Raw genomic sequence first — 288,358 nt, forward strand, 5'->3', positions numbered from 1 at the left:
TACGTCTAAGCTCAGATTGCGTTTAAGCGCAGTTTGCGTCTGAGCGCAGTTTAGTTTGCGTCTAAACGCAGTTTTACGTTCAAAAGTAGTTTACGTCTAAAACACAGTTTTACGTCTAAGCAGAATCAAGACGTAAACGTAAACTGCAAAGAAACTTGTTCGCAGAAATCAGTTTGCAGTTATAAACAGAATCAAGACGTAAACGTAAACTGCACAGAACCTTGTTCGTAAAAGCGCGGAAGACAGTTTGCAGTTGTAAATGAAATCAAGACGTAAACGTAAACTGCACAGAACCTTGTTCGTAAAAGCGCAGAAGACAGTTTGCAGTTGTAAATGAAATCAAGACGTAAACGTAAACTGCACAGAATTCGTTCGTAAAAGCGCAGAGAGCAGAGGCTAAGTAGGAGGTTTGCAGTAATGATAAAGTGCTCAAAATAAACGCAAACCAGAGATTTAGAGTGGTTCGGTCAATCTTGACCTACTCCACTTTTGGCTTCCTCCACCGATGAGGTCACCGACGTCAACTAGAAGCCTTCCTTCAATAGGCGAAGGCCAACTACCCTCTTACAGATTCACTCCTTTTGATGGGCTTAGGAGACAACCCTTACAAATGTTTTCTCTCCTCACTTTACAACTCAAACTTGAAGAACAGAAGGAGGAGGAAAACTAGCAGTTTTGAGCTCTAAGAACCACTGAAAAGATCAAGATTTCGGCTTGAGTTCTTTCTCTCTCAGTGCTGAATGGGTGGGGTATTTATAGGCCCCAACCCAATTCAAATTTGGAGCTCAAAACGATCAAATCCCGGAATTCCGGGATCAGGCGGTTGCACCTCCTGACTGGAGAGGTTGCACCGCTTAGCAGAGCTCGAAGACCGAGCTCAGGCGGTGCCACCTCTCTGTCAGGGAGGTTGCACCGCCCAGTCTTGCTCGAAGACTAAGCCCCAGGCGGTGCCACCTCCTGGCTGGGGCGGTTGCACCTCCCAGTCTCGCTGGGAGACATAGCCTGGGCGGTGCTACCTCCTGGCTGGGGCGGTGCCACCTCTTTCACTATTTCAGCTCACTTGGTTTGGCTCCAAACTTGGCCCAAACCAGTCCGAACTTGGGCCTAATTGACCCCTACTTGGGTTATAGGATTAACACCTAATCCTAACCCTAATTAATGTGCTAACTATGATTTTAAAGACATTTTCTAAGCTATTACAAAGTCCGCAAGTCAAGACTTCTTCTGGCGAGCTTCCGGCAAACTTCCGGCGGTCTTCCGATGAACTCTCGGAAACCATTCTGCGGACTCCCGGCAAGCTCCTAGACTTCATGATTTGTTCTTAGCGAGTTCCAACGAGCTTCTTCGGCAAGCTCCGATCTTTCTCGGCGAGCTCCGCGAACTCCCAACGAACCTTCGGACTTCCGTCGAACTCTCGAACTGGCAAAAAATCCTTCGCGCTTGACTCCGACACTTTGTTTCGCTTTATGTCTTCATCGTTATCATAGTTAATCCTGCACAATTAAAACAAAACTTCGATCGAGACAATTAATCCTAAGCAATTAACCAAGTTGTCCGGCATGTCTTTGGTCCCTCGATGCTTCGTCCGATTCTTCGGCGCATCGTCCTTTCCTGCAGCCTATTGCCCAATCGGCCAGTTGACTCCGCAACTCCGATATCCTTGGCACAATACCCGCTCTTCTTGACCCGATGCCCGAGTCCACGGCCCGAAGCCTTCTGTCGATACGTCGACCGATCCACCGGCCCGACGTCCAATCTTCTAACATGTTCCTTCGGCACAACATGATTTTCCTGCTTTAATTGTCTCATCCTGATCGAAGCACCCTGCGTCACTCAAAACGCAGATTAAATCATAAACATATATCAAGGAGTTTCATCATCAAAATACGAGATTCAACAATCTCCCCCTTTTTTATGATGACAACTACTTGATGACGGAGTTAAACTTAACTCCCGAAGTTTAAACAAACTCCCCCTATCAATATGCCATATTGATAGAACCTTGAATTCAAACTGAATTCAAGTCATTGCAATATTCATCATGAATACTTGCAACACGTCAACATGAACATATGCATAAACTTATGCATCACATGTCATGTCATCAACATACTTCTCCCCCTTTGTCATCAACAAAAAGGAGAAGTATCACAATCAAGTGTTTGTGATATTGGTTCAACTCATTGCATGAAAAACATAATATCAAGTTTTATCATCATGCAGTTTTGAAGCCAAAAAATTTAGCAAATGTTACATCATGCTTAGAACATTCAAGCTATCAAGTTTTAGATATGCAAGTTTTACAGTATACAAGATAGCACTTGGTATGAAAATTAGAGATGTTCAAGATAGCAAGTTCTATATCATGCAAGCTAGCAAATTAGAGATGTTCAAGAAGGCAACTCTTGCTTCTTGAAATATGCAAATTTGTCAAGTTTTGCTAGATGTGCAAGTTAGCATTTTTGCCTCTTGAGATAGGCAAGATAGCACATATGCTTCTTTTGAGATAGCAACTTTTCGCTTCTCTTTAGACTACAAGCTAGCAATTTTTACGATATACAAGTTTCGCAATATACAAGCTAGCAAAAACTTCGAAAGCAAATGCAAGATAACTTTCTTGTGTAGGCTCATGATTATTGCTTCCTATTGTAATGTGCAGGTTGCAAGTCTTGCTTCTTGAGATATTCAAGATAGTGATTTTCAAGAAGACAATTTTTGCTTCTTGAAATAAGCAAGTTAGCAATCAAGTTTTTGCATCTTCTTGACTTGTGCAAGCTAGCTATCTCCCCCTTTGTCATTGTCAAAAAGAAAGGAAGAATACAATTTTGTAGTTCTTTTTTTCTTTTACAACGATTTCAAAATCATGACAAAGGATGAATAATCAAGTTATGAATGTCAAGACAATTTTTCATCATGAATATTTTATCATTGCATTATCATAAGTTGAAGTATTACATGCATAATATCATATCATCATTCATAATTACATTAATGTTTCAATATAGCAATTTCTTCTCAAAATGTGTAACTTAGCACTCATCATGATTTACATCATATGCAATACATCACATCATAATTAGAAAGCACAAGTATTGCATGCATAATTGCAAATCATAAATGTTTCATATCATGATGGTATCAATTTTGTCAAATTATATCCTACCATGCATGATTAATAACTCCTCATTTGTATTTCATGCATTATTTCATTTCATCTCATAAGGAATATCAAGAAAAGTTATTGGATGAGGAGATAAATATTTTATGAATACACGGAATTTGTATAAAAATCATATCATAAGTGTTTCGTGTATTCATATTATCACATGAAGCATATTATCATTTTTGAGATTCATAACATGAATAACGTTATTACTATTTCATCAAAATCAATTTGGAGATTCACACAATATCATGAAATCATTAATCTCGATAAGATGGGAAAAGCATTTTCTTTTTAAGTGATTCTTTTAACGCATCATAAAAAAAAAACTCATTCATAATTCAAGTGATTTACAAGATATCATAAATGAATTTATCACTTGTATTTCATCAAAATCGAGAACTCTAGAGATAGAAAATGATTGAAGCATTTAACATGATTGATGCATGATTCATATTTAAAGTGTATCTTATGTTGTAAATACGAATCAAGCATTTGTCAAATCTGAAATCATCCTCAAAATTACATTCAATAAATTCATGTATGACAAGCATAGATTTATTGAAAAATCAATAAGATAGAGGATTACATTTCAAGTGTTCATCAATTGTAGCATTTCATCATATAGTAAGATATCAATGCGTAAAACTGTGAAGCAAGATTTTGTTTGATATCTTGATACAGGGCATGATGTACATATTTCGAATATTTTGGCAAGTGTAGCATTGCATCACATGGTAAGATATCAGCTCGTATGATGCAAATTTTTGTTTGATATCTTGATACAGGGCATATAGCAATGATAGCAATCATATATTTCTTGGTGATGCAAGCATGGGATAATCATAGCATAGTGTTTATAGCATCAATTCATATATTTCTCCCCTTTTTTAAGTGTTTCATCTTAAGTGATCGATTTCATGTTAGTATGCCTTTTCATTTATGTCAAATGAAAACATGCATCAACGTTTAGGATCGTAAAATGAATTTCATCATAAGACCATCAATCACAAAAATCATCATGTATATCTCATGCATGAAATTGTCAATCGAAATATTTAATTTCATCATTATGCATTTCTTCAAATCAAACATGATCTTTAATCAAAATCGAGAAATAACAATGAAAATCAATGTAATGCACATTATTACTTCTTAACCATGATTTCATATTTTCAATCAAGATCATTTTATTTGTTTATCATAAAATATGCAATATTATCATTTTCGAAATTACTTAGTATGATCATAATAATTTTTTTTTTAACATGTAATTTTTAAGAAAATTAATTCTAAACTAAAAGAGAAAAATACATCATGAAAGCATCAAGTAATTTCAAAATAAATTAGGGGGATTTCGATTACCTCATCATTGTGGGCTGTTAACGCGTAGTTTGCCGCCTTGCTTTTGTTGACTTTCTCTTCTTCGGAGGAGCTCGATTCATCCCAATTTTTGTTCTTCTTCTTGCGTTTAAAGCAAGTAGTTTGATTCTTTTTGCTTTTTAATTTTCGTTTCATTTGTAGTTTAAGTTCACCATCACTTGAGCTTATGCTCGAGTGGTCTTCAAATGTTCTATGTCCCAAATCCTTCCTGTTCTTTGGAAGATTGTTTTGTTCATCATTGTCCTCATCACTTGAGTCATCGCTCAAGTGGCATTCATTTGCCCAGAGTTCCAAATCCTTCCTGTTCTTTGGAAGGTGGTTCTCAAGTTCTTTACGTGCATTGCACGTCATTTCATATGTGATCAATGAGCCAATTAGTTCTTCAAGTGGAAATTGGTTCAAGTTTTTCGATTCTTGAATAGCAGTTACTTTTGAATCCCAAGTTTTAGAAAGTGAGCGCAAAACTTTGTTAACGAGTTCAAAATCCGAAAAGCTTTTACCAAGTGATTTTAAACCATTGACGACATCCGTAAAACGGGTGTACATGTCAACAACGGTTTCGCTTGGTTTCATATGAAAAAGCTCGAAATCATGCAGTAAAATATTAACTTTCGAGTCTTTGACTCTACTAGTTCCCTCGTGCGTGATTTCAAGAGCACGCCAAATATCGAAAGCCGTTTCGCACAAAGAAACCCGATTGAACTCATTTTTGTCCAAAGCGCAAAATAAGGCATTCATAGCCTTTGCGTTTAAAAAAAATACTTCTTCTCTAAATCCGACCATTCGTTCATCGGTTTAGAGGGAAGTTGAAAACCGTTTTCAACGATATTCCATAAATCCAGATTTAGAGAAATCAAGAAAACTCTCATTCGAGTTTTCCAATAAGTGTAGTCCAATCCGTTAAAGAACGGTGGACGAAAAACCGAAAAGCCCTCTTGAAGAGCCATTTCTCTCGGGTGTAAATCCGAAATGAGAAATACCCCGCTCTGATACCAATTGTTAGGATCGAGAGCACTAAGAGGGGGGGTGAATTAGTGCAGTGGAAATTTTACAGCGATTAAAACCGAAAGCTGCGTTCGTTCGATAGAAACTATTATGATGCAAAAGCTGATTCACAGTTTGTATCTAAGTGCAGTTTGCGTCTAAGCGCAGATTGCGTCTAAGCGCAGTTTGCGTCTAAACACAGTTTGCGTCTAAGCGTAGTTTTGCGTCTAAGCGCAGTTTGCGTCTAAACACAGTTTGCGTCTAAGCGTAGTTTTGCGTCTAAGCGCAGTTTGCGTCTAAACGCAGATTTACGTCTAAGCTCAGATTGCGTTTAAGCGCAGTTTGCGTCTGAGCGCAGTTTAGTTTGCGTCTAAACGCAGTTTTACGTTCAAAAGTAGTTTACGTCTAAAACACAGTTTTACGTCTAAGCAGAATCAAGACGTAAACGTAAACTGCAAAGAAACTTGTTCGCAGAAATCAGTTTGCAGTTATAAACAGAATCAAGACATAAACGTAAACTGCACAGAACCTTGTTCGTAAAAGCGCGGAAGACAGTTTGCAGTTGTAAATGAAATCAAGACGTAAACGTAAACTGCACAGAACCTTGTTCGTAAAAGCGCAGAAGACAGTTTGCAGTTGTAAATGAAATCAAGACGTAAACGTAAACTGCACAGAATTCGTTCGTAAAAGCGCAGAGAGCAGAGGCTAAGTAGGAGGTTTGCAGTAATGATAAAGTGCTCAAAATAAACGTAAACCAGAGATTTAGACTGGTTCGGTCAGTCTTGACCTACTCCACTTTTGGCTTCCTCCACCGATGAGGTCACCGACGTCAACTAGAAGCCTTCCTTCAATAGGCGAAGGCCAACTACCCTCTTACAGATTCACTCCTTTTGATGGGCTTAGGAGACAACCCTTACAAATGTTTTCTCTCCTCACTTTACAACTCAAACTTGAAGAACAGAAGGAGGAGGAAAACTAGCAGTTTTGAGCTCTAAGAACCACTGAAAAGATCAAGATTTCGGCTTGAGTTCTTTCTCTCTCAGTGCTGAATGGGTGGGGTATTTATAGGCCCCAACCCAATTCAAATTTGGAGCTCAAAACGATCAAATCCCGGAATTCCGGGATCAGGCGGTTGCACCTCCTGATTGGAGAGGTTGCACCGCCTGGCAGAGCTCGAAGACCGAGCTCAGGCGGTGCCACCTCTCTGTCAGGGAGGTTGCACCGCCCAGTCTTGCTCGAAGACTGAGCCCCAGGCGGTGCCACCTCCTGGCTGGGGCGGTTGCACCTCCCAGTCTCGCTGGGAGACATAGCTTGGGCGGTGCTACCTCCTGGCTGGGGCGGTGCCACCTCTTTCACTATTTCAGCTCACTTGGTTTGGCTCCAAACTTGGCCCAAACCAGTCCGAACTTGGGCCTAATTGACCCCTACTTGGGTTATAGGATTAACACCTAATCCTAACCCTAATTAATGTGCTAACTATGATTTTAAAGACATTTTCTAAGCTATTACAAAGTCCGCAAGTCAAGACTTCTTCTGGCGAGCTTCCGGCAAACTTCCGGCGGTCTTCCGATGAACTCTCGGAAACCATTCTGCGGACTCCCGGCAAGCTCCTAGACTTCATGATTTGTTCTTAGCGAGTTCCAACGAGCTTCTTCGGCAAGCTCCGATCTTTCTCGGCGAGCTCCACGAACTCCCAACGAACCTTCGGACTTCCGTCGAACTCTCGAACTGGCAACAAATCCTTCGCGCTTGACTCCGACACTTTGTTTCGCTTTATGTCTTCATCGTTATCATAGTTAATCCTGCACAATTAAAACAAAACTTCGATCGAGACAATTAATCCTAAGCAATTAACCAAGTTGTCCGGCATGTCATTGGTCCCTCGACGCTTCGTCCGATTCTTCGGCGCATCGTCCTTTCCTGCAGCCTATTGCCCAATCGGCCAGTTGACTTCGCAACTCCGATATCCTTGGCACAATACCCGCTCTTCTTGGCCCGATGCCCGAGTCCACGGCCCGAAGCCTTCTGTCGATACGTCGACCGATCCACCGGCCCGACGTCCAATCTTCTGACATGTTCCTTCGGCACAACATGATTTTCCTGCTTTAATTGTCTCATCCTGATCGAAGCACCCTGCGTCACTCAAAACGCAGATTAAATCATAAACATATATCAAGGAGTTTCATCATCAAAATACGAGATTCAACAGGTTTAACACCCAAATAGAAATAGCTCTTTTCGGCTTTCAAGAGGGTCACTCTCTCATTCGTCCTCCCTTTTTCAATGGGACGAACTATACTTATTGAAAAACTCGAATGAGAGTTTTCTTGCTTTCTTTGGATTTGAACTTATAGAACATTATCGAATCTGGTTCTAAAATATCTTCTCTTCCAATGAACTGTTGGAATGATATGGAGAAGAAGACATTTTCTCTAAATGTAAAGGCTATGAATGCTTTATTTTATGCTTTAGATAAAACAGAGTTTAATCGGGTTTCTTTGTGCGAAACAGCTTTCGATATTTGGCGCACTCTTGAAATCACACACAAAGGCACAAGTAGTATAAAAGATTCTAAAGTAAATTTTTTGATGCACGATTTTGAGATGTTTTGTATGGAACCAAGAGAGATTATTGGAGACATGTATACCTGTTTTACGGATGTCGTCAATAGTCTAAAAAGACTTGGTAAAAACTTTTCGAATTTTGAACTCGTTAAGAAAATATTAAGATCACTTTCTAAAACTCGTTAAGAAACAAAAGATTTAAATTTTTTTCCACTTGAAGAACTTATCGGTTCATTGATGACATATAAAATGGTGCACAATGCACATGATGAACAAAACCACTTTATAAAGAATAGGAAGGATTTGGGACATAGAACATTCGAAGACTACTCGAGCATAAGCTCAAGTGATGGTGAACTTGAACTCACTAAGAAATTTAAAAAGTTAATGAAACAAAAATTTAAGAACAAAAAGAACGAAACTACTTACTTTGAACGCAAGAACAAGAACAAAAATTGGGATGAATCGAGCTCCTCCGAAGACGAGGAGAAAATCAAGAAAGGCGAGGTGGCAAACTACGCCTTAATCGCTTTCAATGATGAGGTAATTGAAATCCCTCTAATTTACTTCAAAATTACATAATGCTTTTCATAATGTATTTTTTTCATAATTTAGTTTTAAATTAATTTTCTTAAAAATTAAATGTTTAAAAATAAAAATACAAAAATATGATCATGCTCGTAATTTTGAAAATGATAATGAAAATTACATGTTTTATATTAATGTAATAAAATGTTAGATATAAATCTAATGATTGTACACCTAGTAAGATTAATCTTATGTATGTGCTTCAGAAGCAAGAATGTGTATTTTGATGATTTCCATATTGTTTTTCAATGATGATGCATGACTTTTGTATGGAAGGCTTGATATTTTTTTATGAACTTTGTCTTTGTTTTTCAAACATGATGTATGGTTTTGACATAAGAACAAAAATTTAAGCATGCTAATATAAAGTCAATCATATAAATTAAAACTAAAGAAGTTTTAGATATCTATAAGAATCATTCAAAATTATGTTCAATGAAACCTTGCTTGATGTTGTAATAAAAATATTAAAGTTTTGATACCATGATTTGACGATTTTATGCATGAGATTTTAAAGTTATACATGATGATTTTTGTGAGTTATTGGTCTTGATGGTTTTTATGACGAAATTCATTTTTCGATCCTAAACGTTGAAGCACATTTTTATTTGGCATAAATGAAATAAATCACATGAATTTAAACAACTAAAAAGAGAAAAGCATTGTTCTTGAAAATTCTTTTTCTCTATCTTATTGATTTGTATGAATCTCTTAAAAATGATTTTGATTTGACGATTTGAATGAGTTTTATTCAAATCATGATCTTGATCTCTTGAAATTATTTGAGATTTTTTTTAATCATGATCTCTTTTTTGTACTCCTATATTTTCTTTTACCATTTACTAAAGAGGAGAACTATAAAACTAACTATGATCTTGATAATTATGTTTTGAAACTTTATGTAAATCAAGATTGTTCACCATAACTTCTTGCATTTTATTAAAAAAATTATTTATGAATCATGTCTTTTGGTATTTACGTAGTGTTATCTTTCATGACATGATTTCCTTGTATTTATGACTTGTATGGCTTGAAATGTTTTGTAATGATGCATGCAACACTTATGCTTTTATTGTGATGACATGTGTGATGCATATGATATGTATCATGATCAAAATGTTGATAAATGCTTAATGTTTTAGTATAATGTATAATATGTTCATTATGATGAATGATTTATTTTTCAGTATCGTGCATGAAAAATGAAATGTAAGGTTTTGAAATTGTGCATGTTTTAATTTAAAAATATAATGATGCACAAATAAGAACAATTACATACCTTCGTCATAATTTGAAAATTGATGGGTCTTCCCTTCTTTTTGATAATGACAAAGGGGGAGCAAGAATTTCTAGCGTGGACATCATGAAAAGAGGCAAACTAGCTTGCTTGCACAATTTAAGAAGAAAGCAAAAATTACACTTCTCAAAAGAGAAGAAATTGCTATCTTGAACATCACCAATAATTGCTAGCTTGAAATCTCAAGAAAATACAAAAATGTGTTATCTTGCCTATCTCAAGATGCTAAACATACTATACTTGCACTTTGCAATGGAAGCAAAATTGTGAGCTCAAACATTGCAAAGGAAGCAAAAATTTACTAGCTTGTAACTTGAATATTTCAAGAAGCAAGAGTTGCTTTATTGAACATCTCAAAACTGCTAGCTTGCATATTCTAAAGTATTGTAAACTTGGCTAACTTGTATGTTGGAGAACTTGCTAAATTTTCTAGCTTACAAATTGTATGATGATAAAATTTGATATTATGTTTTTCATGCAATGAGTTGAACTTGTATTTCTAAACACATAAGAGTTGGAACTTCTCCTTTTTGTTGATGACAAAGGGGGAGAAGTATGTTGATGACATGCATGATTTGATCATGACATGTTGCTTGGATTTTCGAATCTAAGAGTTTCTATCAATAAGCCATATTGATAGGGGGAGTTTGTTTAAACTTCGGGAGTTAAGGTTAACTCCGTCGTCGATTGGTTATCATCATCAAAAAGGGGGAGATTGTTGAATCTCGTATTTTGATGATGAAACCAATTGATATGTATTTATGTTTTAATCTGTGTTTTGAGTGATGCAGGGTGCTTCGATCAAGATGAGACAATTAAAACAGGAAAAATCATGTTCTGCTGGAGGAAAACATATTAGAAGATTGGATGTCGGGTTGGTGGATCGGTCGACGTATTGACAGAAGGCTTCGGACCGTGGATTCGGGCATCGGGCCAAAAAGAGCGGATATTGCGCCAAGGATATTGGAGTTACGGAGTCAACTGATCGATTGGGCAATAGGCCGCAAGAGAGGACGATGCGCCGAAGAATCGGATGAAGCGTCGAGGGACCAATGACATGCCGGATAACTTGATTAATGCTTAGTATTAATTATCTAGATCAAAGTGTGTTTTTATATATGTAGGATTAACTACGATAGCAAGGCATAAAGCAAAATGAAGTCCCGAAGTCAAGGACGCGATTACGTTGGGAGTTCGAGAGTTCGTCAGAAGTCCGGACATTCGTTAGAAGTCCGGACGTTCGTCAGAAGTTCTGGAGGAACCAGTAGAGAAGTCTCGGAGCTTGCCAGAGAAGCTCATCGGAACTCGCCAAGAAGATCATCGTGAAGTCCAGGAGCTTGCTAGGAGTTCGCCGGAACATTGCCGAGAGATCATCAGAAGTTCGCCGGAAGATCGCTGGAAGATAGACATAGGGACTTGTTTAGTTTAGCAAATGTCTTAGGATTTCGTAGTTAGCATACAATTGGGCTTGGATTTGGGCCAACCTAATTAGGGGCCAGCTAGGCCCATGTAAGAACTATGTTGGGCCCAATAAGAAGCCCAAATAATGCCTCAAGAAGTCTCACCGTCGTGGCACAGTCTCCGAGACTATGTCAGGCGATGGTACCGCTAGTCTGGGAAATTGTACCGGCCTTGGCAGGGTGGCAGGCGGTGGTACCGCCCAGCACTGACCCCCAGGCGATGGTATCGCTAGATCTAGGTGGTGGTATTGCCCAGGACAATGTCAGCCAGATTGACACTGGGCGGTGGTATTGCCCGTGCCCGGGGAACCCGAGATGGGAAAGTTTTAGGATCCAAGTTTGAATCAACTTAAAGCTTATAAATACCCCTCTCATCCCTGGTTAAAGCACACAAGCACAGAGAGTCTAAAAGCAAAGAAACACTGTTGTAATCTCTTTAGAATTCCCTCCTCTACTCTAAGTGTTAGATTTTTATAAGAGAGGAGTGTGAGTGCTTGTAAGGGTTATCTCCTAAACTCGGTAAAAGAAGAAGAGGGGTGTAAAAGGTGATTGGCCTTCACCTATTGAAGGATGGTCTCTAGTGGATGTCGGTGACATCGTCGGAGGAGGAAGCCAAAAGTGGATGTAGGTCAAGATAGACCGAACCACTCTAAATCTCGGTTTGCATTTACATTCTGCTCTTTATCTTAACTGCAAACTGCCTCCATTGCTTTACATCAACTATACTTCCGTTTGCACTCAAGTTAAAGATCTTTTCGAAACGGTTTTCATGCGAAGTCTTTTTTGAACCGACGAAAGTTTTCCGCTGCACTAATTCACCCCCCCACCCCCCCCCCCCCCCCTCCTTTAGTGATCTTGATCCTAACATACAGTACAGGTGCTCATTGGAGAATGAGTTCACTGATTGATCCACTTATGAAATGCTGGATGGTTGATGATGCCTAATTGTCAGACATCGATTCTGTAGTCCTAGTGGTGTAGTTGGTCCTTAGACTTGAGATACCAAGGATGTCTTGTATGAGTGCTCCACTCTTTGATACCGGACTTATAGGTTTGAATGTCCCAGATCTAGTACAACTGGTCATTGGGAGTGGCAGGCGACCTTACGAGGGCTATTGAGTGTCGATAGAGGATCATCCACTCTCGACATCATGAGAGGAATATCTCATGTGTTCTTGCTCAGACAAATTCCTGGCCAGGGTTATTCAGATTGAGAGAGAAAGAGTTCTCTGGGAGAATCCGATTAGAGCGATACTCGAGAAGAAACCGTATGGGTTTGACAGCACCATGCCCGATATATGGTCTCTAGGATATTAGATGGATGAGGGACTATATGTATACGATAATTGAGGACAGATATGCCCAATGGATTGGATTCCCCTATATTGTCTGGGGACTACGGCGTAGTGACCTATATGCCCAATGCAGTCGATGAGTCGAGTGAATTATTATAGAGATAATAATTCACTGAGTCAAAAGGAGTTCTGACAGGCATGACTCATGGCCAGCTCGATATTGGGCCTAGAGGGTCACACACATATGGTAGGCATTGTAATGAGTAGAGGTTCGGATATGAGATATCCGCCGGAGCCCCTATCTTATTGGATATCCAATAAGCCCCTGAATTATTGGATCCCATGGACGAGATCCAATAAGAGCCCATGAGAGATCCAATACCCAAAAAGGGAGGATCCATTAGGGTTTGACAAGGGACCTCTATAAATAGGAGGGATTCAGTGGTTCATAGGCTAGAGCCTTTGCTTGCCTCTCCTATTCTCCTCCCCCTCTCCACCTCAGAGCAGGCCTAGAGTTTTGAGGAGCGTCGTCGTAGCCCTGCTGTGTGGATCACCACTAGAGAGGAGGACACTTGACCTCCTTCACCCTCTCCTAGAGATCTGCATGGAAACAGGGATATACGATCTCCCCAAGTAACATAATCTATTCTATATGTAGTTTGTTCATGGATTTTTTCGTACCAATCTTCGCACGACGACGAACATCTCCTTGGGAAATTGGAGATTTTGTTTTCTTGTTCTTCCGCAGCACATGTGATGTCGCCCTAAGATTTCCCAACAATTCTTTATACTATTGAGACCAGAAAGAAAAAGATGGCAGAAAAGTCTCTTAAAAAGGACATGGGCAGACCGGGCAAAGCAAATGTTGCTAAGAAAGACCCGACAAAGGATAAAGGCTAATGTAAGAAAATCTAGGGGCAATATTGCTAGTCATAGGTGCCCTATAAGCTAATCACAAGAGTGATGACACGTGTGACTTGACACATAGTCTTTTTATTTATTATTATTTGATATTTTATCACTTTATATTACCTATTTCTTGAGTAAATTGTGATATCCATGGATTTGTGCAATGAGAATCGGATTATGATGAGATCACAAAAATGAGACCGATTCGTCTTTAAACACAAATCCTAAATAATCCCCGTCATTGGTTACTCGAGAGGGACATCGAGATAACCGGACAGACTAGCGTGCTATATACCCATCTATATGATGGATGCAATTGGTCTCATAGTTGCTCGTGTGGGGACACTAGAGGCTTGGGTAGTTAGATGGAGATCTAATACCCAATAGGGCAGGATCCATTAGGGTTAAGTTGATAGGAGACCTCTATAAATGGGAAGGAATCGGTGTTTCATAGGCTAGAGCCATTTTGGATTGCCTCTCATATTCTCCTCCCCTTCTCCACCTCAGACAGTAGGCCTGGAGACTAGAGGAGTATCGTCGCAGCCCTGTTATGTGGATCACCGCTATTGAGGAGGGCGCTTAACCTCCTTCACCTTCTTCTAGAGATCAGGAAGGATTCAAGGATATACAATCTCCCTAAGTAACATAATCTTTAATATACGTAGTTTTTTATTTCGTTGATTTTGCGCACCAATCTTCACATGACGACGAACACATATTTGAGAATTGGGGATTTTATTTTTTATATTCTTCCGCAGCGCATGTGATGTTGCCCCTAGATTTTCCTATAGTGGTATCAGAGCCAGGTTGCTCGTAAGAACGATTGGTTTTGAATTGCTTGTGTTGTGTTTTGGAGAAGCTTTTGACGTAAAAAATTGTTAACGCAAAAGTGAGAAAGGGCAGCAACTGTTGTTGCACTTGCTGCCCTTGTAGATGGCAGCTCTACCATCTGCATGCGTGCAGGCGCCTACAACGGCAGCACAATGCAGGCGCACATATAGGCGCACGTGCAGACGTTGTGCCTGCAGGCACAATGCCCGCAAGAGGGGGGCGCCGCCCGCATGCGAGGCGCCTACAGACACTGCACTCGTGGGCACAACGCCTACGAGCGAGCTGCCCACAGGCAGGGACGACGCCCCCGCCCCCCGCCCCCCGCCGTAGGGGGCCACCGCCTACAGGGTAGCGGCAGCCACAACAAGCAAGGGGAGAAACAAAGGATTAGGATTTTTTGACAAAAGATTGTTTTGCCCCTCATAAGTTTAGAAATTCTGAATCTATCCTTTCTGTCTAAATTACCAAAATGCCCTTCATAATTCAAAAAATTTCCTATATATCCTCAGTTTCAGAAAATATTAATTAATTAAAAATTTTAATTGATTATTATTTTTATTATTACCTAGTAGTCTTATATGATGATGATGTGTACATGTGATGTATGATATGTAGACAGATGATCGTGGATCGTGTGATGATGTATACTTGTGATTATTATTATTGGGGCTTGCGAGTCTCTATTTTATTTTTCGTTTATTATCGTGCCTGCGTGCCCATGATTAAGTTGTAATCACACGAGGAGGCGCAGCGAGAGCGTGGAAGCGATAGCGGGACCCACGAGGCTGAGACGGATGATTGCGATGCATAGAGATGCACCGTTGCACATATAGATCTTGATGTGAGTGATTAGGCCCACTAGCTCAGGCCTGATCACATTAGGATGTGGTCTATGATCATCTGATGTAATTGCTCATGTGATGTGTGATTGCTTATACACTTACTAGATATGTATATATATTTACATGCGATGTAGATATATATTAAATATATATGTGTGTGACACATTACATTAGGAGACTAAATTAAAATCCCCTCTCTCGACAATATTAAGTCGGTAAACATAAGGCAATTAGATTGACCCATGTGGCCTTCCATTGTTATAGGTAGAGACTGATTCTCGGTGTAGGTTAAGTTGGTCGAGTCCCTCGAGGCTCACCTATATTACGATTCACTATCTTGCCTACGACATAGAGATGTCACCGGTGACCTGAGGACATGGTATGCTTGGTCGAGTCCCTCAAGGGCATATCATCGAATCAGACTCATCTTGAAACGATGATGTTGACTTAATCAAACATCATGGTTGGTCGAGTCCCTCGAGACCATGGTGATTTAGAGGCCAAATAGGATGGGAATAACAAGGAGTTGTGATCGACAATAGTTGTCTACCTTTTGGGCTTAGTGTGATTGGTCGAATCTCTCGAGGTTACACTAAGACGTTGATTGGATCCTGATCCCCACTAGAAGTCTACCGGAGTCTTCCATTTCACGTGCTGAGGGTGTTGCGTGACTCGCCAATAAAATAGTGGGAGCAAATTAAGATAGAAGTCCATATCTTAATTGTGTATTTTTGTAAAATCTGCATATTATTTATTTTTGCTGCATCTTTATTTTCAAAAAATATCATTTTCAAATCCCTTACGTGGCATACTTGATGTCAACTGCCTCACTGGTCCAAATTATACGGATTGGCTCTGCAACTTGAGAATTATTCTCACGGCGGAGAAAATCTTGTATGTCTTTGATACAGTGATGCCTACCCCCAAGGAAGGGGCAAGCAAAGATGAGATTGCTTGCTACGTGAAGTATATTGATGACTCCACTCTTACTCAATGTTTCATGTTGGCCTACATGACTCTTGAGTTACAGAGACAACATGAAAAGATGGATGCTAGATCCATTCTCACATATGTTCGTAAACTGTTTGAGGAACAGGGAAGGACTCAGCGATATGATATATCGAAGAGCCTCTTTCGCGCTAGGATGACTGAGGGGACACCGGTTCAGAACTATGTCCTAAAGATGACTGAGTGGATAGAGAAACTCACATGTCTAGGAATTATTATAATAAATTTTAATATGAACAAGCTTGAGGTGACTCTCCCTGAGCTCCTCAATATGTTAAGGGAGGCAGAGAGCACTATCAAAAAAGAGAAGCCAATTCTCTATACTGGTGAGACAAAAAGAAAAGGAAACTAGAAAAGTCCTTGAAGAAGGGCAAGGGCAAGAGCAAACTGGGTAAAGCAAAGTTTGCTAAAAAAGACCCGACAAAGGACAAAGGCCAATGCTTCCACCGCGACAAAGATGAGCACTGGAAAAGGAACTGCAAAGAGTACCATGCAAAGAGGGCGAAATAGAAACTTGGAGAAGTTTTAGGTACATTCATGATCAATCTCCATTTATCAGACTCTTATGATAATACATGGGTATTAGATACCGGTAGTGCTTATCATATTTGCAATTCATTATAGGTTCTAGCAAGACCTAGGAGATTGGAGAGAGGCAAGATGGACCTCAAGATGGGCAATAGAGCAAAAATTACTGTAGTAGTGTTGGCGAGGTCGCCCTACATTTGTCTGGTGAAGCTATTATTGCATTGGATGCATGCTATTTTATTCCTTTTATTATTAAAAATATTATTTCAATTTTATGTTTGATAGTTAGTGGATATAAATTAGTTTTTGAGAATAATGTTTGTTCAATATTATTAGATAATGAGATCATCACAAGAGGAATATTGTATAATGGTTTGTTTATACTAGACACTGCTCCACATATCATGAATATGTAAGTGTGTCCAAGAGGAAACGAGATGATGTGAACAGTGCATATATGTGACATTGTAGGCTAGGTCACATCCATGAGGGAAGGATTCAGAAGTTATTAAATGATGGATATCTAGATCCATTCGACTATGAGTCATATGCAACTTGTGAGCCTTGCCTTCATGAAAAACTGATCAACTCTCCTTTTAGTGGAACTGAATAGAGAGCTACTGAGCTACTGGAACTCATACATAGTGATGTATATGGACCCATGTCAACTCATGCCATAGGTGGTTACTTCTACTTTATTACTTTTACTAATGATTTCTCAAGGTATGGACATGTGTACTTGATGAAGTACAAGTCCAAGGCCTTTGAGAAATTCAGAGAGTATAAGAATGAAGTGGAGAACCAGATTGGAAAGAGTATCAAGACTCTTCGATTAGATCGAGGACGTGAGTACTTGAGTACATAGTTCACCCCATTTCTCAAGGACAATGAGATTCTATCTCAATGGACACCTCCTTATACACCTCAGCTCAATGATGTATTTGAAAGGGATTATATATTGTTAGACATGGTGCAGCCCATGATAAGTTTCGCTGACCTACCTATCTCATTCTAGGGATACACCATATAGACCATAGCTTACTTTCTGAATATAGTTCCAACTAAGTTGGTAGTGTCTACACCATATGAGATATGAAAAGGAAAGAAACCTAATCTTAAGGTTATTAAGATTTGGGGCTGCCCTGCCTATGTTAAAAGCCCGATAAATTAGAATCGAGGACGGAGTGGTGCAAGTTCATGGGATAACCCAAGAAAATTTGTGTGTATTATTTCTATTATCCCGAGGACCAAAAGGTCTTTGTAGCTAAGCAAGCAATATTCCTTGAGAAGGAACACATTCTTGGAGGAGATAGTGGGAGCATGATAGACTTGAGCGAGCTTGGATAATCTAGCTCATGCACCACTCCACAGCTTGAGTTTATTTAGGTACCTAGCACACAAGTTTCAACTTTACGTAGGTCCGATAGAATATCCCATTCTCCTGAGAGATATGTGGGACATATTAGAGGAGAGGATATTGAAGATATTGATCATAAGACCGATGAGGAAGCTATTATGAGTATAGACTCCGGGAAGTGGCAAAAAGCCATGAATTGATGATGCACCTAAGGGTATTGTACCCATCGGTTTCAAATGGATCTTTAAGAAGAAGATCGGAATAGATGAAAAAGTAGAGACCTATAAAGCAAGGCTAGTGGCTAAGGGGTATCATCAAAGGCAAGGTGTTGACTATGACAAAACCTTCTCACTCGTAGCCATGCTAAAATCCATCCAAATTCTATTAGCTATTGCAACACACTATGATTATGAAATCTGGCAGATAGACTTGAAAATTGTATTTCTCAATGACAACCTCGAGGAGGAGGCATATATGATACAACCAGAGAGATTCATTTCTAAGGACTGCCTAGATAAGGTATGTAGGTTGCTTAGGTCCATTTATGGACTAAAGCAAGCTTCCCGAAGTTGGAACATAAGATTTGATGAGGCAATCAGATCTTATGACTTCGTTAAGAACAAAGATGAGCCTTGTGTGTATAAGAATGTAAGTGGGAGCGCTATTATATTCTTGGTGTTATATATGGATGACATCCTGATCATTGAGAATGATGTAAGAATGCTATATACAGTAAAGACTTGATTATCTAGACACTTCTCCATTAAGGACTTAGGGGAAACATCCTATATCTTGGGGATTTAGATCTATAGAGATAGATCCACGAGGATGCTTGGCTTATCCCAGTCCAGGTACATAGACACCATTGTTAAAAGGTTTGAAATAAAAAATTCTAAGAGAGATCTGATACCGATGAGACATGGGATATCGCTTTCTAGGAGTATATCCCAAAAGACTCCTAATGAAAAGGCGAATATGGATAGGACACCATATGCCTCAGCGATATGCTCTATCATGTATGTCATGCTATGTACCAGGCCTGATATAGCACATGCTTTGAGTGTCACGAGAAGGTATCAAGCGGATCCAAGCTTGGAGCACTAGAAAGCAGTAAAGTGTATCCTTAAGTACTTGAGAAGGACTAAAGATCTTTTACTAGTACATGAAGGTAGTAGCCTCAAGATTGAAGGCTACATGAACTCGAGTTTCTAATCTGATATCGATGATAGCAAGTCAAATTTGAGGTATGTGTATACCCTGAATGGAGAAACAGTATGGTGGAAGAGTTCCAAGCAAGATACTACTGCTGACTTGACCATAGAGGCGAAGTACATTGTTGCAGTAGAGGCAGCAAAAGAGAGAGTCTGGATGAAGAAGTTCATCACAGATCCGGAAGTCGTGCCAAGCAACGAGGAGCTGATTCTCTTATATTGTGACAATAACGAGGCGATTGCTCAAGCGAAGGAACCTAGGTCTCATCATAAATATTCTGAGTAGGTTCCACCTGATCAGAGAGATCGTGACCCGAGGAGATGTAGGAGTGGAAAGAGTTCCATCCGAAGATAATATTACAGATCCACTAACAAAGCCATTGTCTCAGATTGTCTTTGAGCATCACAGGGGTCTGATGGAGATCAGACACATAGATGTTTGGCTTTAGGTCAAGTGAGAGATTGCTAGTCATAGGTGCCCTACAAACCAATCACATGGGTGATGACACGTGTGACATGGCACACAGTCTTTTTATTTATTATTATTTGATATTTTATCATTTTATATTGTCTATTGCTCGAGTATATTGTGATATCTATGGATTTATGCAATGAGAATCAGATCGTGATGAGATCACAATAATGAGACCGATTTGGCTTTAAACACAAATCCTAAATAATCCCGATCATAAGTTACTCGAGAGGGACATTGAGATACCGGACATACTAGTTTACTGTATATCCGTCCATACGATGGATGCAGTTGGTCTCATAGCTGCTCGTGTGGGGACACTAGGGATACAATACATGTGCTCATTGGAGAATGAGTTCACTGATTGATCCGCTTACGGAATGCTGGATGGTTGATGATGCCTATTATTAGACAGCGATTCTATAGTCTCAGTTGTGTATCTGGTCCTTAGACTTGATACACCAAGGATGTCCTATATGAGTACTCCAGTCTTTGATACCAGACTTATAGGTCTGGAGATTCCAAATCTAGCATAGCCGGTCATCGGAAGTGGTAGCCAATCATACGAGGACTATTGAGTGTTGATAGAGGATCATCCACTCTCGGTGTCATGAGAGAAATATCCCATGTATTCTTGTTCAGACAAATATATGGCCAGAGTCATTCGGATTAAAAGAGAAAGAGATCTCTAGGAGAATCCGATTAGAGTGAGACTCAAGTAGAAACCATATGAGTCTGACAACACCATACCCTATATACGGTTTTTGAGATATTAGATGAATGAGGGACTATAGGTACATGATAATTGAGGGTAGACAGGTCCAATGGATTAGATTCCCCGATATCGTTTGGGGACTACGGCGTAGTGCCATAGTACGTCCACAGTCGATGAGTCGAGTGAATTATTATGGAGATAATAATTTACTGAGCCAGAAGGAGTTCTAACAAGTTTGACTCATGGCCAGCTCAATATTAGGCCTAGAGCGTCACACACATATGGTAGGCGTTACGATGAGTAGAGGTTCGGATATAAGATATCCGTCAGAGCCCCTATCTTATTGGATATCCAATAAGCCCCTAAATTATTGGATCCTATAGATGAGATTCAATAAGAGCCAATGAGAGGTTATTAGATAGAGATTCACTAATCTAAGAGGCTTGGGTAGTTGGATAAAGATCCAATACCCAATAGGGTAGGATCCATTAGGGTTAAGTTGACAAGGGACCTCTATAAATAGGAGAGAATAAGTGGTTAATAGGCTAGAGCCTTTTTGGGTTGCCTCTCATATTCTCCTCCCCCTCTCCACCTCAGATATCAGACTTGAAAACTGGAGGAGTATTGTCACAACGCTGTTGTGTAGATCACCGCTAGAGAGGAGAGCGTTTGACCTCCTTCACCCTCTTCTAGAGATCAGTAAGGATTCAAGGATATACGATCTCCCTAGGTAATACAATATTTAATATACGTAGTTTTTTGTTTCGTGAATTTTGCACACCAATCTTCGCATGACAACGAACACATTTTTGAGAATTTGGGATTTTATTTTTTTTATGTTCTTCTACTGTGCTTGTGATGTTGCCCCTAGATTTCCCTACAGATATCATATGGGCAACGGAAGAATAGAAAATAAAAAACCCAAATTTCCTAAAAGGTGTTCATTGTCATGTGAATATTGGTGTGTAAAAACTCGTAAAACTTAAATCCACGTGTGAGATAGTTGTGTTTTACCTAGAGAGATTGTATATCCCTTAATCCATATGGATCTATAGGAGAGGATGAAGGAGGTCAAGCGTCCTCCTCTCTCATAGGGCTATGACGACACTCCTCAAATCACTGCCCCAAAACTCCACACCTGCTATCTGAGGAGGAGAAGAGGAGAGAAGAATAGGAGGTGAAAATCAAGAAGCCTCTAGCTTATGGGTTTTTAGTTTGCTCCTATTTATAGAGGTCCCTTGTCTACTTAACCTTAATGGATCCTGCCTATTGGGTATTGGATCTTCATCCAACTACCCAAGCCTATTGAATTAATGGATCTCTATCCAATAATCTCTCATTGGCTCTTATTGGATCTCATTCATAGGATCCAATAATTTAGGGGCTTACTGGATATCCAATAAGATAGGAGCTCCTGCGGATATCTCATATCTAAATCTCTACTCGTCGCAATACCTGTCATATGTGTGTGACCCTCTAGGCCCAATATCGAGCTAGCCGAGAGTTATATATGTCAGAACTCTTTCTAGCTCAGTAAATTATTATCTCCAAAATAATTCACTCGACTCATTGATTGCGGACGTATTAGGACATTGCATCGTAGTCCCCAAACGATATAGGGGAATCTAATCCATTAGACTTATCTATCCTTAATTATCATGTATTTATAGTTCATCATCCATCTAATACCCTAGAGACTGTATATTTGGCATGGTACTATTAGACCCATACAATTTCTACTAGAGTTTTGCTCTAATTGGATTCATCTGGAGAACTCTTTCTCTCTCAATTCGAATGACCCTGACTAGGGATTTGTCTAAGTAATAATACATAAGATATTCCTCTTATGACACTAAGAGTGAATGATCTTCTATCAACACTCAATAGTTCTTGTAAGATTGATTGCCACTCCCAATGACCAATTATATTAGATCTGAAACTTACAAGCCTATAAGTCTAGTATAAAGGAGTTGAGTACTCATACGGGATATCCTTGGTGTCTTAGGTCTAAGGACTAGATACACCACTAGGATGACGGAATCACTATCTAATAATAAGGCATCATCAACCATCCAGCATTCTATGAGTGGAGTAATCAGTGAACTCATTCTCTAATGAGAACCTGCACTGTAACCCTAGTGTCCCCATACGAGCAGCTATGAAACCAGCTACCTCCATCATATGGACGGGTATACAGTACACCAGTTTGTTCAGTTATCTAGATGTCCCTCTCTAGTAACCTTTGACCATAATTATTTAGGATCTGTGTTTAAAGGTGAATCGGTCTCATTATTATGATCTCATCACGATCCGATTCCCATTGCACAGATCCATGGACATCACAATATATATATATACATATATGAAACAAGCAATATAAAGTAATAAAATACCAAAATATAATAAACAAAAAGAATGCATATCATGTCATATGTGCCATTATTTACGTGATTGGCTTGTAGGGCACCTATGACTAGCAACCAGTACTTCCACTATGGTAAAGATGGGCACTAGAAGAGGAACTGTAAAGAGTACCTTACAGAGAGTGTAAAATAGAAGCTTGGAGAAGCTCCAAGTATATTCATGATTAGTCTCCATTTGTTAGACTCTTATGATAACACATGAGTAATGGATATTGGTAATCCTTATTATATTTGTAATTCGTTGTAAGTTCTAGTAAGACCTAGGAGATTGGCGAGAGGCGAAATGGATCTCTAGTCAATGAAGCAAAAGTTGCTATAGTAGTTGTTGGCGAGGTCACCATATATCTGCCTAGTGGAGCTATTATTGCATTGGATGCATGCTATTTTGTTCCTTCTATTAACGAAAATATTATTTCCATTTCATGTTTGATAGTTAGTAGATATAATTTAGTTTTTGAAACCAATGGTTGTTCAATATTATTATATGATGAGATCATCAAGAGGGGAACATTATATAATGGTTTGTTTATGCTAGAAACTGCTCCATATATCATGAATGTAAGTGTGTCCAAGAGGAAACGAGATGAGATGAATAGTGTATATTTATGACATTTTAGACTAGGTCACATCAATGAGGTAAGGATTCAAAAGGTGCTAAAGGATGAATATCTAGATTCATTCGAGTATGAGTCATATGCAACTTGCGAGCCTTGTATTCATGGAAAATTGACCAACTCTCCATTTAGTGGAATAAGAGAGAGAGAGTCATTGAGCTGTTAGAACTCATAAATAGTGATGTATATGGTCCCATTGTAACTCATGCCATAAGTGGTTACTCCTACTTTATTACTTTTATTCATGATTTCTCAAGGTATGGACGTGTACTTGATGAAGTATAAGTCGGAGGCCTTTGAGAAATTCAAAAAGTATAAGAATGATGTGGAGAACCAGACTGGAAAGAGTATCAAGACACTTTGATCAGATCGAGGAGGTGAGTACTCGAGTACAGAGTTCACCCAGTTCCTCAAGGACTATGGGACTCCATCCCAATAGACACCTCCTTATACACCTCAACTCAATGATATAACTAAAATGAGGAATCATACACTATTAGACATGGTGTGGTCCATGATAAGCTTCGCCGACCTACCCGTCTCATTTTGGGGATACGCCTTGGAGACCGCAACTTTCCTTCTGAATAGAGTTCCAACTAAGTCAGTAGTGTCCACACCATTTGAGATATGGAAAGGGAAGAATCTAAATCTTATTGTTGTCAAGACTTGGGGATATCTTGTCCTCATTAAAAGACACAATCCCGATATGTTATGAAATCCAGTACGGAACGGTGCAAGTTTGTGGGTTACCCCAATAAAACTTATGGGTATTATTTCTATCACCCTAAGAATCAAAAGGTCTTTATAGCCAATAGAGCGATGTTCCTTGAGAAAGAACATATTCTTGGCGGAGATAGTAGGAGCATGATAGAGTTGAGTAAGGTTAAAGAACATAGCTCAAGCACCAATCCATAGCCTGAGTTTGTTCAGGTACCTAGCACATAAGTTCCAATTTTATGTAGGTCCGACAGAGTATCCCATCCTCCTTAGAAATATGTGGGATATATTAGAGGAGAGGATGTTGAGGATATTGATTCTCAAACATACGAGGAGGCTATTACCAGTATAGTCTCTGGAAAGTGGCACGAAGCCATGAATTCTGATATGGATTTCATGTACTCCAACAAGGTTTATAACCTAGTTGATGCACCCGAGGGTATTATACCCATTGGTTGCAAGTGGATCTTCAAGAAGAAGATCGAATAGATGGAAAGGTGAGACCTATAAAGCAAAGCTATTGGCTAAGGAGTATCATCAAAAGTAATGTGTTGACTATGATGAAACCTTCTCACCCGTAGCCATGTTGAAATCTATCCGAATTATGTTGGCTATTGCAACACACTATGATTATGAGATCTGGAAAATAGACATGAAAATCATGTTCCTCAATGACAACCTTGGGGAGGAGGTGTATATGATACAGCTTGAGGGATTCGTGTCCAAGGACTGCCCAGATAAGGTGTGTAGGTTGCTATTAGGACTCTTTTTCTGAGCTTTTGAATAATGTTTATTGAATCTGTTTAGTCCAGTTGTTTATTGAGTCGGTTTGGTTCAGTTTGAGTCAAGTAGAGGTTTATTTAATATTTATTTATTATTAGAGTTCAAGTCCTGATGGACTTTGGGTGGAACTCTATAAATAGGGATGTAACTGCTTCTTTTCAGTAATCTATGAAAAATACTATTCTATCTTTGGACAACCCTAGGAGGCCGATCCCCTCGAAGTGATCAAAGAGGGTCGATCCCCTCGAAGTGATCAAGGAGGGCCGATCCCCTCGAAGCGATCAAGGAGGCCGATCCCCTCGAAGCGATCATTATCATCCCCATTTCTCCCATTTCTCTTCTTCTTTTTTACGATAAGACTTTAGGGTCTTATCATTTGGTATCAGAGCGATGATAAGACCTTTAGGGTCTTATCATTTGGTATCAGAGCAGCGATCTTTGGCATTCTCGTTGCAACAAAGCTATCCAAAAAAAAAAAATAAAACAAAACGAAGAAAGAAAGAAAGAAAGAAAAAAGAAAGAAGAAGAAGTAGCAACCGCAGCCACGCACCCCTGCTTACCCTGCGTCCGGCCAGCCCACCAGGCACCCGTCGCTACTCTCCGGCCAGCAACCGACTTTGCCCCACTTCCGGCCAGAGTCCACCGGCTCCTCCCACCCGAGCCACCACCGTTGCCAGGAGACGACACTGCCAGCGTCCCACTCCGCCGCAGCCCTGCTCCTCTTCTCTACTACCGCTGCAAGGCAACTCCTTCTCCACCGTCGTCGTTGCTTCCCGGCTGATCGATCACCGCCGCCTACCTCCCAACCGCAACCGTAGGAGCATGATAGAGTTGAGTAAGGTTAAAAAACATAGCTCAAGCACCAATCCATAGCCTGAGTTTGTTCAGGTACCTAGCACATAAGTTCCAATTTTACGTAGGTCCGACAAAGTATCCCATCCTCCTTAGAGATATGTGGGATATATTAGAGGAGATGATGTTGAGGATATTGATTCTCAAACATACGAGGAGGCTATTATCAGTATAGTCTCTGGAAAGTGGCACGAAGCCATGAATTCTGATATGGATTCCATGTACTCCAACAAGGTTTATAACCTAGTTGATGCACCCGAGGGTATTATACCCATTGGTTGCAAGTGGATCTTCAAGAAGAAGATCGAATAGATGGAAAGGTGAGACCTATAAAGTAAAGCTAGTGGTTAAGGAGTATCATCAAAAGTAATGTGTTGACTATGATGAAACCTTCTCATCCGTAGCCATGTTGAAATCTATCCGAATTCTGTTGGCTATTGCAACACACTATGATTATGAGATCTAGAAAATAGACATGAAAATCATGTTCCTCAACGACAACCTTGGGGAGGAGGTGTATATGATACAGCTTGAGGGATTCGTGTCCAAGGACTGCCCAGATAAGGTGTGTAGGTTGCTGTTAGGACCCTTTTTCTGAGCTTTTGAATAATGTTTATTGAATCTGTTTAGTCCAGTTGTTTATTGAGTCGGTTTGGTTCAATTAGAGTCAAGTAGAGGTTTATTTAATATTTATTTATTATTAGAGTTCAAGTCCTGATGGACTTTGGGTGGAACTCTATAAATAGGGATGTAACTGCTTCTTTTCAGTAATCTATGAAAAATACGATTCTGTCTTTGGACAACCCTAGGAGGCCGATCCCCTCGAAGTGATCAAGGAGGGTCGATCCCCTCGAAGTGATCAAGGAGGGCCGATCCCCTTGAAGCGATCAAGGAGGCCGATCCCCTCGAAGCGATCATTATCATCCCCATTTCTCCCCTTTCTCTTCTTCTTTTTTACGATAAGACTTTAGGGTCTTATCATTTGGTATCAGAGCGACGATAAGACCTTTAGGGTCTTATCATTTGGTATCAGAGCAGCGATCTTTGGCGTTCTCGTTGCAACAAAGCTATCCAAAAAAAAAAAAAAACGAAATGAAGAAAGAAAGAAAGAAAAAAGAAAGAAGAAGAAGTAGCAACCGCAGCCATGCACCCCTGCTTCCCCTGCGTCCGGCCAGCCCACCCGGCGGCCGTCGCTACTCTCCGGCCAGCAACCGACTCTACCCCACTTCCTGCCAGAGTCCACCGCCTCCTCCTACCCGAGCCACCACCGCTGCCAGGAGACGACACTGCCAGCATCCCACTCCACCGCAGCCCTGCTCCTCTTCTCTACTACCGCTGCAAGGCAACTCCTTCTCCACCGTCGTCGTTGCTTCCCGGCTGATCGATCACCGCCGCCTACCTCCCAACCACAACCCTAGCCATGCCCCCCACCCCCCCCACACCCCCCCCCCTCCCCCTTGGGTCATAGCCGTAGTAGCGGCCGGTTACCGCAGGCCCTCGTTGCAGCGATTGCAGAAATAGAGCTTCCTCTGTTGCCACAGCCCCTCGTCGATCGCAGCCGCGCCTCGAGCGCCGTCGCCTTCCAGCCGACCCACCACCACTACCAACCACCGTGCGGCGACCGCTGCTCGCCTCCCAACCGCCGCTCCCCCTGGCTCGGGCAAGAATGACCGCCGCCACTCCCCCTTGCTCTGCCCCCTTGTGACCGAGAAACAAGGCAATCCTCTTGCTGCTGCGAACGCCGGTTGCCACCACCGTCGCCATTGCTGCTCAGCCAGCGACGACGTCGCTCGCCGCCCAGCCTGCCATGACTGCTGCTGCCAGCCACCGCAGCCTTCACCTCAACCCCCTCGATCTGCACCGTTGCTGCAGCCCCCTGCTCTGCATCTTTGCCGCAGCCGCCGGTTGCCACCACTACAGCCTCAACCCCGGTCGCTTCCACGCCACCTCCCTATTGTTCTGCCTCCGCTGCTACAGTTGTTGGTTGGCATCACCGTAGCCTCAACCCGGCTGCTCGGTGATTGCTTCCTTGGGTCACAACAGTCGCAACCGTTGCCTTTCAGCCTCGGCGCTCTCATCTCACATAGTGACAAAAACACAGGGCAGCAACTCTTCCTCCATCGCAGCCACCGCAGCGGCGAGTCCTTGCCGGCACTGCCCCCAACCACATCACCATCATTGCCTCCCAACCCTCAACAGCAGCGATCCCTCCACGCAGCGACTACAACAAGCATCGTTGCCTCTCACCAGCGCCTCCTTCCGCAGTGTGACAGAAACAGAGCAACGCTGCCTTCCATCCGTGCCATCGCAACCATCACAGCGGTGAGCCCTTGGCGGTGCTGCCCTAGCCGCACCACCATCGCTGCCTCCAAGCCCTCAGCAACAGCGATCCCTCTACGCAGTGACCGCAACAAGCATCGCTGCTTCCCATGCAGCGACTGTAGCTACATCCCCGCATCCTCGCAGCAACCCTTCATTCCCATAGTGTTGCCATCGACTGCGTCACAATAGCAGCACCGAATAGGGCAGTGATTGATGCCTTTGACCAACACCAAAAATAGGAGTTGAGATTACAAATTTGCAGTCTTACGAAATGGCCACCGATAACTCGGTGAAAGCACAAATGGAAGCATTGGAGATTAGAATTGAGAACCGGTTACAAGAAGTACTTAATGATTTCAAAAAGGACTTACTGGGGAGTCTTAGTAAATTTCAACAATGTGGGAGCTCAAGTTCTACATTGCACAGATCTGGAAATACTAGAAAAGAGCCCCAAGATTGTGACATAATCTACTCATACATGAAGGTGGATGGACAGCTCTAAAAAATTTGTCAGACTTCTACAATGTTGGAATCTCATAGTAGGTTTGAAAGATTATCAAATCAAGCTAGAGATTGGTCGGAACGATAACTTCTGGATACATTTATTGAAGGTCTTATTCCAGAGATCCGGTGTGAAGTTAAGGCTCATCAACCTCGCACTATGATAGTTGCAATCTCATTCGCACATCTACATGAGAAAAAAATCAATAGAGAAAATCATGGAAACAGAAGTGACAATAACCAGATGATTAGTAAGCCACTGGCCCCATCTATTCCCAACCAAAGCCTTGACACCCGAAGACTAACCCAAGAAGAACTCAATGAAAGATCAACAAAAGGTTTGTACTATGATGAAAAATGGAGTATGGAGCACCGATGTAAACAAGGGCAACTTCTAATGATTGAGCTAATTAGAGAGGAACCAGAAGTAAAAGAGTTGGACTCCAATCATAAAGATATGAAAACTGATGAAGATATTGAAGCCATCACACATACAATGCATGCATTGGCTAGCTACACTAACCCACAAACTATGAAAATCAGAGGAATTTTGAAGCATCAACCTATCACTATTTTGATTGATACAGATAGCACTAATAATTTTATGGACAGGAAAGTTACAGCCCAGTTAGCCCACCACATTGAAGGTTGTGATATATTCGAAGTTGATGGATAGATTTTAACTTATGATAGCAAAGGCTAGAAATTTCTTGCAACGATTACTACACTGAAAGATCGACCTATTGCTTACACTGTCAAAAAGTGGAGACCATACTTACTTGATCAACAGGTTGTGATGCGTTACAGATAGTCTATGGCTAAAGTGCTGAAAGAGAAGCTCCCCGAGATTGATGCTGCTCAACCTTGAGGACAAGGCTGATTTGAAGAGGGAGGAACTGTTAGGACCCTTTTTCCGAGCTTTTGAATAATGTTTATTGAGTCTGTTTAATCCAGTTGTTTATTGAGTCGGTTTGGTTTAGTTAGAGTCAAGTAGAGGTTTATTTAATATTTATTTATTATTAGAGTTTAAGTCCTAATGGACTTTGGGTGGAACTCTATAAATAGGGATGTAACTGCTTCTTTTCAGTAATCTATGAAAAATACTATTCTGCCTTTGGATAACCCTAGGAGGTCGATCCCCTCAAAGTGATCAAGGAGGGTCAATCCCCTCGAAGTGATCAAGGAGGGCCGATCCCCTCGAAGCGATCAAGGAGGCCGATCCCCTCGAAACGATCATTATCATCCCCATTTCTCCCCTTTCTCTTCTTCTTTTTTACGATAAGACTTTAGGGTCTTATCATTTGGTATCAGAGCGACGATAAGACCTTTAGGGTCTTATCAGTTACTTAGGTCTATTTATGGACTGAAGCAAGCTTTCCAAAGTTGGAACATAAGATTTGATGAGGCGATCAGATCTTATGACTTCGTTAAGAACGAAGATGAGCCTTATGTTTACAGAAAGGTAAGTGGGAGCACTATCACTTTCTTGGTGTTATATGTGGATAACATCCTGATCATTATGAATGATATAGAAATGCTATCCACAGCAAAGGCTTGGTTATCTAGACACTTCTCTATAAAAGACTTAGGGGAAGCATCCTATATCTTGGGGATTCAGATCTATAGAGATATATCTAAGATGATGCTTGGCTTGTCTTTGTTCAGATACATAGACACCATTGTCAAAAGGTTTGGCATGGAAAATTTCAAAAGAGGTATCATACTGATGAGACATGGGATATCGCTTTCTAGGAGTATGTCCCTAAAGACTCCTAAAGAAAGGACAAACATGGATAGGATATCCTATGCCTTAGTGATAGGGTCTATCATGTCAATCATGCTATGTACTAGGCCTAATATAGCGCATGCTCTGAGTATCACGAGTGGGTATTAGGCAGATCCCGACTTGGAGCACTAGAAAGCAATAAAGTATATCCTTAAGTACTTGAGAAGGACTAAGGATCTTTTACTAGTATATGGAGGTAGTAGCCTTAGGGTTAAAGTCTACACAGACTCGAGTTTCCAGTCCGATATCGATTATAGCAAGTCTAATTCGGGGTATGTGTTCACCCTAAATGGAGGAGTAATATATTGGAAGAGTTCCAAACAAGATACTATTGCTGGCTCCACCACAGAGGCAGAGAACATTGCTGCAGTAGAGGCAGCAAAGGAGGGAGTCCAGATGAAGAAGTTTATTACAAATCTAGGAGTCGTACTGAGCAGCGAGGAGCCAATTTTCTTATATTGTGACAATAACGGGGCGATTGTTCAAACGAAAGAAGCTAGGTTTCATCAGAAGTTTAAGCACATTCTGAGGAGGTTCCATCTAATCAGAGAGTGTTGAATCTCAGATTTTGATGATGAAACCAATTGATAGTGTTTATGATTTGATCTGCATTTTGAATGACGCAGGAAGCTTTGATTAGGGAGAGACAATTAAAGCAAAAAGAATCATGTTGAGCCGGAGTGGAACATGTCAGAAGATTGGATATCGAGTTGGAGGACCGGTCGACGTATCGACAGAAGGCTTCGAGCCATGAGTTCAAGCATCGGGCCAAGAAGAGTGAAAATTATGCTAAGAAAATTGGAGTTGCAGAGGTCAACTAGCCGATTGGGCAATAGGCCGCAAGAGAGGACGGTGCGCCAAAGAATCAGACGAAGCATTGAGGGACCAATGACATGTCGGACAACTTGATTAATGCTTAGTACTAATTATCTAGATTGAAGTGTGTTTTACATATGCAGGATTAACTATGATAGTAAAGCATGTAGCAAAATGAAGTCTCGGAGTTAAGGACGCGATTTCGCTAGGAGTTCGAGAGTTCATCGGAAGTCCAGACGTTCGTCGGAAGTTCTGTCAGAACCAGCCGAGAAGTCTCGGAGCTTGCCAGAGAAGCTCATCGAAACTCACCAAGAAGATCATCATGAAGTCCAGGAGCTTGCCGAGAGTCCGCCGGAACATTGCCGAGAGATCGTCGGAAGTTCGCCGAAAGATCGCCGGAAGCTCGCTGGAAGAATAGACTTACGAACTTATTTAGCTCAGATTATATCTTAGATTTTATAGTTAGCATGTAATTGGGTTTGATTTTGGGCCAACCCAATTAGGGGCCAGCTAGGCCCATGTAAGGACTGTGTTGGGCCTAATAATAGGCCCAAACAGTGCCCCAAGAAGTCTCACCGTCGTGGCATAGTCTTCGAGATTGTGTCAAGCGGTGGTACCGCTAGTCTGGGCGGTTGTACCACCCCTGACAGGGTGCTAGGCGGTGGTACCGCTAGTCTAAGCGGTGGTACCACCCAGCACTGCCCCCCAGGTGGTGGTACCATCAGACTTGGGTGGTGGTACCGCCCAGGGCAGTGTCAGTGTCAGACTGACACTGGGCGATGGTATCGCCCAACGCAAGCAGCGGTACCGCCCATGCCCAAGGAACCCAGGATGAGAAAGTTTTAGGCTCCAAGTTTGAATCAACTTGAAGCCTATAAATACCCCTCTCATCCCTGGTTAACATATACAAGCACAAAAAGTTTAAAAAGTGAAGAATTGTTGTAGAAATCTATTGTAAGAATCCTCCTCTAGTCTAAGTGTTAGAATTCTGTTTAGAGAGGAGAGTGAGTGCCTGTAAGGGTTATCTCCTAAACTCGTGAAATGGAGAAGAGGGGTGTAAAAGGTGATTGGCCTTCGCTTATTGAAGGAAGGCCTCTAGTGGATGCTGGTGACCTCATCGGAGGAGGAAGCCGAAAGTGGATGTAGGTCACGTTGACCAAACCACTCTAAAAATTTGGTTTGCATTTTTATTGTTGCCATTTACATATTGCAAACTATTTTACTTAGTCACTATGCTTCTATATGCTTTTAAGTTAAGTTTCCGAAATCATTTTCAACGTAAACAGATTTTATTATACGAAAGTTTTTTAAGACGTGATTTTACCGCTGCACTAATTCACCCCCCCCCCCCCCCCCTCTTAGTGCTGACCTCTTGATCCTAACAGGTTTTACATGAATGCCCCTTTCAATAAAATTCAATTAGGACTCTCCTAGCTAGAGTCCTAATAGACCCTCCCTCTTCAAATCAGCCTTATCCTCGAGGCTGACGATCCATGAATTCTGGGAATTTAATCTTCAAGTCATCATAGTTCTCCCAAGTGGCATCTTATGCTGGTAGGTTCGCCTACTGTATTAGCACTTCAGTAGTGGGTCGTCATCTAGTCATGATCCGTCGATCAATAATAGCACTCGGTTGGGTCTGGAGTTCTCCTTGGTTTGTCATATTTGGTATATGGCTTTAGGCTATCTCGTTTTGTCCCAGCTTGAGCTTTAAACATGGCACAGGGAAGACTGAATGGATTCGGGAGCTAGCGGGTAAGTCCAATTTGTATGCTAACGCTCTGATGCGCTCCAAAATTTGGTAGGGTCCATAGAATCAAGGTGAAAGCTTCATAAATGTTCTGGTCTGGATTGATATTTGCTTGTATGGCTGGAGCTGTAGGAAGACCCAATCTCCTACTGAAAATTCTCTTTCACTTTTGTGTTAATCATATTGTTGTTTCATCCTTGCTTAGGCTACAGTGAGATTATCTTTTAGTAACTTCAGTATTTTATCTCTATCTTATAGTTCCCTATCTACTTGTTCTACTTTAGAGGTGCCCAACACATATTTTGGGATCATAGGGGAGGTCGGCCATACATAGCCTCATAGGGAATACATTTTGTGGATAAATGATAAGTTGTATTATACCACCACTCGGCCCAGGGAAGCCACTTTGTCCATTCTTTTGGTCGGTCATCGGTGAAACATCTAAGGTATGTCTCCAACCACCTGTTCACCACTTCAGTCTGGCCGTCAGTTTGTGGGTGATATGCCATACTCATTTTCAATTTAGTGCCCTGCATTTGGAATAACTCTATCCAAAATCTACTTGTGAAGACCTTATCACAATCACTTACAATAGATTTTGGCATCCAATGCAATTTTACAATATTCTCCATAAAGATTCGAGCAATACTAGAAGCAATGTAGGAATTACGAACGGTGTAAAAGCGAGCATACTTTATAAGGTGATTAACCACGACAAGAATTATACTTTTTTCTTATGACAAGGGAAGCCCTTTGATGAAGTCTATTAATATATCAGTCCATATTGAGTCCGAGACAGGTAGAGGCTGCAGCTTTCCCGAGCTTGCCACAGTCTCGCTTTTATGTCGTTGACATACTTCACATTGTGCCACAAATTTAGCAATAATATTTTTCATCCCTACCCAATAAAAATTTTGCTTATTTCTCTTATAGGTTCTAAGGAACCCAAAGTGTTTGGCCATAGGTGTGGAATGCATCTTTTGAAGGATGGTCTTTATGCAAGTAGAATTTGGCACAAGCACAATGCGTCCCTTATAGTGCAATTCTTTTGACTCCCAACTGTAATGAGTCACGGAGCTTGGTGCTTCTTCCAATTTTTTTATGATCTTATTAGTCTCTGGATCTTCCTATCATTCCCTCTTAATATCCTCAAGGAAGTCACTGGTCGAAAGTAAAACGACCAAAAATTCAGCTTGCTTGGGTAGCCGCGAAAGCGCATCTGCAACAACATTCTCTTTCCCCTTTTCGTAAGTTATTTCATAATCATATCCAATAAGCTTTGTTACCCATTTTTGCTACTCGGGGAAAGATATCTTCTACTCCAAGAAATATTTTAGGCTTTTATAGTAGGTCTTGATTTGAAAATGTCACCCGATCAAGTACGGTCTCCATTTAGTCACTACATGCACAATCGCGAGCATCTCCTTGTCATAAATAGTCATCTTGAGATGGGAAAGAGATAATGCCTTAATAGTATAAGTGAGGGGGCAGCCATCTTGTATTAGTACAGCACCAATTCTGACTCTAGAGGCATCGGCTTCAATAACAAAAGTCTTGCCGAAGTCAGGTAGCGCTAGTAAGGGCGTTATCATCATTGTGGCTTTAAGTTCATCGAAGGCGGTGATGATTTTGTCCGACCATTAGAAAGCATCTTTCTTCAGCAAGGAAGTAAGGGGTGTACTGATCTTTCCATAGTTTTTCATGAACTTGCAGTAGTAGCCTATTAAACCAAGAAAGTTGCGTAGCGATTTTATGTTCCTCTGGGTTGACCAGTTTCTGCATTGCTTCAATTTTGGAGGGGTCCATCGCCACACCTTCCTCTGATATGATATGCCAAAGATATTCTACCTTCTGTTAAATAAAGCTATACTTTGATTTTTTGACAAAAAGAACATGTTCTCACAAAATCGTTAAAACAAGTCATAAGTGCTGAAAATGACTTTCAAGATAAGGGCTGTAAATAAGGATATCGTCGAAGAAAACTAGCACAAACTTACGAAGATAATTCCAAAAAATATCATTCATAAGGCTCTGGAAGGTGGAGGGAGCATTGGTGAGACCAAAGGGTATTCCCAAAAAATCGTAGTGGCCGTTGTGTTTGAAATTTGATTTTCGGTATGTCTTCTTCGCACACTCGTATTTGATGATACCCGAATCGAAGGTCCAGCTTTGTGAAGACTCGTGCTCCCTTTAATTCATTAAGTAATTTATCTACTACTGAAATAGGGTATTTATCCTCGATGGTTATACCATTGAGAGCTCGGTAATCAACGCACATTCGTCATGTTCCATCCTTCTTTCTTACGAGGAGCACCGGTGAAGAGTAGGGGCTGCAACTTGACCGAATAACTCCTGTTTTGAGCATCTCTTTTACAATATTTTCTATTTCATCCTTTTGGAGAAGTGGATACTAATATGGCCGAGTATTTTCTAGAGGTTTGCCCGAAAGAATCGGTATATAATGATCATGCCGACGGGTAGGAGGTAGGTTGCGTGGTTCGTCAAATATATCTGAAAATTCAGCAAGCAAAGGAAGCAGGTTTGGATCTTCAAATTCTATTGGCTCTCCCTTAGTTTGCTGCTCAAGTTATACCAAAAAGCTGCTGCATACTTTGTGCAAAACCTTCTCTATTTGTTGTGTGCAAATCATTATTACGTTGCCCCCACGTTTCCCGCGCAGTATCACCTGTTTCCTCTTACTGTAGAATTTCATAATTAGTTTCATAAATTTTTAGGAAAAATCACCTAATGTCATCAGCCATTCGATGTCAAGCATGACCTCATAATCATCAAGAGGGAGGAGGAAGAAATATGCAATTATCTCTTGATCCTGCAGTAACAGTTTCACTTGTGGGCACCTATGATCATACTTCAAAATTCATCCGTCGGCGACCTTAATATCAAACCTGCTGTAGTTCTTGATAGGTAAGGCCATCCGGACAGCAACCTTGCTATTCATAAAATTATTAGTGCTCCCGGTGTCAATAAGAATAGTGATAGGTTGTTGCTTCAGAAGTCCTCCAACTTTCATCATTTGTAGGTTCGCGTAACCGGCAAGAGCATGCATCGCAATATCGACCAATGGCTATTATTCATCTGTGACCTCTTCCTCATACTCCTGGACCTCCTCCTCCATATCTTCAAGAGGTTCAATCAGTAGGAGGCGGCCCCTTTTGCAGCGATGATCGTGGTTCCATGGCTCGTCGCAATGCCAACAAAGACCCTTTGCTGATTGGTCACATAGTTCTTCTCTTGTCAACTTTTTGGTAGTGAAGGATGGCTGAGAGCAAAAGGAGGCTTATATGCCATGGGCCTAGGAGAGATTCTCATCCTCTGAGCATCTTGGTTGAAGTCGTTCTTCTTGTATTCGGGCAAAAGAAATTACAGTTGTCATGGTACAGGGCTGCCGCTCCTTAACCTCCCCTTTTATCTCTGTCTTGAGTCCTTCGATGAATATTCTTAATAATTGAAAGTCAGTTCAATCATGAGAAAGGTAGGATAGCTTCTCAAACCTGATTTGGTACTCTTGAATCATAGAGGTTTGTCGAATCTTTGTGAGTTGTCCATCGATATTTTCATACTCCGCAGGTCCGAAACGATTCAGTAGTGTGTTCTTAAATTGATTCCACGTCGGAGCCCCATAATTGTATTCCAGTCAATTGTACCATTGATAGCATCTCCTTCAAAGTGGATGACATCAATTTCCACCATCGCATCATCCGATGTTCGGTAGCAGCGAAAGTAACATTCGGCGCGCGAAATCCACCCCGCTAGGTCTCCTTCTTCCCATCATGGGAAGTCCACCCTCATGCATAGCTGAAGCATGCCCAAGGGCTATCCCTCCTTCTCTAAAGGCCTCTCTGAACTCTCTCCTTACTGAAATTTGGTTGGACTCGGCGATTGTCCAATTCTAAATTCTGCAAACAAAGCGCGCAATTTGTCCTCCAAGCTTGATTCAAGCCGCGATTCAATCCGAGATTCCCATGCTTCAAATTTGGCATCAATTGGATCTTGAGAAGCCATAGCATATGCTTGTAGAACAGAGATATTCTTATCTTTTTTCTGATGATGAGTTAATGGCATGGGGTGGTGGATGGTTCGGAAAAATTAAGGATCATAGAAAGGTACTACAGCAGAATTTTACGTCTAAAGTATAGCAATTTGGATGTAAAAGGTCAGTAGTTTATATTAAGAATTTTTTAACAAAACTAAAGAAAAACCTTCTATTAGAAAGTGTCAAAGCTATCATAAAAATTTTATAGAGATTTGGACAGAAAAAATGTAGTAGCAAAATCAAACAAACTATGCTATGCAGTTGGAATTCTACAGTGCATCTAGCAGTTTAGATATAAAAGATCAATAGTTTATATTAAGAATTTTTTAATGAAACTAAAGGAAAATCTGCTATTAGGATGTGTCAAAGCTGTTGTACAAAATTTATAGAGATTTGGATAGAAAAAATGTAGTAGCAAGATCAAACAAATTGTGCTATGCAGTTGGAATTCTATAGTGTATCTAGCAGTACAGATGTAAAAGATTAGTAGTTTATATTGAGAAGTTTTTAACAAAACCAAAGGAAAATCTGCTGTTGGGCAGTGTCAAAGCTGTCATAAAAATTTCATAGAGATTTGGATAGAAAAAACATAGTAGCAAGATCAAATAATCTATGCTATACGGTTGGAATTCTGCAGTGCATCTTTCGTTGTAGAGATAAAAACTTTACGATAAAAATTTTATGCAGCAATATAGGAACAATTTTTTAAAATTTTTGAATAAGGATAACTAAATTGCAGTAGTAGTAAGGTAGGAAACCAGAACCTATTGCAATTCACAAGGAGATCAAAGGATGATCCGCAGTAGTGGAGATGACGACGGAATTCGGCGACGATCTTTTAAGCAATTGTAGGAATTACTTTGGGCAGCTATGGAGGACTGATGGATGGCTATGGAAGGATAGTGAGATATTAAGAACACTGCTCTGAAATCAAGTGTTAGAACCCTAGCGGATTCTATGCTTAGGGTTGATCTCTTTAGGGGATCGGCCTCCATAGAACTCTATAGGGGTTCCTTCCTCCAAGTTACTGCTCAAAAGCTGCTAAAAAGATTCATCTATTGCTTTTAAAAAAATTATAAATATATGACTATTTATAGGGTTTCTAAACCCCAACTCCTAATAGGACTCATACTCAAGACACCTACTTCTAACCAACTCCTAATAAGACTCATACTCTAAGAAGCAACCTCAACTAACCCTAACCCTAGCCGACCTCTTCACCTCTTTAATAAGGATCAGCTAGGTAGGTTTTACATGAATGCCCCTTTCAATAAAATTCAATTAGGACTCTCCTAGCTAGAGTCCTAACAATACCCTTGCTCCATCACTTAATTATTTTTTATACACTTAGTCCCTTCACTCATAGATTTCATTCGTGGATTTTTGATCCTTCATTTGATGCTCCTTTCCCATGAATCCTTCCTTACTCTTCTCATGAAAGAAAAATTTTTATGGACTTTTAGTATGTGATGATCACTTGCATGAATAACGATTTAATTTTGTATGGACATCTTGATCCTTTTAATGAATCCTTTCTCTTTGTTAAAATAGAAGCTTGATTTGATGAAACTCATTTTTTGTTTGGTATTTGACTTGGTTCAAATCTTTTCATGAATTTGGTTCTTGATGAATTCCTCCCTTACTCTTCTTCCTCTTCTTCTTATTTTTTATGATAATGAAAGAAAGAAACTTGCACATCTCAAGAAGAACCAAAAATCTTTTGCACATCTAAAGTGAAAATGTTAGCTTATCTATTTTAAAAACTAAAAGTAGTTATCATGTAAAGTTTTTGCTTACCTTCCTTTTTGGCTTGGATAAATTGGTGTGGAACTTGTTTGAATTTTTTTTAACACACTTGCATTGTTGAATGGTTCTCTTTTTGTTAATAACAAAGGGGGAGAAATATGGCAAATTGATGATAAATTGGCATTATGAATGTTTGAAATAATGTGTTAAATGTATCTTATTGTAAATGCTTGAATGTTTTGCGATTGCTTGAAATATGATTGGAATCGTCAAATATATCATAAATACTTGAAAAATATCAAAATGTATTGCATATGCATCATATGTATCATAGATACTTGAAATGTATCATTAATCCTTGAAACGTATCATGAATCCTTGAAACGTATCATAATGTGGCATGAATACTTGAAAATGTTTCATTCTTAAAATTATGTTTAATTTCGAATCAAAATGATAAATGTCTATCATTGTGACTATCACGCTTAATTTCCTACTTACAATTGATATCATGCCTTGGATCGATGAATTGTCATCTTTGAAAATTGAATCTTGCTAAATTTCATATTTGAAATTTGTATCATACTTGAAAATAATGATTGTCTATCATCATTCTATATTGAACTTAAAAATGGATGTCATACCTTGACATCATTTGTATTATGATAAATACATGGTATTACATTTTGAGATAGTAAATCATGATTGGTATCATGATGTGCATGTCGATAAGTTTAAATGCATATAACTTATCGGTTTATTGCTTGAATTCAAAGGCCTTGAATTCAAGAGTATTTTTTCTCAAGTATAGCATATAGATAGGGGGAGTTAAGGTTAATTCTATCATCAATTGATTGTCATCATAAAAAAGGAGGAGATTGTTAAATCTTGAATTTTGATGATGAAATCAATTAGTAAACTATTTGATCAAAACTATATATTGAGAAAAGTTTACAGGATTAATTACGATAGCGATCAAGGCATAAAGCAAAACGAAGTGCCAGAGTCAAGATCAAGATTTCGTTGGGAGTTCGAGAGTTGTCGGAAGTTCGGAGGTTTGTTAGAAATGCTATCGGAATTGATCAAGAAGAAGCTCATCGGAACTCGCCAAGAAGATCGTCGTGAAGTCTAGGAGCTTGCCGGAAGTCCGCTGGAAGATTGCCGAGAGATCATCAAAAGTCTATCGGAAGATCGTCGGAAGCTCGCCCGAAGAAACCTAGACTTACTAGGCTTGTTTTGTTTAGTGTATATCTTAAAAATCGTAGTTAGCACATAATTAGGGTTAGGTTTGGGATGTAATCTCATTAACCCGGTTAAGGGCCAATTGGGCTCGTAATTGGACTAGTTTAGGCCGGATTCAAGGCTCAACCAAGTTGCAGGACCTTATCTGGTGGTGGCACCACCAGACTGGGGAAGTGGAACTGCCCAGGGAGTGGTCTCCCAGGTGGTCTGGGCGGTGGTATCGCCCAGACTGAGCGGTGGTACCACCGGCAGTTATTACTGCCAAGCGGTGGTACCGCCTTGTTAGTGGTAGTACCGCCAAAGCCCAATCTCCAAGGCTCTATCAAACAGTGGTACTGCCTAGTGTCAGCTCTGTCAAGCGATAGTACCGCCAGACTGGGGGGTGGTACCACCTAGTATTAGTAGTGGTAGTACCCCGGAAACCCGGGATGAGATACTTTTTAGCTCTAATTTTGAAGTCATTGGGGCCTATAAGTACCCCACCATTTTCTACATGAAAGGGTAACAAAATGCAATCATAGTGTGAAAAAATCTTCCTAAGTGTTAGGGTGTAAAAGTGTTATAAAAGTGCAAAGAGTCCTCCCCCTCTCTCTCTTTAGCTTTGTAATCATCCAAGAAGATGTGTGAGGCTTGTAAGGGTTATCTCCTAAACTCGTGAAAAGGAGAAAGTGCTATAAAGAGGTGGTTAATCTTCGTTTATTGAATAAAGATCATTAGTGGATGTCGGTGACCTCGACGAAGGAGGAATCGGAAGTGGATGTAGGTCACAACGACCGAACCACTATAAATTTCAGTGTGTTCTTTCTTTACTGCTTATTTTCTTTACTTGTGATGCATTCTATTTTACTTCATTACAAATTATCCAATCCCCTCTTCTCTACTCACTTACAAGTTTATTCAAGTCAAACATATTCTCAAAATGGTTTTTCATAGAACTAAGAGTTTCATCATACAAAGTTTTTTGAAATCATTTAAATTGATCATTTTTATCCGCTACACTAATTCACTCCCCCCCCTCCCTCCTCTTAGTACTCATTCTTGATCTTAACATAGCTCTGATACCAAACTGATATGGGGGAGAGTGCTGAATGGATTTCGGAAGAAAGTCGATAGTAGGAAAGGAAAGAACTCACGACAGAACTTTAATAAAATCGAAAGAAAGCACACCACCAAGTTTAAAATCGCAAAGGGATACAAAAAGATCATTACCCTAAGGCTCATCACTAAAAATAAAAGATACATCACTCAAGGAAGCATCCAAGAGATACAGAGTTTAAGGGAGCACTCCAAGAAAGCTGCTGCCAAAATATCATCAGTTTCTTAACCCTTTTCTAACTCTAGAATACCAAAATAAGTACTAGTGCATGAAACAACCCTTCAGGCAATGAGAATTATGAGATTAAGTGTCTTACAGTCGGTAACTAACTCCTTTAATACGTTCCGTAGCCATGAAGAAAAGTACCTTGAAACAGTTTTAACTTTGTGTAGGGAATATGCTCATGAGCTGTCATAATTGAGTGAGCTGAGTTGAAAAACTATGAGGTAATATTGTGGGCTAAAAGAAATATCATAGCATCAACAAGGTCCTTATGAGCAGATTGTAGCAAATTAGGCACTCTCGTGTCACCAGATCTTATCAAAAGTGTTCTAAAGAAGATCCAACTTATTAGAGAGATAGTGGCCCGATGAGATATAGTAGTAGAAAGAGTTCCATCTAAATATAACATCGTAGATCTACTGACAAAGCCATTGTCTCATATTATCTTTGAGCATCACAGGGGTCTGATGCGGATCAGATACAAATGTGATTGGCTTTAGGTCAAGTAGAAGATTGCTAGTCATAGGTGCCCTGCAAGCCAATCACTTGAGTGATGACACATATGACATGATATGCATTTTTTTTTCTTATTATATTTTAGTATTTTATCACTTTATATTACTTATTGCATATATGCATATATATTGTGATGTCCATGGATCTGTGCAATAGAAATCGAATCGTGATGAGATCACGATAATGAGACTGATTTACATTTAAACACAGACCCTAAATAATCTTGGTCATAGGTTACTCGAGAGGGACATATTGAGATAACCGAACATACTAGTGTGCTGTATACCCATCCATATGATAGAGGCAGTTGGTCTCATAGCTGTTCATGTGGGGACACTAGGGCTACAGTGTAACATCCCATTAGTCCCACATCGGAAGTGGGCAATGTGTATGATTAGCTTATAAGGGCCTGATGAGTGTACTACGTTAACTCTAGCTTAAACATTTTGGTCCACGGTTGAAGGACCAAAATGGAGTTATTAGCTAGTTAACTCATCAAACTCGGGTCGTGACATTTGGTATTAGAGCCGACCTAGCATTTGGGCAGGTGAGAGGGCTAGAGTAGGAAAGGGCTACCCGTGGATGGAGTCAGAGAACTCATCACGGCGTGGAGCCACCACTGAGTTAATCCTCACATGCACTATGCTAGGGTTCGATCTGGGATATGTCGGGCCTTGACGAGGACGTCAAGCTAATTGAGTTGGGGATACTGTAACATCCGATTAGTCCCACATCGGAAGTGGGCAATATGTATGATTAGCTTATAAGGGCCTGATGAGTGTACTACGTTAACTCCCGCTTAAGCATTTTGGTCCACGGTTCAAATATGAGATATCCGTCGAAGCCCTTATCTTATTGAATATCTAATAAGCCCATGAATTATAGCCAATGAGAGATTATTGGACAGAGATCCACTAATCTAAGAGGCTTGGATAAAGATCCAAATACATAATAAGACAGGATCAATTAGGATTAAGTTGACAAGGGGCCTTTATAAATAGGAGAAACCAAACACTCATAGGCTAGACATTTTTTGTTGTCACCTCTTATTCTCCTCTCGCCTTCTCCTCCTCAGATAACAGGTGTGGAGTTTTAGGGCAGCGATTAGAGGAGTGTCGTTGTAGCCCTACTGTGTGAATCACCGCTAGAGAGGAGGACGCTTGACCTCCTTCATCCTCTCCTATAGATCTGTAGGGATTCAGGGATATACGAACTCCCTATGTAACAAAACTAACTCATGCATGGTTTTCAGTTTCGTGGATTTTACGCACCAATCTTCACACGACAACAAACATTATTGGGAAATTTGGGATTTTTCATTTTATGTTCTTCCGCTGCGCATGTGATGTCGCCCCTAGATTTTCCTATAGTGCCAAGGAGATCGGATGTTGCAGGAAGACAATATGCCGATTATGCAATATGCTGAAGGAGAACGATGCGCCAAAGGGTCAGACGAAGCACTGGCTAAACTAGTGACATGTCGGACAATATGTGATTAATGCTTTATAATAATTGTCTAGATCGAAGTAGTTTTAGTTCTAATTGAGTTGGTTTAGAATATAATTAGACCAACTTAATTAGGGGCTAACTGGACCCGAATTGGGATTGTTTTGGGCCAAATAGAAGGCTCATTCAGTGATAACAATGTTAGACTGGGCAGTGGTACCACCTAGTCACAGTCTACCAAACTATGTCAAGCGGTGGTACCGCTAGTCTAGGCGGTGGTACCACCCAATGTCAATGCTGTAGGTGGTAGTACCGACCAGCACAAGCGGTGGTACCACTAGGAACCTAAGAAACCTGAGATGAGACTTTTTTTTGCTCTATTTTTGAAGTCATTTGGGGTCTATAAATACTCCACTCTTTCCTGCTTGGGGCAACAAGAAATTAAGCATAAAGGGGCTATGATTCTGATATAAAAGTGTTAAAAAGTTAAGTTCCTTCCTCCTTGAGCTTAGAGGTTGTTCTAAGGGAGGTGTGTGAGGGTTACCTTGAGGGGTATAAAGGTTATCTCCTAAACCTATGAAAATGAGAAAGAGTTGTAAGGGTAGTTGATCTTAGCCCATTGAAAGAAGAACGATAGTAGAAGTCGGTAGCCTCGAGTGAAGAGGAATCAGGAGTGAATATAGGTCACGATGACTGAACCACTATAAAATTGGTATGCCTCCATTTCTCTATATGTTTACTTATTTTGCAATTTCCTTATCTACTCATTACTATTCTTGCAAACATTTTAAGTTTAAACATCTTTCCGATACAATTTCATCGAATGAAGTTTTCAAACCGACGTAATTTTACGAAAGCACTAATTCACCCCCCCTCTTAATGTCGATTTCGGTCCTAATAGAGACACCAAGGATGTCCTTTATGAGTACTTCATTCTTTGATACTAAACTTATAGGCCTGGAAGTTCCAGATCTAGCACAGTCGGTCATAGGGAGTGGCAGTCAACCTTACGAGAACTATTGAGTGTCGATAGAGGATCATCCACTCTCGGTGTCACCGGAGGAATATCCTATGTGTTCTTGCTTAGACAAATCTCTGGGTGGGGTAATTTGGATTGAGAGAGAAAGAGTTCTCGGGGGAATTCGATTAAAGCGAGACTCGAGCAGAAATTGTATAGGCCTGACAGAACCATGGTTCATCTGGGGATATGTCCAATTCCCTCATCCAAAGAAATTGTATAGGGATCATCCAATTGTATAGGTCTGGAAGTTCCAGATCTAGCACAGTCGGTCATCGGGAGTGGTAGTCAACCTTACGAGAACTATTGAGTGTCTATAGAGGATCATCCACTCTCGGTGTCACCGGAGGAATATCCTATGTGTTCTTGCTTAGACAAATCCCTGGGTGGGGTAATTTGGATTGAGAGAGAAAGGGTTCTCGGGGGAATTCGATTAAAGCGAGACTCGAGTAGAAATTGTATAGGCCTGACAGAATCCAATTCTCGGGGGAATTCTTTGGATGAGAGACTATAGATATATAATAACTGATGATAGATATGTCCAAAGAATTGGATTCTTATGTATCATCTGGGGACTACGGCGTAGTGGCCTAGTACGTCCGTAGTCGATGAGTCAAGTGAATTATTATGGAGATAATAATTCATTGAGCTAGAAGGAGTTCTTGTAGGTATGGCTCACGACTAGTTCGATATTGAGCCTAGAGGGTCACACACATATAGTAGGTATTGTGACGAGTAGAGGTTCAGATATGAGATATTCATTGGAGCCATTATCTTATTGGATATCCAATTAGCCCCTGAATTATTGGATCCCATGGATGAGATCCAATAAGAGCCAATGAGAGATTATTGGATATAGATCCACTAATCTAAAAGACTTGGGTAGTTGGATGGAGATCCAATACCTAATAGAAAAGGATCCATTAGGATTAATTTGATAGGGGGCCTCTGTAAATAAGAGGGAACCAAAGACCCATAGGTCAGAGGTTTCTTGGTTGCAACCTCATATTCTCCTCTCCCCTTCTCCTCCTCAGATAGCAGGTGTGGAGATTTAAGTAATAATTTGAGGAGCGTCGTCGTAGCCCTACTTCGTGGATCACCATTAGAGAGGAGAACGCTTGATCTCCTTCGTCCTCTTCTACAAATCTATAGGGATTCAGGAATATAAAATCTCCCTAAGTAATACAACTATCTCATGTGTGGTTTTCAGTTTCACGGATTTTATGCACCAATATTTGCACGACGACGAACACATTTTTGAGAAATTTGAGGATTTTTGTTTCTATTCTTCCATTGCATATGTGATATCGCCCCTATATTTCCCTACAGTATATCCCTAAATCCCTGTAAATTGGTAAGAGATGATGAAGGAGGTTAAGTGTCCTCCTCGCTAGCGGTGATCTACATAGTAGGGTTGTGACGACACTCCTCAAATCTCTATGCCTGCTATGTGAGGAGAATGTGAGTAAGAATAGGAGGTAACAATTAGGAAGCCCTAATCTATGGGTCTTTAGTTTCCTCCTATTTATAGAGACCCCTAGTTAACTTAACCCTAATGAATCCTACCATATTTAATACTGGATCTCTATCCAATTACCAAAGCCTCTTAGACTAGTGAGTCTCTACTTAATAATCTCTTATTAGCTCTTATTGGATCTCATTCATGGGATCCAATAATTCAATGGCTTATTGGATATCCAATAAGATAGGGGCTCTAGCGGATATCCCATATATGAACCTTTACTCATCGCAATGCCTACCATATGTGTGTGACCCTCTAGGCCCAATATTGAGTTGGCCGTGAGTCATACCTGTAGAACTCTTTCTAGCTTTGTAAATTATTATCTTCATAATAATTCACTCGACTCATCGACTATGGATGTACTATGCTACTATGTCGTAGTCCCCAGATGATACAGGGGAATCCAATCCATTGGACCTATTTGTCCTTAGTTAACATGTACCTATAGTCCTTTATTCATCTAATATCTCAGAAACTATATACCATGCATGACATTATCAGGCCCATACAGTTTCTCCTCGAGTCTCGCTCTAATCGAATTCTCCCAGAGAACTCTTTCTCTCTCAATCCAAATGACCTTGGCCAAGGATTTATCTAAACAAGAATACACATGATATTCCTCTCATGATATCAAGAGCGGATAATTCTCTATCGATACTCAATAGCCCTCGTAAGGTTGGTTGTCACTCCTAATAACCGATTATACTAGATCTAAAACTTCCAAACCTATAAGTCTGGTATCAAGGAGTGGAGTATAGATATAGGACATCCTTGGTGTCTCAAGTCTAAGGACCAGATACACTACTGAGACTACGGAATCACTGTCTGACAGTAAGGTATCATCAACCATCCAGTATTCCATGAGTAGATCAGTCATTGAACTCATTCTCCAATGAGCGCCTGCATTGTATCCTTAGTATCCTCACATAAGTAGCTATGAGACCAACTGCCTCCATCATATGGATAGGTATATAGTACACCAATCTATCCAGTTATCTCGATGTCCCTCTCAAGTAACCTATGACAAGGATTATTTAGTGTCTATGTTTAAAGGTGAATCAGTCTCATTATCGTGATCTTATCACGATCTGATTCTTATTGCATATATCAATGGAAATCATAATATATTCATACAACAAGCAATATGAAGTGAGAAATTATCATAATAATAATAATAATAACTGTGTGTCATGTTATATATGCCATCACTCACGTGATTGGCTTCCAAGGCACCCATGACTAGCATTCACATGACTCATCGACTACGAACGTACTAGGCCACTACGTCGTAATACTCAGACGATATAGGAGAATCCAATCCTTTGGACCTATTTGTCCTCAATTACCATGTATCTTTAGTCTCTCATCCGTGTAATACCCCAAAGACTATATACCGACTATGGTACTATTAGGCTCATACAATTTCTACTCGAGTCTCGCTCTAATCGGATTCTCCCATAGAACTCTTTCTCTATCAATCTGAATGACCCTAGCTAGGGATTTATCTGAGCAAGAATATATGGGATATTCCTCTCATAACACTGAGAGCAAATGATCTCCTATCGACACTCAATAGTCCTCGTAAGATTAGCTATCACTCCCGATGACCAGCTGCACTAAATCTAGAACTTATAAGCTAATAAGTCTAGTATCAAAGAGTGGAGTACTCATACATGACATTCTTTGTGTCTCAAGTCTAAGAACCAGATACACCACTCGGACGATGGAATCACTGTCTGATAATAAGACATCATCAACCATCTAGCATTCCGTGAGTGGATCAATCAATTAACTCATTCTCCAATGAGCACCTGCATTGTATCCCTAGTGTCCTCACATGAGCAGCTATGAGACCAACTACCTCTATCATATATACAAGTATACAATTTACCAATTTATCCGATTATTTCGATGTCCCTCTTAAGTAACCTATGACCAGGATTGTATAGGGTATGTGTTCAAAGGTAAATCGATCTTATTATCGTGATCTCATTATAATTCAATTCTCATTGTACAGATCTATAGACATCATAATATATTCGTGTAACAAGCAATATAAAGTGATAAAATATCAAATAATATAATAAACAAAAAGAGTGTGTATCATGTTATACGTGTCATCACTCACGTGATTGGCTTGTAGGGCACCTATGACTAATAATCTCCCACTTGACATAAAGTCAATCATCTATGTATTTGATCCATATCAGACCCTTGTGGCGCTCAAAGATAATATAAGACAATGGATTTGTTAGTGGATTTATAATGTTATCTTCAGATAGAACTCTTTTCACTGCTAGATCTCCTTGGGCAACGATTTCTCTGATCATATGGAACCTCTTCAAAATATGCTTAGACTTCTGATGAGACCTGGGTTCCTTCGCTTAAGTAATCACCCAATTGTTGTCACAATATAAGAGAATCAACTCCTTGTTGCTAGCACGACTCCTAGCTCTGCGATAAACTTTTTCATCCAAACTCCCTACTTTGTTGCCTCTACTGCAGCAATGTACTCCGCCTCTAAGGTCGAGTCAGCAATAGTATCTTGCTTGGAACTCTTCCAGCATACTGCTCCTCCATTCAAGTTGAACATATACCCTGAATTAGACTTGATGTGATCGACTTCGGACTAAAAACTCGAGTCCATGTAGCCCTTAATCTTGAGGCTACTATCTTCATATATCAGTAAAAGATCCTTAGTCCTTCTCAAGTACTTAAGGATATACTTTACTGCTTTCTAGTACTCCAAGCCTGGATCTGTCTAATACTTGCTCGTGACACTCAAAGCATATGTTGTATCAAGCCTAATACATAACTTGACATACATGATAGACTCTATCACTGAGGAATAGGGTATTCAATCCATGTTCGTCCTTTCTTCAGGAGTCTTTGGGGACATACTCTTAGAAAGTAATATCCCATGTCTCATCGGTATGAGACCTCTTAGAATTTTCTATGCTAAACCTTTTAATAATTGTGTCTATGTACCTGGATTGAGACAAACCAAGCATCATCTTGAATCTATCTCTATAGATTTGAATCCCTAAAATATAGAATGTTTCCTCTAAATCCTTTATGGAGAAATGTCTAGATAACTAAGCCTTTACCATTGAGAGCATTCCTACATCATTCCCAATGATCAAGATGTCATCCACATATAGCACCAAAAGAATAATAGCACTCCCACTTACCTTCCTATACACAGAAGGCTCATCTTCAATCTTAATGAAGTTCTAAGATTTGATCGTCTCATCAAATCTTATGTTCCAACTTTAGAAAGTTTGTTTTAATCCAAAGATGGACCTAAGTAACCTACACACCTTATCTGGACTGTCTTTGGATACGAATCCCTCGTGTTGTATCATATACACCTCCTCCTCGAGGTTGTCATTGAGGAACGTGGTTTTCATGTCCATCTACCAGATCTCATAATCATAGTGTGCTGCAATAGCCAACATAATTCAGATGGATTTTAGTATAGCTATGGGTGAGAAGATTTCATCGTAGTCAACACCTTGCCTTTGATAATACCCCTTAGCTACTAGCCTTGCTTTATAAGTCTCCACATTTCCATCTACTCCGATCTTCTTCTTGAAGATTCACTTGCAACCAATGGGTATAATACCCTTAGGTGCATCAACTAGGTTCCAAACCTTGTTGGAGTAGATAGAATCTATTTCAGAATTTATGGCTTCTTGCCACTTCTCGGAGTTTATATTCATAATAGCTAGTCGTAGGTCTGAGGATCAATATCCTCAACATTTTCTCCTCTAATATATCTCATATATCTCTCGGGAGGATGGGAAACTCTACCAGACCTACATAAAGTTAGAACTTGTTTGCTAGGTACTTGAACAGATTTGGACAATGGATTGGCGCTTGAGCTAGGTTTTTCAACCTCACTCAACTCCATCATGCTCCTGCTGTTTCCGCTAAGAATGTGTTCCTTCTAATGGAACACTGCTCTCTTAGCTATAAAAATCTTTTGGTCCTCGGGGTGATAGAAATAATACCTATAAATTTCCTTGGGGTATCCCACGAACTTGCACAGTTCCATCCTGGATTCTAACTTATCAGGGTTATCTTTTAATATGGGTATAGCATCTCCAAATCTTAATAACCTTATGATCGGACTTCTTCCCTTTTAATATCTTATATGGTGTAGATACTACTGACTTAGTTGGAATTCTGTTCAGAAGGAAAGCTACGGTCTCTAGAGCGTATTCCCATAATGAAACGGGTAGGTCGGTGAAACTCATCATAGACCGCACCATGTCTAACAATATATTGTTGAATCTCATATTTTGATGATGAAACCACTTGATATATGTTTATGATTTAATTTACGTTTTGAGTGACGCAGGATGCTTCGATCAGGATGAGACAATTAAAGTAGGAAAAATCATGTTGTGCCGGAGGAACATGTCAGAAGATTGGACGTCGGGCCGACGGATCGGTCGACGTATTGACAGAAGTCTTCGGGCCGTGGACTCGGGCATCAGGCCAAGAAGAGCAAGTATTGTGCCAAGGATATCGGAGTTACAGAGTCAACTGGCCGATTTGGCAATAGGCCGCAGGAGAGGACGATGCGTCGAATAATCAGACGAAGCGTCGAGGGACCAATGACATGCCGGACAACTTGGTTAATTGCTTAGGATTAATTGTCTCGATCGAAGTTTTATTTTACATGTGCAGGATTAACTACGATGGAAGAAAGACATGCAGTAGGAGTTACACCAGAGTTAAGACCATGATCACGTTGGGGGTTCGAGAGTTCGACGGAAGTCCGGACGGTCGTCGGAGGTTCTACGGGAACAAATCTGAGAAGTCCAGGAGCTTGCCAAAGAAGCTCGTCAAAACTCGCCAAATGGATCGTCGCAAGTCCAGGAGTTTGCCGAAAGTCCGCTGGAGCATCGACGAAGGTTCGTCGGATGTTCGCCGGAAGCTCGCCAGAAGAAGCGATTGACGCACCGGAGCAAGTTGCAATAAATGTCTTCAGAAATATCGTAGTTAGCATGTAGATTAAGTTAGGAATGGGAGGTGATCCCATTAACTTAATCTGGAGGCAATTGGGCCCTTGATAGACCCAAATTGGGTCGAATGGATCAACCCATTCGGACCAAAATTCCTGCTAGGCGGTGGCACCGCCAGGGTCGGCGGTGGCACCGCCCAGGAGATGGTCTCCCAAGAAAGCTGAGCAGTGCAACCGCCCATGTCAGGCAGTGGCACCGCCTGGGTTTAGTCTCCGAGCGAGACTGGGCGGTGCAACCGCCCCTGTAAGGCAGTGGCACCGCCAGAGCTCAGTCTCCGAGCTTTGTCAGGCGGTGGTACCGCCCTAGTCAGGAGGTAGTACCGTCAGGACCCCGAAAATCCAGGAAAAGACACTTTTGAGCTCCAAATTCAAACCAGTTTGGAGCCTATATAAATCCCACCCTTTCCTGCATGAAAGGGAAACCAAAGGCACCGAAAATCCAATCTTACTCTGTGATTTTTAAGAGCTCAAAAGTGTTGTAAAGGCTAGAAGTTCTCCTCCCTCTTTTCTTCCAAGTTTTGAGCTTTCAAGAGAGGAGAGAAATTCTGTAAGGGTTATCTCCTAAGCCCGTCAAAAGGAGTGAAACTATAAAAGGGTGGTTGGCCTTCGCCTATTGAAGGAAAGCCTCTAGTGGACGTCGGTGACCTCGTCGGTGGAGGAAGCCAAAAGTGGATGTAGGTCAAGATTGACCAAACCACTCTAAATCTCGGTTTGCATTTACTTTGAGCATCTTATCTTTACTGCAAACCTCCTCAGTAGCTTACTGCCTTCTGCTTATTTACGAACGTGTTTCATAGTTAAGTATTTTCCGAATCGGCGTTAAGACGGAAATCAATTTTATCGTACGAACATCATATTTCAGTTTGCGCTTACATTCTAATTTCCATCATAACTGCAAACTACCTTTATATCTTTGTTTTAACTACATCTCGCTTGATCATAAGTTAAAGTGATTTTCGAATTGGCTTTCTTACCGAAATCATTTTTATCGTACGAACGTCATTTTAAATCGTCAAAAGTTTTCCGCTGCACTAATTCACCCCCACACCCCGCCACCCGATCCTAACATATATGATTCCTCCTTTCAAATACACCATTGAGTTGAGGTATATAAGGAAGTGTCCATTAGGATAGAATCTCATGGTCCTTGAGGAATTGAGTAAACTCTGTACTCAAGTACTCACCTCCTCGATCTGATCGAAGAGTCTTGATACTCTTTATAGTGGGGTTCTCTACTTCATTCTTATACTCTTTAAATTTCTCGAAAGCCTTAAACTTATACTTCATCAAGTACACCTGTCCATACCTTGAGAAATCATAAGTAAATGTAATGAAGTAGGAGTAACCACCTATGGTATGAGTTAACATGGAACCATATACATCACTATGTATGAGTTCTAGCAACTCAGTGGCTCTCTCTCTAGTTCTGCTAAATAGAGAGTTGATCAATTATTCACGAAGGCAAGGCTCATAAGTTGCATATAACTCATAGTCAAATGGATCTAAGTGTCCATCCTTTATCAACTTTTGAATCCTTTCCTCACGGATATGACCTAGCCTATAATGCCATAAGTATGCACTGTTCACCTCATCTCATTTTCTTTTGGATATACTTACATTCATGATATGTAGAGCAGTATCTAGTATAAACAAACCATTATGCAGCGTTCCTCTCGTGATGATCTTATCATTTAATAATATTTAATAATCATTGTTCTCAAAAACTAATTTATATCTACTAATTATCAAACATAAAATGAAAATAATATTTTTGATAATAGGAGGAACAAAATAGCATGCATCCAATGCAATAATGGCTCCACCAAGCAGATGTAGGGTGACCTCGTCAATAACTATTATAGCAACTTGTGCTTCGTTGCCCATCTTGAGGTCCATCTCGCCTCTCACCAATCTCCTAGGTCTAATCAGAACCTGCAATAAATTACAGATGTAATAAGCACTCTCGGTATCCAATACTTATGTGTTATCATAAGAGTCTAACAAATGGAGACTGATCATAAATGTACCTAAAGCTTCTTCAAGCTTCTATTTTGCCTTCCCTGCAAGGTACCCTTTGTAGTTTCTCTTCCGGTGCTCATCTTTTCCATAGTGGAAGCATTAGTCTTTGTCCCTTGTCGGGTCCTTCTTAGCAACCTTTAATTTACCCGGTCTGCCCTTGCCTTTGCCCTTCTTAAGGGATTTTTCTGCTTTTATTTTCTTTATGGTCTCACTAGTATAGAGAACTAGCTTCTTTTTCTTGATAGCGCTCTTTGCCTCCCTCAACATATTAAGGAACTTAGGGAGAGTCACCTTAAGCTTGTTCATATTAAAATTAATTATGAACTGATAAAAGAAATCTGGTAGGGATTGAAGTATAAGATCCACACACAGGTTATCCTCTATGACCATTCCTAAACCTGTGAGTTTCTATATACATTCAATCATCTTTAGGACATTGTTCTAAACCGATGTCCCCTTAATCATCCTAGCGCGGAAGAGACTCTTGGATATCTCATATTGCTGAGTCCTTCTATATTCCTCAAACAGCTTGTAGACATATAGTAGAATGTATTTGGCATCCATATTTTCATGTTGTCTCTATAACTTGGGAGTCATGAAGCCCAACATGTAACATTAAGCAAGAGTAGAGTCATCTATATACTTTTCATAGCGAGCAATATCATCCTCGCTTGCCACTTCCTCTGGCATAGGCATCATTGTATCAAGGACGTATGCAATTTTCCCCACCGTAAAAATAATTCTCAAGTTGCGAAGTCAATCCATGTAATTTAGACTAGTGAAGCGGTTGACATTAAGTATATCATATAAGGGATTTGAAAGCGATATTTTTTTGAAAATAAACATATAGCAAAAATGAATAACATGCAAACTTTGTAAAAAAGTAAACAACTAAGATATGGTCTTCTATCTTAAACTACTCCCACTATTTTCTCATGAAATACACAACTCCATACGATGTGTGAATTGGAGATCTCTAATGGATCTTTAGTAGGGATTGGGATCTAATCGGCGTCTCAACGTAACCTCAAGGGACTCGACTGACTAATCACACTAAGCCCAAAAGGTAGGCAACTTTTGCCGATCACAACTCCTTATGATTGTCGTCATATTCGACCTCCGAACCATCATGGTCTCGAGGGACTCGACCAACCATGATGTTCGATTAAGTCATCACTATCATTACAAGATGAGTCTGATTTAATAATATGCACTCGAGGGACTCGACCAAGCATACCATATCCTCAGGTCACCAATGACATCTTTATGTCATAGGTAAGATCTTGAATCACGATATAGGTGAGCCTTAAGGGACTCGACCAACTCAACCTACGTTGGGAATTGATTTCTTCCTATAACGATGGAAGGCCATGTGGGTTAATCTAATTACCTTACGTTTATCGACTTAATATTATCGAGAGAGAGGATTTTAATTTGGTATCCTAATATAATGTGTCACACATATACATATTTAATATATATCTACATCGCATGCAAATATAAACATATATATAGTAGGTGTATAGGCAATCACATATCATAAGCAATCACACCAGATGATCATGAACCATAACCTAATGTGATCAGGCCTGAGCTAGTGGGCCCAATCACTTATATTAAGGTCTATGTGTGCAACAGCGCATCTCCATGTCATGTGATCGTTTATCTCGTCCTTGTTGATTCCATTGACATCTCATCGCATCTATATACATCGCGATCGTCCGTCTCATCCTCGTGGGTCCCGTTATTGCTTCTACGCTCCCCCTGCACTTTCTCACGCAATTACAACTTAATCACAAGTATGCAAACCCAACAATAAATGAAAAATAAATTGGTGGCTCGTAGGCCCCAATAATAATAATAATAATCATATCACATGTACACACATATCACACGGTCCATGATCATTCATCCACATCACACCTCATTTGTATATATCATCATGTAGGACTACTAGATATTATTATTATTATTATTATTATTATTATTATTATTATTATTATTATTATTATTATTATTATTATTATTATTTAATTAATTATTTTGTAGTATTTTGGGAACCCTACCATAGGGTGTCCTCATATGGCAAGTAGTTCCTTAAGTGACTAAGAAATCTCAATCACTAAAGACTCTCTTGTGGCCATGAATCCTAGGCCATAGGACTGTCTTGTGTGGCTAGGAAACCCTAGCCACCAAGGAGGCACTTACAACCAGGAAACCTTGGTTGTAGGGTAGCCTTGGGTGGCCAGGAAAATTGGTCACTGATAAGACCCTAAAGTCTTATCGTAGGCTCTGATACCAAATGATAAGACCCTAAAGTCTTATCGTAGGCTCTGATACCAAATAATAAGACCCTAAAGTCTTATCGTGGAAGAAAAGGAAGAAAGTCTTATCGTGGAAGAAAAGGAAGAAATGGGGATGATAATGATCGCTTCGAGGGGATCGGCCTCCTTGATCTCTTCGAGGGGATCGGCCCTCCTTGATCACTTCGAGGGGATCGGCCTCCTAGGGTTTGTCCAAAGACAGAATAGTATTTTTCATTGATTACTGAAAAGAAGCAGTTACATCCCTATTTATAGAGTTCCACCCAAAGTCCATCAGGACTTGAACTCTAATAATAAATAAATATTAAATAAACGTCTACTTGACTCTAACTGAACCAAACCGACTCAATAAACAACTGGACTAAACAGACTCAATAAACATTATTCAAAAGCTTAGAAAAAGGGTCCTAACAGTTCCTCCCTCTTCAAATCAGCCTTGTCCTCAAGGCTGAGCAGCATCAATCTCAGGGAGCTTCTCTTTCAGCACTTTAGCCATAGACTATCTGCAACGCATCACAACCTGTTGATCAAGTAAGTATGGTCTCCACTTTTTGAGAGTGTAAGCAACAGGTCGATCTTTCAGTGTAGTAATTGTTGCATGAAACTTCTGGCCCTGTATAATCAATTTTATCTTTGAACCTTTGCTATCACAAGTGAAAATCCGTCCATTAATGATCGTTACTTCGAGTCTGTCATTGTCTTCAATGTGATGGGCCAATCGATCAACAGTCTCACTGTCCATAGAATTATTAGTGCTACCGGTATCAATCAAAACTATAACAGGCTGATGTTCTAGAGTTTCGCCAACTTCCATAGTTTGCGGGTTAGAGTAGTCGGCTAAAATATGCATTGTATGTACGGCAGGTTCAACGTCTTCATTAGAATTTATACCTTCATGATCGGAGTCCAACTCTTCTGCTTTTGGTTCCTCTCCAATTGGCTCAATCAACATATGCTGCCCTTGTTTACATTGGTGTTCCATACTCCACTTTTCATCATAATACAAACCCCTTGCTGATCTTTCCTTGCTAATTTTTTTCTCATGTAGATTTGCAAATGAGATCACAGCTATCATAGTATGGGGTTGACGAGCCTTAACTTCACATCGGATCTCTGGAATAAGCCCTTCAATAAATGTATCCAGAAGTTGTCGGTCTGACCAATCTCTAGCTTGATTTGATAATCTTTCAAACCTACTCTGATATTCTAACACTGTAGAAGTCTGACGAATTTTGGCGAGCTGGCAATCAACATTCTCATATTCAGATGGGCCAAAGCGAACAAGAAGCCCTCTTTTGAACTGCTCCCACGAAGGAACTCCGTGAAAAGTTTCATACCAATCGTACCACTGGAGTGCATCTCCCTCGAGTTGGATTGAGGCCACTTCTACCTTGGATTCTTCTGGGGTTCTGTAAAGATGAAAAAACTTTTCTGCCTTAGAGATCCAATTGGTCGGATCTCCATCTTTCCATCTCGGAAATTCCATCTTCATGTGTGAGTAATTTGTGTCATAATCTTGGGGCCCTTTTCCTGTATTTTCAGATCTGTGCAACATAGTACTTGAGCTCCCACCTTGTTGAAATTTACTAAGGCTCTCCAGTAGGCTCTTTTTGAAATCATTAAGTGTTTCTTGCAGTCGGTTCTCAATTCTGATTTCCAATGCTTCCATTTGTGCTTTCACCGAGTTATCAGTGTCCATTGCGTAAGACTACAAATCTGTAATCTCAACTCCTGTTTTTGGTGTCGGACAAGGGCATCAACACTGTAGATGCGAAGTTGCCGAGGAGGTGGACACCAAGGGCAGTGCTGCGGTCGCTGCGTTGGAGGAAGAGTAGCTGCCCTGTTTCTATCGAGGCGTGGGGTGAGAGCGCCGGGGTTGGAAGGCGACTACGTTGATGTGGCTACAGTTGGGGGCAGCGTCGCCAAGGGCCTATCGCTGTGGTGGTTGCGACGATGCGGATGGAAGGCAGCGTTGCTCTATCTCTACCGCACTACGAAGGCGTTGGTGACGTCGATGGATCGCATGCGGTTGAGGATACAACGGTGTCGTTGAAGCGGCCGAGGTTGAGAAGAGCAGTCGGTGCGTGCGTTGCCGAGGTTGAAGCGGCTGCACAAGAGCTTGCTGCGTGTGCTGTTGGAGGGCGGCTGCGGTGGTGTTGCCGAGGTTGAGGCTGCAGGGGAAAATAGGAATCGACGGTGGCAGGCTGGGCGGCGAGCGGCGTCGTCGCTGGCTGGGCAGCAGCAGCGACGGTGGTGGCAACCGTTCGCAGCAGCAAGAGGATTGCCCTGTTTCGGTCACCAAGGGGGCAGAGCAAGGGGGCGGTCGTTCTCGCCCGAGCCAGGGGGAGCGGCGGCTGGGAGGCGAGCAGCGGTCGCTGCACGGTGGCTGGCAGTGGTGGTGGGTCGGCTGGAAGGCGACGGCGCTCGAGGCGTGGCTGCGATCGACGAGGGGCTGCGGCAACAGAGGAAGCTCTGTTTCTGCAACCGCTGCAAGGAGGGGCTGCGGCAACCGGCAGTTGCGGCTGCGGTGCCGGCGACCCTTCTCGCTCGAGCGAGATGGGGACGCGAGCAGAAGAGGTCGCTGGCCAGGTGATCGAGCGGCGGCGATGCGGCTGGGAAAAGTGGTGGTGACGCGGCTGGGAACAAGGGCAATCCGTGAGTTGCCCTGTTTCGGTCGCCGCGAGGAGGGCGACAATCGGCGGCTGCGGCTGCGACCCAAGGGGAGGCGGGCGGCGGTGGAGAGGCAGCGGTGGTGGCGCGGCTGGGAGCAGCGTCACCAATGATCGCCGAGGAGGAGAGGTCGAGCGGCTACGCTGCGACGCAAGGGGAGGCGGGCGGCGGCAGTAGGGCTGGGATGGACGCTGGGAGCGTCGTCTCCTAGCCGGGGAACAGCGGCGGGGGTGGTTGCCGGCCGGGAAGCGGGGCGATGGTGGGCGCTGGCCGGAGAGAAGCAGCGGCGAGTGGGCTGGCTGGAAGCAGGGGACGATGGGGTGGCTGCGGCTTCTTCTTCCTCTCGTGTTTCTCTTTTCCCTTTTTTTTTTTTTTTTTTTTTTTTTTTTTTTTTTTTTGAACGCGATGACGAACTACAGCGAGAACGCTGAGGATCGCTGCTCTGATACCAAATGATAAGACCCTAAAGTCTTATCGTAGGCTCTGATACCAAATGATAAGACCCTAAAGTCTTATCGTGGAAGAAAAGGAAGAAAGTCTTATCGTGGAAGAAAAGGAAGAAATGGGGATGATAATGATCGCTTCGAGGGGATCGGCCTCCTAGGGTTTGTCCAAAGACAGAATAGTATTTTTCATTGATTACTGAAAAGAAGCAGTTACATCCCTATTTATAGAGTTCCACCCAAAGTCCATCAGGACTTGAACTCTAATAATAAATAAATATTAAATAAACGTCTACTTGACTCTAACTGAACCAAACCGACTCAATAAACAACTGGACTAAACAGACTCAATAAACATTATTCAAAAGCTTAGAAAAAGGGTCCTAACAGTCACCTGCTTGCCCTACTCCTGACCACTAGGGACACTTGGGCGGCTAGAAAACCCTACCCGCCAATGGTACCCCCTACAGCTAGGAAATCTGGCTACAGGTGTTGCCAACTCCTAAGTAGAGAGCCCCCTTATAGCTCTCGGCCTCCCTACTTTTGGCCAGGCTGAGAGCAGCAATGTGCTCTCAGCCAAGGCTATAAGCAACCTTCGACCAGATTGTAGGGCAGCAGCAATTACTACCATTTCTCCCTTTTTTGCACCAATAAATTTGACATTAAATGACCTCTCTAAAACACCACTTAACAGTAAGAAAGGGTGCAACATAGATTTGAAAACTATGAAAAAAATTTTGTAGCAATCGTGTAAAATAATTCTATGTGATTTAACACAACACATGCAATTTAAAATCCAATCTTTTGCATGAGTAACCTGGCTCTGATACTACTGTTGGAAAATTTAGGGTGATATCACATGTGCAGCAAAAAAACAAAAAATAAAAATGCTATAATTTTCTACATAAAAGAACATTTCATTATCATGCAAAAGTTTGTGCGCAAAAACCTGTGAAACCAAAAACTACACGTATAAGAAATATGTGTTACATAGGGAGATTGTATATCCATGAAAACCTATAGATCTATAGAAGAGGATGAAGAAGGTCAACTATCCTCCTCTCTAGTTGTGATCCACATAGTAAGGGCTGCAATGATGCTCCTCAAATCGCTACACAATCCTCCTCGCTGCGTGCACTACACAATCTAGAAGGGTTGCCCCTTCTTGCTGTCTACATGTCCCAAATAGGGTCTGTATGTTAAGGAGGAGAGGGAGAGAGGAGAATAAAAGGTGGCAACTAAAAAGAACCTAGCCCATAGCCCTTTGGTTTCCTCTTATTTATTGATACCGGGGAGGGTAAAATACAGAATGGATTTCGAAAGAAAATCGATGCAATAGTTTCTCAGATAGAAAATGTCACAATAGACAAAGAACGAACTCTTGAAGAAAAGTCACAGTGCAGTTGTATTTGTTGGAATGAGTGTTTTGAATAGAAAAGGCACGAACTCACGATAAAACATAAAGAAGATAAAAAAATAGTTCACCACCAAGTTAAAATCACAAAGGGATACAGAAATTCACCACCCCAAGGATTATAAACGAGGATACAGAACAGAAATCAAAAGACTCACCACTCAAGGACGCATCCAAGAGATACAGAGTTTAAGGGAGTTCTCCAAGAGAGCTTCTACCAAGATATTATCAGTTTCTAAAGTTCTTTTTAAGTCCTAAATACCAAAGTAAATACTAGTGCATGAAACAACCCTTCATGCATAGGGAATTTCAAAATTAAGTGTTTACAGTTACTAACCAACTCCTTTAATGCATTCCTTGGTCATGAAGAAATGTTCACAGCTGCTAACCAACTCCTTTAATGCATTCCTTTGTCATAAAGAAAAGCACCTTGAAACAGCTTTAACTTTTTGTAGGGAATATGCTGATGAGCTGTCTTATTTAAGTGGGCTGAGTTGAAGATTATGGGGTATCATTGTTGGCTAAACAAAATACAATATCATAATCAAGGTTCATATGATCAGATTATAGTACATTAGACACTCCCGTGTTAATCTCCCTCGGTTGAAAAAGACTTGTCCTCAAGTCCTTATTTGATTCATCAATATGATTCATCAATGTGTTTGTTGGTAGCATGCATGTACCTCTCATTTTGCTTCTCAATGGTTGCTTTCATACCATCATGCAGCTTCTTTATCTGCTTAGCTCTTTCATCAGCATCTCCACTAAATTGCTTTGTTGTAGAATGAGGGATTAAGTCCAAAGGACTAGTAAGATTAGCACCATAAACAACCTCAAAAGGACTCTTACCAATACTATGATGGATAGAATGATTGTAGGCAAACTCAATTTATAGAAGAATGAGATCCCATTGCTTAATATTCTTACCAACATAACTTCTAAACAAATTTCCCAAGCTTCTATTCGTTACCTCAGTTTGCCCATCGATTTGTGGATGATGCGAGCTGCTAAAATTCAAAGAAGTATCTAGCTTCCTCTAAAGAGTTCTCCAAAAATGACTAACAAATTTTGAATCTCGATCAGACACCATAGTTCTTGGAATACCATGCAATTTAACAATCTTATTAAAATATAAATCAACAATATGAGATGCATCATTCGATTTATTGCAAGGAACAAAGTGAGATATTTTTGAAAATCTATCAACAATAACTATGATAGAATCCTTGTTCCTTTGAATTCTTGGTAGTCCCAAAACGAAATCAAGACTCACTTCCTCCCATGGAGCATTTGGCACAGGCAATGGAGTGTACAATCCAGAATTTTGACTTCTTGTTTTTGCCAAATGACACACTCAGCATTGCTTTACATGTCTTTTCATATCTCTAAACATCTTAGGCCAATAGAAGTTTGATTGAATAAGAGCTAAAGTCTTATCTCTACCGAAATGTCCACCCAAAACATCACCATGAGCTTCAACTAGAATTACTTGTCTCAAAGAATAAGATAGAACACATAAAGCATTAGTTCAAAAAAGAAAACCATCAAGGATAGAAAATTGTTGAAAGGAACCTGATTTGCAATTCTGTCATATTGAGCGGAAATCCACATCATTCTCATAGAGATCTTTAAACGTCTCAAATCCAACAACTTTGACTTTCATTATTGATAATAAAAAATACTTTTTGCTCAATGCGTCAGCAACCATATTTTAAACACCAGATTTGTACTTAATTGTAAAGTTATAAGATTACAAAAACTCCACCCAAGTTACATGTCTCTTGTTTAGCTTGTGTTGATGATTTATGAACTTTAATACTTCATGATCTGAATATAACACAAATGGCTTGGTAAGAAGGTACTGACTCCAATAAGATAAAGCTCGATATATGACATAGAACTCCTTATCATAGGTAAAATATTTCCTTCTTGTATCATTCAGTTTCTCACTAAAAAATACAATCGGCTTTCCGTCTTGACTCAAAACAGCACCAATTCCCACATTAGATGCATCTAATTCAATCTCAAACACATTGTCAAAATTTGGTAGAACTAAGATAGGAGCTTCAGTCACCTTTCTTTTTAAAAGCTCAAAAGCATTATTAGCCTTATTAGTCCATTTGAATTTATCACATTTCAAACATTCAGCGATTGGAGCTAGAGTTGAAACTCTTGATGAATATTCTGTAAAAAAAAGTTAAGCCATGGAAACTCCTCACATCATACAATAAAGCAAGTGTTGGCCAATTGATAATAGCTTCTACCTTACTTTGATCCATGATTCCATCTTTTAAGATAACATACCTCAAAAACACAATACTAGAAGTAAAGAAATCACACATTTAGATTAGCATAAAGCTTTTGCTGCCTCAAAATAAGAAAGATCTCTTTTAGATGATCCATATGCTCTTCTTCGCTCTTACTGTACACTAATATATCATCAAAGTAAACTACAACAAATATTCTAATGCATGGGTTAAGTATGTGATTCATAAATCTCAGAAAGTGCTAAGAGCATTAGATAGCCCAAATGGCATAACCAACCATTCATATAAGCCTTCTCTAGTTTTAAATGATGTTTTCTACTCATCTCCCGGCCTCATTCTTATTTAGTGATAGTCACTTCTCAAATCAATTTTAGAGAAAATAAAAGCACCACATAATTGATCAAGTAAATCATCTAACCTTAAAATGGGAAAATGATAATTCATTGTGATTTTGTTGATAGTACGGCTGTCCACGTACATTCTCCAAGAACCATCCTTCTTAGACACCAACAAAGCTGGAACTGTACAAGGACTCATGCTCTTCCGAGTTAATCTATTTTTCACCAATTCATCAACTTGCCTTTGAAGTTCTTCATGCTCCTTAGGACTCATTTTGTATGCTGCTTTATTAGGTAGAATAGCCCCCGGAATAAGATCAATGTGATGTTGGATATCTCTCAAAGGTGGAAGGCTATGTGGAATCTCTTCCGGTATAACATCTTGAAATTCCTCTATGATTGATTTCATGATTGCCGGTGTCTCCTTATGTTGTTCATTCTCGTCTACTACCACTAGAGCCATAACATGACCACCCTTTTTCGATTCTCCTTTGCACTCACCATAGGACATAAAAGCGCTAACTTCCCTTTTTTGTGCGCTGATTTTGGAATGTTGTAATGGAGCTAAGGTAATCTTTTTTTCATTCATCTTAAAATAATAAGTATGTTTGTAGCCGTCATACAATACCCTCCTATCATAATGCCAAGGTCTTCCCAACCGTAAATGACACGCGTCCATAGGAGCAACATCACACCATATTTCGTCTTTATAATATTTGCCAATAGAAAATGAAACTAAACATCTTTTGGTTACCTTGATATCATTTCTTTTTTGTAGCCAACATAATTGGTATGGATGTGGATGAGGGATTATGTCCAACTTTAGCTTCTGCACCATCTCCAAAGATACCACATTCTCAAAGCTACCGTTGTCGATGATCACCAAGCACACCTTGCCAAGAGAAGTATATTTAGTGTGAAACATATTTTTTCTCACCCAACTTTCATCCTCGGCTACATAGGACATTTGTAAGCTACGTTGCAATACAATAGACAAACCATGATCAACATAAGTAATCTCTTCCTCATCATCATCGTATTTTGGTTCATCGTCAGCTTTATCTTCTCCTCCATCACTATGATCTTCAACTAAAGTTACAATCCTCCTATTTGGATAATCTGAAGCAATATGCCCAAAACCATGACATTTGAAACATTTTCGGCCACTTGGGGTAGAAGAGTTAGGTGTTTTTTTACTACCAGTAGATTCTTCACCATTTTCTTGCACCTTCGAAATCACCTTACTTTGGACAGTAGGCTTTGAACCTCCTCCTTTTGTATATCCTTCTTTTGAACCATATTGATAACTCTTTTCAAACTTCTGTTGCTTTTCAACTTTGAATGCCAGCTTGCTCACATCATTTAAAGACCAATATGGCTGCAGTTGAACCACTTTAGCAATCTCATATTTCAGACCTCCTAAGTATCTTGCAATGGTTTGCTCTTCCGGTTCCACAAACTCTCCTTTTAACATCAGATTATCGAATTCTGCAGTGTATTCCTCCACACTAAGATTTTTTTGCTTGAAATCATGGATTTTGAGAAATATCTCTTGCCTATAATTATGAGATAAATATTTTCTCTTCAGCTCCCTTTTCATTTTTTTCCCATGTCACAATTTTACTCTTCCCCTCACGTTCTCTTTGTTTTTTCATATTTTTCCACTAAAAAAATGCATTTCGTTTGAGTTTGAGTGTCACAAGTTTGACCTTTTGTTTTGGTGGTTTATGAAAATCGAAATTTCTTTCTACTGTATTAAGATAATCGATAAAGCCATCAACATTTATTTTACCTTCAAACTCTAGAATCTCCAATCTTGGGTTATATTTATTCTGCCACTCGTCTTGGATTGCATTTCTTGTCCGACATCTTCTCGGCTCCCTTGGGAGAGGAGGTGTATCTTCATCGGAAGTATATTCATAAACATCATTTTCATGCTGGTTTTATCTACTTTGAAGTTCTTCGATTATTTCATTCTTTTCTTATAGACTACGTAGCAATCTTCGTAGCTGCAGTCTCAACGACTCAGCATCATCTTCATGGTCGCTACTTTCACCAACTATATCTTTTCTATTCCGCCTTGTCATGATCTCCAGCCTTTAGCTCTAATACCAAACTGATACCGGGGAAGGTAAAATGCAGAATGGATTTCGAAAGAAAACCAATGCAACAGTTTTTCAGATAGAAAATGTCACAGTAGACAAAGAACGAACTCTTGAAGAAAAGTCACAATGTAGTTGTATTTGCCGAAATGAGTGTTTTGAATAGAAAAGGCATAAACTTACGATAAAACTTAAAGAAGCTCAAAAAATAGTTCACCAAGTTAAAATCACAAAGGGATACAGAAATTTACCACCCCAAGGATTATAAATGAGGATATAGAACAGAAATCAAAAGACTCAGCACTCAAGGATGCATCCAAGAGATACAGAGTTTAAGGAAGTTCTTCAAGAGAGCTTCTACCAAGATATTATCAGTTTCTAAAGTTTTTTCTAAGTCCTAAACATCAAAATAAATAATAGTGCATAAAACATCCCTTCATGTATAGGGAATTTCGAAATTAAGTGTTTACAACTGCTAACCAACTCCTTTAATGCATTCCTTGGTCATGAAGAAATGTTTACAACTACTAACCAACTCTTTTAATGCATTCCTTTGTCAAAAGAAAAGCACCTTAAAATAGCTTTAATTTTGTGCAGGGAATATACTAATGAGCTATCATATTTGAGTGGGTTGAGTTGAAGATTATGAGGCATCATTGTTGGCTAAAAAAAATATCATATCATAATCAAGGTTCATATGATCAGATTATAGTAAATTAGACACTCCCGTGTCAATAGCCCTAGCCCATAGCCCTTTGATTTCCTCCTATTTATAGAGGTCTCCTATAAACTTACCATAATGGATCATACTATATTGGGTACTGGATCTTCATCCAACTACTCAAGCCTCTTATATTAGTAGGCCTCTACCTAATAATCTCTTATTAGCTCTTATTGAATCTCATTCATAGAATCTAATAATTCAGGAGCTTATTGGATATCCAATAAGATATGGGCTCCAACGGATATCTCATATCCGAATATATATTCGTCGCAATACCTACCATATGTGTGTGACCCTCTAGGCCCAATACTGAGCTGGTCGTAAGTTATTGACTATGGATGTACTAGGTCACTATGCCGCAATCCTCAAACGATATAGGGGAATCCAATCCTTTAGACCAATTTGTCATCAGTTACTATATATATATATATATATATATATATATATATATATATATATATATATATATATATATATATATATATATATATATATATATATATATATATATATATATATATATATATATATATATATATATATATATATATATATATATATAGTCCCTCATCTATCTAATACCCTAGAGACCACATACTATGGTGTTGTCAGGCCAATATAGTTTCTACTCGAGTCTCATTTTAATCGGATTCTCCCAAAGAACTATTTCTCTCTCAATTCGAATGACTCTAGGGATTTGTTTGAGCAAGAACATATGATATATTTCTCTTATTATACAAAGAGTAAATAATCCTCTATCAACACTCAATAATCCTTGTAAGGTTGACTACCACTCTCAATAACTGGTTGCCCTAGATCTGGAACTTCCAAGTCTTTAAGCCTGGTATCAAAGAGTGAAATACTCATATAGGACATCCTTAGTGTCTCAAGTATAAGGACCAGATACACCACTGGGACGACGGAATTACTATATAATAATAAGGCATCATCAACCATCCAACATTCCATGAGTGGATCAATTAGTGAATTTATTCTCCAATGAGCACCTATACTAATATCCTCACACGACCAGCTATGAGATCAACTACCTCCATCATATGTACAAGTATATAGTATACCAGTTTGTCCGGTTATCTCGATGTCCCTCTTGAGTAACCTATGACCGGGATTATTTAGGGTTTGTGTTTAAAGATGAATTGGTCTCATTATCATGATCTCGTTACGATCTGATTCTCATTGCACAAATCCATGAACATTACAATATATTCATATAATAAGTAATATAAAATGATAAAATATTAAATAATATAACTAACAAGATTGTCATAAGTTTGTTATCTAGGAAGTAAGAGATTCAATAGAATTATCCTATGTAGTTAGATATTCTTAATATCCCGATCTCTAAACTTAAAAAATTTATATTGAAATCTCTATAGTCTCGTGAGTAGTTGTTGTGGATGAGAAGAGCGGCGACGAGAAGTGAGGGCTGTTAGTCGTCGACGTAATTGCTGAGCGATGGAAAGATCGCTCAGCATCTGTATTGATGTCGACATAGATATAGAGCAATGCTGCTCGACAACTACGTCGACGTCAACATAGATATAGCTCATATACAACAACCATCCACAACCCCCAAGTGGCACTCTCATTCACCATCATCAACATCGTCCACCATCATTATCAACTGAAACATTAAAATTATTTTTTTACTCATTATTTTTATATTTCTATAGATAAAACTAACAACATTAGGATAAATAAACCTAAATATTTTATTTTTATAATTATAAAAATTTTAATATAAATTTTTTAAATATAAAGATTAGATGAATAAAAAGATCTAACTATACGGGGGGGGGCATATGTAATTAGCTAGACAAAAGATGCACCCAATACCTTTCATCGCAACAAAAGAATGTACCTGAGTATTTTCATAGTAAGTTTGGGTGAGGAGATAATATATGAATCAATTATGTGAAATCATCAATCTTTATTGGTCTTTTTATTGTTGCAGGTGCTCTCGCCTTGACTCATCCAAATCACCCCCATCTGGTTCAACAGCTAGGCTGGATCAGCACATGAATCGATCGATTCCTGCAGGGGGCAAGCCATGGATGGCCCGAGGGATTTCTGCTCTTACTGCGCCAGCCCGGCTTCGACTGCGATGGTGGCCTGCCTTCCCCGAGACCACATGCTGGGGGGAAACGTGCCTCGTGCGTTCGAATGGTACCGACGCCGTCACCACGAAGGAGATGGACCCTTCCTCGTCTTCCTCCTCCCCGTGTGGTCCAACGCCTAACTAAACGAAAGCTACGTCCTACGCTACGCCACCGACGCACGGCCGAGGTGGGCGTGCGGTGGAAGGCGTGCGTTGGCATCTCTTTTCCTTGTGACTTGTGACGGCAGGGAAAAGGGGGAGGCGGAGATGCATGATTGGCTTCCAAGCCATGGCCTGTTCTTTTCTCCCTTTAAATCCCTATTCTAATTAGCCCCTCCTCCTTCTTCTTCCTCTGAAGTCTTCTTCCCAATGGAATGTTCTATATTATATCTTCTTCTGAATCATTCTCATCTAAGCAAAGCAGGTGCCTTTCTTCTTTGACAATACAACTCTCTGAAAACATCCATTCAACGCCATGCATCTTATCCCATTCATCAAAATTATAATGGAGGTGGCAGCTCAACCATCAACGTTTTCCAGGAATTCCACCGCGCGCTCTCTCTCTCTCTCTCTTTCTGCAAGGAAATCCACTGCCCACCCACCTCGCCCATCATTGTAGCTTACCCAATCCAGATGTACAGTGACCACCTTTTGGCGTCCGCCCCCCAAATATCAAAGCCAAAAGGACACATCTTTGTGAGCTTGTTCGATTGCCTCGGTTGATGGATGGCGAAGACAGACAGATGCGTCAAATCCAAGCGTCGACAGCGTGTATAGTACTGTTTCGATCGTTAGCTCAACTACAACCATGCGTGATGTGCTCGTGTGGGAGTGGCGCCACCAAACCCAGTCGTGCACATTTGGTATGACGGCGTCCACAATCCCATATGGGAGTGGCGCCACCAAACCCAACCGTGCGCATTTGGTATGACGGCGTCCACGATCCCCACCCCCCCGTCCGATCCGCTCTTGCTTAATTCAGTAGGTGAGGCGTCGTCCTGGTTGTTGTCCATGGTGTTCTTATGCTGGTCCATGCTCGATTCCCTGGACCGCGGCCGACCACGTAGCTCTCCCTCCAGCCACTTCGGAAGGACGATCAGCCGACGGCCATGGAACTCATCTGTGACGTCATTGCCATGGCTGGGGCCTGAGTTCTGTTCGTCACGCTGGCAAAATTGCTCACCATGCAACGACAGTAAATATTCTCCGTCCACGTTCAGCATCTTTAAAGCAGACGACGGACGGCTGACCTCATCCGGCACGCGTTAGCCTTTTAATTAATAATATTGCTTGAGAGAGGAGGTAGAGTGGTGGTATACTTCATTGCTCGGCCAAGCCAGCCAAAGGCCTCGAGGCTCTTGAGAGAGACAGAGGGTGGAGGAGGAGGAGGAGGAGGACAGGTCTTCCTCTCTGCTTTCGACATCTGGAGATCTCACGCCAAGGGCCAGAGTGACTCTTTCGAACAGCCAAAGTCCTAAATCCCATCCCACTCCTCAGGCACATATATAAATATATCCACTCCCACCAATGCTTTCCCGAAACAAGCCACCGAGAGCGGGCTCTTTATCTCGGCCTCTGCAAACCTTTCTCTTTCACCCCACCTTTTCTCTATCGCGCTCCGGAATGGGGATTGGTGGGTGGCACCGAGGCCAGGTCATCGGTCGCGGCTCTTCTGCCACCGTCTTCCTCGCCACCGCTCTTACCTCCGGTGAGGTCTTCGCGGTCAAGTCCGCGGAACTGTCTCGCTCTGCCATCCTGCAGAGGGAGCAGAGGATCCTGTGCTCGCTTGATTCTCCCTACGTGATCTCTTGCTTCGGGTTTGACCTCAGCTTGCCGACGCCCTCCGGCGGTCTCTACTACGATCTTTTCATGGAGTACGCCCCCGGGGGGTCGCTGTCCGATGAGATCGCGAGGCGTGGTGGACGGCTCGACGAAGTCGCGATTCGAACGCACGCCTGTGACGTCCTGAGAGGGCTGGCTTATCTTCACTCGAGGGGCGTCGTCCACTGCGATGTCAAAGGCCGGAACGTCTTGATTGGGTCCGACGGACGCGCGAAGATCGCCGACTTGGGCTGCGCAAGCCGGATTCGTGGCGACGAGGAGGAGGTCGAAGGAGATTGCCAGCGATTAAGGGGCACGCCGATGTTCATGGCGCCGGAAGTCGCCCGAGGGGAAGAGCAGGGGCCGGCGGCCGACCTGTGGGCACTGGGCTGCACGATCATCGAGATGGCCACCGGGCGCCCGCCTTGGCCGGACGTCTCCGATCCGGTCATTGCCATCCACCGAATCGCATTCTCGCAGGAGACGCCGCGCTTCCCGAGCTGGCTCTCCGGTGAGGGGAAGGACTTCCTGAGCAAGTGCTTGAGGAGGGATCCCCGGGAGCGGTGGACGGCGGAGCAACTCCTCCACCACGAATTCGTGGCTTCCTCGTCGAAGCACTGCCCGAGGTCAAAACCAGACGCCGATCGCAGTTGGGTCTCCCCGAAGAGCACTCTCGATCAGGCCTCCTGGGAGTCATTGCCGGAGCAAGACGAGGAAACGGTCGAACACCTCGATGATCCGTCGGCGAGGATCCAACCGTTGGTTTGCAGCTGCGGTCCAAATTGGACATGGGAGGAGAATTGGTCGACGGTCAGGCGCGACGGCGACCCGATCGAATTGATGAGCTGGAACAGCACAGGACGAGCCGATTCAACGACGGATTCTCCTCACAGTTCACACTGCTCAATCGATGGTAACGGTAATACTAGTAATTCTTGTAATACGAGTCTTGCATTCGTCAGCCGTCAGAGAGAGGCGAGGTTTTCCGAGAGCGGCAATGTTTCAGATAACCATGAACAGCGAATCCAATCTAAGATTTGCTATTGGCTCGTTTGCTTCCATCTTATTGGCTATCGGCTTTCGTCTTTCCCCTTTTGTCGTTGTTGCTGTCTTATCTGTCATGCACGGAGAGAGATGAGAGGAGTCCTAAATGATTAAAGGGCAGCCGTCCCAACCGCTGCGCGCGCGGAGAATAAAGCAACGAGGAAGAGTTAGATTTGGGCAAATCTGGTTGCTTCCCTTGTCAACCATCTCCGCGATCAGTGGCGACTTGAGTCGGGACGTAACTACTGACTTCAGATGGAAATAAATGTTACAGCGATTCGAAAAATGACGGATCCGAATTGGGAAAATGATTTCTAATATCGTACGGTTCAGATTAGAAATTTTGGCAGGGTGATGTCAACATGTCGGCTAGGATTCAATCACCCGGGAAACTTTGGCAGGGCGATGTCAAGCTTCTCCTTGACAATGTGTTGAGAAATATAGATCAAAATTATACTAAATTTAAAGAAAAATCAAAATTTCTTGAATGATTATAGGCTAATTTATGGGACTAAACTGTGGTGATGCAATTCAGATGAGGAAACGTTATACCTTTCGACCGTCCACTAACTAAAAACGGTGGACTCGTGTGTCGACGGCTTCCTCTTAAGCGCGCCGCAGCGATCACGGGAACTCCGCGCAACGACGAACGCCTACTGCCTCTGTCCTCTGCCAAAGGATTTGCACCCTGACACCCTCACCGAGTCGAAGCAGCTCCGTGGACACCCTCACCGACCCCAAAGTACACCAGATGCCGCCATTGCCAACCAAAGCGCTGCTCTTTTTCCTCTTCGCCGTTGCAGCCTTCGTCGGCCTATGCGCGACCGCGAGAAAGAAGAGAAACCAGTCGGTGGAGTCCGCCGGCAGCAGCGCCACGAAGCAACTCGCGGAGACGGCTGTGTCCGCTTGGGACGCTCTCGAGAAGGACAGAGAAGGGGACAGCAGCATGGCGTTGCCCCTTTGGCAGAGGAGGATACTGATGGGAGAGAGATGCGAGCTGCCCAAGTTCAGCGGCCTCGTTCTCTACGACGAGCTCGGCCGTCCCGTCCGCAGCAGCTCCAGCCATGACAGTCTTCTCAAGGTGATCAGCAAACGCAAGCTTAATCATCCAACTCTTTACATCTCGTTGATGTTTGCTTCCACTGCATGCATGCAGGTGAAGCCAACGCCGGCAGTGACTACGCTCAGAGACTTGCTAGTTTGAATTCTCGAGCTGTAGGCTTGATATATATAAGCCCTTTGCTTGCAGGAGGAACTGATGTCTCTCCCTTCCATCTTCCTATCCCAATTCTTTTTCCTCATTGTTTGAGCTTTCAACAGGTTGAATTAACTTAAACCAAGAGGTGATTGAAGGTGATCTGCTCAAAATACTTTTGGAGCCTTTGGTTGTGTCCAAGTCAGATCAGAGCTATGAGGAATGGAAGGACTCCATTTGGTTGGCTGTGATCTAACTGCGATCTTTCCCTTAGAGTCAATGGATGAGCAAATGCTCATAGCCCAATGTTGATGTGAGGAGTTGAACTTAATTATGCATGGAAGTCAATAGTTAGTTCCCTAGAGAAGACTTCGAGTCACAGTTCTTTCACAGAGAGATATGCTGATGATTAAGAAACAATATGTATTTAGAAAAATCAAAATCAGTGAATCTTAGTGTTAACACATAGTAATAAAAAAAGCATATTCACCTTGCGAAGTAATCGTCGATATTAGTATTCATATATAATTTTATCTTCATATTTAAAGAGACTATTTCCCAAACTTAAATTCTTATCTTTCAAGTCAAAAGAGTAGTCTTACTGTTATTAATATTTAGTATATCCATTATAGAAGCTCGAACTTCTCTTATATCATCAGAGCTAATTTACTGAAGAAAATATTATATTATATTATATATATATAAATTTTTTGGCTTATATTGTAAGAAAATTTATATAATTTTAACGTTTTAATCATCTAACAAAGAGAAAGAAATACTTGTTCAAATATTCATAAAATAAATATTTTTTATAAAAATTATAATCAGTTCATGCAAAGAATAATTTATATATTTGAGGCATATATGAATAGAGCAATTTTATTCATAAAAGCCTGACAATAGATTTTTTACTTGCGAGCGTATCTCTTTTCATATTTATTCAATTACCCCAAAGGTCTTTGAACTTAAGATATAAAAAAAATCTAAAATAATCAATTTAGATTTAAAAGTCGCTAAAACAACCAAATACATTAAAATTAGTAGAGTAATTATTTATATTATGCTTCCATTTGATTAAGTCATATAACTTTTATAATATTATGCTCATAAATAAATTGTGTTACGCCCGATTATAAAATAAGACAAAAAAAATACTAAATTTGATTATACAGAATTTATTAAAATCAATAAAAATAGAAAATTAAATGTAGCAAATTGATGTACCATGTTTTTCTTGGATGTTTAAAATTTAAGGTGAATTATTTAAATTTTATAGTGTTAAATTTGTAAATGAATTATATTATACTTGATTTCAGAATCAAGATATTGATTTTCTCTTTGAGTGTCACGCAATTTATTTACAAGTATAATACCATGAAATTTATCAACTCATTTCAATCTTTCAACATAGCAAACAAATATGATATATATATATATATATATATATATATATATATATATATATATATATATATATATATACTTCATTTGTCTTTCTAATTTTTGAATTATTTTATGAGTTTTTACATCATATTTTGATATGTTATCATGTTGAGTTTTATGAGCATAATACCATAACATTTATCCAACTCATTTTAACTTTTTAATATAATCAATAAATATGATAAAAATAATTATTCTATTTTTTTAAACTTTTATATACTTTTTGAGACCTTTAAAAAAATTTGTAAAAAAAGACGAATAAAAAATTATAAATTATTAAAATCTTTATCAACTAAGGTAATCAATGCCACCATATATCTATATTTACATAACATAAACATCAATCATATGATAATTATTAAAATGACGTATTTACCCTTTTGCTGTCTTACGGTTCTTGGTAAATTTTGTAATGAGAGGGGCTCACTGGTAAAAACATATTAATTCGTGTTTTTGGGGTAAACTGCGCCCCCATATGAATATATCATGGTAACCATATCCCCTTTCAGTCTTAATATTCACACAAAAGTAGGACATGAAACACATCCATTATGCAATGCTACATTACTGGAGGCCTAACGATACCAGCGACATTGCAACTCGTAAGCTGCACACACTACGAGCGGGCCCCAGCTCCGATTCCAATCAGCATGCGGGTAGCTGACACGCACAGACGCGTGGATAAACTGTTGTTACCAGATCAGGAATAAATACAGCGAGCCGGTCAATTTGTTGTCGGCTGGGATAGACCGAAGAAGATTTCCCAAAAGGAGCAAAAGCAGCATAAATCCGATGGCATACCCACCCACACCCACCACCGATGCCATCCACGAAACCCCCCTGTGACAGTGAGTACCCCCGACACCCCGATTCTACTGGTTCCTTATACTTGCTCCCCCTGCTTGCCCGATGATTGGATCGTGTTGTGGTGCCCACTGGCTCTGCCGTTCGGGTAATAAGAGGAGCGGCGTGGGAATAGCGTCGGCATCTAGGTATTAAGATTCGGGTGGAAGGAGGGGTGTGGGGGAAGGGAAGAGGGAGGACGAGATCGAGAACACCGAGTCGGCTTCTTTCTACGGCCGTCTCCGTGCCGCTCTGCTGTCCCACCAGTCTCGAGGCCGCTTCGCTCACCTCCCCTCCGCTTCGTGTTCTCCTCCCCCTTGTTGGTGGACCTCCCACCATTCGTCTCGCGGAGAGATCTGCGTCGGCGCGCTCGAGGGGCATCGGGATCGAGGCCGAGATGGTGCCGAACAGCGTCGCGAAGCCGTGCTTCGGCGCTGTATGACCGTGCTGGCCGCAGGGTTTTCCTTCGAATCGAGGGCTCGGTGGGCGGCGGCGGAGGGCCAGGAGGCGGCGGGGTGCATGAGGGATTTGGTTGGGGATTGGAGACGGGCGAGGAGGGACTGCAGGCTCGTGATCCGGAGCAGGTGCCGGTGGGGCAAATGCGGCTGAGATTGCCGCGGACTGTTGTCTTCTGAAGTTGAATCAGCCGATTTCTTTCCGAACTTCAACTAGTCGGAGGGTCCTTATTTACTCTGCGCAACAGGAAAGAGAAGGGGGAGATAAGGATCTATTTTAGGAGGAAGAGTACAAGAGTGTATAGTCAAGTCCTAAAAGATGCAGCAAGATCAGCGAAAGAAGGTTAGGGTTTCTTGATGTGCTCAATTTTTGCATGTATTGCATAAGAAAATTTAGCAAGAACTTCTTCTCCTTGTTTTCATTCCCCGTAACCCATTTCTCTTGCTTCGTTTCCGATAGGATTAACATGATATCTCTGCGCATAATTGATATGGGGATGAATCTCATGATTTTACTGTATTACCTGAATAACATTTGTTTCTATAGTGGACTTGGTTCTTTGGACCGCCATTTTGTTTTGGCCCTTCTGTGCCATACTATGATTTAAGCTTTTATTAACTTTGTCATCTAAAATTCTGGTTTGACATGATTTAGCACTTTTGCAAGTCAGTCACGTCTGATTAGTTTATTGCGGTAAAATCTCGTCTTTTGTTATTGAATTTTCCTCTCTATCTTTTGCTTTTATTTGTAGGGGAGTTTACTGTTGCATCTAAATATGGAGATGTGAACCTCGCTGCTGTAGGTACCTTGACCCTATTTTGATGCCTTTGGAAGATAATTACATAGAGAAAGAGCACAAAGTTTGTCCACTTTGATGGCGTAGTGGATTCCACTTTTCAAGGAACCTGATTCTGTTCCATTAAATTGCTAGTTTAATAACAAGAATCTCTCTGTTATCATAGTTATCAATGACATTACCAAACATTCCGTGTCCTTCCTAGCAACTTCTGCTGTATCCTCCACTCTGTCTTTGTTTGCAACAACTTGAAGAATCATTGGATTTTGACTTAGCTGGCGTGGAGATTAATTATTGTCTTCTGATAGTGATTATCTTTGAGATTTGTTCTAAAAGGTCTCTTCCTTGTTTAATATTGTTACTTATTTCTGCAACTGAATTGGTTGTATATCATTGATCATGAGCGATCCCATTTGTTATCTAGATGATGCAGTAACCTTGATAATTTGGAAATGATAATAGCGAATTAGCGAAAAGAAATAAGAATAGCAAACATTTCCATGCATAGGAGTGGCACGTATGAAATGTTGATGAACAAAAAGAGACCTGTATCATTTTGAAGTGTTTCATTATCTTTATGAGTTTTAGGGGAAAAAAAAAGGCTCTTGTTGTATTCAATTGCACGTTGTTAAAAATAGCAGAGAACATTTTTTAAGAGATTTTCTAAATCTAGATATACAAAGTTTGGACTTACGGTACAGCTGTTCTAACTTATGAGATCTGTACATAAACTATGAAGAATATGGACACATATTGCTTGAACATTGCTTATAGTATGCACATTCAATATTTTGATGTTCATGTGGCTGTTGATATGATTTCGTGGTTTTACTTTTTGATCATTTTCTTGGAAATTATTTTATTTCCTACAAGGATTTCGGGTAGTCTAGCCTTTAGCAAGCTTATCAAGAAAGAAATTGTATGCAAAATCAAACTGATTATTAGCTATGCATGATCAAAGCAATAGCTCCATTTAGGGTTGCAACAAGTCAATTTTTTCTGGTGCTGGAATCTTGTTAACTAGGTCACTGACTCTATCTTATTGCAATGATATTTCTACAGAACACATCGGAGATGGACTTCTTCACGGAATATGGGGATGTCAGCAGGTACAAAGTTCAGGAGGTCATTGGTAAAGGGAGTTATGGACTTGTGTGTTCTGCCATTGACACACATACCGGTGAAAAAGTGGCCATAAAAAAGATACATGATATTTTTGAACACATTTCTGATGCTGCTAGGATTCTTCGTGAGATTAAGCTTCTTAGGCTTTTAAGACATCCTGACATCGTGGAGATAAAACACATTATGTTGCCTCCATCAAGAAAGGACTTCAAAGATATTTATGTTGTCTTTGAGCTCATGGAGTCAGATCTTCACCAAGTCATAAAGGCTAATGATGACTTAACCAGGGAGCATTACCAGTTCTTTCTTTATCAACTGCTTCGTGCATTAAAATATATCCATACAGGTAAAAATCTCATGTCAAATGTTCTATTTCATGAAGTAATTCATTATGATGTTTTATATGCTCTTTTGGTATATTCTCATTTGTAAACCTCTATAATGATCCAGAAAGCATTGCTTGTTTGACACTGTTCAGTGTTACTTTTGATCATGTGTGGGAAAACTTCATATTAAGCCATAAATCAGGCTCTTCAAAAGAGGTTTATGAGTGGGGATCCATTTAGCCAATCATGTCTATACATACAACTCACATGAGATCATTTTCAGTTTTAGTTTTTTGCCAGTTATAGTTTGTGAATACGAATGCTTAGAATTACTTCCTTTGTCCATGCTGTATACACGTCTAATGCTTCAAGATACTTCCTCATTGTATTTGACACCATAGAAGATATTTTAGCAAGTGAAATTTACTTGCTGTATCCATATACTTTCAGGATTCTTAGGAAATGTTTCGTAGATGCTCCATTGGGAAACTTTGTTTGCTAACAAAAGGGTGATATGCGTGTTCTTGCTCTACTTACCTTCTTGTAGCTTGACTATGTTAGTTACACACCAGCTACATTTACCTCTCTCCTTTTATGGGAGTGAAAGTTAGCTGAATATTTATGATGTACCATGGGCAGCATAAATAATTTATGCTGATCTCTCCAAACAGGCACAACCTGGTTGCAATTGAAAGTAGTTTTGCAGCACCTGTTTGTCTTACACTTCATTTGGTAGGGCAATCAAAGTAGAAAATTAAGATACTTGACCATTTTTCTGATTGTGATCTTCTCATCTGATTGTTATTTTCAAACTTTTGGGAGGAGGTGATATCTTTTGTATGAGTAGGTGATTTCTTTTGTAAGATGCTTCCTCTTTATAGTTGGCAGCAAGAGGAGTTCATTTTTCATTATGATGTGTCTATTCTCTTTGTTTTGTGTTTTTCCTGAAGAAATTTATTTCTCCAGGGATTTTGATCTGCTTGTTTCATGACATATGGTAGTAACGTTGTTCTCTTTTTTTTTTTTTCTTGTAATGACTGTCTTATATCTTTCTTATATTATATAAAATTGACCTGTTATCAACATGAACTTTTCTGAATAATGTTTTCAAAATTCCTAAATGTTTCTTGGATCTTGTTTCTTAAATTTCTTTTTATGGTTGACTTGTATTAATCTTATGCTGTCGGTTATCTTTTTATATTCAAAATGCTAGAGTACTAAATGCCAAATACAGTGTTCAAGCACTTCAGATATTTGCCTTTGTTCTGACACTGGGCTTTTGTAATTGCAGCTAATGTTTATCACCGAGATCTAAAACCAAAGAACATTCTGGCAAATGCAAACTGCAAACTTAAAGTATGTGATTTTGGTTTAGCAAGAGTTGCATTTAATGACACACCAACAACTATATTCTGGACGGTATGCCAAGAAAACAGTGGAGTTCTTTATCTTGAAACTTGCTTTCTTTCCTTGAGAATTTTATGTAAACTGATCTTATAGTTTCTTTTTTCTGTAACTTGAGTATATTGACCTTCAGAAGGTAATGACATATCTTGTAGGATTATGTTGCAACCAGATGGTACAGAGCTCCAGAGCTATGTGGATCATTTTATTCGAAGGTATTGTATATTTGTAGGATAAATTGCTTGTCACATGATGCAATCCCAATAAAATAGTACACCTCTAAAAGTTTTATTGTAGTTTTAGTCATGTTGAAGTGTCACCATTTACTAAACCAACTACTGGGTCTTTCGTGTTGTAGTGCCACATGAGGTTGGTTTTTGAAGCATTATTTTAGTTAGACGAATTGACTAATAGTTGTAGAAGAAAGTTTCCCATATGCGATACATGTTTAATATGTGTATCTCTATGCATATTTTTGCACATGCATACTATCATACACAAGTAATTATAAAGTTATGTGCATATATTATACATGAATGTGCTTGTGTATTCATATGTATTAAAAAAAATGTTGAAGTATTCACCTTTAGATATTTTACTTGGAGATGTAATATATTAGAAATGAAGAATTGGATATTCAAGAAGGATTAATTTCTCCTCTCCTATAACCTGACATAGCTTGGTATTTGGGCACTTGATTGTGCTAAAGAACAACATTTATTTTCATTTATGCTGTTTTGTCATTTAGAAATAGTAAATCACAGTTTTTATGATTTTGCAGTATACCCCTGCTATTGACATTTGGAGCATTGGATGCATTTTTGCTGAACTCTTGATTGGAAAGCCACTTTTCCCTGGTAAAAATGTGGTTCACCAGCTGGATTTGATGACTGATCTTCTAGGAACACCTTCCTTAGACACCATTTCTCGGGTATGCTGACCCTTCTCGTGAATTTGTATGGAAAATATGATATTATTATGTGCCAAGTACCAATGAAATTATTTATTTAATCGGTTCTCTTGCTGATTCCAGGTGCGTAATGAGAAAGCAAGAAAATATTTAAGCAGTATGAGGAAAAAACAACCAGTGCCCTTTTCTCAGAAGTTTCCAAATGCTGACCCACTAGCTCTAAAATTATTAGAAAGGCTTTTGGCGTTTGACCCAAAAGATAGGCCATCAGCTGCGGAGGTATGTTTGGTTAATTTATGTGCATATGTTGTCATACCCTAATTTTTTTTTTAGATGTTCTTTGCTTTAGAGTGAATTTATTACCACAGAAGTATCTGTTTTCTACTAGATATCCTGAATAATATTTATCTGACAAGAAGAAATTCTGTGTTATTGATCAGGCCTTAGCTGACCCTTATTTTAAGGGTCTGTCTAAATTGGAAAGAGAACCTTCATGTCAACCAATTTCAAAAATGGAGTTTGAATTTGAGCGCCACAGGGTGTCAAAGGAGGACATTAGGGAACTTATCTTTCGAGAAATATTGGAATATCATCCACAACTTCTCAAAGAGTACATTAATGGAACTGAAAGACCAAACTTCCTATACCCCAGGTATTAACCTGGTTTTCTTTATTTATATTTTTTTCTTATGCATCCTGTAAAACTTTCTGCATCACCTCTATTTTGCAGCGCTGTTGACCAATTCAGGAAGCAGTTTGCGTACCTTGAGGAAAATCGTGGTAAAAGCGGACCAGTAGTTCCATTAGAGAGAAAGCATGTTTCTCTCCCTCGGTAATTGTTCATTTAGCATTTAGGTTTTGTGTGCATCTTATTTTCTCTTTTTTTTTTTAATGTGAACATGTTAAGTTCTTTATGGAATTTCTGTGAGTGTTTTGCATATTTCATGCATAATGATGACATAATGCAAAATGGCTCAGAATCATAACATGTTTTGTGAAGGTGGCTAAGTTAGGGGAGAGTATAAGAGGATAGCGGTGTTTCATAGATTGATCTAATTGGCCTGTGGCTACACCAGTCTTATGGTGGCTTCAGGAGTAACTTGATATAGCAGCTTGAAATATTATTGAAGGAGCAAATAGATGTTTTAACATAGTTTTTAAGGAAAAAAATAAGAAACATAAAACATGTTTAAGTCAATAAAGATAAGGTCATAGGGCCTTGCAGCCAAATCAAAATTTTGTTTCAATAGTCTAATTTTTCAAACAATTTATCTTTTCTGACTTGCCTTCTTTTCAGAGACTTGAACATATGATTGCTAGGGTTCTTATGAATCTTAAAATGGGATGTTGGGCATGTACTTCTAGAGTTAAAAAAGACTTTGTCATTATGCCATGTTATGAAGTTAATGGCAAACATGTTTTTTTCTTGAACTTCACGAGCCTTTAAAGGTTATTTGTTGTTCTTTGATGGAGGTAAGTATAGAAGAAAAGTTGAAGAATACCTTCTTAGACACAGTAATGTCACAGTCAGCTGCGCATTGTGCACCCACAACACCTACGTCATTTTGTCACTAACTTAGCTAAATTTGCCTAAGTTATGCATAATCCTTGCGACTGTCTTTTTAAGGATCAACCTAAAAGTAACCTTTTTAAACTTTGCGGACACAAGAAGTAGTCTGTTGGCATATCATTTTGTAAAAGAATGACACCATAATGCAATTACTATATCATTTTTGATAATTGGCCTCACGAACTGATTTTTGAGCTTTGACTTCACTGTGCAAAACGTCAGTCATCTCAACCCATTTAAACCTTCTTAGGTGGCATAGGTTCGGGTGGGGCTTTGGAGAGTTAAGTTTGGGTCACTCAGGGATAGTCTTGCTGATCTTTGACACCCAGTTAAGTGGCTATTGTGGACCTGTGGCTGTCTTTTGAAGTGTTTGAAGTCCTTCAAGGTGTCCCTCAAGTGTTTGTCGAATTGTTTTAATCATGTTTGTACGAGACACTAGAATTGTTTTAATCTCAGTTGTACGAGACGTGAATTGTCTGCCGCATTTGACGTTACCAATCTCTCTTATGTAGGTCCTTTGTGGACCGCACAAGGTTTCTTTTTTGCTAATTCTTTGCGGACTGATACCACAAAGGTTTTGCAGGACATAAGAAAATATAGCTAAACTCTATGATGGTAAGGTGGTCGACTTTATGCATTAAAGGACGATGTTTGATTGGAGAAAATAAGTTCACCATGCATCCCATGTCAATATTATATAGAGGCTGATTCTGTCAATTATATAAGTTCACCATGCGGGTTTGAGTCATAAAGTTTAAAACGTTGATCGAGTGGGGGTTGGGATGATATTACTTATCCTTGTCTTGAATGAACCCTGCTTGTCCCATAAAAAAATGCCTTTCACATTTCCAGATAAATGATTCCTCAATTGACAAATACAATCAAATATATATCAAACATATATCAAATGTAATCATAGCACTGAAGGGGGACAAGTGGGACTTTTGAGTGGTGAAACAGGAACGTTTTAAATATAATCATAGCACTGAGAGGGGACAAGTGGGATTTTTGAGTGGTGAAAAAGGGACGCTTTAAGTTAAACGTGCTCTGCCCTTGCACCTTGCCATCCCTATTTGTGATAATGTTTTGGACTGGCATCACTGAAGATATCTCTATCTGAAGACAACCAAAAAGATCTCAATAGTTTAAGATCTTCAAGAATTTGAGGCTGATTCTGTCAATTATATAAGTTCACCATGCGGGTTTGAGTCATAAAGTTTAAAACCTTGATCGAGTGGGGGTTGGGATGATATTACTTATCCTTGTCTTGAATGAACCCTGCTTGTCCCATAAAAAAATGCCTTTCACATTTCCATATAAATGATTCCTCAATTGACAAATACAATCAAATATATATCAAACATATATCAAATGTAATCATAGCACTGAAGGGGGACAAGTGGGACTTTTGAGTGGTGAAACAGGAACGTTTTAAATATAATCATAGCACTGAGAGGGGACAAGTGGGATTTTTGAGTGGTGAAAAAGGGACGTTTTAAGTAAAACGTGCTCTGCCCTTGCACCTTGCCATCCCTATTTGTGATAATACTTTGGACTGGCATCACTGAAGATATCTCTATCTGAAGACAGCCAAAAAGATCTCAATAGTTTAAGATCTTCAAGAATTTGAGTTTTCTTTTATTTTATTATAGTAAGAATTTAACTTGGCATCACTTGTAGCTAATTTTCATTGAGAATTGGTGGGTATTGGTTGTTGAATTTGTTCTACTGTGAGTGGCCTTGTCCTGTGCCATACCTTACTAGATCCAATAATTTGGTCATATTTAATCGGTCGTTCATCTGGATCCAATCATTTAATCTGTTGAATCCACTGTCAGATTGACAATTTTTGGCAAAAAGTAGTTTGAGAAGTAGAAGAAGAATATGACTGAAATAAAAGGAGAAAGTGGTGATTTCCATAAAGTGAGGGCTATAACATGAAACCTATTGATGTCAGCTTGAATCAATCGAACTCGTCTGGGACTGACAGATTCAGTTGGGAATAACCAGCCTCAATCGATTGTGATTGGTTGTGCAGTGGAGTTGATTGATCTGGTCATTGAATGTTTTAAGAAGAGAAAGGCCTATCTCTATCCAGATTGGTTGATTTTCAGAATTTGGCATGTGTTTTGTGATCAATGTTCTTGTCCATTCCAAATTTTGACTCTTTTTTGTGCAGTCTAAAACACATACGATGATAATGGGGAACACATCTTTACCGGGCACTGATGTCTCTCCCACCTGTATTTAATCTCCCATTGATGAGACTTAAGTATTTCAATCACTTGTTTTTGTAGATCGACTGTGGTCCATTCTACTTCAGTTCCTCCAAGGGAGCAACCAAATTTGGCTTCATCAAGAGGGAGTCAAGTCATGGATGACACATCCAACAACCCTGGAGACAGTGGAGCACCTAGAAATGTTGCAAGGACTTCACAGTTACCTCAGAGGATTCCAACTGGTACATATCTCATCCCCAAGTTCCCTTTCAAGTCCATTATTCCATCCCCTGGTAAATCATCCTATTTAGCCAAGTTGGCAATATTGCTTTTACGATTGCAGCTAAACCTGGGAGAGTGGTGGGTTCTGTGCTGCCATATGAACATGGAGGTCCAAAAGATTCCTATGATCCAAGGAGGCTGATTAGAAATCATGGCTTTCCACCCCCGCCGGTCATTCCTCCCACCTTCTGTTTCAACAGAGCGATGGCCAATCCGACATGCTCGGAGCGGAACTCAGTAGAGGCAGAGAGACTCGTGATGGACCGGAAACCTCACCGATCTGTGCCTGACTTAGTTATGGACATGGGTGTCCACGCTTTCTGTCAGCCTCGAGGTGCCAAGGCTGATTCAATGGAAGATGGGATGATCGTGGATGCGAACATGCTACCCCCAAAACCTACATACAACGGCATCGCTGCTGCTGCTGCTAATATGGGCGCTGGTGTCATGCAGTTTGGCGTAGCAAGAATGAAATAGGTCGCAATATGTTGGTAATGGTGTTAACTTATATTACTCATGAGGGAAGAGAAAGCAAGGTTCTCCAATATTATGTTAGTTTATTGTGGATGCCCTCCTAAATTACCGTAGATGAAACCCCCGATGCCTTCTTTTTTTTTTTCCTCGTACTATTTGCTTCTCTCCTTTGTTTTCCTCCCGCGAGATATCTCCCGTAGAGCGAGTATAATGTCTTAAGCTTGTTTTTAGTCAATAGGGATGGCTGCAAATGTTGCAAAAACAATAATATTTTGATAAATTACAATATATGTTTATTCATCCATAGATGTCGCGACATAGCAAGACTAAATGTTTATTTATAATTTATAATATGAGATGACATCCGAAGAGGTATCGCAGATTCTAGATCGTTATGACTTTTATCACATATAACTTTGCTCTTGTGTTGGTTGACGTAGTTTTATACTTTTTCTTAATTTTTCTTGGGATAATTATAGATTATTCATTTACTTAGATCTTTTTAATATTTTAGTTTTTAGATTTAAAAAATTTATATTTGAATTTTAATAGTTATGAAAGTTAAACATTTAACTTTATTTATCATAATGTTATCCATTTTATTGATTAAAATACAAAAATGATCAGTAAAAAAATAATTTTAATATTATAGTTATGTTTTGAATGGTGACGAATGACGACGCCCTTGGTGTCGCAAGTGATTGTTTTGGATGAGGGAGAGCGATGACGAGAGGTGAGACAAAGAGAGGAGGAAGAGAACGATGTAGATGTTGTCGTTTTGCATCTACATCGACGTTACTTGACAACTGTGTCGATATCGACACAAATATAAAATTACAAAAAAATTGTTCGAGATCTGCATTGTCATCTAATGCAAATGCAGAGCAATGTCGCTCGACAACTACATTAGCCGATGCAGATGTAGAGCGTTGCATCTGTATTGGCACTAATGTAGGTGCCGAGAGATCATTTCGCCTCTCTACATCTACGTCAACATCACTAAGCAATTGTGTTGATATCGCTCTGTATCTGCATTGACACAGATACAGATGCTGAGTGGTCCTTTCATCGCTCTACATCTATATCGACGCAGATGTAAAGCGTCAATATTTGCATCGTCCTCTCCCTCCTCATCCATAACAACCACTTGCGACCTTCAACGGTACCATCATCCATCACCATCGAAAATATAAATAAGATATTAAATTTTTTTTTTCATACTTCCGTCGATAAAATCGATGATAATCGATGATATTAAAGTAAATAAAACTAAATGGCTATCAGAAAGCTTCGAACTTTCCGTCTACAAAATCTGATTCTCATCCAGCCATTGGAGTTGAGAATAATTAACCTCTGGTTCATCCTTGTTCATGTATGAACGATTTTAGCAGTTGTCCTCAAGGAAGAAAGATAAGGTAAGTTGATTATGATGATTTTGATTTATGAAGAGGTTCACAAAGAGAGACAGAGTAAAAATGATGCTTCTTTCTTTTATGAGTACCTAATTTAAACATTTTGTAATCCCAGCAACTACTATCATATTGGAGCAAACGCGTAATGAATTAATGAAGATCGACAATACCAACTGCAGAAGGGTGCAATCATCATTCTAATTCCTAATCAGTTATTCCGTAGGGATCTTAAAAATTAACCACGGAAACTCTTCCACCGGAAGCTCAACCGATGACAAGGATGAATTGTTTTATGAACTATTCATCGTACAAAGCAAAAGAGTGCAAATACAACATGTTTTGAAGAATGTTTATGGGGTCTAATATCACATCAGAAACCGATAATCAAGACACAAAATTGAACTTTTACAAAGTTTTTAATATTCGGTACATGACTTTCCCCCAATTGCCAGCAGAAGTCAGCTGATTTCTTCTTAATGTGAGTGAGTGAGTCACTCTCACACTTAAAACATGATCGACTATAATTGATTCTTCTGTACTAAGCAAAGATACAGTAGCTCAATACTTGAAGTGTATTAGAAAAAAGCTTATTGAATAATGTCAAAGTTACAAACAAGAAGAGAGACATTTGAGCATACCGTACCCACAGCATAACGCTTACGGCACTAGATGTGCAGCATCGCCTGCATTCCATCTTATAGAACCAATAGCCGTTTGATCCCGGCCTTCTGCTCCGAAGTCAGCCTCGGCGGAAACCTTATGTCGAACTTGATACGAAGATTTCCTTTCCTAGATGGATCTTTTGGTATTGGCATTCCCTCTCGAACGACCACCTCCTCGTAGCCAGGATGAATGATGGAGTTTATGGGTATTGTAAGGCTGCGACCATCAAGTGTAGTCAAATGAACTGTATAACCGGTCAGGGCTTCGACCAAAGATATTTTCTGAGTTGCAATCAGATCGTTTCCTTCCCGTGTGAACACATCATGTGGCTTTTCATCTATGATGAAAACTATATCCGCAGGGATAATGTTGGGAGATTCATTCCCTTTATCTGGGAAAGTAATTTTGGTTCCCTTTTTCCAACCTGCCTTTATGTTGATCGTCAGAATTTCTTCCACTGTCTTTGTTTTCCTGTGACACATTTACAGAGTAAGCAAAATATTAGTAGATCCAATGAATCTAACATAAACATCACATTAACATAAATCCTATTCCTGTAGGATAAACAGAATGTCAATCTACACTGCCTACAGGTAGACATATGTTGGACTAGATTCAAAATAGTAGCAAGGCTAGTAGTTAATAGTAAAGCATGAACTTTCCACTGAATAGTAGGTTCTGCACATTGGAAGAGGTAAAACACTCCAACTAGTAAACCAGTTTGTGATTAAGGATTGCAGCAACAGCTCTAAGTTTCAAGAAGGAAACAGTATATAGGCATGACTATGATTCTTCCATACAAACACCTTGTGCCTCAAAAATACAATAAAAATTGCAGTAGCAGCTCCATATCTTATGTAGAGAGCACTGGGCCAAGTTTAATTAGAAATATGTTTCCATTTAATGGCTTTCTTCCTACTGCATCTACCATTACATTATTGCATAAACTTCTTATTAAAACATCCAATGTGACAGTAATTTACAAGACACCATTTGGAAGAGAACAACTTAAGAAACATATCCTATCGATTCTGCACAATATGTTTATCTTGAATTCCCAGAAAAATAAAATGCTTTCTATCTAATTAAATAATGAAACGATAAAAGATGATGATGGAAGAAGCAACTCAATAATGAATTATGTTGGGTACATAAGGTGTTACTCATTACTTATCCTATCAGTTCACGATCAGCAACCAATGATGACTAAGAGTACTCACGACTAGAATAAAAACCCTACTTACTAGTAGACAACTGAGACTTTCATACATGAGATCCATGAACCAACCTATATCATTCATTTTGATGATGCTGACAGTTTTTAAAAATAGAGGGAATTAATCTATGTATGGATGTATATAAAGCAAACAAGTATTACAAGTGAAAGGAGAAAATTCAGAATAATGCAATCACAATAAGAGAGAAAGGATATATGACAGCATTCCTCTACATGATCGATAAAAGTGGTGAAGTCCATTCATAGATATATATGATCTCAAACTAGTAAGTTTGATGACTGTAAGATGAATATAACACCCGATTGGCAGCTATAGGCCTAGTGATTAAAACTAATGAGGAATCACATCAAAATAACTTTGATCATGAGAATGGGGAACGGTAGCTCTTCAAAGACATCTTTTGTTTCACCAAGACAAACTACCTCGTCACATCTTTACCGATGGATCCAACTTTCAGTAATGAAAAATGAAGTTATTATCTTGTGCAGATCACCAAAACACATAGCAATAATGTTTCTACAGTGAAGCAAGTTTCTTTCAACAGCAAGAATGTTTGGAGCATATTCCGAAAAAGCACGCACTGATTAGATCAACCAAGAAAGCATGATGAACCAAGCTTTAAGATCTCTTCGATAAACATAAGAGAAGAATCTCACCCACTGGCATCGACAATCTCGCGCGAAATCTTCATCTTCTTGGTAGTCCCTTTATACAAGTCCTCGAGGCTGCATGGCAGCCGATTCTCGATTGGCGCTGCCTTCCGCGGCTGCTGAAAATTCATCGACGCGCCTTCCCCGCCGCGGAAGGTTGACCCGAACATCTCCTCCCCAAACATCCCCCCCATCCGGCTAGGGAACCTCGATCCGCCCCTGCCGCCGCCGCCGCCCATGCCGCCGAACGGACTAGAGAACCCGAAGAACTCCGAGAAGATGTCGTCGGCGCTCCTGGGGTTGAACCTGAACGTGGTCGACTCGTCGCCGCCGTCGAACCCGCCGGACCCCGGCGGCGGGACCTGTCCCTTAAGCCCCTCCTCCCCGTACTGGTCGTAGACAGCGCGCTTCTGAGGATCGCTTAGCACCTATCAGACAAGCGATCCACGGATCAGCAAGGCTGGATCTTGGGAGGCGGGATCAACGGATCACCAAGATCGTACCTCGTAGGCTTCGGAGATCTGCTTGAACTTGGCCTCGGCCTCCTTCTTATTGTTCGGGTTCTTGTCAGGGTGCCACTTCATGGCGAGCTTGCGGTAGGCCTTCTTGAGGTCGTCGTCCTTGGCGCTCTTGTCCACGCCCAGGATCTTGTAGTAGTCCACGCCCATCTCCTCCTCCTCGCCTCCTCTTCTGCTGTAATTCTTATGCTCCTCCTGCCTTCTCCTCTTGCTTTTATGGTGATCGGGGTGATGAGCATGCGCGCTGTTCCTCTTCCTTCCTCCTAAACCTTCCAGTGTGGCTTTCTTTCTTCTCCCTTGCTTCGACCTTCTTCCTGCTCGTTGAATCGGTGCAGCGATGGACACTTCGATCTTTTTCTGTTCGTGGAATTGGGTGGTTTGGTTGGACCGGGAGGGCTTTGGAAGGTTTGAGAACGATCGTTGCCGAGTTGAATGGCTCCGGCCCAATCAAGTGATCTGTCGATTTGAATGGCTCCGGCCCAATCAAATGATCTGTCGATTTGAATGGCTCCGGCCCAATCAAGTGACCTGTGGATTTTGTGTGAGACCGTTCACTAATTGGGCCAATATGGGCTCAATTGCTGACGATTAGACCGAGAATTGAATCAGGTTTGAACTCCAAGATCCGCTTCTTATCGGATCCGGGTCTCTGTACGAGGTAGTCTCAACCCGATAACATTTCGTCCTTGTAAGGAAGTGGTCGTAGCGTATGTCGTGGATCGGGGAGAACCAGCCGTGAGGGTTTTGAGCTTTTCTTTGAGGACTTCTATCGAATGTCTGACGTTCGCAAATTTCATTCACAGGATGTTGATCTGAGCTCTTTTTCCTCTTTTCTAGATTATCATTTTCTCGTTTGCATTTGGTTTAGGTACTTCTCCAAAAATGAAACGTTCTTGAATACATGTAAGACGTTTGTGTTCGAGGTGATTGTGAAGATCTAATCAAGAAACCTATATGTTTTGAGGTAATTGTTGATAAATCCTTTCCGGATACAAATAAGTACTTTGGTTTCCAAGTTTTTAACATGCTTGATGCTGATAGTGGGCATAATCTACATATTCTAGCGCTGCTAATGAGTGATCTTTCTTTACCTTTCACAGCAGAACATATTTGTGGAACTTGTGATACCTCTATGATCCTTGGGAGTAAAAGATGTATTCTGCTCTTCCTGTTCGTTAATTAAGATGCTTGAACGTTTCAAAACTTGAGTGATATGTTTTGTGTGGGAATATTGTATATATAACAAGGCATGATGGGAACACTTTGAAGTCCAAGAAACAGATAATTAGAGATACTTACAAAGAGTGCTTTGTAGTCCATATAGTGCATCTCCAGTGCTAACACTCAGAATGTCAAACTTATTTATCATATTTAATTAATCTTTTAGGTGTAGCACCAAAAAGTTAGCTCCAACTATTGGAACTTCTGAGGTTTTTTTACCTAAAAAAAAGACTTTTTGGCCCCATCCTGCAAAATAAGATCATAGTTATGTCAATGTGCAAAACCATTGATCTTTATATGTTGTTCTTCTATATATAATTTCAGATAATCCATACACTTTTGACAACATGGTATGTAGGGTATTTCAATTTTTGATTTATCTATTACAGTATCTGTGGTTAATTTCTTAGAAGCAAATAATAAGCCACAAGCCTCAGCTCATTCTTGACAACGAGTAGGGTACAAGATGTACACAAACCATTTAGTATATTATCAGTGAAATGATAATATTATAGTATCACTTAGTGTCTTACAAATGAGGTTGGATTTACAGTATTGTATTCCTCTAAAAAGAAAAAACAATGGCTTGGGTGAAACATTATGTGAGCATTGTTGCATATGACAGATAGCTGGTTAGAAGTTTGGAAGAATCAAGGAAATTTGAGGAAAGTAACAAATTGAAACAATCATCAGTGGCCGAGCTGCTTAGTACTTTACCTCTGGATAGCACCCCACACCCTCTGTGGAGTTCTTATCTGTGAGTTATGGTAAAACAACTCCTATGCAGCTACATGTTTGTGTGTATATCTCAAGCCATCCATCTTAAGTTTTCTTCACTTGTTTTGAAGTATCATCTAAATTGGCTTTCTATTGCTAGGTTAGATGGCCTTTTGGTTTGGAAAATTGCACCAGCATAACTATGTGACTAGTCAATCAAATGAAAAGTTATTCTTGCTACATATAGGGAATGATTACCAGAACTGTCTGACATTCTTACAATGTAATATTGATATAGCAGGGTTTCTAACGTGGATCAGAATTCCGAATTGAGAATCAGCATAGTGTATTTACAATATATCAAATTATGATTAGTTCTTTTCATAGAACAGCTATGATATTCTTTACATGCTCGGGAATCCTTGCTGTCGTTCTCTGGCGTCCTAAGAGGACCTTGAAACGCATTACTAAATTTAATGTAGCATACAGTAGTTCATAATATCAAGTAACTCTTAGTGTGTTGGAACCATCTTATGGCAAATCTTTGTTAAATTAACTCTTAGTACCTAGAAATCATCTAATAGCTTACCTGCCTTGGTCGAACAAACTTGGAATCCTTAATTCTACTCTGTCCTCCATTGCCAAGTGATTAACTACAACCTACATGTTTCAGCCATTCAAGAACCCAAGTTGTGTTGTTGTTTTGGCAAATTTTAGTTACCTGTAACTAAATTGTAATGAAACTGCATGTGCCAAATCCACACCGATAGGCCAGTTCAGAAACCTTTTTCGTGAAGTACATGAGACTTCTGAAAGAATCCTTTTTCAGTTACTCCTGCATCCTATCTTATATTCTTTCAGGAAAAAACATATACAAATATCTCAATATTTGCTTATTGAACTCTAGCAGGATGCTTTTGAATGGTCTAAAGAGCTTTTGATTGATCATCAAATGTTGCAAACCAGTGCCGAAAGCTCAATTTGACATAGTTCGAGTGAAAAGGGTTTTTCGCATACTCTTCCTCTGATTTCGACACTGAGGTATCTCTTAATTGTCATTTCACTCATTCTTTTTAAGCTCGATGATCATAACATCACAGTATAGATTGACTGAACTTCTTATGTTTAGAACATGAGTTCACAAGATCCTTGTTTGAAGATCATAGCACGATGGTGACTAGAGTAGATGGAAACCTTTGCTTCACGAAAGTGTTCTTGCCAGAAGAATCAAGATGTGCTACAATGGTGAATCCATCACACGATCCTGCTGCATCTGTGCTCCATATATGGACAATGTTCTTCCAGGAAGAACCAGTTCAAGGTAGTGAAGCTGGCCATGACAAACACTGTTCAGATCATGAGGGAGACCATCTGCTGCATTTTGTAACTTGTGAATGTATACCCAGCTGATGATATTTGCAGACGGCAATCTCCTCTGGGAATAGCTTACAATTCCTTGTATGCTTTTACATACTGTAAAAAGGAAAATAAAATGTAATCCACATCTACTGAAGTGAAGAAGTGACTAAACTACATAAGCCAGTGATCCACATCTACTATAATTTGTGAGCCCATATCATCTCCTTCACTTGTGCTTCCGTTATCATGTAGACTCACAGGTTCTCAGTAAACATTGTCTTGTTGATTTGGCTTAGAGTGGAAATTGATGTTTCTTTCTTATGCTCTAAACATCTTTTTCTTTATCATAAGGTTGGAAATTATTTAATTCCTTAATTTATTGATCAAATTATATGATCCAATAAGAATAAATTTGTAAGTCTCCAACTATTTGAGGTCGATTACATGAATTTTTTTATCGTCAATAAGATTTGTAAAAAAGTTATAAGTTTAGTAAAGTAAATATTTATTTATAGTTTCTACTAAAACTTTATAAGTTTCTTTCTACCTTTTTCATACCGCTAATATTATTTTTTTATTTTTTTTATTATCACATCCGAATGTCTTATTTATTAACATATATTCATATCATTTTAAATAATTTTTCTCTCATTTTATCCTCTATCAAAATGATACATAATCATCCATAAATAAAAGTATTTCTTTTCTTATTTTTTATAGTAACTCCACACATTTATCTTAATATTCTCATCTTGCTAACATAAATTTTTTATATATTTTTTTCTTAACCGCTTAACACTTAGATCCATAAAGTATTATTGATCTTATAATTACTTTATAAAATTTTACTTTTAATCTTAAAGATAGTTGATAATCACTCAAGACTCCCGATGTCCCTCGACATTTTAAATATCTTATTTTTACTCAATAAGTAATATATTTATCGATTTTTTTTTATTTTATTAAATAATTAATCAAAAATATCTAAAGTTTTTATTTAAAGGGATTTCTTGTTTATTCAATTTAATTATATTCTCTTTTTATTTTTAAATTCACTAGAATTATATTTTATGTATTTAATTTTAATCTTATTTAATCTAAAATCTTTAGTTTCTAAGATTTACCTCCATAACTCATGTTTATAATTAATTCCAAACATAAAAAATTTAATACGATTCTTTAGTGTAATCTTATACTAATAGGAAACTCACTAAACACACTTCTTATAATTCTAACACTGATCGCTGCATTAATATATATATATTTAATAATATCAATATAATTAGTAGATACATCATTCTTTTCTAAAACTCACCATAATAAATGTTTAGTAATTCTATTGTAGGCCTTCTCTAAGTTAATAAAAATCATATATAAATCTTTCTTTTTCTCCATATATTTTTTCATTAATTATATTAATAAATCAATAACTTATATAAATAATCTTCCAAGCATAAAATCAAATTGATATTCAGAGATATTTGTTTCAAGCATTATCATATTTGTTCCAAGCATAAAACTCACCTTATGATTTTAATTTTTCTATAATTTAAATAAATTTATATTTTACCTTTATTTTTATAAATTGGCACCAAAAACTCTTTCTTCATTTATCAGACATCTTTTCAAATCTCATAATTTTATTAAATAATTTAGTTAACCAAGTTATTCTTTTATCTCATAAAGTTTTTCAGATACCAACAGGCCTTATACTCTTGTTATTTTCATCTTCTTTAATATGTTTCTTATTTCATTAACTTTAATTTTATAAATAAATTTATAATGATTAAATCTATTACTATTATTTATCATTTAATTTAAGTACTATGTGGAATATTTATTAAATAATTCATAATAATTTTTATCTTTTCTTAGTCCCGTTATCATTAATAAATATTCTTTGATCTTCATCTTTAATACATTTAAAATTACCTAAATCCTTACACTTTTTTTCCTACCCTTAGTAATTTGATATATATCTTTTTCATCATCTTTAGTATTTAATTTATTATAAAATTTATCATATGCTTTATATCTTATCATATTAATCATTTTTAGCCTTTTTTTTAGATTATTTATATCTTTTAGGTTTTTTCTATTTTTTTAATTTTATCAATCTTTAAAACATGATATTTTTAGTAATAATTATTTTTTAAACTTCTTCACACTACCACTAACTCATTCTTAAGATTACACCTCTATCCTTAATTTATATAAAATCTTTTTTCATTAGCTTTTAATCTTATTAACCGTTGTTAGTCCAAACAATATTAATATTATCCTCTTCTAAATTCCAATTAACATCCATTTTAATCTTATGCTTAAAAGTATTTACATTACTATTTTTAAAATTCGATCATCTAGTTCTAATAATTTTTTTTTTATTTTTATAATAAATATCTAATATTATTTAATTTTATAATTCATACAAATAACTTTCTACATCATTTTAGTGAAAAAAAATCATTTGATTATAATTATGATCACTCTTATGAATAATTAAATATTAATTTTTATATTAATAATTATAAGATCATACAAAGTTATAAAATCTAAAATCATACTATTATCTTCAATTTTTCTCCCAATAACCAAAACTCCCATATATCTCTTTATATTTACTATATTTTTTTTCTAAATTATTATTTATCATGATATTTATTGATTTTTGTCCTCCCCATGAACATAGTAGGACATTTGTGGAACTCTTGAAGATGATCTTATATTTTTTGTTTTTGATAATTTAATATTTTATTAAATTTCTTTTTGTAATATCAAAGTAGTCTACTAGTTGTATGCATTTGGGGTTGGGGCCTCTCTCTCTCTCTCTCTCTCTTTCTCTCTGTGCTGTGTTCGCTCCTCCCTTCGTCCTTTACGCTCCTACAGTTAAGCTTCGCCCCTTTTATGCTCGCTTCCAAGTTTTCCCTCTTTAAAACCCTAGATTCTCTCTCTTTCTAACTCGCGCGCATTTGTCGTCTTCAAGCTTGATCGGTAGACCGACCGGAATCCTACTCTTGATCTGATGCTCCTGTAACCCTAGCAGATGGCTTCTTTGTTCAAGGTCGTTGGGACTTCGAGTTCGACGATAATTTGTCTCGCTGCCTTTTCTTCCTTTTGATTCAGGGTTGTTTGATTGATTTCCTCCCCGTTTGCTTGTCGACAGGATCTCGCCAAGCTATCGGCGTACCGGGACAGGAGGTTTCCGGGCAACCAGGAGGAGTATGAGGGCGCGCTGCAGACCTCGACGACGGTCTACGTCGGCAACATGTCATTCTACACCACTGAGGAGCAGATGTACGAGCTCTTCTCTCGCGCTGGAGAGATCAAGAAGATCATCATGGGGCTGGATAAAAACAGCAAAACCCCCTGTGGCTTCTGCTTCGTCTTGTAATATGTGTTCCTCCGTCTCTGTTTGAAGCTTTGCGGTGACCGACTTTTTACTTGAGCATTATACTAGGTTTTTGCTACATGGGGTTTTCTTCTCAAGATTCCAACTTTTGGTTGCTATATTTGGTATTTGATGTTTTTTTTTTCTAAATCAAGATCTAGCTAGACTTGATTTTATCGAAATTTAGAAATAAGCTAGTGGCTTACCTGTCTTGCCTTTAGTTCCATGGACTTAGTAGTCGTAATATGGGTAAGCAGACAATGGCCTCGACAATAGGGAGACTCCTAGCTGAGATCAATATGGGAATACTTGGCGTGCATTTCCATGAATGTAGAATTAGATTTATGGCAACTGTTGATTGGATTTATTACAATTTTCATGTTTTCATCGGATTTTTTATGTTTGGATTTGCAGTATTGGAAACCCTTTCCCTTGTTTAATTTATTATGCTTTTGAGATGGTTAACGTTTATTCATTTTCAAGTTATTTGGATTGTTGCTGTTGGATATTAAAAGTGACTATGTTAAATTGAGCCTTTTATTGCCCATCTTTGCCCTTTCTAAAACTGAACAATTAACAATTGCCAACAAGCATTACTGTAACTTGAAATGAACTAGATAGAACTCTAAGTTGAATCTACTTCTAGTCAGCTACACTTCCTTTTCATTTCTTGAGCTTCATCAAGGTCCGTGACCTTGATAGCCTTGTGTTTGAGTCCATGAATACCCCCTTACTTGTGAATTATGTGCGAATATGATCTTGCTTATGCCCAAAGCACCTTGTTTATTGCTATTTCCAACTCTACCATTAATAAGCCAGGTTGAGCATAGGTTGGTCTGTAATGGAAATTACTTCAGGTTCTTCAACAAATTGGCCATGTTGATGAAAAAACCTTGCTAATTTTTTTTGTTTTGTTCCATCTGCTGACAGACGAAAAAAATAGCAAATAATATTTTTCTTTAGGTGTAATGTTAACAAGTATGACCCAACCAACATATATATATATATATATATATATATATATATATATATATATATATATATATATATATATATATATATATATAATTAACAAGGAACATGTAAATAGTTACAACCAACAGATATGAACTCAAATATAAATATTAGACAACTACAAGTCTTTTATGTTTGTTTAAAACAAATTGAGATATGAATTATATATAATTTAGGAATTCTTATGTGATCCAATTCTTTTGGCTTTGGACAAACATTTTACATGTTAAGTTTGAAAAGAAAAAGGGAACGAAAAAAGATCACGTTTTCTAGCATAAACACATAGGTTGAGGTAGTTTCTTTGTGGAATGACAAGATCCTTCTTATATAAATTATTTGTTTTAGATTGTCTTAACAGTACCACACACGCGCACACACACACACACATATATTTTCTTGTTTATACTATAAGCAGGAATTTCTTGGCTTTCTTTTGCCTTTATAGTGCATATCCCTTATGGGCTTCTGAAAGTATATCTAAGCTAGTATGCTGATATATAAACAAAAAGGTGCAGGCTTAAATATTCTTCCTGAAGAGTATGATGTCCATCAATTTGTTCATGTTTTCTTCTATGATTTTTAGTTATTTATAGTCATTTCCCTTTCTGAGGAAACAAAATCATTTCTTCTCATTAGACTTCTTATTCAATCTAAGAGCCACAGTTAATTACATTAAGAGTTCTTTCCTAGGTACTACTCTAGGGAGGATACTGAGGATGCTGTCAAATATATCAGTGGCACAATGCTTGATGACCGCCCAATACGTGTAGATTTTGATTGGGGATTTGAAGAAGGGAGGCAGTGGGGTCGTGGTCGAAGTGGTGGACAGGTTATTATCTATCTATCCTTTTCTTATAAATACTTGTTCTTCTATAAGTAGAGTATTATTTTCCTAATGCAATGTTATGTTTCTTTTCATAGGTGAGAGATGAATATCGTACTGATTACGATCCTGATATCCTTTGAGTGGAATTACATGTAATTACATTTTACAATAATATGTTTTATGGTGAATTTAGTGTCTTATTCTTCTGTCAGTTATGATCTAGATTATTAATTGCTCATTGTCAAGCATGAAAACCATATAGTGAGACCCTAAGCACTTTAAATTAAAATTTAATTTGTAGAATTGTCTAAGCCCGTTTACTTGTAAACCTTCACATGCTGAATAGGAAAATTCTCTTTGTAGCCCTAACATTTTGTTATAACCAAGATTTTAAATTTTGTATCGTATCGGTGTATCAGGCTTTGCTCGGTACAGTATGATATGATGTACCGAGCTGTACACCCTTCTTTTAAGAAGAAACCATCTTGCATGCGGGCGAGGATGGTTTCTTCTTAAAAGAAAAAGAAGAAACCATCCAGGGGAGCTGGCAAGGATGGTTTCTTCTTAAAAGAAGAAGAAACCATCATCCTCTTTCCATATCGAGAGATCGAAAGGGGGTGATGGCGGAGCAGGCGACGATGCGATGGGTCGCCTCCATCCCCAGCTCGAACTTATCCCCGCGAGGCACTTCGCAATGCTCCCGGGATAGTCGGATTTGGTGGGGATCCAGCCCAAGCTGAGCTCTTCTCCCGCACCCCCGTCGTTGTCGCCCTCAGTGACTATGAGGAAGAAGACCAAGATGACAACGAGAGCGAGAAGGGGAAGCAGCAGTCCAACCTGGGCCAGGATCCCTCCGCCCCCTATTGTGTTTCGCTCGACGGAGCAAGGACCGGCACCCTACAATGTTCCGCCCGACGAAGCGAGGACCCTCCCCTTATCGTGTTTTGCCGACGGGGTGCTTCTTCGTGTTCCGCCACGTCTAACTCTCTTCTTTGTCATGCCTTCTCCATCCAATGAGTGCTGCAGCCTCTTCTTCCTCGCCGTCGTACTCCTCGTTCTGTCTGCCAGCTGATACCGTCTAGTAGCGGGCTTTGAGGATGATTCTAATTTATTACAAAAAAAAAGACCTCTTATTGCAAACAGTAATTATGTTAGATTTCTCTTCATTTCAGTTTGATTATACAATTTGACCTTTCTTAAAACTTTAGTAATTAGCAAGTTCTACAAGATTTTCAAGGTAAACATTCATTAGTTTTTAGATTTGTTGTTCCTTTCTTTGAATATAGTTTGTAATGCTACAAGATGAGAGAATTCTAAGAGGTGACTCTTCGGTGGGAGATGAAGGACATGTAACAATCGATGGTTTTCCTTTGCTGAAGCATCAAAATACTTGAAATTTCTGATAGAATAGGAAGTAATAGAAAAATATTGTGTAAGGACAAGCTCTTGTTGTTTTAATGAGTTAATCAAAAGTTTGAGGCAAGTAAAAAAACTAGCAACAATAGATAATATTTTAATCTAGCTCTTATCCTTATGTGGATGAGTTGACTTGTGGTATAAATATACATGATCATTCTTGATAAACCCACTTTGAACAGAAATGCTGAAAATTTTAGTTACCCAGGAACTCCCAGTACCAACAAGTATGCAAGGTCTAGGAGACAACTTTGTGACTCACTGCCTTCAAACATCCTAAGCCCTAAATCCATCATGTGAACTGTTGTTTTTCTTACTAATGTTTGAGTTGGTTATATTGGTTCCCTGCTTATAAGAACCTACCTTATTGTGTTTGATTACCTTTTTATTTTACTTTCATATTTAACAGTCTAACTGCAATGGTTGGATCTTGTTGTTTTTTAGTAAGCTAGTTCAAAACTTGTCTTCTAGTAGGTGTTTTTTGCATCCTTCTTGAAAATGCTTTTGAAATTCCATTGGAATACATGTTATTACATTACAAATAGGTAGATTACAATTTTTATACCACAAATATCACTTTGTAGTTTGTCTATCACCTTATATTCTTAACAAGTATCACGTAGAGGTGGCTATGGGAAGCTGGTTCAGAGAGAGCTGGAATCACAGAGAGAATTAGTGGATTATGGTGCAGGGGCACTGAGTGCTTTTCAACCACCTATGCCATGTAAGATCTGTACACTTCAGATAACTGTTTGTGCACTTCAGTAGGCTTTTATTATTATAATCACTGCATTTGTGACTCACTTTTCTGTACCTGATGTCCTTCTCTTGTGCCATATACCTGTATAATCTTTTCTTATTTAGTTCCTTGTCTGTACTTGCTGACATTTGTAGCCTCTAGTTCTAGCCTTGGCTTGTCTGTACTTGATGTTCTTCAGAGAATACATCACGTGCTGAACTTTGTTGAAAACAATTGACTTATGGCTTCTTTAGTTATTTAAACAAGACTATTTGAATTTAAAAGATCAGGGTCATCATGTTTGAATTACTGAAAAAAATTATTTTGGCTAGAGGCTACAGGTTTTCTTTTTTTGGCTTCAGTGGCTATTTTAATCATCATCACTTGTAGTCAATCTCATGTTTTATATGGTATTATATGATATTTAATATTTGGATTTTAGTTGAGTTAAAATCAAACACCCGGTTGAAGCCAACATGAGGAAGCCGGTTGATTGTACTTATGGCATGAGATATTTTATGGCGCTCGAAGACATGAAAGACATATGGTCACCACTAACAGGATATGCACTCCAATGGACATCTGGATATGATAAAGTTAGGTAGATGAAATATATATAGTTAGACTTCACTATGATGACCAAGCCTGAGATGGAGGAAGATTAAAGATAAACAATTTGGTGGAAAATAAAGTTTCTAGGAGCACTAGTTCAGGCAAGAGATGAACTTGTGGAAAAGATTATTTGCTAATTGAACTATTAGCATTGTGGGTCTTCACTAGTTAAGTGAAGCTTAAGCAGGAAGAGTCTTAGATGATCAAACTCTGACAGACCTTGTCCACAAAGGATATAACACGAGTACACATGTTGGGTAAGCCAATCATGTAGAGTGCTTACAATTTCCCGCTGTTGTTTTTGTCAATTTATCTATCACTGAGTTTGTTAAGGTTCAGTTTGCTGAGTCAAAGAAGAGTGTCACTTTGGTTGGCTAGCTATGTTTAGTGAAATGTCACAAAACGTTTCATGTTTACATGTCTTAGAATAATTAGTCCTTTTGTTACCTTTCTTTCGCAATTCTAACTTGTATGATCCAACTACAGATGGTAGGCATGGTGGAGACTATGGTCATGGTGGTTCACATCGGCATGGTAGAGGTATATGGTTACAGATTGATCATCTTGTGACATTTATTTTCCATTACGGTTCAGTCATGAAAAAGATGTTGAATGTCGGTGCTTTCCATGTTTTGTTTTATGGTGCATTCAGTATTGTAAAGTATTTCTGTTGCTTTGAAACATGGAAGTACATATTTGATATCCATTGAATGTGAATAGATTATCGGAAACGGAATAGGGAAGATGAGCATTCTGCATCTGAAATGTCAAGAAGAACATCAGGTTATGAGTCAAGGAGAAGCTCTGATCATGATTCAAGACCGGTATTCATTACTCCATGAAGCAAATCTTTTTCTTTGCTTAGTTGGCATGAATTGTTTTTCTTTGCCATTAGGGAAACTCATTTTACATCCTCAGGAGAAGAACCCTCGATTTCGAGAGAGTGGTGACTCTGATGACGAAGATGATGATGATCAGAAAAGACGGCGTTGACAGGTAAAGAAGAATTTCTGAAGATATTTACTTGGACTGTTGATTATCGAGATTATATTTATTTCCTGGAAAAATGTTAAAACTCTTTGCTTTAGTAAAACACTGGCCACTTATGTTCTCATTCTGATATGTTTAGCAATCAGCAGTTTAATTAATTAATTGACATTGGTTGATTAACCATATTATGGAACCAAAAGTTTATTAGACTTGCAAAAGAATCTACCAACTGATTTATTTAATTTTTTTTGAAAAAAAACTTAGGTTATTTTGCCTTTGGCCTGCTTGCTTTATGGTCATGAGCAAGAACACCATTTTGTATCCTACAGGATTCAAGTAGTTATATAACTTATGTTGGTCGTGCGATGCCCGAGTAACATGTGTGTGATGTGACTTTTGGTTCTTGCATACAACAAAAACCGCTGCTGTTCCCCTAGTAAAAATGTTCAAGATTTCCAATTGAACTTGTGTTGCTTACGAAGTTTACATACTTTTCAGGTTATGAGACAAGTAACTCTTGCACTAAACATGGATTCAGTTTTCCATTTATGGGTGTCTGGGCGTAGGTTCCGTCAGTAACTTTGGAGGCAAAAAAAAAAAAAAAACGAGTATTTTTCTTCATTTACAAGAAAACATTTAATATCACAAAAAACCCCTAATCGAGCATCTAAAGCAAAACTAGGCGAGGAATGCGGAATATGTCAATGCTAGTGAATTCGTACTCAAAAGGATTCTTCTTGCTTGATCTAAGGGTGTTGGTGTGGATTCGATCGTGTCGTGGCCAGGAATGTTTTATACTTGGATTCAGTTGTGTTGGGGGATGTTTCATGTTTATATTCGGTTGTATTTGTAGTCGACGGATATTTTGTCATTGGATTTCATCGTATTACAGTAGGGGGTCGCATTATAGTCGAGACGATATTTTATAGTTGAATTCGATCATATTGTGGTTGATTGGGTTGTAGTCAACGAAACACTTGGGGATTGCGTTGTAATCAAGGAATCTTTCATGATTAGATTTAATGTGCGGATTCAGTTTTATTATAGTGGAGGGATGAATCACACGTGTGACCTGTTATCATCGCTTCAAGTGTCAACGTGTATGATCACCTCTATAATGCTTTAGTTCCACGTGTGTGATATGTCATTGTCGGTTTTAGGCAGTAAGAATCTCTAGATGCGTCAATTGCGATGTTTTAAATTCCAATTTATTTAATTAAATAGGTCTAGAATTGGGTTCGTACATTTGGATCAATCATTCACCTAACTAGGTTTGTCAAAATTTGATTGATGGAATCTAAATTCAATTGAGCAATGGAAATACACGGATCAAATTCGATCAAAATTTTTTTAATTAAAATAAAATAAATTAATTAATTTTATAATTAAAAAGCATAAGTATTTTTTTTTAATTTTTGAAAAGTAAAACCATACTTTTTCATGGGATATGCAATGAAATTATTTGATTTTTAAAGGGCATAATTGAAAAAATGAATTAAAATATACAGATAGAAATTGTTTGATTTATGATGGATAAAAATATTCATTTGGTCAAAAAGAGAAAAATACATCTATTAACTATCGACAGTGGGTCTCACCAGTGGTGCATCGAACGTTCGCTTGCGCACGAATCGTGATGGTGCTGTTATTCTCAAGTGATTGACCAACGACCTCACCATCGTCGCACCATGCCGTCACGTCCACATGTAGCTGTGCGCCACCATGCTATGCTGTGTCGTCGTGCCCACATGTGTTGCCTGTTAGGATCAAGAGTCGACACTAAGAGGGGGGTGAATTTAGTGCAGTGGTAAAAATTACATCTTCAATAGTCTCATTTCGATAAAACCATTTACATTGAAAATCGATCTCGGAAATATCTTAACTTGAAACACGTTCGTAAATGAATTGAAGGCAGTAAGCACTTAAAGAGGTTTGTAGTAAGGTAATAGCAAGAATAAAATGCAAACCAGAGAACACAACAGTTTTAGAGTGGTTCGGTCAACGTGACCTACATCCACTTTCGGCTTCCTCCTCCGATGAGATCACCGGCGTCCACTAGAGGTCTTCCTTCAATAGGCGAAGACCAACCACCTTTTACACCCCTCTTCTCCTTTTCACGGATTTAGGAGATAACCCTTACAAGCACTCACACTCCTCTTACATAATTCTAAATTTAGAGTTGAGGAGGGAATTTCTAGAGAGATTGCAACAGCCTTTTGAATACTCTGTGCTTGTGTGCTTTAACCAGGGATGAGAGGGGTATTTATGGGCTTCAAGTTGATTCAAACTTGGAGCCTAAAACTTTCCCATCCCGGGTTTCCCGGGCACAGGCGGTACCACAACCTGCGTTGGGCGGTACAATTGTCCAGTGTTAGTCTGACATTAACACTGCCTTAGGTGGTACCACCGCCTAGGGGGTAGTGCTGGGTGGTACCACTGCCTAGCACCCTGCCAGGGGTGGTACAACCGCCCAGACTGGCGGTACCATCGCTTGACATAATCTCGAAGACTGTCACGATGGTGAGACTTCTTGGGGCACTGTTTGGGCCTCTTATTAGGCCCAACATAATCCTTACATGGGCCTAGCTGGCCCCTAATTGGGTTGGCCCAAATCCAAACCCAATTACGTGCTAACTACGATTCCTAAGACATAATCTGAGCTAAACAAGTCCGTAAGTCTATTCTTCTGCGAGCTTCCGGTGATCTTCCGGCGAACTTCCGACGATCTCTCGACAATGTTCTGGTGGACTCCCGGCAAGCTCTTGGACTTCACGATGATCTTCTTGGCAAGTTCCGACGAGCTTCTCTGGCAAGCTTCGAGACTTCTCAGTTGGTTCCGCCAGAACTTCTGACGAACATCTGGACTTCCGACGAACTCTCGAACTCCCAACGAAGTCGTGTCCTTGACTTCGGGACTTCATTTTGCTTCATGCCTTGCTATCGTAGTTAATCCTGCACATGTAAAAACATACTTCAATCTAGATAATTAATATTAAGCATTAATCATGTTGTCCGGCATGTCATTGGTCTCTCGACGCTTCGTCCGATTCTTCGGCGCATCGTCCTCTCTTGCGGTCTATTGCCCAATCGGCCAGTTGACTCTGCAACTCCGATATCCTTAGCGCTGATGAAATGAATAGAAGATAAGAACAATTATTGAAGAAGTGAAGAAGCTTTATTGAAGAAATGAAAATGCTTCAATACATTAACATGTTCCCTCTCCTATTTATACAAATTAGGAGAAAGATGGTGCTCCTGATAAGGATACCAATCTTGGATCGATGCAAAGAATTGTTTACAAGCGAGAGACTTCGTGAGTAGGGCAAGAGCAGATCGCTACTACTGTTGCGATTGCTGTTGCTGTGAGGGCACAGGCATTCCCTTCGTTCTCCTTAAGTCCACCGACTATTAGCAGATCAACGAAGGCAGCGAAGGCTACCGCAATGAGGAAGATGAGGATTGGTTGTGAAGCCTCTTAGGAATGTGGCTGCAGCGGCGTTGGTCGCCGGCCAAAGGCAAGAGCGAAGCTTCGTTTTTCTTACTGCTTTGATACCATGATGAAAAGAATAGAAGATAAGAACAATTATTGAAGAAGTGAAGAAGCTTTATTGAAGAAATGAAAATACTTCAATACATTAACATGTTCCCTCTCCTATTTATACAAATTAGGAGAAAGGATTTCCCTCAACATAATAGAGGATTTTTCTCAACAGAATAGAGAGATTTCCTCATATAGTTGGGGAAATCTTATCTTCTATCAGGCGCAATATCCGCTCTTCTTAGCTTGATGCCCGAATCCATGGCCTGAAGCCTTCTGTCGATACGTCGACCGATCCATCGGCTCGACGTCCAATCTTCTGACATGTTTTCCTCCGGCCCAATATGATTTTTCCTGCTTTAATTGTCTTATCCTGATCAAAGCATCCTGCGTCACTCAAAACGCAGATTAAAACATAAACAATTATCAATTGGTTTCATCATCAAAATTCGAGATTCAACTTTGCCTAACAATCCCATTATTACCACGGTGCGTGGTTGTGCCCAATATTTCGCTCAGGCACTCATTGGCCTTCAGCGTCTTGTTGACATCAGTCATGGCCAACCAATGTCGCAATGATGTTGCTGCAATCGTCGCATGCAACGATAGTCGTCGTAGCTACTGCACTGTCACGAACGGTCGTCATGCACTCGCAACAACTTTGTTTAATGAACCGTTCGTCGCTTTTGCATGCTTGTAGAGACATGGTAGCATGTTTTGCCTTGGTTTTATGTGTTTTTGCTTGAAAAATATAATCAATGATAGTTCGTAGCGCTGCAGTGCAATCGCTCGTCGTGCCGGGCCGAACTACCCCAAAATGGCTCCGTTTTCGTATGCCATGACTTGTTTTTTGCACACCGCAGTTGCACGCGAAACGTCAGCCATCTCGGCACCTTAGAACCCCCCGGGTGGCATAGGGTTGCCCGGCACCTAGTGAGCAATTGTTTGTGGACTTGCAACTATTCGTTCTACCTTCTAAAGTCTTTATTTTCTCCTTCCCTCTCTTTTCTCTCTTGTACTCAGGGTGCTTACTGAATTGCTTGTAAAGCTTTCCTTTTCGCAAGACGTCGAGACTTATCCGTCGCTCGTTTTCGAACTAATCAACTTTCTCTTTTACATGTCCTTCGGGACCTGAGTGAGGTTACAAATTGGTTGACCCTTTGCGGATGCATATCGCAAGGATGCGTCATGACTTAGGCAATCCCAGCTAAGTCCAAGAAGTTGGCGTAAGGGTGCTTCGCAACTTAGGCAACTCAAGTTAAGTTCGCGACTTTGCTACAAGGTGTCTCATGACTTAGACAATTCTAGCTAAGTCCGTGACATTGTGGTATCAGAGCAAACAAGAAATTCGAGCAAGTAGTGAAGAAACTTCGTAATCTCACCATGGCCAAGCATCGTGGCGAATCGAGTAAGGTGGGGCAAGCTAGACCATTGCCCCAAGCAGCCACAGGTGGGCTACAAGTGCAAACTCGCTCTCATGTTGGTGGAGCTGCTCTGGAGGATCGTGGCAACGAACATGATGAGCGAGAGGTTGGCTACTCTCCGCGGGCGGAGGAGACGCAATCTGGAGCGCCAACCGGGAAAAAGAGCCATAATGAGAGACTCACAGCAGCGGAAACCCGTCTAGATGTTCTTGAAGCGAGTTTGGAGGAACTCTACCAAGGCCAACGAAGGCTTCTTGGGGTAGAGAGCTCGCAAGAAGAAGCTGAATCCCAAATCAACAAGGTTGAAGCCCTAGTCGATCGTCTGACGGATGATACCAAAGACTTTATGTAACATATGCACGAAGTCATGGCAGAACTCACTTCTAGAGTTACAACGCCCATAAAGGGCCAAGCTCAAAAGGCAAAGCCTCAAAACTTGGCAGATGCTTCTTGTGTGGAGGGCCGCATATGGTGAGGGAGTGCCCACAGAAACAAGCACACAATGCTTTAACAGCTTCCATCCATCCCCCCAAATCAGACAAGGGCAAAGCCATCACCCTTAGTTCAAGTAGTTTAGAATCCAGCAGCGATGATGAGGAGTCGCAAGGTCCTCGAATGGGAGCAATGCATTTGTTGAATGCATTACGGAGTCAAGTGGGAGAGAACATGAAGCCAAAGCCATAGAAAGCAGAGAGTAGTGAATTGATGTATGTGGACATTAAGCTCAATGGCCAAACAACTCGTGTAATGGTGGACACGGGCACTACCCACAACTTTATTGTCGACCAAGAAGCAAAGCGACTTAGGCTGATCTTGGAGAAGAACCCAAGTCGGATGAAGGCAGTGAACTTGGAGGCCAAGCAGATCTCCGGGTTGGCAAAGGGAGTTCCCATCAAGATCGGAATATAGAGCAGAAGCACCAATATGATGATGGTGCTACTAGATGACTTTCAAGTGATTATCAGAATGGAGTTTATGCATTCGGTGAAGTTGGTGCCAATGTTATTCATAAACTCCCTATGTATGGTGGGAGGTGACGACCCTTGTATGGTTCCCTTCTCTCAGAGAGGAACTAGGGACCCCCAACAAATATCGGCTTTGCAACTGAAGAAAGGGGTACGAAAAGGCGAATTAACATTCGTGGCTGCTGTGAAGCTAGAGCCACTTGATAAGGAGAAGGGAACCATACAAGGCAAACATTCTGAAGGAGTTCATAGACGTTATGCCACTTGAGTTACCGAAGACTCTATCGCCACGTAGAGGCGTGGATCATCATATCGAGCTGGAGCCAGGAGTGAAGCCTCCAGTGAGACCACCCTACCACATTTCCCCTTTAGAGTTGGTAGAGCTTAGAAAGTAGTTAGATGAACTGCTAAGCAGTGGTCTCATCCGCAGTTCCAAAGCACCATTCGGAGCTCCAGTTCTCTTCTAAAAGAAACAAGATGGGAACCTCCAACTATGCATCGATTATCGAGCCCTTAGCAAAGTGATAGTGAAGAACAAGTATCACATCCCGCTCATCGCGGACTTATTCGACCAATTGGGCAAAGCAAAGTATTTCTCCAAACTCGACCTCTGGTCGAGGTAATGGTAGGTGCACATTGCTGAAAGCGATGAAGCGAAGACTACCTGCATGACCAGACATGGAGCGTCTGAGTTCTTGGTGATGCCTTTTGGCTTAACTAATGCTCCAGCCACATTCTGCACTCTTATGAACCAACTATTTAAAGAGTATTTGGATAAGTTTGTGGTCGTCTACTTGGATGATATCGTCGTCTACAATCAAACGCTCGAGGAGCATGTCAAGCACCTTTGGACAATTTTCAAGGTTCTTAGGGAGAACACTTTGTTTGTGAAAAGGGAGAAGTGCTACTTTGCTCAAACAGAGATCTTATTCTTGGGGCATCAAATCGGTGATGGTTCCATTCAGATGGACAAATCAAAGGTGCAAGCTGCTGCAGAATGGCAAACTCTAAAGAAGGTGTCGAAGCTGAGATCCTTCCTTGGTTTCGTCAACTACTATCGACACTTCATAGCTAGGTATTCGAAGCACGTAACTCCACTAATGGAGTTGTTGAAGAAGGAGCAGCCTTGGAGATGGTCCGACAAATGTGAAGCTACCTTCCAAGATCTAAAGGTTGCTATGTTGGAAGAACCGGTGCTTAAATTATTGGACTATGGGGAGCCCTTCGAATCCATACAGATGCTTCAGATTTTGTCATTGGGAGTACACATGCAGGAGGGTCACCTGGTGGCCTATGAGAGCTACAAGCTCAACGAAGCGATATTCGGTGCACGAGGAGATGACAGCGGTGGTCCACTGTCTATGAGTTTAGTAGCACTACCTTCTCGGATCGTGATTTATGTTGAAGACAAACAACATTGCTTTGAGCTACTTCCAAACTCAAAAGAAACTCTCCCCAAAGCAAGTACGATGGCAGAACTTCCTAGCTGAGTTTGATATGGCAACGGAGTACAAGCCCAGAAAAGTAAATATCGTGGCCGATATATTGAGCCAGAAAGTGGAGCGAGTGAATGCCATACAATTGGAGGGCAGAGACCAAGCTAGTCAATTGCACTCTAACTTCTTTTCCAAAATCAAGGATGGATTGTACAGTGATCCCCAGGTAGTAACCCTGATACAACTCATCAAAGAAGGCAAGGCACGACGATTTTGGATCCAGGAGGGACTCATTTACATAAAAGGGAATAGAGTTTATGTTCCTCGAGTGGATAATTTGAGGCATGAACTCTTAAGAGAGTGTCACGATTCCCTTTAGGTTGGACATCCAAGTATTCACAGAACCTTGGCTCTCGTGGAGAGGGTCTTCTACTGGCCGAAGATGGGGACTGATGTGGAGGAATATGTTTGAATATTCCCCACTTGCCAACAAATACATAAAGGATTGGTGCGCAAGTATGAAGGGCCCTTCCCAATCATCAACAGGGTGGGCAATGTCTTCTATAAGTTATAGCTACCAGCATGGCTCAAAATTCATAATGTTTTTCATGCTAATAACTTAAAAGCCTATCACTCAAATCCGCAAAATGCTTCCCGAAGTGTTCCAACTTGGCTATCCCCCACCAGAGCCTCCTATGAGAAGCGAGTTGAAACCATTCTAGCGGATCGCAAGATAAAGCTACCAAATGGAGCCGAGGAGGCCGAGTACTTTGTGAAGTGGCGAAAGCTTCCTTGAACCGAAGCTAGTTGGGAGCTCGAAAACAGCATACGACATAAAGAAGCAGTCATCAACAATTACCAACAAGTGTTGACGAGAGCGTCGACAGTTTAAGTGGGGGAGAATGTCACGAACAGTCGTCATGCACCCACAACAACTTCGTTCAACAAACCATTCGTTGCTTTTACATACTTGTATAGAGACATGGTAGTATGTTTTATCTTGGTTTTGTGTGTTTTTTCTTGGAAAATGTAAGCAACAACAGTTCACAGCGCTACAATGCGACCGCTCGCCACGTCGGCTCAAACTGCCCCAAAATGGCTCCATTTTCGCATGCCATGACTTATTTTTTGCACGTCGTAATGCACGTGAAATGTCAGCCATCTCAGCACCCTAGAACCCCCCGGGTGGCACAAGGCTAGATGGGGCTTCGGTATATTATCGGGCATTGAACAATCTTCACAAGTTCACACATTAACTTGACAGGAACTTACCTTTGTGCCCGGCATCCGGTGAGCAGTTGTTTATGGACTTGCAATTGTTTATTCTACTTTCTCAAGTCTTTGTTTTCTCCTTCTCTCTCTTTTCTCTCCTGCACTCAAGGTGCTCGTTGAATTGCTTGTAAAGCTTTCCTTCTCGTGAGACGTCGAGACTTGTGTCGCTCGTTTTTAAACTAATCAACTTTCTCTTTTACAGGTCCTTCGGGACCCGAGTGAGGTTGCAAATTGGTTGACCCTTTGCGAACGCATATCGCAAGAGCACGTCATGACTTAGGCAATCTCAGCTAAGTCCGGGAAGTTGGCGCAAGGGTGCTTCACGACTTAGGCAACTCAAGCTAAGTTCGCGACTTTACCGTAAGGGTGCCTTACGACTTAGGCAATTCCAGCTAAGTCCACGACACACACAATGTCGTTGTTGCAGCTGCCTGCGACCAAGGCAGGTTGATTGCCACAAGGCTGCTACACACAAGTAGCCATGCATGCGACCACCTTCAGCTATCGCACCCTATGACACTTCCACTACGTACATAGTCATTGCCTGCGATTGGGTTGGCGACCATCGGAGGTCGTCGCCCTCAACAATACTGTCGCTGATAACAAGTTGTTGACGGTGGTCCATTGATTAAACATGAGGAACCTTGTGTCGCTTACAAGCATACGACAAAACACTAAATAGAAAAATAGATCATAGATCATTTAAGCATCATAAATCAAAATCAAATGACACATTTTCACAAATGAATGATGATAAAAAGATCTGAAATGCTTTTACGATCTAAAGTATTTATTTTAAAATATGGTTCTAATACCAATTGTAAACATAAAAACCGTAATATGCTATTGTTATGTGGAAAACTTTAATACCAGAAACTGAAATAAAATAATAATAGATTAAATATATAATGCATACTTTTCGATGTCATTCAAAAAACTTTTATCTAATTTATAAACGCACAGTCATCGAATCCAAAAGCTATAAAGATATGGATTTGTAAAAATAACTAGACTTGATTCTTTTCTTTTTCTATCCTTTATATAATCGCTACAACCAATACATTAGAGATAAGGGGGAGATGAGAGAAAATATATGATCTCTCGGTAACATTAGATATTTTCTTTCATCAAAATTTCATAAAGTAACTTGATTTCAAATGTAATTTCGCTGAGAGGTTTGCTTCTCATACAACACAGACGCACTCTCTCTCTCTCTCTCTCTCTCTCTGTCTTAAATCTAAAACAAAACATACTTCATATAAAGCTTCATGAAATCAATCTCCAAAATTTCACACAATCTTATAGAATGAAGTCGTAAAGATAAAAAAGCAAACTCTTCTATACGGTGTCTATTTATACATATTGAATGAGAAAATTTTTCTCAACCGAGATTTTCTCATACAATTAAAAAAATCTTATCTACTATGCAGTTGAGGAAATCTCATTTGTTGTGCAGACGAGAAAATCTCATTGTTATCACAATCATCACTAAATTTACAACTTAAGTAATTACTTTTCACTGTAATGTATTATATAACAAATGGTACAAAGGAAACCTTAACCTCCAAGCTACAAGATTGAGCTGCCTCTCCTCCCCCTACCTCTGTTGGAAGTTGAGCTTCTTGATGCAGAAAGCAAACATGAAAGCAAAGAAGACAGCAAAACCAACCAGCACTATGGCTACCACAGGCATGAAGTCAGTATTGTATCCATAATAGTCCTTCACATAGTTCTTGATCTTCTGATCCGACTGGCCAGGCACTGTGATGTAGCTCTCCAAATCCCCATATTGTGTTACTATCAGCCCATAGACCGTCCATTGCAATGGGCAAATCCAGTAGTACCACACCCACCATTCGGGAATCCTCTGCAATCAATTACATTACATTCAGCCACCGATCATACAACTCCACCCCACAAAGTACACAGAAACTTACTGGTCTGGGGATGAAGAAGCCTGAGAAGAGGTTAAAGACGGAGTAGAAGGTGGAAGCAAAGATGGCAGCGACTTGATGATTTGGTGACAGCGAGACGGTCATCATGCCGTAGTAAGTGAAGTATAGGAAGGAGAAGAGGGAGATGAAGTAGAACCAAAAGAACTTTGCCGCTGTCCATTGGAAGTTCATCATGGCGTAGACGATGAGGGAGTAGTACACCGCCTGAGTGATCACGTATGGAATTTCCACGAACACCTGCGGTGGATCAAACTCCGTTGGATCATACCAATCAACGCCCGTATACAGTAGATCGAGCGCAGTCCTCTTACCTGAGCCAAGGCATACGGTAAAGCAGAGTACATTCCAGCGGCCCTTTCTCGATAGAACACCGTCCTCTCGATCGCTACCAGTGGTTGCACCGTCGCGCAGTTATTGACGCCGACGAACATGACCGCTGCGTACATCGCCCCGATGACGATCCGAAGACTGGTTGCACTTCCCCTGCACCACGGAGGCCAAACCCAAGTTCCATCAAGATGATCCCAGCAGAGAAATGAGAGGAACAACATGTCCTGCATCCACGCACCTCTTCTGGCCAATTCTCCAAAATATGGAGCCTAGCAGTAGAGCGGTGAGCAAGGTGAAGACAAATCTGACGAGGTTGTAATCAGGGCTCCTCCAGTAGGTCCACCACTGCTTCCAGAGGCAGGCCTTGAACTGCCCCCAAGGAGACTGGGAGTACTGCGTGGGGAAGTAGAGATCATTTGTTCCCGGTGCCGGTTTACTGAGCTCACTAACCAATGCTTTGTTGCGCCTACCCAAGCAAAACTATGCTAATCAGTGATCAAAGCTGCACGTAAATGGATGGATTTCTTGTCCCAAGGTTGCATTTCACTACTTACTGGTAGCGAGCTGATGATTCGTAGTACTTAGCGAAGTCCATTTGCAGGCGCACTTCAGCAGCAACCGAACTGACTTCCAGCATCCATGTCGCAGGATTGTATTTGTCTTTGATCTTTGGAACTCCAGGAATTGCCTGAAACATGCAAAGCAGGAGTTTTCATTTCTCATTCTCGGCTGCAAGGAATTTAACCTGAATCTAATAATGAGTTCAAAGCAAGAGAAATTGCACCTCGAAGTAGTCGATTATCTTGTAGGAGTTTCTTCCCAAAGGTCCAGAGTAGATTACTTGGCCTCCTCTTTTCATGAGCAGCAGCTGTTGCAAGATCGAAGAAGTTATAGCATCATCGGAACATAAGCAAGCAAGAATGCATTCTATAATCTGTTGGAGGGTCGTCTCGAGATGGGCAGACCTCGTCGAAGGCCTCGAATATGTCGATGCTTGGTTGATGGATCGTACAAACAACAGTTCTTCCGGTGTCGACTGTGTTCCTCACGGTTCTCATGACGATGGCTGCTGCTCTTGCATCGAGGCCTGATGTCGGTTCGTCCATGAAGATGATAGAGGGATTGGCAACAAGCTCCACTGCTATCGTCAGCCGCTTCCTCTGTTCCGTAGACAGCCCTGTGACTCCTGGCAGCCCCACTATGGCATCTCTCAGGTTGTCGAGCTCCACCAGCTCCGTCACCTCATCAACAAATTTCTGAGATTACAGGAATTAGCTTTGGTTCATCAGACACGTCACGATTGGATCGTGTCGGGCATCGTCGTCTTGGACTCACCAGCTTTTCTTCATCGCTGACTTCCTTGTGGAGACGGAGAAAAGCAGAGTATATCAAGGACTCCCGGACGGTGACCTGAGGCGAGTGGATATCGTTTTGCTCACAGTAACCGGAAATCCTTGCGAATGTCTCTTGTTTCTTGGGATAGCCGGAGATGCGGATGTCTCCTTCGATGTAGCCACCAGTCTTTCGCCCAGCCAAAACATCCATAAGGGTGGTTTTCCCAGCCCCGCTCACGCCCATGAGGGCTGTGAGGACGCCCGGTCGAAAAGCCCCTGTTACATTCCTTAGGAGCTGCAGCCTATCTTCTGCGACTCCTTGATCTTTCATTTCCTGGTGAACAGAACAACAACGCATCGTTGCTACTCGATTCCAAGATCATATTGCTCTGCTTCATCCACAACAAGGAGAATGAATGAGAGAGCTCACCGGAGGCATGTCGACGTAGTAATTGACTTCATCAAAGGACATGGTCAGAGGCGTGAAGGGAAGAACCATTCCTCTCTTGGGAGCAACGCCGGAAGCGGCCGTATCGATGGACGTATCACGGCTGAGCCCGTTCGTCCCACCGGAGCTCATTCGCAGCTTCATCATTTCTCCTGTTAGAATGAGCTCAAGTTAGAGCACAGCAGCGACCTTATCGTTCCGAAGCATGGCGAGCGTTGGTGCTATCCTAATTGCGCCACTTACTGGTGTTGTTTCCGTCCCTTTTTGACAATGCGCGAGGTAAAGGATCATTCTTGGAGTTCGTCCTCCTAATTCTCGGCGACTCTCTTGTTTCGTCTCGGTCTTCTTCCATTTCTGCTGCTGTTTCTTCAGATATAACAGCTTGCGGTTTTCCAATAGCTGCGCGTCAAAGTATACTGAGCTCAACTGAGAAGAACAGGAAGGAAGTCTGCATCATCAGCGAAACATACGGAGAGGTAGGTTGACAACATACGATTCAGATACATGAGGAAGAAGGTGAATAGCAAATTGAAGAGGATGCTGAATCCCAGAAGCGCCAAGGCTCCAATCCAGTACCATCTGGCCTCTGCGAAGACACTGGCATTTTCGAGGATTGACCTTCCTAGCGGTCGACCATCTGCTGCCTGTCACCAATCGTATCAGAGATCTTAAGCTCACACAAAATGGAGCTGCACAATATCTCACAGTTCGTGGGAGAAGAACTTACCCGTCTGTTCATCCACCTGGGAGCCAAAAATTCGTTCACCGCTAAAGCATTATATCCGTAGGTAAGTGGCGAAATCCAGAAGCCCCATATCCACCATTTGGGAATCACATCTGTTGGTGAAGAACGAAAAGTTCAGTAATCATTCGCCCTTTCGTGTCCTGATCTCAGGCGGTGGATGAGTACCTTTGGGTAGAATGAAGCCTCCAAGAACAAAGATGATGAGCACGGACAGAGCCCCACCGGTGTTGGAGATGATCATGGACCTACAAATACCGGCGACGGTTCTGAACAGCCCCGCCGCCATTTGCTGGATCAGGAACACTAGCACCAGCTGCTTGAAGAACCTGTGACATTGAGAACGGTGAGTGCTACGGCTCAGCAAAAGAGATCAGTATGTCTGTGGAGAGCTAGAAGTTTACCTGCTGGCCTCCGGGGCGTAGCCAATGGTGTAGTAGGTCATGGCAGTCCAAACGATGGTTTCCAGGATCGATATCGGTATTCGGAGGAGAAAGTTCGGCAAGGTGAATACCCATGCCGGATAGAAGAGCAGGTCCCTGTGCTTGTAGAACACCGGGAGACGCGAGATGGCGATGGACAGCTCCGCGAAACCATTGAAGACGTTCACGATCAACCCGAAGAGGAGCGCTCCAATGTAGGTGACACCATCGTCTTCGGTCCTCGTGTGCATGCGAGTCCTCAGAAACACGGTTGACGCTATGAGCGCCACGATGACGAGCTTCGCGCGAATCGAACAAGAAGATGATGTCAATCGTAGGACTCCGAGGCGAGCTACCAGCAAATTCAGGTGACGGGGTTGGGGGCGTTACCTGAACAGTCTTGAAGATGTAGACGAAGGAGTTACGCTTGATGAGGAGCCACTCCTTGGCAAAGGAAGCTTTGAGGAGCTCCGAGTTGGAAACGGACTTCTTGGAGAAGACCAAAGCGGCCTTGTGGCTCTGCGACTTGTCGAAGGGGATGGAGAGCTCGTTCTCCAGACGAAGACCGACGTGGAATCGCTTGAAGCGCTGAGAGAACTCGGAGACGGAGATGTAGCGGTACGGCCTCTGTTTGTCCGCCCAGTACTGCTCCTGGTCTTTCCTCGACGTTACCTGCGACCAAGATCGAGATCATCGAGGGCCGAGTGCGCACGCTGCTCGTCGGCGAGGACTGAAGCCTGAGCTCTGTTTCCTTACCTCCTGCAAGAAGTCGGCGATGCCTTTGCGCTCGGGGCAGCGGAAGCCGCAGGCCTCGAAGAAATCGAGGACGAACTCGCGGGGTCCCTGGTAGACGATCTGGCCCTCGGAGAGGAGGATGATGTCGTCGAAGAGCTCGAAGGTCTCGGGCGCGGGCTGGAGGAGGGACATGAGGATGGTGGTCTCACCCAGGTGGACGATCTGCTGCAGGCATTTCACGATCTGGAAGGTGGTGGAGCTGTCGAGGCCGGTCGATATCTCGTCCATGAACAGCACTTTGGTCGGGCCAACGATCATCTCACCTGCATTGCCATGCCGATGGAGGTCTCATTACGCAGCGAAGCAGGATCGGATTCCAGCATTCGTCGAAGGAAACAGGAAGAAGGTGCAGGTTCTGTTCATTCACTGTTCCTTCCTTGCAGATTGTTCGAAGATTTAGAAGGTACGAACCTGTGGTGACGCGCTTCTTTTGACCTCCGGAGATCCCTCTCTGCATCTCATCGCCCACAATCGTATCACCACAAATGTCCAGCCCAAGTATCTGCAGCAATTAATGAGTCAACGCCATGGTTAGACGTCGTCCATCTTCTGTAATGAATAACCCACTATTCGTCGACTAATTTGATTTCATTTGCATTATAATCACTCGATTATTATTTCCGAATTCTTGAAATATGGTGAGATTTCTGTCACTGTGATCGAAATCAACACGCCATTTCTACGCATCTTAGTGGAGCAAAAGAAGAGGGTGGAGGAGGAGGACGACGTAATCGAGCCGGTGCACCAACCCCCACCGCGTGGGGTGGGTGACCGCCTCCCCCCCCGCTGGACCCCACCCCCAAACGCCAGGGCCCCGTATCGAACTCGTTGACTTCGTCAGACAAAGACGACTGCCGCTCTCCTGCCTCGAGACCAGCAAGTATCTCAAAGCAGTTTGACCCGTCGGAAGCATCATGAGTCAAGTAAGAATCTACGTACCTTGAGAGTGTAGTCCGTCAGAAGACTGCTCTTGACTCCCTCGATTGCTGTGGCCTGCAGTGTTTTGTTTCGGAGAACCTTAAGATCAACCAATCATCATGGATTAAGGCCTGCTTCTGATCAGATTAATAGTTACCTTCATGAAGAGATCCACTTCAGCTTCTGGGAGAATTCCTGCATCCTTCTCCCTCTTCGCCAGCTCCGTCAGGAGATCTAACAACACGATTCAGCACTCAAACTCTAGTACGAGCTACCATGTGGACTTGCAGACGAGAAAGGGACGGACGGGATGGCATGAATCAGTACCATATCGCGCTCCTACGCCTTGACACCTTGCAGAGAAGTCGAAGGTTTCTTTGACGGTCATCTCGCCCACATGAACATCGTTCTGGCTGATGTAAGCTGCAGTTTTCTGGGGCACGAACTCGTCCAATCTGTATCCGTTGTATGATATCTCCCCTCTGGTCTGCAAGTCGTAGATTTCGTTTACGACGGGTTGGTCGAACTGATTAAGCCATGGAGGAGGAGGTCAGTCACCAACCTTCAAACTCGGATCGAGTTTTCCAGCTAAAGCTAGCAAGAGGGTGGTCTTCCCGGATGATGGAGGGCCTAACAGAAGTGTCATCCTGAAAGAAACCATCGTTGACCATTTTAGTCGACTCGATTGCTATTTCTGCAACTTCTTGGCGAGCGTGATCACCTCGAGGGTTGTACGACTCCTGAGACATCTTTCAGGATGGTGAGAGTAGTTCTCTTGGTGAGGTTGATTCCCAGGAGGCCGATGGCGGACTCGGCGATGTCCCTGGCGGTGTTGGTCAGCGTCGGCAGAGCTCTGTTCCCGACATGGCATTCGGCCTCCACGTTCAGATGCTCGAACCTCACCTCCACAGTCGGTAACTGGATGCCAACCCTGCATCACAACTCCCGTTGGTGAGGAGGACTCAGTATTGGTCTCAAATTGTTAGCAAGCAAATCATGTTGGAAATGTGATCACCATCACGACAGCCACCCATTGCTATCAAATCCAAAAGCGTCAAGGCTCTGGGGACAGGAACTTTTGTCCGGCGGTGCGAACGGAGGTAAACCCATCGCCAAGAAACTTGCTGCACATTAATTATTCTTGTCCTTCCCGAATACCCAACGCACTTTGATGTTGAATAGATTAGAATTAGGCAAAAAGGACACATCTCTGAAAGCAAATTACTATGAAGTACTCGAGAGGTAGTGTTCCCCCACGATCTTATGATGGCCCGACCAATAGCCAATAGGATGGGACCTCGAGCTTTACATCTGTCTACCATTACCCGTCGATTCCTTACCGCGGATGGGTGATCCATTTATGATGCAATCCTTGTGTCATAAAGGAAGATAGTTGACAGGTAATATTAATGGATTGATTGGTTTTGCCTTTTTCTTTTTTGCTTTCTGTTGATGATAAGACGTTTGACTCGTTGTTGGATCATTCTACCAAGCATGTTTCGTGGTCCAAAATAGCGCATAATGATGGACTAACGAAAGAGGAGGAGGAGGAGGCAGAGGGGGAACTCACTTGTCGATACGGTTGCGCAGCTTCTTGAGGAAGCGCTCGTTGTCCTCCTCGGCCACCTTGAAGACGCGCTCGATGAACTCCTGCCGCTCGTTGACGCCCATCTTGCGCACGTCCACCTCCTTGTGCTGGTACCGCCGCCGCCCCTGCTCCCCCTCCTCCACAACCGACCGGAGGATCCCGGTGCGCAGGCGGTTGTAGGTGGGGAGCCTCTCCAGCGCGGCCCACCGCAGCGCCTCCTCGTCGTCGTCGACCCTGCTCCGGCTCCGCCATGACCTCCCCCGCGTGCTCGACGGCGCGAACACGTCCTCCATCCCCCAGTTCCCCACGTTCACGCCCCTGCTGAGGCTCCGGCTCGCCCGCCGCCCCGAGTCCCACACCCTCTCCATCCCTTCACCTGCCTCTCCTTGTCTCCCTCTCCCCTCGTATCGTAGAGCTCCGTGGCGTGTTATGTAAGTAGTGGGGAGGGGAGGGCAGGAGTAGGGGATTGGGAGGAGGAGTTGGGGTGGGTGTGGGAACCTCGTTTTCTATATATACACATCAGGCGAAAGTCCGATAAGGCGCGGTTGGTGAAGCGGTCTTTCCTTTCTCTGAAGCATCGAACGCTTAATTCGTCGCGTTAGGTGCAATCAATCAGCGGCAATTTGGCTACAGTCGATGCCCTCGGTTCACCATGTAATTTAAAGTTGCTTCACGAGCATGTCCGAACCCACCAACCCGAATCGGCTCTTTTTTTATGTGACCTGACTCGAACCGACCCAATTGAGTCGGCTCATGTTCTGGTCGATCGTGCTCCGTTAACGTATCGCCCCCAAAGCTTGAAGACGATGTCAGGGAGAGCGAAGGCAGCGGAAAACATTGAGAAAATTCTCAAAATTAAAATCATAAAATTTCAGTTTACACCCTTTTTCATTTGTTCTCCCTTGTGTTTTCTTTTTCATAAAAAATGATATTAGTCCTGTTGTCATTTCCGTCGTTTGTTCGTTATTATCATTGTGCCCTCGTCCATCCCTCAACTCTCACCCTTCGTTATATCATCTTCTTCCCTTGTTTATCGTTATGTTAGCGTGATCGAGGTGGGCTATCTCTCAGGAGAGTGATTGATGATGAGCTTGGACTTGTGTAAGCCAATTATAGTAAAGTCATGGATTGAGTTTGTGCGAGCCACCCTCGAAGTCGTTGTCATTGTTCTCAGCAGTCACTCCTCTTTGACACCTCCCCCTCTTCTACTTACCCTTATGAGGTCCAATCACAGGTGCTCCGCCATCACCTGCTGCAAATATATCATCACCGACAAGATGAAGTCGAAGATGATCATACTCTTACACATCTTTGGAACCCCTCGTTTCTCATTATGATAGCACTAGATGAGGGGTGGAGGCGACAAGACGAGATTGTGACAAATAAGGGTAAGAGGAAAGATGACTCTAAGACTCTCCTTTATCCTATCGTCCACATCGTTGATAACAGCTAAGATTTTTCCAACTGAATGAGGAAATCTCGCTATTTTATTGAGAGAAATCTTCTCTCTTAGTGTGTATAAATAGGGAGCACATATCAAACACAAATATATCTTCTATTTTTCTATCTTCTTCATAATTTATTCTATCAATCGTCAAACTTGATAGTGGGGCAATAACGAAGATCAGGTTAGAGACAGATGTGTTATCAATGATGAGATTGACACATCACTAAGTAATGCCAAGGTCGTCAGCAAGTGACAACAGATCCTTGCAAATGACAAGGGAGGAAAAGGGAAGGATAGGCAAGGGCAACAACAACAGAGGGGAGGCGAGGTGAGGAGGGCAACTAAAGAGAGGGGAGGGCGATGGGACGTACTTTTTTTTAAAAGGAATTTGTCCTTATTATTTTTCAAAGTTAAATGGTCCTTAAATACTATAAAAATTGTTTTTTTTTTTAGATGTACGATTTGGACAATTGTGCGAATACTTCTCTATTAATCTAAATTAATGGGCGCCGTGTCATGCGATCTCAGTTGAGATCACACCAATTATTATCATATCATCATCATCGTCATCCCAACGAAGTGCAGAAGGTTTGGTTGGAGTGACCCATCCTCAACTTCAGCTGACGAAGCTACGTTGACTCACACACGAATCCACGAATGGGTTTACACGATGAGTCAATCAGCTTTGACTTAATCGTCCAACTTTAGCCGGCCACACATCTAAAATATTAGTACGATTGCAGTACATAAAATCTACTTATTAAACTATAAGAGTTAGAAATCTTATCCCATAATTTTTAAAAATATTTTGACTTTTGATAGTATAATTCTGAAATTAAAATTTATTTTTACTATTTTTGATGAAATTAAATAGAAAAAAAAAGAGTCGAGGACTTTATACACAGTAATAGAGACTTGAGAGAACATATAAAGAAGAGATGCCTTGTTCTCATGCAATTATATATAAAATATAGATGAGGAGGATACAATATAATCGATTCCATTTTGCATTCTACAGCCAACATCAACTGCAACAACATTGCTTATTCTCACACAATCTAGGCTTTATAATGGGTCAGTGGACGCGCATCATGCATCCCACCGGCGGCATGGCTTCACGAACGAGAGCCTCTCTTCTCAGTTGCCAGAGCGAGTCGCTTTGTCAACAGGACCATCTTGTCTCAGCAACTGGCACAGCAAAAAAATGAGAGGTGCTTAACAAGTTTGAGGAGATGGAGTTCAGGACAATGTAAAGTTTTTTTTGCTCGAATTCAACCTGGAAGTAGTTTTCCAACTTCTGCTTCAGGACGGCATGCTCCTTCTTCACCTTCTGAAATGATCTCAGGCATCTGAATGGGTGTGGATGCATTATTACTAGTAAAGCATGAACAGATCATGATTGAATGAACTATTGTTGAGGAAAAGAAAAGCACCCTTCACGGTTTTCTTTATTACAGAATTCTCTGAAACTGGTGCACTCATTCTTCATCTTTGCAGCACCGATGCTACACAAGTTCCGCCAGCTTATGTCAGTCATATTTGCATGTCATCAGGAACAAATGATCCAATAATAAAAGAAAGCAAGAAATATATATGTATACATATATATATATGTATATATATATTTATATATATATATTATAGAGAGAGAGAGAGAGAGAGAGAGAACAAGACAAAGAAAAGTTCTTGAAGGGTTGAGCGCAACTTCATGTTTACAAATGTGAGATTTTTGGAGTTCTGGTGAAAGGTTTAGCAGTATATCCATCATCACTCTTTATGTTTTGCAACTTCCACTTAATCATGAGCTAGTTTTTGAATCAAGCAGATAGTCTTTGTGTTTGCAAGGATAAAACTACGTGCATTCACTCTTCTTAATCCTTGCACTGTCGAGGGTCTCATCTACTGGACTGTTCTTGTAAATATGATGTTTTCTAATGGGCACCAAGTATTACCTGGAAGCACTACCCTTCAACTGGTGCATGAAGTTGTCCAGCCTACGAAAATCTTGAGGGTACTTCTGACTGCATAGAAATTGATGATATTAACAAATGTGAACTTTCCATGTGCAGACTACTCTGCAAAGAAATGTGCTTACAGAGCCTGGTCGATGTTAGCCACCAATCTGGATGAATCCCTGAAGAACAAGGTGACAACTTCTTCCACAAAATTAGGGCTGGATTCATCCTGCAACTCCTCTAGCTGATAAAATTGTTCATCTAGGTATCCCTGCAATATGACTTGGCAAAATTGATAAACTGGTCTTGTGTAAATAAACATAATAGATATTTGTGTATAAGGAGAAAACACAGTTGCATGTACAAAGATATTGCAAAGAGGATACCTGATGGACATCAGAATATTGATGTGTAGTCTCCGAAGCCTTATATTTGTGAGCTAATAATTCATATAGAACAAAACTTGCAGGTGTTCTTATTTAACATATCAAAACTTTAATGTTATTGTAAGATTGATTATACTTCTCTTGAAGACAACAATATATTTATACATATATGAAAAAAAAAGAAATATAAATTCATAAACATTGTGAAATTATTGGGACATTTTGAGACCAATCTGGAAGCTTAGATGAATAATGTTGAAGAAACATAAGTGACACATTACTGTGGCTTACTCATGTTCTGAATAATGTTTAAGGTAACATCCTAATTCATGAGCTTACAAGGTTCTCAATCCATCTATGAAACATGAAACTGAGAGAAAGATATGTATGTATGTATGTATGTATATGTACAGAGAGCCAGAGAGAGAGAGAAATCTGTTACTGTTCAAGAATGTCTTGACTAGCAGTGATTCATATAACCTGGTTTCTATCTGATCATTTAGTGTTTTCACTAGAGAACACAACAAAGTTGGACAAATGAAAACCATAATGATCATGGTGGTGTGCGGCAGTTGAGTCCATTTCTTGAAGTCACTGCAAGAAATGAAGGCTTTGCCTGTATTGAGAGCACCTATAGTACAAAGAGAATAGCAAGGTGGAGAGAAGAAACCCAACCTGATCAAAGAGGTTCTTCTTCATGCTGGCAAGCTGGCGCTGCAAGCTAGAAGCATACTCCATCTCTGGATAAGTGTCGTGAAAAAAGAAACAGAGCAAGTGGTGGAATGCAGAGATAGGAGGTGCTGATGAGATATGAAGAGCCATGTTGGATTGGTATTTATAGAGCAGGAAAAGGGCTTGTGATGTGTGTCACAGAACCCACTAGCAAAGTCTGCATCACTCTGGTGGGGCAGGTTCAGTTGAAGATCCAAGAGATGGACTAAAACCGAATCTGAGTAAAATTAACTTGGCTGGAGTCACTGCCACAATCTCATCCGAGCTCATGAAAAAAATACTAATGTAGCACAGAACCAAATGGCTCATTTGCTGTACCTACTACACCATGGGCAATATGCAATTTGATTCGTACATGGAACACCCTTAGCTTTACTTGATGATGTCTTAGAGCAGCAAAACATTCCTGGTTAACAAGATGCTTTTGGAGCATGGTATGGTTCTCCCCAGTGACATCAACAATTGACATTCTTCAGCAGCTAATCAACTAAAAACAATTAGTGCTCTTTGCATCTAGAAAATGTCTACTACCCTCTTGGTAGTGATATTGAACTGGTTCGACTTTACCTTTAGATTACTCGCATGTGCATAAAACTTGATAGGCTTTGAAGGCCAGTAGATTTGGATGAATAACATATATGGCACCGCATAGGATATAATTCTCAAATCAAATTATAAGCTGACATCCAAGCGAATCATGAGCTTCTGGTGAATTAACCAGATCTACACTCTTTATCTGTTTATTTATTTCGAGAATGGATGGCAATATGTTAAGCATATCCAATATGTATGTCACCAGATACTCTACTACATGCCACAAATCATCACCTGTATGTTATTGTGATCAACATCCCTTGTTAAGAAGTTACCTCTCATGTCGGCCATTTTAATCAAAAATAATCTTCCATCTCTTTCAGAATTTGGAGGCTGATATAACCAGTATCAATGATATAAACAGAGGCCAATAAGAATTACTTCATAAGATCCGATAAGTAAAACACAGAGCCAGATGAACTTGTACTCCTTTGGTTGATGATCCCAAAAAATTGCCAACGAGTGCTAAAAAGTACGAATCATGGGAATTACACATTCATTGAAAATTAGCCACAAATTCCTGTTAGCTAACTTGTGCTCAATCTAGGCTGTAGAGATAAAGGCCAGCAACCCCATGAAGACATCCTTTCTATGATTGATGGCAACACAAGTAATAGACTTCCTTAATATTTCTCCCTGCTGACAAGTAGCAGCCACCTTCATGTGTATTAACTGTATTAATTGCCATGAAAGTTAGACAAAAATAATCAAAAAATACAAAAGAAGTTTATCAAATAGTAGTCATTTTCTTGCCTTATCTCCTGAAGCACATGGAAAAGAAAAGATGAGAATGAGAACACACATTTTTGATATGCTATCTTTATTCCATATCCAATATGAGTCGGATGGAGTAACATTTCCCACAGCTCTCTCAAATGGTTTTCAGTTTTGGTGTTTTTGGGGTGCCTGGTCCCATCCACTACTATGCTAAAGGAGCAAAAGTTGCAGGATGCAAAGCATAATTTGTCTCATCATCATGATTCTTGCCACACATCGTTGTCCAATGTTGAAAACAGAATCTTAACCTGGACGGAAATACTCAGATGCCAAATCTGCAACAGATACTGTTGGAAAAATTGAAAATTCTCAACTTCTCAAACAATAATGATTGGAAATGATTCCAACAGCAAGCATTGGATAAACCTGATCTCAGTTGTTGCAAGGTGGCAAAATTAGGGCCTGCAAAATTTTCCACAGAAATCCAGTTCCATTCTAGGCACAAACACCACACAAATGCAACACATAACACATTCTAATCTTCCTACATTCAAACTACAGATATCATGGAATGCACTCCAAACATGCTGATAAAAAATTAGTAACAAGCAACCATTAAAAGTGCAATATGGAATTCATTTTCTTTTATAAGTTGTTGGTTAGATAAAAGTAACAAAAAGGACAATATTTCTGTCCTGTGAAGATGACTGAACTAGCAAATTTTCAAGATTAATATTCACATCTACTTAGCCATCACCGCCTGTCTTAAATATTTGGTATTACAAATAAATGCATTCATTTATCAGCTTACAGACAAGAAGGAACAAATTTATGTCTATCTTACTCTAAATGTAGGATCTAGTAGGAGGTTTCAATTTGCCTACATAGATCGCGGACATGTATTGAATCCAATTGAGAAAAAATGACCCAAAACCTCAAGATATCAAATCAAGATGGTTCCAGGAACTTCCGCTTTAAACATTTAAGAAAAACAATAAAAATAGTTAACATGTATCATGCTGCATTTAAGGTTATAAATACTTCCACTAACATATAATGAAGCACCCTGCTTTATATATTAATGCATATCAGTTGTTTCACTTGATAAATAAGAAAAACATGCAGTGACGAATCTTACCATAAGCAATTTTTAAGTCCAATTTCGCACTAAAATGTACTTCCATCCACAGTATGTTGGGGAAACATGTCAGATTTGTTTTAAACAGCAGAACTCCATCGAAATCAAAGATTCAACAATCAAAAAAATCCTAATGCTTGATGAACAATAAGCTTACAATTTGGAAAATGTTGGGATACATTTTCTTGAACACATTTTTCAAAATTCAATAGAATATCAATGTCTAAATAATGAAAAAGATAATATGGTGAAATTTTCTAAACTCTACACTAGATAAAGTCATGAAATATAACATCAATGTCTTCCAAGATAAAGAACGAGATATATCTTTTATCAGTCATGAGGCTAATATGACATCATAACCACAATGTTTTAGTGAATAAGTTTGCTTTGTACTTCTTTAATTTGCCTTCACTCTTTAACTAGTCAATATTCTAGTCAACCATCACGAGACCCTATATCAGAAAGCAAATATATTAAAATAAACTCACTAGGTATCTTCTCACTGACAGAAAGATGACATTAACATTTAAAAATCTGAGATAGGTTGCACATGGGCAAAAGTAAAACAGAGCTGACTCGATATGAACTTATCCAGTTTCTGATCTCAAGTCTCTTCAAGCAGAAGGTAAATTCCGATCCACAAGTATAGCATACTCTTTTTCGAAGCAAATTTGATTTATTTTATACTCGATGGTCAACAAACGTCACAATCTACTTGTACAGATGCACTGTGTCCCACAAATCATCCTTATCAACATATTCATGCATCATACATGACAAACTAATCATTGTGACATCCAGAAATTAGCTTTATAGTTGCTATCTTACCAAGCTTTCTAAAAGAATCATCAGATATTTCTGATTCTTCTCGAGGCCATGTATGCCTTGAGCATCCAGAAGTTAACTTTATAGTTGCTATCTTACCAAGCTTTCTAAAAGAATCATCAGATATTACTGATTATTCTCAAGGCCACGTATGTCTTGAGCATCACTGAAAGCAGAGGATAGTGGCAATTCATGCATCTTGGGCTCTCTCGGAATCTTGTTTCACACCCTACCCACCCATCAAGCACCCAAGTCCCACCTCCCACAGCCAACAACCAAATGGAAAAATAAAAAATAAAAAAGAGTGAGCCACTGAATGAATAATGCTTTCTACACCCACTTTGTCAAGTACCCAGTCAAACACCCACAAATATAATAAAAAAGTAGATGATGATACTGTATCCTATTTAGCTATAATTGTGGAAGGATTCAGGCAAGGTAATTTGAGTACGTCATAGGAGGTTAGTTGGCTTAGAAAAAGGCATTTTCCAAAGTAAAAAAAAAAAATAGGCATTTGAAAATAACGATTATAAAACTTGTGAATGAACACTGAATGGAGTAATGACCGACTTCTTCGATGGAAACATAAATCATGTGTATTTAGTGAGCTGGTAATTCTTCCTTAAATGATGAATGATATGACATATAAATAACAAGGTTGGAAAATTTTAAGGAACTACACATATAAATAATTGCATAATAATGTTCACTATCTTATATGAATATTATCAACACTTGCATAAAAATATTCAAATATTCAAATAGATGAACAAATATTCAAATCCAATATCCAACCCAAATCTGATGGTTATTGTGTATGGAGTCAGTACAAATTAAGTAATGATTATTGCTCTTAGATCCACGTTTAAGTCATAAGCCTTCTTGGTAAAGTAATAACACCATTAATATGAAATGAACATAAGAACACCTAGAACATCGGTATAGTGGTTGTGTACTCAAGTCTACTTACCAAAGGTTGAGGAAGATGCCGATAGTAAAGTTCGAATCCCATCTTCACCGGTTACCATTTGCAAAAGAAAGAACCATCCATCATCCTAATTTTGTTTGGGTAAAAGAACCTTATCTTAATTAACAGAAAAGAAAATGTTCCACCAGCCAGGATGACAACTTTAATCTTCCAAAGAGACAGCCAATGTACGTACAAAGGAGAAAGGCAACCAATGTGGATGAGATGTCGATGAGCCCCACATTGATGATTGATCAAAAGGAGGTCAATACAACAATTCCATATCAGATTACCAATCAAGCAGTGACTCCGAGCACTTCAAGACGGTCCATTACGAGAATCTTTAAGACAAACATCAGAACAACCCACTTTAGACGACGAATCTGGCAATCAAATTATATAGGAAGCAGTTGGGTACAACAGAAGCAGAAAAGAAAGAGATGGAAGTCAAAGAAACTTTACCGCATCCAAGCAACAAAAATCGGGACTTGCTGCATCATGGCTATACAACTAACGGTCGGATCGGACCGACATATGCTTTGATTGCCCTTCATATCACGACCGCGGAATCGAACTCATCTTCTTGCACGAAGAACCCTAATTACCCGTTCGGACTGCGGGTTGATCCAGGTTTCTGTGTCCCGTCAGACCGACCATACACGTAAAAGGCATATTTCATTGGTTCGTACTTCCGGGCCCACATGCAACTCGGTCCGCCAGTCTTATTCTTTTTTGGAGCCTGACCGTGACAAAATATCTGATCTTGGATTGAAAGTAAACATACAACTGTACTTCTAAAGTTAGGTTTAACGTTAATATATCTGCAAAAACCAATTAGCATATATGCCTTCGTAATTAATTAATTAGTGATATCGAAACTCCCAATTGAGATTAATAAAATTTTAGCATATCTTTCTTCCCCCTTTTTTTTATAGAGTTATTTTAAATTCATAATCATTAAAATTAATCATACACTATTTCTTAAATATCTATATTTAACTCAAAGTTGGCCCTGTGTTTGGATAAGATTGTAGACATAATCCGAATGTCAACTAATTCGTGTTCATGCGAGAAATAAGTATTAAAAAGATGAAAAAAAATATAATTCCTACTAATAAAATATTTATGTGAGAAAAAAATTGAATTAATAAACCTAAATTTTTGGATTGAATTAATATCTAATTGATAAATTCTTAGAAAAAATATTTAATTTTAAAAAATTCTCACAAAACACATTAATTTCTAAATTTTTTTGTAAAACATCATTTCTTTCATAAAAAGATGATTTTTCTCCTTTCTCCTCTCTATTCCAACCACTAGTCACATTCTTCGTTCACCATTCTTATCCTACTCCTCCCCTCTCCCTACCATCATCAGTGGCAACCCACGAGCTTCCACTCTCATTGTCTTCGCCCACAACCTCCCCATGCTTCACCCATAGTCACCTCGGCTCTATTGTCATATTGCTATGATCAACTACCTCCATGCACAAGCCCTTGGTTGCTTTTGCATGTGGCTCTCTCGTATTGATAGCACCTGTGTATCTTCTCTCTTGCTATCCTCACCCATGACCCTCTCCTTTCTTGTCTATGGTTGTTGTCACCCTATTATCATTGCAGCTACCATGATCAACTACCTCCTCTAGTATTACATGCCCTCATCGTCCCCCGCCCCTCTTCGACCCTATATATTGGTCACCTTTGTCTCCATCGTCACCTTAATAAAAGGGGCTACGAGCGAAGGTGATAATGCATTGACCGTCTCTTCTTATGTCGTTTACATCATACACATCATTAACCTTGATGGAGGCAAGCGATATTAGGTGAGGACGATTGATGGTGGTGTGAGGCGAAAGTAGGGGTAATATCATTAATTTAAAAATAACACTAACTATTTTTTTTAAATAGGCTTTTTAAGTATATATATATATATATAATACTAATAACTGCTGCACAAATTACCAGTCAAAAATCAACAAAAAGTTTTGTTCAACTACTAACAAAGATGCATGAAACCAAAGCTAATTTATCACAAGAATGAGAAGATATAGGGTTAAGTTATTATAAATTGAATAATGACTAATACTGAAACTTCAACAGCTTAAGCTTTGAGATTGTTTGTTAAACATAATATATGCAATCCGATCTTTCGATATTCAGTAATGTGATATTATTCTCTTAGTTCATTTCATCTTAAGAACAGAAAAAGAGTTTGATGTTGACTGATACAAAGAGAAGGTAACTAATTTAAGGGAAAACTAGGGATCAGAACCCTCATTTTTATCAATCTTGGGTTCTGCATTTATGCTCTCCTTTTTGTTTAGGATTTCTTTTTTTTATTTGTGCATTATTCCAGTGACATCATTTCCTAATTCAAGTACTAGTAGATCCTGATTTCTTATATTTTCACATCGGTTAGTAAACATCCTCCAAATTAACGATGAGTATTATTCAACTAATGACACTAATTAAGTATATGGAAGGTTTCACATATCTTCTATATCTTTTACTTCTATTTTGTCTATCTGATATCTAAATACATAATTATTATACATAAAAGTTTCTGAAATAAAATTTCGAAGATAAAGAAAACCACTTGAAAGAAATTATTCGAAAACTTCAAATTCCTACAATTATCTGTGACCACAATATATTCCTTGCAAACCCAATGAATGTGGACGTGCTTCTGTACCTAATACCATTTGGATTTGGCTGAAATCTCCTCGGTCTCCACCTCAAGAGAACTGGCTCGCAGCGACGGCAAGGGTTTGATGGCCCACGACGAGCTGTTCGTGGAGACGAGCATCCCGGAGCAGAAGGCCGTCGGCAGCGTCCTCTTTCCGGCGGTCCTCTCTCCGAGCCCGACCGTGGATCTCGACCTAGGCAGCTTCAACGCGGCCGTGGCATCCCAGAGGCCCCGCCTCGAGTCGCTCCTTCGGTCGAGCGGCGCCATACTCCTGCGCGGCTTCCCTGTCCGGGACGCCGCCGACTTCGACCGCGCCGTGGCCGCCTTCGGCTACGACGAGCTCCCCTACGTCGGCGGCGCCGCTCCCCGCACCAACGTCGTCGGCCGCGTCTTCACCGCCAACGAGTCCCCACCCGACCAGAAGATCCCCTTCCACCACGAGATGGCGCAGGTTCCTCTCTCTCTCTCTCTCTCTCTCTCTCTCTCTCTCTCTCTCTCTCTCAACTGACGGAGATTTGGGGTTGGCCAGGTGCCGGAGTTCCCGACGAAATTGTTCTTTTTCTGCGAGGTGGAGCCCGGAAGCGGCGGGGAAACTCCGATCGTGCTAAGCCATCTAGTTTACGAGAGGATGAAGGTGAAATTTCCGGAGTTCGTGGCGCGATTGGAGGAATATGGCTTGATCTACACGAGGGTTTTGGGGGAGGGAGACGATCCTTCGTCGCCAATCGGCCGTGGATGGCAATCGACGTTCTTGACCAAAGATAGAAGCGTGGCAGAGGAAAGGTTTGTGGTATCCTTTGGTTATTTACACATAGATAGTAACATCTTGGCACTGTCCTCGGTTAATTTAGCTTTAGCACTAATAGAATGCCAATGCTTTTTCTATCATTATTGTAGTCATGCAATATATGAAGGAAGGTACCCTCCTATATCATAGGACATCTAATAAATCAGAGTAGATGGAACCAGCCAAGAAGATTATATCAAACAAATTCAGAAAAAAAATAACTAGAATCGAAGACGAAACTATTTCAATCGACGCGTGACATCTTAATTTAAAGATCAAAGGGCAATCAATCAGTTCTTATGTTCGATTAAGGTTTAAGTGGTGGGTTATGTTAGAATTTATAAAAATGGACAAAGAAGGTAAATACTGGGAGTTGAAATACGATACTTATAAAAAACAGAGTTATGTTTTTCAAGAAGAAATATAACTATTAAATCAAAGCTGTCCATAGAAAATATCGGTGGTGTCTCGTCATTCCAAAATTTGACAGAGGTATGAACATCAGCAAACAAGAAATGTCGTGGAAACTTTAACGGCGGCATCTCAAAGAAGTAACTCTTTGCTTTGAATACTTTAGGACCCCAGAATGTGACATGGGTTAGAAGGCATGTTGATCATTTGTTTGGGAACTAATCTCACCCAGATATGCTAAAGATCGAGATTCTAAGCTCACCGGATACCCTCCGGGATAGCCTGGCATTCTGCTTGAATAGCATTAGTCAGTCTTCTATGGTTACATCCAACTGCAATGATCCCCCCACCCATACATTGCTTATAACAAAACCACAACTTGGATTATTTTTGTTAGACATGAAAAAACCACTGCAATCCAAATCGAAACAAGACTCTCTAGTAGGAAACACAAAACCATCTGGAACATATGCTCTACTGCCACCCTCAGTTTGTCTAGAGCCTGGAATGTGGCCATTGGAAACCTTGAGACAAGTGGACATTGGCTGGGGCCGATGGTTGCAAAAATGGCATTCATTCCAATGCTTCCCGTAAGAGACAAAATGAATTAGCTATAAGAGCTTTAAAGCCTCACAGCCGATAAGCTATCAGTTTTACTCCAATGGTTGCTAGCATTATTGAGAATAGCAAGTAACCTTTTGGCCTGAATGGTAATCTTAACTAAACCCTAAGACCAATTCTCCCATCCTCAAATTTGGTAAATGTATCCCAACATCATATTGCTATGGGATGGGTTGTGATCCCATAAGAACCTACGAGATAGCTTGACAATTCTGTTTATGCTCTTCACTGAGATCCAAGCGTTTATGAGGAGGATGTGAACAAGAATAGCATTAATATGGAATTGATAAGAATGACTTTTCTGCTTGGGAGATCAAACCTATTTACCATTTTCTCAATAAGGGATTCTTGATACCTTCCAGAGAGTCTTCCATGACATATCAAGGCACCTTGGTACATACGCCAATTGCCCTCCTTGATCCCAAGAACATCATGAATGTATTGCCTAGTGCCACGGTTATAATTCTTTGGAAAAAGGATATCAAAGTTGCTTCTATTGAGGTTAAGAGTTAAGACCAGTGATGTTAGAGTACACGTCCAACATCTTAGCCAGATTATGTCAAGACCTATTGTTACCCCTAAAGCAAAATGATGATGTCATTAGCAAACATGAGGTGAATAATTTTAACAATTTACAATGCTGGAACTGAAATTATAGTATATTTGGCTCAGGGAAACTAATGATTCTGTAGCTCAGGTATGTTGGTTAGCTTTGTCGGTCTTTAACTCCTACAAAAGTATATTTGGTCTCACAATTTGCTCTTGGAAACTTCTTCGATGGTTATTCCTCCTACCAAAGCCTCATTTTTCTCTGTCATTGGCATGTAGCCAGATATAAGGTTTTTCAGACTTCAATCTAATTGAAAACCTTTATTCCGGACATTCTTAAATATTTTGCTTGTGAATTTGAAAATCTACATATATCGATCACAGGTCTGCTCACCTAGGAGTGAAGTTGGAATGGTTGGAAGACGGAGTGAAAACAGTCACAGGCCCAATTCCAGCAATCAGACTAGATCAAACTAGAGGACGGAAAATATGGTTCAACAGCATGGTTGCTGCCTATACTGGATGGGAGGATGCTCGCAATGATCCTGTCAAGGCAGTTACTTTTGGAGATGGGACACCTTTGCCAGCCGATTTAATACATGAATGTCTAAATATCCTTGAAGAAGAAAGTGTTGCTATAGGTTGGAAGAAAGGTGACATCCTTTTGTTGGATAATCTGGCTGTCCTGCACTCCCGACGATCATTTGATCCTCCACGCCGCATTCTTGCATCACTTTGTAAATAGAGGTTTGCTCGCTTCGGCTGGCCAAGACACTTAGCATATATATTTCTCTTCAGTTCTTGTCATTTCTGTTTTCCTGATCAACCACCATCCTCCCACCACAACCCAAAAGAGTGAGGAATTGCCACCTTCTCCTCATTGCCCAAAGTTCTAGAATTGCTGTAGCTGCTAGTATCACCTGTGATTATAAACTTATCTGCGATGAGAATGATTCATAGTAACCAAATTGATAATTGGGTAGTACTTCAAATTATCGAGCTTTTTGTTAGTGGGATTAATATTTAAGGAATTTTGTGTGGTTGCTGCTGTTTGCAAGTAGATTGTACTGCTTGACCATCAAATTGAAGCTAAAAATATTTTAACTTGACCTGATAGAATGTTAAATTTGCAAATGAGTTTGGGTTTCTTCTACTTCTCTGCTCGTATCTAATTGCTCGAAGTATTACAATGATGATGTGATGTAGCGAATGGGTTACTAAAGGTTGGGGAACGATACATATATAGCGAAGTCGAGTACTTAGAACTTCTTTTTGTCAAGAGATAAATAGAAAAGCAAGATTGTGAGTCCAGAATATTATGGTAAATTACCGAAGACACGAATATCGTAATTGTAAAAGAAAAAAGAAAAAAAACAATACACCCTTTCTATTTTGGTGAAATTAATTTTATGATGTTTATGAAATTAATTTCATCATTCATTTGTACGAATCATATTATCTAATTTAAACAAATCATACATATTGTACTATAGTAACAACATGAACCTAAAGAACACCATTGGAATCTAGTAATACCCTACCTTGCCATCACGTAGTCCCCATGACTTGTTCCGCGTTCTGCGCGGACCGCAGTAATTAAGGTTTGTTTTGGGGGTTTATATGCTAAAAGACTAGTGAGAAGAAGGGCTTTTGTGCAAAGCTGACATTACTATATAAACGACCACTCTTCCCTCGACACTCCGATCGCTTCACCTTCCCGGCCACAATTCGTCCTTCCCATGGCGCGAAGAGTCGTAGTCCCACAATACTCCTCCTTCCCCCCCACGGTGCCCATGGCCGTTCGATCTCGTCCCCGTCGCTCTTCCGGTCTCCGATGGGGTTTCCTCTCCCTCCGCCCCCGGATCCCAAACCCTCCTCATTTCCCTCCTACAGAGGCGGCGAAGCTCGCGGATTTTTGCCGCGGAGCAGTGCAAGCAGACCTACGGGTTGCTGCCCTGCACCACCACGGTGGTCGGAAACATGTTCCTCGTCGTCGCCTACGGGTTCCTGATGTACAAGGCGGCGACGTATCTGTCGTCGGGGAGCGAGCTTCTCCTCGAGATCATGGGTCCTGGGATTATTGGTGGACTCTTCCTCCCGATTCTTGGGGCTCTCCCTGACGCCATGCTGATTCTTGGTACAAGTTCCTCTTTTGACGTATGAACATATGCGTTTTAGCTCTGATCTCTTCGGCCTTGTCGATCCGAATGTTTCGTCGCGGTCTACCTTTTGGATTTTCTCATTTACGACCCGATCTAGTGGAATTTTTTTGCTTTTGTTCGTTAATATTAAGATTAATTGGGTCCGTTATTCTCTGTTCTGTCATTTGGATCCGTGGTATGTTTTTTGTTCTTTTGCTACTGGCTAGGTGAGAGGTAAATGGGAAGAGTATTGGATTTTTCTTTCTTTTGTTTGTTTCTTGCGTTGCTGTTGTCCCAATAGAAGCAAGGTTTTGGCATTTGTGTCGGTCGTAGAGTGGATGGACTGCTACTGGTTTCAGCGCAACCATTTGGGGCTACCAAAAGGTTTTGCCCAGGGTTGACTAAGAGTTCGACTTTCCTTTGCAGAGGCCACTGTATAACTTCCTTTTGTAGCCAGACCATCTTGGCATAATGTATAAATACCGGTGAGAAATAGTCTTTTATTATCTACTTAGACACAACCAAGATAATCCAAGGTTTGCTTAATTCTAGATATAACAAAATTTTGATAATGAACATTCACAATTTAACTTATAAAGCACAAGATTTGTTGAATCTTAAATATATTTTTTTAGTTTCAAGATGATACACTATGATCTTGCTTTTGTCGGGGGCAAATTAAATATTTGATATCTGAATTCCATTTTTGGAGAAAATTTTCATGTTCTTTTTCTTTCTTAATAAAGTCCTAAGGATTGTAGTTGTACTCCACAGTCAATGGATTTATAACAAGTGCGACAGAACATCTAATGTCTTGTGTTTGATATAGATTTTTAACCTTTTTGCTCCATAGTTAAGTTTTCCTTATTTTTGCATCTATTTCTCCTTATAAAACTTCAGGATTATTATGAAACTACTGAAACTGTGCTCAGCTGAAGTTGTGTTGAGGCACTCAGAAGAATAAACTTGCCAAGTTACCTGAACAACTTACATTAATCAGCATTTAAAATTAGAGAATAGAGCATCCATAGATCCATAAATATTATAGAACAGGCACCTATTTGCATAATGAACCACACCACAAATGCCAGGAAATGTGGACTTCTCTGTCTTTGTTGCAGATCCCATAAAAAGGAGGGTGGTTGTGCAGTGCTGTTACTGATCTGAGCATGCATGTGGCATATAGATCTCAGATTTCTGTAGATGCTACAATATGTAAAACATATGTGTCTGTTGACATTAGTCACTTTTACAAACAGTATAAAATGTTAACTTCCCAACTAATTATACTCTTACATTTCTTGTAGTATCTGGTCTTTCTGGAAGTAGAGAAACTGCTCAAAATCAAGTATTGATTGGAATGGGTTTACTTGCTGGATCGACTGTGATGTTGCTGACAGTACTCTGGGGATCCTGTGTAATTGTTGGCAAATGTGACCTCTCGGAGGATTCAACTTCAATTTATTCACAAAATACCAAAGCCTTCAGTCTATTTGGTCAGTTCCTTTCTCAGCTTTTTTCTGCAGTTTGTGGGTTCTGTTCTATGGCAGAGGTGTTGTTTTTACTGTTTCTAGGAAAGATTTTGACTGGTAGTACTTCTCAGATCCCTCGAGTGCTTATAAAATGCACTGATTTAAATAATTGTGACTTAAGATCAATAATTTTAGTGCTATAGTTGCAGAACAAAGTCAAGAGTTGTTTAGAAATCGAAGGATTATACGCTAATGTGGCCAAGTTTGGATTAGCATAATTTTACATGTTGTATTTAAGCTTCTTCCATGTTTTTTCTCCTTTTATTCTAATAATTTTGTTTTGGCCCATTTTTCTTCTGGTAATCACCCTATAATGTTGTTACTATAAACAAGGTATACAATTTCGAATGGTACCGCCCGGTATGGGCGGTACGTATCGGTCCGACAGCATACCGATACGCGGATCGCCCGCTACCGGGCGGAACGTTTAAAAGCGCCCCGTATCGGACGATACGAGGTAATATCGGGTGGTAATTGTAGAAATTTTGACTGTTACCGCCCGGCACAACTCAATAACGGTCGATTTCGACCGTTACCACTCGGTAACAGTCAAAATCGACCATTACCACACTGTAACAGTGCTATAGTCCTCCAACGGTCATACAACTCAATAACGGTCGATTTCGACCGTTATCGCTCGGTAACAGTCGAAATCGACCATTACCACACTGTAACAATGCTATAGTGCTCCAACGGTCAAATTGACCGTTGGAGCCCTTTCTCATAGTATTTAAACCCTTCTTCTCCCCTATTTCACTTTATTACATTCTCATATTCTCTTAAACTCTCTCAAACTCTTTTTTTCTCACATTTGTGTTCTCCTAAACTCTGCAAAACAATGGTTTGTGACGAATATGATTCATGACAACCAGCCTACAATCAGCATCATATTGATGCATCAATGGCATACGATGTATCAATACACTATGTCATGAGATCAATTTCATGATTGAGTCCAACAAACATATCATATTGATATGCAGATGTATAGGATCGAGGACCCCGATCCACCACCCGTGGAGGCCTGTCGTTCATTTTGGTGGTAGAATCAGAAATCAGGTATATCTACATATGTGATTATTTAATTCATTTAAATTTTAGAGTTTATATTGTAACAAAATAATCTAACAATTCAAATGATTTTTCTGTAGATATTTTAATATTTACATAAGGACAATCCGTAATGGACTAAAATACGAACCTTGCACAAGATATTCTTCAAAGCCCGAAAAAGATATGTGATACTATTCTTACCTAATTTATATTGATTTTGCTAAACTTATTCTATTACTATATTTATTTCTAACTTAAAAACCCTATCCTAACTTTTTTTTATTTTCAGATATTTTCGGAGGATTTTACACCTAAATTAGGTGTACCGCTTGGTACGCCCCGGCATATCGCTCGGTACACGATACCGTACCGTACCGAGCCAACCTTGAAACATCGGTATGGTACGGTATTGCTTATCTTGCTATAAATATCAAATAATTTAAACTTGCATGTTCTTGAATGATCTAAGTGATCAAGTTCAATGTTTTTAAACATTATCTTGACAAGTCAATGCACGTAAAAACATTGAACTTGATCACTTGATCATTCAAGAACATGCAAGTTTAACTTATTAGATATTTATACTATAAATATCTAATAAGTTAAACTTGCATGTAGTATAAATATCTAATAAGTTAAACTTGCATGTTCTTGAATGATCAAGTGATCAAGTTCAATGTTTTTATATGCATTGACTTGTCAAGATAATGTTTATATCAGCCGTGGCCTGCTTAGGTACTGATTGTTTCATTTCTACTTTGTTTTTAAGGGTCTGGTGTTTCAACTGATCTTCATACAAGCAATGCTGCAAGGATTATGGCCATATCCATTATCCCATTTGTAATTGTGCAAATGCCTAGAGTTTTCAGTTTTCCCTCTGGACAGCATCTAGCAGTCTTTCTTTCTTTCATTGATGCAACTGTGCTCTTGGTTTCTTATTGTCTTTATCAGGTAACTGTTGAGAAAAATGTAATGTTTTTATCAAACCTAGATATCACCTGTTTGGATCAACGAAGCATGTTCTAGCCCAGAAAAGCACGCAAATTAGTAAAACAGCAAGCCATAAAGTCCAGAAAGTCACACTGAACTAGTATACCTTATCAAATGTACCTGCGCTTCGATGTGTTTTTTTCCTTAGCAATTACTTCTAAATCACAATACTAAGGGATTCTTTGGTGTTTGAAGATTAAGTTTAGTTTGAAAGTTCAATTATAAATAAAATTTAAGTTGGATCTTTTACAAATTGATCATGGAAAAATGAGATTAGAAATTCAACTCATTCAAGTTGCTAGATGAGGACTATATTGTTTTTCCCATTGTGGCTAATGTCTCAGTGAAACAGAGGTGTCACTGCTCATTAGTGTCACCAACCTAATTGAATAATCACATATGACATTATTATGTAAGCGTAGCAAAATTTTGCTTGAGAATGAATTTAAATTTGTTCATACTGAAATTGCTATGGTAAAATTTTATCCTTTATCAGGTTAGCATTGTATCTTTTATTAGGATTGATTGCGTGTCACATCTTTTATATATTTATCAGGTTCATGTCGAGCATAACAAGTAGTTCATGTTGAGCATAATAAGCAGTTAGGTCGTATTACCGATTGTTGCTATTATGATTTCATCTTCTGCTAGAGGTACTAAAATCTACTAACATAATTTAATTCATACTATGAACCAGGTATTTCAACCATGGATTCAGCGGCGAAGATTGGCATATGCAAAGCACAAACATGTAATATCAGGAATTCTAATACATGCTCAGATGCAATCACTTGGACGGCTCATCAATGATGATGGAGAACCTAATATAAGTGTTGTAAAAAAGTTAGTTTTTATTTTTTATTTAATTGGTCGTGAGGTGTTCCACTGATTCTAGCTATTGGTCATGAGGTGTCACAGGTTGTTCCAGAAACTAGATTTGGATTCAAATGGATCACTATCACATTCTGAGTTAAGGGCACTTATCATAGGAATAAAAATTGAAGACGTAGATTTGGATAGGGAGGATGCTGTAAATAAAATAATGAATGAATTTGATACATCTCAAAATTCAAATATCGAAGAAGAGGCGTTTGTTGCGGGAATATCAAAATGGATTGATGAAGCTAAATGTTCTGTTGCAAATTCTGGTGCTTACTCAAAAAAGTTCATGCATGAATTTCACATGGTAAGTTGCTTCTTTCACATCCGCCAAAACATGTTGTGGTTGACATCGATGAAAAGTGGATGGATTGTAATGGATTTTATCTAATGCAGAACACAAAGGATCAACTCAATATGCTTATTGATCAGAGTGATGAAGTTGTGGAAGGCGTTTATAAGCCCATCTGGATTTGCTTCAAATCCATCCTACTTTTACTACTCGGAACAGCTCTTGCAGCTATTTTTGCTGATCCTCTTGTAGATGCTGTTGACAATTTTTCAATTGCTACAAGCATACCTTCCTTTTTCATGTCATTTATTGTGATGCCTCTGGCAACCAATTCCAGTGAGGCTGTCTCATCGATTATTTTGCCAGCCGAAAGAAGCAAAGAACTTCTTCACTTACTTTCTCTAAGGTTAGTGTCTCAAGATATATTTCAATTCTAAAAGGATTTTTATTTTTTAGCTTTAATCTTTGTTTCTTTTTCTCTCAAAAGTCACTTCTGTCTTTGTTAGCAAGCATCTTGTGTTTTTGGTAAAAAACACATACTTCACCCATGACAAATTGTTGAAGTGACTTTTTTTTTTGCCACTCGGAATAGCATGGGGGGCAAGTATGCTAAAGAAAGTCAACTACAACAACATTCTAGTTCATTAAGCATTTCTACTTTGTTAGTGCTAGCATTTCTAGTCCACATTTGATTCTTGACAACAATTTAATTATTCAAACTCCTTTTTACTATAAAAACATTTAGGTTCAGGTATTTAGATTTATCTAAAATTTTCAATATTTGAACAGTTTCATTTTGTTTGAACTTTCAGAGAACATAAAATTCATCTCAACCAGTAAATGTTTATCTTATTGCTTTTGAACTATCTGAGACCTATCATCTCTCAGTTGCTTTATCTTCAGATGGTGCTTAAACTTCCCTTAGCAATTGTGATTTTAGTTAACCATGGAGAGGCTTCAAATCTACATCAAGGCTAGGTTGAACTCCATTAGTTACCAGTAGCAATTAAATATCTGATACACAAAAAAGTTCTTTGGAAAGCAAAATTGTGAACACTATTATGGTTGCCCGGTTAAGGTACCTAATTGAGCCTTACTAAGTCTATACCATCTATGTAGAGGTTCATCCCAGTATTCTGTCTACATATGTTATGCTGAATATATACATGTCAATGCTGCAAATATTTTAATCTACACATATTCTAACATGTATTGTCAACTTTTAGTGTGCCCGTAGATAATGGAGTTCATTTACCCAAGTTTCTGGTGAGGCTAAGAAGATTTTTTTCAACAAAAAATTATATTAACTCAGTTGCTGTTCGTAAATGGACATATTTATTTTTCTTCGTTTTATGTTGCAGGTTTTGCATATAAAACCTGTGTAATAGTTTAAGTGTTTTTTTTTATATAATTTAGACTTAATTCATTATCATTTTCCCAATGTAAATTGCAATGTTCTGTCCACATAGGAAGATCAAATTGAGTTAATATCACATTTGGCTGGGGATTACCCAATTTTTTTCCTGATTCTGTCCCTTAGTTGTTTCAGATTTCTTGGGCATACAACAACATTAAAAATCCATTGAATTTAGTTTTGATGTTTAAATAGACAAGCACAATGTTGGCCCTTCTCAAACACCATTGTTTTAACTAATTCTTGTAGTTATCATGTACATTGTGCTACAGAAAAATGTATACATCACCTATCCCATATTTTGTAATGCTATCTCACACATTGTCTCTCGTGCAGCTGCAGGTTGTACCATCAGTAAGTATCCTAAGCTAGAAAATTCAGGCTAGTGAATCTCATTATATTCAAATTGCTCTTACTATAAAGTCAGAATTCTCTTCATCTGATATAATTTCTGCGTTTCTTGGATAACTCTGTCAGAAATTTATTTAGCCATCACATCACAGTTTCTGCATTCAATAGTGGAACCAAGAAAACCAGAACCGTTGGTGATACTGAGGAGGAGTTCTTCCCTACCTAAAAATTTGCTTGTGCAGATATACGGAGCGGTGACGATGAACAACACGCTTTGCTTGGCTGTTTTCTTGGCCCTTGTTTACGTGAGACAATTAGCTTGGGACTTCTCAGCCGAAGTTCTCATCATCTTCATCATCTGTGTGGTGATGGGCCTCTTCACCAGCTTCCGCACGACCTTCCCACTGTGGACTTGCTTCTTCGCATACTTGCTCTACCCACTCTCGCTGGCGCTCGTCTACGTTCTCGACTTCGTCTTCGGGTGGTCGTAGAGCAAAAGTTGGCCATGCGAATCAAGCAGTCACTTTGTTGATGAATTTTGGACCTTTAAAGCTTATGCAATATTTTGTCTCACCATTTTGTGCCGTTCAAGTCCTCAATCAGTAAGTAGTATGTTCCAGTTGTTCTTCCCATGGTCTTGAGTTCTCTAAAGCTAATTACACTCGAGTGTTGCTTTTGGAATTGTGAAGTTTGTAAGAGTAGAAGACATGGAAAGGGTGTTGTTTTCTTCCTCTTTGTCAGAAAACAGATGAAATCATATTACTTCATAAGCTGAACGCATCACACTTTTCTGCTATTTAATTCGGTGAGTGCTGCTCAAGTATTCCATGCTATTTACTTTTCTAAATCTAATTACACTTGTGTGTTGCTCTTGGAATTGTGAAGTATGTAAGAGTGGAAGACATGGAAAGGTTGGTTTTCTTTCTTTCTCCCTCTTTGCCAGAAAACAGATAAGCTATATTACTTGAGAAACTGAATGCATCACACAAGAAGAAGACAGGCCTTTAGGCCAATTGTCTTTTCATTAAAAAAAACATGAGCATAGATAGATTAGCAGAATTTGTCAACAAATTGACACAACAGTTGCCTTCTCTATAAATATAAGATAATTTAAACTTCTAAGAATGTTTATTTTGATTATATGATGCAAAGCTCAACATGTTTGTTCTGTGTTATCCAGAAAATGATGAATTTTTTTTTAAAAATAAATTTCTTTAACTTTCTCGAATGTACACATCCTCATTTTTTTTCTGATATTTTAAATGCTCCCTCACCATCGCTAATGTCTCTTTCTTGCTTTGTCATGACGGTGGTATTCTTATCGTCGTCATTCCTTTTTCAAATAAGCATTATTGGCATATCGTTTTCATCTTTGTCTGTTGTTTTCATCTTACAGTAATCGCTTTTGCTCCATTATGATCGATGATTTCATCTATATAAAATTTTTTTTTAAATAGACTCTATGGATATATATATATATATATATATATATAAGATCTTGAATAAATCTTTTAAGAAAAAAAAAATCACTCGTTTTATCGAAATAAAAAACACAAATTGTAAATTTCTAATGAAAAATAGTTACGGAGTGAGACGGGTTCAGATGACCCAACACCCAACAATTACTTTTCCAACAGCGGTGATCCGAGCAACCGAAAAGGAAACGCGATTCGGACGGCCCGTTTCACCTGTTTGAGTGCACAACAATTTCCAACCCCTCCTCGCTTCTCGCACACGCCTTAAGGCTCGAAGCGTCCCCCTTTGGTTCCTACTCCAAAAAATTAAAAAAAAATTAAAAAAAGGAAAATAAAGACGAAGACGAGCCGCGAGTTCAGTGAACCAAGCAAACCCGGCAATAAATTATTGGATCCCTTTGGCGTTCCCCACTCCTCTCCATGCCTCCGCCCAAGAGGAAGAAGAAGAAGACCAAGACCAAGAAGAATTCCATCCAACCCCGCCCTAATTCCTTCCCCGCCTCCCCTCCTCCCATGTCCGGCCTCCAATCCCCCGTCGATCCCCTGGAAACCCTCCTCCCCCATCCCTCGTCGCCGCAAGAAAACTCCCAATCGCAATCACCGGCGACCAAGTCTGACAAGGGAGAGGAAGTATCAGAAGACCCGGCTGCCGCCGATACGGAAGAAGACGAGCCCCAACTTACCATGTCTCCGGCCGCCGCCCCACCTACCGACGTCGCCGCGGTCGATCTCCCGGCAGCGCCGCCCCGCCCCTCGCCTCTCCCTCGGAAACCCCCGGCCAAGCGCAAGAAAGCCCTGTCGAGTAAGCAGCGCGCTGCTGCCAAGCAGAAGCTCGCCCTCCTGACCGCCGGCTTCCGGCCTGTCCCTTTCCCCTCCGATCACGCCGGGGCCGACGTCGATCTCGCGGCCCACGAGCCCCTCTTCCGCGCCCTCGCCCTTTGGGACTTCGCCCACCTCCCGCTCGACCGCGACGTCCGCACTGACCTCCTCATCCCCCTCATCGCCAACTACGACCCCCCCAATCGCCGCAGCTTCGTTCAGGACCTCCGAATCACTGTCAGCCGCGCTGATCTTGCCCGCGCCCTTATGCTCCCGGTCAAGAAGGACAAGACTGGCTTCTCGGAGTCTGGCGCTGCTGATCCCAACCCCGAGATGTACTCCAGGGAGGAGTCAGCTGCCGCCGTCTTGGGCTTTATGTCAGGCTTCATGCTTTTCCCGTTCCAGGATGATGCCTGCATACTACCCGCAGAAGTCATGGCCGCGCACCTAATGGTGAAGGAAGGCCAGCCACACAAGGTAGATTGGGCGGGGTTGATGTGGATGCTGGTGGAGAAGGAGCTGCTGGAGGCGCCCAAGTCTGCCGTTTGCCATTATGCCTCGCACTTGCAGTGTCTAATGAAACACCAACAGCCGAGGTTGTTCCAGGAAGCTGAATGTAAGCTTGAGCCAGTCCCTGAACCTGTGCCTGAGGCTGAGAACTTGGAGGATGCTGCGATCGCAGAGGAGGAAGATGACGCTGAAGATGTTACAGAGGACGATGCTGCAAGGATTAGAAGTTCAGATGATGTTGGGGATGTCGCTGGAGAAAAACATGAACCAGGGTTAACTTTGGGCTTGGGTGGGGATCTCGATATGACGAATGACTTTGAACAGTTCAAGGAGGGAGAGGAGCAGTGGCTGCGAGAGGAAGATAATGGAGGTACGGAGCAGTGCTTGAGGCGATGCAATTCAGCCGGTGTGAGAAGTATGGAGTTTGAGAATTTATGTAAAGAAGACGGGGAAGGAAGGGGAGAAGAAGGGTATATTGATGACCTCTCGGCAAGATATGCTTCATTGGATAGGCTGTCTTCATTCGATAGGTTAACATCCACAGACCTTCTCCAGGTAATGGGCAATGTCAATATCTCTTACGGTCAGCCGATGAATCCCCTTCTCTCTTCTGGTGAATTCTTGACAATGAGTACTGATGCACATAAGAACATTCATCTAGACCCTAGTCATGGTAGACCTTACTTCGTTGGAAACAATGGCAAACGACAAATCAGTGAGGTCGATGATGAAGATGATAATGATGATGACCCCCAGCGGTTCTCACAGAACAATCAGCAAAAAAGGATCAGGAGTGGTGGAATTTGGGAGAGTACATCATCAGAACTTGATGCCATCCTAGAGCAAGTCGAATTGTATGTGGGAAAAGCTAGGATGGTATCTGCAGAAAAAGAGCAAGCACGCATGAATGCGCAACTGCAGTTGCAGTGCATGAATGAGATGCTCCAGCAAAAGGACAGGGTCATCCAGTCCTTAGAGAAGACAAGGGTAGAAGAGCAACAGAAGTGGCATCTGGAAGCTTGCCGTTACGAGCATGAGATCAATGTCATGGCCAACTTGGTCATTGGTTATAAGAAGGCATTGAGGGAAATACGCGGAGCTTTTGCCGAGTACAGAAAAAAGTACCCACGGGGTGATGAGCCTCTTTATCATGTTGTCGTGGGCTCTGGTGGTTTGGTTCTTTCTGCCAAGGAGTTGGAAAGGCAACGTTTTGAGAAAGAGGAGGAAATTCGACGCACTGCAATGGAGATGATTAATGGTTTTGAAAGGGAATGGATGCTTAAGCTTGAACATTATGATTCATCGGTTGTCATTCTGTTTGGGAGGATGGTGGAACTCAAAGAAAAGATGGAACTTCTGAAGGGAAGGTTGGCGAAATCTGTGACATCGGATGCTTAGATGCTCGAAGATGCATGTCAATCATCAATTACTTTTCGATCCTTTTTTGTGGCATTAGTCTACTTAATATGGCAAATTATGTGCTTTTAGTACTTTGGAGCATATCCAATAGTTCTGCATCATTTAACTTTTAGTTAGCTGATTCTAAGTTAATCTGACAATCATATGCATGAATTGAGAAGATCATTGCTCTTTATTAATGTGTTTCACAAGTAGCATTGCTATTCTCATGCTCAGCATTGCATTGTATAGTTTTACTAACTTGTTGCTATCTGAACGTGGTTCTGTCTCTTCGATAAAACATTAAGAATACCTATTTCTCATTTGTGCACACGACCTTCAATCTTTTAACTTTCCGATGCTTTTGAATCTTGTTACCATGTTCAATGTGTGTCCTCAGATTTTTGTTGATAAACTGGCAGGCCTTCGTATTAGCGTTAGCCAAGTATTCAAATCGTCTTTCGATAGAATTATAACTGAAGGTTGTAACTGTTGTCAATTTTTGAGATCTTTCATATGTTCAAGTTCTTACTAGCTTTATATGTGGAACTCATGCCTGTAGTATTTACGTCCTTGTTTCTGGTTGATTTTTTTTTTTTTTTTCGTCTTTGCTGATAACTATGACTACATAGAATTTCTTATTCATATCTTTCATCCATACTTTGGTTGCACTAGTTTATGTATTTTAACTACGTAGTTAGTTAGTTCTTACTTTTACAACATATGATCTGCTTTACTTTGAATCTTCCATTAGCTCTACAACAGAACTAACTTCTAGTTGAGGTGGCTAAGATTATTCTTTGTCGCCCTTTAATTTTCATCTAATCATTCCTAAATTGCTCTGATCTAGGCTCGCCTTAATTATTTAGCCGCATCACAACAGATGTTGCATCAATTTTCTAGAGAATTTTCTTTGCTTAAAGTCATACGAAAAAGAAGCAAAGTTTAGCATATATTAAGCATGACCCGTTATTCGTAGACATCCTTTTGATATTATTTCACTGAAATATGTGTTTTTCTTGTTATTTATTTATTTGTTTGTTTATCTAATGGTTTGTTGGGGTGAGGTGGTTTGTGTTCCTCCCATCAGAATTATAATCAATCATTGGTCATCAAGAAAGGAGGCTTTTTTGATAATTGGGCTCAACTTATTATAATCAGAATTATAATCATTGACGGTTAGTGTTCAATTCTTGCCTTTAAACATTTTGGTTCTTAGTTAAAAACATGTCCTTTTAACTTTTTTTTTGTCTGTCTTATATATCTGTAATTGTAATCATAATTCCCAAAGCACACACTAATATAGTACCCTAAATGATGAAACATGTAATTGGTACAATGATTCTCTAATTCTATAGTCACATGTTGTGGTGTTTATTGCAGCAGTATCCATAACATGAGAAGGTATTAACAAATGATAGATAATGAGACCTTGATGGACAAGAGAATTTTTTATGCTTGCTTTGAATTGTCATCCTTTTATTTTTGCCCTTTTGATTTTTGATATGGTGAATACACACAATTTGTGTCCTAACACATGGTTTCTAGTCCAGCTAGATCCCCACCAAAATAGGGCATTTCCTATGGTGCAAAGTTGTCTTTTTTTTCCGAAATACATACTAAGGACATTGTATCAGAGAAACATCAACTAGTTGTTGTACAAGAGGAGCAATGGGGCTTGTGTGATTTGTAATGGGTTGGTACACTTTCTAGTTGAATATGATGGATGACATGAAAGAGTCTCTCAGAATACTTACAAGATCGATCAACTATGAGAGTTGAATATGATGGATGACATGTAAGAGTCTCGCAGAATACTTACAAGATTGATCAACTATGAGCATTGAAGAATCTAATGTCAGGTACACTTTCTAGTTGAATATGATGGATGACATGAAAGAGTCTCGCAAAATACTTACAAGATCGATCAACTATGAGCATTGATGAATCCAATGTCATGTAAACTTTCTAGTTGAATATGATGGATGACATGAAAGAGTCTCGCAGAATACTTACAAGATCGATCAACTATGAGCATTGAAGAATCCAATGTCAGGTACACTTTCTAGTTGAATATGATGGATGACATGAAAGAGTCTCGCAGAATACTTACAAGATCGATCAACTATGACAATTGATGAATCCAATGTCATGTACACTTTCTAGTTGAATATGATGGATGACATGAAAGAGTCTCGCAGAATACTTACAAGATCGATCAACTATGAGCATTGAAGAATATAATGTCAGGTACACTTTCTAGTTGAATATGATGGATGACATTAAAGAGTCTCGCAGAATACTTACAAGATCGATCAACTATGAGCATTGATGAATCCAATGTCATGTACACTTTCTAGTTGAATATGATGGATGACATGAAAGAGTCTCGCAGAATACATACAAGATCGATCAACTATGAGCATTGAAGAATCTAATGTCAGGTACACTTTCTAGTTGAATATGATGGATGACATGAAAGAGTCTCGCAGAATACTTACAAGATCGATCAACTATGAGCATTGATGAATCCAATGTCATGTACACTTTCTAGTTGAATATGATGGATGACATGAAAGAGTCTCGCAGAATACATACAAGATCGATCAACTATGAGCATTGAAGAATCTAATGTCAGGTACACTTTCTAGTTGAATATGATGGATGACATGAAAGAGTCTCGCAGAATACTTACAAGATCGATCAACTATGAGCATTGATGAATCCAATGTCATGTACACTTTCTTGTTGAATATGATGGATGACATGAAAGAGTCTCGCAGAATACTTACAAGATCGATCAACTATGAGCATTGAAGAATCTAATGTCAGGTACACTTTCTAGTTGAATATGATGGATGACATGAAAGAGTCTCGCAGAATACTTACAAGATCGATCAACTATGAGCATTGAAGAATCTAATGTCAGGTACACTTTCTAGTTGAATATGATGGATGACATGAAAGAGTCTCGCAGAATACTTACAAGATCGATCAACTATGAGCATTGATGAATCCAATGTCATGTACACTTTCTAGTTGAATATGATGGATGACATGAAAGAGTCTCGCAGAATACTTACAAGATCGATCAACTATGAGCATTGAAGAATCTAATGTCAGGTACACTTTCTAGTTGAATATGATGGATGACATGAAAGAGTCTCGCAGAATACTTACAAGATCGATCAACTATGAGCATTGATGAATCCAATGTCATGTACACTTTCTAGTTGAATATGATGGATGACATGAAAGAGTCTCGCAGAATACATACAAGATCGATCAACTATGAGCATTGAAGAATCTAATGTCAGGTACACTTTCTAGTTGAATATGATGGATGACATGAAAGAGTCTCGCAGAATACTTACAAGATCGATCAACTATGAGCATTGATGAATCCAATGTCATGTACACTTTCTAGTTGAATATGATGGATGACATGAAAGAGTCTCGCAGAATACTTACAAGATCGATCAACTATGAGCATTGAAGAATCTAATGTCAGGTACACTTTCTAGTTGAATATGATGGATGACATGAAAGAGTCTCGCAGAATACTTACAAGATCGATCAACTATGAGCATTGATGAATCCAATGTCATGTACACTTTCTAGTTGAATATGATGGATGACATGAAAGAGTCTCGCAGAATACTTACAAGATCGATCAACTATGAGCATTGAAGAATCTAATGTCAGGTACACTTTCTAGTTGAATATGATGGATGACATGAAAGAGTCTCGCAGAATACTTACAAGATCGATCAACTATGAGCATTGAAGAATCTAATGTCAGGTACACTTTCTAGTTGAATATGATGGATGACATGAAAGAGTCTCGCAGAATACTTACAAGATCGATCAACTATGAGCATTGATGAATCCAATGTCATGTACACTTTCTAGTTGAATATGATGGATGACATGAAAGAGTCTCGCAGAATACTTACAAGATCGATCAACTATGAGCATTGAAGAATCTAATGTCAGGTACACTTTCTAGTTGAATATGATGGATGACATGAAAGAGTCTCGCAGAATACTTACAAGATCGATCAACTATGAGCATTGATGAATCCAATGTCATGTACACTTTCTAGTTGAATATGATGGATGACATGAAAGAGTCTCGCAGAATACTTACAAGATCGATCAACTATGAGCATTGATGAATCCAATGTCATGTACACTTTCTAGTTGAATATGATGGATGACATGAAAGAGTCTCGCAGAATACTTACAAGATCGATCAACTATGAGCATTGAAGAATCTAATGTCAGGTACACTTTCTAGTTGAATATGATGGATGACATGAAAGAGTCTCGCAGAATACTTACAAGATCGATCAACTATGAGCATTGATGAATCCAATGTCAGGTACACTTTCTAGTTGAATATGATGGATGACATGAAAGAGTCTCGCAGAATACTTACAAGATCGATCAACTATGAGCATTGAAGAATCCAATGTCAGGTACACTTTCTAGTTGAATATGATGGATGACATGAAAGAGTCTCGCAGAATACTTACAAGATCGATCAACTATGAGCATTGATGAATCCAATGTCATGTACACTTTCTAGTTGAATATGATGGATGACATGAAAGAGTCTCGCAGAATACTTACAAGATCGATCAACTATATGAGCATTGAAGAATCTAATGTCAGGTACACTTTCTAGTTGAATATGATGGATGACATGAAAGAGTCTCGCAGAATACTTACAAGATCGATCAACTTTTAGCATTGATGAATTCAATGTCATGTACACTTTCTTGTTGAATATGATGGATGACATGAAAGAGTCTCGCAGAATACTTACAAGATCGATCAACTATGAGCATTGAAGAATCTAATGTCAGGTACACTTTCTAGTTGAATATGATGGATGACATGAAAGAGTCTCATAGAATATTTACGAGAATCCATTGTCAATATCTCAATAGTCATTTCTTATTGAAGAATCCCTTACACTACCCTCTTCTTCCTACTAGGCATCTTTTCTCGTAACTAAGCCACACCCAATTTCGGCCAAGTGCAAGTGACATGTGCCTAAGCTCTCACAAGTAGGCCACAATAGTATGATCGAAAGATTGCATTTGACATGGCAAGTTTTGCATCTCGAAATGCAAATGTTTGGGGGATATGATACCGTGAATATTTCACACCAATCGTGGCCTAACACGTGGATCCTAGTTAGATCGATCCTACTAAAGTTGGCTAATAATACTCGTCACCTCAAGATCAAATCCTAGAAATTGCAAATTTTTTCCTAATCGTAATGACAATGGCACCATAAGAGGGAGCCTTTTCCAAATACCACACACAAGGTTCTTTGTCTGTCGTATAAAAAACTGCTAACCAAAGAAGGATACTTGTAGCCCCCCATAAGTGTATCATTGTGCAATAATGCTATCGTAGGTATCTGGTCATCGTTTCTTGGAATAATAAAGTCGGAATTAGATATTGGATTTATCAAGCAGGCTAGAAATATAACCTTGATGGAGAATGTATCAGATCCATGTATGGTATGGTATGGTATGGTATGGTATGCTGACAGGAAAATTACTGATTTGTCTCTTTTGCAGCTTCTAGCAATTTTTTTTTTTCTTGTGCAGGAATTAATTGTTAGAGACCTCCTGAGGTGGGAAGTGGGAAGTGGGAAGAATAGCAAATGGAGAAAATTGAAGAGTGGTTCTTTGTTTTTTACTTTTTAACGCAAACTACTTATCTTGCCCTGTTGTTTACAAAAATGGGTAACACATGAAACAAAGAGATGTGAAGAAGGTACATCCACAACTAGTTTTGCTTGCAGGAGGAAGAGGAAAAAGGGTGCCACCATTCTTGTTTCTAATTTTGTAACGAGCCACAAAGCTAACAAATGCTAATGAGTTTTCACTTCATGATTGATTGTTGCTTGTCGACTGCAATACTGCACCTGCTGACTCAACTGGGAGTCTTCAAATTTTGCTGCAGACTGTTTTATTCTTTTTCTCTGGAATTTAGCCTATTTCAAATGGAATGTAGTTAGTCTCTTGTTGTAAAGTCGGGTGCAAGATATATGATGTGCATGCTTCGTCATCAAGATGAAGTGTGTTGTTGTTGTTCATCATCTTACGACAAAGAAGACGGAATGCATGACTCAAAAATTGATGTTTTGAGCTAATAGCATGTGGTTTCATGTTGATTAGGTGACTTGCACTCTCTTTGTTGCCCGGTGATAGGCTTTTGGTGAGTAGAGCAGAGATTTTTCTCTTTTCTTTTGGTGGATAAAATGTAAGTAACTAAAACAGGATTCAAACTCCAAAGTAGCAGAGATCTTATGATAAACTTCCAAAGTAGCCGCTTCACTTTGTGCGGCTTTCACCACACTTACTGCTACAAGCCACCCAAATCTAGTGTTGGAATAGTGAGACTTGCAAAAAATTTACCCACAAAAAAAAAAAAGCGCAAATACCGCTCAACGCAGAAAATAGAAGCGACTCAAAACCCACAAAATATACCAATTTACTGACCAAGTTAACCAGACAAGAGGCACCGTTTGGGAGGATACGTAAATAGTAGCTAGCAAGAAAAGATAAATACAGAAAGGAAAAACAACGCAGCAAAATAATGGTAGATGACAGTTGAAACCAAATAGACACGGATGAACAATCCGCTGGATAAATACAAAGACTACTAGTAGCGTCCAACTGATAGTAGAAAATTAAGCGCTGTGTCAACTTGATATCCTCAACTGCAAAGTACAAAAAGGTTTCTACAGTAATTACTGTCAGCAAGGGGCAAGATTAGGTGTCCGAACCTGATAGAAATGTGGTGCAGCTTCGATAAGCCAGGATGGATCTATGGCAATTACATTGCGCATATAATGCTTGTTAGTGGACACGAGGGAATGATACACCACCCACTTTGGGTTAACCCTGTCGACAGCAAACACATGTCAGGAGCAAAGAAAGTTTAGGGAAAGTCCAACACATTTCCTTTTCCCATGCAAAAAAAAAAAGTTCAAAATATAAATAATGAACAAAAGATTTATTCATTGTTAGATTTGCAAAGGATGGCGCGAAAGCTGAGTGGACTAAACTGAGCATAAAATTGTTTGTACCATCCTAAAACTACAAGTTTTATTTATCTCCTGTACTAGTGCAAGAACTGATGAATCACATTATAACTATGATTGTGTAAATATTTATAATATACTGGTAACAACAAGCATGGCATCAGACTTTGCTAATCTTCATAATGTTCTATTTTTGTCGATCCAGAGAGTATTAAACAAAGGTTTTCTGTTCTGTTCTTTTTTTTTTCTTTTTGCTTTTGTGTTTTGAGTGCATGCCCCTATGCTGATATTCTATGCTGGCACAATACCACGCTGGAAGTAGCTGAATGTGACAAGGGTATGGACTATCTGACGGTTGGCATGAATCGTGTGCCAACAGGATGTTACATGGAACACAATATATCATATGGAAATTTCAAATTTGTGGAAAATGACTCAAGTAGCATGTCTCAATTGTTTTAAGCTAATGTCTTGATATCCTTTATATTCATCATGTTTTACCTCTCGATGCGAGGGAACTTTCAAAACTATGTCATAACATGGTATAACGACACTAGAACATGCTGAAAGAGATGACTTAAATCTTTTTGCTCAACTTATTTTTCTTCAGACCAAGAAGATTTCAGCATACATGCCACAATGTGATAATACAAAAATATGGAAACAGATTATTCTTTTTCTTTCACTCATTCATTCTTTTTTCTTTTTTTCTTTTTTTTTCTGAAAGGAGGGGATAGGAATTGGAATATTCATTATTAACAATACTTGAAAACAATTTGATTGATTAAATAGAAGTAAGCATCTCATTTAGTTAACTATCATGAGAAAAAAAATGTGGACAAATTAGCAATTCCACAATAATTTGCTCCGCTAACCTGAAGAGTACAGAAGAAGGATGAATGTATACTTCTTCAGAACTCCTGACTGTCTTGTACAATCCATTGTGACTATATTCCTACAGGGAAAAGAAAAGTAATTTAGTCATGCTTATGGCCTCAAATACCAATATCATGTTGTACAAAAATATTCTATGATAGAAAAACAACTATTTTGGTGGTCCTGAGGTAACAAAAGTTAATAATGAATAACAAACATAAAATTCTCACAGAAACCAAGAAACTTTAATCTAGCATGGCATACCTTCAGTAAAATTTTCAGTGTGACTTTGAAAATTTAAGTTCCATAGGGGCAAATGGTAATGAGCATGACTTTTATTTGACTCAATGCCATACATTTATTTTGCTTCAGATCCTGTTGGGCGTTATATAAGAACTAATTTCTTACTGAAAAACGAAAGTACATTAGTATTAAATGGCACATGAAAGTAAATTAAGTCAGCAGAAATTACTGATTCCAAGAAAATACAGAAAAAATGTTTCTAGATTTTTAAAGAAAGTTCTATGGATTTTCAACCAATTTATCATATAAATTATGAATTTACTGGATAATCACCAACTTATACTTTCTCTTTTTACTTCTCATCCTCATCTTATCTTTCCCCTTCCAATGGGTTACTAGAGGTAAGCTAGCCATGCCTTGTCTCACCCAAGAGCCTAGGCACATGTCAGTGCCCTTGCCTTTGTTTTTATATATTGATTATTAAGTATAAATTTTTTTAATCAATAGTTGACGTTTTACCTCTAGTTTGTGCTTTACCCAGCCCACAAATGTCCTGTAAGAAAACTAATATTATGAATGTGATTTACCATGTGTCATCTCTTATGTCAATTAATAGTGTTTGGCCTTGAAAAATAATCTGAACCTCTACATTTGTGGTTTATTGTCCGACTGGTTCTTTTGACATTGGTTTTAATTATTCATCATTCTGTGGCCTAGTTTTTTTGTCCAAATATATTGCTGGTCGTAGCTATTTACAGGTTATAATGACAATGATTTGCATCCTTAAGCCTAAATTTAGACTTTACTACATAGCTCTTCTTAAGGCAAACTTCACACAATATTTATAAAGATGCTTATAATGTTAAATGTATGGCAACAACCACATATTGTGTGAATTTTGTCCAATTAAAGTGAGCCATCAAAACATCTCCCTTGGAATATAATTTTGGAATCATGGTATAAAAATGTCTTAAAGAATAGGTATTCCATAACACAATAATGTCATATGATAACAGACCTCCAAGTGGCATGAATTTGCAAAAAATCCAGCAATTATGGCCTTCCTTAGAATCTGCAAACAACATAAGCCGATTTAATCACCAAAATGCAAATAAAACTTAATTACCCTTACAACTTAATTTAAAATTTAAATCTATCCATTTGAATTATAAAAAGATGAACAACCTTGAAGTTAAAAAGAGGAGCTTAAGTTACAATGAAGCATATAATTGGAGCATTCTAAAAATCTATGGAGCATGTTGCTTGCCAAAAAACTGGAACAACCAAGGCTTCAGATGGTTTAAGTTTGATCAAGTGAAAAAACCTAATCTCACATTCTTTCAGTTCAAATTTACTGCTTTCTTAAAGGTAGTTTCGGCTTGACAGCACGAAAAGACACAATTCTGCAATTGCCATGCATGACATAGATTTTAACTGCTGAGGTAGATTTTGCTCAAGGACTGCTTTCTTGAAGGTAGTTTACTGCTTTCTTAAAAACCTAATCTCACATTCTTTCAGTTCAAATTTACTGCTTTCTTAAAGGTAGTTTCGGCTTGACAGCACGAAATGACACAATTCTGCAATTGCCATGCATGACATAGATTTGAACTGCTGAGGTAGATTTTGCTCAAGGACTGCCCCAGCCCCCAAGTACCCCTGATTACCTTAGCTAGGAATCAAGAAACTCTTATTTACTAGCTGGAGCATCCCCATAGGGTTTTGAAAAGCTTGCACGGTCAGGATGATGTTGGTTGATGAACCAACCATAAAGCAAAATCATGTAGTGAACTTGACGCCTTCTACATATGTATTAACTTCATAAGGCTTATGATAATGTCAGAAGTACCACATAGACTTCAGTTTAACTATACAGGCCGAGAAGTCTAATATAGTACAAAACTCAAGAACAATGGGCACTCTGAAAATCCAATGTGATCTACACCAAAAAGAAAACCTCTTTAAGAGATGCCTCAATACCATGAGTGAAACCGAAACCTTAAGAACATGATCAAGTAAAAATGGCAGACTTCCGTCCAATGTATTTTAACTTGTATCCAATTGATCAAATTAATCTGATATTGAAATGCATAATTCAGGGTACCATCATTTATCCAGGCAACACATCAATAAATTTAGTATGATACAAATTCACACTCCAAACCCCAAAGCCCATTCCTTTTAAACCATGTTACCATGCTAGTTATTCTGCTCTGTCACCTGAAAAGCAGAAAGTGCAGAATGCCTCAGCTAAGGCAAATATGATGCAAGATAGGTTTGCAGCAATTTTGGATGATCATGGATATGTCATAGCCAGTTAGTCCAAACTGAATCAAGGCCACAAAAGAATTTATCAGCTTGCCTCAGATCCGGATTCGAAAAAATGAACATGATTAATCGACTCTTTGAACTCAGCTATGCTGAGGATAAACCAATAGTGAAGGGTTATCAATTTCAATCATTGAGAAAAACATCCTTGAAATCTCTGCATGCTTCAGGCCCTGAGAAAGGATCTTTGTTTGTGCCGGAGCCATCTTCCAGAAATGAACTAGGTTGAAGAACTTCAACAAGTATGACATATCACAGAGTCTAGCATCTAAATCTCAAAAATAGCTAGACGGTACCAACTAGGCCAGAGTACAGATGTAGCATAGTAAAGCCCATTTATTGCAGCACATGGACTGTTTTGCAGTTTATTAAAGCAAGCTGGTCTCATATTAAAGAATGTCAAGCTTTATGCCTGTGGTATGGCTTTTAAGGGAAAAAGCTCAAGATTCTATGTTTCTGATCAATAGAAACTATGGGATGGGACTTTATAGGCATCGGTCATGATGATATCAAAGCATGTTCCCATGTATTGCTGTAGATGGATAAATTTTGAAAATCATGCTCTAATTGATGCTCTTATCCAGCACCATACAGAGAAGAAAACCTAGTGAGCCAAAAAATTGCTGCTTCAGCATCTTTGGGGCCTTAGTTTCTCTTTGTTATTTCAACAGGGAGTAGCAAGATTGTTGTGGTTAAACACAAATGCAACACGAACCAGGCATGTCAATTATAATTTGAGCCATGGATATTGGCAGGATCAACTAAATGTTTGAAAAGAGGAAAGAAATGAAATTTATGCTATGCCAGTCCCATACAAAAGCAAATAGTTAACACAAGAATATAAACAGTGAAAAGTGGGCAAGTGAACAATAGGATAAATGCCTGTGTGTCTTTTTCACAAGACTTGAGGGCTAAACCAAGTCGCCTCAATAACCGGCTGAGTTGTTCTCTGACATCCACAACCTTCTTCTGCACAAATATTTGTATGAAAAAATGAAAAAGATAATAGCAATCAAAACAATGACACGTATACCCACAATATAGTGTTAAAGAGTATAGCAAGCACCAGTATTCTGCAAAACAAGGAGACTCACCATAGCTTGATAGTTGAGATAATTTTTGTAACACCATTGTGAAGATTTTCCAGAGTTAAGAAACCCTTTATAGACATTAAGATATGTAACATGATCTCCCTGCATATGACCAACAGAATTTCAACAGGATATTGTAAACATTTTGGAGGGTTAGGTAATACTTCATAGACATTAAGATATATAACATGATCTTCTTGAGTAAAACCAATAGACTATCTTGAACAGGGTACTGTGAAGAAGATTTTGCAGAGTTAAAATGAATCCTTCATGGTCATTAAGATATGAAATATGATATCCATGCATTTGATCAATAGACTAATCTTGGACAGGATATATTATGATAAAAGACAAAACAGTTCTATAAGAATCAATAAATTTTCTGTGATGGAAGAATTTAATCTTAAAGGAGCTTAAGGACAAAACATTTAATGGTCTAATTTCACAGTCAACACCAAAATAAAGAGTTTATTTCAAATAAAAAAAAGAAACATAGATACAGAAGGAAAAGTTCAACAGGCAAAGATTTTCCTTTTAGGCAAATATTCCATGAGGGATATAAAAAGCACAAAGATTTTCCTTTAAGGTAAATATTCCATGAAGGATATACAAAGCATCACTAGGCCGACCTAAAAAATATCAATAAGATCACAGTAGGATCTACCTAGTTCAGTATAACTCAAGAAAAGTGAGCAAACAGGTGCACGATCAGAGTAGAATCTCTAAATTCATGCTGCATGTTATGAAGATTATACACCTTTCTGCACTTTAGAGTTTATATCATCCAAGATATAGTCATGAGCCAAGACCTAGACTGTGGTATGAAACACCAGCCATTTCAACACCTTGAACCCCTTGAGTGGCACATAGCTAGATGGGGGATCCCTTATTGTCTACGAGTGACTAATGGTTTTTAGTGGCTCCACTTGTTTAAAACAATTCAAGTGAATTGGATAAATGTCCATTAGGCCCCAGTCTGCTCTCTCAACTGAAACTTATGAGTGTCCTTTTTCGTGCCCAACAAAGTTCTTCACTTACCCTATGCTTGTATGGTCCCTATAGCAGAGCAATGGCGACATTTTGCCTGTCGTTGTTGCTTCTTTGACTAACTCATTTTCTTCTCTATGGATCCTCATGTCCTGAAAGGAGTTTGCAACTAGGCTGATATTAAAGTGCAGCATGGCTTAAGAAATTAGAGTTGAATCCGTCACACTCAATGGCCAAGAAATCAAATACAAGCTTTATGAAAGAACTGTATGACACATCACTGAGGTGAGGATAGCGGACCGCATAGGAGCTGCTAGCTATAGGTGTCCTGTAAGTCAATCACATGAGTGATAGCACATCACTCTTTTTGCTTCTTATTATTTATTTGTATTTTCTCATTTTATCTTATGTGTTGCATATATTGTAATGTCTATCGATCTGTGCAATGGGAATCGGATCTTGATGAAATCGCGATAATGAGACTAATTCGTCTATAAGCACAGACCCTAAATAATCCTGATCGTAGGTTGCTCGAGAGGGACATCGAGATAACCAGACAGACTTATGTGTTGTATACTCATCCATATTATGGAGGCGACTAGTCTCATAGTTGCTCATGTGGGGACAATAAGGATACAATGCAAGTGCTTATTGGAGAATAAGTTCATTGATTGATCCGCTCACGGAATGTTGAATGGTTGATGTTACCTCATTGTCAGATAGCGATTTCGTCGTCCCAATTGTGTATCTGGTCCTTAGACTTGAGACACCAAGGATGTCTTGTATAAGTACTTCACTCATTGATACCAGACTTATAGGTCTGGAAGTTCCAGATCTAGCACAGCCGGTCATCGAGAGTGGCAACCAACCTTACGAGACAATTAAATGTCAATAGAAGATCATCCGCTCTCGATGTCATGAGAGAAATATCCTACGTGTTCTTGCTCAAACAAATCCTTGGTCATGGTCATTTGGATTGAGAGAAAAAGAGTTCTCCAGGAGAATTCGATTAGAACAAGACTTGAGTAGAAACCATATGGGCCTGACAGCATCATGCCTAGTATACAGTCTCTGGGATATTAAATGGATGAGGAACTATAGATACACGGTAACTGAGGACAGACAGATCCAATGGATTGGATTCCCCTGTATCGTTTGGGGACTACAGCGCAGTAGCTTAGTACGTCCATAGTCGATGAGTCGAGTGAATTATTATAGAGATGAAAATTCACTGAGCCAAAAGAAGTTCTGTCATGTATGACTCACGGCCAGCTCGATATTGGGCCTAGAGGGTCACACACATATGGTAGGTGTTGCGACGAGTAAAGGTTCGGATATGAGATATCTGCTGGAGTCCATAGCTTATTGGATATCCAGTAAGCCCTTGAATTATTAGATCTTGTAAATAGGATCCAATAAGAGCCAATGACAAATTATTGGGTAGAGGTCCACTAATCTAAGAGGCTTGAGTAGTTGGATGGAGATTCAGTACCCAATAGGACAGGATCCATTAGGGTTAAGTTGACAGGAGCCTCTATAAGTAGGAGGGAACTAAAGGGAGTATGGGCTAGACCCTTTTTGGTTGTCACCTCTTATACTTCTCTCTCCCTCTCCTTCTCAGCCAACAGCCCCAGTTTAGGGAGTGTGGACAGCAAGAAGGGTTGGCCCCTTTTTGATCGCGTGGTGCGTGTGGAAAGGAGAATTATACAGCGATTTAAGGAGCGTCTTCACAGCGCCTGCCGTATGGATCACCGCTAAAGAGGAGAGTTGACCTCCTTCATCCTCTTCCACAAACCTGCAGGTTTTCAGGGATATACGATCTCCCTAAGTAACACATCTTTCATATACATGTAGTTTTTCGGTTTTGCGTTTTTTCGTGCTCCAATCTTCACACAACGACGAGAAATTATTTTCTGTGGGAAATCTGAGATTTTTGTTTTCTATTCTTTCGCTACGCATATGATGCTGCCCCAGGTTTCTCAACAGGAGTAGCTCTAGTCATTCATTGTGGAAGGACGAGTGAGGACTCATGACAAACCTAGAGAAGCCGCTCAAGAAAAGCATGGCATCCACGTCAACGGTCAAGAGGAATGCACTTCATGCAAGCTCCATGAAACTCTACAAAAACGGAAAGCAAATTATGGGGATAGAGCCCACACGAGAAGAGATGGTGATCAAATAAACCAGCTTAAGCTCTAAGTAAAAAGGCTAATATCCGAGTCCTAAAGCACCTAAATGAAATTATAACGGACTAAGAATTGTGATTTTCATCCGATCTCTACATGCAAAGAGAACACCCATGAACAACAAGAATTTCATTTACTTATCATTTTAGGAAGGAATGGCATAGAAAGGCAAAGATAGCACTAGCCTACTTGGAGAAGGTTGGAGAGGGCTGCAAAGAAGATAAAGTGGGTAGACTAGGGAGGGTGACCTAAGAGATTAAAGTTGATGATATGATGTTGGTCAAGCTGCAATCAGCATCTTCCAATTCTTATGGCAACAAGTGAACAAAGGACTAGCGCACAAACATGAAGGCATTTTTCTGGTCATTGGAAGGATAAGCAATGTATCACAGAGAGTTCAGCGCGAAACATGATTCATAGTCCACAATCTATTCCATATGAGCAACTTGAAGGCTTATCATTCTAATCCACAGGATCCTTCAAGGAACATCCAACTAGTCTACCACCCACAAAGATGTCCTACAACTGATAAGTTAAAGATAACTTGGCAGATTGCAAGTGTAAAATTCCTAATGGAATAGAACAAACACAGTACTTGGTGAAGTGGTATAATGCTCGCAAGAAGCAAGTTGGGAATTGGAGGACGGCCTTTGCAGTACCAGCATACGTTAATGAGGACGTCAACGGATTAAGTGTGAGAGAATGTTATGGATAGTTGCAACTTTCAACATCCCTGCAATGCCCACAACTGTGTCAAGCGAGTAGTCCATCATTTTGTGTCATTTTTGTATCGTTGTTAGTAGCAAGGCATGTGGTAGTTTCATAACCTCTTTTGGCTTGTAATTTTGTGTCTCATAACTCTACAAACCAAGGTTCAGAATTTCATGAATCAGTAGTGTACTAGTCAAGGGACGGACCGGTACTATACCAGTTTATACTATTGTATTGATTGTCAGTACGCCTACTATACATATCGAGTTTCAGAAAAATCCTAAAAAAGACTGAAAAATCAAAAAAATAAGTTCTTTGATACAAGACCTATACCAACCTATACCAGGTGGTACAAGCCTTGTACCAAACTATAAAAGCCCTGTACGAAGTGGTACAGTACCTAGAACGGGTATACTGGGTGTTCTAGACCATGTCTTGGATATAAGACCCAATTCACCTTGGTCTACGTACCAATAGGCTATCGGACCGATAAATATAACTCACTGCATAACATTGCAAACCTTGGTACAAACACTTCACTAGTAATTTCATCCATTAACACTCACACAGAGCCAAAATTGCACAAAGACAACCCTACATCCCTAAATTGAGCTACAGTATAAAACGCCAGTCATTTCAACATCCTAAAGCCCCCATATTGGTATATGGCTGGATGAGGGTCTAGTATTGTCTAGGACGAGTGGTTGATAGTCTTTAGTGGGTTCCCTTGTTGAGAGGGCTTCAAGTGAATTGGACAGTTGTCCATTAGATCCCAACATACTCTCCCATAACCCTTTTACATTGGCAATCAAAACCTGCAAGTGTCCCTTTTTTGTGCCTAACAAAGTTCTTTGCTTGTACAATCCCTTTACAAAATTTTTGCTTCTTGTTTTCTTCTTTGATTGACTTGTTTTCTTCTTTGCAAATCTTCATAGCCTGAAAGGAGATTGCAACTAGGCTAACCCCTCGCAAATAAATGTTGCTTGGGTGCTTTACGGCTTACATAATTCCAGCTAATTGTGATAGATACATGGTACATGATTGAATTGGTACAGTTTCCATAAGTGTCGACAGAAAAACACTCGGTATAGGTCAGTACCGCCAAGAAAACGAAAGAGGAAGAAGACCGGTGCAAGGGAAGAAGGGGAGATGAAGCAATGGAGGTGGTGGAGGGGACATATGAAGACGCGATGGAGCTTATGACGAGGAGATGATGACACAACAAGGAGGAGCTCGTGGCAGCGAGACAACAAGGAGGTGAAGAGGCAGAGCCACGGATAGAGAGAGAGTGCTACATGAAATAGAGAAAGAAAAAGCGGAAAAAAGAGGATGAGAGGGGGAAAAAAGAAAGAAGAAAAACTAATAATTGTCAATAGCTATAAAAAATTAAAAAGATGATACGATGATATTCCTGGTTCTTAACTAGTAAAACCATGTGGGGTAATCTTAAACAAAATGAAACTCAGTGGTTCATGAACCAGTTCACAATCAGACTAATACTAACCAACTGATCTGTACCAACTAATATGATTGGTATTTTAAAACTTGGATTTAAGATTATAAGGCTTAACTAAAAATTGTACATACAAGAAAATTTTATCATGATTGAAGAATCTACAAAGAATAAATTATACCAATCAAATACAATTATAGAAGAAAAAGACAAACACAACATATGAGGTTCCTACAAATACAGGATCTGAGGACCAATGTACACACTTTTACCTCTATATTTAGAGAGGTGGTTTCATGACTTGAACACTAGTCTCCTATGTTGTAGAGGAGCAACCTTAATACTAAAGTTCATTCTCACAATCAAATATCTGATCAACAAAAAAAAATATTTGATAAAGCAAATCTAAAAATTCATCAAATCCAAAGAAAAAAATATCATGATTTACATCAACGTAAGCTTCTCACCTATGATTTTAATTTTATAGTTTTCGTCTATGATTTTTCTGTCTATACAAAGGAAAAATGGGTTTGTAATTGAGATATTAATAAATGAAACAATTTTGTTTTCTCACAATATATGTAAATAGTGTGAGGTCACGATCTTCCTCCCAAAATGAGTTCGAAGGACTTATAGAGCGAGTCCAAGAAATTTAGTTATTACTCATCTTTTCTCTCTTCTTTCCTTTGATTATCCTACCCCTTTGACGAAGTCGGAAACATATGGTTCAACATAAAAGCTATTCCAAAAGGGGAACATAAAAAACTTTCATTCGCCTTAATACTAGGGTGTTTAAATATCCACTACTCACGCTTCCATTATTTAAAATTGATTTTTATGTTAATCAAGTTTGTTTTACTGAATCCTTGCCTCCTCCCTTTTTTATTGTTTTTCACAGCATTATTCCCAATACCTACATGATAGGTAACAGATTCCTTGCCTTGATATTATACATAACAAAACTGATTATTTTTGTGCAAATATAAGTTAGTTGATTCTAGAGTAGCTTGGTTTTCAATAGAGCCAAAAATGAGTTATACTAATCCACTTGATTCCTAGACAATCCATTCCTCTTAATATGTACAAGAAATCAATTATGGTTTTTTTTGTTCATAACACTTGCTTCCACAATAGATAATAAGTTTAAAACTATTTATAATGAATGGTAAAAGAATCATTAATCCCCCAACAGGTCCCCCAACAACAATTTGCATGAAGTACTCCATTGCAAGTGGTACCATGTAAGGATCACTAGAAACGTAATATTCATAGTTAATACAGCGAAAATGATGTAACAATAATATCAAGACCAAACTATCAGCTACTGAAACTCCACATACTAGAAGTTGATTAGGGTACCTCTGCAGCAGCAAAACGTAACTTCACTTCATCAAATTCCTTCTGTGCTCCCCACATAGAAACCCAAATAGACTGCAGGCATCCATAAATATCAAGCACCTTTCACAGGGCAATAATTTAACCTTGAAGCTGCAGAAAATCACCTGAACAGATAGAACTGCTGCTATAGTGATTATCTCCTCAGAACAACCAAAGTTACATGCTGACAAGATCATTTTAGAGATCATAGGGTCCTGGAATTTTTTGTTAAAACCTATAATGTTAGAATAAAATAAAAATGCACAAAGATTGAAGGAAAATTTGAAGATAAAATTCCACAGAAGCATGAAATAATGGACCAATAAAGCTTACAGATCAGGATAAACACGTAAAAGAAAATTTTGTTCATAGCAGAAGATAAAGAAGCCATTGTTTTCAACATATACAATCAGATATGCCTCCTTCAACCTTAGTCCACTAGTACAAATTTGCCACGTGCTCAAAAAAGTCCCAATATGCTGCTTCAAATGTGAGATGTGCCTTCCAAGTCAAAGACCGCCATACCATCCGAAATGGTATGAAACGAGTGGTATGTACTGCTTCGGGCGTGGACCGGTGCACTGACCACTCCCATTTCGGGTGGTCCAGTCCAAATCATACATAAAAAGACCTAAAGAAACATACGACACCGTCCCTAGATTAGAGCTTGCGACCCATTTCTCCCCATGCCGCTGCCATCAGACGTTGCCCACCCGTTGTCGTTTATCTCTCCGGCACATGCCTCCTATTCTCCTCCTCATCTTCCTTCTCCTCCTCCATCGGTCTGTCTTCTTCCTTCCTCTTCCTATTTCTCCTCCACTGCTCCATAATCTTCCTCCTCATCGCTCCTTCTTCCTCCACTGCTTCCCCTTCTTCCTTCTCCTCCTCCACCACTCCGTCTTCTTCCTTCTTCTTCCTCCTCCTCCACAGCTCTGTCTTCTTCCTCCTCCGTTACTTCCCCTCCTTCCTTCTCCTCTTGTTCCTGCGCTGCCTCCCCTTCTTCCTTCCTCTTCCTCTTTCTTCCTCCTCTTGTTCCTCCACCACGCTTTTCTCTTCTCCCTCTTTTTATTCCCCTTCAAAACACTAGTGCTAAACATTAGTTTTGACCATTATGTACCAGTCCGACTAGATCACAGTAACAAGTTCGACACCCGAAAAGGCGATCCTTATTCTAAGTTACAACAAGAGTAAAATGGCATGCTACAATGTAAAAAGTGCTACAACAATTAATGCATCAAGACGTTTGTTGCTAGGGCACTTCATTGTCTACAACTATCATTATCGTCATCCAGCAATTTAGAAGCTACACATTTCCGAGTCAAAAGATGAGAGATTTGTTTACCATTGTTTGCCAGTATCTCAAGTTCAGCATCTAAGTTGGATTTTAACGATGAGATACTAAAACAGCACAAAACAAGGTGTTTAAAGAACAAAGGAAAAAAAGTTCAACACTATAATAAATCATTTTCCAAAGAACAATAAAAGATATAAGTTAATGGTACTATATTTGACAATTAAAGAATGATGGAGGAAGAAAAAGGTCTAGCAGCCAAGATTTGATATACGGTCCTTGTTTTGTCCTGTAAGCCTTAGGACCTTTTCCTAATAAAAAGAACGTCATGTTGTAATAGATGATAGAAAAAAAAAATTAAAAGAACTGCTGAAAAATATCATGACTACATGGTGAAGGATGATGTTCAGGCTTCTGCTTACAAAGGATTTCACAAATTCAGTTGAGATCTATCCTAAATTAAGAGGATTCAAACAAAAGTGGATTAATTGAATCAAGATATGCATCACCTCCACTAATGCTGCAATATTTTTTCAAAGAAGAACCTAGAAATTGGTTTAAACCTAAAGGAGGGGTAAGACAAAAGGATTCCTTTTCTCATCCTCTCAGTCCATCGATAGATGTCATTATTGAAAGGGTTTGTAAATGGGATTATGCTGAAAAATATCGATGTAAAATTCATCTTGCATTGCTGTCTGGATGACTGCTGTTCTATGTGCTAGTAATGATAGGTTCATCACTTTGACTCTCCTATCCTGCTTTATGAAATATGTAGGTCAACCAACTTACTCAAAACTGTCACAATCTACCCTAATGGGAAAATTGGCCTGTTAATTTGATGAATCTAGAATTATGTGATCTAAAATGCTTAAGGTTGAGTTATTGGTAGTAGGTCGATCTAGTCTCTGTCTTCATAAACATCTTAGTCAAGGGTGTAGCAATCTCCACCACTCGAGAGGCTTGACATCCTCATCAGTATCCAATATGTCCAAAATTATTTCTATTAGGCAATATGTAGGACCGAGCCGCATGGTGATTTTGTGCCATAAAGTGCTTCCAGCTTCATACATAAGTAGCCTTTTGCTACTTAGGCTCCCTCATCATGCCATTTGATAACAATTATCACAATCTAGCATGACAAGAAACTAACTCACTGACTTGATGAACCAAAAAATCATAAAACCCAAAATGCTTAGACCTAAGCTAATGGTAGTAGACCCATGTAGCCCTCTATCCTGTCACAAACATCCTCTAACTATCAGCATGGAATAATCGAGGTGTAATAGAAACAACAACTCCAGAAGTTAGAGATCTGCCACCTAACACCACTATGCTTCAGCTGTTTTTCCATAAGTACCATCGCATCACTTTGACAAAACATTAACAAGTTGAAAAAAATCTCCTCTCTTTAAATGACAGGTTAACCTGGTTAATTTATGCCTCTCTATTACGTCTATCTTCCTCCTCCCTAACTGGTCAACTAAAAAAGTCCAATTCTAAACCTTCTTACTGTAACTTCAATAGCACATAAATAGCATTAATGGGAGTGGTGTTTGGTAACTTGGAATATTATTTGTGGCAAAGGTTTAAAGATACAGATAGAAAACTAGAAGACCTCAAAGTATTGGAGAAACTATCATCTTGCTAATGTCCAATTCTAGTGTCTACCTCGTTAAAAGGTGTTACAGAGCCAACCTGGTTCAGGACCACCTTTGTCACAAAAGTGGTGTCAGGTACAAATGGGAGTCAGTCGTTTGACCTGCAAAACATAGCTCACGGGTATCATGGTCCACGTTATCGAAATGAGATGCTTCATGGTCTAATTCGGTCACAGAATGGAAGTGGGATGTGATTCAGCTGCATCATGGCTTTTGTCATTTTCTCATTGCCAACTATTGTAACCATCTCCAACAAATACGATTTGCTTTGGTTACAGTGACAGATCTGATCCAATTCGTTATCATGATGCTCTTCTGCATCCAACCACCTTGCACCACGCCATGCAATCATTCATTTCCCTACAGCGGAGAACTTCCATAAACTTATGCTCTCAATGCAATGAGATTGAAGGTCCTTTATTATCTATTATTGCTCAAAGAGCAAATTGATAATCTAACTACCAATCGATTTAGTTGACATAGGGCTACAGCTTTTGACTCCTCAAAGCTTTCACAAATTAATTGAAAGGAGAACCTTGAGTACAAACTTGCACCAAAAACAAGAATTAACATGCACCCATTCAAGTTGGTGGGCATACCAACCATATCAGTTCGACCACTTATGGATGATCAAAACATATTTCTGTATATAAGTCTAATGGCACTTTAACTAGTTCCTTTTTTTCCTACTAATACCCAAGTATGCAACACTGGTTTCCACAGTACCGGTGTGAGGTTGATACCCAGGATTCAATTCCTTCCTAGCATGACCACAAAGCTTGGTGGTGTTAGTTTTATTTCATTTACAATCAATTGCCCACTACAACTAAACCATAACACATGTTTGTCACTAATGGCACTTTAACTAGTTCCGTTTTTTGCTACTCATACCTAAGTATGCCACAGTGGTCTACACGGGCCGGTGCGACATTGGTACCCAAGATTCAATTCCTTGCTAGAATGATCACAAACCACACTAAGTCCCAGCTTGGTGGTGCTAGTTTTATTTCATTTACAAACCATTGCCCACTACAAATAAACCATAAGACATGTTTGTCACTAAATGGATATGACGTTACACAATCTTTCTTAAAAATCCCAATTATCCAACAAATAACTAAGGAAAAAAGTATTAACTAAAAAAAATGCATCTGTAAAGAAGTGTTATTAACAATTGAAGTTAAAGCCAATACCAGTGGAATCTCAGCCACCTGATAACCAATAGGTGACGTGAGTTTGGCATCTTCATCAAGAATTCCAAGAGAGTATAGAACTTCAAGAGCTCGCACCATTGCCTCTGGTGGTGGAGAAGCTAGCCAATCAAAGCCCAATATATTATCTATACCCAATGCCTTTAACTGCAAATTGAAATTATTAATATTAGGTATTGCCCTTGAATCTTGAAGATAGGCTGAAACACTGTGCAATATAAAAAGCAACAATGAAGACAAATAATATCATAATTATCAATTATTAAGTATCATTTTAATGGAGAATCATCTAGCTATACAAAGGATTTCAAAAAAGTTTATTCTAGGTAAAGAAATCAACAAAAAGTTATCAATTAGTTCGCCTAGAAATTCTAATATTTGTGTTGAAAATTGAACAAGTTTTTTGGTATTTCTAGGGACTCCTTTTATATTAAGTGCACTTATTTACTATTTAGATATCCTAGAAATCATATTTTGGATTTCCAAGAGACATACTAATTCCCTAGGAGACTACTCTCGGGAATCATTGCCTTCATTGATTACACTAAGGCTCATAACCCCTATAAATAATGGAGCTTGTCAATTGATAACTTACTTCATATTTGAATGAAAAGAATTACATCTTTTCTAGTCTCTTAATCTCCTCTCTTATCTCACACTTCTCTTTCTGTCTCTTCCTCTCTCTTTCTCTCTACTTTCCTACTTTGTTCTACATCAATTTGGTATCAAAGCTCATCAAGAAACCTGCCCTATACCTCATTGGAACCCAACTAGCACCTTCAACCAATACTGACGTCACTTACAAATCCTTACACCTCCAACGTCAACCCCTTGCGTATGGAGTTAGACTTTGGGGTAACTGTCCCTACGGAATTAGTGGACCACATAGCTCTCAGTGCCGAGTAAAATTTTGAAAACTTTACTAATATTTTTTCTATCAGAAAGAAAAATCGTATATTTTATTAGATCATGATTTTCATCACTTCTCCTCTCGTTTTCTCCTTTTGTTTTTCTATTTATCACCCTCTCTCTCCCATTTAGCTACAACTACAGTACCACTAAAATTTGAACCCTTGAAAGTTGTCTAAAAAAAACCAAAACAAAATGTAAGAAAAAAAAATGAGTATCATTGAAACATTGCATTTCCACCTTGTGCATTGCAACAATTAACAACCTCATTACAAAAAGATAATTTGTCGATAGCATTAGATCATGACTCGACGACGTGAAAACCAAACCAATCCTAATGAATTCCTAAACCAACAGAATGAGGTAAACACCCTTCGAACTAAGCTAGCAAATCATGACACAATGTTGAACCAGTTATGTGACAAAATGACCCAAGTCCTAAGAACTCTCCAACACCTTAAAAAACGACCCATGAATGAGGCGATTGATGAGTCGATTAGGCAACATGTCCATTCTTCACAATTCATAGCTTCAAATCAAATAATTTTACCTACTACCTAAGCCCCAATTCAAACAAATCCTAGGTCTACCTATAGGGCACTTGTTCACAATCATGCACCAACAATTCCTAATGACCAAGCCTTTGACCTTAATAATGAATTCCTAGAACCTACTAGTAATTCACAAAATCAAGTAATGGCAAATGAGTTTGGTTTGCTGACAATATGAGGGAAATGGCTAGAAGGGTCAAAGTGGATGCGTCGAACTTTGATGGTAGGTTTGAACCAAATATGTTTGTTGATTGGTGAGATAGCATGGAAGACAACTTTAAGTGGTATCGAATGATTGATGTCGAACGTGTACGATTTGCAAAAATGAAACTGATAGGATCCACTACCAAATATTGGCAACATATCTAATATAGTCTTAAACACCATCAAGGGACTCTTTTTGTATTAAGTGAGCTCATTTATTGTTTAGGTATCCTAGAAGTCATATTTTGGATTTCTAAAAGGCATACTAACTCCCTAAGAGATTACTCCTAGGAATCAATGCTTTTATTAATTATCCTAAGGCTTCTAAACCCCTATAAATAGTTGAGCTTGTTAATTGATAACTTACGTCATATTTGAATAAAAAGAATTGCATCTTCTCGTCTCTTACTCTCCTCTCTTATCCCACACTTCTCTTTCTTTCTCTTCCTCTCTCTTTCTCTCTACTTTTCTACTATGTTCTACATCACACTTTAGAATCCCAAGGGAGATATTTCAAAAGTCTCTCTGCTTATGAAGGTAAAAATGTGCATAACGACCCTCCCAGAATTCATTCTACATTGACGAGAAACTCACACTAGGTTGTCCATTTTAGTCCCTAAAATCTACTATATCTAAATATTTAATTGCTCAGACCCTTCAATGTTGCATTTCAATCCCCAGGACCCCAAACCACAATGCATATTCCTGATTATATTTAACCATAAATATTAGCAATAATCCAAAATGTTCATATAATGATGATTAAACCTTTAATAGTACAAAATTTCTCTACAATTACGTTTTTATTTCAAGGTTTCGGAGAGACGTCTTTTATATTTTAAGACTTATGTAGTTCTAAATTTATATGATTCAAATTAATTTTACTGACATAGATTACAATTTGGCATATGTGTATTTTATATTTGTTATTTATATTCGTATTACAATTAACCATTAAAACGAAGGTCTTATGGTAAATTGATGATCATTTGGATCCTAATTATAAATCACATGTATGCAATTTAAAATGTAGATCTTGCTGGGGGTAGTCAAACAAACTCTTTTCTTTTTCATTTACTTCATCATTGAATAGAATTCAGAGTCATCCTTTTTTTGGTTTTTATTTGTTTCTTTATGAATAAGCAAACCAATCTCCCAAGCCATGAAAGATTGGCTAAATCACAGAACCATGGGCGATAATACAGTCTTTAATGAGTTATGCAACCTTTCTATTATTATAAGAGATACCAGCTCTTTCCTGCAACTTTGTATTTACAAAATAAAGACCATACACAAATATAGAATGACAATTAAAGAATAACATTAAAAAAGACTCCTGTTACATAGTCCAAGGGTGTGTAAATTCTTTCTCTAAATGGTTGACATGTGTACTCGATCATACCACAGAGGCATGGACAAGTAAAATAAGTAGCACTAATACAAAAACCCTAAAGATAACAGGGGCTAACAGGCAATATTATACAAAATAAATAAGGAAAACCAAAAGAAATAAAAGAATTAGAAATCCCAATGACTTACATACTTGTATCACACACGAGACAAGGTTTGATCGTTGCATTTCTGGAATTCCTTCTGTGGGCATTTCCTTCAAAAAGTACTCTTCTGTATATAACCTGTGAAATGATGAGAACAAAGTCAACAAACAGTGAAAGGCTAGAGTTTTGATGGCTGCCACCGCACATTTAGGGCGATAGTGTGAGATTAGTATCAAAAATACAAAGCAACCAATCAAAGCAGAAGATAGCTTGGTAGGTATTAGACATACAAATTTAACCCCATCTTTTTCTCTTTTTTTGGCTTCGAATGCCAAAGGTATTTCCCTAGCCACTACACTGCTGTGAAATTAAGACTGCTTTCTAGAGAGGCACAACTGGAGAGAAGATAGGAAAAAGATAATCTAGCCAGAGGTGAAAAGAATGCAAACTCCACCGGCAGTCCAGCGCAAAAGGATGTACGACTTTCTTTCCTTTTTGGCTTGCTGGAAGGGGGAGGGATGATTAATCATCATGTCTGTTGCACAAGCACTCATAAGAAACTTTTATCTTTAGTGTAGGCACAACTACAACTACATTACGGCATCATGTGCAAAGAACATCCATTTATTCTTACATATGAAAAATTTGAACAAGATCATTCTTTGCAACAGCAAAGCAAATTCACCATCAATAGATGCACAAGAAGCATAGAACTTAAAATCATTTGCTCCTGAAGGTCCGATACAGAAAAAAAATTGCAAATGAAATTACATGTGCAATACTAAGTAACATGGCACAATTAAGCTTGAAGCAGCAAACAATTTTCCATGCTGATGCAGCTCAATTCCATAGGAGAAAATTTTTTATATCACTTCACGATAGTTTATTAATGGCTCTCAATGTGATGGCTACTATTTATATCAGATTATTGGCAATTATAGGGTGGATAAATGGAGACATAAAAGACCCTGGTGAGTAACATAAACAAGTCATATGAAACAGGGTCTGTCGTACCGAGCCGTACCGCCCGGTACAGGCGGTACGTACCGATCCGACAGGTTTTCGGTACGTGGACCGACTGTTACCGGTCCGAGGCACTGTAGCACTGTAGCAGTGTTTTATAGCACTGTAGCAGTGCTACAGTACTCGGTACGCCCGAATGTACCGCTTTGTCACGAACGGTCGTCGCGCACCCGCAACAACTCCGTTCAACGAACCGTTCGTCGCTCACACCTGCATGTACGGCTGCTTGACAGCATGTTTTCTCTTGGTTTTGGGTCATTTTGCTTGTAAATATGTAAGTTCAAACAAGCTGCAGCGTTGCAAAGCGACCGCTCACCGAACCGAGCAAAACAACCCCAAAACAGCTCCGTTTTCGCGTGCCGCGGGAGGTGAGCGGAGAGCTGCCTCCGCTCACCAAAATGCCAGCCATCTCAGACTCCAGGAACCCCCCGGGTGGCACAGGGCTGGATGGGGCTTCGGTTATATACCGGGTGTTGAGATCTCTTTCGCAAGTTCGCACGTGACCTTTACGGGAACTTGTCTTTGCGCCCGGGACCAGGTGAGCGGTTGTTTGTGGGCTTGCAACTGTTCGTTCATCCTTGAAAGCCTTGTTTTTCTCCCTTTCCCTCTTTTCTCTTGTGCACACAACGTGTTCGACAAATTGCTTGTAAAGCTTCCCTTTTCGCGAGACTTCGGGACTTGTCCGTTGCTCGTTCTTTCGAACTAACTTCTTTCTCTTTTACAGGTCCTTCGGGACCTGCGAGATGTTACAAAGTGGGCTGATCCTTGCGGAGCAAGATCGCAAGGGCGAAGCGCGACTTAGGCAACGCAAGCTAAGTTCGCGTCTTTGCCACAAGGGTGACTCGCGACTTAGGCAACGCAAGCTAAGTTCGCGTCTTTGGCCGTAAGGATGCCTCACGCCTTAGGCAATTCCAGCTAAGGTTGTGACAGCTCGGTATACCGTACCGTACCGATACCGAGCCCAGGTCGAAATACCGGTACGGTACGGTATTACGAACCTTGATATGAAAGAAGCTCTATGCAAAGATCCCCAAACACCATCCCATCCTTAAAGACAGAGAGGTGCAAGTTTTCACCTTGCAGACATACTAACCTCTGACACATTAAACACTAAAAATAAAAAAGATAACAAACGCATTATACTATATTATTTTAACTGCATCTCAGACAGAAATTCAGTAGTAAATTATAGGAACTCCAAAAGTGGTCTTTCGGTATTACCTAAAGCACTTCCCTGGTTGTATTCTTCCAGCTCGCCCTGCCCTTTGTCTTGCAGAAGCCTTAGATATTGGTGTCACCACCAAGCTCTCAATGTCAGAAATCTAATAACAAGCATGTTAGCAACAGCTTATAACAAAAATATGCACAACAAAATAGCTAATTGTCACAACATGACAGTTCATAATTAAACATAAAATATGCCATCTATATGTTATATTGCTTCTCTAAAGAAATTACTGCTAAATTGGAATTGATGAAATAAGTGAAACCTATGTCATAAAATGAACCTTTGAAAGACAATGGAAAGACAGCACTAAATCAAGTATTTTTAAAGAAAAGGAAAAAAAATTCTATTACATTGAATAGCGTACAAGACGCGTGAAACCAAAAACCTATCACGTATGTAACAATGCACTAACCATAGGAATGTCCCATCAACAAAGACCACAAAATCAAGTATTTAATTTTTTTGCACAATAGCTCAAAATTTATTTTCAGTAATCAGCAAAAAAATTAATGAGATGATGGTGGTGGAAATAGAAGTAGAAACATAGCATAAGCAAAAAAGCAAAATATCCACAATTGTTGGTTGGCTCACTCTCCAAGTTATATAAATTCAAATATTGCAGTATACTGGTGGTACTGACAGTATGATACTAGTCCTATACTATAATGATATACTGTTGTTTTAATGTATTAAATAATTAATAGTATGAAGCATGGAATGATGTTTCATTTAGACCGGTATGAAATGGGTGATACATATCAGTCCGGGCATGAATCGATACGCAGACTACCCTTGTTTTGAGCAGTCAGGTCCAACCCATTAAAAAAAAACCTTAAAAGTTCAACATTCAATTAGGCCTCACAAATGCGAGTCAAGCCCTCTTCTCCATAAGCAAGAAGTGCATAATCGCTGCCACCTACCTCCCTGTCACCCACTGCGTGTTGTTGACTGAAGGTATGCTTCCTCTTCTTCTACTCTTCCTCCTCTTTCTCTTCCTCCTCCTCTTCCTTCCTGAGTCTTCTTCTTCCTCCTCTTCCTCCATAGCCATCTTCCTCTATAGCCATCTATTCCTCTTCTTCTTCATCCTCTTTGAATCATCGATACATACCAATATACCATGTGTTGACACACTAGTACCGACCTGTCACAGACAAATCTGTACACGATGTGTTCGATGTAATGTTTGTATATGTCTCTATCTTTTGGTTTTGTTCATTCTTTGCACAACATATATAGGGCTTGCAGTAGGCTTGACAGTCCCATTTTAATTGGTTTTCATGGCTGTTTTAGTCCTGTAAGCACAGATTGTGTGCAGTCGTCACGCAGAGACAAAACTGCCCAAAAATAAGTCGTCCAAATAGCGATTTTGAGAGTTTTTTAGCTCCACAGAGTAGTGTGGAGTATCAGCCAGTACAACACCCTGGAGCTACCCAGATGACACATGGCTGGATGGGCCTTTGGGGTATTGCCTAGGGTTGGTTCGCTGCCTTGTTCCGCAACAATGTCATGTGAGCACTTGTGGGAATTTTTGACCGCGGTGGACCACCTTGGACCCTTTGTCACGCGATCATTCAGAGCTTGTGAAGTCCATGTTTCTAATTTGTATTGTATATCAAGTGTTTGCTGAAATGTCTGCTTGTGGGATCCCGAACTAAACACTTCATCTAACTCGTCTTCTCTTTTGCAAATCCTTAAGGGACCATAAGAGGTTTTAAGGAGATTAACCCTTTACAAACAGACACATAAAAGTGTCGCACGACTTAGGTAAAACTAGCTAAATCTGTGACATATTGTCACGACCTTAGCTGGAATTGCCTAAGGCGTGCGGCACCCTTGCGGCCAAAGACGCGAACTTAGCTTGCGTTGCCTAAGTCGCGAGTCACTCTTGCGGCAAAGACGCGAACTTAGCTTGCGTTGCCTAAGTCGCGCTTCGCCCTTGCGATCTTGCTCCGCAAGGATCAGCCCACTTTGTAACCTCTCGCAGGTCCCGAAGGACCTGTAAAAGAGAAAGAGAGTTAGATCGAAAGAACGAGCAACGGACAAGTCCCGAAGTCTCGCGAAAAGGAAAGCTTTACAAGCAATTCGTCGAACACCCTGTGTGCACAAGAGAAGAGAGGGAGAGGGAGAAAAACAAGGCTTTCAAGGATGAACGAACAGCTGCAAGCCCACAAACAGCCGCTCACCTGGTCCCGGACACAACACCAAGTTCCCGTAAAGGTCACGTGCGAACTTGCGAAAGAGTGTTCAACGCCCGGTATATAACCGAAGCCCCATCCAGCCATGTGCCACCCGGGGGGTTCCTGGGTGCTGAGATGGCTGACATTTTGGTGAGCGGAGGCAGCACTCCGCTCACCTCCCGCGGCACGCGAAAACGGAGCCGTTTTGGGCTGTTTTGGGGCTGTTTTGCTCGGTTCGGTGAGCGATCGCTTTGCAACGCTGCAGCTTGTTTGAACTTACATATTTACAAGCAAAATGACCCAAAACCATGGGAAAACATGCTGTCAAGCAGCTGTACATGCAGGTGTGAGCGACGAACGGTTCGTTGAACGAAGTTGTTGCGGGTGCGCGACGACCGTTCGTGACATTCTCCCCCACTTAAACTGTCGACGCCCTCGTCGACGCTTGTTGGTAGTTGTTGATGACGTCTTCTTCATGTCGCAGGGCGTCTTCAGGCTCCCAACTAGCTTCAGTTCGGGGAAGCTTTCGCCACTTCACCAAGTACTCTGTTTGCTCCGCTCCGTTGGGTAGCTTTATCTTGCGATCCGCCAGAATGGTTTCCACTCGCTTCTCGTAGGAGGCTGTGATGGGAGGTAGCCGAGTTAGAACACTTCGAGAAGCATCTTGCGGATCTGAATGGTAGGCCTTCAGGTTGCTGGCGTGAAGAACGTTGTGAATTTTGAACCACGCCGGCAGCTGCAACTTGTAAGAAACATTGCCTACCCTGCTGATAATTGGGAAGGGCCCTTCATACTTACGCACCAATCCTTTGTGGACTCTTTTCCTGAAGAATTGGAGTGATGCTGGTTGGAGCTTTACCAACACCAAATCGCCAACTTTGAACTCCTGTGGTCGCCTTCCCAAGTCCGCCCACTTCTTCATCCGTTTTGCCGCCTTCTCCAAGTAAGCCCGCGCAATATCGGCATTTCGATGCCACTCCTTCGCGAAATGGTAGGCTGATGGACTACTCCCAGTATACCCAATTGCCATAGTGTGCGGAGTCGACGGTTGTTGTCCTGTGATAATTTCGAAGGGGCTCTTGTTGGATGCAGAGCTCCGCTGCAAGTTGTAGGAGAATTGGGCGATGTCCAACAGCTTCACCCAATCTCGTTGATTGGCACTCACGTAGTGCCGGAGATACTGCTCTAAGAGCGAATTTATTCTTTCAGTCTGACCATCCGTCTGGGGGTGGAGGCTTGTAGAGAAGTATAACTTTGACCCCAACAATTTGAATAGCTCGGTCCCGAAACGTCCCAGGAACCGAGCATCTCGATCACTAACGATATTGTGTGGGACTCCCCAATACTTCACTACACCCTTCATCATCGGTCTGGCCGCCTCTTCAACTGAACAGTGTAGGGGAGCAGCAATGAAAGTTGCATACTTTGAAAACCGATCGACCACCACAAGTATCGATCCAAGTCCCCCTACAGGTGGCAAGCTTGATATGAAGTCTAAGGAAATGCTCTCCCAAGGCCTTTCTGGTACGGGCAACGGCTCCAAAAGTCCCACCGGCTTCCGCTGCTCCACCTTGTCTTGTTGGCAAGTAAGGCATGTTCGAACATACTCCTCCACATCAATCCCCATCTTCGGCCAGTAGAAGGCTCTCTCCACGAGAGCCAAAGTTTTGTGAATGCCGGGATGTCCAGCCCAAAGGGAATCGTGACACTCTTTTAAGAGTTCACGCCTTAAATTGTCCACTCGGGGAACATAAACCCTGTTCCCTTTTGTGTAAACAAGTCCCTCCTGGACCCAAAATCGTCGTGCCTTACCTTCTTTGATGAGCTGCATCAGGATAACTGCCTGGGGATCACTATACAGTCCATCTCTTATTCGGGAAAGGAAGTTGGAGTGTAACTGACTTGTTTGGCCTCTGCCCTCCAGTTGTGTAGCATTCACGCACTCCACCTTCCGACTCAGCGCATCGGCCACGACATTTGCCTTCCCAGGCTTATATTCCATTGCCATATCAAATTCAGCCAGGAAGTCCTGCCACCGTGCTTGCTTTGGGGAGAGCTTCTTCTGAGTTTGGAAATAACTCAGGGCGATGTTGTCTGTCCTCAGCACAAATCGCAACCCGAGGAGGTAGTGTCGCCAAACTCGTAGGCAGTGGATCACCGCTGTCATCTCCTTCTCATGCACTGGATACCGCCTCTCGGTCTCGTTGAGTTTGCGGCTCTCGTAGGCCACCGGATGACCTTCTTGCATGAGTACTCCACCAATAGCAAAGTCCGAAGCATCTGTATGGACTTCAAAGGGCTCTCCATAGTTTGGCAATTTGAGCACTGGTTCTTCCAGAACAGCAGCCTTCAGATCTTGGAATGCTATCTCACATCTGTCAGACCACTTCCAAGGCTGCTCCTTCTTCAGCAACTCCGTCAGAGGGGTTGCCCGCTTCGAATATCCCGCGATGAAGCGTCGATAGTAGTTGACGAAACCAAGGAAGGATCTCAACTCTGGCACCTTCTTTGGAGTTCGCCATTCCGCAACTGCTTGCACCTTCGACTTATCCATCCGAATGGAGCCATCACCGATTCGATGCCCCAAGAATAGGATCTCAGTCTGAGCAAAGTAGCATTTCTCCCTTTTTACGAACAACGTGTTCTCCCTGAGAACCTTGAAAATCGTCCGAAGGTGCTTGACGTGCTCCTCGAGCGTTTGGCTGTAGACGACGATATCGTCCAAGTAGACGACCACGAATTTATCCAAATACTCCTTGAATAGCTGGTTCATGAGAGTACAGAATGTGGCCGGAGCGTTGGTTAAACCGAAAGGCATCACCAAGAACTCAAACGCTCCATATCTGGTCACACAAGTAGTCTTTGCTTCGTCGCCTTCAGCAATGCGCACCTGCCAATACCCCGACCGGAGGTCGAGTTTTGAGAAATACTTCGCCTTGCCCAATTGATCGAACAAGTCCGCAATGAGCGGGATGGGATACTTGTTCTTCACTGTTACTTTGTTGAGGGCTCGGTAGTCGACGCATAATCGGAGGCTCCCATCTTGTTTCTTCTGAAAGAGAACTGGAGCTCCGAAAGGTGCTTTTGAGCTGCGGATGAGACCACCGCTTAGCAGTTCACCTAACTGCTTTCTGAGTTCTGCCAACTCTGGCGGGGGCATGCGATAGGGTGGTCTCGCTGGAGGCTTCACTCCTGGCTCCAGCTCGATACTGTGATCCACGCCTCTGCGTGGTGGAAGAGTCTTCGGCAACTCGGGTGGCATAACGTCTTTGAACTCCTTCAGGACGTTCGCCACCACAGCAGGTTCTTGAATGGCTTCTTCGTTGAGTGGCTCTAGCTTCATAGCAGCCACAAATGTCAATTCGCCCTTTCGCACCCCTTTCTTCAATTGTAATGCCGAAATCAGTTGGGGCTCCTTGGTTCCTCTCCGAGAGACGGGAACCACGCAGGGGTCATCGCCTCCCATCATACATAGGGAGTTCAAGAACGGCATCGGCACCAACTTCGCCGCATGCATAAACTCCATTCCAAGGATCACTTGGAAGTCGTCTAGTGGCACGGCCATCATGTTGGTGTTTCCGCTCCAAGTCCCGATTTTGATAGGAACACCCTTCGCCAACCCGGAGATTCGCCTGGCCTCCGAGTTCACCGCCTTCATTCGGCTTGGGCTCTTCTCCAATGTCAACCCAAGTCGCTGTGCTTCGCGATCGGCTATGAAGTTGTGGGTAGCACCCGTATCCACCATTGCACGGGTCGTTTGGCCATTTAGCTTAATGTCCACATACATTAGCTCGCTGCTTCCTGCTTTTTGTGCCTTCGTCTTCATGTTCTCCCCCACTTGACCCCGCATAGCGTTCAACAGACGCATTGCTCCCATTCGGGGTCCTTGCGACTCCTCATCGTCGCTGCTGGATTCTGAACTGCTCGAACTAAGAGCAACAGCTTTGCCCTTGTCCGATCGGGGAGGGTGGATGGAAGCCGTCAAAGCATTGAGTGCCTGTTTCTGTGGGCACTCCCTTACCATGTGCGGTCCTCCGCACAAGAAGCATCCTCCCGGTTTTGAGGCCTTGCCTTTCGGGTTCGGCCCTTTGTGGGAGCTCTTCTTCTTCTGTTCGCCCCCGAGCTCCTTCCCTCGAGAGTGTTTTGGAGGGCGATTGCTTGAAGATTGTTTCCTCCTCGCTGGGTCTTCAGAGGAAACGAAGTCGGTGAGCCTTTCTGCAGCTGCAATTGCCCCGACCACGTCGGTAACATTCCTTCGATTCAGCTCCTGCTGAACCCATGGTTTCAAACCATCAAGGAAGCTGAACAACTTGTCCTTCTCGGACATGTCCTGTATGTCCAGCATCAGTGCAGAAAACTGCTTTACATAGTCTCGGATGGTGGTACTTTGGCGGAGTTGTCTCAACTTCCTTCTTGCGACGAACTCTGTGTTCTCCGGTAGGAACTGAGTTCTCAACTCCCGCTTCAAGTCTTCCCATGTGTCGACTCGACACCGACCTTGTTGGATCTCCTCCCAACGAGTTCGCCACCAAAGTTTCGCATCTCCATTCAGATACATTGTTGCTATAGAAACTTTGGTATCTTCAGAATCGGGCCTCGTAGCTCGGAAGTATTGCTCCATGTCGAACAGAAAGTTCTCGAGCTCCTTGGCATCTCTGGCCCCTCCGTATCCATGGGGCTCAGGTGCCCTCAAGTTTTGTGGCGGTGCAACGCGGGTGTTGCCTCCTCCCGCATTTAGCGTTCTTGTGAGCATAGCCACCTTTGCCGTGAGTTCCGCCACAACGTCCTGTAAGTGCAGCACGGAGTCCTTGGTGTCATCGGACAGTCGGTCGACTAGGGCCTCGACCTTGTCGATCCTGGACTCCGCTTCCTCTTGCGAGCTCTCTACCCCAACAAGTCTTTGTTGGCCATGGTAGAGTTCCTCCATGCTCGCTTCCAGAACATCCAGGCGGGTTTCCGCCGTCGTAAGTCTCTCCTTATGACTCTTTTTCCCAGTTAGCGCACCAGATTGCGCTTCCTCCGCTCGCGGAGAGTTACCAACTTCTCGCTCATCCTGTTCGCTGCCGCGATCCTCGTGAGCGGCTCCAACAGCATGAGAGCGAGTGTGCACATGCAGCCCACCTGCGGCTGCTTGGGGCAAGGGTCCGGCTTGCCCCGTCTTGCTTGATTCGCCACGATGCTTTGCCATGGCGAAGTTACGAAGTTCGTTCGCTGTTCGATCGAAGAGCTTGCCCGCTCTGATACCACAATGTCACGACCTTAGCTGGAATTGCCTAAGGCGTGCGGCACCCTTGCGGCCAAAGACGCGAACTTAGCTTGCATTGCCTAAGTCGCGAGTCACTCTTGCGGCAAAGACGCGAACTTAGCTTGCGTTGCCTAAGTCGCGCTTCGCCCTTGCGATCTTGCTCCGCAAGGATCAGCCCACTTTGTAACCTCTCGCAGGTCCCGAAGGACCTGTAAAAGAGAAAGAGAGTTAGATCGAAAGAACGAGCAACGGACAAGTCCCGAAGTCTCGCGAAAAGGAAAGCTTTACAAGCAATTCGTCGAACACCCTGTGTGCACAAGAGAAGAGAGGGAGAGGGAGAAAAACAAGGCTTTCAAGGATGAACGAACAGCTGCAAGCCCACAAACAGCCGCTCACCTGGTCCCGGACGCAACACCAAGTTCCCGTAAAGGTCACGTGCGAACTTGCGAAAGAGTGTTCAACGCCCGGTATATAACCGAAGCCCCATCCAACCATGTGCCACCCGGGGGGTTCCTGGGTGCTGAGATGGCTGACATTTTGGTGAGCGGAGGCAGCACTCCGCTCACCTCCCGCGGCACACGAAAACGGAGTCATTTTGGGCTGTTTTGGGGCTGTTTTGCTCGGTTCGGTGAGCGATCGCTTTGCAACGCTGCAGCTTGTTCGAACTTACATATTTACAAGCAAAATGACCCAAAACCATGGGAAAACATGCTGTCAAGCAGCTGTACATGCGGGTGTGAGCGACGAACGGTTCGTTGAACAAAGTTGTTGCGGGTGCGCGACGACCGTTCGTGACAATATGGTATTTAGAGCGGGACAAGCATACTTAGAAACACTTGACATGCAAACGTAAGGGACCTAACGGGACTGCATTGATGGCAACCAGCACGCGTGACCATTTAAGGGAAACGAGCGTAGAGACGTAGAGAAAGGAGTCACTCGGAGGAGCAAGAATTCGATATTAACATTCAAAGAAATGGTTAACCCTTCGTGCAAGAGGCACCACGAGGATAAGCAAGCTGGGAAGAATGCATAACACACAAAGGTTGAGATGGCTAAGTTCGAGCTATGGCTCGACTCAACGTTGGCAACCAAATTTGACGATGTTTAAGGCAAGTAGGGGCGCTTGGCAAAGACCGTGCAAGGAGGGATGAGTTGCTCGATAACTGAAAGAGTTGTGCAAAGCTCACAGAAGTGAAGGAAATTGCTAACTCGAAGAATTCAGTACTCATGCAAGAGCTTGTATGCAGACGATGGATTGTCTATAGCCATCCTAAGGCAACTGAAACTCGACAGTATGGAGTATAAAAACTTTCTCTTCGGCATGGGAAGGATACCTCTATAAGAAGCTAAAGTGTGCAGTAGATTTAGCATGTTGCTAGGCCTTGAGGCGCACAACGGAGACTATATTAGTGAAGAGTCACATTCTAACAAGTGTGTTAGCGATTACGGAACAATGCATAGTTTGTTCAACAAGGCGGAGTAGTCCAAGGGGATGGTGGTCTCTGAAACTTTCAGGGGGAAGGATGCAAAGAGGAAAGTTGCTCCAATGAGATCTTGAGTTAAACGCTTCATCTGACCCGTCTTCTATTTTGCATATCCTTAAGAGACCATAAAAGGTTTTAGGGAAGCCGACCATTTGCAAACAAATAAGCAAAGGTGCCGCACAACTTAAATAAAACCAGCTAAGTCCATGATAAGACAATGCATACATGTTCAACCTAAGATTAATACTAATCTAGTACCCAAAATGGTGTTTCCTGGAACGGAGTACTGTGACTCAGACTATATTAGTCAGTGAATACTAATCTGGTAAAATACTATTACAGGTACTAGTACTGATGTAAAAAATCTTTGTTTCAAGTTTCAACTATATCACCACAACATAAAGATTACAAAGCCAAATATTATGAGCCAGTGAACAATAAGTTGTTAGATAAGTATCACCAAGTACCATCAGAAGAAAATTAAAGACCCTCACATCCTCCTTTTGAGTTTTTAAGTATTTCTCCGCCCTTCTTAATTGACTCATATAAGCCAATGCTATTTGAGTTCTCATAAATAATCTCAATTGTCCTTCCATCCTTCCCTTTCCTAAATAACAAACACCTACTTCATTTAACCTAGCTCTACCATAATTAATTATCCTTTGTCTACCTTTTTTTCTAATCCACAGCTAAAAAACCAAACGTTCTTCCCAATAAAGCAAATTGTATATTAGCTTGAACCGAAGGTTAGAAGTGGGGTAAGATAATATCTATCTAAATCTGATTTTGTATTTAAATTGAGTCAGATATAGTTACCTAAATGTTTGACTTGTCACATATCCATATTTATATCCAACTTTTTGCCCTTAGATATGAATTTATTCTATTTGTACCCAAAAATCTGAAATCTATATGTATCTCACAGTGTTAAATTTAATTATATAAAAACAAATGTTATTTAATGATTTTTATATATACATACACTTTTTCTTCTTTTTTTCCTTATATACAGACAGACAGATGTTAATTTAATTAAAGTTTTCTATTATAACAACTAAGGCCGATAATTTTGACCTAGTGTCACAATTTTTGCTAACTATATATCAATATATATATAGTCTTCACCTCTATAGTTAATTTAGACTTGGCCAAATTTATATTAGTCATATATTTGTTTCATAGAATGCTAAGATGAACGTGTGGAGTTAATAGGAACGATAGGAAAAATATATTTATTCGTGAACAACTATATCGCTTCGACAGAGGAAAAGATGAGAGAGAATTGTTTAAGATTGTATGGATATGTGCCTAGGAGACCTATGGATACAATAGTTAGAAGAGGTGAAATGATTAATGTTAGTGGTACAAGAAGAGATAGAGGAAGATCTAAGAAGACCCTAATAGAAACTATAAACAAAGATTTAAGTACTCTAAACTTAATTAAACATATAGCTTTTTACAAATCTCAATGGCAACAAAAGATCCATGTAGCCGACCCCAAATAGTTGGGACTTATAGCTTTGTTGTTGTTGTATACATCTGACTTATATCCATATATGTATTGAATGTTTGGAACTACATAATTTTATATATGTCTAATCTCCCTATATAAATCCATAATTACTGATTAAAAGTCAAGGTTCGCAATTTCGTATCGTACCGGAGTATCGAGCGGTACGATTTGGCGTAACGCTCGATATATATATATATATATATATATATATATATATATATATATATATATATATATATATATATATATATATATATATATATATATATATATATATATATATATATATATATATATAAAATAAAGTTCAAAAATAAAAAAGGGCGACATCGCCTCGTTTCTTCTCCCCGCATGGGGAGAAGAAACCTCACGAAGCTTCTTCTCCTCGCATGGATGAGGAGAAGTCGTCGACGACACCAAAGCCTCATCGCCTCAGACGAGGAGGAGGCGACATCTCATCTATGGCGTCCAACGAGGGAGGGCGACAACAGATCAGGATCGTCAAGGGAGAGCGACGTCAGATCTCCAAGTTCTCCCTCTTCTTCCTTCTCCCTCGGCTAATACCGTCTCGTAGCGAGCGACGACGGTTGAAATCAACCATCACCGACCGATTTCACGTGGTAACAGGGCAGAAACAGCCCCAATCGGCGGTACCGCTCAGTAGCAGGTTGTCCGTGTACCAATCTACTGGCGGACCGGTACGTACCGCCCGGTACGGGCAGTATCATTCGAAATTAAAAACGTAGCTAGAAGTGGATACAAATATGAGCTCTCCAAATATAGACCTGCCTCCTTGTATTTCTCCCACCTATCACATTATTCCTACAAAAATACATACACATAGATAATTCTTTAATCTAAAAACTAAAAGAATTTAGAGAAATAAAAGATTGTGGGCAACTAAAAAGTGTGGCCTAAGTACATTATACTAAGGTCTGCCCGTACCAAAGCGTACCGCCCGTACCAGGCGGTATGTACCGGTCCGATAGGTTACCGGTACGCGAACCGCCCGGTACCGCTACAGTGCTACAGTACTACACTGTAGCACTACTACAGTATGAAAAAAAAATAAAAATTTATTCGGTACGCTCTGATGTACCGCCCGGTACACCGAGCCCGAGTCGAAACACCGATACAGTACGGTACAGCAAACCTTGCATTATACTATTGTTTTATGTCAATTATTGTTGTCCATATAGATTCATGTTCTCCCATGATGCTTCATGGAACTAGTAACATTATATTTCATGTCTTAACAAAGGAAAACATCATCAAAATTATGCATGACTAATTATACAATATACCGGATTGTAAAACCTCTGCTTCGAGAATCCACTATCCACAACGTAGACAACACCCTGCATAAATCAGGAAGGGACAAAATTAAGCCATTGAAATTGCTTTGAGTAAAGACAGAATAGTTGATACCTCTAAAGTCAATGATGTCTCTGCAATATTGGTTGACATCACAACTTTCCTCTTTCCCTTGGGAGTAGGAGCAAATACCAGATCCTAAAGACAACAATTTTCATGTGGATGCATCTAACTGATCAAACAACTCCCATACTGATGGATTTACTTAATTGATATAGACTAGCTAGCTCAAAGTAATTGTTATCCAACATGTACCTGATCAACACGTGAAAGTCCAGAGTATAATGGCAAAACCAACAACCCTAGTAGCAAGGCTACACTGTCATTTACTACCTTCAAGATGCTTTTTGCCAGAACCCTTTTCATTTTTTTAAAAACAAAATGAAAGTAAATATATGATTCAAAGAAGACACAAATCTACCTGATGTGTGTCTTCGATCATCTTGAGTATCCTCCCTCAATAACTTTACAGCAGCATCAATATCATCTTGACCCGTAAGGAACACCAGAATATCACCAGCTGGCTCCTGCACCATATTAAAATGAAAATCAAACACCACATTCAAATGCCCGGAGTCCAACCATAATAAATGACATAACAGCTCCGAATAATAACTTCTAAGTTATCAAGACTTGCATGTCAATGGAATTTTATATTGTCAATCAACATGCAGAGATTATTCAGCAACAAATACCCCTGTCATTCTGTGCCACCTTTCCCAGAATAGCAACAGCATAAGAAAAAGATGTACCTATTGTAACCTATGCACAAACTGGACTAATGCACAGGCCTGTGACCAACGGGTGGCATGCAGCAAGTACCATATCAACTTAGGGAATGCAAATGCTTTTAACTAAGTTGCAGGAATGGTGTGCACTGCAATTTTAACTTAGATTTTGCAAATGACAGATTAAGAACATCACGAACCAGCAAAATGATTTTTCAAGTAAACCACCATTACTTTAGCCAAGCAGAAATCTACCTTATCATTGATTGATAGAACAGTACCAACAGCGGCTTGCAAATAATCAGGCACTGGCTCTTCAACATAATGAATTTCCACAGTATAACCTTTACCCTAACACACTAAAGTTAGTCAGCTAATGGTACAGTTCATTTACAATATAAAGATCACTTTGTAACAGTTCTAACAGTAAGCAATAAGTACATCGAGACAAAATATTGAAACACAAACATTATCAGAGCATACTTCAACAGAAAGGACGGCAGGCAGATGACTTGGCACAGAGTCTTCAGCTGCATGCCGTAAATCCTTCTTTCTGAATGCAATAAATGACAATCAAAAAGTTGTAGCAAATAAAGATGCTCTAAAATATATAAATATAATTATAAAGGTTGATTATGTACTATTTGTAAAACATGGTACCAAAGATAATCAACCACGCGTAGTAGCTGAAATTAAATTTATAAGGAAAAAATCATGGAGAAGACAAGGAGATGCCCCAGAAGAGAATTTCAGGATGGAGGTAAGGAAAGAGGAGAGAAAAAAAAGGTAATACCAAATAATGCTTGGATTTGGCAAAATAAAATAATTATAGTTCACTTTCAAAGGAGTCCAGAAAAAGGTTCATTGGGACTGAATAAAGCAAGATGATTATATAAAGCAGAAGTCAAAAATGATAAACTAAACTAATTAAGGACATGACCTAGCTTGGAAAAAAGTTGACATGGACTTTGCCTCAATTGTTGCAGATGATATGATTATACGCAACTCAGGCCTCCGGCGTTGGATCTGGAATATTAATACACAACATTAGCTTAAAAATATAAAAGAGAGAGTAGCACTTTTAATGAGATAAAAGCTAGATAGGTTCATTAAAAAGTTCACCTTCTTCAAGAGGCCTAATAACATGTCCGTTGACAAGGATCTTTCATGAGCCTCGTCCACCATTATGACACTAGGCAAGGCAAGACAAACAGATAAAAGAGTCATTCAAGGATACTATTGTAAGACACTCTATCGCTATCAAATGAAAATCAAAAAAGAAAAAGAGGGAGAAAGTAAAGCATAAATGCAAACAATTCATGTTGGAGTAGAAATCACATGAATTACTCAATAAGAATAATTTTATCTTCATAAACATATATGAAGACGTAAGAAAGCAACCACATATAAATCATTAGCAGTACCTATACTTGGTTAAAAGAGGATCATCCATCATTTCTCTGATCAGCACCCCATCAGTGAGAAATTTTATCACAGTCACACTCTACACCAAATACGCAGATCCATAACCAAAACTTATTAGGTGATATCCAATGTTCAAGATAGAAAGATGCTTCATATCCCGACACTTCAGACAGAAATGTCAACAATCATGAAAGTTATTACCGGATTTGTCTGATCTTCAAATCGTATAGTATAACCAACTTCTTCTCCAATTTTGACACCCATCTCCTCAGCTACCCGTGATGCGACTGACTATATGAGTGCAATACAAAAAAAAAGTATAATTACATTGTTAATGAACCACCAAAGGGTAAGGCAATTCCAAGTGATTACATTTTTTACCTACCTTTTAACATGTCAAGAATGAAGCATTAATTATGTTTCTACTGGCAAAGAATCTGACGATCAATGAGTCGAACTAAATCTGATGATTTCTTTTATTGCTTGAGTGCCCAGATGTCTTATTTTGCAAATGTAAATAAATGTTCTAAAAAGTGGAAGTTGTATTCAGCAGCTGGGGTAGCGTAGATATAAGAGTATGATGGCCACATAAGTGGCCAGCTTCCAGCAGACACAGCTGAAAACAAGGAAATCTTAGATAAGAACAAATAAACAAAGGAGGAAAGGGAGAAGAAATGTAGCAGTAGTGCAAACTGCAAAAGAACAAGAGCAATAGAGGGGACAGAGGAAACAAAAGGGATAAAACGGTGAATAAATGAAGCTACGAGATGGACAGCAAATATAAAATCCTACACAAATTGTAAACCACTTGGTAGAACAGCCAACATGACTAGATGTTGCCTTAACTAACCGTACTTACACGTGACCAACAATGTTTTGTTCAGCTTCCAGAAATGATTTATTTTAAAGACAATGTGTTATCTGAAGTCGTAGTTTTAGTTTGCATCACAACATCACTAGGACAAAGTATATCATTATTTTACATAAATTAAACATTACCAGACGATAGTATACACGATAAGAAATACTTTATTTATATATTTGTTAATCTATAACATATTATTTCATAATGTTCAGTGGTCTTTTAACATCCCAACATTGATATATAGTAAACTGTGAACCAAACTGAGCCAAATGGACATATTTTGTTCAAATTACCAATTGAGCAAGCCCATTTCCACAAACCCTAATGGTAGTGTTAGCATAGACCAAGCCAATGCACACTTATCAGCAAAAAATTCTTTTTAGGCACAAAAACTATAACTAAACTAGTTAGACAATTTGAAAGAGAAGAAAATAATTACTGGTTGGTAGAATTGGAAGCATAATACACACAGTAATAGATCAAAACTATGCAACAGTAATCACCTGAACAGCCAATCGCCTAGGTTGTGTGCAAGCTACAACACGACCACCTTCAGCCCAACCTGCCTCTTTAAGATACTTGCAAAGAAAACAGATCATTCAACAAACAGTATACTATAAAAATATTAGAGATGTTATCTAAACTATTGATAAATTATATATAGATTTCAATTGCAGAAAAAGATCCATGTAGCTGACCCCAAATAGTTTGGACAATGTTGTTGTTGTATCTAAACTACTAATAAATACAAAAGTCCTAAGTTGTTCAAATGACATGGAAGTAAGCAGAAGTGGTTATATGATCAATGATATATTAACATGAACATATTGATAATATTAATATGAAAATAATAATAAATTTACACATGATCAAGATTACTACAGATGTTCCATGCATACACACACAACAGAAGGCAACAATGAAATGGCTTCAATTAGAAGATGGTAACAGTGTTTACTTCCATCAAGTGCTAAAAGCTAGATGATCTTGCAATAGAATTTCTCTTGTAATATGGATGGATAAGACTAGTTAGGATAACAAATTGAAGAAGAAATATAATTCAAGAATTTGTTAGGATGAAGATATCATGCTCAACTGCTCTCTCAAGCTTCTGTTGAGGAATAACTAAATCTTGTCAAAAGAGTTGATGTGACACCTTAAATAGTCCCACTCAAACTGTAAGAGAATGAATATGATTTTATATAGGTTAGATGAGCCTACAATCATCAACTTGGACTGACATATTTTGGGATCACATGATTTGAGACCTTCAAGATATTCATGGGAACTCACATCAGAGCAAGTATAGTAATATCACAATGTCTGCTAAGCATGATTCCAGACTATGCGTTGACAAGGACGCCAAACTTTTGAGTGGACAAACAAGAAGGATGAAAGCAATAGTATATCGGACTAGATGGACCTAATATCATAAACTTAAGCACAAACATTTGGAATCACATGGCTATGCGTTGACGAGGACACCTAGACTATGAGTGGGAGAACAAGAAGGATGAAATAGTATACAGGACTAGATGGACCTGGTACCATCAGGTCCATAAACTTAAGCAAACGTTATGGATCACATGTTTTTAGACCTTCAAGTCATTGGTCAACACTCTCATCAAGCCAAGTCATGATCATTGATGAGGAAAAGATTAGATAGACCATATACTAACCAGGGTGAGAAGGCCCCGGGACTTGCAGGTAAAGTGCAAGTTTCCCAGCTCGCATGGACTAATGTATGTGTGAATATAAATATTTTGCAGAACTTTTTCCAAATTGGCAAATTATCCTGATAGGGGAAATATTCACCCACGGCTAGGATTTAACATGTAGCTGCCAGCTGCAGAGGCCAGGACAAAATGCAACAAAGCAAATCTGCCACACCAACTAGAATCAAAATGAAAAATATTGCACGCCCCGAATATAAAAGGTGCTTGTCAATGCATTGCACCAGACTAGACTCTCTCTATAATGCACATAAATCCATCTCGCTATTTTCTAACTTGGCATCGGAGAGACATGGTCGAGAGGAGCACTCAACATAGGTCTTGTTGCAGGAGAATGGACATCTGGAATCCTCATCATCAAGCATTGTCGACCAACTCGAGAAAGATTTTCATGTGTATCAAGACTCGAATCGTGAACCGGGTCACTCTGACCTTCTACCTCGGCATTGGCCACCGACACCAAGAGCTAATGCATCCAATTCTTTAAATAGCATGGCACATAACCAAGAAATGGGTCCATACAGGTCCAGCAGAAGCGTCAAAATGACTAAGACCAAATAATTCAGCTCCAACAAATTATCCTAAAAACTTCCAAGAATTCCAGTTCTTCAGAAGGCCATGACATTGAATGCAAAAGTCAACCTGGGGTATCTGGGTGGTCTTCCCGCTGCCGGTCTCACCAACGATAATCGTAGTAGCGTGATTCTCCACCAGGTAAAGGATCGCATCCCGGTACTTGAACACCGGCAGCCTCTGCCGCTGCCTCTCCAAGCTCGAGTGTCCGAACCTATTCGATCCAACAATACCCAGAACATTAGGGTTTACATGGAAAGCATAAGAATCCGTCTACCGGGCGTGGCAAAGAATCAACCAAAAGTGAGGGGGAGAGACGGAAGAAGGGAGATTACCCGGAGGATGAGGAGGGAGGAGGCGGGGAGACGAAAAGGACGCCGCCCTCTTCATCGTCAACTAGCGTCGCTCGGGGTCGCTCCGAGCCCGGTCGCCAGAACTGAGCCATATGTTCACCGCAGGCGAGAACGCTGCGGAGCCGCGGACAAACTCAAAATTTTAGGGCGCGCCGACACCGACCGTGCCCGATTGCCGGCTAATAAACTGGTCATTTAGGTGAATTTTTATTCTATTCATTTTCAAATCTAATCAAATATTTACAATCTAAACTATCATAAATCTAATTATAATTACATAATTTTATACCTATATCAATTTTAACTTCAATTAATCAATTTCTCGTAGGGCCCAAAAAAATTATTTTTTTAGTATCCTTTTTTGTTTTATTTCGACTGAATTTTTAATAAAAATTATCCATAATCTTCGTATTATCATTAAGCATAGAGGTCTATATGGTTTCACTTGTGGCCCCCCCGGGCCTAGGGTCTAGTTACCGACTGTCTCATCAAAAAAGACCCATGAGGATTGATTAGCCTTGCCCTTTATCGTCTTATGACACTCCTTTTGTCGATCCCTTCCCCCATAGATTCTCAATCAATCTCTATACTCTTGCTTGTTGCTTCGATACTTCTCTAGACATATCATTAATTTTCCTAATAAAACTAGCATCAACTAACTTCTCCTTATCTATAGCATTTGTGGCTAAGTGCACGAAAATCAAAAGCGAGCGAACGACACTGGAGCAAGTGAGTGATGATGGAATCTAAGAATAAGAAGTTTCTCAATATCCCTGTCGCCCAGTTCACATTAGTAGCATGAAGGCAAATACGATCGATCATAAGTAAAGACGATCATGGCACTACCAAATCCAATGTTATCAGGTAACGAGTCAATGAGAGGTATATTATAGTATCATGAGATTTTGTTAACGTTAATAAAGAGCAAAATTAAGTGGATGTTCAAGATGATGACGTAGTTGAAAGTAGCCCCGATAGAATAACGAGGCGAAGGAATAATCTCATATTTTAGAAAATAGGAGACACTGAAAAGGTGGAAGCTTTGGATTTTTTTTTTTTTGAAATTTGCTCTTTCTTTTAAATTATTTTTATAAATGACAATGAATATATTTGTTAATGGAGATTGCTATTGGTCCATACAACCACTTAAAATAATAAAATATAATTTTACTAAATACAACCTCTCAATTATTATTAATTTATATAATTTATTTTATTTTATCTTTGCAAGCATTGATGTCGTAACCATAATCATGTCTTCTCCGATCATTTCTGACTATTAAGAGGGGGAGAGAAAAAGAAAAAAAAAAAGAGAGAGAAAGGTGTTGTATGAGTCCTCAATTTCAAATCCAAATCCAAATCCAACTGACTATTCACATACCTGAAGTCCTAAAATTGATTTGAGAATCTACTTTTGGCTGATTTCATGAGAAAAACCTCAACTTTTATGTTTTGTTCGGATCATATACTTAAAAAAAGGTTCTTAATGCATTGATTTGGACAAAAAACCAAACTAAACAGAGAGGAAGTGGACAAATAAAGGAGCGTTAATTTATAACATTAAATAAAGAAAAAGATTAAAATGGGTATTGTTTGTGGAAAAAATCCAAAATGATTTTTTTTTTGTTGCAGGAATTCATTAAAAGATTATGAAATAACAAATTTATCGAACATGTATGTAGAATTAGATATTTATTTCTATAGTCCCTTGTCGTAATAATAAACGAAAGATGCAGGCGTCGTCTCTGTGCTCTTCTTTCTCACATTGTTTTTTTTAATGGGAATCGGACACAAGTCATGCCATTTATTTATTTATTTATTTTTAATGAGAAGCGAAGTCAAGTCTTACAACGGAAGTAATATATATTAAACAAATTAACATATGGACCGACAAAAAATATATATACATATAATTATAAATGACACAAATTCGATGTAATCAAATCAAGTTAAACCATTTAGTATGGCCGCCCAAACCACGCTTAATTACGTTGTTGATGTGACCAAATGTTAATTAGTCATTTATAATTTGAAATATGAAATTTGGAAGATGATCCATGCAGAGTCAATAAACGAAAAACAAAGAGATCATCGAGTTGAATTCACAGGAGAAGATTTCCTTGTTTCATCTTATGCGCCATATAATTACGAGATAACAGGTTGTTCGCTCGATCAACAAAAGATGTGCTACGATAGCAATAAGGAAATGTTGAAAGATCAAGGGAGGAAATTATATGCCCATCTCACTCTTTATACATACACCCTTTGGACACGACAAGTTTACCTCTCGATTACGCTACTGTGACCTTACAACAACTTCGAGCTGAATTCAAACTACAGTGGTGGAAGAAATAGGAGGCGAAGGAGGAGGAGGAGGAATCTCCGACTCTCCGGTGTCCACCAGGTGGGAGAGCTTGAGATCGGAGCGGCACACGGGGCACGTCGCGCGGGCGCGCAACCAGGCGTCGATGCAGTCGACATGGAAGACGTGAGCGCAGGCTGGCAGCACCCGCACCAACTCGCCTTCGCTCATGGCGCCGAGGCAGACGCTGCACAGCGTCCGTGACGCGCCGCGGTCCTCGCGGGGCCTCTGGTAGGCGACCGTGGGCAGGGCGGCTATGGAGGGTGACCCGAGTCCGGTGATCTTGGGCGGCGAGTTGCGGGCGACGGTCGCGTTGAAGCGGCGGCTGACGCAACGGACGTACAGGGCCCCGATGACGAGGAGGACGCAAGCGGCCACGGCGATAAGGACAGCAGCTCCGACGCCCATGTTGGATGATTGGTTCGAAGCGCTTGTCGAGGGTTGCACTATATATATATATATATATATATATATATATGTATATATATATATATATGTATACATATATGTATACATATATATATACATATACATATATATATATAAGATGGAATTTCGAATCCTAAATTTTCTTTTGAGATAAAAAAATGATGTCACAAACAGTATAAATATGTATAATGTATCCGTATAAATATAAATAGACACGATTTAGAGAGTATAAATAGGTATACACAAAAAAAGAGTATAGATACGTATATTTAATGTATAAATACGTAATACGTATAGAGTAGAGTTAGTTCTATAACCTAATCCTCGATATATATAAAGCGACACGACCAACCCACGTCACACGTTCCCTCGTCCATCCATTCCAATTACCTCTTCCCTTCCCTCCCTTTCTCCCTCACTCTCCTCCTCCTCCTCCTAATCCCCGGTCCGCCGCTGCCTATCCATCGCCGCCAGCCCTCGGCGTCATCGTCCACCCGTCGATCGAAAGAGAGGAACTAGCAACTTAGGGGAGGGTGGAAGACCGATGAGGCGGTCGGGCGTAGTAGCACCGTCATCGAAGCCCTAAAATAAAGCTCCGCGTCAAGGTCCGGTTCCTTTCTGTTTCTTCATTTTGTGATACTTCCTAGTTTGGAATCTAATGGGCTCTGATACGATTCTATAGGTTTTGTTTCGTTCGAACATTATTCTCGAACATTTACTGGTTGCTGATAAGTAAACTCATCAATCTATGGTTGTGTTCCTTGTATCTACTTTGTTGTTTTATTTAATAATTAGGCACAGATAATTTCTAAAGTTGCAAGAAAAGAAAAATATATCAAGATGTTTAATAGCTTAAGGAAACTAATCAATCTATGGTTGGTTTCCTTATGTCTAGTTTGTTGTTTTTTAATAATCAAATACAACAAATGTGTAAAGTTGCCAATAAAAATCAAGATCTTTAGAAACTCTTTATCTTTTGATCTCCTTAATTGGAATTTTAAATACATTTGTCCTTTTTTTAGGGTAAGGTACTCCTGTAGTGTCCCTCCTACAAAGCATGCTATTAATCATGTTAACTCCCTAAGATAAGGATTGCTAATCAGTAGTTAAATTGGTCCTTTGGTTGGTCAGATTAATGGATATAAATGAGTTCATAGATAAATTTGTATATCGAACTTAATGTAAATAATATGAATAGGCAAATCTAATAAGTAAACTAACCAACATATGGGTGTTTTCCTTATATCTTGTTTGTTGTTGTTTTATTAGTCAAATACGTCTAATATGCAAAGCTGAAACCAAAAAAAAAAAAAAAACAAGTTATTTAGCAACTCTTTATCTTCTGAGCTCCTTAATTGTAATTTTAAATACATTTTTCCTGTTTTTGGAGGATAAGATACTCATGAAATGCCCCTCCTACGGAGCATCTTATTAATCTTGTTAACTTCCTGAGACAAGAATTGCTAGTCAGTAGTTGAATAGTTGCTCCATGATAGTTTCGGATAACTAAATAGGTTATACCATTATTTCATAAACAAAATTGTATATCGAACTTAATGTAAATGATATGAATAGATATTATGTCCTTCATGGAAATAATAATTAAAATTTTCACTATTCCTCTATTTGTTACAAAGAAAATAAGATATTTATCTGACACTATCTTGTCATTTTTATATAATTAGGAAAATGGTCCATCTCACTCCTAGCTGACACTACCATGCATTTTATTAGTTGAAAATTAAAATATAATATATTAGATATTTTTACAGCATGCTTTATTCCAATATGACATTTTCTACCTCACTACCATCTGACACTACCATGGGTTTTATTATTTAAGAATTAAAATAGAATCTATTAGATATTTTTACAGCATGCTTTATCTGAATTATCAAGAGTACAATTTATTAATTATATTTCCTTATCAAACTCTTAATTCCTTTAGTAGGACATCAAAAAGTTTACCTAATGATTTTTTACATCTGATATGTTTCGGTTTTAATTGAAAGTCTTCCATTTAGATCTGAAGGTTCTTTAAATATCTTCTTGACTAGAACATTTACTAGTTGCTGGATAAAAGCAAGATAGATCAACCTGATTAGTAAACTTATCAATATATTTTTGTTATTCCTTATGTCTAGATTGTTGTTTTTTAATAATTAAATACAAGTATATGTAAAGTTACTAAAGAAAAAAAAAAAAAAAAAGTAACTCATCCTTTTCTTTATCTCCTTCCTTGAAATTCTAGATACACCTGCCTTTTGCTTAGGAAAAGATAATGTTCCCTCTTATAAAGCATGTTATCAATCTAGTTAACGTCCAATAAGAGAATTGCTAGTCAATAGTTGATTGGTGTCTCATGTTAGTTCTCGATGATTAGACGAGATATATTATGTCCATTAATGGATATAAAATTAGTTCATAAATAAATTTATATATGTACTTGATGTAAATATATTTTCTTCTTCTTCTAATGTAATTAATTATATCCTTCATGGAATGGTGATAAAAAATTTTCACAATGTATGAGTTGAAAAATAAATATTTATGCAACATTTTCAGTCGGTTATTGTCTGTCTCATTCCTATATGTGTTGCCCTGATGGTCTTATTAGAAAAAATGAAAACAGGATTCATTAGATATTTTTACAATGTGCATTATTTGAATAAGCAAGAGGATATTTATCAATTAGTTTTCGTGTTAGACGTTTAATTTTTTAAAATTTTCTACTCAAGAAATTATCTTATATTGACACAAGTCAATATAGGTTTGACAATTTTATGTATTCTAGAGAATCAAAATATTGGATAATGGATTTTATTAATGTGAAATATTAAACTATTTTTAAAATTCTTACCATAAGTAAATATTTGTTCATTAAGATTTCTTAACAACTAGAAACATATGGTCCCGTAGCTCAGTTGGTTAGAGCGTTGGTCTTATGAGCCGAAGGTCGCGGGTTCGAGCCCCGCCGGGACCATAACTCTTTTAAAGTTAAAGTTAATTTTGTTATGTTGCATGTATTTTGTGACAAGGTTTATTGTATTAGCACATTTTAGGCAAATATAAATGGTCAAAATATACTCAGGTTAGTTAATACTTCTTATCAGTTTCTATTAAAGATTTAAAAAGAAAGTTGAAATAAGAGCTATGATTCAATTGAGCACCAAATTGATGTAATTTTAATTATATCCTGTGCATTCTCTGATTATTGCAACTTTACGTTACATGTCTAATCAAATTTAGTTTTATTAGCATATTTTATATACGTTTTACATTGTTTAATGTGATCTTTCTCTTTTGTAAAATCATAGTATGGCGATTAGGAATATATGTGATCATTTGACCACCAAATTTTTGTAATTTTAATTCTATCTTCTGTGTGATTTGATTATTACAACTTTACATTGCCTCATCAAATTTAGTTCTATTTGCATATTTTATATATGTAATACATCGTTTAATGTGATCTTTATCTTTTGTAAAATATATTATGATGATTAGGAACATGTGTTATAGTGGTTTTAGAAAGATGCATTCCTACTCAAATATTATTATTTTCGATAATAATTGCGGTTAGATTGATAATAATTTTGTGATACACATGTTTTTCCCCATAAAGATCATAAGTTTTTGTTAGACTGATAATAATTTTGAAATACACAATTTTTTCCCTTATATTTTAATGAAACTCGTCTAGTGATAATATACATATAGATTGTGGTGAATTCATAGTTATAGGAATAACTAGGCTCTATTGATTTTATAAAACCTTATAATAAATTGGGTCATAGTCCTATAGTTCAAGTCCTTTAGAAACTTCTTATTAAAATGAATACAAATATTTTCATACAATTCCACATTATAATTTCTTCTTCAGCTTGAGAAATTAGGAAACTTCAAAACTAGTTATACTCATCAAATGATGTCTCTGATGCTCAAAATATTTCTGTCATACTCTTTTCTTTGATAAAAGTTGTACAGATAATAAACTTGTCTTATGACATAAACATTAATTATAAATCAAGGAATGCTTAATACTCTACAAATTATGAAAGAATTTAAGGTATCACCTGTCTCTTGGATAATAAATTTTTTATCTTTTGTGGCATAATTTTGTGTGTGTATTAATTTATTTTGATTATCAATTATTGGATAATTGTCATTTGAGACCTTCTTAATTACTCCTTACCTTTTTTTAATTCATTTTGAATTCAAGACAATAAATTTCAGTTTTTAATTGTAATTTTGTGTATATTTTAAATATTTTATAAATGTTTAGTGCTTCAATTGTCATTTTTTCAAAGTGTTGCAGTTTAAAATAATGTTGTTATGTACCTATAAGCTGCTAGATATAATAGTACATGAGCATAATCTATTAGGTCTACTGCTAAATATAAGAATTTCTATTAGAGCAGAAAACGATGTTCTATTATAGGGGGAAAAAAAATTGCTCTTTAGATATAGAATGTCACAAGGCCTGCTGAACTAAGATCTATAAGAAAATATGAATGACAAAAGTACCTAAAATAGTTCCTTGTTTCTGATTTGACAGTATGAAAATTGTCTCAATAAAGTTAAGGATTTAAACTCCTTTTCTTTACCATCCAACATTGTTATTTCCCGTCCCATTTAACAACTCGTATTTAGTTATAATTTTTTGTTTTTCTTTTTGCAATTTTTGTTATTATGTCTAGCCAAATTAAATTTTGTTTTGATATGTGGACATGCAAACATACATAGTAAGTAACTTGATAAGATTGGTTCGAAAAGATTACGATAAATCTTGTCATGTATTAGTTGTAAGTCCAAACCCAAACTTCAATGCCATAAGACGCTTTCTTGTTGTTGTCCTACGTATGACAAACCATATCTAAGATATCCAATCTGGACATATGGCTTTTTTTCACATTGTGTATGTTGAGAGTTCTAAAAATGCATTGAGATCCTTCCTAATAGCTAAAGTTTTGTGACTAGTGACTGTCTAACTATTATCTTATCATGGTATCCTAGCATTTTTATACTCTTAATCTTATCACGGTAAGTTTGTGAAAAATGATGATTAGCTTCTTTTGAGACAAAGAGATAAACTGAGATCTGAATATACGAACTCAACCTCACACAGGTGTCCTGGCACATCTTGATCTATAGTGTCAAGATGATATGTCAAGATGGATATATGGGGTGTTTAGGCTTGTGTCCAACACTCCATCTCACCATGAAATGTCTTAAAAACCATTAACAAAAGAAAAACCACATATTTGACTCTCTATATTCACTCTAACATAAAAGTTTGAAAAGGATAAATGCTAACGGTAAATAATAATAAGATATCGATAGGACAATGCAGGACTAAACTATGATATCCTCAGCCATATCTAAAACTCATGTCAAACATACAATTTAAGCATTGTAAATTGACAACTCTTCATAAAAACAACACGGATGGGAATAGATGCAAAGAAGACATTGTGACTGACACAAGAACAAATACAAAACTGCAAGGGATATACATGTGTAATACCAGCATTTTAAGGGTTACACATTTCCTTTTATCTTTGTGAATCTTGATGCTCTGCAAGATAACCTGCAACATAAAGTATATTAAATTGAACTTTAGGAAGGAATTAGTTTAAGAATCATAGCAAGGATTTTACTTATGAGCTTTCTTTAGATAATTAGGAATTTTTATTTAGAAAGAATTCAGATAGGACTAGACCACTCAATATTAAGACCATATATGTACATTGAGGATATGACATAATTCTCAAGATTTAGTACATGTGAGAATGGAAGAGAAAACATTGATCGATGATGAACATTTTATAATTTTCTGAACACCAACTTCCCAAACAGTTCTTTAACAGATCATGTGTTGCAATCAGATCAACAGAGCTTAGAAGTACACTTCTCCAGGCCTACAAAAGTATATGATATGGTAATATCTTTCTTGATAAACATTGATGTCTAGTCTTGGGTTTCATATCAATATGTCTTTTGACTTTTCCTTCTCCATGAAAGTGCAAAAAATATAAAATCTCCCCAACTCTCTGACAACACTTACCGTTGACTTGAAACTTCTCAGTCTGATAAGGAATGGTGACCTAAATCTCTAGTCTAAAATGATGAAGCAAAATTGATAACCATGCAGTCATGATCTTTTTCTTCACACTGTTAGAATTTGACTTTATTATCTGGGTTTGCAAAATAGTAGAAGCAGACTAATCTAGAACATTCCCTTGGAATTAGAAACTAAGCTGCAAATCATTTTACAAGTCCATCTTCACCGCGAGTTCTACAAAGAAAAATAGTTGTTGAACTAATCTAAGCCATAATTTTGTCAGACCCAGCACTCAATGCATTACTATGAGCTGGACTGATCTAAGTGAAGTTGAGCCCCAACTTGCACCATCTCATGTCAAAAGGACTTGCATATGGAGTATGAATCTACCAAGTTATGTTAACATCAAATAAAAGAGGAAATTGCATGTCACGATGGCAACTGTCTGTAGTGTCCTAGTCATAGTATCTATTTATTAGACCATGACACCTTGATACAATTTTCTTGAAGAAAAGAATCCACTTAAAATCTGCATGTCATGATGCCAGGTGTCTGTAGTATCCTCGGTTACAATTCTGATTCACCTACGATAAAGATTGTTGCTTCCAGCTAGTTAGAACAGGCCCCACTGCCAATCAATTATCTAGAATCCCACAATTACGTCAAGTCCTTGAGGATTTCTGCATCATCAGTCACTTAAAGTCTATTTATATTGATAGCTCCAGAAGGAAAAGATCAAAACAAAATCTTACGCACTAAAATATCTTTCAAATGAATGTATTGAGATTAGAAGAGACTCAAGATATAAGATTCTCAAATTATCACGATACTCGAGTGATTCTCAGTGTTTCACCACTAAAGAATCACTGTGCTCTAGCTGAATCAGAATGTAAGAGTAATCTAGATATCTCTAATAGTTGTCTAATGCTTGTTCATACTTGTCATTTTGACATAGGATTGTGAATTAGATACTTTTTCTTATTACAAACAAATGTGTATCAATTTGTACAATAGACTAGAGATATAAGCTTTTCAAATTATCACATTACTCAAACTCATCTCCCTTTCAGTGTTTCAGCCCTAAAGAGTCACTGTGCTATAGCTGAATCAGAATGCAAGAATAATCTAGATATCTCTAATATATGTCTAATGCATGTTCATACTTGTCATTTTGACATAGGGTTGTGAAGCAGATACTTTTTCTCATTGCAAATAAATGCTTATCAATTTGTCCAAAGTCATCCTGTTCATATGTTACACTTGTGTATATAACTTCTGGGCTCTGTACCACTTTCAAGTGGGTAAACTGGGGTCAAACTCAATGGCTGACACATGACACCATGTTCAATTTTACCATGGTGCCAAAAGTCACCCTCTTTTGCTGAAATTGGGTGAGAAAATTATTAATCAATGTTCATTTTCTTTTTTTCTTCCTTTTCTGGCACCAATCAAAGTTGTTGATAATTATTTGGATTCTACCTCTTCAAATACTTGCCCTCTACATGTAGGAAGTCTTAAATATTCCTATTATCAATTTACCACTACTGATACTCATACAGTACATCTAGCAGTCATTTTTAAGTTACAAACAAACCTACATCACTACATCCTAGCTTTTCTTTCGATAATAATAAAACTAAAATGCCAAAGTTGCACTATGGCATAGTTGTCTCTTGTTGATCATTCAAAATCACTAATGAAAAGTAAGAAAATCCTACAGACTGAATTCATGTGTACTTTCAAAGCCATGGCATTCTGAATAACATATAATTGCATATAAAAATTAGAGCATTGAGGACAAAATAAGGTCTATAAAAGGTTATGCCAGAATGATCCAAAAGAACAGCCATATAATTTCCTGGGACCTTGCAATTTACCTCTTAGAGTGAATGCTCAGCTAAAGACCTCGTAGAACTTCTCAATGACGAGCAAACCAGAGTCTATCGACTCCAAAGGATCCTTCCTGAGCCGGTGTCTCAAACAGTTCGGAATGACAGTGGCTATGTCTTCTGCAGTCACTTTGTCCCTCCCTTTCAATGCAGCCAAGGCCTTGGCAGCCCTATTGGAGACAATATCCCCTCTCAGCCCATCCACATTCAGCTCTGCACAAACTTTAGAGATCTTCACACGAAGGTCGTGATCGATCTGAACCGATGCAAGCGAGCTCCGTGCCGATGCAATCTGTTGCTGGAGCTTCTCCTGCTCTGCTCGGTAAGTTTCCCTGAACCCCTTGGGGTCTTGATCAAACCCAGCTCTCTCCTCCACAATCTTGACCCGCAGCTCGGCATCCCTCACCGTCCCCACCTGAGCGTGCATTCCGAACCTGTCCAGGAGCTGTGGCCGGAGCTCACCTTCCTCGGGGTTCCCGGAACCGATAAGGATGAACCGAGCGGGGTGGGAAATGGAAATGCCCTCCCTCTCCACGGTGTTCCACCCGGAGGCAGCGGAGTCCAGGAGCACGTCCACCAGGTGGTCGTCCAAGAGATTGACCTCGTCGACGTAGAGAATGCCCCTGTTGGCCTTGGCGAGCAGGCCGGGCTCGAAGGCCTTGACGCCCTCGGTGAGTGCCTTCTCAATGTCGATGGTGCCGCAGACCCGGTCCTCGGTGGCGCCGAGCGGCAGATCGACCATGGTGATCCTGGTGGCGGCCACCGGAAGGGGCTCGCCACGGGCGGCGCGGTCGCGGACGTCCATGCTCATCGACTCGGGGTCCTCGGGGTCGGAGTTAAAAGGGTCGCCCACGACCACCTTGATCTCGGGAAGGAGGTCGACGAGGGAGCGGACGACGGTAGACTTGCCGGTGCCCCGGTCGCCCATGATCATGACGCCGCCGATCTTGGGGTCGATGACATTCAGCAGAAGGCACAGCTTCATCTCGTCCTGCCCCACGATGGCCGAGAACGGGAAGACCGGCCGCTGGCTCTCGCTGCTCATCAACTTCTTTCCCTATCAAATCTCAACAACAAATACGCAAACACCTTTCCAGCATTTGGGATTAACACCATAGGGGAAGCGAGAAGCACCTACCTCATCGGCGGAGGAGAGCTCAGTGGTGGCGGCAGCGGCACCGGACACCAGGAGGTGGCGCGGCCGGTGCCTGATACTAATTCTGGCACCACTGCTGAGGTTTCTCCGGTGGACAACCCGGGCTGCGAGGGAAAGCAAGTAAGAAGGCCGTGATTCACGACTCGAGGTTGGAATGCGAAGTGGGCTTACCAGGAAATGAGGTTGGAGGGAGAGGAGCGGGGCAATAGGATAGAGTTGGACCTCTGGGAGCGGAGAGGGCGGTGAAGGAGGACGAAAGGAGACCCGCCATGGGAGGATGAAGTCGAGCTCTGCGGCGCTATGCTTGTTTGGAGGCGAGTAACGATGGGCGGAGTCGTATGGTCGGATAAGAAGATAGAGAGGGAAGCGGAGGAATTGCGCGGAATAGATTTCGCCGTTGCCTATGTGGAGTTGGGCCGCCCTTTGATATCGAGCCCAGTCTTTCGGCCCACTACATACTGTGTTAGGCTTCGGTCCATTTGTGCACCGCTCCGATCTTTTTCTTTTTCTTTTAATTATTCACTCCATACAATAAATATATCTAAGATGTTAAAATCACTTTCCATGATTATTATTCTAAGGCCGAATGGATTTCATATGATTCGCTAATAATTAAGCCAATTGAAATCATAAAAAAAATAGTACTATATATATATCAATAATAAGATAATATCCAATGTTGAAAGGTGAAAATAATTATAAGCTGATTTAAATATGAAAAATATAAATCCATCAATCACCATTAAGAAGAGTGATCATTCTTTTCCTTCACCACTTCATCCTCGAACAAATCAACAAGATACAGAGACTTGGATGAGAGCGTGGTAAGATGGGAGTGTTTGAGAGAGTTGGCGCAAGTTTGCTAGACATTCATCATCATCTTTGGTGGAATATGGACTCGTTGCCGTGGTGGAGATACATGAACGAGAAAAAGGAAAGATCAACGTCGGAAACTTGGAAGGGCCGCTCGTGCACACCATACTAGTGTGCATCAAACTCAATGCCTACCTCGTCGAAACCGAAGCAATCAGGAAAAAGGAGGCAATGAGCCATTGCCGAGGACGAGACCGATGCCTCGAGTCACGATGATCCTTTAGGGGTTGCATCTGATACTTTCTCCATCGTTCCTTCCGCTGAACTGTAGAGAAGCACGCTGATGCTCCATTAGATGGTATTCATCTCGTATAATATGCACGAAGGATACTATGGGCATAATGTACTAAGAAAACCATGGATGGAAGTGCAGTTCGTCCACCATTATTATGGGGGCTTTCAATGGCCTGTTCTTGGCTCAAGATCTACCTCGGATAGCATCCAAATCTAGTCATCGTAATAGGATTCGGAATGCTGGATTTCTCATCAAACCATAGTTTTTGTTCAAGTTGCCAGACAGAGATGGCTGTATGTGCATGATCGACTGCTATATTTATTTGTTTAAGAGGAAAAAAGCCTATGATATTCCAACAAATATTGGTAGCATTCCTATAAAGGCATGATAGTGGAGTAGTAGTAGTGCATCATCAGGAAGACAGAACGAGGTGGCAGTGTGTGTGTATGTGATCGCACGCACGATATTAATGATTGCTTGGCTGTATATAAACGTCGAAGGGCAGATTCAACCCTAAAGCAAAGGTCTCATATGTCCTCATGGCATTAGCAAAGGGCTGATGAGAACACCACAGGGATCGGGGGGTGTTATCGAACATGCAGAACCCCATCCTCGGTGAAAGTGGTCACTCAATAGTTCTAACATTAGTTTACGCATGCAACTTACGTTGGTGCTTAACCTCCATGTATTCTTTAGTGGTGGATGGGCATAACGTGTTCGCCATCTACGCCGAAATAAGATGAGATTGTTTAGTGTTCTATGGTCCCTTTTGCAAGGGATATTTTAGATGTAATATCACTGTGTTGATGATGTCTTTCTTCTTAGAAGAGAATGCAGATTACAATGCAGAAACCCCACCCTGCCGGAGCGATATATCATCACCGACGATATGATATCGCTGAGCGGTTCAATTCTCAGGACAAAAAAAGTGTCAACATAACAATCATAATATATTATTATTTGATAAAAAAAATAAATCTTAAAATACAAAATTAAATAATAATATATTTTAATTTACGATACGTACCTTTTAGATGCTAATCAGAAATTTTTTTTAATCTATAAATACATCGTCGATCGTATGATATATAAAGATAAATCTTGGATATAAAAATATTATACTGTACCACTTGATATGGGCGGTACATATCGATCCACCAAAGGATCGACACGAGGGGTATATCGATATATCTTAATGTATCATGTGTCAGTATAGCTCGGTACGTACCATATCGATAGCTAATCGATATATCAATATAATATGATATTCAACATTACACGAGTTGAGAGAATATCTGTAATTATGTATCATATATCAAAAGTTACCATTAAGATTATCTCTTAAGAAATATAATTTTTTTTATTCATCGATAATTATATAAAATAATATATTTTATTTAATTAAATGGGATCACATAAAAAAATTAAAGATTTTTAGTGTAGGTGGCTTGTGAGGTCCAGGCAGACAAAATCTCAGTGACTAGATTGGCAACTACAGCACTAGGATATAAAGGGATATGTATAGTACGAATGAGCTTTTGTGGAGGACACACTTTTCCATCAACCGTAGGCGAGAAAAGAAGACCTAAAAGTTCTTTCTGGTAACATAAACTTAGCGACTTCTACGTGGAATTGGCAGACCACGAATCAAACTGAACTAAAAAAACGAGATTTTTAGTCTATTATTAATCATCGCTGGGTTGCCCTGTTTAGTGTGGTGTCCTCTCTATATAAGCATGCACACATAGTCTCCTGATGGACATCCGTATTGGCATAGAGATCACTTCCATAGGGCTTCTTAGCATGTCTAAGGAACTGGTGGTGATCGTCGTCATGTTCTTGGTCTGCTGCAACGCCAGGAGTGAAGCTAGAATGCAGCATCTTCCTGGTGTTCTTCTTGCAGGAGGAGCGCATAACAGCGTCGTCGTCCACGGTGGGAGCTCCACGCCTTGGGCACACGAGAGGAGTGGCTGGCGAAGAATGAAGACAGGTCCAGAGAGAGACGTGCCTGGAGGCCCTGACCGTCTGCACCACATCCTCTCGCCGCCAGCTCCATAGCAACTCTCCTTCATCCTGTTCCGGACTTCATCTTCGGTCTGCTGTTGCACTATTTCTGTGACAATAAGGGTCTCGTCTTTCCAACTCGAAAGACGAGGAAGAATGGCTGATGCAAGTACTTCAGCGAGTTTGAAGTATATTATTGTATTATTATTATTAGCTTTTGTTGTCGGCGGCCTACGCCGAAGTGGAAGGTCAACCCGTTCATCCTAATTCGTTTTCCAAGCTTTCATGTAACGTATGAATCCTTCTTGAATTGGTTGGTGACGCTCCTCGGTACAAATCTTCAATCGAGCTTTCATATCCCTTCTTTTATGACAAGATCAGTGCACCCCCAAATTATATGAGGAAATCTCTTTATTCTGTTAAGGGAAATCCTTTCTCCTAATCTATATAAATAGGAGAAGGAACATGTTAATGTATTGAAGCATTTTTCATTTCTTCAATAAAGCTTCTTCACTTCTTCAATAAACTTCTTCATTAATTATTCTTATTTTCTATTATTTTCATTATTCGAGCAGTGAAAAAAGCGAAGTTTTACTTTTGCCTTTAGCTAACGACCAACGTCGTTGAGAAAAGCGAAGCTTCACCATTGTCTTCGGCCAACGACCACCGTCGCTGCAGCCACATTCCTAAGAGGCTCCACGGCCAATCCTCATCTTCCTCACTGCGGTAGTCTTCGTTGCCTTCGCTGATCTGCCAACAGTCGGTGGACTTAAGGAGAACGAAGGGAACGCCTATGCCCTCACAGCAACAGCAGCAGCGATCTGCTCTTGTCCCTACTTACGAAGTCTCTCGCTTGTAAACCATTCTTTGCATCGATCCCATGTTTAGTTTTTATTATATTTTTTATTAATTATTGTCCGTAAGACGTTTTTAAAAATCATAATTAAAGGTTAAAATTAAATGACAATTACCAAAATTATGGCAATTGTTTAATTATTATTGTGGTTAGATAAAACTGTAACATAAAGTATATTTTGTTGTCTTCGTTATCGTGTTATAGCACTGCATCGAGCTACCACCATTGGAAGAAGACGCTGCTATACATAGATCTCCTTCTTCTGCGACACGACGAGGACCGGTTCCTCGGGCATGCTAACATCTACAGAAGTCGGTGCTCGACGTCCATCAAGAGTGTACTACTGTGTATTCACGGAGGGAGAGGATGAGAAGAGAGTAGCAGTTCCTCAGACATGCATGCTGGCTACAGATGATGGAATGATACTTCCTTCTGTGTTTCGTCGTACGGAGCGCCCCATGAAAGCACAAGCTTAGTCCTTCTTCTTCTTCTATGTTTGTTTCATCTCGTGATCTCCGTTCAACAGTGGACGATGGAGCCACTGTTTGGCAGGCAATGGATGATGCGAGCCTGCACTGCGTTGGGTGGTGCTGCTCACCCTAACTTATCATAAAGAAATAGATACAGATCTAAATAAGAAGCAAACATAGCCTTTTGTAGGAGAAGAAATCATCAATGATTGGATGCTCAACTCAATGTTGCTCTTTGATATCTCTACCGGTGAGATATGATCCAAAACTCATTATTTTTTGTGCCAAAAGTTGATACTCTAGTAAATCTAACGATAATTATTTATAATCTTATTGATTCCGATTAGCAAAAAAATTTTATCCTCACATGTTATTGATATAGGAAAATAATATGGACTTATTACGTATCACTCTTTAATATCATCAATTCTGTTGACAAAAATACCACACGTGCTTAGTAATAAATATTTTATTTTTATAAGTATAGGGATTTCAATATAACCTTAAAAATATAGGGAGTAACTAATTTTATTTTCATAAGTACAAGAATTTTAAGACAAAAGCGATTACGATGAAATGAAAATAATTGATTGTGTTCGCTAGTATTTAGGATATTAAAAAAATTAAATAAGTTAAAAGGGATACCTATAGAGGAAAAACTAAAAAAATAAAAAAAAACTTTTTCAGGAAAATAGTTCAAAATAAAACTTGAAAGATATGAGCACGTGCGCTGCAGCCAACACGTGTGCTGTTTCGTGCATTTCTCACCCCGTAATTTACTTGCTCTTTATTGGAGAAATTGATGGAGGCATTGCGGGCCCCATGGTTCACCAGTGGCGAGGAAATAGAGTCGAGTGACGTATCTTTAAGGACAGGCGGAGATCAAAAGCCATCCTTTGTCCAAGGACGAACCAGGACGCGCCGCGTGTCCATTTCGTTGTCGTCGTCTCCTCCCCGAGCGTCACCACCACCACTCCTTTTGTTCGCACTTCCCCCTTCGCGATTCTTCTCTCTTCCCATTTCCCGAACGATGACGAGGACCCCAAAACCCTCTCAATTTCTTTCCTTCGATCCGTTTGACTCCGGGGAAATTGACGGATCCGGTGGAGAATTCTTGTAATCTAGGGTTCCGCCGCCCCAAACCCTAACGACTCCCCCCCGATCGCAGCGGTGATCGATCCCCCCATGGAGGAATTCAATAGGCCCTCGGATGGCTTCGCCATCTGAGAGGGCTTTCATGGCGTCGGGGCCTCTGGTAGGCGGCGGCGCCGGTGGCGACGGTTCCCGCGAGAAGCACCGGTGGGCGGAGAGCAGCAAGGTGTACACTCGCAAGTCCTCTAACAAGACCCCCAAGCCCTCCTCTAATCCCCAGCCCCCTGCACCTTCCGCGGCCGAAAACAACGACCTCGACTCCGCCCGCCGCCAGCACTCCCAGCCGGCGCCGGCGCCCCCGGCTGCCTCGGACGATGCCTCCTCCAGCTTGAATCGTCCCCCGGCCGACCCTGCTATCGCTGCCAATGGTCATGGCCGCAGCGTCACCATTAGCCTGGCGTCCAGATCGCGCCAGGAGATGCAGGAGCTCCGCAGGAAGCTCGCCACAGAGCTTGAGCAGGTGCGCGCTCTCTCCCGGCGGCTTGAGGCCCATGAGCTCCAGCTCGCCTCGGCGGCTGTCGCCCCTGCTGCTGGGTACACTCATTCGCAGCTCTCTGCCACTGATCCTAACACGCCAGTAGCTGCCAAGAGGGCGCCGGAGCTGGCCACCCCTACGAACGCCGCTGCTGGCCCGTTCTCTCGCCAGCTGAGTGTCTCGGTCTCTGCCATGGAGAACAACCTTAGCGAGGGTGTAGAGAAGGAGAAGCGGACTCCCAAGGCCAACCAATACTATCAAAATTCCGATTTTGTTCTTGGGAAGGAGAAGTTCCCACCACCTGACCCGCATGGAAACAAGAAATCAAAGGCCATTGGGGGAAAGAAGCAGTCCTCGGAGTTGTCAGATTACAGTGGCGCCCATCCAGCTGAGAAGAAACTCTATGTGCAGGCCTTCAAGAGTTGTGTTGTGCTGCTCTCGAAGCTGATGAAGCACAAGTATGGCTGGGTGTTCAATAAGCCGGTCGACGCAAAGGCCCTTGGCCTGCATGACTACTATAACATCATCAAGCACCCAATGGATCTTGGCACTGTGAAGTCCAGCCTTGCCAAGAACTGGTACAAGTCCCCACAAGATTTTGCCGAGGATGTAAGGCTAACCTTTTGCAATGCCATGACTTACAACCCCAAGGGGCAGGATGTCCATGTCATGGCTGAGCAACTTCTGCAGGTATTTGAGGAGCATTGGCCTGCCATTGAGGCCGAGTTCGCCTATTTTTCCCATCCACCGGCCCCCAAGAAGCCCCCACCTCTTGACATGAGAATGCTGGAGAGATCAGACTCCACCGTGCATCCTGTGGTGGTTGAGCCAAAGACAAAGCCAGTGAACCAGCCGACTCACGTAGGCCGCGCACCTGCTTTGAAGAAGCCAAAGGCCAAGGATATGAATAAGAGGGATATGACTTTCGAAGAGAAGCAAAAACTGAGTAATAACCTGCAGAAGCTGCCTCCGGAGAAGCTGGAGAGCATTGTGCAGATTATTAAGAAGAGGAATTCATCGCTTAACCAGCATGATGATGAGATTGAAGTGGATATAGATAGTGTCGACGTGGAGACACTGTGGGAGCTGGATAGATTTGTCACGAATTACAAAAAGAGTTTGAGTAAGAACAAGAGGAAGGCTGAACTTGCAATTCTAGCTAGGCAGGAGGCCGAACTTAACACACAGGAAATGGCGCAGGGAATGGTATTACTTGGCATATCGTAGCTTTTGTTTTTTGTCAGTATGTTCATTCGGAACTATACATTTACTCTTAGCTCAATCGGCCTTGTCCTAGATTCAAGAGGCAGTTGTTGCTGAAGTACTTGAGAAGAGCAAGACAGGTAAACTACAGGTGTCTCCAGGTTTCTTTTGGTTGCAATACGTCATCAGATGCTTATTAGCTTATTTGAAAATGTAGCGGTTAATGAGAAATTTGCAGCTTCTTCATCACCAGTTGAAGGTGCAAAAAAGGGAGAAAATGCAAGTAGATCTAGTAGTTCAAGCAGCTCTAGTAGTGATTCAGGATCATCATCAAGTGGTACTGGGCTCCATTGTCTTTTGTTTTCAATGACATTCACGGCTTATTACATTCTGAGAATATTAATATGTAGCAACTATTTCTGACTGGAGTGACTTAGATGAAGCACTTACTTTTGTGCAGATTCAGATAGTGAAAGCTCCTCTGCATATGGTTCTGATGCTGCACGTTCGCCTAGAACATGAACTGATTTAGGAAAGGTAGGGATTGATTATTTCTGAATTCAACTATCATAATTGTTTTCTGTTTACTACATATGACTAGGTTGTTGTATCTCTCTGTCAAATGCCTCTTACTGTGCATTATTTTGTAGTTTTGCCTAAGATACAACAACCAGATTGTAGTCGTTACATTATATGTTGCTCTTAACCATATGCGTGTACATGTTCATGAGAATTTCATATATACATATATCCAAGTGTCTGATTCGCCGAGGAGACAAATTGGATACAAGGACATGTACAAGAATAATAATTAAAATACAAAAAAGTACTTGTATTCTAATGTTAAGAACATATACAATATTGAAGTTTAAGTGCATAAGAAGCCTGAGAATCATAAAAAAAATGCTTATTCTGTCATCGGATTTAGTGACAGTCGCTACCAGTTTCAATAACCTATCGGGTTAGTATATACTGAATGTCTTAGATGCTATATGGACCTGTACTGTCTGATATTATTGAATGATTAAATAAAAGTTAAAAATGACTGCATATGAATTGGGACTGGTTTTATGATTCAATTCTAGTACTTGATTGGACTGGTACATACAGGTGTACATTTCAGCCTGGTGAGCATTTAAAACCTTGATTGTCATGTTGGATACTGGAATAATATAATGGAGTCTGCTAAGTGTCGTTCCTGTATGCAAGTGATATGCATCCAAATTTTTACATGAGAGCTAATATAGAAATGTTTGTTGTTGAACATTTTCCACACCATTTCCATTTCAAAATCATGCATGTATCTGGCTTCCAGTCCACAATCCATTTGATAGTTGAATCTTATTTAATTTATTAAAGAAGGAATGATATTTTTGGTGCTTAGTTTTTTCTAGCCATTAGTTCAAATCTTGTATATTATAAGGTAGTTACATTTGCTTAAAAAAATAGTTAGATGCATGAGGCAATATCAACAGCTCAATTGCACTTTAGTAGTTAGTTGGCACTTATCATGTAGGTCGGGAGTCTATTTGGGTGGAGGGAAGTGGCAATTTTTAGGCAGACCTTAGCTGGTCCTGTTTGAAATAAAATTAATTTGTGGATCAATATCTCTAGTTTGTGGTGGCATTCTCTTGTTTTAGTTAGCATTTAATCTTTGCACCATCAGTAGTTGATAATGATATAAAACTAATTTAAATCATGGATGCCATATGGTGTGTTTTACATTATTAGTTCATAAGTTGGAATAGATGGAATGCCTGCTTAGCAGGCTTGTTGATAATTGTGATCAAGTGCTCTAGCATCTATGAAGGATAGACATGAAAAAATGCTTGTGTCCCTATCAGATACTGACATTTGTCACTCACAGCAAAGCTATATTGATTATACAGTTGGAGTCTAAATCAGTTTGCAAGCTATTTCAGGAAAAAAAAATCTGTGCCCTTTTCTGTCTGTTGGTCGATCTCTCTCTCATTTTCTGCTTGTTTCTGTTTCTTGACCTATTTTTTCCTCTTCTCCCATTTTATGTGTTCATTTTTTAAATGTGATTCGAGCTGCAGTATTCCATCTGCTGTTTGGAGTCATCTTTTGCACCAGTTCATCATTTATTTATCTTGGTCCATATACTTTCTCCTTTTCTGTTACAGAACCTGAATGTGTCCCTTTTCAGCATATATTTGTCGTAAAACTGATCTTATTTACCAAAAAATCTGTACAGGGCAAGATTCATTCATGTTGAGTCAAGAAGTCACGGGATGTAAAAAGAGAGTGTGACATATGGTGGGGCCTTTACGATAGATTTGAATGTCTCTTGTTAGGAACCCACATAACTGTGCAATCATGAATTTAATCAGGTGAGATGGACTGAGTCTAGTTGTCAGCACATATGAAGATTTCTCCTAGCTGGATTGTCGATATGCATGGGCTTATCACTTATACCACTGTGAAGTGGCATTATCAAGGTGGGAAAGCATGAGGGAAACTATGAATCCTTTGAGGCAACTATGCAGACAAAAAAATGTTGTTCTATTTGGAAATTCCAGTTGGCAGGATTGCCTTGGTTGAACATTGGAAAAAAAATCAAAATCTCCTTAGGAGCAAGCCAGATGTGCTGCTGAGGTGATTTCCCAAATTGAGCAGTTGGCTATGTTTTCACCAGAAGGAATACCATTGGATGGACTTGCATAGCTTGCTTGGCAATGCCATTGGATAACATAGTAATTGGTCATTGGTATAGCTATGAATATGGACTTTAGTTGATGTTACCACATGCTTGCAAAATCACGACAATCAAATTTGATGGGCCATCCATGTAAGGGATCTGGATGGTGTGATCAACCAACACAGGGTCGAGTGCTTGCATCATTGCAACTTGTGGCACACAATTGATGGATTTACCATAATATATTTTCAGTGGATGTGCCATTCTTTATGATTGAAGATTATCTGCTTTAATGAATCAAATATGGTGGTACATCCTAGTGGTATAGTCTGAATGATATTTACTCAAATTGGTTTGGGAGGTATTTACCAAATGGATTAGCCCAAATATGGATTTTGCACCCTTTAAACTAGGCATCTCTTTCCTATAATTTTCTCTTTACACTTTTACACTTCCATTCACTTTCATTATCTTGAAAACTCACAAATATCTCTAAAATTTTTCTTGACTTCCTTTTAAAATGATTGAAGAACATTTGTAAGAGCTTTTTACTTTAAGAAGAAGATTCAATCTCCTAGATCCGGTCTGATTTCCTTTCAAATCAATGTAAATTTGAATCTAATCTCTAGGTCAACTTTATGCAATTAGGTTTGGGTTTATAATTATTGTTATATCTTAAGCCTAGATCTTTGCCAATTTACCGATAGATATAGAAAAATTAACCCTAGATTATTGTAGATTTAAGCCATATCCATGTGAATCATTAAGGATAGTTCCATGAGGATCTACACTAATTTAGGCTACATGCATCCAGATTAGCCTAGATTTGCATGGATCTAGCATAGAAATACAAAAAGTGTAGATCATTACAAATCTGGCACTAATTTTTGTATGAGTATGAATTTGTGGATCTTATATGTTCAGAACTTTTATTATGGAAAATGGTCCTAGAGTAGAAATGTTTCGATTCGGCATTAGGGTTGGAGTAGCACCATTATTGATGGTATTTACATTACGACCATATCAGTCGGTGTGAAGGAATAATTCGAATGATGGAGTATGTGGTTGGTAGATTTTCCGATGTAGCAAAATGCAAGAAGTTGCCTCAAGAGATGAGAAAGACCTTTAGAGGAGACTTGACGCTCGAAAAATATTACGATTGAGAAAAAGATCGAGTATATGACATGCATACTACAAAGCCTCATGCCTATGATTAGTATGGGAGTCGTGACAATGATGTTGAAGGTGACCTTAACTTTGTAACTAACTGACATTCATGCTTTGTTAGAGTTTCAACACATGTTCGAGTCCCTTACTATCATAGTATGATATCCTCAATCTAGGAGGCCAATCCGCCCTAAAAGAGAGATACAATACCTATCTAAATAAGAAGGTACAAGAGATTAGAGACGATTAAATCATTCAAGGAGTGGGACCTCTATGGTGTTGCAATAATGTACGCACTTGGTTCGGACCCACAACAAAATAAGCACCATTAACTTGTTTATTGCAACAAAAGGGTTGTTATTTGTTGTTGCTTTTAAAAAGATTCATGATGCTAACTATATAGAGGTTCAATGAACATAGAAAGTAAGGAGATTACATTAGAGTATGTTGTGTAGGTGGTGATAGAAAATGAGGCAAATTTCGAGAAGACCAACCTGATGGAGTTTAGAAATATTTATTTTGGGCGCCATGTGTAGCCTTATTATATTGACTTGATAAAGGGCATCGGTGGTTTGATCAGTGATTTCAATAGGTGCTCGGGCGAGGCGAGGCGAGGCCCGAGCGCCTCGCTTCATTTCCAGGCGGCACGCTTCAAAGAGGCGTCGCTTGGGCGCTCGCCCGAGCCCAGGCGCCGGGCACTTCGGGCGAGCGCCTGGGTTAAACTAGGCGACCGAACCAGCGTTTTAGGTCTGGTTTGGTCTTCGGTGCTTTAGTTGGTTCAAGCGAACTAGCTAAATCATCGATATCAACGTGACTTCCCCAACCCTAACCCTGCTCGTCGTTCACGCTATCGCTACTCGTTGCCGCCGCTCCTGCTCCCTCTCCCGCTGCTCGTTGCTGTCACTGTCATTGTCGTCGCTCTCATTGCTCGCTGCTACCGCTGCCGCTGCCACTTCTGCCGCTCGGCGTTGCCGCTGCTCGCCGCTACCATTGCCACTGTCTTCGCTCGCCGCTCCCGCTCCTGCTGCTCGTTGCTGCCGTTGCCGCTGCTCGCTACTACCGTTGCCACTGTCTCCACTCGCCGCTCCCGCTCCCGCTGCTTGTTGTTGCCGCTGCCACTGTCGCTGCTTGTCGCTCCCGTTGTCGCTGTTGCTGCTCGCGGCTACAGCTGCCGCTGCCACTGTCGTCGCTCGTCGCTTCCGCTCCCACTTTTCTCAGTCAGCACCTCAGTCTTCCCTTGCACTCTTCTCTTCTCTTTCGATAGTATACTGTTAACTGTATACAGTATACTGTTAACTGTATACCAGTAATAATATTTATATTTATTAGATTAATAATATATTATTTTGATTTTAATACTGTTAATTTTTATTTATTTGAAATTATTGTTAGGTTTCAGGATAAATGACGAGTGTATAGAGCAACTCAATAGAGTCTCCAATGACATAAAAAAAAAAAATTCTGTATGGAAGTATAATTATCTAAAGGATCCGAAAGATCCTAATGCAGTGACTTGCAGGTTCTGCGATAAGACTACTAGAGGTGGTATTTTTCGTGCAAAACAACATCTAGTAGGAAATTTCAAGAATGCAGCAGCTTGCAAAAAGTGTCCACTTGAGGTAAAAGAAGAGTTGCTGAGTTATATGAATGAAAACAAGACGCAAAAGAATGAATCTTATGAGAATTTACTAGAAGACAATGTTGAACATCTCAGGGATGAAGAAGAAGATTATTCTATGAGTATTAACCCAAGTGGGTAAAAAAGTATACAACAAAAAAGGAAAAAAAGTTATGAGTACTAAGAAGGGTAAAAAAGGACTGATGGATCTATATATGTTTCAAGGATCACAGAAGCAACAAGGGCAAACAGGAGGCTCAAAATTTAGATAAACAAATATAAATGATGCTTGTGATAAAGAAATAAGAAGAAGAACAATTCAACACATTATTCGCTTCTTCTATTAGGCTGATCTTCCCCTTAATACAACTCGTTTAGACAGTTTTAAGGAAATGATTGAAGCTCTTGGAAGATATGGTGCGGGATTAAAACCTCCAAGTTATTATGAGATGCGAGTTCCATTGTTGCAAAAAGAATTGAATTATATAAATGACTTACTAAAGGGTCATAAAGAATTATAGGCAACACATGGTTGCTCTATTATGTCAGATGTTTGGACTGACAGGAGGCGCAGGAGTATAATTAATTTTATGGTTAACTGTTCTTTAGGGACTATGTTTGTGAAGTTACTAGATGCTTCTTTTGTAAAATCTGGAGACAAGATATATGATTTACTTGACAAGTTCATGGAAGAAATTGGAGAACAAAATGTTGTTCAAATCATAATTGACAATGGAAGCAACTATGTATTAGCTGGTAATATTCATCTTTTGAATTTTTAATTATTTTATCTTCAATTAAATATGTTAAACTCCTAAGTCTTATCATTTTTGTTATCCTTTGTCTTAGGTAAATTGCTTGAAACAAAAATACAACACTTATATTGGACTCCATGTGCGACACATTGTATTGATTTAATGTTGGAGGATATTGGAAAGATCTTAGACATCAAGAAAACCTTAGAAAGGGTAATTTTTTGTTGTTGGATTTCTTTATAATCATATTGAGGCTTTGAATATGATGAGAGAATTCACAGGGAATAAAGAATTAGTGAGATATGGTGTCACTCAATTTGCTACTTCATTCTTGACATTACAGAGCGTGCATCGTCAAAAACATAATATGAGAAACATATTTACCTCTAAGAAATGGGTGACAAGCAAATGAGCAAAAGAAGCAAAAGGCAAGAGGGCTACTGATATCATCTTAATGCCATCCTTTTGGAATCCTGTAGTCTATATATTAAAGGTAATGGGTCCTCTTGTTCGAGTCCTTCGGTTGGTGGATAATGAAAATAAACCTGCAATGAGATATATTTATGAGGTTATGGATAGAGCAAAGGAGACGATTAAAAGGTCTTTTAATGAAAATGAAGAAAAATATGAGAAAATTTTTACAATCATTGACGAAAGATGGAATTGTCAACTTCATCATCCCTTACATGCAACAAGATATTATTTGAACCATGAATTCTTTTATAAGATTAAATCTGTTGGGTTGGATGCAGAAGTTTTGGATGAGTTATATCAGTGTGTTGCAAGATTAGTTCTAAGCTTTGTGGTGCAAGATAAGATTATTCGTGACGTAGTTGTCTTGGATCGAACGACCATTGAAATTCTAAAAAGACATTCGACATTTTTATATAGAGATCATTTGTAATAATAACATAAATTTTACAGCTGAATGGTGGAGTCTATTTGGAAATTCCACCCCGAACTTACAGCAATTTGCTATCAAAATACTTAGTTTGACATGTAGTGCTTCGGGTTGTGAGCGAAACTGGAGTGTCTTTGAGCATGTAAGGATCACTAAATATTTTTGTTTTAATTAATTAATTAATTTAGATAGATGTATTAATATATTTTTAAATTATATGATATAACAGACTCACTCAAAGAGAAGAAATCGGTTGGACATCAACGATTACACGATCTTGTTTACATAAAGTATAATCAAGCTTTGAAGGCTCGTTATAATTTGCAAAATAGAATTGATCCAATCTCATTGCAAGATATTGATGGTTCAAATGAGTGGTTGGTGAGAGAAATAGGTGCCAACTTGCAAGATGCCGAAGACGAGCTTGTATTTGAAGATGATAGATTGACATGGAGAGATGTGGCAAGAGCTTCAGGTGCTGGAGAATTATAAACATATACAAGACATATGACAAAGAGAAAAATGAGTGCAAAAGTATCAAACTCGGCTCTTGCTATTGTTGAAGACATAGAGAATAAAACATATTTTCATGAAGAGGAAGGACAAGAGGAAGAGGACGAATTCAATGAAGATGATTTGTGTGAAAATGACGATAATATTGATTATGATGAATGACTTTGATATAAAATTTTATTGTTTTGAATTTTGAAACTTTTTGTTAATGTGACATTGTGATTTTGTACCTTAGATTTTCATAATTTAATAGCATATTTTTATTTAAAATTTTAAATAATTATATTTATTAATTATATTATATATTTTTATATTTTAGCGTCTCACTTCACTTGGGTGAGCGCCTAGTGCCTCGTGCGTTTTTGGACCTTAGCGCCTTTTGGCGCCTAGCGATTTTTAAATCACTGGGTTTGATGATAGTCAAGAGGATAATAGCAAGGGCCGAGATAATCAGTAGATACATCTACAATCATCATTGTTGCATGCTTTGATTTAAATACTCATATACGGAGTGAGATCCTACGGCTTGACATCGCCTGATTTGTCAAAAAGTGGTCTATATGGTCAGACTTTGGGTAGTTTGTCTGTTAGGGACCATGACAAGACACAACATGTTAAGACATTTAATCGACAAGACAAAGGATCTAAGCTTCGTAGTAAATTGATTTGTTGGACATAATTCCCGAGCAATAGATTTAGTCGGTGATGAGAGACCTTCATAATATGCACTTTATGAGGTCTATGGAGATAATAGTGATATAAACAGGAGTGTGTTGACCGATGATCTTGGTCACCATAGCGGATAATCATGATTGATATGAACAACATGAGAATCTACATGGTTTGTTAATGATTGCTAGGATAAAGGAAAGATTGTTAATTATTATAAGAAGATTAAACAAAACCTATACGATCTCGACATTGACAAGTGTTTAGATCATTCACTTCTTACTATGGTGGATCACATGGCCAACAAATGTATGGTGACACTTGATTATAATTATCATGCAACGGAAGTGTAATGTCGAGGGTTGCAGCTCTAGTACACTTCATCCAATAAATGATTGTACTTGCCCCAAGTTCCTCCTACCACACTATCATGAACATAACTTATTTTGCCTAAGCTCTGTGACACCCTTGTGATACCCGTTCGTAAAAGGGTTAACCTCTCCAAAACCTCACAAGGTATACTAAGGACATGTTAAAAAAAAAAGCTACCAGGTTAGTTAAAATGGGAAAGCATGGAGCAAACTACCGCCATTATACTGTTGAAGCGTAGCTTGAGTTCATATAAGCATAGCTCAACAAAACATTTTATTTGACAACTGAAATGGTCACACTTCGCTTGTAGGGGATGATCGTGCAACAAAAGGGTCCAAGGCTAGTCCCTTGTGCGCCAAGTCCTCGTGCAAAAGTGATTATGCGACATTGGTTGCAGGATCGAGTGATAGCATAACCCTAGACATTAGCCTGGAGCCCTACCACCTTAGACGCTACTGCAAGCTTGAGGCCTTGTTTTGGGAGGTTTTGCTCAAGAGTGATGATCTCTCGTGAATTCCACCTACATGCCAAAAAGGCTATACGATCCAATTAAAATTGGGTTGCCAATCCTGATATAAACCCCTTATGTGTTGCTTAAGGCATGAATATATCGAAAAGATAGTCGACTGCATAGACACGATTTCACACTTTACAAGCTTGTGCGAACAGTTCATGGGAGAAAGTACATTGCATTCTATTGCGCTTATTGCTTCAACGTTCTTGTTGAAGTCTTTGCGAATGTTGCACCTCCCTTGGTTGTGAAGCTCCCCGTTGGTCTCTTGATACTACTACTAGTAGTTGAACTTTGATTTGCCAACATTGCCTGAACTCACCATTGACTCTGACTATAGTATGGGGTTGGTTGATTTATAATAATTTTTGTTGGTACCTATAGATCCTTTTGAGGAAGGAAAATGATCTTTTTCTTTTTGCATGACAGTCCCACGAATATCTTGCACCAATTGAACTGGATTGATGCTTATTGAAGCTTATTGAGCATCACCTCGAAGAATTTTGAGGCCTTCTTTGTAAATTTTTACTAATCGATTCACTCTTTTGCCTAGCCCTTGCCTCTAGGTAGATTCACATTAACTATGCATTTTGATGTCATTTTATTGGGTGGATAATGAGGTACTTGGTTCTGCTTATTCTTTTAAAAGTTGAGGATACCAAGGTTATCTGACTTGGCTTGCCTCCTCGTGATACAATTCTTGCATAAGTTGGCTACTTGACTTGGCTTGCCTCCTCGAGATACACTTATTGCATAAATTGGCTATTTGACTTTGCTTCCGTTTTGCCTCTTACTTTTGAAATGCAATAAGTGTTTCCTTATATAGAGCAAAATTTCACCAAGATTGGAACAAGTCTTTGATAAACCTAGTCGTCCTTTGGGGGTGTATTGACTTCATCTGTTGTCTACTCCATTGAGCAGTAAAGGATACAACATCGCGTGCCACCTACTCCTCCTTTAGTTGAAAACCATCGCATTAATCTGAAGTCCCCTAGTTTCAGCTAACTTGATAAAAAGCTTTTTGACAAAGGCCTAGCAAAGCCCTCTAGCAATTGTCCTACCTTGTCTTTTGTTCTTGGAGGTTATCATTGCATTATTTACTGCATTGGTCCCCTTTCTCAACCATAATGCTCTTTTTGATGAGAGAAAAGTATCCATAATAGTTCGAAAGTCCCATTTCTGTGGTATCAAGAAGCTCTCTCGTGTCCACGGCCCTACTATCCATCATTTTGCATCCGCATCCCTTTTCTTCGCAATTGGTAGAATCTACCACTACAACATCATGTCACTCCCATTCATCTCTTCGCTTGATCTTGGGTAGCCAAGTCCCTTTGGACTTATCATTGTTTCCATACACCTTTTTGACTATTTGTGTTAACACCTTTGTGTTTATTAAGTATCTCCTCTCCGGTCAATAAAAACACATACTATAACTCCTTTACGCGGCCTTTGTTTTCTTGTTATAGGGTTCACGCTAACTTGCATGCCTTTATTCTTTGTGGCATCACTGGTAGCAACGTTCGTTTGTTCAAACTTGTCCACTGACTGTGTTGGGCTCCCTCGAGCGAATGTATGCTCTAGAGAAGTTCATTTATAATCTTTGATCATACCTTTGTATGATCAAATCCCTCATTGGACTTCATGGCATGTACTAGAAAGATCCACCTCTATGGTACTGCCATTCATTTGTAGATGTCTGCAACTTCATTTGATGTCAATTTGGTTCACACACGAAAGATCATCTCTATGATACCATGAAATTCACTTGTTGCATCCATAGCCCTTTCTCGTCGTGTTGCCCACTGAAATGAAGCTCCTAACATCTCCAACCAACCATCCCTCGGATGATTAAATCCCTCATAGGACTTCCTAGGTAGGGTATCACCTTGCCCTGAATGCGCCTCTGCTTTGAGTCATCGCTTGGTGACATCCCAGCAATCCTTTTATTGGAAACGCGATCTGCAACCTTTCCGTTGTAGGACCTTTGCCCATCGATGTTCATCCATTCCCACAGCATTGAGCCACCCATGAATGATGCTTAGCTTTGGGCTAATTCGTCTCCCAATAGCTCTTGAAGTTTCATCGACTTTGTTGAAGGTTGTTATGTAAATGTCTAGATCATGTGCCTCTGCCCCAGCACAATTTCGTTGTGATTGCATCTTAGTGCATTCTCCTATGACAACTTTAGCACTTGAGCATTTTCTTCAAGAGTGCTTGCCTTTGCGGCCTCTCGTCGTGTGCTAAGGTTCTCCAGTTCCAACTTCATTGCTACAAGTTGAGTTGAGTCTCCCTTCCTTGTTTCCCTGTCAATTGCACCACTAAGATATAATCTGTCTAACTTGAAGCTCCCTTCGACCTTGGCACCATGTGAGATGAGTCTTGATCGATCAATATGAAAAAAACTAAGTAACAACATGGTTCTGCTCTTGCATTTGTATTTATGTCCTCAATCTACGTTTGAGGAAAGCGCCACAAGGTTTGAACATACTTAAAAGGCAAACGGATGGCTGTGTACAAGGTTTTACATGTTGTGGACCTGCACAATCAGTCTGTGACAACAAGGGTTGTTCATGATGATGTGGTGAGATTGCTGTCATGTTATTGCATTAGTGTCACATTGTTTACCTGAGAGCAGTTTTATTCATGAGGCTTGCAGTCACACCCTATTGATGTATAGTTTGATCAATGTCGAGTGTCCTGATTTACCAATTGTTGATTCATGTCGATCATTTTGGTTGTAGGAACAGTATATATTTTACTTTTGCATCTAATTTATTATAATTATATGTTACTTGGAACTCTTTATGTACATGTATTCTTTGGATAATGCTTTTGAGCCTTATCCAATATATGTTTCAATTGGGTATTTTATATGTTTTTATATTAGAATCACCTTATCGTTACCAATATTGATTATATTTGTTAATAATAGGTGAGAAAGAACACTAAATTAAGGGTTTTTATTTTTCCTCAATTTTTGGGCTTTTTTGATACCATGGTACATATGGACATACCATGTGCCAGTATGCTGTTAAGTACCGGACACATGCGGGTATGGGTCTGGCACTCAAAATTCAATTCCATGATCTGCCTAACTAATCTATGCGCAATTTTGTGCAACTTTTCTATGCTCTTGATGTTTCATGAGATTGATAATCACTTTTGTGGAAATAATATTACTTGACATAACTGGTACTGTTCAATGTATTGTGAGTAATGCTTGGAGTTAAAGGTCGTGCTTAGGAGTAGAATGGCTTACATGGCATTGTGCTTTTGTTACATCATGCCATGCAGCAGATTGTTTCATGATGAGGCATGATGAAATGAATAGTTACAGCACCTTGGGTAATAAAAGGTCAACGAGCTTGGTTACATGCTATTTGGTTCTCTCTTTTCCAGTTTGTGGATGATATTTTGGGTTGCTGTGGTATCCAACCTTTTAACTAATCAAGCCGATTGGGACTTGGGCTGGAATTTATTAATCAATATGCAGACCACAGTTTTCATCCAGTACTGGTTCACACTAGGTTCACCACCCTGTAAGAATATCATACCAAGCCTGGTGTCCAATTTTCCTAGTCGGAATCGTATGCACTGGATGGTAGATCTACTGTCCAATAGCTATCCTTTTTGTCTTACTTTTTGATAGCTTTTGGCAGCTGTTCGTCTCTCTCTCTCTCTCTCTCTCTCTCTCTCTCTCTCTCTCTCTCTCTCTCTCTTCATCTTCCTCCCTCCTAAGCCATTTTCACCTCTTCCTCCACCCTGTCATGTCGCCTCCATGGCCACTGTCTCCTCTTAAGGGATTCCTGTATGCCTCTCCCTTCATCTCATCTTCCTCCTCGTCTTTCCCCTTCTTTTCCTCTTTCACCTGTTCTCTTCCTTCTTTCTCTCCTCCTCCTTCCCTCTTTTCTCTCTCTTTTTAGTTCAGACAGTATCACCCCATAAGAGTACTGATACGTCGGATTTGTTCCAGAATCATGATGGTCCGGCCACTGACTGATATCTGCACTGGCCAAGTTTTTACACCTTGGATAAAACTTCATAATAACCATAGCAACCGTGGATATCATGCCTCCATCTCAAGTAGCATCTCAAGTAGCAACCCTTTTGTTGTGATAGCATCCCTTGCCCATCTCAAGTAGCATGTCTTTGTTATCAACTTTCAAATGAGAGCTTGCGCAAATGTTCTGTATATATCCGCCTCGAGGATAGCTTTTCCTTTTCCAGCAGTCTTAGGTTACACGTGCATGCTGCGTTGGATCACCTAGATTCAACCTACGTATTTCCCATGTCATGTACATGCGACAACTCAATTAAACTGCTATCATGGTAATCTTTTTTTTTGAACTCTCCATATTTTCAGGTTGACTACAATATTTCCTGTGTGATGACAGATGCCATGTACTTATCAAACTGGATGGTGGCTGGATCATCTTCGGGATGGTAATGCACTAAAAACACCGGTGTGCCAAGCTAGGGGACATCCAACTTCCCACCTTAAAACAATCTTTGTTACATGTTTGAAGCAATTGCAGGTTTCTAGCTGTAGGTTGGGGTTAGAAGGGCAGTAGGAGTAGAGAATTATGTATTTGGTGGTGTTAGTGGTTGTTTTTGTTCATGCAGATGTTCGTTGTAGGGGTGCAGCAATTCATTGGTACAAATAATTTAGTGTGACTGTTGCTAATGTATCTGTAGATGCTTCCCTAGTCATCCCCATCAACCGGTAAACCTACCTAATGTGGCGAAAGCCACAGTGCACTGGGAAGTGTATTAACTGTTCTGTAAGCTTTGGTAATAAGAAATGTACATTTGGATCACTTGGTCGAAATCCATGAAACTTACCATTATATCTTATTCGGTGGTGGCGTCGTAATTGTCTTGTTCGTTCGATCCTTTGTGCCGTAATGCACATTTTTGTGATACAATGACTACCGTTCATCTCATTTGTTTTGATGAGCCCGGCGGAGAATAATCTTGCAAGAATGCATGGAAAAGACCATCTTTTTTTTGTTTTTTTGTTTTTCAGATTTGGAGGTTTTTTTTTTATCAGCGATGAAATGGCCCTTTTCTTTTTTGAATTTGAAATTTGGTAGAGGAACAATAAATGTTTGGTTACCTAAAATTACACTGTTTACATTACTTAAATTAAAATTAATAGTCGTTCATCATGCAACCCTATATATCAATTCAATTCAAAATTTTGATTGCAGAATAAATAAAGGTGACATGAAAAATCTAATGCAAATTTTATCGGTTTCTACTTCGTTCCTTCCTCATGCCAATTACAATCGATATTATTCATCCCGACTTGCTTGATTCGATATGATAATTGGGACATTAATTTGGTGAGCATGATTATTAATAATCTCTTGCTTGAATCTAGAATTACGACTCGTCATCCTGGACGTAGACCTTCAATTCAATTGGGACCGAGTCGATTTCATGAACCTGACGCTTCAACGCATGGGGGTTTCTTATTCTCCCATCATCGTTAAGCTTCATTCCAAAAGTAAAAGTGCAATCGGAAAGACACACGACCACTCCCAACTAAAGCCTAGTGACATGGGGGGGGCACACACACACACTAATAAAGCACCCAAAAAGTTCCCCCGCCGTGGATCCATATCCACACATGAATCATTGAATCGTGTTGGTTTGTAATAATAGTGTAGGCATGAGATCGTCATCTACCTTTTTTTTTTTTATCATATAATAATCTAACTTAAAAGTCATAGTTATGGGGAACACACGAGCGAGAAGAATATTTGGTGGATGAACAGACGTGAATGGCGCAAAAAATTGACGTATACGACAGGGGGGGTTGAAAAGCTCAATAAAAAAAAGGGTGTAGAATCAAATAATTAATATAATGAATCACCCTAATTATTGATAGTAGGATTTTGAGATCGAATTATGCCAAAGGTTGAGGGTAAACAGTAAGAGATCCTACTATCATGTTTCAATCTCAAGTAGCTTCTTGAATCAGTTCCGAAAGAGATCCAGTTAAACAGTAGAGCAAAATGCGAAAGAGATGTTTTAACAAGTAGCCAAACAAAGAACCTCTACATAGGAGAGAACACAGTGATGACTTTAAAGAAACAAAAAAGATTAAGTTTAATGGCTGTTAAGTTTGGTATCATGCATCACGGAACCACATGAAAAATATTTAGGAACATATCTGCCTCTCTTTCTGATTTGCTAATGAGGAACAGTGGCAATACATACTATTTTAATCTTGGTAGTTTTCAGAGGAATATTACGGTTCATAATGATATATAGTCAACATTTCAGAAAGTATAGTAGGAGGATTCAGGATTTACAGGTGGTACTTAATTAGGGACATTAAAATGAGAAGATTAGTATCTTCACCCCACACAAGTTTCTATTTGTACTTACCCTCCAAATTATTTGCATGGAGAGACACACCATAACCCTAACACAGGAGGAGGAGGAGGAGGAGGAGGAGGAGGAGGATCCTGTTGGAAGCAGAAGAAGATTCACACAACCACACGAACGTTCTGTACGACTGGGCTCTCCTCTATGCTCTCCAGCGTTGGTTTCCACACTTTAGCTTTTCCTCTCTCTTTCTCCATCTCTCGGTGCATCTCCGACAACACATCTTCCAGCCTCTGTTCCCCTTTCTCCTTCAGATGAAGCACCAGCCATTCCAGCTCCTTCCTTGTCAACAAGATCTTGACCTTGCAACTTCCTTCCTTGATGGCTCGTCCATCTCCTCCTCCAGCCGGCTTCATATCTTCTTCCAGCTGCTTCGGAGCACATCTCTCCATGCAGTTGCCCATGTCTCCCTGGCACCCAAGCTTCAGCTCCACAATCTTCTGTAATGGTTGTTGGACTGCAAGGGCTGGTTTAAAGATGAGCAATTAGTGGCATGCGTGTGTCAGAGTAGGGTTAAGCGAAAAGGTGGTGGTGGCTTCAAACTGCAAATTAACTATATGTTCCTACTGCACAAAATCTCCTCTGAGCTGGTGGCCATTGTATCGATGGCAAAATATACCTTTTACTGTTTGATAGCAATCCCTCTCTTTCTAAATCATGTGCAGAGCACCACACAGTCGAAAGTTGTCGGAGGACCGTCCTCCCCACTGCTATCTTTTTTCCTGCTTGGTCACTTTTTCATGACACATTACCCACAATCATTTGATACTTATCTTTTGCCAGTTAAGAAGCCCACTGATTTGCTTCCGTTAGTCGAGAAACGAAAAGTGATACTGCTTTAGGACAAGAACTTCGTAAGAGTCCTGCTCGAGCCAAGATATCTGCGACCATTTCTCAATCAACAATTTATATGTCAAGCTATAGAAAACTAAAGCAGTGAATTAGCATTCGATGTTTCCAAGTGGTGCAGCATAAGAGAAAAAGATGGTATCATTCCAACCTTCTGAACCTTAAATTTAATGACCTGTTGTAACATCTAACATGCAGATCGTCGCTATAGGTAATGGCATAAATGGGTCAATACGGATCAGTGACTGGATAAGACCAAGCAGGATTTGATAGAAACCAAACTGAAAACAAAAAGGTTGAAGGAGTCGAAAAAGAGTGAGCATATTTTAACTAGCAAGAAAACAAATAAAAGCTGACGATGAGGTAGAATATGTTCCATCTTTTAGGTTCTGCAGGCATGTCTTCATTAACTGGTTTTATTAGATACTGAAAAGAAAAATCTACTTTGCCCTCACTTCACCTCAACAAATTCACTCCACATTATACACAAAAAGATGTTAACTCTGGGTCTTTTAAAGTTGTTCCTGGTTTATACAAAACCATTCTCATTCTAGTCAATTCTTTCAAATTAGTAGAAGGAGATTAAATTTTTGAACGACTAGATCAGTATTCTTTACCTCCCGTATAATTTGTAAGTGGTGCCATGAATCAGTCATCTTAAATAGTAGGAAATGGGAGCATTCCTTAACCATTTTAAACTTCACAGTCAGTCTTTTAAAGGAGAAGAGGGGTGTAAGAAGGAGGTTGATCTTTGCCTATTAAAGGAAGATCGATGGTGAATGTCGATGGCCTCGACGGAAGAGGAATCGGAGGAGTGGATATAGGTCACGACGATCAAACCATTATAAAATTGGTGTGTTCTTCTCTGGTTTACATTTCTATATTTGAGCAATTTACATTACTGCAAACTGAATCTTTACTTGTCTACTGCATTCACTTCATATACGAATGAGATTTCAAGCTATTTTTCCGAGTTCGGTTTCTAACGTACGAAAGAGTTTTATAAAACCGATGTAATTTACCGCTGCACTAATTCACCCCCCCTCTTAGTACCGATTTATTCTTAACAGTGCCATGAATTAGGCATCTTAAACAGTAGGAAATGGGAGCATTCCGTAACCAATTTAAGCTTCACAGTCAGCCTCCTTGCAAGATTGGGACTGCCCGTTGGTCACTGGTCCCCTCGTTCCTGACAGCATAAGCATGAGACAACCATAGTGTCATATATCACCTCCGCTCTTCGGCTGACTGTTGACACTCTTCTTGATGGGTTGAAATGGAGAACGCACGATGGTTATCACCTCCGCTCTGAAGGAGAAGGTCAGAGCGTATCTCTTGCTCTGGCCTGAAGATAGAAGAGCTGCTCTTCAACATCACTGGTAGCAGCTACATGGGAGCATTTGATATCATCAGTAACAATTTTTAAGTTAGGTCTTACATCGGATATCACAAGAGGTGTGCCATAAGAAGTATGCTTGTCAAATATCTGGCATCAGATATTTTGCATTAATTTGTTTGATAAAAAAAAGTGAACAGTTTATTGATTTGTTCTAACTCTTGCTTTCTTGTAATTTTACATTAATTTATTTGATTATTGAAACATATACAAATTCATTGGTCCTTTTTTTTTTTGTTGAAAATTTTGGCTTCTTAACAACTCTCATTCCTCTTCTATTATCTGATGCTCTCTTATCACTGGCATTTACCTTTTCCACACTATCAAATTCTTAAACTTGATCTCATCATCATGCTTAGGTAGGTAATAATATAATACAATCTTTTGGTCTTTTTATTATTCATGTATACCTCTAACTCAACTTTGGCCTTTGCAGGATATTTTTTTTACATTCGATGCATTTTTTTAAATTTATAACTTGATATTATTTTGATCGAATTATTGCATATTTCAGTGTCTTTTCGCAAACATATGTGACATTAGGATCCTTTGGATCCGCTAAATAATTATACTTTACATGAATCTTTTTTGAGTTTATTACTTATAATTCATTTAAAGTATTGTAGCTATGATTCAAGATCTTAGGGACAATCCAAAACACTATAAAGTAGCGATGAGCCAATGACAAATTCAATCATTTACAAAATTCATATGTTATATTAATACTAAAATTAACATAGCAAGAGGAGGAGGATACGAGGAGCTTGTTGGGTACGAGTGAGGGGGGTTGTTGTTGATTGGGTGGCTCTCGGTGGCTGTGGATTGCTTTTGGTTAGGAGGTGTTGGGAAAAACCAACTTGATATCCAGGAAAGTACCTTAGAGAGGGTAAATTGTAGATCAACACCATTAGGATTGTAGAGTTTACTGTAAGGATTCTCCACATAAAATTTGGGCCGAAACTGACAACGTTTGGCTACCGATCGTCAAGCAGAAAACTCAGAAACTTAATCTTTCTCTCTCCTTTTTTTCTCGGCCGCACGCTGCACACGTTCACTGGACGCACACACGCTACCCCAAAACCTATCTCTCTCTCTCTTTTTTTAATTTCTGCCTTCAATTAGTGATTTAGGCTCAATAGACCCAATTGTCCATGCCTACATATGGGCTGGATCCAACAATTCTCCCCCTCCAGCTCATATGGTGGGCTGTACCAAGCCCGCTCTTTACCTACATGCTTCAAGCTTCTCCTTAGGCAAAGACTTTGTCAACATATCTGATCCATTCTCATTAGTATGCACTTTTTCTAACTGTAATTCTTTCATCTCAAGCAAATCACGAATCCAGTGATATCTCACATCAATATGCTTGGATCTAGAATGATATATTGAATTCTTGGAGAGGTGAATAACACTCTGAGTGTCACAGTAAACAGTATATCCTTCCTGTTTCAAGCTCAATTCTTATAGAAACTTTTTTATCCATAAAGCTTCCTTGCAGGCTTCAGTAATTACTATGTATTCTGCTTCTGTGGTTGATAGAGCAACACACTTCTGTAACTTAGATTGCCAAGAGACTGCTCCTCCTGTAAATGCCATCAAGAATCCCGAAGTGGACTTCTTGGAATCAGTATCACCTGCCATGTCTACATCTGTGTAACCTTCTAATACATGTTCATCACTGCCAAAACATAAACACAACCTAGAAGTACCTCTTAGATATCTTAATATCCATTTCACTACTGTCCAATGTTCCTTTCCAGGATTAGAGAGAAATTGGCTGACAACTCCAACTGCATGAGCTATATCTGGTATAGTACAAACCATAGCATACATTAAACTGCCTACTGCAGATGAGTAAGGCACTCTGGACATTTCTTCTTTTTCTTTCTTACTTGTAGGACATTGTTTCAAACTAAGCTTGAAATGACCTACAAGTGGAGAACAAATTGCTTTGGCTTTACTCATGTTGAATCTTTCAAGAACATTTTCAATGTAAGTCTCCTGAGATAGCCAAATCTTTCTTTTCTTCCTATCACGAAGAATCTTCATGCCAAGTATTTGTTTCATCGATCCCAAGTCTTCCATGGCAAAAGACTTACTTAGCTCTCTTTTAAGCTTTCCGATTTTTCCAACATCATGGCCAACAATCAGCATATCATCAACATATAACAGTAAAATAATAAAATCATCATCTGAAAATTTCTTCATAAACACACAATGATCAGATATGGTTCTATCATATCCTTGGCTTATCATAAATGAATCAAACTTCTTGTACCATTGTCTAAGTGCCTGTTTGAGTCCATATAAGCTTTTCCTAAGCTTACACACCAGATTTTCTTTTCCCTTGACTTTGAAACCTTTTGGTTGCTCCATGTAAATTTCTTCTTCTAAGTCACCATGAAGAAATGTTGTTTTTACATCAAGTTGCTTAACTTCTAAATTCAAGCAGACAGCCAAACCAAAAACAACTCGGATAGAGGACATTTTTACAATTGGAGAAAATATTTCGTCAAAGTCAATTCCTTTCTTCTAACTGAATCCTTTCACAACTAGTCGTGCCTTGTATCTTTGTTGTGAGCTATTGATTTCAGTCTTCAATTTGTAAACCCACTTATTCTTGAGAGCTTTCTTCTCTTTAAGCAATTTTACTAAGTCATAAGTGTGGTTCTCAAGCAAGGATCTCATCTCTTCTTGCATGGCTTTAACCCACTCACTCTTATTCTCATGTAGAATAGCTTCTTGGTAAGTTTCTGGCTCTCCCCCGTCAGTAAGCATAACATACTCATGTGGAGGATATCTGGTAGACGGTTGTCGCTCTCTAGTAGATCTTCTCAATGGAATCTCAATTGGTGGTGGAGGTGCCTGTTCAGTTGGTTCAGCATCATCAACTGTAGGTGTATCATCACTAGTATTCTCACCACAATCTTCTTGTTCATCTTCCCCATGATCATCATGAACTATAGGTGAAGGAACTGGACCCAAACTCCAAGGAATATAAACAGAGGTTTCTGGCTTCTCAATATTATCACCATCATCAAACAATTGGTCTTCAAGAAACACAACATCTCTGCTTCTAATAATCTTCTTGTTCACTGGATCCCATAATTTGTACCCAAACTCTTTATGATCATATCCCAAGAAGATACATGCTTTTGCTTTACTATCAAGCTTGGACCTCTCATCTTTGGGAATATGAACAAATAATTTACACCCAAAAACTCTTAAATAATTATAAGATATATCTTTTCCTCTCTATACTCTCTCTGTAACATCACCTTTCAGAGGAACTGATGGAGAAATATTTATCAAATCAACTGTAGTTCTCATAGCCTCCCCCCAAAATGACTTTGGTAACTTGGAATGAGAAAGCATATACCTAATCCTTTCTTCAATGGTTCTGTTCATCCTTTCTATCACACCGTTCTGTTGAGGAGTTTTAGGAATTGTTTTCTCAAGCCTGATACCATGGAACCTGCAATAATTCTCAAAAGGACCCCTGTACTCGTCACCATTATCTAATCGAATACACTTTAGTTTTCTACTAGTTTCTCTTTCAACACTGATATGAAACTCCTTAAAAACATCGAGTACCTGGTCTTTAGATTTCAAAGCAAAAGCCCACACTTTTCTAGAATGGTCATCAATAAAAGTAACAAAATAAAAAGCACCTCCAAGAGTTCTAGTTTACATAGTACAAACATCAATATGAACTAAATCAATAACATCTGATCTTTTAGATGATGGATATGTTTGAAATGTAACTCTATGTGTTTTTCCAACTAAGCAATGTTCACAAGATTTAAGAGATGTACCTTGCAACTCTGGTAAGAACTACTTTCTAGCAAGAGTTTGAAGTCTCTTCTCGCTGATATGTCCAAGCCTCTTATGCCAAAGATCGATACTTTTACATTTTTGAATTACATTAATCTCTCCTTTGTGTAGCTTAGCTTCCATAACATAAAAAGAGTTAAGTTTCTTTCCTCTTGCCACAATCAGAGAACCTTTAGTGAGTTTTTATTTGCTTTCATCAAAATAGTGTGTAAAACCCTCATCATCAAGTCTACCTGTAGATATCAAGTTAAGACGAATATCTGGAACATGCCTTACATATTTGAGTATCAATTTGCTCTCAATACTAGTCTCCAAGCAAATATCTCCAATACCCACAATCTTAGATGTACCACTGTTTCCCATTCTGACATTACCAAAATCACCAATAGTGTAAGATATAAAGAAATCACTATGAGAAGTAACATGAAATGAAGCACCAGAGTCAATTACCCAATTACTATCCTAAGCTATAAGACTAACACAACCTTCATCATAGACAATAGTGATATTACCTTCAGCAGCAACCGTATTGGTCTCTTTCTCATTTTTCTTCATTTCATTCTGTTCTCGCTTCCAAAACCTACACTCTTTCTTCATGTGACCTAGCCTATTACAGTGAAAACATTTGATATCTCTTCTAGACTTGGATCTTCCTCTATAACCATGTGGATTTCTACTATGACTTCTTTCATGTCTTTCTTGTTTTTCAGTAACAAATGCACCAGAAGAAGATTCACCCTGTTCTTTCCTTCTGGCATCTTCATTTATCAAACTGTCTTTAACCATATCTATAGTTAGAGTCCCCTCCGGCGTGGAGTTACAAATAGTCACCACATACGTTTCCCAACTTTCTAGTAAAGAGCTGAGAAGTAATAATCCTTGCATCTCATCATCTATATTCATTTTCATAGTAACCAACTTGTTTGCAAGACTCTGAAATAGGCTTATGTGCTCAACAATGTTACCACCATCTTTATACTTCAAATTTACAAGCCTTCTGAGGAGAGAAATTCTATTTCCCACTGTCTTTTTTGCAAAGAGGTTTTCTAACATTTGCCAAACAACATCAGCTCTGGTTTCATCAGAAATATGCTCATGCAAGTTTATATCCATCCATCTTCTAATATAGGCAATAGCTTTTCTATGTTAAACTTCCCATTCTTCATCGTCTATAGTAGAAGATTTATCTTTAACCTTGATAGGCTTATACAAATCTTTGCAATATAGCAAATCTTCCATCAGACACCTCCAAATGGAATAATTTGGTGAGTTCAATTTAATCATACCATCTGACTGCTCCATTTCAATCACATAAAAAAAACTAGCACCAAACAACCTGTTGCTTTGATACCACTTGTTGGGAAAAACATGTTAAAGCAAAATATTATTTTCCCTCTTTGTGTATCAAAATGGGTTCCTCATCAAAATACCAACTTGATATCCAAATGTAAATATCAACCAGCACAACATAATGTGGGAAACCCAATGTGGGAAAAACCACGGGACCGTAGTCCACCTCAAACTTCCACTATCAATAGTAATGATAACAGGTTTATAATAGGTCTTCTCTAGAATAACTAGAGGATCAGAATAACATCAAGAACATAGATCTTGGCTCTAGCATATCATCATATAGGATGAATCTCCTCAAAAGAGAATTCTAGGTCTCACAGAGTAGATATAGGAGGAAAGTATCTTAGAGAGGGTAAACTGTAGATCAACACCGTTAGGATTGTAGAGTTTGCTGTAAAGATTCTCCACATAAAATTTGGGCCGAAACTGATAACATTTGGCCACCAATCGTCAAGCAGAAAACTCAGAAACTTAATCTTTCTCTCTCCTCTTTTCTCTGCACGCCGCCGCACGCTGCATACATTCACTACGCACACACACACGCTGCCCCAAAACCTATCTCTCTCTCTCTCTTTTTAATTTCTGCCTTCAATTAGTGATTTGGGCTCAATAGACCCAATTGTCCAAGCCCACATATGGGCTAGACCCAACAGGAGGATGAGAGGAGCTAAGATGAATCATCACTAACAAACTCAAAAAAACGTCCTTACAAGTATAATTATTTAAAGGACCCAAAGGATCATAACATTATTACATGTATTGTTGTATCTCAGATTTTGATGATAAAATCAATTAATAAAGTTATGATTTAATAATCATTTGAGTGACGTAGGACTAACTTCAATTATGAAAAATAAATCGATTGAAGTAGGAGAATCATACGTTGGACTAGAACGGATCATGTCGGAGGATTGGTCGATGTACCGAAAGATAGACTTCGTGCAATGAGTTCGGGCATTGGGCCAAAAGGATCGAACATTACGCCAAGAAGATCAAATATCATAGGAGGTCAACATACCGATGGATCAAGCAATATGTCGAAAGAGAGGATGAGGTGCTGAAGGTTCAGACGAAGTGCCAGATAACATAGGCTTCATGTTTGTAATTGTTTGTGTCTTGATCAAAGTAGTCTAAGTCTTAATTGAGTTGGTTTTAGGTGTAACCATGTCAACTTAATTAGGGGCCTATTGAGCCTGAATCAGGGCTGAATTGAGCCTATTGGAAGGCTAATTCAATGTCCTAAAGTTAGGCCAGGCGGTGGCACCACTAGGCTAAGTGGTGGAACCGTCTGTGAGCTAGAAAGTATGAAATATACTTTTTTGAAAAACTTTACGGTGGTACCACCAAGGTTAGCGGTGGTACCACCCATACTGGGCGGCGGTACCGTTAGTGTGCACAAGGTGGCAAGCGATGGTACCATCGGTACTCCGAAAACTCGAGGATTTAAATTTTTATCTCCATTTTTGAAGCCATTTGGGGCCTATAAATATCCCACTTATTCTTGCTTGGGATAATAAGAAAAAGAGTAAAAAGGAGAAAATTCTCGAGAAAAAAGTGTATAATCTCTCTTAAAGTGTGGAGTCTCTTGCTCCTAAGGTTTAGAAGTCTTTCTATGGGAGGAGTGAGGTCTCTTTATAAAAAAAAGGTTATAAAGGTTTTCTATTGAACCTATGAAAAGGAGAAAGAGTTGTAACAAGGATAGTTTATCTTCGTCCGTTGAAAAGAAGATCGGTAGTGAAAGCCGGTGATCTCGAGAGAAGAGGAATCGGGAGTGGACGTAGGTCGGGACGACCGAACCACTATAAATCTGGTTTGCATTTCTGTTTATGCCTTTTCTTGTAATTACTAACTAATTTAGTTGTTCACTACTTTTACTCATATTCCAAGTCAAACGCATTTTCGATACGGGTTTGATCGAACGAAAGTTTTCAAATCATAATTTTTCAAAAGCATTAATTTAACCTTAGTGCCTTTATGGTCTTAACAGTTGATGTTAAATTCAAATTCTCTTAATTAGTTTAACGCCCAAGAGAGATTAAATAATATTTTTCGATAATCAAGAGCGTTACTCTATCATTCATCCTCCTATATTCAATGAGATGGACTATATATATTGGAAAATACGAATAAAAATTTTCTTGCTTTCTATGGATTTTAATTTATAGAATATCGTTGAATTTGACTTTCAAAAACCCTCGAAATCAATGAATGAATGGAATGATTTTGAAAAGAAAATATTTTTGTTAAATACTAAAACTATGAATGCTTTATTTTGTGCTTTGGACAAAAATAAGTTTAATCGTATTTCGACTTGTAAAACTGCACATGATATTTGGCATATACTCAAGTTACTCATGAAGGCACAAGTACAGTTAAAGAATCTAAGACGAATCTTTTGGTATATAGTTTTGAATTATTTCGAATGAAGCCAAGTGAAACTATTGGTGATATGTACACCCGTTTTACAGATATTATCAATAGTTTAAAAGCTCTTGATAAATGTTTTACTAATCTTGAACTTTTTAACAAAATTCTAAGACATCTTTCAAAAAGTTGGGATCCAAAGTAATTATAGTTTAAGAAGCTAAGGACTTGATCAATTTTTCTCTTGAAGAACTATAGGATCATTAATGATATTTGAAATGACTTGTAAGATACATGACGAACATGAAAACAATCTCCAAAAATTAGGAAGAATATTGTACTTAGAACCCAAGAAGACTACTTGAACGAAAGCTCAAGTGATGACGATGACATAAAACTTTTGACAAGAAAAATTAAAAAGTTTATGAAAAAGAACAAAACTAATTCTACAAAGCAAGAATCTAAAAATAAACTTAAAAAATGACATAATCATTTGCCATGAATCTAAGAAGCTGGGATACTTCAAAAATGAGTGCCCACAACTAAAGAAGAAGCTGCTAGCACAAAAGAAGAAAAAGCATTCAAGGCGACTTGGGACGAATCAAGTGCATTAGAAGACGAAGAGCAAACTATTAAAAACGAAGTGGCAAACTACGACTTTCAGCAATGAGGTATGTAACTCAACTGAAACTTATTTACTTTATAATGAATCACTTGATGCATTTCATGATTTGTATGATGAACTTAAATTAGTTCATAAGAAATATAAATTGCTAAAAAAGGAACATGTTTCTCTCTTTAGTAAATTTGATAAATTAAAAAATGAATATGATAATTGCATGTTAACTCCTTGCACTAAATGTGGAGAATTAGATTTATATAATTTTTTTATTATTATAATAAATATTAAAAAAAATTTAAAATTAATAATAAATCATTAAATATGATTCTTGCTAATTGAGGTCATGTATGTAGAAAGGAAGGAGTCGGTTTTATAAGTAACACTCAACAAAAGCCAACTACTTTTATTAAAGAACCCACATTATATGTTTCTCCTAAAGTTAAATGTAAATTTTATGGTAGATATGATTATTATATTTATAAATATTTATTTAAAAATTATAGCTTGCTTAAATTAATTTGGATTCTTAAATGAACTATAAATGACTTAATGTCAAAAGATAAGATAGGTTTATCTGACCATGAGGGATCCAAAGTTAAATAGGTACCTAAAGCGAACCCACATTTCTTGTAGATATATCTATAATCGAAAGTAAGGAGCAAAAGATAAAATCTTGTTAGTGGATGCTCAAAGCATATGACCGGAGATCCAAAACACTTCACAAAGCTCACTAGCTAAAACAACAATAATAAAAGAAAGATGATTAGAATTAGAATTATTGGTAATAAATCTTTTGATTGAAGATGGTTTATTAATGGTTATACTATTGATCTTGATGATTTTTGTGATAAAACTTATTTTTCGATTTAAACGATGATGCATGACTTTGATATAAAAGACCAGGGCATGCTTGTATGAAATTAATCACATAAATTGAAGCTAAAAGAGGAATGCATTTTTCTTGAGTTTTAAACGATGTGCAAGCTTATCAAGTTTTTCAATAAGAGACCCTTAGTTATTGATGAATCTATTTTTGAATCTCTTGAACTAAGAAAATAATTTTAAATTTTATAATTTTATTTTTTCTCTCCAAAGTAACTTGGATATATCTACTTCCAAAGAATCCTTATCCAAGAAATGAAAGCATATAGATGCACATCCTAAAGAGCTAATCACTTAAGATATATCAAAACGTGTTCAAACTCGTTCTTCATTGAATAATATTTATTCAAATGCATGAATCGAGAACTTTTACTATTTATTCTCATATGATTTTTTTATTAATGAGAATATTTATCCATATGAATTATGATATTTTACTTGATATTTGAGATTTATTATTTGATCTCCTATGACTCCTTTTGCTATTTACTATAGAAGAGATTTATCCAAATGAATCATAATTTTTCTCTTGATTTTTTGATATTCACAACTTAAAATTTGTTTATTTCATATAACTCCTTTGTGTTTATAACATGTATAACCCATAATCAAATCAAACTTATCTTTGATATCTTTCATGTGATGATTGAAATATTGATGTAAAGGGAAAAGAATCGCACCATTATATCCTTCTTTTCTTTTTGACAATGACAAAGGGGGAAAAAGAATTGCTAGCTTACACATCTTAAGAAAAGTAAAAATTACTAGCTTGCACATATCAAGAGAAGCAAAAATTGCTAACTTGCATACTTCAAAGAGAAGTAAAACACTTGTACGTTTCTCATTTTTATTGATGACAAAGGGGGAGAAGTTATGATTTAAAATTTTAATGTCTTGGAATAATGCATGTTATGATGTACCTTGATGATTTGAAATTATGCCCAAAGTTATGATGATTTAAAATTTTGATAATTTAGAATGATGCATGCAATGATATTTTAACTATGATATGTTGCATATAATCACTATGATTCATGATTAAAATTGTTTCGATTGGAATTCAAAGGTTATCATTTTTTGAATTCAAGTTTATTTTAATATGTCATATAGACAAGGGGAGTTTAGATAAAACTCTATCATCAATTTGTTGTCATCATAAAAAAAAGAGATATTGTTGAATCACGAATTTTAATGATGAAATCAATCAATAAAATTATAATCTAATGAGCATTTGAGTGACGCAGGACTAACTTCGATCATAGAAAGGTAAATCGATTGAAGTAAGAGAATCAAATGTTGGGCCAGAATGGATCGTGTTGGAGGATTAGTCAACGTGCCATAAGATAAACTTTGTGCCATAAGTTCGAGCATTGGGCCAGAAGGATCAGACATTATGCCAAGAAGATCGGATGTTGCGGGAGGTCAACATACTGATGAATAGGGCAGTATGCTAAAAGAGAGACAATGCACCGAAGGTTCGGACAAAGTGCTGGATGAACCAATGACATGTTGGATAACATAGAATTCATGTTTGTAATCGTTTGTGTCCTGATCGAAGTAGTTTAAGTCTTAATTTAGTTGGTTTTGGGTGTAACCATGCTAACTTGATTAAGGGGGCCCATTAGGCCTGAATTAGAGCCGAATTGAGCCTATTTGAAGGCCAATTCAGTGACCTAAAGTTGGGCCAGGCGATGGAACTACCTGTGAGCTAGAAAGTGCGAAATATACTTTTTCAAAAAATTCGACGATGGTACCACTAGGGTCAGCGGTGGTATCGCTCGGTATCAGGCGATGGTACCACCCAAACATAGTCTCCCAAATTATATCAGGCTGTGGTACTACCTAGGTTGGGCGATGGTACCACTAGTGCATAGGGTGGCAAGCGATGGTACCACCAATTGCAAGTGGTGGTACTATCAGTACCCCAAAAACTCGAAGATTTAAATTTTTTACTCTATTTTTTAAGCCATTTTGGGGCATATAAATACCTCACTCATTCTTGCTTGGGATGACAGGAAAAAGAGTAGAAAGGAAAAAAAATTCTCGAGAAAAAAGGTATGTAATCTCTCTTAAAGTATTGTGTCTCTTCCTCCTAGGGTTTAGAAATCTTTCTAAGGGAGGAGTGAGATCTCTTTGTAAGAGAGGGGTATAAATATTCTCTCTTGAGCCTGAGAAAAAGAGAAAGAGTTATAACAAGGGTAGTTGATCTTCGTCCGTTAAAAAGATCAGTAGTGAAAGCTGGTAACCTTGAGAGAAAAAGAATCGAGAGTAGATGTAGGTTGAAATGACCGAACCACTATAAATCTGATTTACATTTCTGTTTATGTTTTTTCTTATAATTACTAACTAATTTAATTGCTTACTGCTTTTTACTCATATTTTAAGTCAAACGCATTTTCGATACGGGTTTGATCGAATAAAAAGTTTTCAAAGTGCTAATTCAACCCCTCTCTTAGTGCCTTTACGGTTCTAACATGTATGTTTTCCGATAAAACAATGAAATGTGGCATATTTTATGCAAAACAACATCAAGTCGAGAACTTCAAAATTATATTTGCATACAAAAAGAATATTATGTAGAAGTCAAAGTTAAGACATACATGAATGAGAAAGACTCAAAAGATTAAATCATATGCTTATTTACCTAAGGATGATAATATTGACAAAATTGACGATGAAGTTCAAGAGCCTATTAATGTGGAAAAGTTAATTGTCAATGGTAAGAGAGCATCAAATACAAGAGGAAAGAAAATTATTATTGCTAAGAAGCTTAAAGTTCCATGAAAGAAAGGACCAATAGATTTATATATGATTCAAGAACTAGTTAAAACAGTGCAAAATCAAAAGGTAGGCAGGTTAAGATAAACAAGCATAAATGATGCTTGTGATAAAGAAACAAGAGTGAGAAGAAATCAATATATTGCTTGTTTTGTTAGGCATTCTGTATTCCTTCTGATTAAAGCATATGATTAAAGTCTTTGAAAGATATGATCCTAAGTTGAATTCTCTAAGTTATCGTGAGTTAGAAGTTCCATATTTGACAAATGAGTTAGATTATATAAATAATTTGATGAAGGATCATAAGGATACATGGTAAAATATGATTGTTCTATTATATCATATGCATGAACCGATAGAAGACAAATAAGTATAACTATATTTTTGGTTAATTGTTGATCTATGTTTGCTAAGTTAATTAATGTATCCCTTTTTATGAAGCCTAGAGAAAAAAAAATACTTGAATTACTTGGTAGATGAAATTGGAAAGCAAAATATGGTTCAAATAACAGGTGGTTTAATTTTTCCATTTGAAATTTTAATTATATTATTTTATATTTTTAAACACTTGTATTAGACTTTATTTTTAGGCAATTACTTTTTTTAGGCAATTACTCTAAGTAAAAAGGTTGCACTTGTATTAGACTTTATTCATTACACATTGTAATGAGGACATGATATTGGATTTATATATAATCATACTAAAACTATGAACATGATAAGAGAATTTATAAGAAACAAAAAATTGATGAGATATGGTATCAACGATTTACCACTTAATTTTTGTTATTACAAAGTATTGATAGAGAAAAACATAATCTTAGAAATGTGTTTATCTCTAAAAAATATGTGACAAGAAAATCGACAAAAGAGACGAAAGGCAAGAGAGCAAGTTATATTATCCTGATACCATCATTTGGAATCATATGGTCTATGTATCAAAAGTAATGGACCATCTTATTCGAATTCTTTGACTCGTAAATAACGAGAAAAAGTTAGCAATACAAGGAGGATAAGAAGAAGATAGATGAGGAGGGGAAGGAGGCAGAGGTGATGAAGGAGGAGGGGGAGGAGACAGAGGTGGAGGAAGAGAGGGATAAAGAGGGGGAAGAGGAGAGAGAAGGGAAAGGTAGAGGAGGAAGAGTGGTTTTGTTGACCTAGACCGAACCGATTTAAGAAAAAGAATTGGATTATGTATTCTGCAATGAAAACCAAATCATTTAACAAAATGAGTAGCATAATTGTTCATTCAAATAGAGAGGTGTCAATCGGTAAATTCTTTTTGGTAAATTACCCAAAAGAATAAGACTAACTAAAATTTTGCATCAAATCACATATGGAGAGCACTTAGCTTGATGATCTCCATTAAGAAAAGCCAACAAAGCACATGCATCTCTAATTTGCCAAATGATCACTAGAAACTAAGACTATTATCTTTGAGAGTATCATAAAGATTATTTACATGTGGAAAATCTTTAAGAAAGAGCATATGCCTTCAAAGCATGTCCTCTTGTAAAAGGGAATCATCTTCATCTATCGCAGGCTTATACCTAGACCTACTTATGGAAACACCAGCTTAAAATCATCATTCACAGAACTATTGTAGCTCAAAGAAGAATCTTGGATGTAAAGGTTCTACGTTCATTCTCTCCTCAGTTGAATATTCACACAAAATAAAAAAGAAGATATTTATCAAATTACTTTTCTCCTGGCAAATATTAAAAAAAAAAAGATATCACCTTGAATACGAAGACATAATGCTGTCTTGAAGCTGATGGACACCAAGCAACTGGAGTTTCACATTAGGTCATGTGATAAACTGCAGAAGGAATAAGACAATGTTCAAATTAACTAATATTTGAGCAACTCAAGGAAAACTTTAGCACCTTTTAAGGAGCAAGGATCAATAAAAATAAATTACTTCATCAAATAATTCATTTTCAATCATTTAAATGTCATTCAAATGCCAGGACCACACATGATATCATTATGGACCTCATTAAGGATGCTTTATGCTGAATAAATATGCTTGATTTGTGATTCAAAAGGCCCACCAATAACAACTTAAGACATCTATACGATCACAAAAAAAGAGCACACTTCAAACGGTAAAGTATATAGATTCACAGTACCACATCTGTCATAGAGAGCGTATAAGCGACACTATAAGTGAGACAAAGACTGTATTTTGAATTTGACTGAAAGTTTATCAAGCAATGCAATTTTGCAAAAATAAAAAAAGAACTAAAGAAAAATGAAGTACCTGCTGATTTTATGATTACAGAGAGACAAAGACAGTATTTTGAATTTGACTGAAAGTTTATCGAGCAATGCAATTTTGCAAAAAAAAAAAAAAATAAAGAAAAATGAAGTACCTACTGATTTTATGATTACAGAGAGACAAAGACTGTATTTTGAATTTGACTGAAAGTTTATCAAGCAATGTAATTTTACAAAAATAAAAAAAAGAACTAAAGAAAAATGAAGTACCTATTGATTTTATGATTACAGAGAGATAAAGACTATTTTGAATTTGACTGAAAGTTTATCAAGCAATGTAATTTTATAAAAATAAAAAAAAAGAACTAAAGAAAAATGAAGTACCTACTAATTTTATGATTGCATAGAGACAACGACTGTATTTTGAATTTGACTAAAAGTTTATCGAGCAATGCAATTATATAAAAATAATAATAATAATAACACAAGCACACAGCTGATATTTCAACCATGAGCTGTCTCTAGCTCATCAGTGAGGTTCTACAGATATGGTTGAAACTAAGCCACGTCTAGCTATTCAAAAAGCCACAAGGTCCACATTGCTTCATCAGGGGGACATATTCCGACCAAATACTTATTTGTATAAACAACCAATTATGATACAACCACGACTATCAAATTAGCCCATTAGTGTTGGTCTCACTGCTAAGGCGCCTATACATGCACGCAAGTCAGTCTTTTTAGCTGTCTAGCGATATCCATCATCAGGACTAAGAAAGAAAGAAACAGAACGGAAACACACACAGCTTGATTTGGACCTCAGCCATTGGTTATATTTCAGCAATGGGGATGAAGTGTAACATTCTGGTAGCTGAAGTTGAACCGACAATCTTCTTTGGGTTTGACAATGGGTATTGCAACTGAAACAGAAAGATTGACAAGCAGGAAGATGAATGGGAACAAGCCACAATCATCAAGAAACCTAAAAATAGTAGACCTCTCATGGCGAGATTTACATACTCTCGCTCTGGATGTTCTTTGCCTTACCTTACGGAGGTTCAACGAATTATAGGACAAAATAAATCAATAAAGAGAGAAAGACAAGAAATCTACTAGGATCTGCAACAATATTAAATTGATTAGATTCTGATAAGGCACTTCTAAGATCAAAACAAGTTTCCCTCTTTCACCATATAATCATCTAGGGCATCGATCTGGAGACGAGGAATCGCACACTTTGCATCGTTCGTGGGGATCGCCGAGCCGATCCATCGACCGAGTCGGTTCCGGGCCCTCGGGGAACACCATGCAATCCAAGAACTCTCTCCAAGCTCCGCATCCTCCGCCACACGACCTAGGCCATCCTCGCCGGTCGGCGAAGCGGGCGAAGGGATGCGGCAAGACGCCGCGACGACTCCTTATATGAGTTCTCGAGGGAGGAGAGACGACGTGGTCGAACTCTTCGGAGGACCGACGGGAGTAGGCGGGATTCGAAAAGGCGAGGGAGCTTTTCCACCGTTGGATGCGGCATACAAAAAAAAAGTGGGCGGTGGATCGAAGGCAATTATGTTTGAACCTAACCATCTAATTAATATACACTAAATTACGCCTTAAGTCAACCAATCTACTTTAATTATATATTTATTATCTATAGATATTATAGTTAGAAAAGATGATACAGTTCAAAATTATCAAAGATTAATATATATTTGCAGTGTTTTTTTTTTTGAATTTATATTTTAAACAATATTTATATTTATATTTTAAACAATATTTATATTTATATTTTAAACAATATTTGATTATAATATAATTTAAATAGAACAAAGCATAAATAGTATGTGGAAGTAAACAACTTCATTTATGCATTCATTTTTAGCCCTTCCAGAATATCTTTTTAAATTTTTAACAAAAAAATAAACTATTTCATATTATCACCTGTTCTCAAAGCATTAAACTGTAATTAAGCCGGAGTTTTATTTTTGGTGATTTTAAAAGATGAGGGGAAAAAACACAAAACCAATTATTATTATTATTATTATTATTATTATTATTCCGGCAATCTCTCCTTATCATACGTATTATATGAAGCTAATATTTCTAATTGTTGAAAGAGAATTAAAAGACTGGGCATTCATTAGCAGCCACCACCACAAGCTTCCCTCTCCAACCCAATTTATGTGTGTCAATAAACATACCTACAAGGACTGGTCTGCAACTTGTCCACGTTACATGGTCGGGTTTTGATCCCCTCAGCATGAGCATTCCGATAATATCTTCTCTCCTCCCTTCTTCCTCTCCCCACCGTCTCTCCTGAGTCCTCCATCGACATATATGATTATGATATGGTCACGAAATCGACCCGGGTAAAGTATCGATGAGACTATTAAACGTGAGGAATCACAAGTGACGCGAACGCGGCGCGCTTTGTCTGCTGCGGGTATCGTACTCGATGCTCCCGAGGGGTGGAGGGGCTCGAGGGGCCAGGCCTATTTCCCTTTAAGGCAAGTTCCCCTGTGCCGTGGCTCTTCCGGTTCTTGCTGGTGTCGTGCGGTTCTTGACCCGGCCTTTTACTTGTTAGAGTATTTTAACTGGTGCTTCTGGGTTAGAGGTGGAGACATGATTTCTTATTCGGTTTGGTGTTATCAAGTTTGGATTTTGATTGCTTGTCGACGAGAAAGTTTGGGTTTTGCTTTGCTGTGCTTTTTTTGATTTAGATGTCTGCGATTTGTAGGTTTTGTTTGGTTTACTGATCTAGAGATGAAATGTGGATGGAGACATTTCATCCGATGTTGGAAACCTGATAATGCCTTCTGTTTGTGGATGGTAATATCGTCTGATAATGCCTTCTGTTTCCAATTGGATCCTTTGTGGTGATGCCCGTTGTCGGAAACCCAAATAAATCTTATTGTTTTAGATTGCTATCTAGCGGTGTTTGTTGTTTATCGATCATAGTTTGCTGAAAGAAGGTCCAAAATGAGATATTCGTGAACAAAATGTTGTTCTTTTCTATCTATGTTGTTTTTTCTTCGGAAAAGAAAAGATCTGTTACTTCAAAAATCTAAAACAGGATTACCATGCTCCTCGGAGCACAAGAAGTAGCCAGATCCGCTGGCCAGTCATGCCAACAAACACAGGAGGATTTAGAAACCATAGTGCCAGCAAACCAGTTGGCACTATGGTTTCCCTCACGAAAGACGTGACAAAATTTGCAAGCTTGGAAACATTGAGCTAAGCCAAAATTTCATTTTAAACACATGATCAGATTCCAAGGAGGTTCTTCCTTTAAATTCAGAATTTTGATAAGAGTCTTTGCGTCTGATTTAACCACTAGATTAGAGATTCCTTCTTGTAGAGCATGATCCATTCCTTCTTTGATTACCAGTATACCAGCTTTGAGATGATTGATTCCAGGGAGAAAGGTGCAAGGTGCATCCTGCCAGCTTACAAACTCTAATCTCAAAACCAGCTCCTCCATCTCCATCCTGCACAGCAAAAGAATCATCAGTGTTAAGTTTATACCATCCTAACTCAGGCTTAGACCCAGTTACACTGATCTGATTTCTCACTAAACAACCTTCAGACAGATTAAAGGGTTTACAGCATGTAGCATAAGATGCAGTTCTGATGATAATAGAGATTGGGTGACTCTTAGCAACTTTAAGGGCGTCTCACTTTGGGCCAACCAGATAAACCAAAGACAGAAGACAATAAGTGCTATAAGATTCCAGCAGCTAGAATTGGTAAGGTCCTCTCCCTCATCCAACCAATCCCCCCTGATTGTTTTCATTGAGACTCTTGATTGTTAAGAGTGGACTATGCTGAATGAACCTACTCACTATGTAGAACTTGTTGAGGTCACCTGTGATTTCTTGGTATGCTTGGTCTGACTGTTTAAAATAGGACCTTGGAACAGGTTCAGAAACTAATATAAAACATACATTGTGGATGAAGGTCTACTGATGTTCACTTTACTGTTTATTTCTGTGTTGTGGATGAAGCTGTACATTTCAAGATACTGTTTGCAATTGAACTGTGCTTCTGTAAGTATGCAAATCTTCTTTTTTATTTTAGGGAGCCAATTGGCTTACAACTTTTTTGACTGGAAGAAGCATATTTGGACCTATGGAGGGCACGACTGACATTAACTACTCTATGGATAGTTTAGAAGTAGATCCTCTGCAGTTCAAAGAAAATGATCACCTATCAGAGCAAACCAGAAGTTACAATTTACTTGAATCACCTCCTCCGGCAACTATTCCGGTGATCAATTGGTCTGAGCACATTTCTCGTTTGAGGTCTACTGAGTTTAACTTGGAATCGTTGGTCAGTCAAAGTGTTCACTGTGATTCGGAATCACTATATAGGTATGAATCATCATACAACAACCCACCTTCAAACTACCATCGAGACATGGTCAAAGAATTGACCCTGAGAAACTACAAGAGCCCAAGCCTGTCTGTAGTTGGTTGCTATCACAGTGAGGAAGATTTCCCACAAGAGGACTCGAAAGAAATGTTGGATAGAACAAGATCTTTGTTATCTGAAAATTCACCAACATTCACTAAACAAGTGGATGCTGGCAATTCCTTTTTGCCCCAAGTCAGCATCCAGACGCCTCCTTTAAGCAGACAATTTGGTCAGAATTTTTCAGAATTATCTGGTCTCGGTGACAAATACATTCTCTCAGACAATCATACATTTATAGACTATACTGGTGCTGCACAAGATTGCAACCCGCAAGACTCTGGATTTGAACTGTTCTCAGTCACGAATGCATTGAAAGGGAAGGGAGTTGCATCGAGATGTCCAGATGATGTTAATTTTCAAACTTATGCTGATCAAAATGATCAATTGACAGCACAGACAGCTCCTGTTGGTTTCCAAAGATCCTGTGTTAAATCTTATTGCTTGTCTCCACTTGCTACCATCAGTGAGAGTTTATTGGGAATTCATGAAGAAGGAATTAGCTTAAGAAGTTTCCTTAAACCTCAAAGCAGCTTAAATAAAGTGGAGAGACTGCACATGTTCAAGCTGATCGTGGATCTCATTAGTAGCTTGCATTCTCAAGGATTTTTTCTGAAGCATTTATGTCCATCACATTTTGTTATGTTGCAATCAAAACAAGTTAAATATGTAGGCCCACTCATTCCCCAAGGTCAAATGGAACTGTTAGAAGGCAAAAGAGAGCCAGATGTGGATCATTTGAATTTGAAGAACTCTTTAAAAAGGAGATGGAACTTGGTAGATGGAAGAGAGTTCAATGAAACTCTATTAACTAAGCATCAGAAAGTGTGTGAGCAATTCATATCTCCAAGCCATACTGGTGTCTTAAAAGGAGAAGTCGGTAAAGAGTTTGACCCACAAAATTTTCAAATTGAAAATTCTATCTGTGAAGTTTCGGGCAGGCTGCAAACTGGTGGAGCATCCAAGTCCCATAATTTTCCTGTAATTTTGGAGTTATCTTCTGGTGGCCATTATGCAGTGTCCGATGTTCTGAAATTGGAGGAGAGGTGGTATGCTAGTCCTGAGGAGCTAAATGAGGGTTCCTGCTCTTCTTCATCAAATATCTACAGTCTTGGGGTTCTTCTTTTTGAGGTAAGACAGGCGTTTTACTAGACTACTATATAGCAATTTTTTGACCATTTCTATCTTTATCATTGGTCAAATGGCTGACCAGCATATACTGAAGGGCAGGTTTTCCTTAGAATACATAAATGCAGCAGAAATTGGATCATTACCATGTATTTTGAATTACATAGTTCAATTATGTTTATAGACAATGAGAACTTCTGATGCATGTTGTGCTTATGAATCTGCAAGGCCAGGATTTTTTTAATCTTTACTGCAATATTCATTTATGACTTGTCCACATATTGATTACACATTTGCATGCCTAGAGGACATAGTAATAGGTCATTTGGCAGCTAAGAAAATGACATTTGTGCTATAAGAAGCTAAATTTGCCTTCTAAAGTGAGGGTCATATATAGTCACATTCTCAAATATGTTTATAGACAGTGAGAACTTCTGATGCATATTGTCTTATGAATCACAAGGCCTTTTTTTAATCTTTACTGCAAGATTCATTTATGACTTGTCCATGTATTGATTACACATTTGCATGCATAGAAGACATTGTAATACGTGAATAAATCATTTGGCAGGTAAGAAAATGACCTTTCATCCTATAAGGTGCTAAATTTGAATTGTAAAGTGAGGATCATAGATAGTCACATTATCAAAGTAATATCTGAGTCAACAAAGATCAGTTTCACCTTCCGCTTAGGGTTTGACAACATCTAGTTCAAAGATCATCTTTAATCAAGAAGGTATTAAAATTCTTAATAAATACCTATTCACAACCAAATTATTATGCATAACTCTAATTTTCATATTTTTCACTTTTTAAATAGTTGGGTCCAATTTTTTTTAGAGGAGGAAAAGTATCTGTCATTTGATATATAGGTGTATACATAATTAATATGACAGCATCATGTAATGTGTATGGAAAAACAAACCATACCTATAAGTCAAGAATTAGAATCTTTGAGATTTGTCAAATGGGAATTCTCAAGTGCATTCTTTGGGAGTGTATGCAAAATATGTTTCACACCAAGGTTTGCTATACCGTACCGTACCGGCGTTTCGACCCAGGCTCGGTATGGTATGATACCGGTGTACCGGATGGTACATCAGGGCGTGCCGAGCGGTACACCCTGGTGTACCGAACAATTTTTTATTTTTTTCATACTGTAGCAGTGCTACATATAGTACTGTAGCACTGTAGCAGTGCTATAGTATAGTACTGTAGTACTGTAGCGGTACCGGGCGGTTCGAGTACTGGTAACCTGTCGGACCGGTACGTACCGCCTGGTACGGACGGTATGCTTCGGTATGACAGACCTTGTTTCATACTAATGCTATGCTGGTGCTAGAAAGTGGGAAAAAAATAGAAAGGGAGAAGTGGGGGAAAGATCTTATCTTGTTTTGCTTATTCTACTATTTATTTCCTATTCCGCCATACTTTTATAAAAGGACCATTTTTAGGCAACCGGGAGGGTTGCAATGAATGATGATATATATTGAAGGGCTTCATTATTGAGAGAAAACCCCTGAAATTAGTTCAATGTTCCACAAGATTTGAAAAGACAAAGGAAAACAATATCATCAAATTCATCCATACTCAAACTCCACATTTGGAGGGCAACGGTATTGTTACTATGTTAGCGCAAAACATGCCAACTAGTAGGGTTCACACTTCACACAAGTTAGCATGACAGTCTTTTCATTGGTTTATTTTCTTCGTAGCATTTAATTAGGTTGTCCGAATTGATTTGAGGCTTAGTAAGAAAACCTATGCTCAGTAAGAAGCCAAGCTGACGTATTATCATATCAAGTTTTTTAGGAAATAATTTATACAACAAACATGTGGGGCAGGATTGAATTCCTTTGTTTTTGAGAAAAATATAGGTTGGGTTATATTTTGATCCAAGTTGAATTTGCCCTTGTAGAGAGCACTATGCTTGAAAAATGTGACCCCTCCATATATTTAGACTTGAAAAGCAACTAGAATAATCTGGCCTTCTATTAATTTTTTTATTCTTAAATTGATTTGTCAACAATTGCCAATTTGCAGCAACTGGCTGCAGCACAATAGTGTGACTCTCTGCTACTGTGATGCCTTCTACCTTACTTTTTGGTGTTGCCTGCTACCTAGCACATACTATACTAACATATGCTATAATACTCTTCAGCTCTTCTGCCATTTTGAATCACAGAAAGCCCATTGTGTTGCAATGTCTAATCTGCATCATCGAATTCTTCCACCAAGTTTTTTATCAGAACATCCCAAGGAGGCTGGCATCTGTCTCTGGATGCTTCATCCAGACCCTTCTTCCAGGCCAAAAATAAGGTAATCATTTGCCAGTAATATATCCTATGGAATGTGCTTCTTCGTATCTGTAGGCCCTGGATATTGTGTCAAGAATTCTAACAAATTCCTCAAGAGGAATTCTATCTTCTAGAAATGCCCTTGTTTGGTTTATTTTTCTGTTAGGTTTTTATGTAGGGAGCAATTTACTAGTCTATTTTGGAAGTCTTTATTGCAAGCATGCCTATTCTTTAAGGCTCATACTCATATTTGGTTAACATTGGAGAGTAATGGGTGTAAAAAGCTTAGGCTGTTCCCAGTTACAGGGTAGCTACTAGCTGGAGATCATAATTGGAAGTTCTGTGACTATTGATGAAATTCTTGTGACATCATTTTGCTTTCACTTTGATAACATCCTAACTCTCATAAAGTTTAATAATATTCTTTCACTTTTGGGAAGAGCTATCAAAGTTTTTGATGATTTAGGTAACAGAAATTGTATTTTTGTCATTGTTGAGATCATGAACCCCTGAAGGGCTTAACAGAAAATATCTATTAAGAACTATCTTAAAGGGTTTTGTTCTTGTATGTTCTTCATTTTTTTCCACCGGTAGTGTTTGATCATCAAGCCTTTGGAAGACTGGAACAACAGGACATTCTAAAGATAGTAATTGTTAAGATCTTCAGATTAATTTTATCCACATACTTTACCCTTAATGAAGGAAATATTATACTTTTGTTATATGTTTCTATTAGCATTCCTGTGTAGACTGTTGACATACATTAGGACAGTATTACCATGCAGCTTACTGACTGACATCGGTTGCATGGTGTCAACATATCTTTTTGTTCCATGCGTAAGATTTCCACCTTCCTTCATCCAGGCATATCCTAGTTTCTTTAATGATCACCTGAAATACATTTAGCCCAAAAGGTTTTATGTACCTTTTTTCCAATGCTTTTGGTGTAGTACCAAACAGAGTTGGGTCTTTTCCTGTTGGGGAAGTATTCTAGGGTTCATCTACCTGATGGAACATTGTTGCATGACCAACAGATATTGGTAGTATTGACACACAAATTCTATCAAATCTGACCTATTTGCCTCATCTACACCAACTTTCATACTTGCAATCAAGACTCTCCAAGTAATCTTCTCTATTGTACTCGTTTGCACATCTGCCCACAGTACTGCATCAAGTCTCAACATTAGCATGTTGAATCTCTCAGATGCCTGCAAATGTCTATTACAATCTTTATAGAAGGTTGTGGTGGTCTTCTAGGAGGCTATAGAGCAATGGTAATAAGAAACCATGACCTCAAATCTATATAAGAAACACTAGCCTATGACCTAGTCATAATAGACATCATTATTTTAAGTCATTATATGTATTTCATATTCTGCTGGTGCTTGATTTGGTTTTGCTTATTCTTATAATTTATTCATGAAAGAATATATGATTGTTAATTTGAAATATTTCTTCTCTGCTATAATAATAAGTATCTTTATCCATTGGAGAAACTTATACAGGACAATGTTCAAGAAGCAACTTTTTTATAAAGCTTTTTTTAATGTGGATGACAGTGATATTCTGCTATGTGACATATTTCGTAAAGATAGAGAAGCATCAATTATGGAGCAATTATCCACATCTGTTGATTGCGAACTTTCAAAAGCAGATTTGTTGTTGCATTTTCTATTAGCATTAAAAGAAAAGAAAGACAAGCAGACTGCCAAGCTGATGGAAGACCTTGGTTGCGTCAAAGCAGACCTAGAAGAAATAAAAAGCAGGCACTTCTCAACAGATCATGTTCATAAAGATTGGTTCTTGCAGACAAATTCTGCTGATATGTTAGGTGCATACACTTGCAAAGAACCACTACATGTGAATTTAAGATCTGGATTGTCCGCAATGAGCACAGATGGAATAATCTCAAAAATGAAGAACTTTGGTCTACTTGAAACTGCATACTTTTCCATGAGCTCTAAATCTGAGCATCCTGATATCAGCTCAATAGTTCGCCAAGATATAGATGTTCTAAGGCTCAAAAATCAATTATGTTCAGCTAAAAATGATGCAAGTCCCTCGTATATGGAAAAGGAGCCTTCCGACCAACGAGGATCCTTCTTTGAAGGTTTACGCAAGTATGCTCGTTATAAAAGATTTGAAGTTCATGGAAGTTTAAGATATACAAATATTCTCAACTCTGCAAATGTCATCTGCTCTTTGAGCTTTGACCAGAACGAAGAATACTTTGCTGCTGCTGGAGCATCAAAAAAAATTAAAGTATTTGAGTTTGGTGCTCTTATAAATTCTACTGTTGACATTCATTATCCAGTAATTGAGATGCCGAGTAAATCAAAGCACAGTTGTGTTTGTTGGAATGGCTACATCAGGAACTATTTAGCCTCAACAGATTATGGTGGTGTGGTTCAGGTGTGTATTCACAATGCATTTGTTTTCTCGTTGTACTCTCCTCATCACATCGAATACTGTGATCAATCACTCTTTTGATCACTATTTTTTTCCGAACTGCTTATTCTGATTGATGTTGTTGTCTTTGGTTGCCTTTACAATTGAACATTGGCTGTATGAATTGGTTAATGTGGAATTTAGATTAAAAGGGTCATCCGTAGAGGATCAGGTTATAATTAGATTGATTAAATTTAGATAAACCTATGTATTACAATCTTGCACCAGTGCAAGGTTTGATGATGGTGATTTTGGCATCTGGTAAGGTTACTCCTTTGCAACGTAAATGTAAAGGGTTTGAATCATGGAAATAACCTCTTTATTGTAATGGTAAAATTCCATAAATATTAATTCTCTCTAGACTCTACATTAGTGAACACCCCGTGACTCGTGTATTGGGCTGCTCTTTTTTGCCTTGCATTCCAATGAGAATATTGACTTATTTTCAATGTTCTTGCTTAGTTATTCAATGTTGGTCTCATAGGTTAGTATAAGATAATTAATTATACTGAAATTGTATGTGCAATTGGTGCTTTTTAAGGATCAACGTTTTGGGTACTGGATCCATTTCAGTGATCTGGTTGGACCGGTACATACCAATCATTATTGGTCAGTACATACGGGTATATGCTAATGTTTTAGAGAGGAGGATAAAGGAGAAAAGGAAGGGATGGTGGAAGAAGAGGAAGGAAGAAGGGAAGCAATGGAGGAAGAGGTGGAAGAAGAAGCAAGATTAGGATGGAGAAGGAAGCAGAAGGAAAAAGGGGAAGCAGTGGAGAAGGAGAAGGAAGAAGAAAAAAGAGGAAGCAGTGGAGGAGAAAAGGAAGAAGAAGAAGAACGAAAAGGAGATGAAGGAGAAGAGGTGCGGCAACGTCAAACAGCAGTGGTGGCGGCAGCGACATCACAAGAAGAGGACAGCGGCAAGAAGAGGGCTCGTATTCGTGAACCCTAATTGCTATGTTTTTTAAATACTGAGTTAGACCGGGCTTAATGCTATTTTAGGTTTTTTTCCCTTAGTTGGACCGGATCGCCTAACATGAGGGCGGTTCATGTACCGGCCCACTCTCGGACCGGTGCATACCGCTCGTTTCATACCGTTTCAAATGGTATGGTAGCCAATGGTTTATTGACCTTCTTGATTCCACAGTTTTTCTGTTTCTTTCTTCTTTTTATTTGATATGTTCATTTTATATTGTACAAAATTTCTTTCTCCTTTTTATTAGTTACGGACCCTTATGTTCATCTCATTGTTTTCATGAGTATGACATATACATAGTGGATATTGCATAATTTAGCCTCCTACATTTTGCAAATACTTAGGTTCTTCATTTAAATATTGCTCAATTTTTCCATCTCACCTGCCACACTTCATATCCAAAACCATGAAATTGAAGTCTCATGTTTCCTTAGAGAATCAATATACTAATTTCATTTAAAATCATGTCAACTCATAAAAGATTAAGTATGCACATAAGGATTTCATGCTTTCTGATATGACTAGCTTTTCTTGTAATTTTTTTAAAATTGACTCCAGTGTTTTTTTGAAGTTATGGGATGCTAGCACTGGTCAAGGATTTCATCGGTACTCTGAGCACCAAAAAAGGGCATGGTCTGTTGATTTTTCATCAGAAGCTCCAACTAAGCTCGCAAGTGGAAGTGATGATTGCTCTGTGAAACTTTGGAGCATTCATGAAGTGCGATCTCTTAATCACATTTTTATATTTAAGTATTCTTTAGCTTTGTTTAATTGAATATTAAATACTTCTTCTAATGGAATAAAACAAAACCAAAATTATGTTTAGCATGCCATAAAATTGATTGTTGCTTGTCCAAGATCCTTTTGTTAACATCCTTCTAAACTAGTCAGTGATATGGTGACATGATCTGTCCTGTTTTTATCTCATGATGTGTGTAAATCATACTTGTTATTCAAAATAAGCTAAGTTTGCAAAGTAGTGTGATAAATTAATAATGCTCCAGCACATTCTATTGTTTTTAAAATCAGCATGTCATGGCTTTTTTCTCTGTTCTTTCAAGTGAAAATTGATGTAATATATCCAACTTGCAGAAAAATTGCATCAAGACTATCAAGAATGTTGCCAATGTATGCTGTGTACAGTTCTCATCACATTCGTCTCATCTACTGGGCTTTGGTTCTGCTGATTACCGAATTTACTGCTATGATCTACGTAATACCAGGATTCCCTGGTGTACTTTGGCTGGCCATGGAAAGACTGTAAGCTACATCAAATTTCTAGATTGTGATACCATTGTATCTGCATCTACTGATAATACCTTAAAGCTTTGGGATCTCAAGAAGACAACTGCATCTGGTTTGTCCACAAACGCCTGTAGCTTGACCATGACTGGTCATACTAATGAGAAGGTTTTCAGCTTGCTTTCTAGTTTTTACCTACCAAATACCACTTACATTTCCTACTGTTTAATTACTTTTGGGGTGTAATTAACTTTTTATTTGTCTGCAGCTTTTTTATATTTAGTTATAATGTACTGTTCTCTTGAAATGCAGAACTTTGTAGGCTTATCTGTTTGTGATGGGTACGTTTTATGTGGTTCCGAAACTAATGAAGTGAGTATACAATTTCATATTCATTTGGTACCTCGAACTTTTTATAACTTTCACAGATGATCTAGCATCATGCAGACATTTAAATGTCTCAGTGTGTCTACCGGCAACTCATACAAAAGACCATTATAGTTTTTGCCAGCAACTAATTGTCGAAGTTACTAAAATTGCTCATACATAGAACTAAATATTGTGCAACAGAATGTGTGTTTCCTAACAACCTCTTCTAACTTTTTGATTTTGTTAATGTAGGTGTATGCATATCAGAAAACTTTTCCAATGCCAATAACATCACACAAGTTTGGGTATATTGACCCTATTACTGGCCATGAAATTGCTGATGATAACGGACAGTTTGTTTCGAGTGTCTGCTGGAAAAGAACATCAAATATGGCTCTTGCTGCAAATTCTAGTGGCTGCATAAAGTTGTTGCAAATGGTCTAGAATAAGAGAAACTCGGAGAAAGCAAGATCACTTCATTGTTTCTTCAAAATTCAGTAGCAGATGCTGATTTGAAATCCCTGGATCAGCCAAAATTGCTGCAAATCTTGGTGTTAACCTTGCTTCAAGCAGCCTCTACCTTGTGACCAATCAAAATCGGGCATTGACATAATGAGGTTATCAGTATATGTGAATGTTGCAGTTCTCACCATGTCTCAATAGCTTTTTGAGCTTATAGAAGCCGGAATGTCTTACTCAGAAATTGTCGGTTTTGTGTCATCTTTTTTACATCAGCAAGCTGGTCTATTAACTTAAACTGAGCCCCTACTCCATCTTTTAGGAGCAGCTAGCTAGCTTCCCCAACTACAAAGATATGCTACGAATTGGTGTGCTCTGAGCTAAACAAAGTACTGTTGGACAGTGCAATTACGGAAGCAAGCAGACAAAGTAAAAGGCCATTTGCTTGGCTTTTCCCTTGTGGCTCTACCCCTGTTTAAAAGGAAGTGTTCCTAAGTAACAGGACTTCAATCATCAAAGTTTTTGTCAATCAAGAACAAGTACATGAAAGCTCAGTTGGTTTGTTTCTGGTGAATGTAAAGCTTTTGACATCTGGATGGTGAGGCAGATGCAAGATCTGCAGTTTTACAGGTTGTGTGTATATTCAGCAATGAAAACAACATGAATTTTCATCGAAATCAATTGGAGAAAATTTACAGGAAAGTTTTGCATGTTTTGTACAATTATCCTCATGGAGATTATGCTTGTATGAATGAACTGTTTTTTCTCTCTTCTTCATACTTTTCACCACAAACCACCCTACCTCATCCTCCACCAGCAGCTGCAGTTACTGAAAGCATAGTCAAGGTTAGTACTGTGTCTGGGGATCAAACAAGAGTTTGCTTCCTTTCTCACTAATGTTATGAACAAGAAGAAGGCTATATATATGCTTTGAACAAGATTTTTCCGGCACATCGTTCATTGCGACGCCGACCGGTGCAGATCCAATCAAGGTGCAACAGCAATATTTCGTGTGTGTGATTGTGCATCAAGAAATGTGTTTATGATGAACTGGTTATTAGTTTCACATCAGAATCACATCATCCTCAACTTGATAGTATGATAGAGTTGGAACCTGCAGGGCAGCCAAACTTCAGTCATCTTGAATTATTACATTCTATCAGGGAGTGGAAGGAGACATCACCAGAACTTGCCATTGCAAGATGAGAAAGACAGGGCTGGCCTCACTCTCTTTTTCACTTTGCTTTTATGGATAAAATTGCTGACATTAATTCTTCTCAAAACTCTCATGGAAGGAATCTCATGCAGTGGATCATCCTTTTTTTTTTTTTTTTAATCTTATCTTTAACCTCCAAAACTGTTATCTTTGCTCCCAAATGTTGATTGTGGTGTCAACTTAGCTGAGGAAAGCATTCCAAGGAGAGGTAGGAATTCTAAGAACCCTAGAATGAACAACTGACTTATGACATGTAAAGCATCAAAAGAGAAGAATATGCCCTCTTCATTCCTTTCAGTCTATGGTCTGATATGTGTTTTAGTTGAACAAACACCGCTCACCAGAGTGTAAAATTAAAAAGATATATGATAATACAAAGGAAAGATTAGCTCTTTTAGGGTTGTGGCAAATATGTTCTTTGGCCTACTTAATATAAATATGAAAAAAAAAAATTTTAGTATGCTTTTAATTGTTTGAACCAAATTGATCGGACTTATGCTATTAAAGGAGATTATTTTTTGTAATCTTTTTTTTTATTTACACTCATATTAAATTTTTTTATTATTTCTAAATATCATCTTCTTTCTCTTCTTCTTTTCTCCCTCCTCCTTGAAAGATCAAAGTAAAGATGACATTGGTGGTAAACGACAACAATGTATAGCAACGATTAGAGGAGATGAGCAACAACAATGTTGCGGGGGGTGGGGGGGGGGGGGAAGGAAAAGAATAATAATAAAATTGATAACAAAGTAGTTATAAATAGTAAACTAATATTTTATTTATTTTTTAAAGAGTTATTAATAATAAAAATAAAAAAGAAACTATGAATAATGAACTTCCTATTAAATTATGGGTTTATTCAAATATGTCTGTCATCTGATTTTATCCGAATTTCAGATTATTCTTTTATTTTTTTTTGAACTTTAATGTTTATTTCTCCCGTATACGAATATTTTCTTAACAAAGGAGACGTCAAATGTCTCAATAAGATAATGATGTGACAGCCACATGACGATGATATGGTAGCGGTAACTTGACACTGTGGCAACCATACGCTAATATAATGTGACGCCAACATTACACGGTTGCCACATCACTAACATACGGATGTTGTTGCACCATCATCGATATGACATCTCATAAAAATACTGTGACATCCTAATGATAAAGATGTAGTGGCAGTGTGATGACTGTCATGACATGGACACCAATGTCAATGTGACACTCTACTGGCATTAGGACAATGGCGTGTCAGCCACGTACCAATGGTGTGATAAGATTGGGTCACGTGGTTATCCAATCATTTTCATGCATGCGAGTCGCACCATCACCATATGATTTGACTCTATAGTTACCATGTACTCATCACATTCATTGTTGTTTACGTAAAAGCAATTTAATTTTTATTGCTATTTGATAGACATTTAACTGGATTTAGACGAGACTAAATTGTAAGATATATTTCATCATACAAATACTTATAATTTAAAATAACATATGATTATTAATACATCGGGAATTATCTTTCTTTTATTAGCATTGATCATGTTTTGATTCTCAAAACTGATGGTTCCGATTCAATTCCAAAGACACAATTGTAGTGGTTAGCACTTCAACCTCAAACCCTAATGATCATTTTGATAATGATCGGAGTCTAACCCTTATAGAATCCTGAGCGAGAAATCTGTGAATGATATTTAGGAGCAGAGTCTACAGAAGTCACAACTACAAAAAAACATGATCATTATACCATGATTCTATAGTACACACTATTCTAATAGTAGTAGTAGTAGCAGACATTTTTCTTCACACACAACTCCCACAAGGTAGTCTCAGATGGTCAGTCAGTGATCATACATCCATGATTCACATACCAACATGTTCCCAAATAATTTTGCTGTTCATGTAAACCTTATTTTTCTTGGATAATCATATACTCAAATGTACCTCGAGAAACAATTGCCATCGGCTGCTTATTAGGAACACAAATTCATTAACACTATATATAAAAAAAAAAGTCCCAAATGTCCCATACAAGTAAACAAAAAAAAATTAGTATTTCATAATCATTTGTGTAAATACAAGCTTTATGCGAAGCAAGTCGAAGCCGAACTCGAAGATCGATCCCTTCCAAATGCTTATATATGGGAAAACAAATACAAATCTGCTATACAGCAACAGCAAATGTCATCATCTCCTTTAGACATACACCTAGAAAACCCTCTCAATGCAAATTAATCCTGAAATCGATAGGTAGAGGAACAAATTATAACTCTAGTATAAGACTGATCCATGACTAAAATTTTAATTGTACACACAAAACACATCAGAGGACATTGCGAAGCTGAATATTTAGATTGACAACACAAACAAAAGGGAGCGCACCCACAATAGATGATATCGTCTAAAAAGTAATAGATGTTATCAATCATTAAATGTACCATAAGTAGTTATGAAAGTGATCCTTCTTCAACAGTACAGGACACACCCAGTAAGACTGGACTTAATTCATCATAAAATATATGGAACTTCAGAATATTATATATAATGTCACGCATCTTACAACTTGCCTACTTCATTATTTGGCACACATTTTTTAATAATCAAGAGAAGAAAAAATCATATAAGCTAGAAAACTATTTTGTATATTAGTACTTAATATGTTGATTTCCAACTGATTTGAGGCATAATCAATTAGACCCGGCATAATCAATTAGGCATAATCAATACCCAATACTATCCAATCTCAGTTTGTTTCTAAGCTGATGACTTCCTTGCTTATATATCTCTCTAAATGTTCTCTTGATGAGAAAAAAATTGTGTATAGGTCAGTATGTGGGTCCCCTAAAGAAAACTTCAAACTCCGCCTTAATTGAGATTGTTAAAAGGTTGTCCATCAGCATCAGTCCATCCACAGGTTCCATGGTTGCGGCTAATGAAACCTCAGAAAGTAACAGACCACCACAGAAAATGCATACTTCGATCAACCAACGCTTCGTACCTACCTTTTCTAACTCCTATCCAACGAACGAGCCGAACAACCCTACCGAGTCATTTTCCAATTAGTAGAATCGTATCTTTGCTGTACGTTTCTAGGTAACCAGTTGATGACAGTATTCCTATTCTTAACAAAAAACACATCATATACCATATAACGTAATTTTCTATGGGTACAAACTCCTTGAATGTAAAGGTTTGTTCAGTTGCTTGGAAAAGAAGAGTGATCTATTTTACTTTATACTTTTCTTAAGAAGCTTGTGACATAGCTACATCCAATAGCTGTATTACCCTTAGCTTTAACCTGGAATATAACTCCTATATTCCAAAACGAAATCTCAAAAGGAGTTCCTACATGTATCCGTACCTTGTACAAAGGGTTTTGGAAGAGGGAGACATCCATCAGCGTTATAACAAGCGGTTATCATGACAGAATACCTAAATCCATAAAGACTTGCTTTCTTTATCTTCGTATCCGTACCCTACATTTTACGAGCAATGCTCCTTATATAATTAATGAAAATGGCCAGCCATTGGCAGCTATGTTATCGGATTGAGTTCGAGTCCAAGTATCACCTCTCTCAGGGATAAGGGTAGTAGAGGACTAATAAAAAACAGCTCGAGCATCGCCAAACCTATGACATGATCCAGTCCTAGTTCAGTAGAGACACAACGAATAAACATCCAGTCATTCAGACTAATGGGAAGAATAAGGACATGGAAACCATTAAAGTTCAAAGAAAATCTTAAGATTCTGGACTTAAGCTATCAATTAAAACAAAAGTCAAAGGTTCAGCTGCTGGAACCAGCTCAACCCAAGGGACATAGGATCCAATAGAGTTTAGATCCAGATCAGATTGAGTCAATGTCAAGTCCAAGTAATCAGATCCAAGTGACAATGGTAGTCTGCCAATCAAACAAAACTTTTCTATATTTTCTATTAAAATACCATGCAACTGATTTAGCTAGAAATTATTGACGGATCAATCAGACCTAAATGCCAAGCCCAAGTTTCAAGCTATCTGGGAATTGCAAGTTCACATGTCAAGCAAAGCAATGAAAATGATGCCAATGGAGACCTTAAATTCTCCAATGATTTTAATTACTAATTCACATTTTCTCAAGTCTTTATGCCACAGCTCTTTAAAACAAAGAATAATTTCCTTAATATCTTAAGCCGACACTGACATGGCATGGCAAACTCCTAAGTTTTACATGTTAATCAGTAGAACTAATCAAACCAACTAATTATGATGAAATGAGCTTGAATCAAACCACTATTAGGAATGCAGAACAAAGAATTTCATAACAAGCATATAAATAGAAGGCAGATGGATTTAGCAAAGAGTGATGACCGCAGAAAGTGACAAGAACTAGTAAATAGGAGAGGAGCGGCAGCTGACCATCTAAGCAAGTAGAAGCGGCACTTGGGCGGCGTCGCACCGCTCACCCCCTGCTTTAAGCTCACCGGGCCGCACCCCACCCGGATCGGCACCTTACCGGTACTCATACCGCCCACCCGGATCCCCACCTTCGTCCTCACTTCCAGCACGAACCGCACTTCCTTGCTCCTGAAGCCGGCCCGGATCCTCTCCCCGGCCACCTCGTCCACCGCCACCCCCCTCGCCGCCGCCGCGAACCGCACCACCGTCCGATTCCTCCTCGCCTGCTCGAACCCCGCGATCGCCGCTTCCCCAACAGCCACGTCGCCGTCGTCATCCGCCACCGACATCCGCGCCTTCCCGTCACCGTACTCCACCACGATCCTCCCGTTGGGGTTCGACACCAGGATCCCGACCTTGGTGACGGCGTCGAGGAAGGTCCCGTCGGGCCTGACGGCGACGCGAAGCTGGGTAGCGTTGAGGGACTCGAGGCGGAAGGAGGGCAGCCGCGGCTGGAACCAGAGGTACGCGAGTCCGGCGACCACGGCGAGTATCGCAGCCGCGACGAGGGCCACCGCGGATGCCCAACAGCAGATGCGGCAGCAGGAGCAGCGCCGCGAGCGGCGGTAGCGCTGGCGGGGGAGCGGCTTCCCGGGCTGGCGGAACGCCGGGGGCAGCGGCTGCCGCCTGGGCGGCGGCCTCGGCGCGGCGGGGGCCGCCGCTGCCGGGTCACGGTACCCCGGTGGCTTCTGGAGCACCGGCTTCGAGGTAGGCTTCTCTTCCGCCATTTCCGTCAAAAATCTATTTCGATCCTCAATTCAAAGAATACATTCACATTCCTCCATAAATCCACATAATTTCTTGGAATTTACTTTCCCTCAAAATTTAAGATCATATCCAATAATATATAATTCAGATGCAGAAAAAGAGAAATAAAAAGGGAGAAATTTAGGGACGAAGGAACAATCCAACGGTGAAGATCTCATTACACGGTGCGTTGAGATGAGAAAGGGAACCCCAACCCCCACAGAACAGAAGGAAAGCGGAGGGCAGCGGCGACAATGGAAGAGAAGCGAAGCGAGGCGAAGGCGGAGGAGGAGAGTGCGCGGCGTGTCTCCCGTGGCATGCGAACGTAGCGAGGCAGGGGCCTCAAGATTCGCGCGATCCGGCGTGATCGCCCGGCGGGAGGCGGAGGACCAGTCTCAGGCGGAGAAGGGGAAGCTGGGGAGGGTGTGGTCTTAAATGCCAGGGTCGACGTAGGAGGAGGTGACGTGGAGTTGGCGGATGGGTCCCACGCAGCTTGTCGGTGATGCCGACGACTCATTAGGACCTTAATTCCCGTCCATAAACGTTAATCCAGTGCTACTACTGCCACCGTCCGCTCTTAGTTAATAAGATTAGGGACTTAATGATATCTAGTAAACTGGGATAAACTGAGTGACACGTCAGCAAACAGCTGTTGCAGAGACAAAGAGCACGCAGGCAAGGCAGATGAACATCCCCGTTTTGTCCCACACCGTCTCAGGTCGAACCAGGTGGAGCTGTAGCAGATACATGTAACTCTGCCTGTGCAGGTCTTACGTATCACGTCAAGAGTAGTGTCCAGCGAGCACGAGAGACGCTCCACGTTCGCCCACATGGTGGCGTCCCCCTCCTCCTTTGTTCTCTTCCACCAGCCCCGGCAGCGGCGCGGAGAACCAACGACAAAGTACAGTAGAAGGAGGTGGACCACCAGGTGTTTGTTGTTATGGCGAGGCTGTGGAGTATGTGGTTTCACGTCCAAATCCGCGGCTAGGGGAGGATGGAATCTCGTTGTTACGGCAGATGGCAGGTCCGTTCCTTCCCCCTCCCTCGTTCGTGTTTCTCCTTCAGCCGATGGACCACACCAACGCACAGACGCTGAGAGAGAAGAGAAATAGGCATCGTGGGGACACATATTAGTGCTTCTTTACCATTCTTTGTTCGAAGAATGTTAATTTCTATTACATGTGTAAGATCAACAGGGCGAGAGACTGGTGCAGTCCATGTTTAGCATGCAATCTCCTGCTTGAACTTGGCCAACTTGGCGAGCTCATCGGCGGCCTCCACCAGGTGGTCGAGGCGAGCCACGAACTCGATGAGCAGCGACGTGAAAGTGGCGAGGGACAGCGCGGCCGTGCTCTCCAGCGCACGCATCCGGGGAATCGACTCCCCGCTCATGTCCTCCTCGAAGTCGTCCACCTCCCTCGACGGCCATGAATGGAGCCGCCTCTGCTGCTTCTTCATCGTCTCGTGGTACGTCTCCGCTTCGGCCTTCTTCCCGTCCGCGTCGGTGCCGTTCAAGGACGAGACGTGGGAGAGTTTAGCGGGTGGTTTGGTCGAGCAATCACAGACGTCGTGGCTCAAGGTGAGGAGGTAGGAGTGGAGGTCGATGGAGCGCTGAAGGCGTTCGGTCGAGGCGTGGACACGCTTGAGTAGGCTGGTGTGGAGGCTGTGCTTCATGTTGCTGAGGTCTTTGGCCAAGCTCCGCAGTAGCTCCGCCGCCTGGTTCGTGGCATCGAGGATCTCGGTCCGGAATGTGTACCTGAGGTTGTAGGGCGCCTGACGAAGAAGACACTCAGTGTAAGTGGCCTCATTATTAGAATACTTTTCACCCCATCTATTCTTACATCTATTACCAATTTAGCCTCAAGCTTTCTTTTTCTTTTCCGAAGGAGAATTAGTCCACTTAAATTATTTTGAATAATAATAAAGGATTTTTTTAACCCCCCCCTTTTTTTTTTTTGAGTTCAAATCTAATTTTATTTTATTTTATTTTGTTGAAATAGATGTATTTATTATCTCTATTGATAAATATGTCGAGTGATCAATGGACCATTATTCCACTTCGGTTTCACATTCACATCGGATCAGGTTCTGATGCCAATTAGAGAGGATACGAATCTATTCTCGGGCACAGCGGTTGCTGGTGTCATGGAAACATATTACGCCTATGATTTGGACATCCAACCACAATCCACTGAACTGCATATTTCTCTAAAAATTTATGAGTAGAAGAATTAAGAGTATGAAAATAAAATTTTCTTAATCCAAAAATAAAGATAAGGTGATGTACATCGATCATTCTATGATCTTTTATATATAGCCAATTATTAGGAATTTTTTTATTTTAAAAAAAAACATCATTAACAATTAGATGTATAATAAAATAATTATTTAATGAAATTTATATGTTATGATTAAACAAGATGAGTTGATTGATATTATGATAGGAGGAGACATAAAGAGAGACACGAGAAGATTTTTGCTATGAGATGATCTTTAATTTAATGAGAGATATTACGTGCATGATGAAAAATGATTCGTATAGAGGATGTCAGATAGTTGGCAGGCAGATCATCATCTTACTGGTGAATGAAGAGATTAATAAAAGCATGTAAAAACCAGATTGGTTGTCACCGTGTGATACCTGTATCTCCGAGTGAAGGCAGCCATGCAGTGCCATCACCTCGTAAGCGCAGTGCCGAAGCACGGCGCCGACCTTGACGTACTCTGCCCACGGGTAGAACATCTGCATGAATCTCCCGTGTGGAGGTTCCCATTTTGCAGAATTGGCCTGCGAGATGGACCACTCGTCACGCATCTGCTTCGTTTCTTGGAAGATTGGTTGACGTATCAATGACAGAACTGCGTACCAAGGAATCGAGCTTCGCCGAGGAGTTCAACGTCGACCGGCATTTCCGAAACGCCGGCTCGTCCTGGAAGTCGTCCATCACCGTCTTCGCGAACTCCGGGTGGTCCGACCCATCGTCGCTCAGATACTTCTTCACGCACTCTATACACAGGAGGAGGAATGAGATCGAGGAGTCATCGGATGCGCGAAGAATCAAGAGAAGAAGAGCAGTCGACCTTCGAGGGAGTCGGCGACGGAGTCGAAGTGGCCGACGAGCTCCCTGTGAAGCTGCTCCCCGGCCCATATCGGGAAGATGAGGACGTTGACGAGGACGGCGACGATAGCGCCTATGGCGATCGAGTAGAGCCGATCCATGGCGGTCCTGATCGGGTTACCCATGCGGTATCCCGACACGATGATCAAGCAGTAGGTGAATAGGATCACCCTGAAGCCGTACTCGTAAGGCACCAACGACGGCCACAGCTTCATGAACGACGTAATAGATCCTGCGTACATGCATGGTATGGTATATTGCAAGACGTGACGGAGCTAAGCACGGTATGCGTAAGAAGGGCGTGGGATTCGAACTCACCGACGAGGAAGATGCTGAGGCCAATGACGTAAGGCTCTGCGACGTGGCCACTGGACATGGCCACTTGGATCACCACGACGGCGAAGACCCCTGCTAGTAAACTCCCTAGTGCTCGATTGAACCCTCGATTGAAGGTTGCACCTGCGAGCCAGTAACGCTCACTTCGTTAGATCATTCTTAGCATGAGTTTTGCTTACAGGTCGAAGGCGTGCGTGCATGGACGAGGCAGTACCGACGGTGTACTCGAACATGATGGCGACGGTGAGGATGGACCAGATGATGTTGGCGCCGAAGACTTGGTAGGGAGCTCGGAGGAGGATGAGCAGCGATACGAGGAGACAGGCCAAACCTACCTTGAGCGAGAAGGTCACCCTGTTGGTGTCCTCCCTGGCGAACTGCCACACCTCCATCATCCATTTCCTCAGGGGGATGGTGATGGCCTCGTCGCCGTCTCCGCTCCCGGATTTCCTCGCAGTTTCTCGTGGCACTGCACTCGACGGCAAGCCGATATCGATGCGAATGCTGCTGCCCTTCTTTCCGTTCATCTTCTGACGACAAAACCTATCTATTGCTGTCTGCGGCCTCCTGAAATGAGTGGAGTGATGGAGCTGAGCTGAGATGAGAATATAAAGGATGTTTGCTGATGAGATGGTGGTGCAAGTAGATAGAACAGTGGTGTCGTGGCACACCTGTAACGTGATATGGAGAATTATACCTATAAATAATACAAGGAAAGATGCATAGGAAACATGAGGGATTAGAGGGAGATAGATGCTCGAGCACAAAAATGCTGTTTTGGTTGATGGATAATTGGAATCTAAACATTTGCTGTTTCCCATCGACAACACATTCTTCTTTCTTGCTTTCTCATCCTGTTTTGCAACAATAAACTATTCTCTCATACTTCAAAAGAAGAATGCTAAACAGGTGACAATACAGTTTCATTCTATTTAGCATACCCGGATGCTTAAACACATGACATAAGACATAGCTGTCAAATGAAATAGATAGATATCAAGGGCAAAAGAAGAGGAAGGGTTAGTGATTGAATGGTAACACAGCATAACAAATGGAATACTAGCTGTCTTCATGGCATCTGGTTCTGAAAGTATCCTGTTGTTATTTATTTTCGAGTACTCTCACCTCAGCTGCCAAAAAATGCTCTATACATCAAGCAAGAAACCAAGGAGACAAGAAACGTTAACTGGTGCAGGTGGTTCGTTTCTGATGGGAATGTTCAAAGTTGGGCATATACCTCCCAGAAAAATGGGAATTAATTGCCCCAACACTGCAAATTGCTGGGAATTAACATAAACATGGGGAAATGGCAATGACAGCTTTCTTAGTGGAGCTATCTTTTGCATTATTAGCAATTTGCAAACGGAGAATAATGTTGGGTGCACATGAAACCTGAGAGGATTTAAGATAGGAGGACTAACTAAACCATCTTCCTTCACTCTCATCTACTACTGCATCAACCCACATTTTGTTAGTGCAGTCACAAACATCAGCCAATGACAACAAGACACAAATTGCTTAGTACCAAACAGTTCTAACACGTAAAACCTCTCCTTTTGTTGCATATTCTGTTCTTCATGTCTGAAAATGGGAGGATAACCTCAGAAAGGACCAAATTCCTCCCACCCTTTTTTCTTCAAGTGCCAAAATAAAGCTTCTTTTCATAGGTTCAAGTGAGATGTTTGCACATTCTTATGTTACATATTAATCCAATTTTAAAGAATGCCATAGAAGATTATGGGCGAGGTATCCTATTCCTCTATGAAGGGACCTAAAAATGGGACTTGATCCTCCCAGAGGTTATTACCAAGTCTATCCAGAAAAATAAGCAATTAGCTCAAAGCCATCAAACTTCTAAATGGATGACTTGATAAATGATCACTTTACTGTGTACTCTACTTTAGATGAAGAGTTCCCAGTTGTAAAAATAAAACAACAAGAAGCCGCAATGCCCAAACTATTTCTGATCCGCTATTTATGGGCATTCAAGTTCTATCTAATTCAACAACTATAAGTTCTGAGACACTTATTTCTGTTCTGGAGAAATAGAAAAGCCATCTGAGTGATAGTGGATTACCTGATGTGAGCAATGATTGCTGCTCTGGACTGGTCAAACCTGCTATTACTGAGAGGCAATGATGGCTGCTTCGGGCTGGTCAAACCCTACTATTACTGAGAGACAGGAGACTCGCCAGAAATAATATCATTGTTAGCCTCTCCTTGCTTCCAACATCGGAAGAGCTCGAGACGTCGAGTGATGCCTCTAAACCATCTTTTGATCGAGGATTGAAATATTATATAATACTAAAGTTTTGATATTCATTCGATACAATAAGATACTATATATCAAGCGATATATTTATTATGATATATCACATTTCTCTTTTTTAACGAGCATCTCTTTTTTCCTAAGAGAATGATGTCATATATATATATATATATATATATATATATATATATATATATATATATATATATATATATGTATATGTATATATATATATATGTATATGTATATATATATATATGTATATGTATATATATATGTATGTGTATATATACATGTATGTGTATATATACATGTATATATATATATATACATGTATATATATATATACATGTATATATATATATATATATATATACTCATATATATATACTCATATATATATATATATATACATGTATATATATATATATATATATATATATATACATGTATATATATATATATATATATATATATATATATACTCATATATATATACTCATATATATATATATATACATATATAATATCGTCTGACAACGAACAATCCGTGTACCGACCGATTTGTTGATGAACCGATAAGTATTATATCATTTATTACATATGATATTATTTGAAATTGAAGACCTAGTGATTGACTTGTTTACTAAAATGATATTATAAAATGACACATATTTACTGCTAAAATAAGGTCAAGCCCGAGAGTAAGTACATGTTAATTAGTAAAATATAATGGCACTTCTTTCTTATGACAGTACCAAACTCAAGTCCTTTTCCGCCGCCAACTTTAGTTACAGAAACATTGTGAACTTTTTTTCTGTAAATGTGGTAGAACCAACTTCTGTGGCTCAGAGTGCAGCCAAGACACTACAGAAGAAGACAAAGAAGCTATGAACTTTACAACTTGAGAAGAAGACAAAGAAGCCTTTTTGCCTTACGATGAGAAAAATTGTGTCAGGAATAATCACTAAATCAGTGAGCCCTATCAATTCATAATTATACTAAGCCAAAATCCATCTGATAGGATTCCGAATATTATCTCTTAACAATATATCACGAGTACCTGATAGATAGGAACAACAAAATTTGATGAAAATTTGCAAGTCAACTTACATCAATGTAGGACAAACTAACTGCATTGTGTACTAACAGCCTTATTACTGTAAGTAAATGTATACAATTTTGTTGCAAAGTTTGAAATCAGACTGATGCATTCAATGAGATGTAACAAATTGCCAGAAATTTACAAGAGAAAGGTTTGACTATATGTCTGTACATTTCCAAATGCACAATAAATTTTTGACAAGCATGACAAAAACTAATATTAACGTCAATTTTGGCTGTCAACCCAGATATGCTGACTCAGACTCCATTTAACTCGTTCACCAAAAGCTCATTGTCAAGTAATAGCAGCAGTTTTTGGAGAGACTAAACATCAGTAAGTAAAGCAAGCATTTAAAAACTGCTTAAATCTCACTGAAGTGATGTACAAAGTGAGATCATTTCTTTTTTCTCTTTTCCTGATAGAGGTTTACTTTTCTGAAGCAATACTTCTAAATGGTCTACTGAGCAGAGCGGTGGAATCATACATCTGATCAAACAAATCCACACCGTTGTAGTATTGCCGCAATCCAATCACCTTATATGCATAAAAGAAACTACATGGCTCATGAGTATGAATTATTGAACAAATAGGAAAATTTGATAGATTATCAGTTAGCTCACTATCACGGAGAAAGATCAGCCTCTCCGAAACCTCCTATGGTCCTTTAATACATACAAAAGAGAAAATGAGTTAGATAAAACACCTCATTCGGGATCCATAAGCAATCATTTTATGAAACACTTTATGACCAATCAAATTACAAACAAACTTTACAAGCTCTGAACGATCGCACAACAAAGGATCCAAAATGGTCCACTACAGACCGAAAAAAAATGGGGCTACTAAGCCTACTACCAACCCTTTACATGTTGTGCAAAGCATAAACAAACCAAAAGACACGGACATACATAAGCATTACGTCGAACACCCCATTTATAATTTTGTCCGTGACATTCTCCCCCACTTATTCCTTCGACGTCCTCGTTGACGCCTTTGTCGACATTGCAACTCCTCGCCTTTACTGAGTCTTCAGTCTTCTGTTCTAGCTACAATGCGCCTCTTGGCTCCTAGCTGCTCTCCGTTGCTGTTGTTGAGTAGTCGAACTTTTAATCTGCCATGATGCTTCAACTCGCCAATGACTATAACTCTAGTATGAGGTTGGATGAGTTGTGTTGATCATTATTGGTTCTTGCGGATCCTTCAGATGAAGAAAAGATCATCCTTAGTATGCGCTTGTGTCTCAATTACCTAATATCGTTTGAACTGGATAGACGCCTGTTAGAACTTTAACGAGCATCGCCTCGCAAACTTTTGAAGTTTTTGGGTCCTTCCTCCATAAAATTTACCATTCGACTCTTCTTTCACTTAGTTGTCACTGTTAGGAACGAGTCGGCACTAAGAGGGGGGGTGAATTAGTGCAGCTGTAAAATACGTCTTCAAAATGGTTACAAAAAATCTCTTCGTACGATAAAACCAATTTCGGAAATGGTTAACTTTAAAAGCAAAGTAAGAGCGTATTGAATGTAAAGCAAGTAAGGAGGTAAAGTGGTTTGCAGTAAAGATAAATTGTTCAAAGTAAAATGTAAACCAGATTTATAGTGGTTCGGTCGTCGTGACCTACATCCACTCCTTTGATTCCTCTTCCGTCGAGGCCACTGGCATCCACTATCGATCTTCCTTTAATAGGCGAAGATCAACCTCCTTCTTATACCCCTCTTCTCCTTTTACCGGGTTTAGGAGAAAACCCTTACAAGCACACACACTCCTCTCTAAACAGAATTCTAATACTTAGACTAGAGGAGGATTCTCACAAGAGATTTCTACAACGTTTTTCCCTTTCTAAATTCTCTGTGCTTGTGTTTGTTAACCAAGGATGAGAGGGGCACTTATAGGCTTCAAGTTGATTCAAACTTGGAGCCTAAAAAGGTCTCATCCCAGGTTTCCTGGGTACTGGCGGTACCACCGTCGTTCTTGGGCGGTACTACCGCTGCAGGATCTGGTACTAGGCGGTAACACCGCCGAACAGGGGCGGTACCACCGCCCAAATTTCCTGAGGTGATGTTCCCCAGGCGGTGCCACCGTCGACCAAGGTTCAACACCATGGTTGGGCATTGAATTCGGCCCAAACCAGCCCACCTTCGGGCCCAGTTGGCCCCTAACAGAGTTGATAGGATTACCTCCCAATCACAATTCTAATTATGTGCTAGCTACGATTCTTAAGACATAATCTAAGCAAGATAAGTCCGGTTTCTTCCGACGATCTTCCGGCGATCTTCCGACGATCTCTCGATAATGTTCCGGTGGACTCCCGGGAAGCTCCTGGACTTCACAATGATCTTCTTGGCGAGTTCCAACGAACTTCTTTAGCAAGCTCCAGGACTTCTCAATCAATTTCGGCAGAACTTCTGACGAACGTCCGGACCTCCGACGAACTCTCGAACTCCCAACGAAATCGTGTTCTTGACTCCGGACTTCATTTTGCTTTATGCCTTGCTATCGTAGTTAATCTTGCACACATAAAAAATACACTTCGATCTAGACAATTATTACTAAGCATGAATAATGTCGTCCGACATGTCATTGGTCCATCGACGCTTCGTCCAATTCTTCGGCGCATCGTCCTCTCTTGTGGCCTATTGCCCAATCGGCCAGTTGACCTCCGCAACTTCAATATCCTTGGCGCAATATCTGCTCTTCTTAGCCCAATGCCCGAATCCATGGCCCGAAGCCTTCTGTCGATACGTCGACCGATCCTTCGGCCCGACGTCTAATCTTTTGACATTTTTCTCTACCCAACATGATTCTTCCTGCTTTAGTTGTCTCTCCTTGATCAAAGCATCATGCGTCACTCAAAACGCAGATCAGATTAAACCATAAACACTATCAATTGGTTTCATAATCAAAATTCGAGATTCAATAGTCACTTCCAAGTAGTTTCGTATCACTTCCACTTTCGATTGATATTCTGTTGGGAAATGAAGCGGATAATCTACTCTTAGCAGCACTGATCACCATTGGTGAAGATTTAACAACTGTTGTCTTCTATTAGATTTCTTCGAATGGTCTTTAAACCTGTACAGAGCCCCTCTACTGGATAGATAAGAGAATTTGGGTACTCGGTTTCACTCATTCTCTTAAGAGTTGAGAAAGCCAAGATTACTTGACTTTGCCCGCCTCCTACAGGGTTATACTTCATGCATCGAGCTGGTTATTGGTCTTCACTTGCTCTTTGCTCACACTTATGAAGTACTTGAAGTGTTTGCACTCATTGCGTTGAGTTAGTTACTATGATTCACCTTCTCAATGACATCAAACTTTTAGAATGCAGGAAGTTTTTAGCCCAACTTGGAGTAAGTCTATGATAGTTATGGTCGTCTTTGGGATTGTACCGTCTTCTCTATCAACCTAGCCACCTACTCCACTGAGTAGCAAAGGTACAACACCGCATACTGCCTGCTTCGTTCCTTGGTTGTGCACTCTTGCATTGACCCAAAGTCCTCCACTTTTGACTATCTTGATGAGAAGCTCGTTGACACCGATCTTACGAAGTTCCCTGGCCTCTGCCCTTCAGCCTTGTCTCGGTACTTGGAGTTTGCCTTTGCATTCTTCACCTCCTCGACCCCTTTCACGACCAAGCGCTCCCTTCCATGAGAGCAAGGGATCGATGACTTTACGGAAGTCCCGCCTCTACGGTACCATGATGCTGCCATGCCCATGGCCCTACTATCCGTCGTCTTGTATATGCATCCCTTTTTCCGCGATTAATAGATCTGCCTCTGTGGCACTCTTCCAAGTCCACCTCTATTCTAACCGATGCTTGGTTTTGGGTAGCTAAGTCCCTCTGGACTCGTTATCACTTCCTCGCCCCTACTTCAACACCTTTGTATTCTCCCAACAGTTCCCCTTGGTCGATGGAAAGACAAACTGCAACTCCCATGCATGGACTCTGCCATCATGTTGTAGGGTTTGTACCGATTCTATTCTCCTTAGCTTCATTGGTAGCAACGTTCGCTTGCTCGACCTTCTCTGACTTGTCGGGCTCCCTTAAGCGAATATGGGCTCTAGAGCAGTCCAACTCTCCAGCTGCTCTGATCATACCTCTGCATGATCAAGTCTCTCCCATGGGACTCACTAGTACTTGCATTCGAACTTTTCCCTCAGTGGTACACAACCCCCATATGCTAATGACCAAGGCTTTCATCCGATGCAAAATTCGATGCACGCACGGAAGACCTGCCTTTGCAGTACCATGACTTTCACTCCTTGAATCTATAGCCCTTCTTGTCATCGTTTTGTTCACCGAAGTGGAGCTCCCAGTAGCTCTAGATCATACCTCTGTATGATCTAGTCCCTCGCGGGACTAAATTCGTGTGTATCGCATTGCCATGAACTATTCCACCATGATCCGCTGCACCATGTCGCCTCCTGGTGAAATCTTCATTGCATTCTGATCCTTGTGGGATGAACTCGGATTATGATCCCTCCATGTGTGGCCTTTGCCAACACATCGCAGGGCCCCTTCCACCTTCGATTGTGTTCGCTCATTTGGTAATCGACATTCGTCCATTCGCTCTCGAGTCACACCTAAACGAAACACCGCTCTAGGATAGTCCGTCGCCTAGTAATTCCCGAAGTCCACCGACTTCACTGAAATTGGTGTACAATTGTCTAGATCCTGGGCCTCTGCCCCTACCAGAACAATCTCCGTTGTGCACCTCTTCCTTCATGGCAACTCGAATGACAACACTATGGCATATTCTTCAAGAGTACCCGCCTCCGCATCTTCTTGCACCGTGCCAATGCCTTTTGAACCCAACTTTGCCTTCGCAAGTTGAGTCACCTTGGTTCCTCCGTCAAATGCTTTTCCGAGATAAGGTGCATGTGCCCAGAAGCTCCCTTCGTCTTTGGCACCATACAAGATGAGTCTCACTCCATTAGAATGAAGGACCTATGAAACGACATGATCCCGCTCTTGCCTCTGTAAGAGTTCATGTCATTGACCTCTGTCCAAGGAAAGCTTTGTGCCTCCACTCCATGTACCATCTTCCATGCTGGTTCCCTTCATGCGGCTTGAGTACTTCGCTTAGTTACACCCAAGTTGCTCCGCTCCTCGATTTGCATTGAGTTGATGATGGTCCTCACGCCCACCATTCCATGGGTCAGCCCTCCATTGAGTCTGATCTCCATATTGACTCCAAGTGTGCCTTCATTTGAGTTGCCTTGGGTCGCTTCCCCACTTGATCTCGCAATGCATCCCCCCAATGCATTATCTCAAGCAAGATCATGTGACGACTCATCACCACTCGCTCGGTCCGTTGAGCTTTGTGAAGTTGTTTTGAGGTTCTTCTCCTCAACATGTGTGGTCCGTTGCACATGGTTCTCCCTTTAGAGATCCGGGACTTATCCCTCCCGGATATCTATCCCGTTAGAGAAGCTTCTCTCTTCGCTTCCTTCTCTTTGAAAGTTTTGAAGACCACCATCTCCTTGGACTACTTCGCTTTGCTAAACAAACTGTGCATTGTTCTGCCTCTCGCAAACGCACTTGCTAGATTACGACTCCACGCCAATACAGCTCCCGTTGCACCCCTCAAGGCCTAGCAACATGCTGAACTCGCTGCACACTTCAACCTCCTACGAACGTATCCTTCTCAAGCTGAAGATAAAGTTTCAAGGTTCTATGACGCCAAGTTTCGGTCGCCTTGGGATGGCCACGAACACTCCATCGTTCGCATACAAGCCCTTGCATGAGTACCGAATTATTCGAATTAACAATTCCCCTCACCTTTGTGAGCTTTGCACAACTTTTTCGATCGCTGAGCAACCCATTTCACCTTGCATGGTCTCATCCTTTACCAAGCGTCTCACTTGCCGTGAGCACCATCAAGTATGGTTGCCAACATTGAGCCGTAATTCAAACTCAGCCATCGCAACCTTTGTGCACTACGCATTCCTTCCAGCTTGCTTGTCCTCGTGGTGCCTTTTGCGAGAAGGGTTGACAATTCCTCTGAATGCCAATCTCAAATGCCCGCTCCTCTTAACGGCTCCGTTTCCCTACATCTCCATGCCCGCTTTCCCTCAAACGGTCACGCGTACTGGTTGCCCTCAACGTAGCCTCGTTAGGTTCTCCATGTTTGCATGCCAAGTGTTTATATGATTGCTTGTCCCGCTCTGATACCATATGTCACAGACTTAGCTGGTTTTGCCTAAATCATGTGACACCCTTGCGTATCCATCCGCAAAAGTCAACCTCCCTGAAACTTCTATGGGCTCTTAGGACCTACAAAAAAGAAAACAAGTTAGAGAAAACATCTCACTCAGGATCCACAAGTAATCATTTCATGAAACACTTCATAACCAATGCAAATTATAAACAGACTTTATAAGCTCTGAACGGTCGCACAATAAAGAATCCAAAATGGTCCACTACAGATCGAAAGAAAATGGGGTTACTAAGCCTACTGTCAACCCTTTACATGTTGTGCAAAACATGAACAAACCAAAAAACATGGACATGCATAAGTATTATATCAAACACCCCTAATTTTGTCCGTGACATCGCATCATCTGTTCGTGCAGCTTTAGTGATAGTCACCAAGAGAATCATAACATTGCTTCTATTTGGAAAAAGAGAAAGAAGTGAAAGAAAGCTAATCCATTTGCAACAAATAGTTGTTTTCACCAACTCTAAATATTTACTAATACAAACAAATGAAAACAAAAACTAATACACTATGTTACCGTCTCTACGATCTTATTTACTCTCATGTTGGGGTGACATTGACCTTTGTTTCCATTGGAACAACAGGCCTACTAAATATTAAATATGCATACAAGGCAATCATAGGAATACGAGGTATTACTAACCGGCAAAAAGAACAAATAAACAACTTGAACTTGGTCTTCAAGTGAAAGAAGACTAAGAAGCTTTACTACAGATTAGCCTGGTTGTGATACCATAAGTCAATGGAGATAATGCATTCACAAATTAGCCTCTCAATTTACAGCTTAAGAGGCTCTAATTCTTGAGCGGTTACACCATCTTCAAAAAGAGTGTCATAGCTCAAGCCTCTCACGACATCAAAGAAATGAGCAACAGCCTCTTCTGGGGTATTCATGAGAACCCCATGACCCAGATTAAGTATATGCCCCCTTCGCCCAGCACACCTCACAACCCTGCACATTAACATTTCAACTGGTCACATACTACATTTGGAAGCTTAGCTTCAAATAAAAATTCATTATGAGTTTGAAACACACTCTCAATGCAATGGATAACACGGATTTCTTCCAGTAGGGAGGCATAATCCAATGCATGGTAAAGATATTTCTTAGCACAAAAATCAGTTTTAAAGCCAGGGTTGTGCTAATGCACCCCACCTCTATCACCATGCTATGTTATCACACTGCACACTCTGAAAGTGTCCACGTTGGCATTGCATATCTTGCATTAGAGAACTGTCCCAAGTAGCTATCCTATAGTAGTTAAACTGACAAAAGAAGGGCCCAATGCAAAGGCTCCCACCAATGCAACGTATGGGGCGAATAAATGTTGTCAAAGAGGTTGTTTTCATGACCTGAACCTTGATCATGTAGATCACAGAAGAACAACTTTACTACTAAAAAACATAAAAGAGATGTTAATCGAATTGCTATGCTGAAGTAACATTGAACTACTACATAAAATGGGATGACTTTGGTGATGACATACAGTGACAGCCCTTGAACACAAACAGTTGAACAATAGATTGATTGTAGAAGCATGTTTTCACTAATGAAGACTGGAGAAAGCTCCTGAATGAAAAAAGGATAAAAACTAAATTTTGATTTTTTTTTATAGAGTAAAAATAACAGAAGAACAAATAATATAATGTAGAATGCAGAGGTTGTTTTGAAAAACAAAATGATCCCTGATAAGTGTACAAGAGCTCCAACGATACAAAGGGCCATAAAATTTAGTAGAACAGGTTGACTCATGGTCATTTTTCTCAAAATTGGCTGACACAAAAGCCTGATCATTTCTTAAGTTTTCATTGCACCTAAATAAAAAAATGATTAACTTAAGTTTCTCTGCAAGTCTAAGCTGCATTGATTTCATCTCAAGAATGTTCAAACATCAAACAGAGATATCACAAATTCCTTAAAGGATTCATAAAATAAATTTTGTAAAAGGAAAGAGCTGAGGGGAAATAGGTTATTTGGAATATTAAATTCATAAGAAGAAACGCCAACCTGCTACTGGTGAAGAAAATCAAAGATATCAAACACATACTTAGCTAACTAAAAACAAATGGCACTGACCTATGGATTTCATCAGTTAAAACTGGGAGTGGGGAAAAAAGATAAGCAGGGTCAACATTTCCCTGCACATTAACATTATAGCCAAGACGCCTCCTTCCATCTGCCATATCCACTGTCCAGTCGAGCCCAATCACATCAACTCCAATTCCAGTCATGCGCTCCAGTAGACCACCATTACCATTTATATACAATACAAGTGGTATCTGAGGGCATTCTTTCCGGACTAAACTCACTATCTGCATATTGAAAGGTAGACTATATAATGGCCAAGTTGGTAAAGTGTCCTTTTTGTGATCAAAGCATTTAATAATACTTGATTTTTTTACTTTGATATAACAAGATCTTGACTTCAGATTTAAATATACTTCCATCCAAAATAATTTAGGAATTTCCAGGTTTAAAAAAAAACGAAAAGGTGTCAAATTCTTATAAAACTTTCAGTAAACAAAAACGTTGGATGAAAATCAGAAATGAACATATTCAAACAATCCTTTTGTTGACTTTACCTGTTCAATATATGGTTTTGACCACTGTTCCCAAATATTAGGTGGAAGTTGTCCACCCCAAGAGTCAAAAATCTGTATGCACTGAGCGCCTGATTTCACTTGGAAAATGACATAGTCGGATATTGCTTGTGTCAAATGAGAAAGAAGAACCTTGAGAACACGAGGTGCAGTGTGGCACATGCGTTTTATAGTCGTATATGTGCGAGTACTACCCCCCTCCACAACATAAGTAGCGATGGTCCATGGTGCCCCAACAAAACCAAGCACTGCTGCTTTCTCCCCAACCTATGTCACAAATGAAAGATTAAAATCACAAGTTAGACAATATGACATGTATGTCGGCAACTTCAAGCATACAACCAGAAAGATAATATTAATATCCAACCAAAATTTGTCATAAAGCCAGTGAAGTTAATTTCATGCATACAACCAGAAAGATAATATCAATATTCAACCAAAAATTATCACAAAGCCAGTGAAGGAAATACATCGACACCGGCCAATGATCACACTTCCCATAATGCAACTAAATTAAATGGATATTTATATAGTACCTGGTATCAAAAATGACGGTTTACCATTTCTACTGACTGTTTTATGCTAATTTGGTGTACAAATTGTCAAGGTCAGAACCAAAATTTTAACAATTTTATGATATTTTCATTGATGTACCAAAGCTAATCATACCATACCAGTTGGCACATACTGTTCCAATAGGATTCCAGTATGGAAACTGGTGTCAATACCTAGACCTTGACCAATAAGTAATACTAACCAATTAAAGGATAGAAACTCAATTGCTTTGGCACAGCAGCTAAAGGTTTACACATCCAAGACGTATCCAATCATAATTGATGGTCGTAAAGCACAACTAAAAATTAAGAAAGCACCATAGAAGTGGCTAACGACGTCAAATTCAATTCAAACCCCTAAAGCCAATGCTTGATGACGAAACAAGAAAATATGAGAGAAAATAGAAAAAAGATGGCACAGCACACAAAGTTCTCCTGATAACAGATTTGTGGAGGTTGCAAGCAAGAAACACATGTTTCTATGACTCATACTATGATCAACCAAGTTTCCATGATAACAAGGCTTAGTAGACATGTAGAAAGAGCCACCTTATTCAATGCGATTTAAAAGAGGGAAAAAAAATGAAAACCCAGTAGACATTTAAATAGAAACATCTGAAAAGCTAGTAGAGTTTTTCCAACTTCTTTTCAGTATGCATTTATCATAACAAACATATACGTGTACCAAAAGAAGAAAAACTCAATTGGTTGATTTGATATTTAAGTGAATTAACATTCCAATTGCTATATTTGTGTGTTTTTAATGCAACTTGCTACTATAATTTTGAATGATAACATATAAGACCAAGGAGATTGTGTTAAATTTTAATTCTTTTGAATGTTATGGAACATACAAAACTGATATTTACCTCCTCACGCAAGATCGATAGAGACTCCCCCACAAATTGAAGCTTCTCTAGGTCAATAGGATGCAAGCATTTAAGTGCTTCCTCATCACAAATTGGTGAATGAATAATAGGGCCTTTTACTTCTTCTATATCAAAAGGAACACCAAATGCAGGTAAAGGTGTAAGTATGTCAGAAAAAATAATAACCCCATCTGGCTGAAAAGCTTTCCAAGGCTGCAAAGAAATTTCTACAATGAGGTCAACCGTCTCAGATCTCTCTCTGAACGATGGATGTTTCTTGGCAAGCTTTTTGTAAGCATCCATGTACCTTCCTGCTTGGCGCATCATCCATGCTGGAGGCCGACTTATGGCATTTCCTCTAGCAGCCTGAACTAAAAGTGGATCTGAAAAGAATTTATTTAAACTTAAATAGATACCCATCTTTAAATTTTCTTAAAAAATGTTTATTTGTGTCTGCAAAATTTCCAAACTAATAAATCATTGTTGTTTAAGAAATATAGATATAGCCCTCCAACAATGTAAAAAAACAAAACAAAACAAAACATGCATTTAATGTCGTATTGCAAGATAGAGTCCACTAGATGCCTTTAGAAACTTGTTCTAATTCAACTCTACTTAACAAAGGCTCCAGGTACCCATGCATAAGTTGAACTGAACCAATCAAGGTGGAGAGAGATGTTAGATAAGTTTAGCAATACCAAAATGTTTAGTCAAGAAAAGGTCCTTTGCTGAGGATAATGTTAAATTATCTTATTAGAATAGTCCCATAAGAGAGGGGAAATAATCTAAATATAAGTATAAGAGTTCCACCTTGCCAAAGTTTTTCCACTAGAGATACGTAATCACATGACAGATTTTTGTCAACATGGGAGGCTCCGTTACATGTTTTAGGCATCCTCAAGATGTTATACTGAAATTAATATTTAAATCTAAAATAGGAGAAAAAACAGAAGTGAACAATAATGAAGAACAAATTTGCTTAGGTAAGTTTAATCTTATTTAGGTAACATAAGTTCCAAGTTGTAATTCTTTTTCTTTAAGATGTAATTTTGCCATTATTTTTTCTTTCCTTCTTTGATAGTGTTTTAAAAGTTTATTTTAAGTAAAGGGTAAGTGGTAATGATGGGATTCAATCATTGGATATTGCTATCAACAATTAAAATATTTTCCTGGTAAGCCAGCTAGCATCTTAAGAAATTTATCGAATGAGGATTTGAACCCTTAACCACAGTACACTATCATCAAACCAATGCCTTAGGTGTCAAAATATTTTATCTTATGAGGTTTTGATCTCTAAACCTTTGGTAAATGAATATGTTATACTACCACAAGACCACATACCAATATTAAGTGTCAAATTATCAAAGTAGGTTTTGAACCCTCGACCTTTGGTCTCGTACATCAACACTACACCAAAATTTTAGGTGTAAAATTATGGACGACACCAATGTTTTAGGTGTGTGTTTTAAAAGTTTAAATGTAGTAATAAGTGCCAACAAGTTCTATTTTAGGTATAGTTTGGGTTTGGGAACTTGGATCCTGCCACTCTGGAAACAGGATAACATCTCACAAGGCATTACTTCGCTGAATTCAATTGACCTCATTTAGACCTTTTCCATGCACCTAATTCAGTGTCAACATAAGTCCCAGCGATCCTTCTCATAAAAGTTCAGAATGGACGAAATCAAATTTCACAAACGACACCTGCAGGTGGCCAAATAAAGAAGGAAAATCTCCAAATCTTGAGCAAACAGCAAAACAAAACCCTCAACCTTTATCGGTCAGTTCTCATCCACTGGGCATATCCATCGTGACTATTACCAAAAATTTGTGCAAGCGAACAACCAAAATCATAACTACGAACAAGAAACAGAAACAAAATGAGAACAAAATGGCACATTGGTGAAGGAAACTACGGGGTCATACCAGAACAGAGGCTTGCCCTAGGAGATCTCTGCCGTCTGGAAAGAAGCCGGATGCTTCGGGTCTTCCCATTTGGGAGCAAACCAAGCCGGATATAAGAGTCGGGAGATCCCGGAGCGATCAAGAAATCACTACCGAAATGGAAAATCCAATACCGAGTCAGTGAAACTTTAAGGCAATATATCTCCTCCTACTGCTTATTGAAGAGAAAGATAGGAACCGAACCTTCTGATAGGAATCGAGCTCGAATACATTTCGCCTCTTAGCAGCAAGAGAGATCGGAAAGATCGACAATCAAATTGGAGGAGAGGGTAGTCGTGACCAGAAAGGGAAGACTTCCTTGCGCGCTCGCCTCCTCCCCTTATCCCTTCTTCTATCCCCTCGTTTTCATTTGTTGCATACCGGTTGAGCTATTTCGTGCTGCCTCGTTATTGGGCCAAGAAAACTGGGCTACGTCTTGCCTTCAAATTGACCCGGAGGCCGCTATTTCCGCACGAAAAAGATATAATATATTTTTGGACGAATTCCTGAAAAAAAAAAAAAGCTCTTAAAATTTTCTCCTAAAAAATTTAAATTTTAAAATTTTTCACAGAACATATCTGATTATATGAAAAAAAAATTTATCCTTATAATATTTAAAAAAATTATCATTTTACCCTTAGCCACCCGACGATGATAAGCCATCGCACGAGTACTGCAAGGGACGACGGGATGACAAGCGCTGATAAAGGGAGGCAATTAGCTCTTGTGCAACGGAAGGTTGTGGCCAACTCTCATGTAATGAACCCTCATGTGAATGTTATGGGTAGAGAAGGATAATAGAAAGGGCAGTGAACGAGACCTCACGTAAGGGCTACAAGTTGAAAGGGTGATAAGCCCTCGTGTAAGAGTTGCAAATAGTGATAAGAGGCTCTGCAACGAAATGTCACGGACAAAGTTCTAAATAGGATGTTTGATGTAATACTTATGTATGCCCATATCTTTCTGTTTGTTCATGCTTTGTATAACATGTAGAGGAATGGTTGAAGGCTTAATAGCCCTATTTTAGTTGGATTTGGTGGCCTTCTTAGACTTGTAAATAAATGTTGTGCCATGTGGACACTTGTGAGAGATATTCGATTTGTAGTGGACCATTCAGTAATCAGAGTAGTCCGAGGGGATGTTGGTCTCCGAAACTTTCAAAGAGAAAGAAGCAAAGAGAGATATTGGTCCAACAGGACAGATATCCAGGAGGGATAGGTCCCGATTCTCTAGAGGGAGAATCATGTGCAACAGACCATATATGTTGAAGAGTATCTCAAAAACAACAACTCCACGAAGCTCAATGGACCGAGCGAGTGGCGAGAAGTCGTCGCATGATCTCGCTTGAGAGAATGCATTAGTGGATGCATTGCAAGATCAAGTGGGGGGAGCGAGCCAAAGTAAAATAAATAAAGGCACACTCAGAGTCGATATGAAGATCAAACTCAAGGGAGGGCTGACCCGTGGAATGGTGAGCGCGAGGGTCACCATCAACTCAATGCAAAACGAGGAGCGAAGCAACTTGGGTATAACTTGGTGAAGTACCCAAGTCGCATGAAGTGAGCTGACATAGAAGATGGAACATGGAGCGGAGGCATGGTGCCAAAGACGCAAGAGCATAAACTTTCCTTAGACAAAGGTTAAGGACATAAACTCTTGCAGAAGCAAGAGCAGGATCATGTTGTTCCATGGGTCTTTCATTCTGATGGAGCGGACTCATCTTGCATGGTACCAAAGATGAAGGGAGCTTCTGGGTATATGCACCTTATCTCGAAGAAGCGTTTGATGGAGGAACTAAGGCGACTCAACTTGCGGAGGCGAAGTTGGGTTCAGAAGGCCTTGGCATGAGGCAAGAGGACGCGGAGGTGGGTACTTTTAAAGAATATGCCATAGTGTCACGGATTTAGCTGGTTTTGCCTAAGTTGTGCAGCACCCTTGCGTGTTCGTCTGTAAAGGTCAGCCTCCCCGAAACCTCCCGGGGTCCCTTAAGACCTATAAAAGAGAAAACATGTTAGAGAAAGTATCTCACTCGGGATTGACAAGCATCAGTTTAGGAAACACTTCATAGACAATGCAAATTATAAACAGACTTTACAAGCTCTGAACGGTTGTACAACAAAGGATCAAAATAGTCCACTACAGATCAAATATCTCTCATAAGTGTCCACATGACACAACATTTATTTATAAGCCTAAAAAGGCCACCAAACCCAACTAAAATGGGGTTGTTAAGCCTTCGACCGTTACTCTACATGATGTGTAAAGCATGAACAAACAGAAAGACACGGACATACATAAGTATTACATCAAACATCCTGTTTAGAACTTTGTCCATGACATTCTCCCCTACTTATTCCTTCGACGTCCTCATCGAAGCCTTTGCCGACACTGCAACTCCTTGCCTTTGCTGAGTCTTCAATCTTTTGCTCTAGCTGCAATGCGCCTCTTGGCACCCAACTGCTCTCCGCTGTTGTTTTTGAGTAGTCAAACCTTTGATCCGCCATGTTGCTTCAACTCGCCAATGACTCTGACTCTAGTATGGGGTTGGCTGAGTTGTGTTGATCCCTGTTGGTTCCTACGAATCCTCCGGATGAAGAAAAAAACCATCCTTACTATGCGCTAGTCTCTCAAATGCCTCATACTGCTTAAACTGGGTGGATGCTTGTTAGAGCTTTAACGAGCATCGCCTCGCAAACTTCTGAAGTTTTGGGTCCTTCCTCCACAAAATTTGCCCATTAACTCTTCTTTCACTTAGTTGTCACTTCCAAGTAGATTTGCATCACTTCCGCTTTCGATTAGCATTCTGTTGGGAAATGAAGCAGATAATCTACTCTCAGTAGCACTGATCACCATTAGTGAGGATTTGACAACTATTATCTTCTAATATCTTCGAAGGGTCTTTGAACCTATGTAGAGCTCCTCTATTGGATAAATAAGAGAATTGGGGTACTCAGTTTCGCTCATTCTCTTAAGAGTTGAGAAAGCAATGGTTACTTGACTTCGCCCGCCTCCTCAAGGGTTGTACTTCATGCATCGAGCTGGTTACTAACTTTTGTCTGCTCTTTGCTCACACTTCTGAAGCACTCGAAGTGTTTGCACTCCTTACATTGAGTTAGCTACTGTGATTCACCTTCTCAATGCTATCAAACTTTTGGAATGCATGAAGTTTTCATCCCAACTTGGAGTAAGTCTCTAATAGTTTTGGTCGCCTCTAGGATTATACCGTCTTCTCCATCAACCCTGCCGCTTACTCCATTGAGTAGTAAAGGTATAACACTGCGTACTGACTGCTTCGTTCCTTGGTCGTACACTCTTGCATGACCCGAAGTCCTTCTTTTTCGGCTATCTTGATGAGAAGTTCGTTGACACTGGTCTTACAAAGTTCCTTGGCCTCTGCCCTTCAGCATTGTCTCGATACTTGGAGTTTGCCTCTGCATGCTCCACCTCTTCGGCCCCTTTCATGACCAAGCGCTCTCCCTCCATGAGAGCAAAGGATCAATAACTTTCACGGAAGTCCTGCCTCTGTGGTACCATAGAGCTATCATGCCCATGGTCCTACTATCCGTCGCCTCGCATCGGCATCCCTTTTCTTCCCGATCAGTAGATATGTCTCTGTGGCACTCCTCCAAGTCCACCTTCATTCTAACTGATGCTTGATTTTGAGTAGCTAAGTCCCTCTGAACTCGTCGTTGCTTTCTCGCCCCTTTTGACCCTCTACTTCAACACCTCTGTGTTCTCCAAGCAACTCCCTTTGATCGATAGAAAGATAGACTGCAACTCCCATGCATGGCCTCTGCCATCATGTTGTAGGGTTTGCACCGATTCTGTTCTCCTTAACTTCCTTGGTAGCAACATTCGCTTACTCGACCTTATCCTCTGACTTGTCAGGCTCCCTTAAGCGAATATAGGCTTTGGAGTAGTCCAACTCTCCAACTGCTTTGATCATACCTCTGCATGATCAAATTCCTCCCATGGGACTCACTGGAACTTACATTCGAACTTTTTCCTTGGTGGAACACAACCCCCATATGCTGATAACTAAGGTTTTAATCTAATGCAAGATTCGATGCACGGACGGAAGACCCGCCTCTACGGTACCATGGTCTTCACTCCTTGAATCTATAGCCCTTCTTGCCGTCGTGTTGTTCACCAAAGTGGAGCTCCCAGTAGCTACTGATCATACCTCCGTATGATCTAGTCCCTCACGGGGCAATATCGTGTGTATCGCATTGCCACGAACTATTCCACCACGATCCACTGCACCATGTCGCCTCTTGGTGACATCTCTATTGCATTCTGATCCTTGTGGGATGAACTCGAATTGTGATCCCTCAATGTGTGGCCTCTGCCAATACATCGCAGGGTCTCTTCCAACTTCGATTTTGTTCACTCCTTTGGTAATCGACCTTCATCCACCCACTCTTGAGTCACACCTAGATGAAGCATCGCTCTAGGATAGTCCGTTGCCTAGTAGCTCCCGAAGTCCACTGACTTCGCTGTAATTAGTGCACCATTATTTGGATCCTGGGCCTCTACCGCTACCAGCATAATCTCTACTGCGCACTGCTTCCTTCATGACAACTTGAACGGTAACACTGTGGCATATTCTTCAAGAGTACCCACCTCTGTATCCTTTTGTCTCATGCCAAGGCCTTCTGAACCCAACTTCGCCTCCGCAAGTTGAGTCGCCTTTGTTCCTCCATCGAATGCTTCTCCGAGATAAGGTTTATGTGCCCAAAAGCTACCTTCGTCTTTGGCACCATGCAAGATAAGTCCGCTCCATCAGAATGAAGGACCCATGGAACAACATGATCCTACTCTTGCCTCTGCAAGAGTTCATGTCCTTGACCTCTGTCCAAGGAAAGCTCTGTGCCTCCGCTCTATGTTCCATCTTCTATGCCAGCTCACTTCATGCGACTTGGGTACTTCGCCAAGTTACACTCAAGTTGCTCCGCTCTTCGTTTTGCATTGAGTTGATGGTGGTCCTTGCGCCCACCATTCGACGGGTCAGCCCTCCCTTGAGTCTGATCTCCATATCGACTCCAAGTGTGCCTTCATTTGTGTTACTTTGGGTCGCTCTCCCACTTGATCTCGTAATGCATCCACCAATGCATTCTCTCAAGCGAGATCATGCGATGACTCCTCATCGCTCATTTGGTCCATTATGCTTTGTGGAGTTATTGTTTTTGAGATACTCCTCAACATGTGCGGTCTGTTGAAAAAGATTCTCCCTCTAGAGAATCGAGACCTATCCCTCTTGGATATCTATCTCGTTGGAGCAACATCTCTCTTTGCTTCTCTCTCTGAAAGTTTTGGAGATCACCCTCCCCTTGGACTACTCTGATTTGCTGAACAAACTGTGCATTGTTCTGCCTCCTGCAAACGCACTTGTTAGATGGCAATTCCATATCAATACAGCCCCCGCTGCACCACTCAAGGCCTAGCAACATGTTGAACTCGCTACACACTTTAGCCTCCTATAGACGTTTCCTTCACATGCCAAAGAGAAAGTTCCAATGCTCCATGGCGTCGAGTTCCGGTCGCCTTAGGATGGCCGCAAATATTCCATCGTCTGCATACAAGCCCTTGCATGAGCATCGAATTTTTTGAGTTAGCAATTCCCCTAACCTCTGTGAGCTTTGCACAACTCTTTCGATTGCTAAGCAACTCATTCCACCTTGCATGGTCTCATCCTTTACCAAGCGCCTCATTTACCTTGAGCACCATCAAGTGTTGCTGTCAACGTCGAGCTGTAGCTTGAACTCAGCCATCCTAACCTTTGTATGCTATGCATTCTTCCAAGCTTGCTTGTTCTCGTGGTGCCTCTTGCGCGAAAGGTTGGCCATTCCTTTGAATGCTAATTTTAGATACCCGGTCTTCCGAGCGACTCCTTTTCCCTACATCTCCATGCTCGTTTCCCCCCAAACGGTCGCGCGTGTGCTGACTGACCTCAACACAGGCCCGCTAGGTCCCCCACATTTGCATGCCAAGTGTTTCTATGAGTGCTTGTCCCGCTCTGATACCATCTGTCACGGACTTAACTGTTTTGCCTAAGTCGTGCAACACCCTTACGTGTCTGTCTGCAAAGGTTAGCCTCCCCGAAACCTCCCATGGTCTCTTAGGACTTACAAAAGAGAAAACGAGTTAGAGAAAGCGCCTCACTCGGGATCCACAAGCATCAGTTCTGAAAACACTTCATAGACAATATAAATTATAAATAGACTTTACAAGCTATGAACGGTTGCACAACAAAGGGTCAATGGTCCACTACAGACCGAATATCTCTCATAAGTGTCCACATGACACAACATTTATTTACAAGCCTAAGAAGGCCACCAAACCTAACTAAAATGGGGTTGTTAAGGCTTCGACCGTTCCTCTACATGCTGTACAAAGCATGAATAAACAAAAAGACACAGACATACACAAGTATTACATCAAACATCCTGTTTAGAACTTTGTCCGTGACAATAATGTTGCCATTCAAGTTGCCATGAAGGAAGCAGTGCGTAGCGGAGATTGTGCTGGTAGGGGCAGAGGCCCAGGATCCAAACAATGGTACACTAATTGTAGTGAAGTCGGTGGACTTCGGGAATTACTAAGCGATGGACTGTCCTAGAGCGGTTCTTCATCTAGGTGTGACCTAAGTGTGGGTGGATGAAAGTCGATTGCCAAAGGAGCGAACAAAATCGAAGGTGGAAGAGACCCTGCGATGTATTGGTAGAGGACACACATGGAGGGATCACAATTCGAGTTCATCCCACAAGGATCAGAATGCAATAGAGATGTTACCAGTAGGTGACATGGTATAGTGGATTATGGTGGAATAGTTTGTGGCAATGCGATACATATGATATTGTCCCATGAGGGACTATATCATACGGAGGTATGATCAGGAGCTACTGGAAGCTCCACTTCGGTGAACAATATGACGACAAGAAGGGCTATGGATTCAAGGAGTGAAGGCCATGGTACTATAGAGGCGGGTCGTCTGTGCGTCCATCAAATCTTGTATCAGATGAAAGCCTTGGTTATCAACATATGATGGCTGTGTTCCACTGAGAGAAAAGTTTGAATGTAAGTATCAGTGAGTCCAATGGGAGGAACTTGATCATGCATAGGTATAATCGAAGCAACTGGAGAGTTGAACTACTCTAGAGCCCATATTCGCTTAAGGGAGCTCGGCAAGTCAAAGGATAAGGTCGAGTAAGCGAACGTTGCTACCAAGGAAGCTAAGGAGAACAGAATCGGTGCAAACCCTACAACGTGATGGCAGAGGTCTTGCATGGGAGTTGTAGTTTATCTTTCCATCGAACAAAGAGAGCTGCTTGAAGAACATAGAGGTATTGAAGCAAGGGGTCGAAAGGGGCGAGGAAGCGATGACGAGTCTAGAGGGACTTAGCTATCCAAAATCAAGTATCAGTTAAAATGAAGGTGGACTCGGAGGAGTACCACATAGACATATCTACTGATTGTGAAGAAAAAGGATGTAGATGCAAGACGAATGATAGTAGGGCCATGGGCATGGCAACACCACGGTACCGTAAAGGTGGGACTTCCGTGAAAGTCATTGATCCCTTGCTCTCATGGAGGGAGAGCACTTGGTCATGAAAGGGGCCGAGGAGGTGGAGCAGGTAAAGGCAAACTCTAAGTACTAAGACAAGGCTGAAGGGTAGAGACCAAAGAACTTTGTAAGACCAGTGTCAACGAACTTCTCATTAAGATAGCCGAAAGAGAAGGACTTCAGGTCATGTAAGAGTGCATGACCAAGGAACGAAGTAGGTAGTACGCGGTGCTATACCTTTACTACTCAGTGGAGTTGGCGGCAGGGTTGATGGAGAAGACGGTACAATCCTAGAGGCGACCAAAACTATTAGAGACTTACTCCAAGTTGGGGTGAAAACTTCCTGCATTCCAGAAGTTTGATGGCATTGAGAAGGTAAATCATAGTAGCTAACTCAATACAAGGAGTGCAAACACTTCGAGTGCTTCAGAAGTATGAGCAAAGAGTAGGCGAATGCCAGTAACCAGCTCGATGCATGAAGTACAACCCTTGAGGAGGCGGGCGAAGTCAAGTAACCATTGTCTTCTCAACTCTTGAGAGAATGGGCGAAATCGAGTATCTCATTTCTCTTATCTATCCAACAAAGGAGCTCTGCATATGTTTAAAGACACTTCGAAGATATTAGAAGACAAAATTTATCAAATCTTCACCAATGATGATCAGTGCTATTGAGAGTAGATTATTTACTTTATTTCCCAACAGAATATCAATCGAAAGCGAAAGTGATGCGAATCTATTTGGAAGTGACAACTAAGTGAAAGAAGAGTCGATGGGTAAATTTTATGGAGGAAGGACCCAAAACTTCAGAAGTTTGTGAGGCGATGCTTGTTAAAGCTCCAACAAGCATCCACCTAGTTCAAACAGCATGAGACATTTGAGAGACCGGCGCATAGTAAGGATGGTCTTTTCTTTCATTTTGAGGAATCGTAGGAACCAATAGGGATCGACACAACTCAGCCAACCCCACACTAGAGTCAGAGTTATTGGCCAGTTGAAGCATCTTAGTAGATCAAAGGTTCGACTACTCAAAAACAACAACGGAGAGCAGCTGGGAGCCAAGAGGCACATTGCAATTGGAGCAAAAGATTGAAGACTTAGCAAAGGCGAGGAGTTACAGTGTCGGCAAAGGCTTCGATAAGGACGTCGAAGAAATAAGTGGGGGAGAATGTCACAGACAAAGTTCTAAACATGATGTTTGATGTAATACTTGTGTATGTCCGTGTCTTTCTGTTTGTTCATGCTTTGCACAGCATGTAGAGGAATGGTCGAAGGTTTAACAGCCCCATTTTAGTTGGGTTTGGTGGCCTTCTTAGGCTTGTAAATAAATGTTATGTCATGTGGACACTTGCGAGAGATATTCGGTCTATAGTGGATTATTTTGACCCTTTGTTGTGCAACCGTTTGGAGCTTGTAAAGTCTATTTGTAATTTGCATTGACTATGAAGTGTTTTCTGGGATGTTTACTTGTGGATCCCGAGTAAGGCGTATTATCTAACCCATTTTCTCTTTTGTAGGTCTTAAGGAACCATGAGAAGTTTCGGGGAGGCTGACGTTTACGGACGGACATGCAAGGGTGCCGCACGACTTAGGCAAAACCAATTA

The 288,358-nt window shown here is 39.7% G+C and overlaps 17 protein-coding genes, 1 long non-coding RNA gene, 1 other non-coding gene and 1 pseudogene across 36 annotated transcripts; 11 read left to right on the forward strand and 9 right to left on the reverse strand.

Annotated features, from left to right (window-relative positions):
- The first annotated feature begins 68,822 nt into the window (after window positions 1-68,822).
- On the forward strand, window positions 68,823-70,506 carry LOC103971290 (mitogen-activated protein kinase kinase kinase 17-like). The gene has a single exon (XM_009385284.3). The coding sequence runs from the start codon at window positions 69,013-69,015 to the stop codon at window positions 70,462-70,464; it is 1,452 nt and encodes a 483-aa protein (XP_009383559.2). The 5' UTR covers window positions 68,823-69,012; the 3' UTR covers window positions 70,465-70,506.
- Window positions 70,507-70,992: 486 nt separating this feature from the next.
- LOC103971291 (uncharacterized) lies at window positions 70,993-71,638 on the forward strand. Its single transcript, XM_065174294.1, has 2 exons — window positions 70,993-71,431; window positions 71,507-71,638. The coding sequence occupies exons 1-2, from the start codon at window positions 71,102-71,104 to the stop codon at window positions 71,552-71,554; spliced, it is 378 nt and encodes a 125-aa protein (XP_065030366.1). The 5' UTR covers window positions 70,993-71,101; the 3' UTR covers window positions 71,555-71,638.
- A 2,361-nt stretch (window positions 71,639-73,999) lies between these two features.
- Window positions 74,000-83,697, forward strand: LOC135652783 (mitogen-activated protein kinase 10-like). 2 transcript variants are annotated; one of them, XM_065174021.1, is made up of 11 exons: window positions 74,000-74,629; window positions 75,039-75,089; window positions 76,146-76,554; window positions 77,826-77,953; window positions 78,094-78,153; window positions 78,720-78,869; window positions 78,972-79,127; window positions 79,289-79,500; window positions 79,579-79,680; window positions 82,716-82,879; window positions 82,981-83,697. In XM_065174021.1, exons 3-11 carry the CDS (start codon window positions 76,158-76,160, stop codon window positions 83,394-83,396), a joined length of 1,785 nt encoding a protein of 594 aa, XP_065030093.1. In that variant the 5' UTR covers window positions 74,000-74,629; window positions 75,039-75,089; window positions 76,146-76,157; the 3' UTR covers window positions 83,397-83,697. The 2 variants fall into 2 exon arrangements, with proteins under 2 accessions (XP_065030093.1, XP_065030092.1); XM_065174020.1 differs by lacking the exon at window positions 75,039-75,089.
- A 1,492-nt stretch (window positions 83,698-85,189) lies between these two features.
- Window positions 85,190-88,239, reverse strand: LOC135652784 (uncharacterized). The gene is made up of 3 exons (XM_065174022.1): window positions 87,860-88,239; window positions 87,363-87,784; window positions 85,190-85,939 (listed from the first exon to the last, which is right to left on the reverse strand). The coding sequence occupies exons 1-3, from the start codon at window positions 88,022-88,024 to the stop codon at window positions 85,501-85,503; spliced, it is 1,026 nt and encodes a 341-aa protein (XP_065030094.1). The 5' UTR covers window positions 88,025-88,239; the 3' UTR covers window positions 85,190-85,500.
- Window positions 88,240-88,585: 346 nt separating this feature from the next.
- LOC103971227 (uncharacterized) lies at window positions 88,586-91,414 on the forward strand. The gene is made up of 4 exons (XR_670679.3): window positions 88,586-88,649; window positions 88,743-88,838; window positions 90,723-90,853; window positions 90,942-91,414. It is a non-coding gene; the product is annotated as an uncharacterized LOC103971227 (long non-coding RNA).
- Window positions 91,415-93,920: 2,506 nt separating this feature from the next.
- On the forward strand, window positions 93,921-100,280 carry LOC103971228 (nuclear cap-binding protein subunit 2). The gene is made up of 9 exons (XM_009385194.3): window positions 93,921-94,056; window positions 94,155-94,232; window positions 94,335-94,558; window positions 96,264-96,402; window positions 96,495-96,528; window positions 98,435-98,539; window positions 99,653-99,706; window positions 99,887-99,990; window positions 100,085-100,280. The coding sequence occupies exons 2-9, from the start codon at window positions 94,215-94,217 to the stop codon at window positions 100,157-100,159; spliced, it is 753 nt and encodes a 250-aa protein (XP_009383469.1). The 5' UTR covers window positions 93,921-94,056; window positions 94,155-94,214; the 3' UTR covers window positions 100,160-100,280.
- A 9,832-nt stretch (window positions 100,281-110,112) lies between these two features.
- Window positions 110,113-117,888, reverse strand: LOC135653162 (ABC transporter G family member 42-like). The gene is made up of 23 exons (XM_065174772.1): window positions 117,306-117,888; window positions 116,457-116,666; window positions 116,298-116,382; window positions 116,063-116,222; window positions 115,893-115,969; window positions 115,757-115,810; window positions 115,229-115,319; window positions 114,779-115,080; window positions 114,413-114,694; window positions 114,005-114,321; window positions 113,769-113,929; window positions 113,586-113,695; window positions 113,352-113,502; window positions 113,102-113,257; window positions 112,841-113,010; window positions 112,412-112,744; window positions 112,042-112,332; window positions 111,861-111,944; window positions 111,631-111,764; window positions 111,315-111,542; window positions 111,058-111,229; window positions 110,729-110,983; window positions 110,113-110,658 (listed from the first exon to the last, which is right to left on the reverse strand). The coding sequence occupies exons 1-23, from the start codon at window positions 117,689-117,691 to the stop codon at window positions 110,389-110,391; spliced, it is 4,479 nt and encodes a 1,492-aa protein (XP_065030844.1). The 5' UTR covers window positions 117,692-117,888; the 3' UTR covers window positions 110,113-110,388.
- A 1,810-nt stretch (window positions 117,889-119,698) lies between these two features.
- Window positions 119,699-126,687, reverse strand: LOC135652822 (pseudo histidine-containing phosphotransfer protein 2-like). Of its 4 annotated transcripts, XM_065174087.1 has the most exons (10): window positions 126,550-126,687; window positions 126,284-126,428; window positions 126,091-126,175; window positions 123,191-123,616; window positions 121,787-123,109; window positions 120,866-120,996; window positions 120,723-120,791; window positions 120,204-120,275; window positions 120,047-120,119; window positions 119,699-119,958 (listed from the first exon to the last, which is right to left on the reverse strand). In XM_065174087.1, exons 5-10 carry the CDS (start codon window positions 121,931-121,933, stop codon window positions 119,908-119,910), a joined length of 543 nt encoding a protein of 180 aa, XP_065030159.1. In that variant the 5' UTR covers window positions 121,934-123,109; window positions 123,191-123,616; window positions 126,091-126,175; window positions 126,284-126,428; window positions 126,550-126,687; the 3' UTR covers window positions 119,699-119,907. The 4 variants fall into 4 exon arrangements, with proteins under 4 accessions (XP_065030159.1, XP_065030158.1, XP_065030157.1 ...); XM_065174086.1 differs by having other exon boundaries at window positions 123,191-126,175; XM_065174085.1 differs by having other exon boundaries at window positions 126,091-126,428.
- Window positions 126,688-128,772: 2,085 nt separating this feature from the next.
- On the forward strand, window positions 128,773-132,132 carry LOC103971232 (clavaminate synthase-like protein At3g21360). The gene is made up of 3 exons (XM_009385198.3): window positions 128,773-129,223; window positions 129,302-129,555; window positions 131,525-132,132. Exons 1-3 carry the CDS (start codon window positions 128,858-128,860, stop codon window positions 131,883-131,885), a joined length of 981 nt encoding a protein of 326 aa, XP_009383473.2. The 5' UTR covers window positions 128,773-128,857; the 3' UTR covers window positions 131,886-132,132.
- Window positions 132,133-132,865: 733 nt separating this feature from the next.
- LOC103971292 (sodium/calcium exchanger NCL1-like) lies at window positions 132,866-140,572 on the forward strand (annotated as a pseudogene).
- Window positions 140,573-141,614: 1,042 nt separating this feature from the next.
- Window positions 141,615-144,230, forward strand: LOC103971233 (uncharacterized). The gene has a single exon (XM_009385200.3). The coding sequence runs from the start codon at window positions 141,688-141,690 to the stop codon at window positions 143,992-143,994; it is 2,307 nt and encodes a 768-aa protein (XP_009383475.2). The 5' UTR covers window positions 141,615-141,687; the 3' UTR covers window positions 143,995-144,230.
- A 6,256-nt stretch (window positions 144,231-150,486) lies between these two features.
- On the reverse strand, window positions 150,487-189,521 carry LOC103971234 (probable pre-mRNA-splicing factor ATP-dependent RNA helicase DEAH9). Of its 3 annotated transcripts, XM_009385201.3 has the most exons (23): window positions 189,339-189,521; window positions 189,073-189,217; window positions 187,201-187,275; window positions 186,034-186,123; window positions 185,832-185,911; window positions 185,530-185,599; window positions 185,348-185,433; window positions 184,891-184,960; window positions 184,663-184,758; window positions 184,101-184,206; window positions 183,935-183,981; window positions 183,734-183,817; window positions 183,610-183,663; window positions 171,877-171,977; window positions 169,680-169,770; window positions 166,455-166,619; window positions 162,438-162,527; window positions 162,295-162,366; window positions 155,602-155,700; window positions 155,390-155,476; window positions 153,201-153,254; window positions 151,939-152,018; window positions 150,487-150,923 (listed from the first exon to the last, which is right to left on the reverse strand). In XM_009385201.3, exons 1-23 carry the CDS (start codon window positions 189,446-189,448, stop codon window positions 150,776-150,778), a joined length of 2,100 nt encoding a protein of 699 aa, XP_009383476.2. In that variant the 5' UTR covers window positions 189,449-189,521; the 3' UTR covers window positions 150,487-150,775. The 3 variants fall into 3 exon arrangements, with proteins under 3 accessions (XP_009383476.2, XP_009383478.2, XP_065029364.1); XM_009385203.3 differs by lacking the exon at window positions 189,339-189,521 and having other exon boundaries at window positions 187,201-187,265; window positions 189,073-189,213; XM_065173292.1 differs by lacking the exon at window positions 166,455-166,619 and having other exon boundaries at window positions 150,686-150,923.
- A 2,070-nt stretch (window positions 189,522-191,591) lies between these two features.
- Window positions 191,592-192,158, reverse strand: LOC135652687 (probable E3 ubiquitin-protein ligase ATL45). Its single transcript, XM_065173826.1, has one exon. The coding sequence runs from the start codon at window positions 192,124-192,126 to the stop codon at window positions 191,686-191,688; it is 441 nt and encodes a 146-aa protein (XP_065029898.1). The 5' UTR covers window positions 192,127-192,158; the 3' UTR covers window positions 191,592-191,685.
- Window positions 192,159-195,056: 2,898 nt separating this feature from the next.
- Window positions 195,057-195,130, forward strand: TRNAI-UAU (transfer RNA isoleucine (anticodon UAU)). Its single transcript has one exon. It is a non-coding gene; the product is annotated as a tRNA-Ile (tRNA).
- A 2,373-nt stretch (window positions 195,131-197,503) lies between these two features.
- On the reverse strand, window positions 197,504-201,606 carry LOC103971235 (magnesium-chelatase subunit ChlI, chloroplastic). Of its 2 annotated transcripts, none has more exons than XM_009385205.3 (4): window positions 201,479-201,606; window positions 201,239-201,360; window positions 200,089-201,157; window positions 197,504-197,737 (listed from the first exon to the last, which is right to left on the reverse strand). In XM_009385205.3, exons 1-3 carry the CDS (start codon window positions 201,525-201,527, stop codon window positions 200,105-200,107), a joined length of 1,224 nt encoding a protein of 407 aa, XP_009383480.1. In that variant the 5' UTR covers window positions 201,528-201,606; the 3' UTR covers window positions 197,504-197,737; window positions 200,089-200,104. The 2 variants fall into 2 exon arrangements, with proteins under 2 accessions (XP_009383480.1, XP_009383479.1); XM_009385204.3 differs by having other exon boundaries at window positions 201,428-201,595.
- A 5,061-nt stretch (window positions 201,607-206,667) lies between these two features.
- On the forward strand, window positions 206,668-222,536 carry LOC135583137 (transcription factor GTE4-like). Of its 5 annotated transcripts, none has more exons than XM_065174047.1 (5): window positions 206,668-208,527; window positions 208,619-208,664; window positions 208,742-208,861; window positions 208,985-209,061; window positions 222,053-222,536. In XM_065174047.1, the coding sequence occupies exons 1-4, from the start codon at window positions 206,905-206,907 to the stop codon at window positions 209,044-209,046; spliced, it is 1,851 nt and encodes a 616-aa protein (XP_065030119.1). In that variant the 5' UTR covers window positions 206,668-206,904; the 3' UTR covers window positions 209,047-209,061; window positions 222,053-222,536. The 5 variants fall into 5 exon arrangements, with proteins under 5 accessions (XP_065030119.1, XP_065030118.1, XP_065030121.1 ...); XM_065174046.1 differs by having other exon boundaries at window positions 222,084-222,536; XM_065174049.1 differs by having other exon boundaries at window positions 208,763-208,861.
- Window positions 222,537-242,748: 20,212 nt separating this feature from the next.
- On the forward strand, window positions 242,749-254,549 carry LOC135583132 (protein SPA1-RELATED 2-like). 3 transcript variants are annotated; one of them, XM_065174505.1, is made up of 8 exons: window positions 242,749-242,891; window positions 244,462-245,981; window positions 248,140-248,297; window positions 249,784-250,690; window positions 252,274-252,420; window positions 252,795-253,112; window positions 253,257-253,316; window positions 253,566-254,549. In XM_065174505.1, the coding sequence occupies exons 2-8, from the start codon at window positions 244,509-244,511 to the stop codon at window positions 253,755-253,757; spliced, it is 3,255 nt and encodes a 1,084-aa protein (XP_065030577.1). In that variant the 5' UTR covers window positions 242,749-242,891; window positions 244,462-244,508; the 3' UTR covers window positions 253,758-254,549. The 3 variants fall into 3 exon arrangements, with proteins under 3 accessions (XP_065030577.1, XP_065030578.1, XP_065030576.1); XM_065174506.1 differs by having other exon boundaries at window positions 249,838-250,690; XM_065174504.1 differs by having other exon boundaries at window positions 249,772-250,690; window positions 253,566-253,900.
- A 2,412-nt stretch (window positions 254,550-256,961) lies between these two features.
- Window positions 256,962-261,175, reverse strand: LOC135652417 (NDR1/HIN1-like protein 6). Its single transcript, XM_065173332.1, has 2 exons — window positions 259,389-261,175; window positions 256,962-257,228 (listed from the first exon to the last, which is right to left on the reverse strand). Exons 1-2 carry the CDS (start codon window positions 260,153-260,155, stop codon window positions 257,213-257,215), a joined length of 783 nt encoding a protein of 260 aa, XP_065029404.1. The 5' UTR covers window positions 260,156-261,175; the 3' UTR covers window positions 256,962-257,212.
- A 117-nt stretch (window positions 261,176-261,292) lies between these two features.
- LOC135652416 (aluminum-activated malate transporter 9-like) lies at window positions 261,293-264,207 on the reverse strand. Its single transcript, XM_065173331.1, has 6 exons — window positions 263,844-264,207; window positions 263,612-263,752; window positions 263,256-263,525; window positions 263,042-263,181; window positions 262,816-262,962; window positions 261,293-261,947 (listed from the first exon to the last, which is right to left on the reverse strand). The coding sequence occupies exons 1-6, from the start codon at window positions 264,154-264,156 to the stop codon at window positions 261,396-261,398; spliced, it is 1,563 nt and encodes a 520-aa protein (XP_065029403.1). The 5' UTR covers window positions 264,157-264,207; the 3' UTR covers window positions 261,293-261,395.
- A 2,909-nt stretch (window positions 264,208-267,116) lies between these two features.
- Window positions 267,117-279,604, reverse strand: LOC135653154 (uroporphyrinogen decarboxylase 1, chloroplastic-like). Of its 5 annotated transcripts, none has more exons than XM_065174752.1 (6): window positions 279,397-279,575; window positions 279,175-279,302; window positions 277,249-277,631; window positions 275,808-276,092; window positions 275,302-275,537; window positions 267,117-267,537 (listed from the first exon to the last, which is right to left on the reverse strand). In XM_065174752.1, exons 1-6 carry the CDS (start codon window positions 279,423-279,425, stop codon window positions 267,534-267,536), a joined length of 1,065 nt encoding a protein of 354 aa, XP_065030824.1. In that variant the 5' UTR covers window positions 279,426-279,575; the 3' UTR covers window positions 267,117-267,533. The 5 variants fall into 5 exon arrangements, with proteins under 5 accessions (XP_065030824.1, XP_065030822.1, XP_065030821.1 ...); XM_065174750.1 differs by lacking the exon at window positions 267,117-267,537 and adding an exon at window positions 267,611-267,665 and having other exon boundaries at window positions 279,397-279,576; XM_065174749.1 differs by lacking the exon at window positions 267,117-267,537 and adding an exon at window positions 267,716-268,424 and having other exon boundaries at window positions 279,397-279,576.
- Between the last annotated feature and the right edge of the window lie 8,754 nt (window positions 279,605-288,358).

The sequence above is a fragment of the Musa acuminata genome, chromosome BXJ3-11 (assembly GCF_036884655.1).
Source record: "Musa acuminata AAA Group cultivar baxijiao chromosome BXJ3-11, Cavendish_Baxijiao_AAA, whole genome shotgun sequence".
NCBI lineage: Eukaryota > Viridiplantae > Streptophyta > Magnoliopsida > Zingiberales > Musaceae > Musa > Musa acuminata.

Coding starts and splice junctions, on each gene's coding strand:
- LOC103971290 (XM_009385284.3), top strand. CDS start 69,013: ATGCTTTCCCGAAACAAGCCACCGAGAGCGGGCTCTTTATCTCGGCCT.
- LOC103971291 (XM_065174294.1), top strand. CDS start 71,102: ATGCCGCCATTGCCAACCAAAGCGCTGCTCTTTTTCCTCTTCGCCGTT. Junction 71,432..71,506: donor GCCATGACAGTCTTCTCAAG/GTGATCAGCAAA, acceptor GCATGCATGCAG/GTGAAGCCAACGCCGGCAGT.
- LOC135652783 (XM_065174020.1), top strand. CDS start 74,606: ATGCAGCAAGATCAGCGAAAGAAG. Junction 76,555..77,825: donor ATTAAAATATATCCATACAG/GTAAAAATCTCA, acceptor TTGTAATTGCAG/CTAATGTTTATCACCGAGAT. Junction 78,154..78,719: donor GTGGATCATTTTATTCGAAG/GTATTGTATATT, acceptor ATGATTTTGCAG/TATACCCCTGCTATTGACAT.
- LOC135652784 (XM_065174022.1), bottom strand. CDS start 88,024: ATGGGCGTGGACTACTACAAGATCCTGGGCGTGGACAAGAGCGCCAAG. Junction 87,785..87,859: donor AGATCTCCGAAGCCTACGAG/GTACGATCTTGG, acceptor CTTGTCTGATAG/GTGCTAAGCGATCCTCAGAA. Junction 85,940..87,362: donor GAGATTGTCGATGCCAGTGG/GTGAGATTCTTC, acceptor AATGTGTCACAG/GAAAACAAAGACAGTGGAAG.
- LOC103971228 (XM_009385194.3), top strand. Junction 96,529..98,434: donor TCGTACTGATTACGATCCTG/ATATCCTTTGAG, acceptor AACAAGTATCAC/GTAGAGGTGGCTATGGGAAG. Junction 99,707..99,886: donor TTCACATCGGCATGGTAGAG/GTATATGGTTAC, acceptor GAATGTGAATAG/ATTATCGGAAACGGAATAGG.
- LOC135653162 (XM_065174772.1), bottom strand. CDS start 117,691: ATGGAGAGGGTGTGGGACTCGGGGCGGCGGGCGAGCCGGAGCCTCAGC. Junction 115,081..115,228: donor AAAGAAGCGCGTCACCACAG/GTTCGTACCTTC, acceptor ATGGCAATGCAG/GTGAGATGATCGTTGGCCCG. Junction 110,659..110,728: donor GCTTCTTCATCCCCAGACCA/GTAAGTTTCTGT, acceptor AATTGATTGCAG/AGGATTCCCGAATGGTGGGT.
- LOC135652822 (XM_065174087.1), bottom strand. CDS start 121,933: ATGGCTCTTCATATCTCATCAGCACCTCCTATCTCTGCATTCCACCAC. Junction 120,997..121,786: donor AGAAGAACCTCTTTGATCAG/GTTGGGTTTCTT, acceptor GTCATATTGCAG/GGATACCTAGATGAACAATT. Junction 119,959..120,046: donor AGTTGGAAAACTACTTCCAG/GTTGAATTCGAG, acceptor TTGCTGTGCCAG/TTGCTGAGACAAGATGGTCC.
- LOC103971232 (XM_009385198.3), top strand. CDS start 128,858: ATGGCCCACGACGAGCTGTTCGTGGAGACGAGCATCCCGGAGCAGAAG. Junction 129,224..129,301: donor TCCACCACGAGATGGCGCAG/GTTCCTCTCTCT, acceptor GGGGTTGGCCAG/GTGCCGGAGTTCCCGACGAA. Junction 129,556..131,524: donor AGAAGCGTGGCAGAGGAAAG/GTTTGTGGTATC, acceptor TATCGATCACAG/GTCTGCTCACCTAGGAGTGA.
- LOC103971233 (XM_009385200.3), top strand. CDS start 141,688: ATGCCTCCGCCCAAGAGGAAGAAGAAGAAGACCAAGACCAAGAAGAAT.
- LOC103971234 (XM_009385201.3), bottom strand. CDS start 189,448: ATGGCTCAGTTCTGGCGACCGGGCTCGGAGCGACCCCGAGCGACGCTA. Junction 184,759..184,890: donor CTGCCGTCCTTTCTGTTGAA/GTATGCTCTGAT, acceptor TTAGTGTGTTAG/GGTAAAGGTTATACTGTGGA. Junction 169,771..171,876: donor CAACCAGGGAAGTGCTTTAG/GTAATACCGAAA, acceptor ATCATTTCACAG/GTTATATACAGAAGAGTACT.
- LOC135652687 (XM_065173826.1), bottom strand. CDS start 192,126: ATGGGCGTCGGAGCTGCTGTCCTTATCGCCGTGGCCGCTTGCGTCCTC.
- LOC103971235 (XM_009385204.3), bottom strand. CDS start 201,527: ATGGCGGGTCTCCTTTCGTCCTCCTTCACCGCCCTCTCCGCTCCCAGA. Junction 201,361..201,427: donor CCCTCCAACCTCATTTCCTG/GTAAGCCCACTT, acceptor TTTCCCTCGCAG/CCCGGGTTGTCCACCGGAGA. Junction 201,158..201,238: donor AGCTCTCCTCCGCCGATGAG/GTAGGTGCTTCT, acceptor GAGATTTGATAG/GGAAAGAAGTTGATGAGCAG.
- LOC135583137 (XM_065174047.1), top strand. CDS start 206,905: ATGGCTTCGCCATCTGAGAGGGCTTTCATGGCGTCGGGGCCTCTGGTA. Junction 208,665..208,741: donor ACTTGAGAAGAGCAAGACAG/GTAAACTACAGG, acceptor TTGAAAATGTAG/CGGTTAATGAGAAATTTGCA. Junction 208,862..208,984: donor TTCAGGATCATCATCAAGTG/GTACTGGGCTCC, acceptor ACTTTTGTGCAG/ATTCAGATAGTGAAAGCTCC.
- LOC135583132 (XM_065174504.1), top strand. CDS start 244,509: ATGGAGGGCACGACTGACATTAACTACTCTATGGATAGTTTAGAAGTA. Junction 252,421..252,794: donor AACTTTGGAGCATTCATGAA/GTGCGATCTCTT, acceptor TCCAACTTGCAG/AAAAATTGCATCAAGACTAT. Junction 253,113..253,256: donor CTGGTCATACTAATGAGAAG/GTTTTCAGCTTG, acceptor CTTGAAATGCAG/AACTTTGTAGGCTTATCTGT.
- LOC135652417 (XM_065173332.1), bottom strand. CDS start 260,155: ATGGCGGAAGAGAAGCCTACCTCGAAGCCGGTGCTCCAGAAGCCACCG.
- LOC135652416 (XM_065173331.1), bottom strand. CDS start 264,156: ATGAACGGAAAGAAGGGCAGCAGCATTCGCATCGATATCGGCTTGCCG. Junction 262,963..263,041: donor CGGCGAAGCTCGATTCCTTG/GTACGCAGTTCT, acceptor TCCATCTCGCAG/GCCAATTCTGCAAAATGGGA. Junction 261,948..262,815: donor GCCTTCACTCGGAGATACAG/GTATCACACGGT, acceptor CTTCTTCGTCAG/GCGCCCTACAACCTCAGGTA.
- LOC135653154 (XM_065174748.1), bottom strand. CDS start 279,425: ATGTATTCGAGCTCGATTCCTATCAGAAG. Junction 277,632..279,174: donor TAGGGCAAGCCTCTGTTCTG/GTATGACCCCGT, acceptor AATTCTTTTCAG/ATCCACTTTTAGTTCAGGCT. Junction 276,093..277,248: donor TATCGATCTTGCGTGAGGAG/GTAAATATCAGT, acceptor TTTGTGACATAG/GTTGGGGAGAAAGCAGCAGT.